Source organism: Vipera berus (genome assembly GCF_964194415.1).
Source record: "Vipera berus genome assembly, chromosome: 1".
In the NCBI taxonomy this organism is placed as follows: domain Eukaryota; kingdom Metazoa; phylum Chordata; class Lepidosauria; order Squamata; family Viperidae; genus Vipera; species Vipera berus.
Window position 1 is genome coordinate 150,437,701 of NC_138202.1, and position 288,358 is coordinate 150,726,058.

At 40.8% G+C, this 288,358-nt stretch overlaps 2 protein-coding genes and 1 long non-coding RNA gene across 5 annotated transcripts; 1 reads left to right on the top strand and 2 right to left on the bottom strand.

Moving 5' to 3' along the window:
• Positions 1 to 5,119: 5,119 nt before the first annotated feature.
• On the bottom strand, positions 5,120 to 53,170 carry ACVR1C (activin A receptor type 1C). Of its 2 annotated transcripts, none has more exons than XM_081313062.1 (9): positions 52,957 to 53,170; positions 39,414 to 39,644; positions 29,348 to 29,593; positions 21,057 to 21,287; positions 15,084 to 15,251; positions 12,925 to 13,081; positions 11,847 to 11,971; positions 7,800 to 7,930; positions 5,120 to 5,765 (listed from the first exon to the last, which is right to left on the bottom strand). In XM_081313062.1, exons 1-9 carry the CDS (start codon positions 53,027 to 53,029, stop codon positions 5,643 to 5,645), a joined length of 1,485 nt encoding a protein of 494 aa, XP_081169188.1. In that variant the 5' UTR covers positions 53,030 to 53,170; the 3' UTR covers positions 5,120 to 5,642. The 2 variants fall into 2 exon arrangements, with proteins under 2 accessions (XP_081169188.1, XP_081169189.1); XM_081313063.1 differs by lacking the exon at positions 52,957 to 53,170 and adding an exon at positions 52,211 to 52,231.
• A 5,243-nt stretch (positions 53,171 to 58,413) lies between these two features.
• LOC308673449 lies at positions 58,414 to 80,676 on the top strand. Its single transcript, XR_014027658.1, has 3 exons — positions 58,414 to 58,837; positions 69,574 to 69,613; positions 79,289 to 80,676. It is a non-coding gene; the product is annotated as an uncharacterized lncRNA (long non-coding RNA).
• Positions 66,565 to 153,960, bottom strand: ACVR1 (activin A receptor type 1). Of its 2 annotated transcripts, XM_081337099.1 has the most exons (11): positions 153,532 to 153,960; positions 127,570 to 127,735; positions 111,335 to 111,408; positions 97,113 to 97,361; positions 95,710 to 95,927; positions 87,662 to 87,761; positions 84,033 to 84,179; positions 81,271 to 81,546; positions 76,242 to 76,439; positions 70,035 to 70,165; positions 66,565 to 68,180 (listed from the first exon to the last, which is right to left on the bottom strand). In XM_081337099.1, the coding sequence occupies exons 2-11, from the start codon at positions 127,611 to 127,613 to the stop codon at positions 68,046 to 68,048; spliced, it is 1,572 nt and encodes a 523-aa protein (XP_081193225.1). In that variant the 5' UTR covers positions 127,614 to 127,735; positions 153,532 to 153,960; the 3' UTR covers positions 66,565 to 68,045. The 2 variants fall into 2 exon arrangements, with proteins under 2 accessions (XP_081193225.1, XP_081193226.1); XM_081337100.1 differs by lacking the exon at positions 153,532 to 153,960 and having other exon boundaries at positions 127,455 to 127,599.
• Positions 153,961 to 288,358: the final 134,398 nt, after the last annotated feature.

Here is a 288,358-nt window from a genome sequence, read left to right on the forward strand (position 1 = left end):
GCGCATGGAACACTGTTACCTTCCCACTGTAGTGGTCCTTATTTTTCTACTTGCATTTTTACGTGCTTTCGAACTGCTAGGTTGGCAGAAGCTGGGACGAGTAACAGGCGCTCAGTCTGTTACACGGCACTCGGGATTTGACCCGCCAAACTGCCGACCTTCTGATCGACAAGCTCAGCGTCCTAACCCACTGAGCCACCGCGTCCCTAGGGATACTGACTTTGGACCAATTGTTAGATGATGACAACAAATTTTCAACATACACTGTGTTAAGAGTTAAATATCATCTATCAGAGGTAACTGTGGCAACATTAACAGTTACAACTTTAGTTAACAGCACAGAACCAACAGCATTTTCAGCTTCTGAGACACCTGAGATATTAAAACAACTTGTCACTCCTTTAAAATTAAAAAAACAAACAAACCTAGTCTTAGTTTTTAGATATTTGTTATCAATAAATCTCTTTCATATGCAGAGGTTAAGAAATGAGTAAAATAAAGAATTAGAGGTTCCCACATTGCCTAGAGAATGTCTTAACTTCTATAGCAAACACATCAAAGGACTTCAAATTACAAATACAACAAAAAATATTTAGAATTCACTGAACTTCATTATGTTTGTATAAAAAAGGACTGTCAAAACCAGCATTTTGTTGGATATGTAACAAGGACAATGCTTCTTTAAAATGTTATTACAATGTGTTATACTTAGCAAATTTTGGGAGAAAGTAATGGATTATATAAATATGATTGTGCAACGAAAGCTAAGATATTCAGAGTATAATATTCTTTTGAATTATATACCTAGTATGTGGAATTTGACAGTCTGTCAACTTAAATGAATTCTTTGGGTCCTTACTACAATTAAAAGGCTGATCTTGTAGCATTGGAAAGATAAATGGATATCTCACCATTATTTTTGTGTTTTGCTCTTTTTTCTTTTTAATTAATTAAAAAGTAATAAAAAGATAACTTTTGTTTTTACTGGGGGGAAAAAGTCTGCATTCTTGGCTGGAATGACTCCTTATATTTTAATTATTTGTGCTTGAATGTGTCAGCAGCAAATCAGATACATTTCTCAGACATTCATTTTTTATTATTTATAAGAAATTATGCATCACAAAAACAAACAGCAAAGAAAAATTAAAATTGTAAAATTGGCACTTTAAAAATATGCTTTGAGAGGCAAAAAGTAGTATACAAAAATACAACAGACATATTATTTACAGCTAGAGGCAGCAGCAGCAATACTAAAGCTATTTGTTTAAAAAATAAATATTTCTTGTGACATATATACTAGGTTAAAGGAAGTATGGCATGAAAACTTATTTCACCATTCAGTTCCATAATTTTATTTAAAGATAGTTTAAGAGAAATCTGTTCTTAACACATATTCTTTATAGGCATTTGCAATTAAAAATTTACATCTTCCCCTTCTAGAATGGAGCTCTGCTCCACCAACAGCCATCATTTGAACTTATTTCTTCCTATATAAATTTACACAACTCGGTTACACATATTTCCTTCAGATTTAATCTATTGCACTTTCATCACATTTAATAGTACTATTTAATGCATTTAATACTTATTTTCTGCCTAAGCCCTAAGCCATAAAATTGTGGTGCCTGTAAGGAATGGGAAGTGCTTGATTCTATTGGATTACTTCACACAAGTAAGAAAAGCACAAGCTTATCCATAACAAAATATTTTAACACACAAACTCCCTATTTGTGGCAGCATTCTGTTAACTGTAAAGCAACTATGGTAATTATTCATGTGAGAATTGCACACTTTATAGAGTTCAGGCTTTATCAGCAGTCCTTAAAGAACAAAGAATATGAGCAACAATTGTCACATGCAAGTCATGTCTCACTCTTGTTATTTTCACATAACAATATAAATTTCAGCAACAGAACGTTATTCTAATTTTAAAATGTAAGCATAATGGTAAAATGACATATAGAAGAGTGACACTACAGAAAATCTGTGTCTCAAAAAAGTCATCATCGGTGACTCTGTTCACACTTTTGCTTGTTTATCAGTTTTGAAACATAGCATCAAATGATTTTTGTGTATATAAATGGATCATTTAGAGATGATCAAACAAGGGCATTTAGATGACAATTCAAATTAAAACACAAGGAACATTATCAACCACTAATGCATGAATCTGTGACACACACTTCTTACATGTATTCGGTTGTTTTAATATCAGCATAAACATAATTAATGCCTAATTTAAATAATTAAAGGCCCTTGAATTGAGTGAATACATCCACACTGTTTTCTTGGTATTAGTATTACAGCATTAGTTTGTCACTGCTTTCTCTTTGGAGGGATGTATTCTGATTTCATGGTTTAGCTACAGCCTGGAATTGGCTCCAGTTCAAATGCTAACCAGGCCTGATGTTGCTTAGGTATGGAATTCAGCCCAAGTTGGCTAGGAGCTGTTGTTACCTGTGCATTTCCTTTTTAGCATTATGCTAAAAGCTAGTTTAAGCTAAAAGAATGATTTCATTATTTAAATTAGGCATTAATGGTGAAGATGACAATAGGCAACTTATAAATCTCTGTTTACTATTATATTGGCACAGGTTATATTCACATCACAAGAGTCAGTATCAACAAAAATCCTATTTTCATGTTTGACTACACTGATGAAATCTTGGCTTAGGGATGCATACAGATTTTAGATTTTTTTAAAAGATAGAAGTCAACATACTTATTTGCATTTTTAAGACCCCAAAATTAATATGAACATCCCTGAGATGGCTGGCTTGATTCCTAAGACAGAAAAATAATAAAATAAAGTGATACTGTTTTCATCATCAGGGTAGCATTTTGTTCCCTGATAAAACTCTTTCTAGCCCCACCCTAGAATTTGGGGCTCCTTCCATACAAAATATATGCTATACCGCTAAGCTACAGCTTTTTTTCCCCCCTAGAAATTTGGAGAGTCACCATTTGGGATTTCAGACTGAAAATATCATGGGTGGCTGACTGGGAACAGTTCACCCTCTCTGTCATGCACAGAGACAGTTGCAAGCAGAAATACCAGCAACAGTTTCCTGTTTATGAAGTGGAATAATTCACTTGCAAACCATAACCATCCAAGAGCTGCCTGAAATCTGGCAATCCCATGCCACATTGGATTCATGTGAACCACAGGTACATATGAGAATTATGGTTCCCATGTTTTCTTTCTACCTGGTCAGCTTTAGTTATATGGGAAAACACTGGTTGCATGAGAAGATCTTAACATAATTAGCTTACAAAAAAAGGCACGTCTAGCCAATGCTGGTTGTAGAATAAGCATCAAAGCTGCATATCCACAACTGAATAACTGTTCCTGCTGTCTAGATAGCTCTGCTTTGATTTCTACCTAGGAGACAGAATATATTACTTTAAAAATGGGGCCTGGGGAAAAAACAGAGAAAGAGAGGAACCTGCCACTCTCCCAAATCCAATACTTTTATGAGTTTGATTTCCCAAAGGCATATACTGTATATGCATCCATTTTTTTCAAATTTACAAAAGTTTAATACTGATACTTGTGATTATTTGACATATATATATATATATATATATATATATATATATATATATATATATATATATATATATATATATATATATGTGTGTGTGTGTGTGTGTGTGTGTGTGTGTGTGTGTATGTATGTATATATATATATATATATATATATATATATATATATATATATATATATATATATATATATATATATATATATATATATACACATCACCACAAAACAGACATTCCAGATTTATCCTGTCGTGTTTACACTGTTTTAGATTTAGAATATTTAGTTCACAGACAGAAATTTGAAGACAAGACACGTAAGATAAAGAATTTCCAACGTTTAACTATAATGTGGTGGTTAATTTTTTAAATAAATGACCGTCTATTATGTGACTAATAATATAACAGCTTTCACAGTAAGCATGTTCTATTTAATGTCTTCTTTGATTAATAAAATCTATGCACATATGTGCATATATACAAATCTACATTGCACATATACACATAGACAAACACACACGAACATATTGCACCACCTATTCTACAAAGTTCTGTGAAAAAATGCCTTGATAGTTTGGTCTCAGTTTCTCACTTGCTTACTTCCTTAGGAATGCAGAGAAGCCAAACCTTTGGCTGATTTAGCCCAATCATATCAGCTCTGATTGGCAGCATCTCCTTCTGATTCTTTACATTGGCAATGTAAAGTGCAATGCTTGCACTTTTTTCCTTTGGTCATAAAATACTATGGTTTCTTTAAGGAGGATTTGTAATGCCAGCAGGTGGGAAAGGGGGCTCATTTTTCTCTAGGGGATTCCTGAACAAAAGATGGAAACACTCCTAGATATTTGTCCCCCCCCCTCCCTCCACCCAAGTTGCTACAAAGTAAGGCAGGCACTGTTGCTGGCTGAAAATTAAAAGTAAAAAAAAAGTACCAAGTAAATCTAGTTAACATGAAGACACAGCCTGTGGAAATCTTCTGAGGAAAGCCTACAGTCAACCATATCTTCCAGAAAGTCTCCAAACCCAGCATCTAAAGCAGGGGTCTTCAAACCTGGCCCTTTTATGATCTGTGGACTTCAACTCCCAGAATTCCTCAGCCAGCGTGTCTGGCTGAGGAATTCTGGGAGTTGAAGTCCACAAGTCATAAAAGGGCCAAGTTTGAAGACCCCTGATCTAAAGAGTTCTTATGGTTCACTTCTCAGTTCTTGAAGTGAACTGAAAAGCTGGTCATTTCCAAGATTTTTTTTTTAAAAAATAAGCCAGTGGCCAATACACTTTAATAAAGATTCAATGCATTTAATGTCCTCAGAGTTTACTTAGAAGAGTAGATAACCTTTTGTTTAAAAGCTGCACCCCTTCAGAGATAACTTTCCAGAATACAATGGGTTCCACCAGAAGTAGGTCAAGAAATTTATCTTCAACCTTTCTCTCTCTCTCTCTCTCTCTCTCTCTCTCTCTCTCTCTCTCTCTCTCTCTCTCTCTCTCTCTCTCTCTCTCTCTCTCTCTCTCTCTCTCTCTCTCTCTCTCTCTCTCTCTCTCTCTCTCTCTCTCTCTCTCTCTCTCTCTCTCTCTCTCTTAATACCAGGAGGATGAAGAGACGGTTTTCACCAAAAAGGAAGCAGTTTTTGTATAAGAGTGAAATTAGACGGAAGGTGAGATAAAATTAGCTCACAAGTTGCCCCCTTTTGGTCTAGCGTATTAAATTCATGTATACTACCAACGCAAACAAGAACAGGGCCCTGCTATGGTGATAAACATTCGCTGATGTTCACTTCTCATATATTCTCTGTGATTCAGGAGCTTCTGTGGCCATGGCAGGAAGTATCATGTCAACACTGTGGAGCATGTTCATAGATTATGCCCATAAAAGAAACCATTTTTTCATATACGAGCCAAAACAAGACACACATCACTCAGCAACCAAAAGTTAATTCTGATGAAATGTGAAGAACCAGTGGAGTTACATTCTAGTATTCTGGGATTTGGGCTTCGCAGTACTATTCTGAGTATCGTGTGAGGTAGAGCAAAATCAAAAACAATACAAAAACCAAAGACATAAATACATTTTTCCCGTTCCATTTTTACACGGTGTGTAAATTTAAGCTTTGGAATTTTGTCCACAGTGTTGAGAAATTGTCTTCTTAATGCGAAGTGCTGTCAGTCGAGCTGCCCCATTGGTGAACCAGCACTCACGCATGATTCGGCCCATAAGTCTGAGTGCCTTAAGAAAGGACAAACCAAGAATAAAAAAAAATATCCCCACTGCTATGTTTTGGTATGGTATAAATATTGCCAGCACTCAAGAAAACAATTCAAAAATATTCATCAATGTATATTTATTATTCACATATTCTGGCTTAGACTCTAATTTTCATTCTGATCATGTAATGAACATACTAGTCTCATCCTTCCCTCTGCAACCTTCTGTGTACCCAAAAAATTATTCTGGTGAGAGCTGGGATATAACAACATGCAAAAAAGACTGCCTGGGAAAGGAAGAAAGCCAATGAAAAATAAGAAACATTTATTTGTTCAAATGAATGTGACTTTCATTCCTCCACCTATATTTTTGGATCCATGTCTAGATTCATACATCACACTGGAAAAAATTAAAAGGAGCTTTGCAAGTCGATAAGCTGCTATTTAAATGATGTAGTGATGGCCATCTAGTTGAATGGCTTTAAAAGGACAAATTCATGGAAAACACTGTTACTATTGTGTATTTGTTGATACAATTTATACTCCTTTTCTACTGAAGCTTTTACTCAAGCAAGCACTAGCCATATCTCCAATTGGCTTTGTAACACCAATTGCTGAAGGACATGAACAGAAAAGGCTTATGTCCATCATCAGGCAATTGGTGGCACTCCAGCTTTTGCTAGGAGCAGCTTCCTAGGGAATTCCTAGCAATAAGTGCTGAGAGCTGCTGTTTAGCCACATCTGGTCCTTTTTCTCCTTGTGTCCTCCATCTATCTTAAATTCAAATATTGTCCAGCTTTCTGAGTGTCTTACAAGATATCTCTTCTGGAGCACCTTTTCTTTGCAGTGCAGCACAGTTCCCTAATAAGTGCTACCAACAAGTTAACAAGTTCTGCCCTCTGACCTTAATTGGTTGATTAATACCCCCTTGGGGCTTGCACAGCTGCCTGAAATTGGCAAGATCTTCATCAGTTACACACTGCCTAACCACATTAGGATACTGTCTTCCTTGAAAAACCAGCCTTTCTAATGTTGGAAAAAGAAATTTCATATACATGTAGGCCAGTGGTGGGATTCAGCCAGTTCGTACCAGTTCGGCAGAATCAGTAGCTAATTTTTTGTTACCCAGGCCCAGAACAGACTTCCAGAAGTGGCATCCACACAGAGAACTGTTTATTCCCATATTTGAATCCCACCACTTATGTAGGCCCAAATACCTTCTTCTTTTTTGCTGTTTTTCACTTTTAGTTTTTTAAGGAAAGTTAAAAAGATAGTGTGTCCTCCTGTCTGCTCCAATTGTCCTTCCTTCCAATTGTCCATATCCTCATTTGCCTGTTCAACTACCTGGTGCCTCTAGATAGGCTAGCACTTTCTTATTCTAGATGAAATTTAGGAATGTGAAAGTAAAAGGCACCCAGACTTTACACTGTGTCTCTTTTACACCATTAGAGAATATTTAAAATGTGTGTGTGTGTGTGTGTGTGTGTGTGTGTGTGTATGTATGTATGTGTATATATATATATTCACATATATATATTCATATACCGTATATGTGAATCTCAGATAAAGGGTATGACTGACTGATGAGAACATAAAGAGTTCGAAATGGCCATCTCAGCCTCCCAAAATTCTTTATTAGCAATTTGAATAATTTGCACAAATAATGAGCTGTCATAGTTGACTATATCCTGTGGATAAGCCTTGAGACAGGCCAAAGCAGGAATGAAAGAGTTAATTAGCAAGGTGCTTTCACAAAGCCTTGACAAATACTTAACATATATTTAGCCTTGCCTTCTAGCTAATAAAAAGAGAGAAAGAACCTGTGGCTCAGCAAGTTAAAACAACTGCCTAATATACAATCAGCCCAGGTTCGAATCTCAGATAAAGGGTATGACTGACTGATGAGAACATAAAGAGTTCGAAATGGCCATCTCGGCCTCCCAAAATTCTTTATTAGCAATTTGAATAATTTGCATATATATATATATATATATATATATATATATATATATATATATATTCACACATATATATTATATGAAGGTGATGATGTTACCTCACAGCTTTGCCACTGATTTGGAATATTTGGCCTCAGCTTTTGTTCACAGACAGCCTTTCTCATTTCTTCTATTGAAGGATCAGAAGACACAGCTTCGTAATAAGGTAACTGGTACTCCTCTACAATTCCTAAGAAAGTAATGAGGTACAAATAGCTATTTTATTAGTATCATTTCAAATATTATAAGTAACAGGTTTTAAAACATTTGTAACTATAATAGTTACCAACTTCCTAACACAACTTTCTATTAAAAACTTGTCCATAACTTGGAATGTCCAAACATGATGGGAGTTAGAATTTCCTGACCTCCTCGGGGAAATGCCGACCTCTACTTCTGAACATAACTGGAGACAGTGGCTTGCAAGAGAATGGTTTCTCTATCAACACCTGTTTTTCTTTCAAAAGACTGTTCAATACCAAAATATTAACTTTTTACACAATATAACTTTTATACACAATATAAGTGATAAAACAGAATGTTTAGAGCCATTAGGCTCAAATTAAAAATAACTGGAAACTATCTTCATTTAAATCTGTACCATGGACAAGATCCTGAATTTGACACATATTTTTCCCTACCAATCCTTCTTATGTAAAATTTAAAAAAAGCTGATGGTTAACCAAGTTATGATATGGTCTGAGAGAAGAAGGATAAGATACATTTGTAACAATAATAACAGACCCTATTTATAAGGTAACATAACATGAGATTGCAAATCTTTTACAGGAATCTGTATCTAATTCTACAATATTATAATTTAGTATTTGGGTGACAGGAAGAGATCTTCCAGACTTTGATGGTAAAAGTGTTTTGAGAACCAAAAAAAGAATTTTATAGATTTCAGAACTGTGTTTCTAAATGTAAGCCTGTTTTATTTTGTTTCTTTTTGTCAGTATTGATTCCTGGCAAATGCCTGGACTAACCCCCTGCAATTTTCTCAGCAAGATGCTTGGAAGTGGTTTGTTGCTACTTTCTTCTTAGGATTGAGAGAGAACAATTGCCTCAAGTTCACCCGGCTAGTTTTAGCCTGGCACCATAACCAGCACACCAAACTGGCTCTCTTAAGCGAATTTTGTAGTCTTCAAAGATTATATCCTTTTTTAAAAAATATATTTTATTTATTTTTTAACATAGTCACCTTGTCTGGGTTTATATTTAAAAAGCAATCAATAACAATTAATTTCTATTAATCCACATAGCAGCTTTCTTTGACTTCTCTTCTTCCAATAATATCCTCTTTTACCAACCTTGAATTAGTATATTTCTTAGTATTTTGATAGATAACAATTGAATATAAACATTTTTCTAGTATTTAACAACCACATCAATATAAAGCTTCTTTTCTAATTGATCATCTTAATTACCTTGTCATAGATCCTGTTTTCTTATTTAGATTTGTTTTCCCCACAATATTCAAAACATTCTTACCATTAAGATTTTCTCGGTTAACTGCACTTAAGTATTTAAGTCTTTTTCCTCATACAAGCCATCCCAACAATTTTACATTTCTCATATCTTTAAAAAAGCAACAAAAAAGAGAAGAAAAAAAGAAGGAAATAGTATACTACTTGAGAAACATGTCCCTCTTAAGCTAAGATACATTTATATCCAGAATTTTTCTATTGTTTTAACCATATTCAAACAAGTGCTTAACCTTTAGATATTCCATCTGATAAATCCCATCATCTAATTTCTTAATTCTAGCTTAGCCTCTTTTTTTTTGCCAAACATCTTTCCTAATCTGTATGGTCCGCTGGACCAAAAAGTCTTCCCATAGTCTTGTAGATGTAAGTACAAGAGACAAATCCAGTAAGATGTTTTTGTGGGAGGGTTTTGCCCCTTTGTATTCATTGAAAATATTTTTCTTTCTCTCTCTCTTAATTTCTCTCATCATTTTTTGTCTCTCAAGTTCTCGTAGTTCTCCTGACAGCTCTATAATCCATTTTGTCGAATCTTTTTTCTTGTCCTCAGACTTATTTTGCAGTCTTGAAGTGTAAGTTATCTTTTCCATGTCTGATATTTCCCGCAAGTTTTTCTCCATCTGGGTTAAGTCATAATTCCTTCCATCATTGGGTTCCATCTTTAAAACTCTTTCTTCTGGTTTATTTTCAGTTCTCTGCTTTACCTGATCACTCTCTATTTTTATTTTCTGAGAGTTTTTTTGTTGTAAGGTTAAATTGAAGATGTTTTCATTTATATTTTCAAAGTTGTTTTTAATTTCCTCATGGTTTAAAATCATTGTCATTTGAATTAGTTGTAACATAGTATACATTTCCTCCTGGAAAGTATTTGTTTTTTTCTTAATATGTTCTGTCTGTAGATCTCTGATGTTCTATGATAGCAAAAAATCAAAGTTTTCCTTTCTCTGCAAACAGCTTTAGAGTCACAGTTCAATAGATATTTATAATTCAGGAAGGTCAATTTTTTTTCCTAAGGTTTATAATTCTTGCCTTGTAGGTAGCCCAAAATGTTTTCTTTTCTTTGTTGCAGCTGTTCTCTGTTTAGTTAAGACATTGAAGGTCACAAAAACAAGTTATCTTTTCCTGGGCTTTCTGCCAACTTCTGTATTAGAGCAACTACAGTTGTATATTTTCATCCACCACTAGATGTCAATACCAGTTCATTTTCAGTTTTCAAAACAAGCAATTACTTTCTCCTGTTTTCATCAATAATCTTTTGAAAAGAAAATCTTAACAAATTCCACCAATTTCAAACTTATCCAGATTTAAGTCTTATATTCATTTCACTTCAGTATATTTCTGTCCGCCATAAAAGTTTAATTCGCTGCTTCCTTCTGTGGGAGGGTGGAGCAAGAGTCCCCCTCCTTCTCACTTTTGGAGGATTTTTTCTTCTTGGGTTTTTCCCCCCCCAGGAAATCAATTATCAAGTAGAAGAGAGAGAATCGATATTCTTATCCAGTTCCAAACACATTATGATCAAGCTTAAGTTAGTGCTTTTTGGCTTCGACTGCTTGTAGCTTGGGCTAGACTCTGGAGTGAAGCTAGCCTTTCTTCTGCTGGTTTCTGGAGGGCTTTCCCCAAACAATCGGATCAACTGCTGTCTCTCTGCACTTGGCGGGGCTCCCCTCCTTCTTTGTTGCCTCTCTGGGGTGACTTTAGACCTATTTAGGGTCCCCTAAAAGTCCAGTTGCCTTTGGGAAAAGCACCTTTAGGACAACCATTGCCTGGATGATTGAGAAATTCCATAGACAAAGATCATGAATTTCAGAAAGTGTCCATCCCTATTGTCCAAATTCAGAAAAGTAATAGCTGTCAAGCTCCAGCTGAAAAACTGAACTAAGAAAAACACCAGAGCCATTGTGTTCTCTAATGTAAACTTTATTGAGCAATATCATACTGATAGGATTAAAGTGAAAGTCAGCTCTAAAGAAATGGCTGGAAGCAGTTAATTGAAAGAATGAATCTTCACCTCCCCGCTCTGACAGTTCAGGTCATATTGTCCAGTACATCTCCCACTAATTATTATGAGGAGATACTCTAGTTTGCCAAAACAACTTTTTGGCTCTCACGATGATAAGAACACCTGTGGATCCAAAGTTCTCCCTGTCTCCCTCCCTGCTCTGTAGGCAAGCTAGAAGCACGCAGTGGTCCTAAAAGCAGTAGGTTTCATAGCTTGACAATAGTAATATAAAAGATTATTTCCCCTTAGTGTTCAAATCACTGTTGTCAGAATTTACTTCTCTGTAATTTGAAATCACCTGAACTGTTTTGAATAAGAGTTGCCTTGCTCTCATTCTATGTGCTTCTGAAAATTGAAAACATTTACCTTTTTGATTCTATTTCTATCTCAGTTAATTAAATGTTCATTTTACCCTGTTTATGCTTTTTGTTTTGGTTAATAAGTCTTAATGATAGATTGTTTAAAAAATATACCTCTTTTTATTTTAAAAGCTCTTTAAAACAGGTTACACTTTTTTGTATAATTAAATGTAATACATCATGTCCAAAATGAATAAAAAATTCAGTAAGAAGCAAAAGTTTTGGCTAAGTGTAAGTAGCCTTAATAAGAGACATGGGTCATACCTCCATCTGAGCATCTTCTGGATATCTCCCAATATACCAGTCCAAGAGAGTAGATATCTGCACGCTTGAAAGATTCAAAGTTATTTATGTTCATTGTATCATCAAGTATTTCTGGAGCCATGTACCTTTCAAACACAGAGACAGTGAAATTCATAAATTTGTTGATGAAAGGAAAATTACAAGTTGTTTATCACAGGTAATGAGAATTTAATTAGTCTTTCCAATATTCAGCAGCATGATTAAAGGAAGGATAATCCAAATGGATAATACATGTGATATCCTTAAGTAAGTAAACGTATTTGAGAGGAAAGATTCAAAATATTATTCATATTTCCCCACAAATCCTCCCACTTTTGCAGTTTCCCTATAATCAATTTGAATCACACACATAGGAAAGGAACAAATGGTTCCCAAATATAGCATTGATCATCAATTTACCACAGTGCAAAACAAAATATGCACTCTCATGTTAAGTGCAGGTCAATTTGAGACATGTTCAAAGTACTTGATTTTCTACATAAAAAGGTTTCAATAAGTTCAATTACTTTCAAATGGAGATAGGAAGGTTGATTCATTCACCTAATTGTCTCTCAGAAGTTTCAATTTGTTTTAATAGGATATACCCAGGAATGAGCAATAATGTTCCCTCCATAATAAATTACAGTTCTGTTTTTGCTCCTGAGATCTGGAGAAAAATAAACCCTACAGCTCCTCACAATCCATACCTTTTATTTAAGGAAATGCCTTATTTGATTTCAAGAGGTTATAGAGTTTACCAAGGCAAAAAAATAGACTGAGTCATACAAAAACAGTTTCTGAAAGATCTCAAGGAGAAGTTATCAGTATTTTGATTCTTTCTTGTCCAGACATGTAGGGCTATAGATCATGTGGTAATTAAAAATGCTCAACAACAAAGTTGAAAAACAAAATTACAGAATGATTGACAAGACTGCACAAATCTGGGGACCTATCACTGAAATGAAGAGGGGCAATTTACAAGAGATCATTTGTCCAATATATTTTCAGTTTTATGCTCATATCACAATTTTAAAAAACTTTACTTTTTTGTCTGTCTTACCTCTTGGTTCCTACTCTCGGATTCTGTGGTATGTCAATTGTGTTTAATACAGAGTCATGCTTCACAGCTAGCCCCAAGTCAGCAATAGCACAGGTTTCGTTCCTTTTGACTAGAATATTTTTAGATTTCAAGTCTCTGTGTGAAATAGCTGGCTTTCCTTTGAAGCACAAAATATATAACAAGTTCAGACTAATGTGCAATTGGTTTACTGAACAGAAAACACATATTACACTGGTATTCAGGTCTTAGGATAAATGCAATACATCAACACTAATAGGAGGAATAAAATAAAATATTCTTTCTACTTAAGAAAGCAAGATTCCTGACTGAGTGGCAACTTTTATTTATGTTCAAGTGAAAGGTAAAGGTAAAGGTAAAGGTTCCCCCACACATGCGTGCTACTCGTTTCCAACTCTAGGGGTCGGTGCTCATCTCTGTTTCAAAGCCGAAGAGCCAGCGCTTGTCTGAGGATGTCTCCATGGTCATGTGGCCGTCATGACTAGATGCCAAAGGCACACAGGACGCTGTTACCTTCCCACTGTAGTGGTCCCTATTTTTCTACTTGCATTTTTATGTGCTTTCGAACTGCTAGGTTGGCAGAAGCTGGAACGAGTAACAGGCGCTCACTCTGTTATGCGGCACTCGGGATTCAACCCGCCAAACTGCCGATCTTCTGATCGACAAGCTCAGCGTCCTAACCCACTGAGCCACCGCGTCCCTATCAAATGAAAACAGACAGAAATTTCAGCTGTCTTTGCTGCTCTAACCTGAAATGCTTAGGAAACTTGCATTAAAATTAGCATATGCAGCCCCAAGCAACTTAAAAATCCCAATGGGTTCTTCAGGCACAGTAACAAAAGAGGCATACATTTTGCACACAATTGCAACTAGGACAGTTGAAAAGAACAGGAAAACCTGATTTTTCCTTTAAGTGCTGCTTAAAAGTGTTCCTTGAGCAGGAGTCACTGCTCCAAGAGAAACTCATGTTACACACCAAGTCAAAGTCAAGAAGAACAAGGATGGATGCAGACCCAATCACATATCTTCTCTTGGGCAGCCGTTAGTAGCCAGGAGGGACATGGGTCTAACTATGGCCAAACTAACAGTTACAAGAACCCTGTTCACTTCTTCAGGGGTTCAAACTCTTCCCAGATAACCATGCAAAACTCAGACCCCGTAACCTCTATTGGATCTGCATCAAGGTTGGAGTTCAATGCAGAGCGAATCTGAGCAATTTTATCCAAAATAGGGTGGCTGGGCAGCTCTAAGTGGATGCAATATATGCACTTTGATGCTCGAAGATGTGATATATCAAGTGAACAGACCACCTCAAATCCAAGATTTACAATAGTAATGTGGGGGGGGAGCCCAATTCTCACTATGCTCTGGCTTCAGCCAAAATGGTACAAAGTCAGAAAAAAAGCTGGCTCAGATGTCGAAATGCACAGTCTCTTATGCAGTTGGGCAGATATGGTACAGCAGGTGGAAAAGCCTGTCCTCTCAATTACATCTACCCCATGGGACTTTGTAAAGAAAGCCCCACACATATTCTCTGAGTCTAGATTTCACTGGAATCTCTGAAAGCTAAGTGTTGTAGGATGGGGACTATTCACTGTTTTTATAAAAGAGGACAGGAATTCCGAGGACTGTAGAAGGGTAAAGCAAAAGTCATCTATCCTGGAAACAGGCAATCCCTCTATAAGACATAGCCATGATGTCCCCAGGAATCAAGTTCAAGGTGAAAGAGACTTTACTCTCACAATTGTTTATAAAATACTTATAAATACATCCAAGTGTTAATTCAAGTAGTGCAAAAGGAAAACGGGATGTGGAAAAAGCAAGATGAAGGCCTTCTTCATGATTACATGGAGTTTGCCAATGCCAATCCCACATGTAAGTCAGAGAGAGGAGGAGCAAATGATACTCAATCTAGTGGAGAATGGAATTTCTCACCTCTCCTAAAATTGCCAAGTATTATAGTGCGGCTGGAAGAGGAGAACAACAATTATTCCTGATTAAACTGGGATGTGGATGTCAATTAAGCTGAGTTAAGCTTGGTTACCACATTAAATATGTCCCTCTGGCTTCTGTTCAAGTTATTCTTAAGTCTTATGGCTTTAATATAAAGAAAACTGCACTGAAAAGGGTTATATATCTACCTTGAGTTCCAACGATTTCCATGTGAAGATGTGCTAGACCGCTAGCTATTGAAAATGTCAGCTTAATCATTTCATCAGCTGTCACAGTGTTGCTGTTTAAGTAGTCAAACAAAGAGCCCTGCTCATAATATTCAGTTACAAGCCACAGTTGAGTCCAAGTCCCATTGTCTATGGAGAAAGATTACAAAAATGCATGGAGGTTTAATAATTCCAAGGTTCATGAGATTTGCAAAACCTGTTGATTTTTGGTAGGAAAGATTTGGCAGTAAGAGAATGCTAACATGGCTACATAAAACATACTAGAATGGAGTTTTACATCTGAAAGCATCAATCCTCAACACTGCGGAGTAAGGCTCACTGGATGCAGAGGCTTGTTTCCAAATAAACACGCATGCGATGAGCTATATTTATGAGCATAAATTAGTGCATTAGAGGGAGGACAGGCAGAGGTACGTTTTGACCTTTTATCTGCTTGTAGCTCATCTACCTCTTTATAGGGTTTAAACTGTCATGCTAATGTCCACCCGTGCTAACTGTTTCCTTAGACAGTATCTTTACAAGTTCATTGACCTGCTCCTTCTGCACGTCATAGACCTTCTGTTCAAATACAAAGACATTTAGATGATGCTAAAACTGTGACTATCTCCAATTGTCAGGTAGGTACCCACACGGGCATTCACATGAAACAAAAACGGGTTTAAGGCATATGGGACTAGAATAACAAAAACTGGAAATGATTTCTGGGATTTTTAAACTAGTAACAGACAGTTATTTAAGAACATTTTTAGAAAATAAATAGACTTAAGGGCACGATAGCCCTTCTCCAACCAAAGAAACAATCAACTTTTTAAGAATCAGATCATTCTTTCAAAACACTGTTCTCCCAGGAAAAGGAAAAATGCTATAGTACCTTTACTGCTCTTAATTGCTTAGCTGCTATGACACTCTTGCTCTCTTTGGAAATCTCCATCCAGAATAGTATACTCTTGATTTCAGTACAACCAATACATTTAAGCAGAACATAATTAACTGGTCAAAATCTCTCCGAGCCTAAAATCCCAGCAGCTGCAGATCAAGAAGAGAAGAAAGAAGCCATGTTCGCTGGCCTCCATTTCTCTTCTCTGCCGCCCTTAATAGTACAATGCTATAATTCCCCTGAAAAGACAGCCAAAGGCCGGAGGATATTTGCTCCTTGGTCAAAATAAATAAACCACAGGAGGCAGTTTATTTTTTTTTTTAAAAAAAGCCTCTGGAATTCATCCTACCATAGGACTATATCTTAAGAGCACTTTGTAGCGCTCCAATTACCGCATTTGTGTTAAAACACACAAAACAAACATAAGATAACGAGTAATCTTTGAAATGCAGCCACGTCCAACTTTATTTAAATTTAACTGAGAATGGGTACTTTGGCCTTGATTAAAGTATTCGCCTCCTTCCTGAACCAATAAGCAATGTCCTTCACCAGCCACCCACCGAACATTCACCACAGTGCCTCTATTTTCTACATAAGTTATGGTTCCACTGACGTCTGCACACATGTACGTTCTCGTCACCCTGTTTCTTTGACTAGGCAACATTATGCAGCATGCAGAAAAAGAAGACGAAGCAGCAATCCAAATGCATTAAAGGCAAGCAATAAGAAAAAGAAACACAGCTCTGTTTACCATTTACTATACTATTCATTATACTTCTTCCTGCCTTTTTGTCCTTGTTCCAGCAGGTCCATATACCCTTTCACACATTATATTCTTAACCTACTTATGTGTTTAACCACCCAGTAACAATAATTCTCTGAGCAGATCAAAAGTGAGCAGAACAATGTCAAACATAGGGAGGAATTTAAATAAAGTATGTAAAAGCTGCTATTGACTGAGGACTTAAAATATTTCCAAAGCTAAATTGATAGCGTCTCTGATCCCTAGAAAAGGAATGAATAGCTTGCCTGTGATGAGATTGGGGCCAAAGTGGACCTTTTGAGTTACATTTTGCACAGATCGGGTTTCATGCTTGCAGAGGGCCAATTTCTCCTTGCCATTTTTATTTCATTTCATTCATAATGTTGCTGTTGGATGCAGAAACCTGGGACCATACAAGCCAAAGCTATGCTAGGCTATATCCCCATATTTGTTTCTATGTTCATTTTTTAAAATTGTATATTATTTTCTCTTGTTATTGCCATCAAATAACAAGAGCAGTGGTGGAGCAATGGGCTAATGCCTCCTTAAGTAACACCAGCTGCCTGCAATTAGTGCAGGTTCGCATCCCACCAGGCTCAAGGTTGACTCAGCCTTCCATCCTTCCGAGGTAGGTAAAATGAGGACCCAGATTGTTGGGGGCAATAAGCTCACTTTGTAATAATGCCGCTTGGGGGGTGTATGAAAGCCCTAATAAGCAGGCATATACATAGAATGAAGGCTACTGCTAAGCTTGTAAGCCGCCCTGAGTCTTCGGAGAAGGGCGGGATATAAATGGAATTAAAATAAATAAAATAAATAAATAAATTTATAATTTTCTCATTTGATTCATTTGATATAACCCCCCCCCCTTTTTAGCAGGAATCAATCTTTACCTTTACCCTTTTTTTCTGTTGACATAGGGTATTAAAATAGCTAATAAAATTAAAACTCAGAGTACAGATGTTACAAAGATAAATATTCTGCTGTTAATTAACAATTAAAAGCGTGATGAAAAATAAACTATTCTAGTATGTGCATCATAGGAATTTCCTGAAAGAAAAAGACGCCAAGTTGTGGTACATATCTTGCTGTTGGGTTCTCTCCAGCTTCAGGTATCTTGAAATAAAGGGAAGAGAACTTGACAGCAAACTATATGATTATGACACCTTTACCAGTCAGCAGTCCAGCTATCATTGCATTGAATATCAACTAGCATTGACTACAACTAAGATGATCAAAGCCCTGGAGACTAAAACATATGAAGAACGGCTGCGGGACTTGGGTTTGGCTAGTCTAAAGAAAAGAAGAAATAGGGGCGACATGATAGTAGTATTCCAGTATCTGAGGGGTTGCCACAAGGAAGAGGGGGTCACGTTGTTCACCAGAGCACCAGAGGGAAGGACAAGAAACAATGGTTGGAAACCAATCAAAGAGAGAAGCAACCTAGAATTAAAAAGAAACTTCTTGACTATGGACAATCAACTAGTGGAACAGCTTGTCTCCAGAAATCATGGGTGCTCCATTACTGGAGATTTTTAACAAGAGACTAGACAATCACCTGTCTGAGATGGTATAGGTCAGGGGTCTTCAAACTTGGCTCTTTTATGACTTGTGGACTTCAACTCCCAGAATTCCTCGGCCAGGCACACTGGCTTAGGAATTCTGGGAGTTGAAGTCCACAAGTCATAAAAGGACCAAGTTTGAAGACCCTTGGTATAGGTTCTCCTGCTTGAGCAGGTGGCTGGACTAGAAGACCTCCAAGGTCCCTCTCAGCTCTATTCTATTCTATTCTATTCTATTCTATTCTATTCTATTCTATTCTATTCTATTCTATTCTATTCTATTCTATTCTATTCTGCTCTACCCTACGCTATGCTACGCTACGCTACTCTACTCTACTCTACTCTACCATACTCTATTCTATTCTATTCTATTCTATTCTATTCTATTCTATTCTATTCTATTCTATTCTATTCTATTCTATTCTGTAAAGTGCATTGCAACAGTCACATCAGGCTGTAACCAAGACATGGATAACTGTCACCAAATCCAACCAGTTCAAGAAGAGTTGTTGCAACCTACCAACATATGTTTTTTGCCATAACTGCCACTTACAAATCTTGGAATATCCCACCTTGAGGAATAGGAATATCCCACCTTGAGCCAATGTTGCCTATCCTTGGTCTAGATAGAAGATGTCAAACAGTAGTTTCCTAGCAGCAGGTTTTGGACAAAGCCTAACAGAAGGACTACAACAATTGTGAAGCAGTGCCCCCTAAGGTCCAACCTTGGCAAAGAATTCAGAAAAATATCATTGAGGCACACAGGAGAACAAGGAAGGCTGTAGTACCTACCGACTCCTTGCAGCCAGTTTCTAGTATAGGTAGTCCTCAATTTGCAACAGTTCATTTGGTGACCATTCAAAGTTACAACGGTGCTGGAAAAAGTCGCTTACGACCATTTTTCACACTTATGATCTTTGCAACATCCCCATGGTCACAAGATCAAAATTCAGATGCTTGTCAACTGACTCATATTTATAATAGTTGCAGTGTCCTGGGGTGTGTGTGTGTGTGTCATGTGATCCCCTTTTGTTACCTTCTGACAAGTAAAGTCAATGGGGAAGCCAGATTCACTTAACAACCAAGTCACTAACTTAACAACTGCAGTGACTCACTTAACAGCTGTGGTAAGAAAGGTCATAAAATGGACAAACCTCACTGAACAAATGTCTCACTTAGCAACAAAAATTGTGGGCTCAGTTGTGGTTGTAAGCCAAGGACCAGCTGTATGCCATTCATCAAATGCCAGAAATACAATTGAAATGGATCCTGGTCATAAGTATAATATACCTTCTCAGTTTGCTTTCCAGAAATAGAAATGTTTGTGATTTGTTATAACTGTACAGATATGAGAGAGAGAGAGAGAGAGAGAGAGAGAGAGAGAGAGAGAGAGAGAGAGAGAGAGAGAGAGAGAGAGAGAGAGAGAGAGAGAGAGAGAGAGAGAGAGAGAGAGAGAGAGAGAAGAATTCAAAGTAAGAGGACCAATTCAAGGTCATTCTTATGGTCTGCCCCAACACTAAAGCCCAGGTCACAATGCAAATGATTTTATCTGTAAAGGTTTATTCAAAGTGCTCATAGCTAGCCACTGATTATTCTTACTCCCTCTCCTTCTCCATCATCTTGATGAAGGAAATGTCTCACAGTATGGAAAAAAGCAGTGACCATTTCTATGTGAACACAACAGCATTACAGTAATTCTTTGCTGTCTCCACTGTTGTGAGTTAAACTTCAAACAGGCCTTAATCTTTACTTAATCTGCTTCAGATGTTGTCCTACCTGTTTCATCAACTCTTTAGAAATCTAAGGGAATGAAAAAGAATAGGGTACTTAGAGGCTGTAATATTTACATCAAATACACACACACACTCATCATATACACATACACACACAGTATATTTATTTCATATATGTGTATATGATCCCCAAAGGCCACTGATCATCTTTGTTGTCCATGAGGAGTGGATATGGAAGTATTGCTTACTCATAACACAACTACAGAATATATCTTTCCTCTATTTTTTTTAATCCCATTTATATCCCGCCCTTCTCCGAAGACTCAGGGCGGCTTACAAATCAATGTGCTTAGCAATAGCCTTCATTCTATGTATATGCCTGCTTATTAGGGCTTTCGCCCCCCCCCCCGTCGCATTTTTACAAAGTCAGCTTATTGCCCCCAACAATCTGGGTCCTCATTTTACCTACCACGGAGGATGGAAGGCTGAGTCAACCTTGAGCCTGGTGGGATGTGAACCTGCACTAATTGCAGGCAGCTGGTGTTACTTAAGGAGGCATTAGCCCACTGCTCCACCAAGGCTGTATTTTCCAGATTCAAAGCATGATAAACATTACCCACATTATCAAAAGTGACATGCCCTGGGATTTTGGGTGATACGCCAGTGTTCATGAACACCCAACAGCTATTTTCAATTGCAAATCCCATTCTTGTGTGATTTGCAGGAGGCTGGGGTGTGCTCTTGTGCAGTGTCCAGAGCCTCCCAAAATTGCCCTAGAATGGGACATGTTTTCACACAGTTTTCAGAGGCTACAGAGACAACAGAAGAGAATTCTCTAAAGTTTGCCATCACCGAGCTAAGCTTTCCAAAACAGAGGTAAGATGGATCAGGTTTTTTTTCTTCTTTCCACAAAACTTTTTTTTAAAAAATAGAAAAATAATTTCACTGGTCTAATCCAACCCAAGACAAGCATTGCAAAATTGTTTGGAAGTACGATACCCTTGTTATCAGCAGCAATAAAACCCAAGACATTTTCATGTCTCAGCATGATTGTCTGGTAGATTTCTGCTTCGCGAAACCAAGACCTTTCATCTCTTGAGGAAAAGATCTTCACAGCAACATCCTCTCCACACCATTTTCCACGCCAGACTTCACCAAATCGACCTTTTCCCACTATTTCTTGAAGAACGATTGTCCTTGCAATTGTCCTTTGGACAAGGAGAGGTAAACCTAATGAGAAAAACATACAGTTTTTATTTTTAAAAATAAAATAAAATAAAAGGCTTAATATTATGCTAACACAATCTCATCAAATCGGTCACAAGTGTTTTTCTATCACACGCCTTTGAACAAACCCAAAAGCATGAGGCTTTTTCAGCATGGACAATTATGTACCCAGAATTTGATTGTAAGGATGGGTGCCTTTTTCATAAATTATAATCGTGGCGCTATATGAACTCACCGTCACTGCAACATAAGTAAATCTCAGTTTCCAAGTATGACTTCTCTGTATTCGTGAAGGGCAGCCTGCATTAAATATTTTCCAAACTTTTTTCTCATTTCATACCTAATATTGACATAGTCAGCTGCTGTTGTGTCTCACCCAGCAACAAATCTGTTTTGGCCTTCTATAACAGCAGTGGAAATCTGTGATCCTGTAGTTGTTTGCTGAGTTACAATGCTCAGCAAGTACAGCCAGCAGAGGGATAAATAAACTGCAGGTCACCAGTTCCCCTTCCCTGCTTATCAGACTGAAAAATGGATACCGGAGATGGCTTTTTAAATCTTTGTTTTCCATTTGGGATAGAAACGTACTGGAGAGTAGAGAATGTGCTTCTCGCCATATGCAGAGTAATTAGGTGGCAAAGCATTTCACTGAAAAAGTAAAATGCTTATAACGTTATCTTAGATACAGAGTGTAAGTTAATTTATTTATTAAATTTATATGCCACCCATCCTGCTATCCAGAGCATTTAGCCAGCTATCAGTAAATGCTAACAGGCACATGAGAATGGGAAGATCTTATTTTTTTTTTTTACCTCAGCTGCATCTTTCAGAAATGGAAACATGAGAGAGGCAGACAGACAGACAGATGATGCAAAGACTTGTTTGACTAACAAGAGGCCAAATGAGATCTAGATATAGGGATAGCATGAGAAATACCTTATCCATTTATGACCATTTGTCCCAGTGATTAAAATAGGCTCTTAGGTGTCAGGAGTAATGCCATCACCTCAAAGGTATTATAGCCAGTGACTGTCTGAACCATGTTCCAGGTGCGGTCTAATGATATCAACTAAGAGTGGCACAACCCTCGTTAAGCTCTCTTTAATAGAGTAGCTCTTTCTCAAGGGAGCGATTAGATGATTCAGTTTCGAAGAAATGAGACTTCAGTCACTGACGTCAATTCACATAAAGCACAGTTTTAAGCAAGAGCTCCTTCTAAATCTATACTTATTTCAGAACAAAAGTTACTGGCACAAAATAGCTAGTAATTGTCATCATGAGTCTGGTTTTTGAAGCCAAAACATGTCTGGAGGCACTATAAAATATGTCCATTGTTGTAGATTGATAATTAAGAACCCATTCCACACTTGGCTTATAGTCAGATGTTACATGGAATGTCAAAAGTGATTTTCCCCCTGGCAAATTTCTCTTTTTGCTACAGATACATGCAGAATATTCAGAAGGCAGCTAAAAATTACTAATCCAGCTAGTGGCTTTGCTAGATGATAGATGATAGGACAGACAGACATGATAGATCAGCAGTCCCCAACCTTTTGGGCATAAGGGACCAGTTGCATGAAAAAATAGTTCTCCATGGACCAGGGGGTGTAGTTCCATGCTCTCCCACAGCGCGCTGCAGCTGATCCAAGGTGTGGACAGCAGGGCTGATGGGTGAGTGTGTAGCAGGTGTGCACACACACTCTGCTGTTTTCAGCGGCACTTCAGTGCCTGGCCATCCGCCTTGGGTCAGCTGCAGCGTGCTGTGGAGAGCATGGCGGATGCAGGACAAGCACGAGGCAGGCACGCGCACAGACTCCGCTTTTTTCAGTGCCCTCCCAAGAGGTGGCATGGCGATTGGTTGGCGGACACACCATGAATGGGGATTCACCATCCCCAAAGCCTGGCGCTGCCAAAGTGGATCCCAGGCTGCAACGGAGAGACGGGAAATGGAGCAGCCTGTGCGAGGGAAGGAGGAGCAAGAGAAGAAAGAGGAAAAGAGGCCGAGTGAGGAGCAGAGCCATCCCAGCCAGCCAGCCAGGCACTGAAGCGCTGCTGAAAATGGTGGAGTCTGTGTGTCCGCCTGCAACACACTTGCCCCGTGTCAGTCATGCTCTTCACTCCAGGGCAACTTTCTGACCCTTTAAGGGTTGCTAGACGAAGAAACCGGTCAGTCCTAGAGGAGATCAATCCTGACTGCTCTTTAGAAGGCCAGATCCTGAAGCTAAAACTCAAATACTTTGGCCACCTAATGAGAAGGAAGGACTCACTGGAGAAGAGCCTAATGCTGGGAAAGATCGAGGGCAAGAGAAGAAGGGGACGACAGAGAATGAGGTGGCTGGATGGAGTCACTGAAGCAGTAGGCGTGAGCTTAAATGGACTCCAGAAGATGGTAGAGGACAGGAAGGCCTGGAGGAATGTTGTCCATAGGGTCGCGATGGGTCGGACACGACTTCGCAGCTAACAATAACAACAAGACGAAGAAAAACCAAGCTGGAAAGCCGAGCACCAGCTTTTCCCAGTTTTCCTGACGGCTGCCAAACAGGAAGTCTCCTTTCTGCGCTTCTTCTCACTCAGCCGCTTTTCCTCTTTCTTCTCCCTGCTCCTCCTTTGGCAAACTTCTTTTATTTGTGGGACAAGGTTAGCATAGACATGTTTTGGGAAGGGAGGGCATCTGGGCGGTGGTGGGTGGGTCAAGCTCTCCAGCTCTGACGCACTCCTCTGCCGCCATGAGCAGTCCCACAAACAAAAGAAGTTTGTGGGACAAAAGAAAAGTTCAACTTTGCAGGATCTTTTTTTTTGTGAGAAGTTGGAATTGATTGATTGAACTTATTTTATTTTTTTTAGTCCCACAAACTAAGTGGCAGAGGATTGTGTTGGAGCTGGAAAGAAGATGAGAAAAGAAGTGGTTTGGGAAGATGGGCAGTGATGGGTGGGGCAGAGAAATGCGACATCTGCTGCTTCAGTGGCTATGTGGGCAGAGCTGCGAAGAGGGCTCAGAAAGGGAGTGAAAGGGAAGAGGGTGGGTAGGCAGGTGAGGGGGGATCTGTCCCACACTGCGTCACTTGCTTCGCAGCCGATTTTGGCCGAGCTGTGTCGCACCCGCCAATGCCGCTGCCATGAGGCTTAGCAGATCCCCCCTGAGTGGCCTTGGTCCCCCCTCCCCAGCCAGCCACCATCACCTGACCTACCCCTTGCCTGACTGGCTGGCTGGCACAAACCCTCACCGCTCTCCTCCTCCTTGTTGTCCTCCCCACTCAAGTAGCCGCCAGAAGCTTGGGTGCCTTAGACGGAGCTGAGCTGAAGAAAGCGGAGGTGCACCAGTGGGATTGCTCTCAAACAATAAGACCCGGGTGCGCTGCTCACTTGTTGAGAGCAATCCCGCTGCTGCGCATCCCCTTTCTTAAACTCAGACGGAGGTGCTCCATTGGGAGGGTTGGGTGGAAGCAGCAGCGGTAGCGGGGCTCTCCGTCCTGGGGGGGAAGCAGCGGTGGCAATGGAGCACTCTGTCGGGGTGGGTTGCGGGGGAAGCAGCAGCGGCAGAGTACTCCGTGAAGAGGGGGGGAATTCTGCAGAGAACCGGTTGTTAAATGATTTGAATCCCAGCACTGTCTATTACTACAAATCCAATGCAATGAGAAGAGGATATTGGAAAGAATGCATCAGTTTTGGAAAGTGCAACAAGCAGAACTGAAAGAATTGCAAAAGTCTACCCAGGGCAAAAAAAATTAAAAAAAATCAAAGTAACTCAGCTGGGGAAAGTGGGGGTGGCAGTAGAGGAAGTCAGCATAGTCCGCTGAATAGTTTTCATCCTCTCCTCTGCCTTCCTAGAAAGAAAAAAAGCCCTCTAACCAAAAACAAAAATAGCTGAACTAAAACAAAAATAGCTGAGATCTAGAAGAGCAAAAAACACACACAAAGGAATAAAGTTGCCTGCATTTAAATTTGTTCCAAAGAAACAGCTAGCATAAGTATGAAAAGATGCCAATAATCTAATATCAAATATAAACACCAGCCTACTACAAGAAACAAAACTGACGTACAGCATAGCTACAGTCATGACTGAAGATCTTGGAAACAAAAACAGCAAACAAGGAAAAATGGGAGATCAGGTTGGAAAACAAGATTAGCATGCTAAGATTAGAACCAAGCAAGCTAGAACAAATAAAAGCTAAAGAACAAGAAGACCAAAAAGTACCTGATCAAGAAATATTATTTAGAAACAAGGAAGAACAATTAACCAGTGGAACAACCTGCCTCCAGAGGTGGTGAATGCTCCAACACTGGAAGTTTTTAAGAAGAGACTGGACAGCCATTTGCCTGAAATGGTATAAGGTTTCCTGCCTGAGCAGGGGGTTGGACTAGATGACCTCCAAGGTCCCTTCCAACTTTATTATTATTATTATTATTATTAATTATTATTATTATTATTATTATTATTATTATTATTATTATTATTATTATTATTATTATTATTATTATTATTATTATTTAGTAACAAATAACAACCATAGCCATGTAGCTCAGTGGATTTGAAGCTTGAATTGCACTACAGGCAGACTCTCCAATTTCAGCCAAATCAGAAACATTTTTACAAATTTACAAGAGCCTTGGTGGAGCAGTGGGCTAATGCCTCCTTAAGTAACACCAGCTGCCTGCAATTAGTGCAGGTTCGCATCCCACCAGGCTCAAGGTTGACTCAGCCTTCCATCCTTCCGAGGTAGGTAAAATGAGGACCCAGATTGTTGGGGGCAATTAAGCTGACTTTGTAATAATGCCGCTTGGGGGTGTGTGTGAAAGCCCTAATAAGCAGGCATATACATAGAATGAAGGCTACTGCTAAGCTTGTAAGCCGCCCTGAGTCTTCGGAGAAGGGCGGGATATAAATGGAATTTTAAAAAAAAATTTCTTCAGTGGAAGAGTGCAAACGAAGCAGCCCACATCTCAACAAGAAAAAAAACAATGCAGTTCTGGGTGCAGCTATGGGACAAAGAAATATAACAAGAATGCAGCTTGGATAAAGGAAGTAGATAAGGGGGGGAAAGAAGCTGAAATGAAAGTTCTTGTAATATCAGCACAAATGGTAGAGAAAAGGGCAAGGACGATCAAGAATTGGTCAGCAGCAAGTGAAGATGAATCGCACAGGTTTTGGTTGAAACATCTGGCTGGTCTACATCCATTCATTGTCAAGCAGTTTAACAGCATAATGCAAGGAGGTGACATTGAAGATTGACTAACATCTGGCAAAACCTTCCTGGGGCAGCGCCAGGCAACCTCAGGCCAATTACCTGCTTACCAACAACTTTCAGTTTGCAAATTGGCATTGAGTCTGATGCAGTCCAACAGCATCTAATTGAAAAGAAACTTTTTCCACCTGAGCCAAAAGGAAACTGCCCGAACAGCAGAGGAATAAAAGAATCAGCATCTAACTGACAAGATGATTTTGGAAAACGCTATTGGTGGATAAAAATGCCAAATCCAGTCTAAGTATCTGGCTGACTAGGTGACCAACCATAATAATAATAATTAATTAAACTTGTATGTTGTCCATCTCCTATCACCACTCCTCCTCCTCCTCCTCCTCCTCCTCCTCCTCCTCCTCCTCTTCTCCTCCTCCTCCTCCTCCTCCTCCTCCTCCTCCTCCTCCTCCTCCTCCTCCTCCTCCTCCTCCTCCTCCTCCTCCTCCTTCTTCTTCTTCTTCTTCTTCTTCTTCTTCTTCTTCTTCTTCTTCTTCTTCTTCTTCTTCTTCTTCTTCTTCTTCTGCCATATCCATTATCGGATGTTGGTGATCATGTTGGTGATCCTGTTTTTATCAGCAGCCACACGAAAAAGTGCTGCTGAGTTTTGTCCAAACCAGTCCCTTAGATTTTGAAGTTCTGAAGTTCATGATGTTCTTCTTCTGCCTGGACTTCATTTGCCTTCAATCTTTCCCTGGAGGTTTACATGGAGTATGCCGTATTTTTCTGGGTGTCGTATCACATGTCCGAAGTATTCTAACTTTCGTTTTTTAATTGTTTTGATGATTTCCCTTTGCTTTCCTTGGCTATCACTCTGGGCAGATAATAATTATAAATGATAAGTTGGCTGCTGCTTAAAATTTAGATTTACATCATGCAGAAAAGATGCTGTCAGAATACTTTAAAGTATGTTCCCAAATGGAGGGGATACGTGCAATTCAAAATTGTGGGAAGGTACAGGACAACAGCAGAACAGATTGAAACAAAAACAAATGGAGTTAAGGCTCAGTTCAGTGATAGCAATTAAACACTGTTAAGTAAATATGTATTTAACAATTTGCCCTTTATGTCACATTAAAAACTACACTTCAGCAGTATCTTTTGGGGTGCTCTTCAGACCATACTCCCTATGTTGTGCATACCTATTTTATATGATACTCATACACTGCATTTTATATATCTCTTGAGAAATATATGTGTCTCATCCAACCAAGAAGAGACGTGCCTTACTACAAAAGTGCTCCAGACCATATGCAAGAGTCATGCAATATGCATGAGAATCTGTGCAGCCAACTCTCTGCAGAGCCAAAAGTTCATCCCAAGACAAGCATTTTTCTCACTAATAAAAACTAAGGTTTTACGTACCGCCTCAGTTCTGAGACTTGGCATTTAAGGGCAGTTTTGAAAGATAAAAAAGCATAGTTCTTCATAAAGGGCAACTTTGGCAACATCTTATAAGATGCATCACAAATAAGGCTTATTCTTAGTTACCATAGCAGCTGGTGCAATGAAACTTCTCTCACTTAGCTCTGTCAAGGTAAAGACCCTTAACGAGGAATCAATGCTCTAGACAGAGACATTCTCATTGTGCCATTGTACAGCAAGGTACATACAAATGTAAGTAAGAAGGGACAGAAAACCTATTGATTTTAGAACCCTCTTATTGTGTTTTTTCTGGAGTTCAAAAATTAACTTAGACATAATTTTGCACTAGGTAAATATTCACTTCAGGTTCAGTGTGAAGTTTGATCTTTCAACCCTTATGCATAATAGTACGTAAGAGAAGTGCTTTTTATACTGCCTGTCTCTCCCCTCCCCCCCTGCTGTTTTTAACTATTCAAAATTGCCCTTTCCTATAGAAGCTGATGGAGATTGATTTTTTTTTAAACCTATGAAATGGTTGAGGGATTTCTTTATTTAAAAGTGTTGTAGGGTCAGTCCAGGAAGAATCAGAGAAAAAAAGCAGCTTCTCTATGAAAGTCAGGCTCTTAGAGAAAGTTAAGAGTAGACTCTGTCAGCCATCTCCTAAATTTTGAAAAAGGAAGTGAATCCCCCTGGTAGATTTTGAGGAGGTGTGTGTGTGTGTGTGTGTGTGTGTGTGTGTGTGTGTGTGTGTGTGAAACAATGCTAGCCTAATTTTTTGTGTGGATAATATTCATTCAGTGTCCAACTCCTTTAAAGCTGAATCTGTAAATCCATGATGGAATTATTTTTCATCTACTGCATACTGAAATACATGTTTCCTCTGTGAAAGATGCCCCATCTTTCTACTTAGGCCTTACTCATTTTCTCTCTCCTCCTTCAGGAACAGAGACATTTTTTATATATCTTGTGATACCCAGCTTCTTTAAAGAGAGCTCTCTGGTCTCTCTTATCTCATCATACATGTATAAGTTATTCTTCTATTAAATTTTAAGCACTACATTTACTGAATACTGTTTTAGGCTGTTCTGTCATGTTGAAATTTAAGCCTTTAATTGTTTACATTATCTTTTAAATGTATTTATCTCCATTCACATCTCAATTTTAAATGTATTTATCTCAATTCACTTAATACTAAATGTGATGTGAATTGGAAAAAAAACCTAAACTGTTTCATTCTATTTCCCTGGGAGGTGGAGCAATGTATGTCAATAGCCCCTTGATCCTGGGTGTGATCTTGGGAGTACTTCTTTCTGACACAGAAAGAAACAAGTCTGCATCAACTCCTAGGTTAATATAGTAACAGTCTTCATGCACAAATGCATCCCAGTGATCTCCACCTTAAAGAGAGGAAAAAAACTATACACCTAAGAAAACTTAAATTGACTCTGGGGCGCATAAACGTACCAGATCCAGAACCCGATGTTGTCATGTCAAAAATTAGATCTTTGAGAGATTTTCCTGGGTTCACCAGATTACACTCAGACAGAGGTTCTTCAATATTTGGCCTTCTTTTCTTTCGGTGTCTGCAGAGGTGTGCTTGGCACGCGTATGCTGCCAGCAGGAAAACAATAGACAACACACACACCGGCATGATTATAACTACTGTCAGTTCCACAGGTCCTAGCTTTGATTTGTTTGATGGTTCTTGACCTTGAAAACACACACAGAAAAAGATCAGAATGAATTTTTTTACTTTCTTAGAAAAGATTTAAATGCATATTTTGGAAGGATTTACATTATATTTTGCTATTTTAAAAAAAACTGGTCTGGCTCTATTTAAAATGAATAAGACAAAAAGTAATAAAGATTTATAATCTTTATAAATACAGGAAATAAAACTAAAATGAGATTGAATATTTTATTCATTCACTGTTTCTCAGGCTGTTGGCCAAGGAGACCTCTAGTGTTAGGTACAGGATATGTTTGGCTTCCAAATAAGTAGAATACACAATGATAAAATAACACTGCCCTAAATTTAACTAACTACGTAGTCATGTGCAGTCAAGCTCTTGGCTTCTGTAAATAAATCCCATGTTGGGTGGAATGTCATCAAAGATAAGCTTATCACCGAAACCAGGCTTGTGGGCCTGCTACTGATATACTAAGCCTCTTCACACATTATTCCACTAAAGGAGGCCCTAAATGTTGAGGATGGCTGTGGAAGAAGTGAGCCCATGCAAAATACACACCACTGTCTACCAGCTCATTGAGCATGGCCTTCCACAAAAGGGAAACAATATATAGAGAGAACGTAATTACAGAAGCTCAGGCATGTCATATGGAAAGTCTGCACACATAACCAGGGAATGACCAAGACATGCAATCAATTCATGGAGCCCCACTTATGACCACTGTTTCTACCTGCATTAGACTTATTGGTTCATTTTCTCTTCATGTTAGTATACCAAAAAATTACAAAATGGACTTAAGAGATGTATTAAAACATGAAGGTCACATAGGGTATTTATAGGAGGTTTTTTTACAGAACTTCTATGGGCATACATTGGGGAGCAAATAATGAAAGGTGATGCAAATGTAGCATCATTTATTATTTGATTAGATGTCAGGACATGTGTTCATTTTGGCATCATCATAGTTTCCTTTAGACCTACTGAGAACATATTTTATAAATACAAATGTCAGAAATGCATTCACACACAGTTGACAATTTCAAAATTTTGTACCTTTGCATATTATTATTGCTCATAATTTTCAAACCAAATTAACTAACCTGAAAGTACTATCCTGGATTATTTAAAACCTGGGTTTGGTCAGAATATTTCCTAAGTGCGAAACTCTGACAAAACAAAAATTCCCTATTTTACTTTTCAAACCTGTTCAAGTTTAAACATTTCCATAATGCTCAAAACAACTTACTTTGTGCCTGAGGGACCAGCTTTGCACTTGAAATGGGATGTTTCACAAGGTTCAAGCTTTTGCACCCCGTAAGCATTTGGCTCTTCTGCTTACCAGGTTAACCTGGAGATTCAGATCAAGTAGCACCAGGTTTTGGCACTACTGTTATGTCAGAGTGGCCACCAATAATAAAGACGCTATACATAACGTTAAACTAGATCAGGGGTAGGCAACCTTGGCTCTTTTATGACTCATGGACTTCAACTCACAGAATTCTTGAGCCAGCATAGCTGGCTCAGGAATTCTGGGAGTTTAAATCCATGAGTCATAGAAGAGTCAACGTTGCCTACTCCTGAATTAGATCAAGGGGTAAAGCCCTAATAGAGAGATTTTGTAGGATGTATGCATAGGCTCAACTGCTCTAGAGGAGTTGGACCAGATTATGTAGGCTTGCCCCAGGAGATTAACAGATCTGATTGGATTCCAAGTAGCTCTTTGGTCCTATTCATCTGCCCCCCACCCCATTCTGAGAAACTACATGGGCTTCTTAAAAGAATCATAGTGTTTACATCCCTGTGAATTCCCCAAAGCACTTCCCTGAAATCAATCTAAAGTATTGCATATTTAAACCACATATTCTGATAATTATTTTCCTCTGTATTTGAATGGCAGCTACTCCATATTAAGTACAAGAACATTGTAAGGTTAGGCAATATTTTCATGTATAATGGAAAGTACTACAGCTAATTCATTAACACACATTACTTCAGAAATTAATGCAGAACAGTCTACTGTAAATTAAATGATTAAAACATGCAGATGGCAGAAAATATCCATTAGCAAACAGTAGTAATTAGATGCAATGTTCACTATTGTATAAATATAAATGTGGTATATGAGTATTTAATTTTCATCCATGTGGTGCTGAAAGTACATAAATATAGATAAGATCTTCAGAATGCCTCACAAATAGGAACTGCTCATGTGAGATGCAATAAGTGGAATGGAAAAGAAAGGCTAGCTATTTTCTTACAACATTCAAAGAAAGTAAGAAGTGGAAAAGAACATGATTGGTTCTGCACAATGTCAGTCATCCTTGCTTCCTCGTACGTGTGGAGGAAAACTATGAGAAATCCTATACTGTGCTGGTCAAAGTTCTTAAATATCATGTTTAATAACCAATCACTATTATTTTATAATTGTATTTGGCATTTAATGGATAGGATGTACTGTTTTCCAGGAGTTCCTTGTGGTTGTTGTTTTTGTCTCCAGACACAGACATTCATCTCTTCATCAAACTCTCAGGAGATTTAAAGACTGAAATCTCAAGCATGCTTTCTTGGAAGCAAGTTCAGTTAAAATTAGTGGCTGAAGCAAGTGTGTTGAATGGGAGGGAAAAAAACCTGCTAATAGGTCAAATTTATGAATAATGATCTGAGCTGTCTACTCAGAAGAGCAAGATATAAATACAATTATAAAATAATAGTGATTGGTTATTAAACATGATCCTTAAGAACTTTGACCTGCACAGTATAGGATTTCTCATAGTTTTCCTCCACATGTACAAGGAAGTAAGGATGACTGACATGGGGTAGAACCAATCATATTCTACTTCTTATTTTCTTTGAATGTTGTAAGAAAATAGCTAGCCTTTCTTTTCCATTCCTACTTACTTCCACTTATTGCATCCCACATGAGCAGTTCCTATTTGCCCTGATAGAAAAAAACGAAGCAAAACACACAGGTACAGGGAAGTTTCTCCATAATGAGAAGACAAATAGTTCTTCTTTGACGGTATAACATAAGGAGCTGTTTGTCATCCTTCGTCTATCTCGTGCTGGACAGCTGCATCACAACTATACATTTAAAAACCCTACAAACACATTTATTTGTTTTATATTTCAGGAAATTATACAGTAAATCTTGTGTGTAAATATAATTAGCTCTGAACTGAAAGCAGCTATCAGAAAAGACCCATGGGACAAAAATCAGGACTAATGTTAACTTGAAGTTGATCAAACTACAATTGAAACCAAGGAACAAACACACAAGAAAACAGATTCAAGAAAATATTGTCTCACCAATAATAATCTTTTTAGTATTCTTCCTCCCCTGGAGAAACTGGTGGTAGAGTGTAGTTTGGGGCATTTTCCTGGCCAATTGCTTTGTGAGAAAGTATTTATATAATACTATTCTTGCTAAAAACCATCAGGTTTATTTCCTTTTTAAAACATATTAAAACTTGATGGTAAATATTTTTGCCAGGGTGCCAATAAATATGAAGGAAAGGTTTTATTATCCCTTCCCCTTTTATACTGTTGACAATAAAGCCTTGGTACTTTGCAAACAGTGATTAAAAAACACTCTCAGCTGACACTAAGAAAATGTGCAGTGTAGGGGACATAATTCATGTGACTATGGGTTGAGACAGATGGTTTGAAATGTTCCCAGCAAATTATAATTTAATGAAAATGTACTTTCCCATTCCCAGTTTACCCCTACAGTATTTACTTCTAAGAACTTTGGTTGATGATTGCAAGCATTATATTTCAAACAAGTTATGTTAGGATCTCTGAAAGTCAGTCTGAGAAGCACATCAGGAGATGTTGCCAGTCCAACTAAAGAGTACTGGGCAAGATGGATCATTCGTCTGATTTAACTTTAATACAAACTGTTTACCAATGATAAGCATGCAGCACTGCTTTCTCATGTTTGTCATGAAAGCATTCCCAAAAGGGCTAACAATGCTTGAACAAAGGCCATGGCCTATGTCCCAAAGTTTATCAGAAGGGGGTTCTCAACCTAACTTTAGATAAAGATTGTCTCTGGTTTCATTTATACATAATCCCCCACTGCTGCAAAACAATTCATCCAGTAAGCTATAATAACATTACAGAATGATGGATGACCTGTTCCTTAGTAGATATTCATGGTTTACTATAGTTCAGACATGGCAGGATTTTGAATAGCAATAGCACTTAGACTTACATACCACTTCCTAATGCTTTACAGCCTAATGCTTTACAGAATCAGCACATTGGCCCCAACAATCTGAGTCTTCATTTTACAGACCTTGAAAGGATGGAAGGCTGAGTCAACCTTGAGCTGGGTAGGATTGAACTGCCAAACTGCAGGCAGGCAGCCGGCAATCAGCAGAACTAGCCTGCAGTACTGCCTTCTAACCATGCTATTCTTCTTCAGAAAATGAATGTATTAAGGGGAAGAACAAAAATGTGTTTTGAAGTTAAAGCCTGTTATACAGTTCACATATTGCAATGGGGCATAATGTAGGCTGTTCGATAATAGACTGACGCATGCCAGTAACAGGGAAAATATATACTCTCTCATCTGGAATAGCTAAGGAGGACTTAAAAATGTTGAACTCATGGCCTGGGAGTAAGATGTAGACAATGTCAAGTAAAAAGAGCCATGAATGCACTATGTTTGGCTGAGAATGGGGGAAAGTCCTACCATGTTTTAGCATTAAGTTAGGCAAACAAATCACTTTATAGATCAGTATGTGTAAAATCTGACCCATTTCAGAATTAGTTAAACAACATATTTATTGTATACTATATATATTTATTATATTGTCATTATTATAGAATTAATTTGATAGCTATAATGTCTAGATAGGGACGCGGTGGCTCAGTGGGTTAGGATGCTGAGCTTGTCGATCAGAAGGTCGGCAGTTTGACGGGTCAAATCCCGAGTGCCGCATAACAGAGTGAGCACCTGTTACTCGTCCCAGCTTCTGCCAACCTAGCAGTTCGAAAGCACATAAAAATGCAAGTAGAAAAATAGGGACCACTAGGGTGGGAAGGTAACAGCGTTCCATGCTCCTTTGGCGTTTAGTCATGCCAGACACATGACCACGGAGACGTCCTTGGACAAGCGCTGGCTCTTCGGCTTTGAAACGGAGATGAGCACCGGCCCCTATAGTCGGAAACGACTAGCACACATGTGCGGGGGAACCTTTACCTTTTATAATGTCTAGAGTTCTGGTTTTGCTTTCCTAATATAATCTTACAGAAAAGTTGGAAGAGACATGATGGTTTGTTTGCATGTTGTCTGATAGAAAATATAGTAAACAATGTTTCTTCACTTTTCTTGCATGAACAAAAAGATTGTATAGTTGTATGAAACCTTTGAGGACCAGAGTGTTTTATGAAATGAATCACACTAAATACTAAGGGTAGTATTAAGCTTGCATCTTGGGATACAGCAAGTACTAAGATAACTTTCTCCTCTCTTGATTGTAATAGTACAGAAATTCAGTGGCGTAGTGTTAATCTAATTTTTTAAAAAATATAACTAAATGATAGGCAACAACCATTTTTAGATGATAGAAATGAACAACCCTCTTTACGCTCTGCAAAAGAACCCCCAATGCATGGTTTCCTGCTTTGCTTTTAAAATGCAGTTTTCCTGCGGTTATTGTCTCAAACACTACTGTTTATTTTGCTTGCAGCATTTTAATTTTTCCTAGACCAATCATATTATTTAATCAGCTGCATTGTGGAGGCAGAAAACTTCTTCAACTAAGCTGATGGTTACCATGGTCTCTTATATAGAGAGTGAGCAATCCTACTCTAACATAATGATTAAAACATTTGTCTAGCACAGAAAATGTTGCCGGGTAAAAAAGAAAGCTTTCTTTAAAAAATTACATTCCCTGCTCTTTCATCACCCCACCCGCCTACCCTGTATCTATTTCTTCTTCACTTAATAAGTCAAATGGTGTGCCATTTTGTCATTTCTCCAGGCACTTGAAGCAATGTCCATACTTGGAGCTAATTTCTGCTGGTTTTGGTTTCTCAAATTAGTTGAGTGGTATATTGTTTCACCTCTTTTGCACATGCTTGAGGTAACTGAGGCAAAGCAGATACGTCAAGAAAAGAAAAATGGTAATTAAAATGCTGTTGGATTTCAAATCAGATATATTCTACATACCAGACAAGTATTATAACAATTGCATTATGTTGCAGGGATAGTATTAAAAGTAATTCTGAAAGAATATTAGAGACCAATAAAATGGCAAGCAAGACATGAAAATGGTAATGGTGTAAAAATGTCCTCAGTGTTACCTTCTGGCTTTCCAAAACATCTGTATAGTTGGAAATAAATTTTACTTGTACTGCAATTTGATGCTGTTATAATACATCGCCATCCCCATTCAGAGATTCATACCAATATAGTCCCAGATTCTAATTGTGAAAAATGAAATCATAGTACGATGAATTAGCACAGGTTGTGGCTGTGCCTCACATGGAGGCACCCACATGACCAGACCCATTTCATTTTACTTTTTTTTTTGCGGTGATCATTAACTGCCTCACTGCTAAGTGAATCACACAGTTGTTAAGTGAATCATGCGGTCATTATGTTAAATTACGTGGACACCAGCAAAAAACACTGGAAACTAGCAAAAACCATTGCAAATCGTGTTCATGTGACATGGGATGCTGCAACTAGTTGCAAAGGTGAGTCAACTGCCAAGCACCCAAAATGCAGTCATGTGACCTGCAGGGGGGCTGTACATTTTATGATAGCCGGAAGTGTTTTAGAGACCATAAAAGCCATTATAAACTCCAAATGGTTATAAAATGACCAGTTGTAAGTTGAGACTATCTGTACCATTTTACTCCATGTGTTATTAGTAGAGAAGTTCCAGTCTGATAATTTTTACCTAAAAAGTAATGTAGGAAATTTAATAACCATTCATATTTACATTTTGTATCATATGGGAAATTTATATACAGCTTCTCTAATTTATGTAATTGTTAATATAAATTGCCAAAAAGTAAACCCTTTATTTAAAATACAGATATGCCCTGCTTTTATTATTTGACATAAACATTTCCCTTATAAAAGTTTTTAAATATATATAAAGGTAATCCTCAAAAATCACTGTAGTCGAGCCTGCCCATTATTTATTTATTTTTTATTTTAATTCCATTTATATCCCGCCCTTCTCCGAAGACTCAGGGCGGCTTACAAGCTTGCCATGATGGCCATTAAGAGAAATGGCCTTACTTAATGACTCCGTCCTCTTCTCTCCCTGAGGCAGCCATTAAACAAATCCTAGGGTCATTAAACTCCACCTGATTGGCACAAGCTATATCCATCCTTGTGTGGATGCGTGCCTGCAGGGACCCAATGGGGTGGAATAGGTGGGTGGATGAGCAATATAGCATCCCTGAAGTTAGGCATAAGGGGAAATGACTTCAGGAGTATTGCAGCCATGGTAACTTTGAAACTGGGTCGTAAGTAGCTTTTTGGGACTTTGTTATAACTTTGAACGGTCACTAATATTTGTTCTGAACCAGAATCAAAGTCATTACAGTCACTGACCATAGCATTTATCACATACCTACTCATTAGATTATTTTTGTTATCACATGTCAAAGCTATGTATTATCTTTGAATACAAGAAATACAGATTAACTAATTTGGGAGATTAACTCAATTTAATTCTAATAGTTGCCTTGTCTCTAAAATAGAGTTTTGCACTCAAAATGGTAAGCTGTATTAAAACCATAAAACACTCCAGCAAAGAATGTTCAGGTGAGTGAACAAGCCTTCCCTTACAAGATCTGATCTCAATTCTCACTGAGCAAGGAGAAAAGGATGTTTCAGTATTTAAGTTAGGTAAAAATTTCACATAGTGGTTATGTATACATCTTTTCACTGGCAAAATATAAAGATTGACAGGAAATGTTTATTTTAATATTCTATTTTTCCTAATATGAATTTAGTTACATACACATTTAGACAATTTATGGAAGTGTTCCCTGATTAATGCCCCCTGATTAAACAGTAGTAGGCGATAGCTGTACAGTAGGAAAAATTCAATTCCTTAACTTCCTTTAAGAAACAGCTTCTTCCTGTAACCTAAATAAATCTCTCATTATTATAGTCTTGTATATTATGCTTCATTCTGGTGTTCAAAAGATTGACGTTACACTGAATTTTAGAAATACATTCTTGAACTACCAGAATAAACATTTTAAAAACTATTGTCGTCAAGCAACATTTAATACTGAAGCAAGAAGTCAAAAATTATTAAACATTAACCACAAAATAAATACAGTATGAAAATAAAACTTCAGGAGATGCTTAAGCAATACAAAATGGATACGGAAAAGTTTTATCAGACCTTCTATTGTACAACAGTGCCTCAAAGCTGCCCTTACAAAAGTTTTGGAAACTTGAACAAAAACCCCTTTGACAGGACAGTGTAGGTGCTTACTTGTTTGATAAATGTACATGCTCGTTAGAATAAGTTCCGCTTAGTATAAGAGAATTTAGCCCTAAGTAAATATACACAGATGAATCTTGTGCGTGTATTTTTGTCCTTAAGATCTTACTATGTAGTAGTTATGTGGAGAAAGATAATGAAAAAGTATAATGTTCTCACATCATATAAACACATGGCTTACAATTCTAACAATTCACCTTGACAATATTGGAACATGGTTACATAATTTTTCCCAAGTGCAAATATTTGTTCTGAATCAGAATCAAAGTTATTACACTCACTGACATAGCATTTATTATTTATACTTCAAAATTAGGAATTGGATGGAATACATGCTTATGTATTAATATCTCTATCTCTTAAGACCATGTCTATACCGAGCTCACATGTGATCAAAGCAAGTCTTACAGCTGACGACTCAAACTCAGAGCAAGGTTTATAGGGCAGGAGTAAGTGGGACAGAGTAAGACTGGCAGATTGCAGACTTGATTGCAGACTCAAGTTGTAGGCTTCTTTCTCCTCTTATTTAAATCTTCTCATAGAACTGAAATTCGAACTATAAAGAAATTCATTAAATGAAAGCCTGAAGTGAACTAAATTACAGTAGTTCTTGACAAAGAACCACAACTGAGCCTAAAATTTCCAATGCTAAGCAAAACAATTGTAAAGTGAATTTTGCCCCATTTTACAACTTTTCTTGCCACACTTGTTAAGTGAATCACTGCGGTTGTTAAGTTAATAACACGGTTGTTAAGTGAATCTGGATTTTCCATTGACTTTGTTTATCAGAAGGTTGCAAAAGGTGATCACATGACCCTGGGACACTGCAGCCAACATAAATACATGCCAGTTGCAAAGTATCCAACTTTTGATCACCTGAACGTAGTAGTGCTGCAATGGTCGCAAGTGTGGAAAATCATCATTAAGTCACTTTCTTCAGTCCTGTTGCAACTTTGAACAGTCACTAAACAAATGGTTGTAAGTCGAGGTTGTAAGTTTATTATTACATCTGTATAATAATAAACCTTTATACCAAACATGGGGAATGAGAACGGTATTATGTTCATATTGTAATACTGATTTACAAGATTTATCTTGACAAGTGGCTTATAAAATACTATGTCTGTGTAACTTTTGAACATTGATTGATTGATTGATTTATCATCACTATAGGTGTCCCAATCCAAAGCTCAAGCCAGCTATGTCTATACCAGAATGAACAAAAAAAATCAGAATCTTGTTTCAAATACTTTTAAGAAATATCTGTAGTAAAAGGATAGCATTTCTCTTACTTTTTTAAAAAATATATATAATTGTAATGAAATGATAATAATATCAGAAAGAAAGACTTACCTGTGGGCAGGTAAATGGTGATATTGTTGCAGAAATCTGTGTAGCAGCATTCTGTCCTGGTTACCTTCTTTGAACCATGGCAGAAGATCTGTGCCTTCAGCTGCGGTAGGGAAACACATGCCTTTATTACTTCTTGCCGACCATTCGTTAGCATGACAGAAGTCCAACATGCTCCCTCCGTTTCACAAGTGAAGTTTGTTTTTTCACACAATTGGCACACACATGTTAAGCCTGAAATGATAATTAAGTCTTTGGTAGACAACAATGCCAAACAATACACAGAACATTCCCAACCTAGTCCATGTTACTTGAGGCTACACGGCACTTGGAGAGAGTTGCCTGAAAAAGGAAGAGTATGGAAAAATCATTTAGGTTTTTTAAACAGATGTAATATACAGGTAGTCCTCGACTTACAAACGGCTCATTTAGTGACCGTTCAAAGTTATAATGGCACAGAAAAAAGTGACTTATGGCCATTTTTCACAGTTATGACCTTTGCAGCATTCCTATGATCATGTGATCAAAATTCAGATGCTTGTCAACTAGTTCATATCTATGATTGTTGCTGTGTCCCAAGGTCATGTGATCACTTTTTGTGACCTTCTGACAACCAAAGTTCAGTGGGGAAGCCAGATTCCCTTAACAACCAGGTTGCTAATTTATCAACTGCAGTGATTCACTTAACAACTGAGGCAAGAAAGGTCGTAAATGGGGCAAAACTCACTTAATGAATATCTCACTTAACAACAGAAATTTTGGGCTCAGTTGTGGTCATAAGTCAAGGACTACCTATATTTTAAATAACATGTTTTTATACAGTGACTTTGAGGGAGATGCAGTTGATCCAGCTATCAAAAATCCTATATTAAAACAATGAATCCAAAGCAAGATTTCATTCTAGACCATGGGTATCCAAACTTTTGGCTTGCCTGGGCCACACTGAGTGAAGGGAAATTGTCTTTGACCTCACATAAAGTATATAAACAGTTAACATATATAAATAATATAATAATGCTAAAAGTTTACAATCTTGTGAGGCTGCATTATTAGCTGTCCAAAGACACATGTAGCCCATGGGTTGGCCATGCCTGATTTAAACCGAAAGATGGGGATGATGAGGAAAACTATATTGATTTTAAGAGACAATATACAATTAAGCAACCATCAGTGTCACGGGGTTTGAAAGCTCCATCTGCATCAGATCTGCTCATACAAAGAACTTTTGAGAGCTGATGGAAGCCATATATTTAGCAGGCAATCCTGGCAATAAGCCCCCATAGACATATTTAAATCACCACTGAAGATCCTATCCATTGTCTTAACACAGGGAATGGAAGGAACTTTAATCCCTTACCCAAAAGGTGTTTTTCAAAAAGCAACTGGAGTTTCTTGGATTTTTTTTTCTTGAAAATGTTTCTTCAGTTTTGAAGAAGCTTCTTGGATGAAAAGCGAAGCAAAATATTTTCAAGGGAAAAAACCAAAAAAGTCCAGTTACCTTTGAAAAGCATCTTTGGGATAACTATGATCTAGATTAGGAGTCTTCAAACTTGGCCCTTTTATGACTTGTGGACTTCAACTCCCAGAAATCCTCAGCTAGCGTGCCTGGCTGAGGAATTCTGGGAGTTGAAGTCCACAAGTCATAAAAGGGCCAAGTTTGAAGACTCCTGATCTAGATGACTGAGAATCTCCATAGATATTTAATCCCTTTCCCACTGCAATTTCCCAATCTTCATCTGCATTGTTGAGAAAATGATCTATGTTTATACATTGCAAAGAGATCGGTTCTGGTGGACCTATACTTATTCTACAGGAACACGTAGGATAGTCTGCGTTTTTTTAATGTTTTTTGTATTTCGACCCACCTAGAATCAAAAGGTTCAGATGAGAGGGGCTATATGAATTCAGTCAAGCAAGCAAGCAAAAAAAAAATGGAATTGTAGCTGTTGAAGTAGCATTCAGCCTGCCCCTTGGATATATGGATTTTTTGAAATATTTTTGAGGATTTCCCTTTAACAAAATATAGCACACCAATAGTATACAGTACTTCCATGAAATACAATTAAAAGTACTCCAGTAAAATTCAAGCATCACTAAACTACAATAATCTTGTGCACAGCATTCCCCCCCCCCCCAATGATCTTATGTAATAGAAAAGACATGCCAGATTGGTAAACGCAGGGAAAGAGTATGTTCTGGTGAAGGCAAGTCTCATTTCTCACTTTTTACAAATTGAATCCTTAGAAATAAGTCACTCAACTTATCTCATTTATTTGTTCATTGAATATTTATATACTATCTAATTCCATATTTGTGGCTGGTTAATCAACTTACAAAAACTTCATTATTGAATGATAACTGTTGAGAAACTTCCTAATATTTGCATCAGTCTATTTACAGAATTTTTAAAAAATACAGAAATAAAAAAGAAGAGGAAGAAAAAAGTACAAGAAAGAAAAAGAGGGCAAGGAAACAATTCAATTTCTTATGTACACTATTAATGACAATGCCAATAAAACCATTGGGGCATTTATTTGGAGCAGAAGTGATGTGTGAACATTTCTCTATATCTCTGCCAAGTGCTATATTGCTAAATTACATTTTACATTATGTATCAGTTGTGTCATGACACAGAAAATATCTCTTAAATCTTACCAAACAAAATCATACGTGTATAAGCACATTTGAAGACATTACTTCTGCCTGCTGAAAACTGGTTATTTATTCTTTGTCAGCACACAGATTCAAAAGTCCTCTGGGAAAAGAAACAAAATTATCTGATCTGTCTTATTTAATGGAACTATTTCAAATTTAGTCTATGTATATTTTCAATATATTTCCCATTACTGTATGAGCTCTTTATATTTAAACCATTTTTATAACAAACAGACCAATTTTCCTAAAAGCAAATAATTTTCCACAGTTATTTAGTACCACAAAGTTTAGGTTTTTCTTGTGTCAAAAGCTCTCTGAAACTATTACTTATGCAGTGCTACAGAGGTAACATTTTTTTCAGTTAGTCATGATTAAGAAATAAAATTACTCAGAGATTTTTAACAGCAAGAGACAGCTCTAGAACAGGGCTTTTCAACCTTTTCACCCATTGTACCACTTTTAGGATATGGCAACATCCAGTCGCCTAGCAAGGTGTCAAAAACTTGATGACCAAAAAAAAAAGGAAAAAAGTGATGAAGTACAGGTAGTCCTCGACTTACAACAGTTCGGTTGGTGACTGTTCGAAGTTACAATGGCACTGAAAAAAGTGCCCCCCAAGCCACAGCCGAGCAAGATACCTGCCTGCCCGCCCAGCGGTGCTCTTCCTCCTGTCCGAGGTTTTCATTGTTGTGAGCATTTCTGATGAGGATTGGCAGTGGGGGTGGGTGGGGTGGGTGTTTGGTTTTTATTTCCCCCCCTCTGCTGGGTGGTTGCAGCAGGTTTTGGTCACTTCACATGACCCTGGGACACTGTGACCGTCATAAATATGAATCAGTTGCCCAGCATCTGAATGTAAATCACAAGACCCTGGGGATGCTGCAACATTCCAGCTGATCAACACTTCTTCTGGGCTCAGCAGAAGTGCCAGGATCAGCGCCGAGCTCCAGCTGGAGCCTGGCGCTGATCCTGGCACTTCCGCTGAGCCCTGACAGCCCCGAAGAAGCGCCGATCCTGGCGCTTCCGCTGAGCCCTGACAGCCCTGTAGCTCCAGCCGTCTCTCACTCAGGCTTCTGCGGTGCTGCCACTGGTTCAGCTCATTCCCCTCCCCCACTACCACTTTTCTAGGATGGTCACGTACCACCTCCCAGGTGCCAATGTACCACAGGTGGTACCCGTACCACTGGTTGAAAAGCCCTGCTCTAGAACATGAATTTCTGCATTTATCAGAAATAGGATTGACCACCAAGGCCCAAGTGCTGCTTCCTGGAATTCCCACCAAATATCATGTCCTTTGCTGATACTTTGAAAATGTGTTGGGAGATGACTTTCATAGACATCTTAATGGAACTTTTGCCTGTACAATCTTTGGATTGTTGTTAGATAAGTCATAATTTTGCTCCAACCATTAATGAGGAAGAGGCTTGGGGCACAACACAATTTAGTTCTTACAAGTTATTTGTTATTACAAAGCCAAGGCCTATCTGACTTAAAATACCATGAGTTTCTATGTTTTTCTTATGATTAAATTTCTTAATTATCTTCATTCCAGTTGTATTAGGAAGCAACAAACTTGATAGAAATATCTAATTCAATACCTAAGTGCAATGCTACCTGATGCAAATTTTAAAACCATTTTTCTGTTTTGTAGCCGCCGCCTCTTCTCCTCCTCCTCCTCCTCCTTCTTCCACAGAAATTCCCCAAGTTATGGGAAAGCCTAATTCTTGTTAGCCTGACAAAACAATGATTCCCTGAAAAATACTACATTAAATGACTATTGCCCTTTTCCAGGCATTGTTAACTTATTTTCTGTCTTCTTCCACTGGCTTGTGATTATTCTTTTGGGCTGCGTTGCTTCCCTCTCCATGTTATTTAAACCTCCTTCCAGTTTTCAATAGCCATCTATCTGCTTCTGAAGTAGATTACAGCTACAAAGCAACTTCTGTTTTTCTCTCCTGCTTCCCCATTGTCCTCTGTAGGTGTAAACTGTTAGCATCTTTCAGGAATACTGAGAACTGCAAAACAGTTGCGCATGAATTGTCTAAGACACACTGGGTGGTTTTCAAGCCACAGTTTGGTCACCCTACCACATTATAAATAAAACCACAAGACTTTAGTAGGACTAGAGAATATTTAAATAATTGTGTACTTTGCACTGAAAAAAAACTAGACTTAACAACTGTGCTAAGCCATGTTGTGTAAAGTATGTAAGTTAACCATTACAGTATGTGTTTGGGATAGTAAAGCATTATTTGAAATCACTTTTGCCACTAGGTTTAATGTGATACGCAAACTCTGACCCTGCCTTTAAGCAGGTCACAGAATTGCAATGTAGGAGCAGTTCAGAGAGAAAGCAAGCCAACAACCGGTCACCTCAAGGACCTTTCTCATCTGCAAGAGTGAATTGATGCCTTGGTTCACATGTCACATGAAGGCATGGTTACCTGTTTTGTGTTTGATATTAAACTAAGGAGTAGGGTCTTGGTTTGACCATAGGCTAAGGAAAAGATATTCCCAAATGAGTTTTAGCATGTATGAAGCTAGGATTTCTTGCTTCTTGAAACAAGCCACAGTTCAGCAATGAATTTTGCGTTAGCATTTACAGATGAGCAGAGAGCTATGTTCCACTCCAAAAATAACAGAATATAGACGTATCATAAAAGAAAGCCTTGTAGCAATTCTTAAACTGAAAAGTGATCTTAATAACAAAAAAAATCTTTCTGTTTTTGCCCAGAAAGCTTGCTGATAAGCTTAATGGACTTTGAAACAACATTGCAACATAACTCAACTAGGAGCATGTACTTGTTGACTGAATATTTCTATAGTATATTTTACTGCTTGGAAAACATTTATAGTCACTTAACTTTTTCCATGAAGAAATGACTCATGCTATTTCCCATATCAAGTGCCATTCAATATCCCTTTGGCATAATTTCTATGCTATGCCTAAAAGGTCAATTAAATTACAAAATATGATTGTAGAAATTACTTCAATTCTATATTTCGGATGTTCATCATAAATTGAATGGAACACCATGTACTCCTGCTTAGAAATTTCTATGGTTTCTACAATTGATTTGCAAGTAGTGGGACATAGTAATAATCATGAAGAAGTGGCAACTAGCCAACTTTAGCTGATCTCAACAAGCTAAGAATAGTCATAGTTGGTTGGTATTTGGTTGGGATATGATTAAGAAATCCCAAGATTGTAGACTGCTCTAGGAAGTTCAAAAAATCCCCAAAGAAGACCAAGGTAATGTTGATTGAAAATTGCATGGCATATTCATATAGGAATCAATTCAACTCAGTTGCGTCTTTACAGCAATTCAAATATGTAAAATAATGACAATGATTAAAAATTGATGAATGATGATTAATCTTTGTTTAATTTTAAAACCTATATTTCTCACTGGTATTTCTAGCAAAGAGGAATGGGGATAGGACTACCATTTTGTTTGTCTCTTTCTGATTCCCTTTTCTTCTATTTTCTTTCCCGGCTGAACTTACCGGTAACTATGCTTTGCATAGCAGTTTATCAGTGAGACCAAGAGAGCCCTCAAATTATCCTATTGTACTTCTATCATCTATCTATATATCTGTTTGTCTATCTCATCCTGAATCAATCCACTGAAGGATGAAGGCTTCTTAATTTAAGACTATAATCTACTACTGTAGTCTAGTGTAGCTTACCAGAAAGTATTTTTCAACTATCCATCTAGGGCTAAAAGGAAGGTAAAGGTAAAGGTTCCCCTGCACCTGCGTGCTAGTCATTTCCAACTCTAGGGGCCGGTGCTCATCTCCGTTTCAAAGCCGATTGACCAGCGCTTGTCCAAGGATGTGTCTGGCATGACTAAACGCCAAAGGCGCACGGAACGCTGTTACCTTCCCACCGTAGTGGTCCCTATTTTTCTACTTGCATTTTTATGTGCTTTCGAACTGCTAGGTTGGCAGAAGCTGTGACGAGTAACAGGCGCTTACTCAGCGCTTGTCCGAGGACGTCTCCATGGTCATGTGGCCGGCATGACTAGATGCCAAAGGCACACGGAATGCTGTTACCTTCCCACCGTAGTGGTCCCTATTTTTCTACTTGCATTTTTACATGCTTTCGAACTGCTAGGTTGGCAGAAGCTGGGATGAGTAACAGGCACTTACTCTGTTATGCAGCACTCGGGATTCAACCCACCAAACTGCCAACCTTCAGATCGACAAGCTCAGCGTCCTAACCCACTGAGCCACCATGTCCCTAAAAGGAAAGGAATACCCAAAGTTACCCAGCTGGCAGCTTCCAAGTTTAATAGAGGGTAAGAACCTGAATCTTCCTCCTTTTTATTAATTGTTTGGTAATATTTAACCAAAAAGAAACAAATTGTTACAGAACCTCAGACAAAAACCCTGATTTGAAACATATATAAAATATTTAGCCTAAGAAAATTTAATAACATACACACCCTTTGGTGGATTTTTAAAATCATGGATTTTCATTCTTCCTGAAACCAACTGTGAAACAAGCCCTAAATGTTACTAACCAATATTTATTTTAGCATGTGGTAGTAGCAAAAGACGAGTTTGCTCTTTTGCCCTAGAAATGTGTTTTCCTTTTAGCAATTAAAAGAGCAATTTTGCCATATGACAAGGTTATATGATAATTATGGAAAAGTTCAGTACATTCCTACTCTATTTGGTTAAAATTTTGCATATATGACAGGAGAGGTTCAGAATATGAATTGCTAGTTGGCTTATGCAGCAGTGGGAGAGAGGTGGCTATGTTCCTCATAACCTACTTGGGAGTTTCCCCATTCACCTCTGGTCGCAAAATGGAAGTAAAACAAAATGTTGAATGCCTATAGAGTATTTTTGCCATCCCATATACCTATCATGCTATGAATCAACATAAAACTCAGATTAAAGACTGAATTCAACATTAAGAGTATGTAAGGTGATAAATCATCTTAAATAAATCATGTCCATCTTTATTATAGGATGTAATTGAAACCAGGGCAAATAAATTAGAGCAGTGGCGTAGCGTGGGGGGTGCAGGGGGGGCCGGCCGCACCAGGTGCAACATCTGGGGGGGCGCACTCGCACTCGCAGCTCTCTGCCCCTGCCTGGCTCACTCACTCTCTCTCACTGCAGTGCTGGCTGTGCGAATCCGATCCGAGCCGCCGGGTCGCCGCCCACTGTGGAGGGGGGGTGCCAGGCGTGCGGTGCGGTTAGGGGGCGCAAATTATTTGCCTTGCCCCGGGTGCTGACAACCCACGCTACGCCACTTAATTAGAGCCCCTAACACAGGGGTGTCAAACTCAATTTCATTGAGGGCCACATCAGCATTGCGGTTGCCCTCAGGGGGCCGGGTGGGTATGGCCAGGGTGGGTGTGGCCTACTGGGTGGGCGTGGCTAGTGTGCGTATGGCTTGCTGGGTGGGCGTGGCCAGCTCTACATCGTTCACATCAAGGGTGCCTATGGGGGCCTGGGCAGGAGTGGGACAGATCTGAGGGTCTCTGGCAGAAGGAGGGCCTCTGGGCCAGGGCCAAGGCAGTGGGGGCCATTCCCTCACTGTTTCCAGGATGGCTTCGCGGGCCACATGAAACCACTTCGCAGGCCGGATCCGGCCCCCGGGCCTTGTGTTTGACATGTCTGCCCTAACAGAAGTAGCTCAGATTTTAGGAGCAAACCAGGAGGAGTCAGCAGTAGAGGAAGCCAGCATAAGCTGTTGCATTGTTTTCATTCCCAAACCAGGCACCTCTTCTCCTCTGCCTTCTTCTCAGAAAGTATAAACCTCTCTGACCAAACAACAACAACAATCCAAACACAGAAACAAAATACAAGAGGAATCAAAGGAAGCAATGAATAGCATCTCGAACAACATGAAAACAACTGAATAAGGTTGCCTGAATTGAAACTTGTTCCGAAGAAACAGACTATTACGAAATTTGGAATGAAGCGTATAAATGGCTAGAGTCAAGGAGGAATGCTGGGACGAATGTTGACCGATAAGTTTAGAAATCTTTACACCAGTACTCTCTATAAGGTAGAATTGAAAGTTATTTCATTACAATGTACATGACTGAAAGAATGCTTACTAGAAAGTTCACAGATTCTATATGTATATTTTGTTATAATGTAAAGAAACTTTTTCCTTTGTCTTTTCACAAGGTAATAGTAATAGTATTGTTTAAACCAGGGAAGTTGTATCATGTCCACTGTGAGTTTTTTTTAACTGTATATTCAATAAAATTATTTTTAAAAAAAAGAAAAGAAAAACTAAATAAAGAATAGGAAAGACATATGACAAGACAAAGTAGCCAGTACATTAAAAAAAACCTTGCAGACCAAGAAGATAACAAGAAGACCCGGCAATGGCTAAGAGCAGGAAAGTTGAAGAACAGATTCTAGGGAGTAAATTAAAGAGTAAATGCTTGGATGATTGCCAAAAGATGTGTTCCTGGAAATACTCTTGTGTACCAAGATACTAAAAGTTGGAATACCAACATTTCTCAGCTATTAATAAACCTTTAAACTGACTTTTTATTAACAAAAGAAATGGGCAACAGACTGACAAACGAAGATGGAAAAATGTGAATTGTATCTTCCACAATAGCTACAGATAAACATTTAGAAGGAAAACTGTCTTATTACCAATTATTAAACCCCTATATATCTGGAATATAGACTTGTGAGTCACACCCAAGCTTATTTTCTAGCCTTTATATAACTACCGTCATTTTTTAAAAAATTAGAAACTGAACGTTAAGAACAGAGACTAAGTAATATCCCCAATGGATAGTTTACTACCACGGCAGGGACTTTACACACAGTCTATTTTGAGCTTTCCACCTCTTGCCCAAACACATATCAAATTAAACCGTATATGAAAACATACTCCTCCCAAAGAAGTCAGGAATTGTCTGTGGATGTTGTATACTTTAATATTAGCAGGAATTTATACTCATTCACCATGTACAGTATGTGACACGCATTCACAACTTTGATTACAGAAACATTAGTTACACCCCATACTTATTACCAAGATAAAACCTGAAATCATGGGAGCTGTGAATATTGAAAGGCTATAGTCCCATAGGTAAGGTAAAGATAAAGGTTCCCCCGCACATGTGTGCTAGTCGTTTCCGACTCTAGGGGTCGGTGCTCATCTCCGTTTCAAAGCCGAAAAGCCAGCACTTGTCCGAGGACGTCTCCGTGGTCATGTGGCCGGCATGACTAGACGCCAAAGGCGCACGGAACGCTGTTACCTTCCCACCGTAGTGGTCCCTATTCTTCTACTTGCATTTTTACGTGCTTTTGAACTGCTAGGTTGGCAAAAGCTGGGACGAGTAACAGGCGCTCACTCTGTTATGCGGCACTCGGGATTTGATCCGCCAAACTGCCGACCATCTGATTGACAAGCTCAGCATCCTAACCCACTGAGCCACCGCGTCCCATACCCTGGAAATATTTTGGCGAGCAGAACCTTATGTAATTACTCAGGCTTCAGGATGTGCAAAACACTGAATATTTCAGAGATTTCTAATCTGTGTAATCAATTTGCCTCTTTTTAAAAAAAATCTGATCAAAGATGTTTGATCACCACCATCTCCTCCAATCTTAAAAAACATTTCAATACTATATCTACCTTGCCACTTGTATAGATTGAAGGATCCCATTTTCTCGAGCACATAAGATCTGTTACCTTGGCATAAACTTTTAACTATAATTATATTTTGGGGGGAAATGCGGCCCTGATTTATAATGTTACTATTACCATTACCATTACTATTACTAAACATGGTCATTTAAATTTATATAGATAGATCATGCACATTGGGCTGATCCAGTTCAAAAACTCATTAAAGATCAATGGCTAGAGCTACAGAAGAACCAGGAAGAATCAGGAAATCTTATAAAAACCAAAGCTAAGAATAATCCCAAACTTACTAGAGAACATGACATTAGACAAAGAAGCTGATGCATCCACCAACCAACCCATTCTTCTTGCAGCCTTTCTGAAAATAATACTTGAATACATTTATTCCATGAATTAGGACTGGATTTTCTTTCTGCTATCTATCTGTAAAGGGAAAGAAAAAAAAACATTTGAGGAGGGCATAGTTAGCCCTCGGAACAAGATGCAAGGCAGTGGCCAAAGTAATTTGCTTAGATTTGCAAAGTAACTTAAAGGCCAAATGTGATTATAGTTGCAGCAAAGGAATTAGGAACTGTTTTTTGTTTAAGTAAATAGTAGCCAAGGGACAACCTGAGCAAATCTAGAACTGTGAGGAAACTGTAGAGTTTAACTCTTTCCTTCCCCATCAGAGACTTTTTAAAGACTTATTTGCATTTTCTGGGGAAAATGTGTTGGCTGATCCCAATGCAGAATTCCTACTGATATATATTCCAAAGGATTCAGATAGTTTGCATAGTGATTACATCTCAAACCCAAATGTCTGTCTGCTTTTTTTTTCTTTCCAACTTCATTTCACACCTATTCCTTCCCCATCAGAGACTTTTTAAAGACTTATTTGCATTTTCTGGGGGAAATGTGTTGGCTGATCCCAATGCAGAATTCCTACTGATATATATTCCAAAGGATTCAGCTAGTTTGCATAGTGATTACATCTCAAACCCAAATGTCTGTCTGCTTTTTTTTCCTTTCCAACTTCATTTCACACCTATTCCAGCATCTTCTCTTTACACTATAGAATTCCTACCCAGAACATTATAAGGTGCATAGCCTTAGTTTCAGAATCACCACCATCTCCTCCAATCCTAAAAAAACATGCTGGTCACAAAGAGGGGGGACTCAAGCTATTCTCCAAAGCGCCCAAAGGCAGGACAAGAAGCAACGGATGGAAACTAATCAAGGAGAGAAGCAACCTAGAACTAAGGAGAAACTTCCTGACAGTTAGAACAATTAACCAGTGGAACAACCTGCCTCCAGAAACTGTGAATGCTCCAACACTGGAAGTTTTTAAGAAGAGACTGGACAGCCATTTGTCCGAAATGGTATAGGGTTTCCTGCCTGAGCAGGGGGTTGGACTAGATGACCTCCAAGGTCCCTTCCAACTTTATTATTATTATTATTATTATTATTATTATTATTATTATTATTATTATTATTATTATTATTATTATTATTATTTCAATATTACATCTAACATTCCATGTCCCCACATCAAGATACATGATACTTATAGTTCCATTCTGAATCTACTTCTTCCCAAGCTGGGAAAGAAAACCCAACGACTTCTTCTTAGGCATTTTCTGCCAATATCCCCAACACATGCTCACTTGCTTTCTTACAGACAGAGACATATAGTAATTACTATCAACTATGTCATTTTGTTTCAGAAATTAGATATGTAGCACCCCACTGCCCCAACTCATTTCAAACATGGTATGATACATCGGTAAAGTGTATGAAATCAAGCTCAACTAAATGGAAGCACTGCTGCCTTTTTACAGTATCTACTGACTTGGTATCCAGCACTAAGTCAGTGAAATGGATGTCTCAGCTTTGTCAGGCTTTAATTTTTTTTCCTCAAGTATTTTGAGAGCAATAATAAAACTGGACCAATAATAAATATGGATGCAACGATGAAATCAGATTTTTAAATCATTGTAATGAGATAGCTGACTGAACAGAAAGTGAAGATGAAAGGGACACTTAACTGGACCAATTCTATTTTAAAATAATTAGAAACCAGGGTTTGTTTTTTCCCCCAGTTTGGCTGCACTTTGGGAGTCCTCCCCAAAATCATTTTGTTTCTGAGTAGACATGTCTAGGACTGCACCACTGGATTAAATGACCCAACATGAAAAGGGGGCTTACAGCTTGCATTTTTGTACACAGAAGCAGATCTCGGAAATTTATTTTGGGGTTGCTCTCACAGGTGAGAAAGAGGGTTTGGGACTGATACTCCACGCGTGGCTTTTTGTAAACCCAAATCCCTTTCCAATAATACCACTCTCCCCATTCTCTCTCCTCTGTCCAAAATTTTAATACAATTAAGAGGAGCCACAGCTGCAATTTAAGCCAAGTACCCTACTGCTTTTAATTTAAGATCAAGCCCTGGAGTAGTCGACCTACGTAGCAAAATGATCCGTCTCTCTAGGAAGGTGCAGCGTCTTTATATGGGTATTGTTTGACATACCTGCAAATCGTGACAGAGAGCCAAAAAAAAAGAGAGACTTGGATCGAGCGGGTGTCACTTCTGCCAAGGGAGCCGCATTTTGAAATGAAGGTCTTGCCCTTTAAAGATACGGTAGACTTCTCCCTTTAGCGCTTAGCTGTCCTTTGCCCTGGCGGCCACACCGTCCAACTGAGATTATATTATAACAAATTCGCCCGGATTAAACCGAGCGCGGCTCTTCTGTTCTCTCCTTACCAGTATTATTACTTTTTTTAAAAAAAAAAAAAACGTTGACGTTCCGTCTCTGTTATTTATCTATCTGTCCCACAGCGGGGTTGCTGGTACGGATTGCACGAAGCTTAATTTACCAGGTTATTTATAAGCAACCGAATCCCTCGAACTTCGAAAGCACGTTTTTTTTTTAAGCCTACTTTTACGGTTTTGTTTAGCTCAGCAAACGGGCTGAAAAGGCGCAGTAAACCTGTCGGCCCGCCCTCCCCGAGCGACCAGGAAAAAAAAAATGCTATTCGGATAAGCTTTTTTTTTTTTTTTTTACTAGGGGCACAGCTTGGAAGGCGGAAGGCAAACGGTTTTCCAAATCAGGCCAAAACTCCGGTAAGCCGAGAGAAACGCCGGTGCCCAGTTCGCCGCTCCCGAGACCCGCTCGGCACCCGCTCGGAGGAATTGGGGGGGAGAAGAAGCAAGCAAGCACCGCCAAGCGCAACCTCCGACCCGCCAGCCAAGCAGGCTCCTGGCGCTCCCTTTACCTGTGCAGAGAGAGGCGCAGGCTGTCAGGACAAGCGCCGCAGCGCCCAGTCCGGAGCGCAGCGCTCGCCTCATGACAGCACATGGGAGAAGTTCTGGCAGGTGGGAAGGAGCGAGCCGGAGGCGCGTGTGGGGCGTAGAGGCCGGGGGAGGCGAGCTTCCCAGAGGCTGGTCTCTCTCTCTCTCCCCCCCCCACCCCTCCCCTCCAGCGGTGCGACGCGGAGCTCTTGCCACCAGCGACTCTCAGCGCTGGAAGAAAGAGGCGGACGTGGAGTTTGTCTCCCGACTCCGCCCTGCCCGGACACACACCCCTTGCCCTGCGGAGGGCTTGCCCGGGTGAAGAAGCCGCCTGAAGAGTCGCTGCCAGCAGGGCGGGCGCAATGGCAGGGAAGCACCGCTCGAGGTAGGCTCTGGGTAGCACGCCTTTCCTGCCTAAGCCGCTTTCCAGCCCTCTCGAAGGAAGGGCGCACCGAAGGGCCAGCTGAGCCAGCTGGTTTGTTGTTGTTGTTGTTGTTGTTGTTGTTGATTTGTTTGTCGCGGGTAGTTCTGGGCGGGACGGCAGGAGCGCGCCAAAATTACCGCCTGACAACCCCTCGGCGGTCCTCTCGAGCGCACTTCTTATTCTGACGGTCCAGTTTTTACATAAAAGCAGATAGAATATATATATACTATCTGCTTTTATGTAAAAACTGGCTCTTCAGAGTGTGTGTGTGTACACACACACACACAGCGGTGGCCAAGATAGTTGGACTAATTTTATTTGTGTACACACACACTGTGAATGTACCTAATACTCGGTCCCCCTCCAGTTTTCCCTACTACAACAACCCTGAGAGGTAGGGTTGGGCTGAAAGAGAATGATTGGCCCACTGGCTTTCCTGCCAGTCAGGGTGTTTGGGACTACAGTTTACATGCCATTCTCCACTTCCTATAAATCCAAAGCGTTGCAGCTTGGCCAAGTATCTGAGATGAAACCCAAGTTAATTATTTAGCAGTGTTTCTTGCCTTCCCCCCCCCCCCCACTTTCATGGAGGGGTTGGATATCTATGTATCTATATCTATATCCACATCTATATATCTATATCCACACACATACACATATATACCTCTTTTATTATAAAGGACAGCTCTGCTTTAGATTTATCTGGTTTCATATTTTTTTTCATGGTTTTTCTCTTGAATTTTCCTTCTTAAAGCAAAGTTATGAACATAAACACTTTTTAAACCTCTTTCACATTTACCCCCTTTTTAGGTTAGTCCCTTATTTTTCCCAAGAAAATATAGTCAATGTGGAAATATAGTGGAAATGGCTGTTTATAGCATTACATCCATTTATATACATACATACTTAAGTTTCTTAAATTAATTTGTGTAATGGACTTTAAAAAGTTTCATATAAGATTTGCAAATTCATTGGAATTGATCAGCTATAACATGCAGGAATCCCCCCCCTCTTTATTTTACTATTTATCTTTGTGAGAGTACCCCATTTCTGGGCCTTTGGAAGCAAGGCTTTTGTACTCAGGAAAATATTTCTCATAGAAGAGACATGGGCATTTTACCATCCTCCATGCCACATCCAGTCCTTTGGCTGTTCCTGTTCAACCTGTGTAAGGTCAATTGGAAATTGCAAATCAAATGTAAATAAGTGTATGCCATGCATGCAATACAACTGCATTGCTTTTGTTTTGAAGGTAATTCTTTTTTCCCCAATTTATGTATATGCTTGTGTGTGTGCTTACACACCTTCACAGCCCTATTGGTTCAGCCCACCACAACAATCCTAGTTTCTCATCTGGCCCCTTGGGAAAATTAATTGCACACCATAAAAATCCATAAATTATTATTTCTATGTGGAATGTGTAAGAATATGGATATCATAAGTATTTCCTATTTACTAGCTGAGATGGTAAGTGACATTTTTTGCCCTACAATGCCTATGGCTTTAGTGAGAGCTTTTCTATTTTATTACAGGATTGTTTACAACTTTATTTGTGGTTCTACCCTGTTCTGTATGACACAGGGGAAATAGCTCAAAGCTGTTGTTGCAGCAAAGCTGCTTTCAGGATGTAACACAATTATTACATAATGAAAATAGATTATTTCCCACAATGACACAAAAAAGCTGGTTGATATTTGATCATTAAACATAATAGACTCTTAAGTTTACTAAGAATAGTATAACTTTTCTTAAACTTCTCTATATAATCATTTGAAGTTAATTTTTCTTGGTGACTAAACCTTTGCAGGTTTGTAAATATCTTGAACATTGAACATGGACATAAAAATCAGTCATCCATACAGCGCTCAATAAGTTATTTATTCCTGTCAATATGCATTTTGCAAGTTCTGAATCAGTTTTGCAGATGGCTGCTATACAGAGACACCTGTATATACCGGTACTGATACACTTTAAAATTTACATTCATCTGGAGGAACGTTGTCCATGGGGTCGCGATGGATCGGACACGACTTTGCAGCTAACAACCAAAAAAGCATAGTATATAGAGGGTATAAGAGGGTACTTTATAAAATCATATTCCAGATCAAGGTAAAAAAGTCTTCAGTGTTAAAGTTAAGATAGCAAAGTTGTTTATTGATTTAATTCAAGTTCCCGGCAGATAGCAGCATAGCCAGATCTAGCTGGTAACTGGATGGAGGGAGATTTGCAGGAAATCCTATGGCTGTAGGCTAGGCTTGGAAGGTTAAAAAAAGAAAAAGTTGTGGCAAACCACTTCCTTTAAAAAAATATTATTGAAGTTTATTATAATATAAAATACAAATGGAAATAAGTATCAGAAGGGAGAATGGAAAGAAGTGTAAGGTAAAAAAGAAAAGAAAAGAAAAAATAGTGACTTCCAACTCTTTTTGGTGCAGTAGAATACAAAATACACTCTCCACATTTTACTTTACATTTCTGATAGATACAAGCCATTTCTACAACAAACAACAGAGTTAATCTAGTCATCAAACCTAATATCAATTTTTCTTTTTTTCTGAACATGAAGTCCAGAAGCGGTTTCCAATTGAAAACAAAACTGGATAAATTGCCATCAATTTTCATCACAGTTCATTACTTTTTCCATCCATTCTTCCATTGACACAAACCATTTCCATACCGTTGCCAAGAAAATTATATGGACATGTCCACAGAATTAACATAACTAAAGCCTGACTCGGAAGCCATTGAGTCCAAGTCTGAAAATTTCAGTTTTTGGAATGTAAACAAGTTCTGTTCAACAGTTTTGCATCTTGTATAAATTCAGAGATGCTCTTTGAATTTAACCTAACTTTTATAGCCTCAAACATAACAAATTACATGTTCCCCTTTTTTTTGTCTTAGACTCAAAACAGTAAATGTCAGGCTTGAATCCCAAAGAAGCCTGATTTATGGTTTATCTTATACTACTTTGCAATGTTGCATGTTATATAACATCAGTTTGAACTGTGAATAGTTGTGGACTGTCTGTTTTGAAATAGTTAAGAGACTGCCAAAAACTATTTTATTTCACTTCATGCTTATTATAATACTCCTAGTACTATAGTTTACGTTATGTTCTTACTGAATATCTCAAACTTGCCTTGTTTCCTAATAGTTCTGATTTGCATAGTCCCCCATTCCTGTCTGTTGGTTCTATATTTGTTTGCCAGCCAATTACCCACAATTGTATTCACTCTATAACTTCACAAATGAGATCTTGACATTTGATTACAGAATACAGAATACCAGCATTGGAAGGGAACTTAGAGATCTTCTAATCCAATCCTCTGCTTGAGCAGGGGACCCTGGCCTATACCATTTTAGACAAATGGCTATCCTACCTCTTCTTAAAAACCTCCCATGATGGGACATCCACAAGTTCTGCATGCATTGATACACAGGAATAGCGTTGATTTTTGTTATTGTATCAAATGACAAGCATTGTAGGACCTTAAGGTTAAAATCACTAAACATTTGTGTCCAGAGCACTGCAGCACTGTTTTTGACATTAATTAATGAAACTGTGTTACATTACAAAGTGTCTGGAACATTATCAATAACCTGAATTTAGATTCCCCCCCCCCGCACCCAGCTTTATGTAATGTCTCAAAGATTGATGAACGTCCACTAGCTCTTTTGGAGCTAGCCAAATGATTTTGGAGAAGTCAAATGATTTGAAAGATATGCTCAGTTCACCAAAATTATTATGTAGTGAATATAAACCAATTTTATTGTACCAGTGCCTTCAGCTTGTCATGACGAGTCATTGTCAAATAGCTTTTGATTTTATATCATAATTTCTTCAGGATATTACTTTCCGGCATAACATGTGGAGACCTTTATATGTCTCCTTTTTCATGATTTTTATTCAAACTTTTTTTTAAAAAAAATTAAAACTAATCCAAGCTAAGACAAAAAAGAAAAGAAAAAAATATAAGAAAAATAAAAAGGAAAGAAAAGAAATTACTAAGAAGTGGCTTTCAATATTCTTCACAGGAATTACAAGTACAATTATATTTTAACTTCCCTTTCTAAAGATACATCATAATATTCTTTCTATAATCTATTCCAGGGGTCTTCAAACTCGGCCCTTTTATGACTCATGGACTTCAACTCCCAGAATTCCTCAGCCAGGCATACTGGCTGAGGAATTCTGGGAGTTGAAGTCCATGAGTCATAAAAGGGCCGAGTTTGAAGACCACTGATCTATTCTGTCTAATCATCAAAGCCATAAATCAAAAGTTCTTTTTTTCATTTTAGCATGGAAAGTCCATAAGAATTTTCAAGTCACCAATAAATGTAGTGTCTTTTCTATTAGCTATTCAAAACAATGAATACTTTCTGCAGAAATAAATTAGGATAATTTCATAGCATCCAATTAATAGATTCAAATAGATAAATCTATTAAATTGTCCTAATATGGTAACTGAGATTGCATTCATTATACCATAATGTGGTTTATTTATATGATCACACTGTGAAAATGTAGCTCTTGTTCTTGACAGGAAATGCACAATTATATGTAATGGCCAATTTTACTAAGCTAAATAGTTGATGGTAAAATTATGTCAAAGATCCTACATAATATGAAGTGAGTTTGGAACAATCTGAAGTAATCATAGGGCTACTTAGGATGGAGGAAACCATTTCAAATCAGGCACACTTCCATTTAATTTTAGGCAATTTTCCCTCTGTCCAGGATAATCCTCAGTCACCTCTTACATTTTGCAAAACACTCAATTCCCCAGAGAAGTTTTTGGAAATGCAACTGCACTGGTGTGTGTGTGTGTGTGTGTGTGTGTGTGTGTAGCGGGGATGGCTATGCAGGGCATATGAGTTTTCCATTTGTTTACTTTTTTAAAAAAAATGATCTAAAACATTATAATGTGACATACTTCATTACTGTCAAGCTTAATAAGAGTTTATTGGGGGAAGGTAAGAAAGTGTCTTTTTAAAGAATAATATACATCCCAAGGTAAATCATTAGATATGAATATTAAATCTGAACAAGTGCCCCCTTCCCTTTCTTACAGTGGGGAAAATACTTTGGGCAGCTTATACAGGTGGAAAAAATAAGTAGGATTGAAGAGAAGTAAATCTCACCCAATCTCATCCGTGCTGCTTTGTAGGTGCCTGATGGTAAATTTGACTTCGGCTGTCAGCAGCCTAGTGATGGGCCATATTGGAGGGCTGCCCCAGATCGAGTGGAAGGGCTACTGCCCTCCCATGATCAAGCGGGGTCCCCTCCTTGCTGGTCGCCCCTACAGGATGACTTTTAACCCTTTTCAGGGTCCTCCAGCGATGTGGAATTGGACGTGGAAGAAGGAGCCCGCCTTCCAAATGTCCGCGTGGGCTGCATTGGCAAACCGGAAGACTTACTTCAGCTTTCCTTTAATTAACAGGTCTGTGAATTCAAATAGTCCTCAACTTACAGCTATTTGTTTAGTAATCATTCAAAGTTACAACACTGAAAAAAGTGACATATGACCAATTTTTACACTTATAACCACTGCAGCATTCCCCCATGGTATTCAGCTGCTTGGAACCAGCATGTATTTATGACAGTTGTACTGTGATCCCCATTGCTAACCTTTCCAGCCAGCTTCCGACAAGCAAAGTCAATGGGAAGTGAGATATACTTAACAACCACATGATTCACTTAGCAACTGCAGTGATTCACCTAACAACTGTGACAAAAAAGTTGTAAAATGGGGATATCTCGCTTAAATAATGACTTGTTAGCAATAGAACTTTTGTGTTCAATTGTGGTTGTAACTGAGGACAACCTTTATTATAAATGTGAAGAGTGGTTGTAAAATTATTTTTTCATCACCATTGTATCTGTGAACTGTTGCTAAATGAGGCAGTCATTAAACAAAGACTACCGTTACATTTTCAGTCTGAATCTGTTTATATTAAGTAATTTCCCACTGAAATTGACAATACCATTTCTAGAATTCCTGGAACCACAGAAAGCAAGCCTGAAGGCTATATGAGACTTAAACATTGCTACTTACTATTTAGCTAAAGATTCTTCAATAAAACTAAATTTCTTTTGTCAAAGAATCGGGACACAGCAAATTCAGAAGCTAAGCTATTGACGCATATGGACAGCTATAATAGTGATTTTTGCTAGAATTACTGGCAATATGACCTTTTCTTAGCAAGATAAAAACTGAACTGTATCAAATCACCATAGAAATGTTTTTTTTTCTTTTGGTATATGTCAAAATTGAAATTGACCCTTACCATGAGTTTTAGAACAATCCCCCTGTGTTTATCTGTGCAGCATGAAAATACGAAGAATTGTCAGGACAGCACAGTTAAAATGTATTGCCATTCAGTTCTCTTACCCATCACCCTCTTCCGTCTTTGCTTTGCACACTGTTGCAAGACTGTCCTCTGTGGCTCCTTATGCACTGAAGTGGACAGTGGAATGGCTATCTGGAGAATTAGCTTTGACGGCACATTTCATTAACTCCATTGTCCATCTCTGGATGAACATTAGCTTCCATTGGAGAAGAGCAATAGACTCGTGCTTTTTTAAAATTCTGATCTTGTGACTGGAAATAGGGATCAGAGCTCTCATGAAGTGTTAAATCTTTCCGAGTGTCCCTGTTTTGGCTTGTAACATGTCGATTACTCAAAGCAAGTTGGCAGACAAAATTAGCGCTGTCCTGAAAAAAAGAACTTTATTTCTGTATGAACTGTTTGGCTGCATTGCAAGTTATTAGTAACCTGGATGGTTGAGAGCTTGAACTTTGATCAGAGTATGTATGTATGCTTGTATATATGTGACAGTGTATGTATAAAATTAAACTTTGAAAAAGAAAACATAAATGAATACAAATTAATATAAAGTAAGGAAGAAAAAAAGAAGAAGAAAGTAAAATGAAAGCAAAAAGTGCAAGAAAAGGAAAAGGTTAAAGAAAAAGAGAAAAGAGAAAAATATATTAAGTGGCATTTGTAAATATTTCAAAGATGGAAGTACACAGAACAAACCCAAGGAAAGTCTTCCAAAAGAACTTTGAACTCTGAAGGAAGTTACAACCTTGAATTGGTATGTTGGAAGATGCCACTGGACAGGTAGTAACCGATTCAAAGAAGATCAAACAAAGACGGAAAGAGTGTGTGCTGAATTTCTATAGAGTAGAGATGCCAACATTCAAGATAACTTAAAACACATTTCCTACACAGAAGAATCTCTACTACTGGAAAAGAAAGTTAGATCAGCATTCCAATCATTGCCAAGTCAGAGAGCTTACAGGCACTGAATGAGTATCTATAGAAATATGCCAAGTCATGGAAGAATACAGGTAGTTCTTGATTAATGACCACAATTGAGCCCAACATTTCTGTTGCTAAGTGAGACAGTTAAGTGAGTTTTACTCCATTTTATGACCATCCTTGCCACAGTTGTTGAGTGAATCATTGCATTAACTTCACTTGTCAGAAGATCACTGCAACCATCATAAACATGAGTCAGCTGGTAAGCATCTGAATTTTGATCACATGACCATGGGGACACTGCAACATTCCTGTGAAAAACAGTCATAAGTCACTTTTTTTCAGTGCTGTTGTAACTTTGAATGGTCACTAAATGAATGGTTGTTAAGTTGAGGACTGTTAGGCATATGGTGCTAGCCTACAATGTTGGATTGAAAATATATTAACCATAATGTTATGACTTTAAGAAGTTAATTGGCCAATGGGTGTGTAAGTGTTCTCATGGCCATAAGAGGAAGCTAGGAACGTAGCTTCTCTCTCTCTCTGAATTCACTGCTCTCTACTATTACTGTTTTTGCTCTGCTGTTGGTTTACTACTGTTGTAAACCTGAACTGTGTATTGACCTCTGGACCGGTAAGAAGACTTTGTATTTGGATTGCTACTTGGACTGTTTATTTTTGACTGTGCATTTTTGTTTTTACACCACCTCAAAGTAAAATACTTTTTGCTTTTACAACTCAGTGTACTCCTGTGTGTGACTCTTACTGCTCTCAATACCCTTCCTTGTCTGTGCAACTCTTTGGTAGCACAAGGAGACCTCTGCACAACAAAATTCCTTAATTACCTCTAGTAGAAGTTCTAATCAAGCTATGCCAGTGAATCTGGAGACTGATACAGTGGCCAACAGATTAGAAGGTCAACCTACATTATCAGTTGCAAAAAAAGAGACTTAACAGATGTGCAAAAATTGTACACTATCCTTAATTCCACATGCCAGCAAAACACATATTGGAGCCCTACATGGAAAATGAGTTTACAAAATGCTAAGGAACCTGAGATATTATTGCTAATCTGTGTTCAATAATTATGCAAGCCAAACCATGCCAAACAAAAAGTCAATATGTGTTTCATTGATTACAGAAAGGTGTTTGCGACAATTATGTCAAGTTGTGGAATGTCTTTGGGATGCAAAAACATCTCATTGTCCTTATGCAAAATCTGTACACAAGTAAGGTAACCACAGTTCAGACAAAACATGGCAAAACAGACTGGCTCTAGAGGGACAAAGGACTGAGACAAGGCTGTTCAAGGTGGTGTCACAGAAGACTTCTGAGGATACTGTGAACTGCCAATAAATAAGTAAATAGTTAATAAATAAAATTGCTAGTTCTGTGTTACTTTACTGGATGTGCATGATTTGATTTTTTTTCTACTAATAATACAGTGAGGGGAAAAAATATTTGATCCCCTGCTGGTTTTGTATGTTTGCCCACTGACAAAAAAATGATCAGTCTATAATTTTAATGGTAGGTTTATTTTAACAGTGACAGAATAACAGCAAAAAAAATCCAAAAAAATGTATTTCAAAAACTTTATAAATTGATTTGCATTTTAATGAGTGAAATAAGTATTTGACCCCTTCACAAAACATGTCTTAGTACTTGGTGGCAAAGCCCTTGTTGGCAATCAGAAGCCAGACGTTTCTTGTAGTTGGCCACCAGGTTTGCACGCATCTCCGGAGGGATTTTGTCCCACTCCTCTTTGCAGATCCTCTTCAAGTCATTAAGGTCATTAAATCATTAAGTCCGTCCACAGATTTTATATGGGATTAAGGTCTGGAGACTGACTAGGCCACTCCAGGACCTTTATGTGCTTCTTCTTGAGCCACTCCCTTGTTGCCTTGGCTGTGTGTTTTGGGTCATGTCATGCTGGAATTCACAACCCATTTTCAATGCCCTGGCTGAGGAAAGGAGGTTCTCACCCAAGATTTGATGGTACATGGCCCCGTCCATCACCCCTTTGATGTGGTGAAGTTGTCCTGTCCCCTTAGCAGAAAAACACCCCCAAAGCATAATGTTTCCACCTCCATGTTTGATGGTGGGGATGGTGTTCTAGGGGTCATAGACAGCATTCCTCCTCCTCCAAATACGGCAAGTTGAGTTGATGACAAAGAGCTTGTTTTTGGTCTCATCTGACCATAACACTTTCACCCAGTTCTCCTCTGAATCATTCAGAGGTTCATTGGCAAACTTCAGACGGGCCTGTGCATGTGCCTTCTTGAGCAGGAGGACCTTGCAGGCTCTGCAGGGTTTCAGTCTTTCACAGCATAGTGTGTTACCAATTGTTTTCTTGGTGACTATAGTCCCATCGGCCTTGAGATCATTGACAAGATTCTCCCGTGTAGTTCTGGCCTGATTCCTCATTGTTCTCATAATCATTGAAACTCCACAAGGTGAGATCTTGCATGGAGCCCCAGACCAAGGGAGATTTATAGTTATTTTGTGTTTCTTCTATTTGCGAATAATCGCACCAACTGTTGTCACCTTCTCACCAAGCTTCTTGGCAATAGTCTTGTAGCCCATTCCAGCCTTGTGTAGGTCTACAGTCTTGTCCCTGACATCCTTGGACAGCACTTTGGTCTTGGCCATGGTGGAGAGTTTGGAATCTGATTGATTGATTGCTTTTGTAAACAGGTGTCTTTTATACAGGTAAAAAGTTGAGATTAGGAGCACTCCCTTTAAGAGAGTGCTCCTAATCTCAGCTCATTACCTGTATAAGACACCTGGGAGCCAGAAATCTTGCTGATTGATAGGGGATCAAATACTTATTTCACTCATTAAAATGCAAATCAATTTATAACTTCCTTGAAATGCATTTTTCTGGATTTTTGTTGTTGTTATTCTGTCTCTCACTGTTAAAATAAACCTACCATTAAAATTATAGACTGATCATTTGTCAGTAGGCAAATGTACAAAATCATCAGGAAATGAAATATTTTTTTCCTCACTGTAAATATCATTTTAAAGTGATCTTTCGGATATCAAATGTTTTTCTTGGCACTTTTTTGCTCTAGAAATTCAGTGAAACAGAAATGGCATTATCATCTTCTTTAATATTTTGGTTTGAAATTCTGGCAAAAGCTAAATCAGGAATCCCTTCCATAGCTCAGATGAGCCTTTCCAATCTGTGGGTTTCCAAATATGTTGTGCTACAACCTCATCATTCTTTAACAATGTGACAAAAAGGCTGAGAAACTTAGATGAAGAAATTAGATGATATAATTTGGCGGGCCTTTTCTGCTATGGCGCTTACATTGTGGAATCTTCTCCCCACCCACCCCCACCCGAGATGACATCAGCATCAGCACTCATCTTTTGAAGGCCCCCCAAGACCTGGTTATGCTAGCAAACCTGGGAACCCCAGGGAACAAGTGAACTTGTGAGATGGCTCTGTTATTATTAACATCCCTCCATCTATCATTTTTGTTTAGTTCTGCTTTTATAGTTTTTAATGTTTTTGAATAATTACAATCATTTTAGGTAATGATTGTTTTATATTTATTGGATTGTTGTACGCCAGCCACTTTCTGTGAGATGCGTGCCTGTATAAATTTGATTAATAAATAAAGGTAATTCAAGGCAGCAGAAGAGCACCAGATTGGGAAAGCAAGTCTCATTGCATGGGAAATGCAATGTAGCACCATTATGTGTAGTTTTTACACCAGTCATTCTTCACTGCTTGAAAACAGAAACATAGGGCTTGAAGGGACCTTGGAGATCTAGTCCAACCTCTTGCTCAAAGCAGGAGACTGTACCGCCTGAGGCAAATGGTTGTCCAATCTTTTGTTGTCCATCATCTTGCTGGCGCTGATGATGTTGCCTACCGTACTTGGGGTCATGAAACAAGAAAACAAGCAAACTCAGGGAGCACCAGGGATCCCACACTTCAACCCTGCGCTACAAATATTCTCCTTCATTGGTCCCATTTAACCAGTAAGGTCCCCTTTTCAGACAAACATCCAATTTGAAAAAAGACACACGCAATCATGTTCTTCCTGACCTGGGAGGCCTTGTTTTTGGTGTCCTCTTTGTCTGAGGAGATACTGACCAAAGAGAGAAGCTACCTGGAATTAAGGAGAAACTTCCTGACAATGAGGACAATTAACCAGTGAAACAGCTTGCCTTCAGAAATTGTGGGTGCTCCATCACTGGAGATTTTTAAGAAGAGGCTAGAGACAGTCACTTGTCTGATATGGTATAGGTTCTCCTGCTTGAGCGGGGGGCTGGACTAGAAGACCTCCAAGGTCCCTTCCAGCTCCTATTCTATTCTATTCTATTCCTATTCTTGAAAATCTTCAGCAACGGAAAGACTTTTTAATAACATAGTTGTGAAATGGAAACCAGAACTCGCATCACTTACTGTAGATTTTATGTGTCTTCTTGCTGGGGCAATCAACATAAGGCCTAGAAATCACTCCTGCTCCTCTCTATACCTCAAGCAGGGTTCTTAAAAGGCTGCATTTGTATTGTTTGCAAGTAGCTCCCTGAGTCTCTTCTATGACTTGGAGCCACACGTAGCTGCTCCAGCCTGCTTAGGGAATAAACCTTGGACTTTGGTGCCTAGATTGATGTTTGCTTGGTATCTTGAAAATAATGACATATTGATTTCCCCTATGAGACACACCAGTCTATTTGCTTACGAAAGTTTTTGGGTAACTACTTGATTTTCCCTGAGCATGCTTTCCTCCTGGAAAACAATCTGGGAAAATAGGTCTATGGGTAATTCCACCTTAAAATGTTTCAGTTTTGAAATGTATTGAATACCACCCACAATTACTATTCCAGATATATGAATTCAAACCCATTCTTTCTGCAGCAGTGAATCCCTAGATGTTTTCCATATTTATGTGTGTCAACTGCGTTGTAATCCTCATCTTAAGAGTACTTGAAAAAAAATATCCAAGAGTAATTTGTGTGTTAAAAGTATTAAAGTGAAGTGGCAATAATAGAAATAATGGATGCACCAAAACCCCATCAGTCTGTAAGTTTTGTTAAATAGCCATACAACGTCAAAGGAGGAGTATTTATTAGATGGATAACCAGTCCTCATGAAAAAGTTCATCATTATTAAATGAAGTTTGTTAAAAATTGGTAATTTCTCATCTCTTTTTCTTTGATTTGGCTTGTCACCCAGCATTTTTTAACAAGTGAAAGTCAATTGGACAAGTTGCAATTCTCTTAGAAAATACCAAGCTGCTTATTAAAATATAGAAAGCTTAGGAAGAAGGATATCAAACACCATTTTATGAGTCCTTTCCAGCATTACCCTTTGCTTACTCACATATACGCTGGCCCATATATGTAGCTTCTGGTGTTAAATATGAGGAAGAAGTGATTCAGCTACTTTTCTGCAAGCAGGGAATTTTTGATGTGGGGAATTAATTCCTATCTGCAATTAATTCAAATGCTACTTTTGAGATCACCTGGCAAAATTCTGCACCGTGAAAGTAATGTAAGAAAATCTGAATTGCATAGGTGATGCAAACAGATCCTAACAAATCATGGTGTACCTATCCACTACTATATGAAAGATGGTGATGTCTCCATTTAGTGAAAGCAGACATTATCTCACTGAGAATATTTCTGTTCATATCAAACCACACATACATCTCCCAAATAACTCTTATTGAAGCATATAAGCTAGGACACGGTACAATGAAAGCCTCAATTGTTCAGTCTTATTTAAAAAAAAATATTCTCATTTTAAACCAAATCCATTCAGCCTTTTTCCAGACATGCCTGTGGCATTGTCCTGGTTTAATGATCGAAAGGTCAGCATTCCAAGCTTTTACCTGGACGGATTCAAAGAAGAGTAACTATAGTACAAGGCAAGGCACTAGAATCAAAGTTGTTTACTTGGGAAACTTGATATAAAAAAAGCAGCCAGAAGACATCATCTTTTTATCCATACATCACGCAACAATCCATGCCATTATGAGGTCACAGCTCCAGAATGAATATCCAATGTTCGCATCCCCTGTCTGAGGGATGGTTGCAACATTCCAAAGCTCAGACACCCTCTCTTCCATCACATGGGCCAAAATGTTTGATGGCCAATTTTCACAGCCCAGCCAGTTCAGGATGGGAATCATCCAGAGATATATGCCGATGCTTCACTTTAAACACACCACCTTCACCTTAAGCCCAGGAGGCACTAAATAGAATGCTCCCCTTTCATTTCACTGGGAAATATTCTCTTTTGTTTATACAAGCAGCTACTTAATAGGAAAAAAGCAAATTAAAGCAATTTCTTCCTTGCCACATTTAAATACCTATTATGTATAAATTGGGGGAGGGTGGAAGCCGTACTTTCTTATGACCTTATTGTTTGCTCTTTTGCTCTGCTAATCCATTCTTCTAAACCAATAAGGTACTAGATGTGACATAATTTGAGTAATGGCTTTATATTTAGATATATATTTATATATATAATATTTATATATAAATGTTTTGCATATTTTGAACTGAAAATATATGTTACAGACCATACACATATAAAATGTGAAACACTTAAAAATGTGATTAAAATGTCTAAATGACTCAACAGGGGAAAGAAACAGAACCAATTCAGATTATATGATATTACGAAAAAGAGACCGTAAGAAGTGATAGAAGCTACATAAAAATAAACTTTAACTGTATGCACTTTTCTCAGTTTTTTTAAAAAAACTGTTAAAATGCACCAGTAATAAATTAAAATCCGCATGTTTCCTCATCAACAATTCCTAGTGTCCATCCTTAGTGTAAACAATACACATATGTAAAATGCAGCTTAACAAAATAAAAAGAGAAAGAGGAGAAGAGTCAGTTATGGGTTCCGTTGCCCAAACCAATTTTCTAATATCCAAAAACATAGATCAAGGAGTACAAAGCCAATCCTATTTTTGGCAAGTCACTTTCTTAAAATTAAACTGTAACAGTGCAAGGAAGGAATGCAAGGAATTCCTTGGTGCAACGAAGAACAGACACGCAGGCAAAGTTAAAATTGACCAGTTCCATGTGCCAAAGTTGGGAGCATTTGTTTCTTTTTCTGAATTAAAAAAAAATTAAAAGCCATGGTTCTAATGCCCCAATTTTGTCTCAGGACTCCTCTGTCTTCTTCCAGAGGCCACCAGAGATTCAGCCTGAAGTCTTTAATGATTGGCCATCTGCAAAAAAAAAATGCCATGGCAGGCACCAGTTAAGGTTCTCATGGCTCTGTTTCCTCTCAAATGGCTGGTTGGGTGTACAACTGTGCCGATGCCTGAAGCCACTTGGAACCAAATCCCAGAGTTCAGCAAGTTGCATGTCCTTCTTAGTGTCTGCCAGCATTGTGGCCTTTTATCAACAGTCAGATTTGAGCTTGTCCAAGGAATTATCAATTTTGGTCAACGTCTTTTTGATACGCAAAGCTGTTAATCGTGCCGATGGATTGTGATACCAGCATTCTTTCATGAGCTTAGCAAGTGAAGTTAATGTCTGAAAAGGTAAGCACAGAAATACATATTCAGAGTAGAGTATTTTGATGGCACACTGTGCTCAAACCACACTGATTCATCGCTGCTGGAAAAACGGCTGCTGACCAAACAAAATACAGAAAACAGTAGTGGCCTGAAACCACAGTTTGAGATTTAAACTATTGTTTGTATGCTAAGTACCGGTAATCATTTCTATAAAGTATGGCCTGATCCAAAGTGGAACGTGTAATCAGTTTCAATACTAAAGCTAACACACCCACAAATGATCAGTGGTTAGTGGCTGTTTCTAATTCCTTGTGTGTCTAATCACACTTGGTCAATTCAATTCAACGTGCTTCATTTAATACACCCAAATCCCACTACAAGAGATAATGAAAATAAATATTAAAAAGTTTTTCCCAATTTTATATTGAACTGGAAGATACAATCAGGAAAATCAAGAGCGCTCTCTTGCTCTTTTTAAAAGAAAATAAATGTCCTGACCAGTTTTCCCTATGAAATATAATTCAAACCTGTTGAGAATTTTACAAGTGACCTTTTTCGTTCAGCCTAAAGCAGGGGTCTTCAAACTTGGCCCTTTTATGATTTGTGGACCTCAACTTCCAGAATTCCTCAGCCAGTTGCTGGCTGAGGAATTCTGGGAGTTGAAGTCCACAAGTCATAAAAGGGCCAAGTTTGAAGACTCCTGGCCTAAAGCTTGTTTCTTTTTGGGTCTTCCACATTTTCTATCTACAGTACTCAAAATAACTTTTTTAATTAAAAAAGTTTCTTCAATATTTAAAGCAAAGAAGCAATAATGGAGCCTACAGCTTTTTCTGAGCATCAAATGCCTCTCCAAAGAGCTTCCAAAAGCATCTGTCTCAATACTATGGGGAAGGAGAAGAGAGATAACGCTAGGAATAGAAGACGCAAATCAGGGAAAGAGTTGCACACAGATATACAGAAACCCGAAGGTTATACAACTGAACAGCCCTTAATTGCTGCAAAGCGTACTTCCTTTGTTTCTGCAGTCTCAGGACAACTGGTGGTTGGAGCGACACATTCAAGGTTTTTATAACAGCTTCATCTTTGATTGCAAATGAGCCCAGTATGGTTTTCACCTGATCAAGATTTTCTCTGTCTTCTGCCCAATGGATTATGCCTTCATTTGGCTTTGCGGGGCCACTTAATGGAAAGCTCCCTCCCTGATCTTAGGTATATTCTGTTTCCACTCTAGAATTTGTAAATATTTAGGTAAGACTATTATGCAGTCCTGGAGTTGATAGGCTATATGTCTCTGCCAATTATATCAAGAGCTTGTTAATGACATTTTACACTGGGGGAGCAACAATGTATGTAAAAAAAATAATCAGATTTTTTGAAAGCCTACAACTTTTTTCAATTTTTTCTTAAAGATGATTCAGCTTGCAAGTTTCTCTCTTCTAGCACTCAACCGTGAGTAGAACAGTTATTTCTACAATGATTTTTCATATGAAACCTTTTTCCCCCAATGTCAGTATAAACAGAACAGCAAGTACCAAAAGTGAGAGCTGCAGCCAATACTTCCCTACGTTATTTGCACTTTCATTCAAATCCCTCGTATTCCAGATAGCCTCTAGACCAAAGTAAAAGCGCTACAGGTGAATAGCTTACAAGGGTGAGAGGTTCAGCTCCTTTGCCCACATGCCTATTTTCTTCTAAAAATATGGCCACCTCCTGCTGTATTATGAATGGGAAAGATGAATAATTAAACAAATGTAATTACTGCTGCCACATCTAGTTTGGCCTATAGTCTAGACAGCAGATGGTTTTAACAACTCTTTAACAGATGATCAGGTAGAAAATACATCAACCCCTTTTCAGCAAGTGTACTTACAGGGTCTGAAAACCATCTGTTGGGAATATTTGGCCTCTGCTGATCCACACAAACTACTTTTTTCATGTCTTCAAAACTAGGATCGTTAGGAACCACATCATAAAATGGAGGCTTGTAGTCTTCAACTATACCTGTACCAAAACCACAAAGGATATGTTATTGCAGCAATATATTTTAACACGTTCATTAGCAATACAAAGTTCACATATTACAAAGAGATTAAACTTTTTCAGTTGGAAGCTTTTGTGACATCTCACTGATATTACGAAATGAAATCCTAAGAGCACAATACAACCAAAGCATTAAATCAGCTAGGCCTCCCCGCGGACTAGAAAAAAGTTTTGACTCTGTAAACATGTACGTGTACAGAAAACAAATTATATGTATGGGAAAGCAGTAAAACTATTACAGATTTGGAAAGAGGAAAAGAATTAGCATTTCTTTTATACCTGCTTTTACATATTTTGCACTAACTATCTAGACCCAAACTAGCCAGCATGTTCTTCAGAAGAGGCTGTGCCAGTGGCACAATAATTTCATAAGAGGGAAGTCAGTGTAAGATTAATTGTGCTCTTCCACAAAAGAACAAGTCTGAAGTCCAGAATAGGTTGATCACAACTGCCTATAACAAATCAGGTATTTTACTGGAATAGTGGCGGCTACTGTGTGATACATCTTCAAGGCACTTGGATAATTCTGGTGTTGCTTCTTGATGGAAAGGCCATAACCCAAGAATACAAGTGTTTGGACTTATGGCTACTGCTGGATAGCAGGTGCAGATGATAGCCATGAGGATTTTTGCCCACCTTTGGGGTCCTACTGGAAATGAGAGGACCTCACCCGAATCATCCCTTGTTTAGACTACTTCAATGTACTCTAAATAGGGCAACCTCTGAAGATGACTTTGAAGCTGCAAATGGCCTGCAATGCAGCACCACTGCTCTTGGTTCATGCATGTTAGTACAAGCTGAAGCACTGGCACTGATTACCTTTTGGGTACAATTCAAAACGAGAGTTTTAACTTATATTAACTCTTTATGGTTTGTCACCAAGACACTTGCAAGACCACCTTCTCCGGCCCAATTGAACCATCTGCTTGAATCATCCAACCTGGAAGAAACTATTGGTTCTCTATTTCTCAAAGGGAGGGGAGGCACCGAGTCTCACAGGCATGGCTTCTCAGTTAAGTATGCCTGCATTATGAAAAAGTCACCCTCTGGAAATCAGACTAGCTCCCACACTGGCTTTGAAAACAGAACTGTTCTGAAGAGTCTACAGAGGATGAAGTGATGCCATCGATACCAATAAAGGAGAAAATGTGTAGCTCAGGGTTGAAATGAGGGGATCCTTGGTGCTCTCTGAGCTTGCTTGTTTTCTTGCAGACGTTTCATGACCCAAACTAGGCGACATCATCAGTGCTAGACCTGCCATCAATATTGTTGTTGGAATTCTTGTACTGTTGCCATTTGATTTTTATGATTTATCTGTTTTAAATTTTATTGTACTGTTTCCTTTATGGCTATAGTTGAGAGTCTTTTGAGATACTTATGAGAGTGTTAAGAGTCTCTGAATTGTGGTTTTGTGTCCCCCCTCCCTCAAATAAATAAAATCATTTTGAACTATATAATTTAATTGCAGAAATATTCAGGACAGCTTGGGAGTGTATTCCAATCCAACATTCCATTTCGACATTTTGATCCCATTAAGAACTGATCGTGCACAGTACAACTATTATTAAAACAAAAGACAATAAATGCTTCAAGTTTCAAGAGGAAATGTTCAGATCAACTAGATATTTTATTTTAGAAATATAGATATGGCAATTCATCTAGCAAGGAACACAAACACAATCACCTGCCGTGAAATTTTTAGTCTATCGTTAGAATGTTTAAAACAAGTAGATAGAAATACACAGAAAACATATTTTAATCCGGCAGCTTATAATAATGTTTCTGTATTTCGAAACTCACACATCTGGATTTGCTTAATTCCGAAAGTGATTAGTTCTCTCTAATACAAATTGTTTGGCCATGAGAAAAAATAATCCAAAACCCACAAAAGCAAGCTGAATCCTTACAAACCAGCTGCAAAATTTTAAAGTGTCCAAGGTCTCTTCATTAGACTAAAAGGTTAAAACCCAGGAAAAAAACAGAAGGTTTGTGCTTAAATTGTAAGCCGCCCTGAGTCTTCAGAGAAGGGCGGGATATAAATGGGATTAAAATAAAATAAAAAAAATAAAATAAAAAGGAATGGAGCTGGCCAAGTGGATGAACAGCCTTGAGAAATGCAAATGAGGCTTCTCAGGTGCACATTACTGCTAGTTTCCTCAGTCTTGATCTTCCAGGAATATCCTATCAGCATGGCCTCTGACTGGAGGACACGCTACACTGCAGTCTCCTCTAACCTTATCAGGGACATGAAGGAAGTCCAATATTCACAACGCCGCCCAATTTGGAAAATACCCTTTCCAAACGTTCGAATCAAAACCCTTTTCCAGACTTTGCGAGGCACAGCCGTCTTTTGGCAGAGAGATTCAATCAGTGCTTCTGTACATGTAGAATAGATTGTTATATACACAGCTGGAGACATCAGCTGGGAAAGTCTGTTCAATACACGATTTCCATTTATAGAACCAAATAACTATTTGTATGTTATAAGCTGAATACAGAAACATAGAAAACTGATGGCAGAAAAAGAGCCAGTGGTCCTCCATCAATTCTTCCCTTTGAGGTTTTTTTTCTTTTTAAAGTAATATTTTATTTACTTTATTTATGTTAATTTTAAATTTTGTCAAATGATAGGTGTGTTTATCCCAAGCATGTTTAAAACTCAGTTAATTATGACTTGACTCACTACATCTGCTGGAAGTTGGTTCCAAGCTTCCACTACTCTTTCTGTGAATAATTTATTTATTTATTTATATATATATTTATATATATATTTATATACCGCCCTTTCCCGAAGGACTCAGGGCAGTTTACAGGGTATTTAAAAGAAAATCAATACAAAAGTTAAAACAAATTAAAAAAGATTAAATGAAACCCTGAGAAAAAATAAAAAACCCAGTTAAAATTAAAAATTAAAAAAATTCTCAGCCTGGGCCAGAGAGCTCGAAGAGCCAGGTCTTCAGGTCCCGGCAGAATGAACGGAGGTCAGGGGCAGTCCTCAGCTCCACTGGCAGCTGGTTCCAAAGGGCAGGCGCGCCCACTGAGAAGGCCCTACCCCTGGGTGTTACCCGCCGGCAATCTTTAACCGGCGGCACCCTGAGAAGACCCTCCCTGTGGGAGCGCACTGGACGAAGAGAGCTTGATGCTGGCAGCAGGTGTTCCCTAAGATATCCCGGACCCTCGCCATTTAGGGCTTTATAGGTATATTACAATACAAGAAGCTGCTGTCTGGCTTTTATTCCAATGTATTTTAAAAAGAAAACTAAAAAAGACAATTAATGTAGTAAAACTTTTCATGGACCCACCCAGGGGACTGCAGCTAATTCCAGAAACACTAAAGAATGCCAGAAGGGCAATATTAACCTCTGAGCTACTCTGCTTTAATACAGTCCCAATGAACCTTGATCCACTTTCTTTTCAGTTTCCCAGGAAAAAAAAGAAAATGCCTTAAAGAGAACTATCCTTCAACCTACAAAATAAATAATAAAGACAGGGGGCCTATACTTCTGATGCTAAGATCAGCCACTCTTATTTTGATGCTCCTGGTGGGACTGCAATCCAACAGGGCTAAATTTTGCTCTGCATGGAATTGGACCACACACACACACACACACACACACACACACGCTTATTTTGAATTTACAGTTCACCGAATTCAGGTTAATGTTAATGCACTGAAAAGACACGGACGGCATTTTCCACATTATTTCTAATCCAAGCTTCAACCTTTTACCGTTGTTCCCTAGATACCGTAGAAAGGTGTAAAAGCTTTATTAATCCTTCCCTCTTACTTAAAAGATGTTCCAACTCACCCTGTGTCGCTAATCATTCTGGTTGACATCTATTGTTTCTAATACTGTCTCTTTGCAGCACAGCTGAAAAGCTCATAAAAGGGCCAAACCTGAGTAGTTCTCTATTTGTGCCACCAAAAGAGATAAACTTGTTCTTGACTGTCTCCTGTTCTACACTGCTTAAAATGTTTAATATGGCTGGTGACCATATGTCCAATCAGAAACAGCCTCTGAATTTTCCTAGAAATTTAGCAAGCAAATATTCTCACATCATTTGTTAGTGTTTGTGAAACCGATTACAGGAACAGCATCAATTTCTGTGTTTTATTCTTGCCCTGTACACCGCCCTGAGTCCTCCGGGAGAAGGGCGGTATAGAAATATTAATAAATTAAAATTAAATTAAATTCTAGCAAGCAGGCTAAGATTTTGCCTATTTACAGAGTAGACAGTTGCCGAAGCTAGCAGCAGCTGGCCAGCCTTCTCTGTGCTGAAAAGCTAAGCAGCAAGCACCTTACTTATTTATGCTTGTTTGTCACCTGTTTTAAGGCTTTAAATCAAGAGTCTTCAAACTTGGCCCTTTTATGACTTGTGGACTTCAACTTCCATAATTCCTCAGCCAGGCTCGCTGGCTGAGGAGTTCTGGGAGCTGAAGTCCACAAGTCATAAAGGGGCCAAGTTTGAAGACCCTTGCTTTATATAGCTTACAATTACAGAAAAGTTAAAAAAACAAAAACAAAATCCCAATAATTCACATTCCACAAAACTCTACTTCTGCTGTCGCCCAATTAGGTTCTTCTCCGAAGGCCCTTCAGAAGAGCATCTTTTTGTAGTCTTTCTAATTGTCATCTTGACCTCAGAAGGAAAGCTATTCCAAAGAAAGAAGACCATCCTCCATATTGCTCCCCTCAGGCCATGAATACTAATAGCATTTTCTCCTAGTTGGTCCTTATTGGTCAGGAAAATTTCACCATCCCAGATATAACAAATAACCAAGCCATATAGGGCTATACAGGTAATCGGCATCTTGAATTGGACCCAGAAGCTGCTCAGCAACTAATATAGTTCCCACAATGTAAGCAATCCAAGCAAGCAGTTGCCTTTTGTACCAGCTAGTTTTCTGGGTCATATCCGGGGACAACCCCATGCAAAGCAAATTGCAATAGTCTAACAAGGATATAACAAAAATGAGAGCCATTATCTTCAATACTTCCTGGTCCAAGAAGGTTGCTGCATGTTCATGGCTGAGAGATCTAACAGCAGTTTATTAATTTATGTATTTATTTTCTATAGCCACATGCACCTGATAAGGCCCTTTTATTGGCATCATTCTAGATGTCTCTTGACGTTTATCTGCCTCAATTCCTCAGTAAATTAAAAAAAATATTGTTGTTGTCCTTGTTATTTAAATAACAATTTTTGCCCTAGAGTAGGGGTAGGCAACCTCGGCTCTTTTATGACTTGTGGACTTCAACTCCCAGAATTCCTGAGCCAGCCAAGCTGAGGGGAAAGGGAGAGATTTCCAAGCTGAGCCATGCTGGCTCAGGAATTTTGGGAGTTGAAGTCCACCAGTCATAAAAGAGCCAAGGTTGCCTATCCCTGCCCTAGTTCTCATAGAACCCCAGGGTTCCACGGAACACAGTTTGAAAAGTCTTGCGCTAGAAATGACGATTTCCTGCTCCCGTATGAATTTGTCTGGCCTGTAACAGCTGGAGCGACTCTTGGTGAAACCCTATTATTTGTTCCAAGGGAAGCTTTTTCCATGCTGGTGGAAAGCAAGAGGAGAAATCCTTGACTTTCATAGAATTACTTCAGGTGTAAAGATAAAGATTTGTCTTTCATTCCCCCTTTGCTTTCCCTGCTTTGGCTGATTTTTTGTAATCTGGCTATTTGGTATCTCAGCATATACATTTTCAGCATAGTTTATCTTAATAGTCAGCTAAATGTGGTGGAACCACTGGCTGAAGGCCCTCTGCCAGAGGGAGTAAACAGAGATTCCAACAAGAGTCTGTGCAGGGGAGAAAATGTCTGAGGTCAAATCCTTAGGTCTATATCTGCCGTTTCCCAATGGAAGGTAGACAAGTCTGGTCACATTCTTGTAATATAGGCAATCAACAATAAAATAATCTCTTTGGGCTTATCCACAAGTGGTTCTGGTTGCTCAAACTTGACATTAAAGTGCTTTTAAATGGAAAAGCAGGATGAAGGATTTAAACTTTATATAGATTAAACTAAATTCACATTTACATACCATTGCTAACCATGCGCCTGGCTACTTCCCAGAGGACCAGTCCAAATGCCCAAATATCAACTCTTTTGTAGGAGTCAAAGCAATCCACCTGAATTGTTTCATCTAAGACTTCTGGGGCCATATAGCGCTTGGTACCTACACGGGGGTTGTTCCCAACATCCAGCTGATTGGTACTTTGAGAATGCATGACCGAGAGACCTATAATTACAAAAGAAAAAGTTATTGTGAAGTGTCTCTTTCTTTTAAGTTAGATCTGTAATAGCTTTACAAAGGAAAAAAATCTTGAAGATGTTAGCTGACTTTGCTGTATCACATACACTTCTGAAACATAGTGTTTATCATCCAGAACAGAAATATCACACCAATAGAGCAGCAACTGAATAGCCTATGGGTACTCAGCCAGAGTTACCACTATGAAAAGAAGTTTAAGCAACCCTTGGAGCCCATTCACTGCTTTCTCTCCTATCCAGTGGTTATAAAAAGCTTAAAAAAATTTTCCCTTTGAAATTAGAACAATATTTACTACATGGCTCAAGTAAAAAAAAAAGATAAAGGTTTCCCTGTCAATTGTGGCCAAATCTAGGGTATGGTGCTCGTCTCTGTTTCTTGCCTGAGGGAGCCAGCATTGTCTGAAGACAATTTCTGTGGTCATGTGGCCAACAAGGCTATACGCCAAAGGCACACGGAATGCTGTTACCTTCCCACCAAAGTGGTACCTATTAATCCACTTGCATTTGCATGCTTTGGAACCTCTTCCATGTCCATTTCCCTTCGCTGGGGGACCCTGGAAAGGGTCGAAAATTGCCCTGTAGGGGTGACGTGCAAGGAGGGGAGCCCCGCTTGATCGCAGGAGGGTAGCAGCCCTTCCGCTTGCTCCGGGGTAGCCCTCCAAACCGGTGGAGGAAAGACCGGCCATAGCAATACGGCCCGTCATTAGGCTGTAGACAGCCAAAGTCAAATTCACCATTAAGCACTTCGAAAGCAACGTGGCTGAAACTGGATAAGATCTGATCTTCTCTTTACCCTAAGTACCTTCTTTTCCTGCAAAAGCTGCTCGAAATATCTTTCCCCCTGTGAGGAGAGAGGGAAGGGAGCTTCTATCCCACCCTATAAGAATAGCGGCATCTGACTACCCAGGAGAATTAAAGCATTAAGAACAATTTTAATCTAATTGGATTTATATGTTCCTGAAACTTGGGGACCAAAAATTTTCCTATTTTTATTGGAGATTATTGGTTTCATCTACAAAAAAGAAATAAAATTGGAAAAAGGATTAGAAAAATTTTGGACTTAAAAAACTTTAAATGGTATTAAGTTTGGTATTACAATTTGTTATTTCCTAAAAAGAGACTTGGCTCAAAGCCCAGACCTTAGATAAGACTTTTCTGACCTTGGCACCACCTGTGAGAAACTCAGCTGTAAGAGAACAGCTGGGCAGCATAACTGGCCTACTTGAACTGTGAATGTAAACCTTTACTGACTTTCAGAGTTATATGTGGGAAATTGCTTTCCTATCTCTTTACTTGAGGAATATTGGTCACTATATGAAATGTTGAAATACCTTGGACTATAAAATTCTGCTTGACAAAACTACTTTTACTAGAAAGACTACTTATAAACACGTGAAAGAGATGGATGAAGACCAGGAAAAGATTCTTTCCATGTTGAAAGCAATACATGAAACCATTCTTTCAGATTGTGATAAAATAAGACCTAACATAAAGGATCAAGATGCCAGCTTAGATACACAAATCCAAACTTTGACTACAACCAAAGAACCAACAATGCAGAAGATAACAAAAGAAGTGGGACAATCAAATATTAAGACAGAGGATTCAATTGACCAACAAATACAGCTCATGGAAAATCCAGAAAAGGAAGTGACAACACTGAAAATGGAAATGACTTTCTATATAAATCAGAAGAAATTTGAGAAAGAAGAACCGATTGAATGGAACACAAATAAATCAGAGCAAGCATGGGGAACTGGAATAACAGGGAGACAATTTAACGAATACAAATGGGCTAGTCTTTCCAGAAAACTGGCAATGAAATGGTCTCCTTTATTTCAAACGTATGTAATAATAGAGGGAGATATTTGACGATCTAAAAGTACTGATATAGAAGCCTAATTGGCAAAGGAAGAAAGCCAGAATAAGGTTGAAGAAAATTGGGTTTTTGACTTATTAGAGGGGATTTCATATTATTAATTAGAGGGTTAAAGGGAGATGTTGAGATAAGGGGAGTTTTGGTCATTACATTTAAAATGCTTGGAAATTAGTTGAAAACAAGTATTTTATCTGTTTAATATTTAAAAATCAGACCTAAAAGGGAAAATAAAATTAACTATTATGAATCTGTTTGATTTATTGATTAATCCAGATAATATTCATAATGGTTTTGATTTATTAAAGGGGATATTGTATTATTAAGTAGTTGATTTAATATGGTGGGAAATAGATAACTTGTAGGAAATAGAACAAGATTATATTTAAATAGATAAAATGTGTATTTTGGATATTATATTTTCTTATGAATTGAGATAAGGGAAATCTTGGTTACCCAAAGCCTGAAAATTATAAATATCAAAGGTTAAATTGGAATATTGATGTGAAACTAAGAATTGGGTAAAAATTAATAATAGGATATGGATTGTTTACGAAGATTGAATGTAATTAAGACATGTATTAGCTAAAAACTTATTGATAACTGTAATAATGATGTTTTTATTGAGTTGATATAACTAGAACTGTACTAGCTTGAATATGAGACAGTGAATGTTAAGGGGAAAAAAGAAGAAATATCTGATGTTGTAACCTGAGATTTGCACTAAAGATTTTGTTATTGAACCACGTTAACCCAGTCACCACGTTGCTTTTTAAATACTTAAATGTAAAATTGGAAAATTAATAAAATATTATTTTTTAAAAAAGAGACTTGGCTTGAAGTCCAGACTATAGATAAGATTTTTGCAACCTTGGCAGATATCAGCTGTGAGAAGCCCAGCTGTGTTCTATATTCAGTGACAAAACTATTTTTATTCTCAGATTGTAAAGCTTTTAATCTAACACACTACTAAGAGAACATGGATGAAGATCAGGAACAGATTTATGAAACTATTATTACAGCCACTGAGGAAATAAGAAGAGAACAAGATGTCAGCCTAGATATACGAACCCAAACTTTGATTATAACTAAAGAATCAACTACACAGAATATAATAGAAGAAGTGGAACAATTAAATACTATGATAGAAGATTCAACTATCAACTAACGCAGTTAATGGAAAACCCAGAAAAGGGACTGACAACACGGAAAATGGAAAAGACTTTCTATATAAACCAGAAGAAATCTGAGGATCAAGAAGAACAGATTGAAGAAAGATAAAAATTTCAAGACAACTTACACTGAGATGGAAAAATAGAGAGACGATTTGTTAGTCCTTCCAAAAAAATGGCAATCAGATGGCCTTTTCTACTTCAAATAATATATATAATAACAGGGGGAGATCTATTTGATGACTTAAAAGCATGGATATGGAAGGCGAGTTGGCAAAGAAAGAAAACTAAAATAAGGCTGAAGAAAATTGGGGTTTTGACTTATTAGTGAGAATTAAAATAGATCATACTCAAATAGATACAATGTGTACTTTGAATACTAGATTTTGTTATGAGCTGAAATAAAGAAAACTTTGGTCATTTAAAACTTGGAAGTATAAATATTAACAGTTAATTTTGAATATTGATTTGTTTATAAAGGTTGAATGTAAAAGTAATTAAGATATATATAAGCTAAAAATCTATTGATAAATGTAATAAACATGTTTTTACTTAGCTGTTATAATGAAAACTATACTAGCTTAAACATGAGATAGTAGACATTAAGAGAAAAAGAGAGGAAGTATTTAATGTTGAAACAAGGTAAATTTTGGTTACTAAATTTAAGACATTTGGAAATTAATAGAAAATAAGAATGTTATACTGTATTAGTTGATGTAAGATGGTGAGAAAGAATATAGTCAAAAAGATAAGAGGTGTATCCTGAACATTAGATTTTGTGATGAATTGCAATAAAGGGAAATTTGGTTACTTAAAACTTGGAAACTATAAATATTAAATTTAAATATTAACGGGAAACTAAAAATTGGGAAAAACTAATTAGGACATTGATTGTCTATAAAGACTGAATGTTAAAATAACTAGGATATGTATAAGCTAAAAATTATTGATAAATGTAAAAATGTTACTTTTATTTAATTGATACAGTATAATAAGAATTGTATTAGTTAACATGAGACACTAAATACCAAGGGAATAGTTAATGTAGTAGTTTGAGACTTGTACTAAACATACTTGTATGTTACTGAATTATTGATTAACTCAGCCCCCACCTTGCTTTTTAAATACTTAAAATGTAAAATTATAAAATCAATAAAACTGTTTTTAAAAAAGTTTGTGCTTTATTAGTCTGTTTTAACAGTCCTAAACTTGGCTCAACATTGCATGCTGTGTTGTTATAGGCTTTAAAAAAGCTAGCATAGGGGTCTTCCAACAGTAATTAATTATTGCCATATAAAATGCTGGTAGGGAGTTCAAGGGGTTGAGGTCCAAAACACCTGGAGGACATCAGATTGAGAAAGAAGTCTCATTCCACATTCAGAAAACAGTACAAGATACATCCAGGAGTAGCAAAAACTTTTGGATGTTAAATGCCCTCTAGTGGATGCTGAAACTTTCTAGCTTGCTATCAAGTGACACCAAGGAAAGAACGAATGACATCCTTCCGATATATACTTAATTCATTACATGAATGTAGCATCTTTATAATCTTTAATCTTGCTTAAAGATTATAACCTTCATGATTTAGACTTACATATGAACCTATCTGTTATTGTTGCATTTGCTCTTGCTTTCCTCTTTTATCTTCCATGGGTTTTGGCTGGTTAGTTGGTTTGGCCACCTAGCTACTCTCTCCCAGTGATAAACTACTCATGCTGGCCATGTGAAAAAGAAAACAGGAAGCTACTTACCTAGATCTGCAATGCAACACTGCCCGTTTTTCTTAACTAAGATATTTTTACTCTTCAAGTCCCGATGAGCAATGGCAGGTTTTCCTTGGGTCCCAAATATCTCAATGTGCAAATGAGCAAGGCCACTAGCTATGGACAAAACTATTCGTAAACAGCTCACAGTGTCCAACGTTGTCAGCTGCAGGTAGTCGTAGAGCGAGCCCATTTCATGGTAATGCGTGATTAGCCACAACTGAGTGCTGGAATTCCGTGATGTCATGTCTGAAGCAATAAAGCCTGAAAGGGACAGGAAGAGGCAAACTATCAGATATTTCCTTCTTCGTATAATGTTCCTTATGACACAAACCAGGGATAGGTAACCTTGGGTCCCCCTAATGAGTTGGACTTCAGTTCCCATCAAATGAAGCCAATATGGTCGTTCATGAGAAACAAAGACTTCCAAAACAAGTCCAAAGCACCAGGTTAATTAACCCTGAGCTAAACTCTCCTCAAACTGCACCATTCTCCATTATCCCTAAAACCAATGAGAACTGAATTCAGGCTGTTCTAAGCAGAAAAAGCAAATTCTATTACTCCCTGAACAGATTTCAAAAAAAGGTATTAAGTGTTCTCCCCTAGTTATGGCTGAAGGCATGAAAATGCTCAAAATATTGCAATTTCCTGCTCTGTTCATCAGTGCAGATAGTCCTCGACTTACAACAGTTCGTTTAGTGACTGTTCAGTTACAAAGGCACTGAAAAAATGACTTATGACCATTTTTCACACCTACAACCGTTGCAGCCTTCCCCATGGCCACGTCATCAAAATTTGGATGCTTGGCAACTGACTCAGGCCATCAACTTTTGCAACCTTCCTACAAGCAGAGTCAATGGGGAAGCCAGATTCACTTCAACAGCTGGGTTACTAATTTAACAACTGCAATGATTCACTTAGCAACTGTGGCAAGAAAAGTCATAAAATGGGGCAAAACCCACTTAACAAATTTCTCACTTAGCAACATAAATTGTAGACTCCGATGTGGTTGTAAGTCGAGGACTACCTATATAATTCCTCTCCTTTTCAAGTCAGCAATTCCTACATTAAATGATTATTGGGATGCGCAATATTTTGAATCAGTTTGGAAAAGATTCTTTGGAATCTGCAGGAGCATGTATAAACCAAGTGCTTATTGAAGTAGCTGCTTTGCTTTCCAAGATGGCCTGCAAAGCAATGAATTCACAGCCAAATCCTCCGGTGAGTTCTGAAACACTTTTTGAATCTGAAACTGAATCTACAGAATGATACATTAACCTACACAAAATGCTAAAACGTGGAGCTCATCTCCTCTGGCAGAAACCCAAGAGCATTTTGTTCTAGCACCTACAACTTGCCACTAGTGTGGGGAGCTGTTCTCTGCACCAAAACATACACACAGACCATCCAACTCAGCCAACTCTTACATTTACGTAAGTGCTCAGTTGGAAACACAGCCAAAGCACTTCCCAGAAATGAGAGAAGACATGTGTACACTAGTGGAATAAGATACTGAATTGGATTTAAAACTTGGGGGAAATAGCTTGATGAAGGGTCTTCTTATATCAGGGGTCTTCAAACTTGGCCCTTTTATGACTTGTGGACTTCAACTCCCAGAATTCCTCAGCCAGGCATGCTGGAAGTTATAGCACTAGTTCCACTACTACTTTCCTTCACTAGAAAGAACACTACATTAAAAACAAAGGTGGGAGGATAAATCTACCAGATGCACTGAAGGACTTGGGTAACAGGAAAGCACCTGAATGCTTCCCCCAACACCACCAGGTGGCTCTTGAAGTAAATGTAAATTAGCTTTAGCTACCACCATATTGAAATATGGAAACAACTGTACAGAAAGCACTTTTAATAGATACTGTACTCTAGGCAAATAGCTCCCAGCACATGATACATCACTACCAAAGCATGCCAAAAGACAACGGCAGAAGGTCTAGACCAGGGGTAGGCAACCTCGGCTCTTTTATGACTCATGGACTTCAACTCCCAGAATTCCTGAGTCAGCTATGCTGACTCAGGAATTCTGGGAGTTGAAGTCCATGAGTCATAAAAGAGCCGAGGTTGCCTACCCCTGGTCTAGAAAGATCAGGTCTGAACTGAGATGGTACCAAGAGGCAGCATCAATTTAACAGCCCAGCTGGCCAATGATTAATTTCTGGTTTTTCATCCGTTCACTTATCTCCAATGGTTAGGAGGAGACACTCTACTCCACTCTACTCTTATCACCCAAATAAATACCTTTACAGGGAAGCAAATGTCTGCAAAGGATAAAACACAGACCTTGAACCTGGGCTTAAAATGGCCTGCCTTTGAAACACGACAACTTTATTCAAATGCCACCTGGCAAGCATGGTCGGATATGTCTATTTGGCATTTTTATGGCGACCAACACACTCCAGTTTATTTGCAGCATTAATGCTTTCTTCCACTGCAGGTCAGCTTTTTTTATTTGTAGAATTATGCAAATGTGTGCAATAATAAAGCAGGTTTAATTGCTTTCAGGGGAGATCAGGCTGAAGAATGAATAGATTGCTTCTTAAACAAACAATTATTCTCTATTACTGGGTCTCATCTAAGCTTTCTTTTATTCTCGCAGCTAAGTTTACTTTTCTATTTCTTCAAGAAGGACTAGAGAAAAAACTTGAGTCGGCTAGTCTCAGCAGATTTGGGGCTCTCAGTTCACAAAAGTCTCCCCATCTGTCCAGGCCCCCAAGCCATGCCATTCTTCTCCCTACCTAAAATATTTTCATGCCTCAGCAACACAGTATTGTATAATTCTGTTTCTCTGAACCAGGACTTCTCATCTCGGGAAGAAAAGATTTTGACAGCAATGTTCTCTCCTTGCCATTGTCCTCGCCAGACTTCTCCGTATCGGCCTTTCCCTAGAAAGCATCAACAAAAGAGATTTTTATCCACAGCTCTTCATTCAAAGGAAAAGTTTTTTGGCTTATCACCCAAACCAGAAATTATATTCAACATCCATATTTATGAACCTCCAAAGGTTATGCTGCTGGACTGAGGAGATGTCGGAATCTCTATCATCTCCTTACGGCAGGGATTCTCAACTTTGCAGGGACTTAAACCCCCCTCCCCTCGCCCCCACCCCCCAAAAAAAGGAGGGGCGAACTTGTATGCACCCTATTCCATGAATAAAACCAATGATATCATTGGAGTCAGAAGTGGGCCAGAAATAACATTAGTTACTTTCAGTAGTTCAATTTTAACCCAGAGATTATAAATAAATCAGGGGGGAAAAAACTTTGCCAGTTTATAAAAGAAAGTCTTTTGACTGGATATAAATGATTGCCTAATGAGAAAGGTCTGAAACCTGGATTGTAATTCTGAGACAGCCACTTTCATTTTTTTTCTCTCTCTCTTTTTATTTATTCTGGATCTTTATAGCAGCAGTACAGAAAACCCAAACTTTGCAGTTGGCTTACCTAACCAGAGTGGGAAGGCATTCTGGCAGTAATATTGCTTTGCGTGTGGGCAAGCCCGTCAACCTGTAACCCTCCTGAAGTGGGCTCACAACAGTCCGGGTACTTGCTACTCACAGTCTGAATACCATTGGCTTATAGGAATAAGGATCAAGCCTGAAAATGGGCTAATCTAACTCCAGAAGTAGCCTCATCCCACTCCAGATGAGCCTTGACATGGCTAATTTCAACTAAGCTACCCTTTCCCTCTACTGAGCAAGCAAATACAAGTAGTCCTCGAGTTACGACCACAACCGAGCTCACAATTTTTGTTCCTAAGTGAGACAGTTGTTAAGCAAATTTTGCCCCATTTTGTGACACGTGTTCCCACAGTTGTTAAGTGAATCACTGCAGCAGTTAGGTTAGTAACATAGTTAAGTGAATCACTGCAGGAGTTAAATTAGTAACACAGTTGTTAAGTGAACCTAGCTTCCCCATTGACTTTCCTTGTCAGAAGGTCTCAACAGGGGGATCACACGACCCCAGGAAACTGAGTCAGTTGCCAAGCATCTGAATTTTGATCACGTGACCATGGGGAAGGCTGCAACGGTCGTAAGTGTGAAAAATGGTCATAAGACTTTTTTCCCAATGCCGTTGTAACTTCGGTTACTAAATGAACTGTTGTAAGTCGAGGACTACCTGGGCTCATAACTGCCGAGGCTTGAAAAACACTATGATATTGACAAACAGCTTGACCAATTCTGCCTTCAACTTCTTTTTTCTAAAACCTGAGAATGAAGTTAGATGTAGGTGACTTGTTGAGGGGTTTCCTGCTTATGCGTGATTAAACTCCAAACATTAATCATGGACAATTACTTCCATGATTCCCCAACTCTTATTCCAACATACTTTGAACTGGTGCAAAGCAAACATGAATTATAATTCTTATAAACCACTGAATTATAATTTGCCTTGCCCAATGGAGATCCCTGGAGACTCAGTGACTGGGTTTTTTTTTCTCTAATACGACACCGGTGAAGATCATTACAAAAGAATGATACTTATCCCCTCCTGCCCACCGACCCCCAAAGGGGGCAAATGAGTCTTGAATAAGGAACTGACACAGAGTAACCCTGGTCAACCTAAAGAAGTTTAATTCAGTGCAGTGCCACCTGCTCTGTTTCTCAGAAACATACATCAGATTGGAGTCTCCCATTTCTTCATATTTGGCACATGTTCCTCAACAACAGATGTGTTTCAAGGAAAAGAGACATGTGATACCTACTGAGGAATTCCTACTGCCCAGACGAGACTTCCTATCCAAAAATAGTAACGTAATAGAGGCTAACCATTTAGTCTCTAAAAACAGATGCTGTCTATCTTAGGAAAAGACCCAAGTCCCAAGCCTATGCAGAGCTAGAGTCGTTTTCTAATATTTTTAGATATAGGTGAGTGCAGTGCATATATTTAAAAAGCTAGCTAAGATCACATAAGGATTCTTTCTTCCCGATATTATACATATTCAACCTGCTAAATCATGAAGAATATTTTAAAAAGTCTTTAATGACTTGTCCTTTTAAAACCATGAGCGTTCCTAGCTAATGGCAGAGTTTAGTATTGTTTGTTCTATTCAATAACAACCCGCCAAAAACTGAATAAGTGAGAGCATTACTAATACAGGAAACAGACCCTTGAGTGAATCCCATGAGAGCTGCCATATGAAAAACCCACTGGAATAGCATCCAGGCTGCTCCTGAGATTTAAGCACTGGAAACTCCTTTCGTTCTTGGGGTGACAGAAATAGCCTTAATTGCACCAGGAAGAACACACAAGAAAGGAGGAAGAATGCAATGTCAGCCATTTCTCCACACCAAACATCTTATCGGGCTGCCTTTAAGAGCATTAGGAAGCCTCAACTGGTGCAGAAAGCATGGGTACCGTAGTAAAAGCTGTCAGATATTTGAAACATGTAACACTACTGCACTGCACCTGAACTGCGTTGGCTGCCGGTGTGTTTCTGGATGCAATTCAAGGTGCCAGTTGTCACTTTTAAAGCCCTTCATGGCTCGGCACATGGTTACCTAAGAGGGACTGTCTTCTCCAAGTCATTGCTACCTGTCCAATTTGGTCTAGCAGGATGGGCATTTTACAGATCCCCTTAGCCAAGGAGTGGGTTGGCCAAGATCAGGAAACGTGCCTTCTCTGCTGTAGTCCCTGCCCTCAGGAACATCCTCCTTTTAGAGATCAGGATGACTCCAACTCTGTTGGCCGTTCTTAAGTCCCTGATGACTTGGTTATGTACCCGGGCCTGGAGGCTCAAGTGTGTTACAGGTACCAATTCTTGGCTATATTAGCATCCATGACAATAGTTTTAGTGTGTTAGTGTGTGTGTTAGTGTGTGTGTGTGTGTATGTGTGTATATACATATACATACATACACATATTGTATTGTTTTAATGTTTTAAATGTACTTGACTTACATACAAGTTCTATGTAAAGAGACACTTGGAAATTGATCTTGTTCTTAACCCAGGGATTGTCTGTATTTGTTTTATTTAATCCATTTGTAAAGATGTCTATCTCAAAAAATGGCTCTGGGCAGCGAGCAATAACAAATAGAATAAAAACAATTACATCCTAAATACAAAAATGAAAATACACAACAGCAGAGAAAAACAATATTCAGTAGATTCCTTTTTGTCACTTTTCCCCCTTTTAGACTTAATTCCAAACACTTCACATTCAGGAAAAGCATAGAAGAAAAAAATGTTCTGCTTTTTTCTGGGGGGAAAACGGGATCCACCTATATTCATCTAGCACAATCTTCCTTAAGCTAAAAGAAAGGAGGTAGAATTAAATAATCTGGAGTCTGGGATGACTGCTTTAACATTTGTCCAAGTCCCATAGCTCAGAGCTATTCTTGATGAACAAGTCACACGATGACTAACCTACACACTCCAACAGGGTAATCTGCCGAGCCACTGTTCTTTGTACCAGGAAAGGCAGCCCTGAGCCACTTCCAGAGGTACAGGAATGGTCCAACAGGTCCTGTGTAGAAATAACAAACATTATTATTAGGGGATTCACTGCAATAGAAGCAAGCATTCATGCCACTCTATTTCTTCAGGGAACCTTTTTCCTATTGGACAAACACGGAATCAATATTACTAGTTTAGAACATTTAGTACTAGGATGGATGGACAGACAAGTCTTGTTTATAGAGTACCCCTGATAACCTGTAATCCATCGGGTCATCTTGTCAGAGATATTTCCATACCTAAACAGAGAATGACCACAGGTGATTGGCAAAAAAGCAGTGGGAGCGGGAACAACTTCCAATGGGCTTCCTTCCAACTCTGTCCTTTCAGCTCTGTTATTCTATATTCCTCACTGAGTTTCCTTGTGAGAAGCTGGCAGAAAGCATCAGAAATTCCTTCCTTCCTTCCTTCCTTCCTTCCTTCCTTCCTTCCTTCCTTCCTTCCTTCCTTCCTTCCTTCCTTCCCTCCCTTGAATTCCTGCGAGCTTCCCAATTTACTTTGCTTGAGGGAAGCTTGCAGGGAGAAAGTCAATGGGCATGTCAGCATGAAGTAGAAAGCCCAAGGTCAGGAGGCAGGTAAGTGGCTGATGACGGTTGAGGGAGGGTTGGGGAGAGGACGCAGGTGGGTGCTATAGGTTGGGAAAAGTCTTGTAGAGATGTGCAAGGCATGCTGTGCGAGTTGAGAAAAGTGCACAAGGGGATGGCACAGGTCAAGAATGGTGTGTGGGGGTCCTGAGTGTGAGAGTTTCCATGCCACTCAGGAATGGTATGTGGTGGTGCAATGGTGGAGGTGGAGGTGCTTGGGGTTATGTGAAAAGTACCATGCAGGTCAGGAACATCGGATGTGGAGATGTCACGGGTTGGGAATGGAGTGTGGGGATGTGCAACAAGTGCTGCATTGGTCAGGGAAGGCCCATGGGGGTGGCACGGGCCTAGAAGGCTGTATGGGGGCGAGCAAGAGTTGCCGTGTAGGTCAGGAAAGATGTGCAGAAGAGTGGCACAGGTCAGGAAAGGTCCTTTGAGAAGTGCCAAAGGTTCTATATAAGTCAGGGAAGGCACAGGGTGGTGGTAGTGGCAGTACAAATCAGGGACGGTGCAGGGGGATAGCACAAGTCGTGTGTGGCATGGGCCAGGAAGGCTGCGTGGCAGTTCCTTCCTCCCTGTTCCTCTATTTCCCCTTTCCTTCCCTTCCAAGCAGACAGATAAGTGGCTGCTGTAGAGTGGGAGAGGGAGCAAGTGATTGGGAGATTGGCTGGGAAATTGTTACAAAACACTGGAAATGAAGATCATGTGATCCCGGCAGCAGTCAGTAATACTGAAGCAACCACAATTTAACCAAATTTCATTCCCTCAGGGTCCTGGATTTTGAACACATTCTGTAAGATGGCCCACTGGAGCTGCCTCGATTCAAAAACTGGTGCCCTGTGATGCACTGTTTTGCCCAATTAAAGGTCATGATGAAAGTTTTAGCAGCATATAGATAAACATTGCAATCTTATACAGGTTTACTGGGAAGTAAATTCTACTGAACTCAGGAAGCCTTAGTTCTCAGATGACAAATTGGTGTAATTATTTTTCAGTATCTACTGAGTTACTGATCTAATGGACATTCTTGCTAGCTTTTAGTTGTAACTAAACTTTTCAGTATCATATCACCATTTCACCAATTTAAGTATCCAGTTCTCATTTCCTGCTTACTAATCTTGAACCCACTGCCAATCTCTCTCTCTCTTTTTTTTTACAGAAAATGATGGTCTTTCTTAAATGAACAGGGTTTTTTATTTCCAGATTTTCCATAACTGCGAACTATATTACTGTGCAATTGTAGAAAATTGCAGACAGATTGTATTAGAGATTTGCCAAACAGTTGCCTTTCGTGGATGCTAAAGACAGATGATAATGAAATGTAATTCTTTCCAACTGTTTATTCAGATTTCAAATGCAAAGTATTACTCAATTCTGAAAATCCTTCCTATTTAATACAATTTAAAAATCATAAAAACACTGATCAATCTCATTAGTTTGGAGATACATATTGAGATTCCATAACAATAAATCTACAGAGGTAGGCATCACATACACAAGTTGTGCTCTGCATATTCATGTCAGAATGTAAATATTGCAACGTTGCTTTGTCATATTACAATTTAATGTGAACTTAAGTATAACAGATATGTTGAGAATCATTAAAAAAAAACATACCACAAAAGTAAAAACATTGCAGCCTGCTCATATCCTGCATAAACGTGCTTCAAAAATTGCTAGAAGCAACCAACAATTCTTTTTACGGTCTGGCTGCAGCTTTGCAATAAGCCAGCTCTATCTGTCTGTCTGCCTGCCTACCTAAACTTACAAAATTGAAACAGCTTAAAAATTACAATATTTCATATTATATATAAAGTAAAACTAAATGACATCAGAGTATTGCTTGATTCTTCTATGAATTAATTTACCATAGGTTAGTAAAGTCCACCTTCTATTCATCTAAATCGTTAGTGTTAAAAGTAACTTGACTGGTAGAAAAGACATTATTATTCTTACCATAGTGAGGCATTTAGACATCATTTCTGGCTTTTTTTTTTGTCGCTGTATCATTGATATATCCTGTAAGCAATTTTAGGCACTATGGAGACAGCACACGTAGTGAATCTTTTCATGATATCAACCGCCTCCTTTCAATATGCTTCCATTTTTTTCACACCCACCACAGACGAAAATTGTCTGCCCTCAAACCCACGCATCTTCAGCATTGATATGTTACTAAATTCTTCATGTTATTCCATTTTAAATGTCTCAAAAACAAGTTTTGCAAAGCCTTCAAATGTTTCGTTGAGATTGCCATTTTATTCAACGGGTAAAATCAACCTGCCAAATATTCTCATTTAACTCAATACCCACCCACTCCCAATTACTGTGCTATTTCACTTTCACTTGTGTGTTACACACACACACACACACACACACACACACAATGCTACTAGGTATTTTGCCATGCCTTTGGACAATAATTCTTCTTCTTGTATTTTGTATTCTGAGGTTGCACACAAGCCTTCATACCAATCTAAATGTGTTTTATACAATTATCCTTTACTAGGAAATAAATTAAGACCTTCATCTCAAAGTCCAATGAACAATCTTGCTAAATCCTCAAGCATGTACGATAATACATTCCCATTCATTTAAGGCATATAAAAGAAGGCTTGCTTTCATAACCACCTAGTTGTCAAGATTTCTATTCAGGACGTCTGCCAGATAGAAGAGATGCAATGAATTTCAATGAATATTGTGTCTTGCCTGGTGATTTTGTTCCTGAAGAAATCTCCATACGGGAGCCCTGAAAGGAACATTATTCCTGGATTTCATTCTTTTCATTCGATTTGTTTAAAGCCGTCTATTAATGTACTGTGCGTAAAAGCTGTTACGAATCTCAGAAGACCAGATGTGATAGCTCAGAAAACATTTTTGAGTTTAGCATTTTGATAAAAGGTGTTTTATTTGAAAAATTGGTCAGGTCAGGCTAGAGAAAGTATGGACTCAACCTTGTGTCATGAACCATGTTGTTTTAAGTCATACTGACATGGTCACAAGGTGGCAGCAAAGCAATTTATTTGAAAGCAAAGCAGGAAGGGGGAGAAAGTCTTCCCTCTATTGAAGAATGGCACAGATCAAGGAATATACAAGAACAGTCTCCCAAACTGGAGCAACTATGCACTATAACTCTCAAAACAAGCTCACAATTTTTGAGAGAAATGGGCCAAAGGTTGATGGAGGCAAATATTAACCTAAACCCTAGTTAAAAACTCTTAACTGCAACTCAACAAACTGAGTATCTGACCAAATTAATCTATATTATATTAAGATGGTCTAAAGCAGGGGTAGGCAACCTCGGCTCTCCCAGAATTCCTGAGTCAGCTGACTCAGGAATTCTGGGAGTTGAAGTCCATGAGTCATAAAAGAGCCGAGGTTGCCTACCCTTGGTCTAAAGCCAGAGGAGAAATTAGTATGCTGGCCTAAAAGGGTAGTTCAACTCTCCATTGCTGAAAATATCTGGGTGATTTGGATCAGTCAATATCTTTCCACCCATACTCTATTCAGGAGAGTTTTGAGGATATAAATGTATGCAACCTTAAGATCTCGGAGGAATGATAAATTAATAAAGTTTGTATAGCCATCCTACATACTTGGCTTTGTTTTGTGGAGTGAGACCAAACCTCGCCTAAGTAATTTCATGGAAGTCAGGGATTCTCAGAATTCGCTTTAGCTGCCTTGGGCTTGAACTCAAAAACTAAGTCAATTCGCTTAATTTTGTAGAAATCTATAAAGCTAAAAGCAGAAGGAAGCTAACAGCAACCATCACACAACCTTAGAACTTTAATTGCACAGCTGGCTGCCAAATGGACCCGGCAAGGAAACCCAGGGAGAATTTTTGCCCAGTCTCATTTGGTTCAATCGGGGAAAACTGTTTAGCACAGGGGTGTCAAACTCGCAACGTCACGTGACGTGTTGCGACGTATCATGACTTTTTTGCTATTGCGGGCAATGGGATGGGCGTGGTTTCACTATGACACATCAGGCCTGCGGGCTGGTAGTTTGAAACCCCTGGTTTACCAACTGTTCGAAGTTGTAACGGCATTGATCAAAATTTGGATGCTTGGCAACTGGCATGTATTTATGATGGGTACAACATCCGGGGGCCATGTGGTTACATTTTGTGACCTTCCCAACCAAACTTTTTCTACCAAGCAAAGTCAACAGGAGTAGCTGATTTCATTTAACATGATTCACACAACAACTGCAATGATTTGTTTACCCACCAGGCAAAAAAAAGGTCATAAAACTGGCCACAACTCACTTAACTACCCTGCTTAACAATGGAAATTCTGGCCCCCATTGTAGACCTACGTCGGAGGCTGCTTGTACTCCTCTTCCTCAGCTGCTTCAGTCAAATGCAATTTCCTTGTACTATACTACTTGGGCCACATTACCGTCTCCAAAATTTCTCTATTCTCTTCAAATGGAATTCCTCTTCACAAGTTGTATGTGGAGAGATACCAACTATGTGCAAAGCCTGTTCTAGACATAGAAATCTGTTATGGAGTCAGTTGGCCATTTTCTGAAAGCTTCGGAATCAAAAGCATTTATAATGTTCACCCTTTCTCTGAAAATGGATTCCTGAAATACTGTAAAAGTTTCTCATTAAAGGGACTAACTTGTGGAAATTGTCAGACCACCCCTGAAATGGATTGTTGGCCAGATCGACTGGGGACACATGGAACATTCCAGAATTCTCTAGACTGTTCCATTCCCAGAACAATAGATTTTGTGGAGATCTTCTTTCAGCCATGCTTCTCCTACACCTGCTAGGTGCTGCCTGTAAGTTTTCTTTCACTCCTTTCCCTTCTTCCATACATATACATTGCCGCCTTCTCAGGAAGGAAGGATATCCGTGGGATTAACCATGATGTGGGAAAGCGAAGCATGCTGGAGTAGGAATCTGCTAAGAATAGGGAGGATTCAAATATTCAGTTCCTCTTTCCCTAGACAGTCATTATGGCTCCCTGGACCTCATTAAACAGAATATACCCTGCCCCACAGGGATGTGAGTTTGCAGCCTCTTAAGGACACTTCTGAGATACCTTACAGTAACTATGGAAACACTACCTGTTTGCTGCTAATAACAGCCAACTATGATCACATAAAGTTACTACAACAGGAACGTTGCCTCTACAAGGAAAAAAAATCTACGGTAAAAAGCATTATTGTTAGAGGCTCTGTATTCTTTTAATGAAGTTCACAAACCCTTAGGGTTATAGGTCCAATGCTATGCTCCAAACTAGTTCCCATCCTTTACGTCAGTGGTTCTCAACCTGTGATCCGTGGACCCCTGGGGGGGCATGATGTCATATCATTGTGGCCCTTTCATTTTAAAAAATAATTTTATTAATAGAGTTTAAGTAGATAATAAGAAATACATTCAAAGAAAAATATAGCAAGCTAAGTGTGCTAAGCTTGTAAGCCGCCCTGAGTCTTCGGAGAAGGGCGGGATATAAATGGAATTTAAAAAAAAAAAGAATATGAAAAAAAGAATTAAAAACACAGAAATTCTCTCTCTCTCTCTCTGTGTGTGTGTGTGTGTGTGTGTGTGTGTGTGTGTGAGAGAGAGAGAGAGAGAGAGAGAGAGAGAGAGAGAAATATGGGTTCCAATGTTCCAGTCAGTAATTATAAATACATTTCTCATTAAACCAGGCTTTCATTATAGTTTTCTTTCTATAACCTTTTCTTTTTAATCATCAGAAATATAAATCGCAAAGTCATTTTCTTCCTCATGCAAAAGTCCATAAGAGGTTTCCAGTCATTGGTGAATGTCAGTGATGACCTTTCCTACGGCAGGCCTTTCATGAGGATTAGAGCTTGTTTATCTCGAAGTAAGATACCTAGGACCCCCGCCCCCTTTCACAGACGTCTCATTTTCCTTCATCCGCAATTCCTTTCAGTAGTCAGAAAACAAACACAACAACAGGTTTTAAATAACAGTCGCAATGGATGAGCACCTTGAAAGTGTTCAGCTAGCGTCAAATGCCCATCACTCTGATTACAGTTGGGGTTGACATAATCTGGAGATTTCTCACATACCCCTCACCCCTTGCAATATAAGAAGCATTAAGACAAAATCCAGAAAAGGCATTTCATTGAAATCTAGAAAGATCTCTTTTCCAGTTTATAACCAAACATGCAGTGTTGCTTTCAGCCACTCTTGTGTCCAAGCGGCCCCGGCTTTGAAGTATGCTTTTAAGTAACACGCTGGAGGCTTTCCAGGGAGCTCCCAACATTTTTATTCCTGCCCACTGCCAATAAAAAAAAGAGAGCAAAAATCCTCTTCTAGGGAAGAGGCATGTCACAGGTGTCGTTCCCACAGCCAGTAGACAGGTTTATGGATCAAAAGGTTGTATATCTAATGTGAGTGTGCAAAAACCTAAGCGCTTTTCAACTGCACTCTAGGTTGTACCCAGACTGTACCAACAATAAATGATATGCTAATCCAGATTCTTCCTAATTTCTAGTAGGTGCTGCAAGGGCAACCATAAAAGGATCAGAAGAAATGGATAAAATCGTTTTCATAGTCTATTGGTCCTAATGACACCACCACCATCATCATTTTACAGTAGCATCCTTGCCGCATCCTCATACGCAAGCTGGATATGGCTAACGTAATAGCTAGGCTCAATTGGACTTGACAGTTTGTGGCTTGGTGTGCTGGGAAAACTGAAACTTTGCCTCTGCATCCTATATGAATTTATGCTATCACATTAAATCACACGATTTTATTTATTAATTTTAAAACAGGGCTGTATACCCTTAACCCAGATTTAGGGAATTGTGTGATCCCAATCAATGAAAGCTGCATTATTTCTCACATGCAGCTTTTAACTATATGCACACTCACTCCTCGTTTCGCGACCAGGTCGTTAAGAAAAATGGTCACTAAATGAACAAGTGAACGAGAGAGAGATATGCTGTGAAGTTCATTATGTGCACACTGGTCAGAAAATGAATCTTTTATTACCACGGTATTTACAAATGATTGCTGAGGTTCTCACTACGTGAAGAGTGGATATACTTGGAAAATTGGGTTAATAAGTAAGAACCTGTTTTTCTTCTAAGTCATTCAGGGCAGTGCCAACTTAACTCTTGGAACTGCCCTTGATGTTAGGCTTGAGCAAGACTTAATGATATACTTAATGATCCTTCCACCTAAATGTGTTTCAGTTTTCCCCAAATCTCCCTAAGCAACACATCTCTGACTGCTTTACTAAGGTTTGTTCTGGCACTGTTCTGTACAGAAAGTCTGAAAGGGGACTAGGCAGTGCTCCATATTTTACACACCACATTTTGGGCAATCTGAATAGAAAGAAAAACATGGGATGCTTAGCAACAGATCATAAGACAAGGATTACTCACTGCCAATGTGCTATCACCAACATTTGAGGCTATGAGCCCTTCAATTGTGCCATATTCTGCGTCCCTTGAGTTCAGCCTTTCCATATGGCGCTGCCGAATCTTTCTGATGATCAGCAGTGCTGCTGCCGAAAATATGATCAGCACCATAACGGGAGCCAGTATGAAAATGACAAGCGTTTCCATGGTGTAACCCACGGCTTCCCCTTGCGATGGATGCCCTTCACAAAGAGAGACAGAAAAAACCCCACACAATTAGCAAAAGCTAGATGTTAATGGCTTTGAGAAAGATGGCTTAAGAGCAAGACTAAAAAAGAAGACAGTGAGCCCAAGCACAGATGTGTCCCTTTGCAACGGAAGAATATAGAGCCTTGGTGGAGCAGTGGGCTAATGCCTCCTTAAGTAACACCAGCTGCCTGCAATTAGTGCAGGTTCGCATCCCACCAGGCTCAAGGTTGACTCAGCCTTCCATCCTTCCCAGGTAGGTAAAATGAGGACCCAGACTGTTGGGGGCAATAAGCTGACTTTGTAATAATGCCGCTTGGGGTGTGTGTGTGTGTGTGTGAAAGCCCTAACAAGCAGGCATATACATAGAATGAAGGCTACTGCTAAGCTTGTAAGCCGCCCTGAGTCTTCGGAGAAGGGCGGGATATAAATGGAATTTTAAAAAAAAGAATACTCAGAAAGAAGATCAAACCATGTACTTGTTCTCCTGCTACTCTCTGGAAAAGGATACCCAGGGTTTTGGCAATAGGGGGCATATAAGTGGTGTACAAAAATTCCACATGGATACTCAAATTCACAAACAGTATGGCAAACCTGTTGCAATAAGGAGTTATGGTACTATCAGTGAGAAAATAAAGCAAGCAAGCAAGCAAAAAGTGCAAAGTCATTCTCTCCAGATATTCCATTAATCTTGGAGTCTGTGAAAACATCCATTAGTAAGATCAAGGATTCCTTGTCAGTTATGCTGAACACCTGCTTGGACATTTGTATCTTTTGCTCTACTCAAAAGGTGCGAAACTTTTCTTCTGCTGATAAAAACAGTGGCCTGTACATTTGTTCTGTGTGGTTTTTTTATCGACAAACTATGTAGTTCAAAACTATGGTAGATGAAGCTACCATTTTTATGTTCCAGTTGTCTATTGCTCTCAGACACCTGTGATTGTGTTCTAAATTTGTAACTCATCCTCATTCACTGATAGATGTAAATCAGGGTTCCCCAACTGCGGGTTGTGATCCCTCCCTCATGAGTTCACAAGCAATTTACAGCAATATATTTTTTTCTTATCGGCAGGAGTCAGCATGCAGATCTAGGGTCTTCTATGAACAAACAAGGAAAAACTAAACAGTAATAGGGTGTCCCTCTTTCAGGCACCCTGAAAAACACAGTCAAGAAGTTTCACCTTTCACTGGCAGCTCTGCTGTTATGTTAATGTTGCATAGATGCCCTTGACAGCATTCCACTGCTTGATCTGAAGATGGAGGCGTTCGACATGTCATCTTCCCTTGCTCGTAAACTCTGAAGCAGCCCTTCTGATAAACCCTTTCTCCATTATTGATGCTCAAGGAGGAGAAGCACCTGTGCCCTCTGCAGCGGACTCCGTTCACACATGACATGCCTTCACACACACATTCATAGTCAGTCTCGTTGTCTGCGGAGAGAAGAAGAAAAAGACCATTTCATTAAGCCACATGCATGCAAACGTTCTCAATCATTTCATCCCCTCCCCCTCCCCCCCAAAAAATAAATAGTTTGGCTCTTCCAATTTTGTGGATGTTTTGCAGGATCCATTTCTCCCTCTTGGTCCAAGTATACAGCATTAGCATTCCATGAAAATGCAAACTGTTCAGCATTTGTGTACACTCTGTTGGGCTTATGTTTTAAGGTTAAATTAAGCAGACACCACGTGAAGCCAGAATGTGCTTTGTTTGGTTTTGGCTTAGAACGAGGGTAGCAAACCACTGTTCCAAATTTAATATATGCGAAAACCCAACTTATTTTTATTTGTTTATTTGTATCCTGCCTTTATTATTTTTACAAATAACTCAAGGCACTTCCAACAAACCTTCCTCCTCCTATTTTCCCCAAATCCGGGAGATGGATAGGGCTGAGAGAGAATGACTGGCCCAAAGTCACCCAGCCGGCTTTCATGGCTAATGCAGGACTTGAACTCATGGTCACTTGAGGTTTACTCAGCAAGCTGCCCTTAATTACTCCATGGTATAATATGACATGTAAGCAAAATCACTTAGGAGAGGTATCTAATGCTTGCTAGATTCCTTCGCTTCAATTTTCCATCAAAAGGTGTAGAATTCAGCAACAGTAAAATATAAATAGGCATGGGAATATCGTGTAAATTCTTTCAATTTTCCGGATGAAAAAGCAAAATGCAGCATCATATTAGACCTAACGTCTAAAATTCATTTTAAGGTTTAATCCTGTCACAATTGTCTATGTTCAAACAATACTCTAAGCCTCCCTATGTCAAACTTGACCCCATCATATTATGTGTGAATACACTACACACACACACACACACACACACACACCTACTTTAAAAACCACCATCAAAACCCAAGCTTGATTCATACTAAGCCATAATGTATAATTTTCTTGGTTTAGGCACAGAGGCTTATGTGCATTAAGACTTATTCAATAAACCAATATTGGACAGAGAATGGTTCAATATATGTGAATCCACCCATAGATTCTAATCCTAGCTTGTCATCCATTTGCAAAACGTACTGTAGATGATGCTGACATCACATCTCACCATAGTTAGGCTTTCATAAAGAAGGTTCAGAACATCATTTAAAGGAGGTCATTGCCTAAGGAAACTGGCATTTCAAAAACCAGGAGGAGAAATCTCTACAAAGATTCTCAGAAACCCTTCACTCTTCTCCCTTTGTCTCCACAGCTTTCTATGGCTTTTCTGGTTACTATCAATAATGTACAGTACAGTACTATCAAGCTCCACCCAAGAGAGGTCATGACATGCATGCAACAAATATCTTCTCAAAGGATATATTGAATTACACTTAAAAATTGGGATGAAGGATGAAGGAATTAAATTTATCAAGCAAACAGCCTTGGAGGAAGACAGAATGCATCTACCTGGCACACTTGGAATAGGATACAGGGCACAGAACATACAAGAGGTGGCACTAAATGACACTCTACTCATTTACGTATGTCATTGTCAAGGAAAGGCAATTGTACTTGGCATATGAAGCAGAACATGAACCAAATACCTCCCAAGTAGGTCTAAAAATAAAACAACGCAGCCAAGTAATAGTTTGATGGTCTTTTGTGACAACCAACATATGCTGACTCTTGAGAATCCCAGCCTTCTGGGGATCTGCTGAAAAATCACCTGCTTTTGTGTTTGTGTGAGGGAGAGGAGAGGAGACTGAAATTGTCCCATGAAGCAGTGGTTTCAGGTCTTTGGAGAGGGCGGACAAGGAACAGGAGTGTGAGGATGGGTCCTGCACCTTAGAAACGTTCCGCTGGTCACTTAATGATCCTATTCATTGTGTATGTACAAACAGACAGACTGAAACCCAAATGGTAATCAGCCAAATTATATTTTTATAAGATGAGTGCTAAGCCATGTCTGGAAACAGTGAAATTTACTCTAGAAGATGCCTTGTTGTCAAAGCAATAGAAACCTATATATCTGCATCAATATCTATACATGCCTGTGTATTTAGATATAATCAAAGCTATACAGTTTTAAACTTGAGGAAAAAGAACATATGGTTGTGAAGCAAAAACAGAGCTAATTACATAAAGCAGTATCTAAAAATAATTCATCGCATGGACCCTGATTTTCAGTTCTGGCACATATTTTATTTCCTGACTGCGATTCCATGCTTTGTATTTTAAAGCTACAACTCCAAAACAAAGCTGATTTGTCAATAAACAAAAAGTGGGGTCCTTGGTGCTCCCTGAGCTTGGTTGTTTGCTTGCAGGCATTTCATTATCCAACTAGGAAAGTTACCTAGTTGGGTAATAACACTTCTGCAAGCAAAGAACCAAGTTCAGAGAGCACCAAGGACTCCACAGTTTAGCCCTGAGCTACAAATATTCTTCCCTATTGGAACAATCAAAATCTTTGTCTTCTAATTGATAATGTGCCATCACGATTGTTGACTCTTAGCGACTACATGGATTTTCTCTATCCCTGACTTGGTCTTTCAGATCTTCCACCACCATATTCATTGTTACTGTAACTGAGTCCCTTCTTGCTGGTCATCCTTTTCTCTTTCCTTTCATCTTTCTCATCTTTAGAGCCTTTTCCAGAGATTTAGCTCTTCACTTAAGCTTTGAACTGAATACAACAGAGAAGCTACTATGAGATCAAGCTAAAGAATATAATGCTTTTGTTTACTGCTCTGTAAATTGAACGATTACAGGTCGTGCTTAAGACCACAACTGAGCCCAAAATTTCTGTCGCTAAGTGAGACAGTTGTTAAGTGAGTTTTGCCCCATTTCACAACTTTTCCTGCCACCGTTAAGTGAATCGCTGTAGTTGTTAAGTTAGTAACGTGTTTGTTAAATGAATCTGGCTTCTCTACTGACGTGGCTTATTAGAAGGTGACAAAAGGGATATCACATGACTCCAAGACATGGCAACCGTCATAAATATGAGTCGGTTGCTAAGCATCTGAATTTTGGTCACATGACCTTGGGGATGCTGCAACAATCATAAGTGTGGGAAATGGTCATAAGGTGTTTTTTTCAGTGCTGTTGCAACTTCAGTCATTAAACAAACTGTTGTAAGTCGACTACTTGTAGATGACGTGGATGACTTCTTAATGAAAGACCAAGTTGACAAGGATTCAGAAAACTCCTATCACCCAGAAAAAAGGGTTGCATCATCACCATCCTCCTCACACTTTTGAATATCATGCTCAAGAACCAAATTAATATTTGGGGCCACCCTACTATTATCTCAAACCAATAGGCATTTTTTCCCCAATTAATTATTTATAAGCTTGGGTTCATGCCTCAAGGGTCTAGTCCACCTTAGACTGCACAATGTTCCACATGAGACAAATAACTGTTAAAGATTTATTTAAAACTGTTGTCCTCAAGGAAGGATTTAGGGCAGAATAGGTACAAGCAACTTCATTACTGAAGTTGTCTTGTAAATCAGTCACATCAGGCCCGTCAGAAAAACACCTTTCTTCTACTCCCCAAAGCAATTTGGAAGGAAAAGGTCCAAAGAGCAGCCTTAATTCTGAAAAGATTTACAAGCCAAGATGAGTGGAGTACAGCCAACATCAGTAAAAAACTGATTGGCTTTGCCAGAAGCGTGCCTATATTATCACTCTACCTGTTTTGTCCACTGTTCTCTGCACCTGAGGAAACAAAGATATTCCTAAGTTATTCAACAAAGATATTCCTAAAGAAACACTCCAGAGAAATCGCTTTTTTGACTTTGAAGAAGATGGACAAAACCGTGTCAAACTCTAAGTCAGGGGTAGGCAACCTCGGCTCTTTTATGACTCGTGGACTTCAACTCCCAGAATTCCTGAGCCAGCTGGCTCAGGAATTCTGGGAGTTGAAGTCCACGAGTCATAAAAGAGCCGAGGTTGCCTACCCCTGCTCTAAGTCAAGAACCCATCCAAAGAACTCTTTGAACTTCAGTGAAATTTAGGGCACAGATATTATCTAGCAAATCTTTTGTTTTTCAGAGGTTTTGGGAGTTTAAGGGACAAAATCCCTCCCCTCTTCCATCAAGGTCCAATTTGCACCCACTTTTGGAGTCTGGCAAAGTTTACAAGCCAAGCAAAGAGTGGCACGATTTCTGAGCCTGCAGAAATGGCCTTCTGTTAAACCTAAACCTGTGGGCACGGTGGCCAAGCAGTTAAAACGTTGGGGCTTGTCAACCGGAAGGTCGGCAGTTCTAGACCTACGTACCAGATGATGGAATGAGCTTCCGTTGCTTGACCCAACTCCTGACTACCTAGCAGTTCGAAAGCACACAATTGCAAGTGAATAAGTAGGTACCACTTCAGTGGGAGGGTAACAGCGTTCCGCCCACCTTCAGAGTACAGTCATGCCGGCCACAAAACCATGGAAGCATTTTTGGACAATGCTGGCTCTTAAGCTATGAATCAGAGATGACCACCGCCTCCTAGAGTCGAACACGACTGGCAAGGGAAACCTTTTTTAGAGCCTTGGTGGAGCAGTGGGCTAATGCCTCCTTAAGTAACACCAGCTGCCTGCAATTAATGCAGGTTCGCATCCCACCAGGCTCAAGGTTGACTTAGCCTTCCATCCTTCCGAGGTAGGTAAAATGAGGACCCAGATTGTTGGGGGCAATTAAGCTGACTTTGTAATAATGCCGCTTGGAGTGTGTGTGAAAGCCCTACTAAGCAGGCATATACATAGAATGAAGGCTACTGCTAAGCTTGTCAGCCGTCCTGAGTCTTCGGAGAAGGGCGGGATATAAATGGAATTAAAATTTAAAATTTAAATTTAATTTTTTTTAAAAAAAAAATTAAACTCATTCATTTCCTTTAAAGCAGGGGTCTCCCAACCCCTGGGCCGCACAAGCAGCATACGCTTACCCTCACATGCGAAGCTCCATTTGTGCACCCACTGCTTGCGCAGAACCATCCCCCTGTCCCCCTGCCACTGGTTCGCAAAGCCAAAAGGTTTGGAGATCACTGCTTTAAAGGCCTAACGTAATAACCCTTCTATTGTTCTTTCACAGCGTTGAGGTTCTGGTGAGCCTAAATGTGGCATTATTTCTGCCACACCAAGTTTACCAACATCCCCTCAGGAACACAAATGCAAGTTCAACATATAACTTTCAAAATAAATGCAACCAGATAATACTTAAGATATAGCCAGAATAGCTTGAGGGCCAGAAAATCCTGGCTGTAGCATCTGATGAGGGGGCTTTGATATGAATATTGAAATCTTTCCCTCCCTACTAAAAAGACTCAGTTTACAGGATGCCAACACCTCCCCTTCAGCAAAGATGTAAAATTTCAAGAAATGTTGAAGCAAGGGGGAGGGAGAATATCTCTGGAAGGTTTTGTGGGGGGGGGGAGGGAAATATGTGATAGATTTAGCACCTTTCACAGATATAAAACCAGATTACTTTATGTAATTTGTTATTACAAGTTGGCTTATTGATAAAAATGTTTGGTATATTATATTTATGAACATAGTTTGTACTCAGCCAATAATTATGGAATTACTGATTAGAATGCAGTTTTAAAAGATTTTTTTAATGAAGCAATTTACTGCCGAATCTGACAGAACGTAGCACATTTTTACGTCTGCTTATTAAGAGAGGTGGACACATAAATGTTAATACTGTAAATGGAAGTAATCATTAACATTGTAGTAGTAAAGAAAAAACAATAAGACATTCTGGATTTATCCTCCAGGTTATCAGACTCTGAAAGCAGTAACTGCCAGAAAAAAATAAGCACAGGACTAATCAAGGCTGAGAATACATATTTTGCCCCCTGAAGCACTGCTTAATTGTCTCCTCAGCACTCTCGTAAGCTTGGTTGTTTACGTGCAGATATTTCATTATCCACATCAATGCTACAACAGAGTAGGGTTTGCTAGAAGAGAGTACAGTGGCAAACCACATTCCTCCTTTAAGCATTGATGATATTACCTAGTTGGGTAATTAAAAGTTTACAAGAAAACAACCAAGCTCAGAGAGCGCCCAGGACTCTGGATATTCAAGTATTTTTTTTTTTAAAAAAGAACATTTCCATGGCGTATTCATACATATGAAATTTCTTTATATATGTAAATCATACAAGCCCCTTCATTTTTTGGACTCCTGCAATTTTTTAAGCACAAGAATGGGGAATTCATTACATCTAGCTGTTGCCGAACTACAGCTCCTGGTCCCCGTTGCTGTGGCTTCTGGATGTTGTTGTTCAGCAATATCAGGAGAACCCAGGCACTCCAGATCTGCCTTAGCAATTCACAGGTTAAGTATTTTTAACACTTTCCATGGGTGTTACCTGCACTTTTTAACTGTAAACAGCTATTACAATGGAATTGATGGGCATTACAAAAGATGACTATTGATGTCTATTTGATTATATTAATATTATTTTACATTATGTTGACATCACATCATTTGTTGATGAATTCCCCTAATCTCTTATACTATCTGAGGGTATAAAGGTTATTCTAATCTTTTATGATTTCAGGGTTGTAAATCAGGGCTCTGCCACCATTGTTGCATTTTCACTATTTCTGTATAGAAAAATCAATGTGAACTTTGGAAAGATATAAAAGCAACTAATAAGCAAAGTTGCCTTGTCAGCTTTCTGCCTCATTTCTGGATGTTCATAGGGACAACTTTTTTGAATCTGAAACTCTCTGATCAAGCAAATAATTGGCTTCATAAATATAATTTTATGACACTATCACTGAATTTTCCATATCCCTTGCCATTCTGCAGTTCTGAAAATATTTATTTTGTTCAAAAGACCTCAAATAGAAATTTTAAAAAATTGTTGTTTCCACTGTGGCCACTCATGCATTTTTACAGTATTTTTTTTTATTTAAAAAGTTTTACAATACATTTTGACTTTAATCCCCCCCTCCCCCACCCCTATCCAACCCTCCCTATCCCTCTCCCCCATTCCCTCCTCCCCCCCCCCCGACTTCCCAGAGCTAAATACAGGGTATAAAATCGAAAAACAAATGTAAACACCCCTATGTTATCAACAATAAACTATAAATTCTATCTCCCTCTAGCTCATATAAAATGAATACAAACAATATTAATATTACAAATAAAGAAAAAAAGAAAAAGAGGAAAACAGAAAAAGAACTTTACTCAAAATAAATTTTCTTAATCCCAGTCCTTATTCATATTAATTTCAAAAAAAAAAGAAAAAAAAACTTTCACCTGCTATTTGCATTCTCCCACCTTTCTCTAATTTCCAAACAAATTCTGTTACGCGCCAAAAGCGCCTATCTCTGTTAACCTTAATAATCTCCGACCAAACTAAACTATGATCAAAAATAGTTCTTGCATGTATCACGCCAAATGTCTCGCCGTTCCAAATCATCCTTGAGTTCAAATAAAAAGAATATAAAAAGAAGGTTTAGGCAGTCTCTAAGACAACTTGTTGTTAATTAGGAGCTTGCATACCCATTCTTAGTTCAACACATACTTTAAGTCCATAACCCTAATATACTTTTCTAGCAAGCAAATAACATCAATCTTAAATTGTGTAAAATATTAAAAAAAACTTTCTTTCTCCTCTATAATAATTTTACTCCATTGACATTCTAATTTAAAAATTTAATCAGCAATCTTAACACCCCAAAACTTTTGGAGCACATCTGTCATGACCCCCAAAACTTCTTTAGACCGCTCCCCTCCCAGATCTTCACTGTAAGCACGCTTTGGAGATTCCATAACTTTCTGCTGGTCTTGCTCTTGCTCTCGTCTCACTCTTCTTAGGGCGGCACGCATCATCTTCTGGCCTCCTGCAGCAACCGATGAGACTGTGACTTGATCCCCTCCAACACCATTGTCCTCTGTCTGTCTATCTGCAACATCTTGAAACTTTCCCACACCGTATCCTTTTGCAGCTTCCAAAAAAAATAAGGGGGTTGCTTTTAACACATTACTATAAAAATCACGTGCCTGAGCCACAGTAACCAAACGATGTCTTTTACCTTCATGCGTCGCCACCAATCCAACTGGAATCTCCCATCTAAACTTAATATCACGTTTCTTAAGTTCCTGTACTAGAAATGCAAAATCTTTCCTTCTCCTTAGGATCTTCGGAGGGATCTCTTTTAAAACCAAAACTTCTTGCTCAGCCACTACCAATTTAGTATCATAAGCAGCTTGAATAACTTCATCTCTAATTACTCTCTTTGTAAAATAGACCACCACATCTCTGGGTAACTTCCTCTGTCTTGCAATCCATGAATTTACACGAAAAACTTTGTCCATATTTCCCTCAATTTCAGATGCTGGCTGGCCCAGTACCCCTTCCAGAGCCTCAGAAATCAGCTGCTTTAAATCTTCTTTACCATTCTCCTTTAAACCCCTGATTCTAATAGCATACTGCATCTGATGATACTGAACAAGGCTCAATTCTCCGTCCATTTTATCCCTTATATTTTCATTTTCTAATACCTTTGCTTCTAATATAGAGTTCTTTTGACTGAGATCCTCCACTTTTACATCCAGCTGTTGCACACATTCAGCTACGGATTCAACCATAGACAAGATGTCCACCCTCATTGCTCTCAACTTCTCTTCCATCTTCTTCTCCAATTTCTCCATTTTCTCCTCCATTTTCTCCTCCAGCTTTTTCAACTTTTCATCCATCATATCAGACATCAATTGTGCATGCTTTCCAAGAGCATCTTGTAAATCCTTAAGCGTCAATACCGGGGGAGATGCAGGAGGAAGCAAAGCTTGCAATGAGGTCTCCTGCACCAGGGAAGACCCCGCATTCCGAAGAGCTTTAGAAGTTTTAGCCGCCATCTTCCCCCACTTTCACTTATTACGCACTTTCACTTTAAAGCTATAAAATCCATTGAGCTAGAGAGTAAAAATAAAGAGTCCACTTCACCTTGACCTCCTGTACCGCTCTGCCTGTGTCTTGATAATCAAAAGTATTTCCTTTTGGCAGGGGTGGTTGCTAACGCCTGGCTCTGCTCCAAAAATCCCGGAGCAGAGGCGCTGCGCAGCTCGGAGCAACCCAGGCTTCGGGGGGGCTCATCCTTCAGCCGCCCAAGCTCTCAGCTCCAGCGGCCCCGGAGAGCTCAACCCCTACCTGGGGCCTCACCCCCTCCTCTTCTCCCGAGGAGGGGGCTTCAAATCCATCTAAACAGCTGATCGACGCTGTTTATGATGGAAAAACACAGCTGCGGAGCGGGCAGCCCGAAAACGGCTGTCTTCGGCGTCGCGTCGCCACCGGAAGTCGCATTTTTACAGTATTTTTCATAACAGAATAAACTACCATCAAACAGACTGTATATTGATTCACATTCCTTACGTTTTAATAATTTCTCCTTTTAGAAAACTTTGGGTGTTTCAACCTGCTTTGCAGCTGACAAATTTTTAATTTTTCTTGTCTTTTCTTGTACATTTTTCCCTTTGTAAAATAACACCTGGGCAAATCTTTAACCACTTGTCTTGGGAGAAGGGAACTGTAAAACCTCTGGATTTAATAGGCATTCCACTTTTTTAAAATACTTCTTGTCTATGGAATTAGGCCTAAATAGCAACATAACTTGTTCTAACATACCATCTGAACTAACAAATGCTATACAAAATAACACAGCAGGCATTAGAAAATGTATTACTCTATCAGTCATGCTGTGACACAGTTTGCAGTACACTGCAGTGTATTTGAATATGTAGCTTTTTTGCTTAAGTTTTCTATCCTGACAAATGCTTGTTTTTGATGTGTATTTATTGAAAGTGATATGTTGAAGAGAAAGAGCAAAATACAGTAGAAAGTTCTGCCTAAAAGCAGTATGATACTGTCTATATTAACCTCTTAAATAGGCATTAAAATATAATGGTGAAAACTGTGTGGTTCAGCCTGGAAAACTGGGAATATCCCCATAGCAGATGCTATATAAACATGCTACACCATCCTTCTGTTTCTACCGTTGTAACTCTGAATGTTTGCTAAACATGGTTATAAGTGGAGGACTACCTGTACAATGTTTTTTTAATTGTCCTAAAAAAAAGAAGATACTGTTCAAGTTGTCTGAACAGTGGGAGAGAAATACTTCATGGTTCCTGGAGTAAGGGAAGACATCTAGGATCTAAAATAAATCTTCATGTATGAGTGTGCATGCATATGCCTCCATATATAATTACCATTTACAACTATCAGAATTCTAATGTAATGTATGACTGATACAAGCCTCATTTCTGAAGACACTCATTTCTATTTTATAAGTTACTTCTAATGGATAGCTTCAGTGTAGATAGAAAAAATCTTTCATTGTCCAATCATCCCAGAAGTTATTTTTTGCAATTTTATGCTACTACAACTTTAAAGGCTGAGAACTCTTAACAAGCAAAAAGGCTCCTCTTATTGGGGTTAAGTAATACCTGACCTTATAAACATCAGGAATCTAGCAAGATAAAGGGAAGTTTGTACAATGGGTACCACTAGACATTCCTCCCCTATCAAAGACTTTCAGTTAGGTTCAGCTCAGAATAAAGCAAGTTGGCACTCAAGGAATAAAGCTTATCACTCATTTAAAGAGGGTGGATGGGAAAATGAAAACACAACATACTCATTTCATACCCACACAGAAATGGCCATACCCAAAACACAACTCCCTCAAAACATGAAGGACTCTTGAGAAAGGAAAAAAACAAATTTTAAACCTACATTAACTTTAGCTAAACTGCTCACTGCTTTGTTTCTTGGTGACATGTTTAACTGATGGCACAATAGTGTTTATGCCAATAACCTATTTAATTAACCTGACAAGTTATTCTGGGCTGAATGCCATCACTTTTTTTGTCCCAAACCATTTCTTTTAGGAAAAGAAACACAGCAGGACATAAAGAGCTTTCAGCTACAATTTACTTGTTCACTGGGTTTATATGTTCCTTCAATCCCTAGAATCTAAGCAGACAACAACAGAACCAATGAAGAATATTCGTAAGTCGGAGTTGATCTATGGAGTCCTTGGTACTCTCTGAACAGTGATGGTGCAGTGGTTAGAATGTAGTATTGCAGGCTAAGTCTGGTGACTGCCGGCAATTTGTGCCTCACCGGCTCAAGGTTGACTCAGTCGTCCATCCTTCCGAGGTCAGTAAAATGAGGGCCCAGATTGTTGGCAGCAATAAGCTGACTCTGTAAACCACTTAAGAGAGGGTTGTAAAGCACTGTGAAATGGTATATAAGTGTAAGCACTATTGCTATTGCTCTGAGCTTGGTTGTTTTCTTACAGACATTTCATTACCCAAACTAGCTAATATAATTGGGCCTAGTAAGGAGTAGAATAACATTGATGATTATTACCTGGTTATGAAACATCTAAAAGAAACAACCAAGTTCAGAGAGCACCAGGACCCCTCAGATAACAACACTGGTACAATAAATAGGTTTGAAATATCCCAAACAATAAATAGGTTTGAAATATCCCCAAAGACCTACATTTATATTATAGACAAACTCAACACTGCATTTGCCATTCCATATCCCGGGTGAAGCCTTCATAATCTCCTCACTCTTAATTTTTGAAGGCCCTGGTAAGAGTTAAATCTTAACAGTGTTCCAAAATGACATCAGAAGCATGGCCAACTTTGCTGGCAGAACTAAATCTGTTGGTAGTTTTATTTTTATTTTAATCCCATTTATATCCCACCCTTCTCTGAAGACTCAGGGCAGCTTACAATTTAAAGCACAAATCAATGTGCTTAGCAATAGCAAGTTGGGAGAGGAAATCACACAAAATCTAAGGCACGGACCCAAGCACATTTTGTTTTTACTGATCCAGAAACAGAGATGGAATCCTCTGTTTTTCCAGGATGCAGAATTGGAAGTAGTCATTTAGGCCAACCAGTCCACCGTTCTGCTTACCACAGGAATTCAAATTATAATGAATTTGGGAAGATCAGAAGGGACTTGAGACAAAATGGGATCTACAACCTAAAGCAGTGATGGCGAACCTTTTAGAGACCAAGTGTCCAAACTGCAACCCAAAACCCACTTATGTATCGGCAGGTGCCGGGTGGGCATGGCTGCAGTGGTCATGGCAGAATGAGTGGGCGTGGCCAGGGTGAGCATGGCCACCTCGATGTTGCTTGTGGGGAGGGACACCTGTGGGGGCCAGGCACGGTTGGGGGAGATCCAGGGAGTCTCTGGAGGGTGGGATGGTGGGCAGGAGGCTTGTCCTGCGGGGTGAGGCAAGGTATGGCAGAGGGCAGGGCAGGGGTGCCATTGCCGCAGGGCAAGGCAAGGCGAGGCAGGGGCCAGGGCGGCTGCTGCCTGACACCATCAGCCCCTGCACACAGCGAGCGCATGGGGCCCAACTGTGTCCATCAGCAGCCACAGCCTGCCGGCCCCTCGGTTTCGGCACAATGTGGCTGTTTGCCTCTGGCCGCAGCCATTTGCCGCCTCGCACTGTGCATCCAATGTGGCTGCCATGAGGCCGCAGAACAAGCTGGGCGGAGGTAAGGAACCGGTATACTTGTTCTGCGGCCTCATGGCAGCATTGGGCAGGAGGCGGCAAACAGCCGATTTTGGCATGACGCAGCTGTTTTGCCACCTTGCGTATTGCACCCAATGCTGCTGCAATGCAGCTCAGCCAAAAGCGGCCGTGGAACAAGTGGGGCAGGTTTCCCGCTCACCTGCCCATTCAGCTTCAGAGCCACCAAAGTAGCAGGTGGAGCACCGGAGGCTCGGGAAGGGAGGGCGCTGAAAGCGGCCTCGGAACAAGTGGGGCAAGTAAGGAAAGAATTCCTCGCTCCCCCCAGAAATTGCCTTTCTTTCTTTACCTGACTTCCAGCCCCGCGCCATTTCTCCTTCGCAATCCGCCGCTGCCACCATGTGCAAGGAAACAAAAGAAGGGTTTTTTGGGGGAAAAAAAGGTCAGTCAATCAATTTCAACTTCGCGATCTTTCATGAGAAGTTGTAATTGATTGATCTTTTTTTCCCCCAAAAAAATTTGTTTCCTTGCACGCGGCCGCAGCAGATTGTGAAGGAGAAATGGCACAAGGCTGGATGTCAGGGAAGAAAAGGAAGGCAATTTCTGGGGGGAGCGAGGATTTCTTTCTTTACCTGCCCCACTTGTTCCGAGGCCGCTTTCCGCTCAGACGCGTTGCTCTTGCCAATGGCCCGACCGCCCACTTCAGCGCCTTCCCTTCCCGAGCCTCCGGCATTCCACCTGCTGCTTTGGTCAGCCTGCCAGCCGCCACCTTAACACCCTGCCCACCGCCACCAACCACAGCCACCCCGGGACTGCAGGGGCTGGCCTGGCATGGGAAGGACATGCGTCCCACCCTTCCACCACCATGCAAGGTAAGGTTGCCGCGCCCATCCCCGCCCAGATGTCCTTGCCTCCCCAAAGTGTTTTTTTTTTTTACTAACCTGCCTTTCGGTTGCATCCCGTTTCTCCGTTCGCTTCTCAGCCTTCGCCATGTGTTTGTGGAACTATCAGTAAAAAAAAATCCATCAGACTTTCTAACTTCTTGAGATATCACGAGAAGTTAGAAAGTCTGATGGAACTTTTTTTTTAACCAATAGTCCCACAAACATGTGGCGAAGGCTGAAAAGTGAGCAGAGAAACGGAATGCAGCTGAAAGGCAGGTTAGTTAAAAAAAACACTTGGGGAGGTGGGATGGGCGCGGCAACCTTACCCTGCGCGGGTATTGATGCAGGCTGCTCATGGACAGGACTGAAGGCCTAGGACTGGGGCAACAGCACGCGTGCCCACAGAGAGGGCTCTGCGTACTGCCTGTGGCACACGTGTGCCATAGGTTCGTCACCACGGACCTAAAGGATATACAACAGGAGTGTTCCACTGTGTAGTTAGCTCTTCTCACTGAATCAATATAACCTGTAGAAACACATCAGAGATGTTAAAGTACATTTTGCTGATACGATCTGAAACCCAAATACTTACCAGCCTTGCTTGGTGAAAGAAAAACTAACACCACAAGAACAGGAACAATCATAAGTCCATTTATCATTGTAGATCTAAAAAAAAAGAGGGAAAAGATTCTTGTTTTAAAAATAAAATCACAACATATTCTAATGGAGCACCAATTATATTTGATAGTTCTACACTGTTCAACAAGCACGAGCACTTTCCCATCCACATTTAATAATCGCTTGACTAATATGGAGAGTTTGTAAGAGGCTAGATTCTGCGATGGCAAAAATTACCACCTTTTAAGAGCAGCCAAATGTCTACAAAATAATGCATTTACAAATATGAAACCCATATACCCACTCTCAAATTTGAGACTCTGGGCTTTCCAAAGCCATTCAAACAAGCAGTTAATATAAACAGAGATGTGGACAGACTATGTGTGTCTGGCAAGTCTCTGCAGTTTTCTTGGCAAAATTTTGGAGGTGGTTGCCATTGCCTTCCTCCTAGGGCTGAGTGAGAGTGACTGGCCCACTTAGTCCTACCTAAGGTAGCACTAGAACAGTTTCTAGCCTGGTATCTTAACTATTACACCAAACTGACTCCTATGGACAGGTATAGTGTGTCCTATTTGGACTCCAAAGCAAAGGCAGATATTTTGACCAATACAAAAAAAATAAAAATAAAAATCCAAAGCCACACCGAAAGCATAGTATTCAAAATCAAAGGAGGAGGGATCTTAACCAACAGAGATATTATTGTTGAAAGGCTGTTGCTAACACTAATCTTACAGGTGTGAGTTCTGCATGTTTCTTGCCAGATCAACTTTATCTTTAGAAAATCACACACTAGCAAAACTGTGAGTACTAGCAAAACTACTCATTTTTTTAAAAAAAGACAAAATGGCCAGTTCTGGTTTGGCTTGTTTTTTTGCCCCCTTTTAACACTAGGGGTCTAATCTACTCACCACCGGAGTCAGCAATAACATTCCCATCGGACCATAACGTAACAGTTTGCAATTTCATGCTGATTGGAAACTGGCCCACTGGGACATCTCTTGACAATGAACTGGGCTTGTTGTATAATCACCCCATTTGGGGCTCAAACTGGCCAGATTGGTCCATAATTACATTAACCATCACTGGGAATCAAGCAGGCATGTTGATTACAGTACATCCTGAGGTTTTGGAATCCATCAAAACATCAGGAATATTTTGGACAGAAGGGCAAAGAAGACACACTTTTTGGAATTCTTTTATGTTGCAGTTTTCTAGGCTTTTTTTAAAAGTGTAATATTAGATCACATTTCCAACATACATTAATAGCTTTTTTAAGGGAAAAGAATGCGTTAACTTTTTTAGGATGAGGTACCCAGAATCTTCTTAAATACAGGTGGCCTTCAACCTGCAGCAGTTCATTTAGCAACCATTCAAAGTTACAATAGCACTGAAAAAAGTGACTTATGACCGTTTTCACACTTACAACCACTGCAGCATTCTCCCCCCCCATGGTCACGTGATCAAATTTCAGAATGCTTGGCAACTGACTCATATTTATGTTGGGGGTCATGTGATCCACCTTTTGTGATCTTCTGACAAGCAAAATCAATGGGGAAGCCAGATTCTCTTAACAAGCATGTTAACTTAACAACTGTTAAGTTCTTCACTTAACAGCTGTTACAAGGTAGGTCGTAAAATGGGTCAAAATTCACTAAATGAATGTTTCGCTTAGCAACAGATGTTTTCGGCTCAATTGTGATCCTAAGACGAGGACTGTCTGTATGCTCTGAAAGGGAAAACAGGGAGAGATGGGGAAGGGGCAAAAGGAAGGGGAAACCACATTACCAAATTCCAAGCATGCAACAGGAAATTTAATTCATGGATGCTTTGGGCTACATGTACTCAAGCTAATTATATGCCATTTGAATGTTTTGCTGAAATGCTACATATATGATTATCAGTGTAAAACAAAATGTATGCTATCTAACGGCAGCCTTTATGCACCCAGCAAAATACAAACCAGGTCTTGAGTGCTAGACCTTGCAGGAACAAAAGCAAAAGGAAAGAACAATTTGCAGCCTTAGCCTGCCAAAAACACAGATTTTGTATTCATCTTATCAGGAAGCTACTCTATTGATCAAGACAAGCGGTTTAAATGATACCCTTAGGGAGGCAAGTGTCAAGCACTTCTTGATATATAATGCTTAAGAAGAAGCAGAGCCCAGCTCTCTACTACACAAAACTGTCTAGCATAAGCCAACAAACTGTTCAGGCAATTGGAGTCCTGCCAAGATACTTTTGGAAAGGATGTCAAGATTTCTTGCTGGCTGCCATTTTGCTCAGAGAATGTAGGATATGCTGTTAGCCTGTATATTCTAGCAAGTCAGAAATAGACCTTAAAAGAAAGCCTGTTAATTTTGAAAACACACATCAACTCCACCAACAGATGCCAAGAATGTTAGCCAAGAAGTCAAGTTTCACTGCTGCCTTTCACCTAGATAAACATGAAACAACCAGGATGATGATTATTAAGCAAAAAAAAGATAATCAAAGCCTAGAAAACACAATCCTCTGGGTCACTGAAAACTGAGCCTTCTTGTGAGGGGAAGAAGACGACTTAGGGAGCAGTGGAATGAAGAAATGGCTTGAATCCAAGACATGCTTTAGACCTTGGGTTGGCAAGTCTCATTTGCTGGATAGATGCAAAGGAGACACTCTGGAAGAATAATACATTGGGGTTAAGAACAACGTGTTAAGAATGTAGTGTTTCTCCCTTAAAATTCCACCAGAATCTCCCCGCAAGTTCTTCCAATGTTTTGGAGGTTTGAAGGCTTCTAAGGCCACTGAAGGAATCCTGTCAGACTGCCTATGACTCCCAAGCTATTCCTTACAGGGCAACTCTGTCCTATTTTATTTTCCACTTCATGTTATATTTTCCTCTAATCCAGAGGTCCCCAACCTTTGGGGGCACTAGGGACCGGTTACGTGGAGAGGTTTTTCTGCAGACCAGAGGGGGCGTGGTTTTGTGTACTGCCTGTGAATGGGGCTTTCCTTGTTTGTGCAGACCGGTTGCTGGCATGCTGCGGCCCGGTACTGGTCCACGGTCCGGGGGTTGGGGACCCCTACTCTAACCTGTATGTCAACAGCATTATCTAAACCACTGTCAGCATAATTACCATATATAACCCCTACAGTTGAAAGAACATTACTACCCAGTTAAGATAACCCAGAGTAGACGTTAAACTGCACCATGTGGAAGTTTTTAAGAAGAGACTGGACAACCATTTGTCTGAAATGGTATAGCGTTCCCTGCCTGAGCAGGGGGTTGGACTAGAAGACCTCCAAGGTCCCTTCCGACTCTATTATTATTGTTGTTGTTATTAACCTCTCATAATCTTGGTTTTATTATGTGGATTAATTAATTGTTTTAATTGGTTTTTATATTTGATTTTAAGGATTGGTTTTGTTATATGCCACCCAGAGTCACCTTGTGTGAGATGGACAGCAAGATACATTTGATAAAATAAATAAGCTGACAATTTATTGAACTTTTATATACCCAATATGTCCTTTTGGAAGGAAAAAAAAGTAGTATCTACGCAGATCTAACATCACCATTATTATCATCTCCCCTCAGCAAAACGTATAGATCATCCACAACATCATCTAAAATGCTAATATACAGGGGGTTTTTCTGTGTATATTTCCTCTAATGTTGTAAATTCTAGTACAATTCTTAACTCAATTGAATAACAACAATAACAACGACAATAATAGTTGCATCAGGAAGAGATGTTGGCCTGGGCCTAGCATTTCGGTCCTGACTAGAAGGCACTTGTGAGCTAAACATACCCATTGTCGTGTTGTTAAAGAGCAGTGTTCTCCAAACACCCATACTCCACAATACATCATTACTAGATACAATTTTGATTAAATTTATGTAGAATTACTAATCTACTATTCCTTCAATATTTGTGTACAGTATTTTTTTGTATGCAGGGTTGTTGTTGTTTTTTGCAAAGGTAATATTTCCAAGATTAAATTTAATTGCTATTAATTGCTGTATTGCCTATTAATTGCTCTTTTATCTACAATAGAAAGGCAATCCAGACAGGCCAGCAAGCAAGCCATGCTAATTTGCCAAACAGAACACCATTTTTTTTAAATAAAAAGGCACTGTTTACTCGTTTTAGTAGATCATATAATTACACCAAGCAAATGTGAAGTTTCTAGAGCTATCCAAACATCTTTAACACTTTAGAGACTAGCAAAATGAATTTTAATATAAACTGTTATGGACTAAAGTGTCCTTGATCTGAACTTTCTGAGTTTCCTGTAAAGCTGTCCATTTATTTTGCATTGCTAATGACATCTATACTGGATATAGCCAGATCATTAGACGATGCAAAATCTAGCCTACAAAAGGTTATGTCATCTTTAAGGTGCCACTAGGCTTTTTGCTCCCTTTTACAGCACTGCTAATCAGACCTTTTGCAATGATGAGCAAGAACAGTATGAAATTGCTGCTCTCAAAAGCCCTTTGCAAATGGCCACAGAATAACTTCCATAGATGGACTTACCAGAGAGAAAATGTCCACATAAAATTCATCTGCTTCATCGTTTATCACTGAGAATAATCAAAATGCACAGCTTATTATTATAAAAGCCCATTCTGCATATTTAAAATGAAGCAATTAACATCATTTAACAGTCTTTAAAGAGTGATGAGTTAATGCTTGTTCTAAAAAAAAACCTCTGTATATTTTGTTTTTCATTCCATGCATGACATGAATCACAATGTCATATGAATGAAGATATTTTTTAAAAAAATGATTACTAAAACGTGAAGCAGGACTTTGTTTAATTATATGGTCTTTTTGCAAAATATGAGATATATTGACAGAATCCATTACCCTAAAGATATTGCTGTTACAAGACAATGAATGAATTATCCCCTTAAGAATTATGCTTAATATATCATTATTTAAAATATAATACTTAATAAACATAAGAACTGTATCTTTGATTTTAGGGGCTGCTGCTGGTCTATTCACTAAGTCTGCGGAAGAGAACCTCTTCCCAGAAAAAACTTACAGGCTTCCCAAGTGTTCTCATGTTACAAATCACTTGTCTGCCATGGGTTCAAGACCCCTGCATGCTTGTGAGTTTATGGGTAACTATAGATAGTCAAAAAAGCTAACTGACACTTACCCCAAGAATGTACACAGGCATAGGTAACTTGCAATATTTAAGCCAACATTGTGTGTGCATTAGCTAGAGCATTCCTCAATCTCGTGCCTTTCAGATGAATTGTATTACTTACCTGGGGACAGTCACAGCTGTGACCCAACATGTCAAGACAACACCAGGTCAGGGAAAGCTATTTTAGTGCAACAAAGGAAATGTCACAACAATGCATTCCTGTTTTAGGAGAGAAAGGAGATGCCTCCTTGAACAAAGGCACAGGAAAATTTGATAGTTTCTAATCAATTCTATTTCCAGATAGGCTTCACTTCAATTCTTGCAAGGCTGTAATAGGAAAGTACAATGCAACTGGATACTCAGGAAAACCGACTGAAGAGGCGGAAACAAAAATTTAGACGTTTCTCCCTTTTTTTCACTGGATTCATGGAATAGAGATGGGAAAGGAGTGCCTTTAACTCCAGATTCTTGCCCAAACTGTTGGAAGGACATATTTAACTCTACAGAAGTTTGTACCATAATGTTAATTATAACTCTCTAATGTTTTTACAAGAGCCCTTAATTTCATGCACAACTCATGCTTCTTAAAATCTATGGGGCCAGAATTCTTTACACTTTCCAATACAAGAAGACAGACATAGCAATAGAAGTAGCCAGCTTGGAAAAGAGCAAATGAGTTCTTCTGCAATAAATATTAGCATTATCAGTACTGTATTGTGTGAAGAACGTAACATGCTGCTTTTATGGCAAGATGAGCTGATGCTTCTTGGGTCTTCCTCCCTCTGTGTAAACAATTTAGACACATTTGTTAAGCCAAGCACTTGCACATGATGGAATGCAGACATTCATGGCTTGGGTGCTAATGGGTGGGATTATTTAAGCCAAGAAATTGTCAGTTGAAGATATGCCCCAGATGTTTTCTTCTTGGCCAAGAGAGCATTTCAGGGCTTAGCCACTCAGATTTCCAATGCTCGCAGGCTATAACGCAACAGACAAACTTAAAGCCTACATATTCTGGCAGGCTGTAACAAGGGTGAGGCAGCTTTTCTACTGACAAGAGCCCAGTCCTTATCAGGTCCCTCGACATCCTTTAACCTGAGACACTCTGGCGGAATAGCTTCTCCATAAATGAAGGACATGCTATTTTAGCCAGCAGAATACTTAAAATGTGTTAACAATGTGTTGCATTCACACTTACAGAAGGGCTGCTGCCATAAATAAAAACCTGAGCAATTCTAGCCAGTAGAATTTCTACACACATACAAACAATCGGTCCAAGAAGTTACCAGTTACAATTTTTTGCACCCTGAGTGTTTAGGAAAGATTATGGTATCATAAGCACAATCTTCTCGCCGTCAAAAAAGAAAAGAATAGTTACACAGAGTGCAACACAGCACAAAATGCAGCACCCAGGGATTCCTGGCTGACGTTGGAAAAAGAAGACCAGAATCACAGCGAGTTGGAACTTAGATAGGACCCTACTAAGAAGTTCCTAGGTACAACTTACACTGGAAAGTTGAAGGAGTGACAAGCCTATACTGTGCTGTGGCCAAAAAGCATACCTAGATATATATTACGTGGTCACTAGGAGTTGAGCTCAACTTGAAGAAGCCTTGAGTTGATGCATGCACATGCCAACTCCGCCCTTTCTTTCCAGTTTCCCCAATGCTATCCCACGGGGGAAGCTGATAGAATTTGCTTACACTTCAGATGAGAAGTTTTACCTTATTGCTAAAGGCGGGGAGGGAAGGGGGGGGAGGTGGATAATTTGCAGTGTGACTCAGATACACAGCTGTTCATTAAATATGTTCACCACAAAATACAAATCTGTGCAGGGAACGACAGTATAATGTCTTGGGAGACAACAAGCAAGCTAATTGTAGAAGAATAGTAAAGGGAGGAGGGAAGCCGGTTTAAAAAGGTTGCAGCATATCCCCAGAGAGTAGGCCATCTGCAAATATGATAGACTAAGCCAAGAACACATTTAGAAATCTAAATGCTGCAATGCAGCCTGTGTGTGCTACTTCGCTCTTCCCTGGCACCTGAAAATAGAGTGTTCTTTTTTTGGTTTATTTGCTAAGAAAACTCTCTCTTTTTTTTTTGGTGTGTCTTATTTTTGTCTCTATTGGGAAAAACAAAACAAAAGGCCCTGGGACAGAGAGGAGGAACACTCCACGTAAAAGGCACATTCTCCCTCTAAGGGGGCATTTCATTATTTACTCTTGAAAGTCTTTCACACGATCAGCTTCCCTTAAAATTCATGACACTTTATATGTAATCTCTAGGGAGCCCTAATGTTGTAACTTCTGCTACATCACAAGATTAAACAGCAAGTTTAATCCTTCTCCTCCTGTAACTTTCCTGTCACAACAAGCTTTTGAGGCACAGTGGAGTGCTAGAAAAGAGCAACCATGAATGCTACTTTCTAGAATACAGGGAAGGCTGCTCTGGGATCACAACACAAATGAGCCTGCTTGACAGGCTAAGTATGAAATATTTATTTGGCCAGTGACTGAATAAAATGGAACATATATAATCTAGTTACAGCAGAAAGAGAGGAGAAAACCAACGAAGCATCCACATTACCAAAAGATAAATGAACCAGGTATGAGGATATCTAGTCACGGGCAGGAGTCAATTGTTTCTGTGCCTTCACAGCAGCAATACAGAACTTTGCTCCCTTAAGGGGGATAGCAGGTTTCTTGCCTGATGAGGAAAAAAAACTGTGCAGAGGTTCCCCAGGATAATTCAGTGCGTGTAGCAAGAAATGGAAGATGAGTCTTCCTCAAATATCACTTTAAAAGGAGCAATGCATCAACATGAACCGCCAATGTCAGGAGAGGTTTCATTGGGGATTTGCTGAATGTACTGTGTACAATCACAGAGGATGTACTATTATATCTTGCTCTGAAGAACAACCTTTGCTGGGTTGGAATGATGAGCGAGATGATTTAGTTGGCTGGTTTCCACCTTACATGGTTAAAACCAAGTTTGGACAGAATTTGGAATGAATCCTCTTTCATTCTGGGCTTCAATGACTAAACATCTTTCTTTAATAAATCTACTATAGCCTGAGTGAAATCCAGCGAGAGGCCATATTACAGAAGTTTCTCATGTACTGCTTGAATCCAAGAGGGCTCAAACTAATCTGAAAGAAGAGGTGGAATCAGCTCAGCTGGTAAACAATGGCATTTAAATCAGTAATTAAAGATTAATAACTATTGCTGTAATGTCAACCTTTGTCTGACCAACCTCTTGTCTCAGAATTACATTAGCTATACATTTTGGAGCATACTAAGCGTAAGAGATTTACTGAACAAGAGATTTACTGAATGAATGCCGCACAACAAACACAACCCAGCCACAAGCATTTTGATAGCTGTCTCTTTTCTCACAGTCACTCAGCAACCTTTGTGACAATGGTCAACCAGCATTTCTTTTTTGATGTTTGTTGACTACAATGGCAAAAAAAAATAATTCAGTAAACTTGCCAGGTATGGGATAATGCACAGGCCAGAAGGTTAAATCCCTTGTTTTGAAAAAGAACCTGGGAATGAAAAACCAAGGAATAGGAGCAGAGACACTCTATATGTGTTTGCTCTTTAGCTACCGTATATACTTGAGTATAAGCCGACTCGAGTATAAGCCGAGACCCCCAATTTCACCCCCAAAAACTGGGAAAAGTTGTTGACTCGAGTATAAGCCGATCCGCCGTTCTGCAAGCCTCCGCCGCCGGCGGAGGCTGGATCCGCGCTCTGCAAGCCTCTGCCGCCAGCAGAGGCTCGATCCGCCATTTTGCAAGCCTGAATACACAGGAATACCCTGTGTGGCCGCGGCTCTCGGGGAAGCCCTGGCTGTCCGCTTCCTCGCTCCACGCTGCCATTCGGGGCCCGCGCGTTCCCCGGGCAAATCGCGGCGCCCAGCAGGCGAGGAAACACGCCCGCTCCAGTCGCCCCCCCTTCCCTCAGGAGACGCGAAGCAAGTGACCGCCCGGAGCTTACCGAGGACTTGCGCGCGGCCGAGGCTTCGGTGCTTCCAGGATCGCGCGCACCTCTCCCAAGCCGTCGCCGTCCGGAGACCTGCCGAAGTTTGGGGAGGTTTGGGGAGGTGCGCGCGCACCTCCCCAAACGTCGGCAGGTCTCCGGACCTCCGCGCCCTGCCTGCCTGCTTCTTTCCGCAGCGGAAAGAAGCAGGCAGCAGGCAGGCTGCTTCATTCCGCAGTGGAAAGAAGCAGGCAGGCTGCTTCGTTCCGCAGCGGAAAGAAGCAGGCAGGCCTCTGTCGCCGGCGGCTGGATCCGCGCTCCGCAAGCCTCTGCCGCCGGCTGGATCCGCGCCCTGCCGCCGGCAGAGGCTTGCGGAGCGCGGATCCAGTGGGGGGGAAAAGCCCTTTAGCAGGATTTGCCTGCATGCCGGCGGAGGCTGGATCCGTGCTCCACAAGCCTCTGCCGCCGGCTGGATCCGCGCCCTGCCGCCGGCAGAGGCTTGCGGAGCGCGGATCCAGTGGGGGGGAAAAGCCCTTTAGCAGGATTTGCCTGCATGCCGGCGGAGGCTGGATCCGTGCTCCACAAGCCTCTGCCGCCGGCTGGATCCGCGCCCTGCTGCTGCGGAGCGCGGATCCAGCCTCCGCCGGCGGCGGAGGTCTAGGGGTAGTGGGGGGGGGGGCTCGCGGACATAGATGGGCTCAAGTGGAAGCCAAGCAGCCCTCCCGAATCTGGGCTTCTGGACGGAGCAGCCGGTGGTGCGTTTCAAAAAGCCAGATAAGGCAGACAGGGAGATGAAGAGTTCAACCGAGTTTCCTCTTTTGTTCAGGCTCCCCGATCAGACAAAGAACTAGCCAGTGGCAGGTTTCTCCCCTTTTCCCTCCCATCTCTCTTCCCCCAACCCTTGGGTCCCACAGCAACTCATGAACTCCAGCCGCCCCTTCTCCTTCGAAAGGTCTAGATCCCGAGATAAGATATATACAGAAATATACATAAAGAGAGACGGACGCAGGCTGTTGGTTTCTCGCCTCATCCCACGCACGCACGAGGGGGAGAAACAACGCTCTGGGCGGCAGAGTCCTGGAGAAGGAAAAATCGGCCGCAGCCTCGGGGTAGGCTTCTCCGGGGGCGCCGCCGCGATTCTGCAGGGGCCAGGTAGGGAAAACTCGCCGGGGAAAACGGGTGCCGTTGCAGCGCCCGGCGAGTTTAAAAGCAGCGGGTGCAGATGCCTGAACAAAAGAGGAAACTCGGTTGAACTCTTCATCTCCCTGTCTGCCTTATCTGGTCTTTCAAGAGGAGGGTATTCCTTTCACTTCTTGAACTTTCCCAAAGACTTGCAAACTTTTCCAACCATTACTTCCAAGGATCTTTGATTTTTATTTTTCCCCTTGCAACCTAGAGGAAATGAAGGTGAGCTGTTGATCTAAGTTTCTCTCTTCTTCCTTTGTAATTAAACTGGAAGTTTTACGTGTGGAAGGGGTAATCTGATTTTTCCTTCTCCAGGCCTCTGCCGCCCAGAGCGTTGTTTCTCCCCCTCGTGCGTGCGTGTGTGTGTGTGTGTGTCAGACAGAAACGGGCGGCAGAGGCCTGGAGAAGGAAAAATCGGCCGCAGCCTCGGGGTAGGCTTCTCCAGGGGCGCCGCCGCGATTCTGCAGGGGCCAGGTAGGGAAAACTCGCCGGGGAAAACGGGTGCCGTTGCAGCGCCCGGGGAAGCGTAGCCTGCTTGACCCACGGCCTCTGAAATGTTCAAAATCCAACTTTTCTGCTTTTTGAAACGCACCACCGGCTGCTCCGTCCAGAAGCCCAGATTCGGGAGGGCTGCTTGGCTTCCACTTGAGCCCATCTATGTCCGCGAGCCCCCCCCCTCCACTACCCCTAGACCTCAGCCTCGGTCCCCTGTCCGACCCGGAGGAGTATTTTTTTTAAAAAAACTTCCATCGGGATTTGTTCCTGGAGTTTAAATCCTTGCAGTCCGAAGCAAGAGAGAAAGCCGCGACCTCCTCCTGCGGGAGATTCTCTGCCGGCTCCGAAGAGCTCGACCACCAACGCCGGGGCGGCAGAGGCTTGCAGGGCTGGCAGAGGTGGCGGCAGTCCAGCGTTGTTTCTCCCCCTCGTGCGTGTGTGTGTGTGTGTGTGTCAGACCCGCAGGAATGGCTAGTAAAGGTGGCGGCAGTCCGGCATTTGCGTTTCTCTGTGTGTCAAGCCCCGTGGGCTCGACACACAGGAAGGGGGGGAATGCCGGAATGCCGCTTCCCTACCAGCCATTCCCGTGGGTCTGACACACACACGCACGCACGAGGGGGAGAAACAACGCTGGACTGCCGCCAGCTCTGCAAGGCTCTGCCGCTCCCTTCTCTCAGCAGCCTGTTCCGAACGAAGGGACAGTTCTTTTTTTTTTTGTTGACTGGAGTATAAGCCGAAGTGGGGTTTTTCAGCCCGAAAAGTGGGCTGAAAAATTCGGCTTATACTCAAGTATATACGGTATCTCATTTTCCCAGAAGAAAAGTGACTGCTTTGTTGTAAGCTTGCAATGTGTCCACATGGCAGCACTGAGCTGGACTACAGCTAGGGTACATAATGGCTACAAGATTGTGGCTACAGCAATTGTGGATTGGGGGCTCCTTATGTACAATTAACTTTTTTGGTTTGAATCCTGACAAATGAAAACGTGGGTGAGAATGTTGTATATGAAGGACCATCATTCTAAGAACGATGGGGAAGCAAGAGGGCCAAGTAAAAGTGAAAAGTGCGCTGATACCGGATACCAAGCTGGATATTATTATTATTATTATTATTATTATTATTATTATTATTATTATTATTATTATTATTATTATTATTATTATTTTTTTTTTTTTAAATTTTTATACCGCCCTTCTCCCGAAGGACTCAGGTACTACTAGGAAATAAAAGTAGTCAGAGGTGAAGTTGGGATCAAAGTCCTCTAAAAGCCCAACCAGTTCTATACAGAGGTATTATATTTGCAAAAATATCAATTTCTCATTCTGATCTGTATGCAATGAAGCACATTTTTGCACAGGTTGAACCCAAGCAAAGAAGCCGGTGTAATAGTTCCAAAATTTCATCTATGTTTTTAACTTTCCTTCTATATATAAGGACAGGGAAGATTTTTCAAAGTGAGGTTACTCTAGCGTAAAAGTAACGCTCAGCCCATCTTTTATGTCCCCCTGCATTAAACAAATCCCTGCATTAGGATTACCTTTAATAAAAAGATTTAAAAAAACTAGAATCAATCTAAAGTGATAAGAATCTGAAGTACTGACCGTTCCTGTAATATAAGGAGTCCTTTGACACTCCATCAAAAGCTTTCAAATATAAGACGGTCACTATTAGATGTGTGGACTAAAGTTAAAAAAATTAATTACATAAAAAATTCCCAATTGGATATCGACATTGGAGATATTTATGCACCCAAAATTTATGAATTTACGAAAGGTAAGTACATATAAAGACATCTTAGATGAAAGCGGAGATTTGAAAACAAGGGAAAAATTATTAGAAGGTGGCATAGAGCTAGAATGGTGGGCATATCTGCAAATACAATCACAATAGAGAAAAGATAAAGAACCCGGGATAAAATTAGAACGCACAGAATTAGATAAAATTCTATTAGGAACAGAAGATAAAACGATAAAAAAGATATATCAATATTTATTAGAGCAAGACATGCTAGAAGAACAAGTAAAAGACACAATGCTAATTTGGGGCAAAAATTTTGGCTATAGTATCGATCTAGATAATTGGCAATTATTATGGGATAGGAACAGGAGGCTAACGTTAGCCACCACCTATAAAGAAAATCTATATAAGATGTTTTACAGATGGCATCTCCCCCCCCCCCCAAGACTACTATCACATGCGGTGGGAGTGCCCAAAAGCCCAAGAATTTTGGCATCAGATAAAAAAATGGCTGGAAGAGATATTATCACAAAAAAACGAATTAAAACCAGAGACTTTTTAATTAGGGATTACTAAGGATAAATTCAGTAAAGGATCTTTATACTTAGTACTGCACAAAAATGGAAGGGAAAAGAAACCCCTACCGAAGAAGAAGTGATAAATAAAATCCTATCCTGCGCCGAAATGGATAGGTTAACATTAGAGCTTAAGAACAAAACTGAAACAGACTATTACGAAATTTGGAATGAAATGTATAAATGGCTAGAGTTAAGGAGGAAGGCTGGGACAAATGTTGATTGATAAGTCGATAGCTTAGAAATCTTTACACCAGTATTCTCTATAAGATAGAATTGAAAGTTATTTAAATATAATGTACACGATCAAAAGAACATTTACTAAAGAGTTCACAGATTCTATACGTATATTTTGTTATATTGTAAAGAGATCTTTTTCTTTTTCTTTTCACAAGGTAATACTAATAGTATGGTTTAAGCCAGGGAAGTTGTATCATGTCCACTGTGTTTACTGTGTTTTCAACTGTATATTCAATAAATTTTTGTAAATACTGTGGCCAGCCAACAAAACAAATAGATCATTGAAAAATCAACCCAGAGGTCTCATACCAGGTACAAATGAGCAAGCTCACATTATTCTACTTTGGACACATTGTGCAATGTGTCTGGAGAAGAGGAAGATGATGACCAGTAGCAAGGTAACTAGACTCAGTTACAGTAACACTAAATGAACCATAGGAGGACCTGAAAGATCAGGTTAGGTTAGGTCAGTGATGGGGAACCATTTAGAGACTGAGTGCCCAAACTGCAACCCAAAACCCACTTATGTATCGTCGGGTGCCAGGTGGGCGTGGCCCGTTGGGTGGGCATGGCCCGTTGGGTGGGTGTGGCTGTGGTGGTAACGGCAGACTGGGTAGGACTAAAAAGTTCAAAATCAATTCCAACTTTGCGAGATTTTTTTCCCCCGCAAGAAGTTGAAATTGACTGACTGAACGGAGGCCTCAAGCGAAAAGGTTTTATAAAACCCAGCTGAAGGCCTAGGACTGGGACGATGGTGCGCGTGCCCACAGAGCAAGCTCTGCGTGCCACCTGTGGCACCCGTGCCATAGGTTTGCCACCACGGGGTTAGGTTGTTGCTAGGAATTGACAACAATTTAACGGCATACAATCAATCAGTGATCAAATCTAGGTTTCAAAAAAAGTTAATTTCTTTTATTTTTTCGGGATTGTCCCAAGGGATACATTTCATCTCATTCTTGCTTCCCCACCAAAAAGCAATTCACCGGAGATACTGCCACACCAGTGACTTGAGATAATAGTTTCCCAGGGCGTCATTTGCCCTTAAAAGTTAACTTAAACTTTAAAGTTCAGTGTTTTCGAGGTGCTTGGATCATCATGAAATGGTGCTCTTCAAAAAAGAGTTCATTCGAATCTTCTTCAACTGGAGAAATCAAGTAAAGCCGTTTCAAGATTCTAGAATACTTTGAGGTAGTAACCCTCAGGCACTCCTCTTTCCTCCCACTGTTAAAGAGAGAGGAGAACCACAGCTAACTGTTATATAGGAATATGAGTATATGCAAACAGAGAGGGGCATCTGTGCAAATGCGCTGGGAAGCTGCATACCAAGAGCAGGCTGTGGCTTTTCTTGCTGCCAACACAGAAACTTCAACATGCTTGGTCAGGTTCCTATTTATCCAGTAAGCCATAAAATGTACCCCACCCCTGTAACAGATGAGAAACCATAGACACTTGCAGGTTTAACTCCAACTAAAGACCCTATGCAGAGGGCTTCTGGAGCACTGCTCCTGAAATTGTCACAGGGCTCTAATCAGTCTCATGATGTTGATAGGGGTGACCTAAAGGTCAACTTTAATTGCATGTTCAGGAAAAAGAAAAAAAAGAGGCCCAGCAAAAAAGAACATTAGAATTCCATGGCTGAAGTTGAAATAAAAGGTCAGGTTTGCCCACTTCGTCTGCTGTGTATTAGTTACATTTCCCGAAATGAAGAGAAGAAAGACATATTAAATCCTAAACTGTGGTCAATTATTCTTTATAATAGTAATATGGAAATAAAAATATAAACAAACATTCATATACCAGGTATAGCCCAAACACCAAATAATCAAGCAGTAACACAGGGATATAAGAGGCAAAGTACAGATGGGTACAATTACACTACAAAGCCTCTTTGTTATTTTGCTATACATTAAAAGGTAAATAAAAAAAATATTTATAGATTAGATTCAGAAGGCCATTCAACTCAACACTGACTTGGATTGAATGTAATGGTATCCTGAATTTCTCATAATGTTCAAAGGATAATTTATTTAATTTCACTGGTTAACTGACTTATCGTAGAAAATGTCAAGTGCATTCCACCTCACTTTGAGCAACCATTTTTGATTTTATATCTTTCAGATATACTTTTTCTTTTGCCTTAGCCCGTGAAATCTGGAGTATAACGTATCTCAAGGGCTGATACATGAATCTTAATATATTTTACTTTTACCCTAAGAAATGGTGAGAGCCAGTTTGCTGTGGTGCTTAAGGCTTCAGACTAGAACTCAAGAGATTGAATTCTAGACCAGTCTTAAGCACAAAGCCAGTTGGGTGTCCTTGGGCCAGTCATTCTCTCTCAGCTCTGGGAAGCAGGCAATGGTAAACCACATCTTAAAAAAACTTGCCAGGAAAACTGTAGGGACTTATCGAGGCAGGGCCAGGAATAATAATAAGAAAAAACTTAACGGAAAGGAAAGGAAAGAGGAAAGGGAAGGGGAAAGGAAGGAGAAAGAAAAAGATATGCCAAAAATAATTCTGTGCATCGTATTATACTGATGCACCCGATAAAATGTTAATAATTTAAAAAAAAAACTTGAAATGCAAAACTGAAAACAATGGGATACGCCCAACTTTTTATTATCTAATTTGAATAGATTTTCCCTTGATCCTTTTAACTCTTCTTTACCATGTCCTCTAAGCTTCATCCTATTCTAAAGGGTATCTTTCCAAAAGATTATGGATGCAATGAAATACACACCTGATGTAAGGCTTCCACGTAAATATCCTGTAGCAAGCAGGTTTTTTTTTAAAAAAAATGGGACTGACGCACTGTATTGTTTACTTAATGACGTTTCCATTCTACATATACTTACCTAAGAATAAATCCCAGGACTGAACTGCGGGCTGTGTAACCCATTTCAGCAAAATATGATTGAAGGTCTGCACATCACAATTTATGAAGATTCCTTCTGCCCAGTTTGGGGGGCAATTTCTCTTGCAGGATATTACTTCTTGCCATGAAGTAAAACTTCTGTTTTTCTGGAGCAAAGGCAAAAACAGTGTAACCTGATCAATATTGCCACTGAGAACAAATTGTTTCCTTTCACAAATAAAAGAGTGACTAATCAAAGAAGAGCTGTGTTTTAAATAAAGGGTACCATACATAAGCTACATATGTCTCTTGTGCTGCTTTATTTGACTGAGGGTAATTTCTGAAGGTGAGAAAAGCCACAGTCCTCACCAGAATTCCTTTACACAAAGCGATACCTGTGTACAAGCCTGTTTATGATTATCATCACAGGATCTTCCACGGGTGCCCTTTGCAGCAGAGATTAAGCGGAAAACTGGATGACAGAGAATTTGTTCTGCAATTAAGCTTAGACTGCAGAATTTTCTCTTCTCCAAAGAGAGATCAGGCTGAAAATTACCTTTATCAGACCTGTCCCATTACATTTGGATGCTTGTCATTCACTGTACATCAAAAATGGGTAGGACCAGAACCCAAAGTGAACCTGCAAGGTTTAAGGCCCACCTGCCCCCATTCTGCTTCACAAACTGCAAAGGGGAAAAAAAACACCAACCCTAGCAACAACCTCTCCTCCACAAAACCCAGCATAAATTTCTGGTTTTGTTCATTCTGAAAGTCGCAGATGCAGATAAAGTAGGTGACATGTGGTTCCCAAGCTGCTCTTTTTTGAACTCATATTTTAGAGAAAGGATTAGCAATCCACAGGGCTCCATATGGCCCAATTTCATTTTTGCAATCAAGGAAGCTCACCCAAGTTTGTATTGCCAAAATTTAGAGAACCCCCCATTTTTTTAACAGACCGATTATTGCCTTGTTTCTTTCACTGCTGTTGAAAAGATTAACCGTGGAAGTTTTTTAAAGCCTCTGCTGGGCTTAAGATGCCGATCTAGAGCTTTAAAAAAGATAATTAGAATCACAGACAAACAAACCCCCACAAACGGCTTCAGTCCAATTGATTTCACTACATCACTGATAAAACTCTTGCTGCTAATGAAGTTCAAAGCATTTTAAAAGTGCAGCTTGATTAAGGAAGTGGGGGAGATCCTTACCAAGTCTTTTACATCCTTGGTTGGTGTCAAAAAGCTTAACATAGCCAGAACTTAAACTGAAGACCACTGAATTATAGGCAAGGTTAATTGAAACGATATCACGGGGGGGGGGGGGATTGCAATTGCAAACCATTTCTAGGTTGTTTCCAAGAGACTTCTAATGTGAATCAGCACATCTTAGGAGACTGCTCAAGGAGAAACACATTCTAGTTCCCTTGTTTTTAGGAGGTGAGGAGAGCCAAAGAAAAGAGGAGTTGTTCCTCGTAATGGTTTGACTGCTTTGGAATATTTCACTGATGGAGAATAGACTGGTCCCTCTTTAATAGCCTCTAGGAAATTGAAGATACTCAATTAAGAATGACAGATAAATTGCAAATAAAGTATCAGTACAGATATAAAATAGGAACGCGGTGGCTCAGTGGGTTAGGACGCTGAGCTTTTCGATCAGAAGGTCGGCAGTTTGGCGGGTCGAATCCCGAGTGCCGCGTAACAGAGCGCCTGTTACTTGTCCCAGCTTCTGCCAACCTAGCAATTCGAAAGCACGTAAAAATGCAAGTAGAAAAATAGGGACCACTACGGTGGGAAGGTAACAGCACTCCGTGCACCTTTGGCGTCTAGTCATGCCGGCCACATGACCACAGAGATGTCCTCGGACAAGCGCTGGCTCTTCGGCTTTGAAACGGAGATGAGCACCGGCCCCTAGAGTCGGAAACGACTAGCACGCATGTGCGGGGGAACCTTTACCTTTACAGATATAAAACATGGGCAATACAGAATATCATTAGAAGTCTCTCCAAAATATCTCAGTTGACATATTTAATTGAATTTAAAAAAAATTCACATTCAACTGAATATGTCACCTGAGATATTTTGGAAAGGCTTCCATTGATGCCGTGTATTGCCCATATTTTATATCTATATTGATGTTTGATATAAATATATTTAAAGATCAAAATATGTTTTGATCTTAATCTCTTGGTATTGATCAATTTTCTGATTACAGTGTAATTATAAATGTGCCATTGATTATGTGCTGACAACTCTTAGCAACCACATAAATACCACAATAGATGCTTTAATTTTTTCCTTATATTGTATGAGCTACTATGAGTTGTCAGATTGCAAGGAGTTATAAATCAATAAGTACCTCTACATGGATATTTCCATGAAATTGCTAGCTCTATTCAAGGTGGGCTTTAAAAAAAATTGAACAACAGCAAGTCCTAATTACTTAAATTTTAAGTAAATAAATGTTTTAGTTTTAGTTGTCCTTTTAGACTTGATTAGATCTAGAAACAAAACAAAAAGCAGCTACTCTCCTCTATGTTTTTATTACAATTATTTTTATTGAGATTTGATTGAATTCTTTGGTTTTTGACTATGGAACAAAGCATATGATTATGAAAATAAAATAAATTCCATTTCTAAATAGAAAATTTTAATGCTACACAAGCAGAGTACTTCAACAGATACAACCTAAAATTGGCGGCAGCAGAAATTCTTCTTTAGAAAGGCATAAAAAACTTATCACTTGAGTAAAACATGACGTCATTCCAGAAATCAATGTGTGCTTTTCATTTCTCTTTATCTTAGAACCATAGAAGCTTTTGGAAAAACCAATAAAAATATGTTTTTCCTCCATTATGAAGGAAATGTCTTGTAACTTTGCAAGGAAGCAACCTTGAACCAGCGTTCAAAATACAGAAAGTTCATGGCCAGTTCTGATTTCTTCTTGCATCTCAAAATTACTTCAGAATTCTTATTTCCCAGACAAAAGGAAGAAAACAGAGGCAGTTTTTTTCTGGTTTTTTTTAAAAAATGCCTGATTTACCACTTTTCTAAAAAAAAAAACCTATGCAATACTGTCCCCAAAAGAAAATAAACAGGCTACTCAATTATTTTTTTTAAAAAAAAAACCATTTCCCTACAGAATGCTTATTCTCACGTTCTGACTACTGGCAGTCAACAACAGCGCATTATGATGGCCTTGGAAAAAGTGATTTATCACCTGTGCTCCCATTTAAAACCGTCACATCACCCTTATGGTCACATGACCACAATTTGAGGGCTTGGCAACCAGCTTGGATTTGCAATCGGTTTCACAATCCTGTTGTGACCTGATCACAATGTACAACCATTTTTGCTGATTTCCAAGCAAAAAACACCCATTTGGGAAACTGAATTTGGGAACTGCATGATTTGCTCAGTGACAATGGTGATTCTTTTAATGACTACCATAGACAGTGTTGTAATTTTGAGTCCGACTTGACTTACAGCCGCACGACCTATGATGCAAATTCTGCCCTCAACTGTGGTTATAATTCGAGCAGGCCTACCTATTCTGTACTGACAAAACCTGCCAGCATCTCCATGCCTCGTTGAGAATTTTCCACTGAATATTAATAAACAGCTCCCCCAAAAAGAAAATACAGTTCATCACGTTTTCTTACGTGTAGAGGTCGTTCCCAGCTTATGTCCATTCCCTCATCATCCAAGGTTCTGGACTTATGACCAGTCCTCAAAGCGTCACAGCATCCCCCCACAGGAGATGCAATTGCAATCTAGATCAGACATGTCAAACACAAGGCCCGGGGGCCGGATCCGGCCCACGAAGTGGTTTCATGTGGACCGCGAAGCCATCCTGGAAACAGTGAGGGAACGGCCCCCACTGCCTTGGCCCTGGCCCAGAGACCCTCCTTCTGCCAGAGACCCTCAGATCTGTCCCACTCCTGCCCAGGCCCCCATAGGCACCCTTGATGCGAACGATGTAGAGCTGGCCATGCCCACCCAGTAGGCCATACGCACTCTAGCCACACCCACTCAGTAGGACACGCCCACCCTGGCCATACCCACCCGGCCCCTTGAGGGCAACCAATGAAATTGAGTTTGACACCCCTGATCTAGATGCTCAGCTCATGATTATGATATTGCAAGGAGCTACGGGCATCATATCCCCCATTTGCAACCTTCCCTGCCCGTTTCCCACAAGCAAAAGCAGTGCGAAAGCCAGGAGGGAAGGTCACAGGTCGCTCCAATAAGTCATTCCCACTTTTTCTCCCACAGTCTCTCCAACTCCCAGCAGTACTCGCTACTGCCCACCCTGCTTTAAAACTGCTTCACTTAGCAACAGCAATCCCATTCCCAATTTATGATGTAACCTGAGGAGTACGTTTGCAATATGGAGTTCAAGATAATATACACGGCTCTTCCTCCACAATGTTTTCTCACAATTACTTTACAAAGCAAGCGAGAGATATAAGTAAGCTAGCTTACTTTCGGTGTCCACCAAACAACGATATAAAACCAATGGTCGGTATCACTTTGTCTACTCGTCCCCGAAATTGAGGGGTTCTAAGTAGAGTTTTGTTTTTTTTAATCCCATTTATATCCCGCCCTTCTCCGAAGACTCAGGGCGGCTTACAATCTAAGAAGCACAAATCAATGTGCTTAGCAATAGCCTTCATTCTATGTATATGCCTGCTTATTAGGGCTTTCGCGCGCACCCCCAGCGGCATTTTTACAAAGTCAGCTTATTGCCCCCAACAATCTGGGTCCTCATTTTACCTACCTCGGAAGGATGGAAGGCTGAGTCAACCTTGAGCCTGGTGGGACTCGAACCTGCACTAATTGCAGGCAGCTGGTGTTACTTAAGGAGGCATTAGCCCACTGCTCCACCAAGGCTCTTTTGACACTAATTGAGCATGTGGTGCAGGAAAACAATGAATAGAAGCAATACTGAAATAGAAACACACACACACACACACACACACACACACACCATTTTATACCGACACCCATCTCTAGGTCTGGAGAGAAGGGAAACTAAGAAATAGGCTAACTCCCCTTTCCCTATTTGGGCCACCTGCCATGTAATGGTTCAGTTAAATGCACCACAAGAATGGGGATAAACTGTGATTAATCTTGGCAGAGTCCCTTAATGGTCTAGGTTTAGATGTTGTTCCAAGCCTAACCCACTGTGGCTTAGCAACTCTTCCAAGATCATTTAATGGAAGTTCATAAATCTATGTACAGAGCCATACTGACATATCTAAGATGATTATTTTGGTGGATGACCCTCAAAAAACTAAGCAGAATTGGATTCAGTTAGCACTGGGATGAAAAACAGCCATACAGTATCAATGCTGTAGGACAAAGTCCAAAAATATTCCAGAAACAGGCAATGGCAAAGCCATTTGTCCTGTATAGACATTTAATTTATACTGATGTCAACAAAACTGCACAGCTGTATCTATGAAATCATCAGAAGTCAAATTCAGCAGGAAAGAGGTTTTATTTTTTAGTTCTTTTTTTTACAAATAGAATTATATTCAAAAAGAACTACAGGTAGTCCTCGACTTATGACCACAATTGAACTTAAAATTTCTGTTGCTAAGCGAAACATTTTTTAAATGAGTTCTGCCCCATTTTACCTTTCTTGCCACGGTTGTTAAGTGAATCACTGTTTGTCTAACTGTTGTTAAGTGAATCTGGCTTCCCCATTGACTTTGCTTGTCAGAAGGTCGCAAAAGGGGATCACGTGATCCCAGACACTGTAACCGTCATAAATATGAGTCAATTTGCCAAGTGTTTGAATTTTGATCCCGTAACCATGTGGGGATGCTGCAACTGTTGTAAGTGCGAAAACTGGTTAGAAGTTATTTTTTTCAGTGCCTTTATAACTTTGAACTGTCACTAAATTAACTGTTGTAAGTCAAGGACTACCTGTAGTTAGGAAGCTTATTCTATGACGGATTACTATTTATACAGTGTGTTTGTTTTTATACAACTTTTGTTTGCATGTATCATGCAGTCAGTCAGATGTTCAGACTGGATTTGGCATTTTTGTTCACCTAACAAGTCTTTCCCAAGAACCCGGGATAGGCAGATGTGGATGTGTGATGGTGTTAGAGAGGCATCGTCACGGAATGTAAGCTGTTCCCGGTAAAGCTGCCTTTTGCAATTGACCGATGGTGATTTTGTCAATGCCAATAGTGTTGAAGTAGTGTTCCAGTTGTTTGGGGATTGCAACCAAGGCGCCTCTTACTAATGGTACTACTAATAACACTACTACTACTACCATCATCATCCTGATCCTGAAATCAATCCGTTGTAGAATGACAATTCTTCACTGAATGTTATGAACTGTTACTTAATATGCTAGTCCAGGGGTGTCAAACTGGCGGCCCATGGGCCGGACATGTCATCTGGAAGCCGCGCCCACCCCATTGCCAGCAATGGCAAAAATGTCCCGATACATTGCGCAATGTCACATGACATCACAAGTTTGACATGTCTGTGCTAGTCCAATCCAAATTGGCAGAAAGGTGTTTCCAACTTCTGAGTCTAGACCTCAGAAAGTCTGACTGACCCAAAGTGACCAAAGCTTGATTTTGTGCCTAAGCAGGTGAGAACCTGGATCTTCCCATTCCTTATCCAGTACGAGTAGTCCTTGACTTACAACAGTTCAGTTAGTGACCATTCAAAGTGACAAACAGCACTGAAAAAAATGACTTATGACCATTTTTCACATATATGGCCATTGCAGCATTCCCATGGCCATGGGATCAAAATTCAGATTCTTGGCAATTGGGTCATGTGATTGCCTTGTGCGACCTTCTGACAAACACAGTCAATGGGGACTCCAGATTCACTTAAAAACCATGTTGTTGCAGAATCAAGAGACTCAGACCTCGGAATCAAAAGAAGTTTGGTTTATTTTGCGCAAAAGGTTCAGAGCAAAAAGCAAAGGCAATGTCTGAACACCTTGTCATGGAAAGGCAAGTACATATATAGTCTCCAAAAGTAGCAAAACACGGAAATGTAACTTATGAGCTCTGATTGGTTACATGAATTACAGGCCCCCTTCTAGCTCATTTCTACCCCTCTTTGCATTGCTAAATTGTTTTGCAACCTTGTCTCTTTGCTAGCATCTAGGTTTCCTGTACCATGTATGTGGTTAGCTGCAACTGAACTGTGTGCTAGCTTATTAGATGTGACCCACAGGTGAACTTGTGGTTTGACATTTTCCCTTTCCTTGTTCTTCTTCTAATACACGCATTTTTCTTCATGCCTCACTTTTGTGTCCTACCTCACATTTATGACATGCAGCATTTTGATGTATTCTTTGTATCTTTCTTTATAGCCTGCCTCAATGTGACTAACTTAACAATTGCAATGATTCACTTAACAACTGCGGCAAGAAAGGTTGTAAAATGGGGCCGAACTCCCCTTAATAACTGCCTTGCTCAGCAACAGAAATTTTGGGCTCAATTGTGATTGTAAGTCGAGGACTCCCTGTACCTTAACCACTACAACACACTGACTCTGATGTGCAACAGCATTTAGACTTATATACCGCTTCACAGTGTTTTACAGCCCTCTCTAAGTGGTTTACAGAGTCAGCCTACTGCCCCCAACAATCTGGTTCCCAATTTTACCGACCTCGGAAGGATGGAAGGCTGAGTGCACATACAGTACAGTAGACTTACAACCCATTCGTTTAGCGACTGTTCGATGTTGCAACACCACAGAAAAAAATTGACTTACATCTGTCTTCACACTTATGACCATCGCGGCATCACCCTTGTCATGGGATCAAAATTTGGGTGCTTGCGTTTGTGACTGTTGCAGTGTCCCCGGGTCATATATTCACCATTGTGATCTTCCCAATCGGCTTCTGACAAACAAAATCAATGGGAGAAGGTGGATTTGCTTAATGGCCGTGTGATTTCACTGAATTTTAGTGATTTGCTTAACAACCGTGGAAAAATGGTTATAAAATGGGGGTGACTCACAGAACAACTACCTTGCTTAGCAATAGAAATTCTGGACCCAATTTTGGTCATAAATCAAGGACTAGCTGTGTATAGTGATAGATATATCACTAATAACTAATTAACCAATGGGAAAGGAAAAGGCTGTGCTGGAGAAGAACTTGCAAAATTCTTACATCATTAACAACCTTCTCTTCTCACCCATCACTTCTCCCTCACATACACATTAGTCTGTCCAGCTGTCGCCTTATGCTCTTGGCACTGATCGCTGCCAATCTCTGGACGTATTTCCAGTGAAGAAGGCATTGTTTTATTAGTTACTTAAGCAAAGCACACACCATTAATGGAGTTTTTATCTCTCTATTTCCCTGACAAAACAGAACCAGCCAGTCTGACTCTGTTATTATCATTAAGATTTTTTTTTCCTCTACTCACTATCTTGAATCCAAACAACATCTGGAATTATAGCTATCCTCCAGAGGGAAAGGGTATTGCAAAAAAAGTATTGCATTTGCTTAGAGGGAACAAAACTTTTATTCTTTTCTACATAAACAAATGATTAGATAAACATGTTTCCTGCTGGCCAGCTAGATTTTTAATGAAATTCTTATTTCCTTTTTAGCTCTTGATAAAATTCTCAGAATATGCTGTCTTTTTTGTCCTCCCTTCCAAACAAAGAAGAGAGATAAATATAATACTTCCGTCTTCTCAACACCAACATTACAGACAGAACTGTTTGAGAGGGAGGAGTTAAAAGCCTTTGAACGCTGACTAGCATGTCAGGGAGTTTAATAAAAGGAAATTAAAGAGCTCTTTACTGAAATATTATTATTAATGTGTACCCTGGCGCCAGGCATCTTTCTCATCAATGTAGCTAGTATGCATGACCCTCCTTAACAGACAGCTGTCTCCGGTGTCATTTCTATCAAAATCAAACCTCAGGGCCTCTGTAAAATCAATACAGAACAGAGAAGCTATGCGTGCAGCTAGAAATCATGGCTGTATTTTAACACCAATCCTGTTTTGCAGGAAAGAGCAGCCAGAGCAGGCACACTTCTATGTATGTATGTATGTAGGTAGGTAGGTAGGTAGGTAGGTAGGTATATGTGTGTGTGTGCGCGCGTGCATGCATGCAAGTAAGTATTTATTAAATTTATTCACCGCTTGTCTCATTTTGAAGTGATTCTGAGCAGCTTACAGCATAAAACTGAATTGAGGTCAATCAGAACCATGGCATCAAGACAAACCCACCAATTCTAGGCATGCTGTATCCCATGCCATATGACTTACAAGGAAGGCAAGCCACCATCTTTACTACAAATACTAAAACTTAGAGGAACTCCCTCCTTAAAGGAAAAGCTACTTGAGCCTGAGATATGAAGCAGCTCATCTTCTTTCCTTTTCAAAAACAAAAGTTAAAACCCTTCCTTAAGATCCACCTGAGAATTCCTCCATGGTCACTCAGCCATACCAGGACAAATCAACAAGCATTTCAAGTTGAAGCAAGTTTAGATAGAACAGGATATATGTTGTGATCCATTCTTCAGTGGGAAAACCTGCAGCCTGATTTGCAATGTTTAGAGCATTGTGTGGTGTCCTCAATGATAGGCTACATAATTTGAATCTGTCATTAGAGGCTGACTTCTATTGTCCCACCTTAGATGGAAGCCATTTTGGAAGAGTCAAAGAAGTGCACATGAAGCAATAAATGTAAGTCAGATAAGCAATCTTCATTCTGTAAACAGATAGTCCTCGACTTGCGATCACAATTGAGCCCATATTTTCTGTTGTTGAGCAAAACGTTTAAGTGAATTTTGCCCCATTTACTACCTTTCTTGCCACAGGTGTGAAGTGAATCACTGCAGTTATCAAGTTAGTAACACATTTGTTAAGAGAATATGGCTTCCCCTTTGACTTTGCTTTTAAGAAGGCTGCACAAGGTGACCACATGACCCAGAGACTCTGCAATCATCATAAATATGAGTTTAGTTGCCAAATGTCCAAATTTTGATCATGTGGCCATGGGAGACACTGCAACAACCCTAAGTGTGAAAAATCACCATAGGTCACTTTTTCCAGTGCCACTGTAACTTTGAACAGTCACTAAATGAACTGTTGTAAATCAAGGACTGCTGTACAGTTCCTGCATGAATCTGCCTTAGCCTTAAAATGTTGCCTGTTTCTCCCCATTTGTGTCACCACCTTTCTTCCAACAGGAAGAACATATGTACGCTAAACCATGATGTGGTTTCTTTGGTATTGGAATATTGTTTCAACCCAATCCCTCTCAGGTCTAAACTATGGTTGATAGTTAAATATATTCCATGACTTCAGATACTGTTACTTATTCAGCATCAGGGTTAAGCAAAACCATGGTTTTAATACAGTAAAACTCTGCCTGTAAAAATCAGTCAATGAGTAAAGTAGCTTAAAGGACATTGCTGGGCCACAGTTGTTCTGTGAGTTTTCTGGCTGAGTAGGCATCTGACCCTTGCTCACTCAAAGCTAGTACTTATCCTTGCTAATATAATGGTATAATAAGCTTTCAATGTAATCCTAAATATGTCAACTCAGAAATAGACCCACCAAGTCCAATGGAATATGTTCCCAGGCAAATGGTATAAAATTGCAGTTTTAATTTACTTAATCGTTATACAGGTAGTCCTCAGTTTACGAGCACAATTGAACTCAAAATTTCTGTTGCTAAGACAGTTGTTAAGTGAGCTTTGCCCCACTTTACGTCCTTTCTTGCTACAGCTGGTAAGTGAATCACTGAAGTTGTTAAGTTTGTAACGTGATTGTTAAATGAACCTGGTTTCTCCATTGACTTCACTTGTCAGAAGGTTGCAACAGATGATTACATGAGCCAGGGACACTCCAACCGTGCTAAATACAGGCCAGTTGCCAAATGTCTGGATTTTGATCACATGACCATGGGGATCCTGCAACAGTTGTAAATGTGAAAGTGTTGTAAGTCACTTTTTAAACTGCCATTGTAACTTCAAATAGTCACTAAATCAGGGGTCTCAATGCGGGCCAGACGCATCATCGGAAAACCACGCCCACCCCATTGCCGGCAATGGCAAAAAAGCTCCGATATGTTGCGCAACATCACGTGACGTCACAACCTTGACATGTCTGCACTAAATGAATGTTTATAAATTTAGGACTACCTTATGAACTAATGATCTGAAAATCAACTGCACTGCAATATACAGTAGATATTTAAGGGAACAGAAAGTACATACTGACAAACAAGATTCAGGTAACTCATGAAACTAACTCACAAAATCCTTTCTTTACAGGGCTGTGTAAAAAGTTCCCTGGGATGGGGATTAGCATTTGACATAATAGCCCCGTTAAAATCCTATTTAACAATCCTATAATTTTCACAAATGTAGTTCATCTGGTCCAAATTAAAATCATTTAGACCTATTCTCTGGGCTGACAGATTTCTTTCAAAATAACCCTCCTCTAAAATCCTACCCATGCAGTTATACACAAATGCTGTTCAGAGAACTAGCGCACAATTTAAATATTCTTTAACTATAACTCATTATAGAACTCTGTAGAGGTCAGCGTTTTGAACATTATCATCTCGTTTAGGATGATATGTAAATAAAGAAAAACCTGAGAAATCAATCTCTAAATCTGAGCCTTATGCAAGCAAAGGAGTATTTATTTTACTTATTCTGTTTAAACTCTACCTTTATAAGAGGTACTCAAGATAGCCAACCATGTTTTAAAAGCAAAACTCAAAAAACAAATTCAAAACAAAATTAATGAATTCTCCATGCCATCTTTATAGCTAAAAAACTTACCCTTCAACATTGGAAATATATGGCTTCAATTATCTAACGTTATTGGCAATTTATGAATGAATCGCTTATCAACATGGATTAGCGCTGGATGAAATACCCGTATTCACTGAAATGCTTATGTAGAATATGAATCAATCTATTTATCTATCTACACACACAAACACACACGTACGTTTTCATTCTGCCTTTATTTTTATAAACAAGGGGGTGAGCATACCAAATACTACTTCCTCCTCTTCCTAGTTTCCCCACAACAACAACTCTATGAGGTGGGTTCAGCTGAGAGAGAACAGACTACTAGTCCAAAGTCAACCAGGAGGAACTAGAACTCAAAGTTTCACAGGTTCCAGTCTGGTGTCTTAACCATTTGACAAAACTGGCTCCTATCATTTATGAATGTATGAATTTTTCTTTTCCTTCTTGTCGATAACTTTTATTTTTTCTTTGTTTTCTACATTCACTAACAGAAACAAAAATAAGTTTTAAAAGGCAGCTAGCAGCAGCTAGCAGCAGGACAGCAAACGGTATATAGAAAAAATTAAAAGCAACAATTAAAATGAACACTAAAATAAATTAACAGTTAAGAATCTGGTGGAACAGATGCCTCTTTGCAGATTTTCTGAACAGTGTATCTATATAGAAGACAGCTATACTACAAAAATGAGCCGTGAGCAATTATGGCATCTTCAAAAGCACCACTTCTGCAGATCTAAACAGAAAACACATGAACTCTCTCAGACTGTTAGACTGAGTCCTTTAGAGCTTCAATTCCAAGAATTCTTTAAGTTTGTGTCAATTATCACCTAGAGGTAGTCCTCAACTTACAACCACAATTGAGCCCAAAATCTCTGTTGCTAAGTGAGATGACATGACCATGAAGATGCTGCAACGGTCGTATGAGAAACAGTCGTAAGTCCCTTTTTCAGTGCCGTTGTAACTTTGAACAGTCACTTAAAGAATAGTTGTAAGTCAAGGAGTATCTGTAGTACCAACTGCTCTGTAGTAGAAATCTGCCGCTACAAGCACAATGTGATCTCTGCACACCTTTTCTTGACAAGAAAGCCCCTTTCCCACATCATGCACTAATCGCACTTTTTAGACACACATAAGGTATTTTTCAGGATGTAACTAGGTACTGATCAATTGTTACCAAAATCCAATTGCCTTCATGAATGGCTTCAACTGGTACTTAATTATGCAAACCCATTGCTCACATCATTTGCAAATCCAGAAGATGAGGCAGCATTCCCTTACTGTGGACCTGCACTTTCACAAGACTGCAACCAGCTGTTGAACCTCAATTCCCTGGGGTTTAATATCCTGTTTACCGACACCATCTCCATATTGTTTGGATTTAATTAAGGAATGTCCTCCTTCATCCAACTCATTATGGAATTTAAGCAACATTTGAGGACTCTTATTGTTTCCTTGGAATTTAATGACAAAGAGTTGCAGAACTGGGTGTAATCACCATAATGATGGCATTTTACTGCAAAGCTTCAAAGGACCTCTCCACAGTTTTATGGAGATGTTGAACAATACAGAAGTATCCTACTTGTGGCAGAATGCGGTCTGGAGCCCTAGGAGGGAGAAACTGCATCTCAGAGGGCAAAGAGGCAGCAGAGTTTGGAATGTGTGGTAGGCTAGAAGAGGCAAAGACAACTCCCCCTAGTAGTTCACAGAATATAGTTCTAGAGTTAACTAAAATGTCTATATTATGCAGATAGCTGTTTTAGTCTGGCAAGATTCTGTCTGTAGGCAAACAATAATAAAGAAGCTACCCAGAAGTAACTCCATGTGTTGTCCTTGATTTGTGAGATATGACAGTACTAGACACTGCAGGCCAATGACTGTCCTAAGTGCTCAAAAACAGTCCCCTGTTGTTGGTATGATCAGATTGGAAAAATAGCGTCTCTATGATTCAGAAGGATGACTTGATTGATGGTACTAAAAACTCCTCCTTAGCTGCCGTCAGTGTCCCAGAAAAGTATACCCAATTACTCTCCTACATGTGTTCTACAACTTCCCCTCCCTCCTGCCCCCCCAATCCACTTATATTCTTGCCTTTTCCCCCCCTCTTGTTCTCTCTCCATTATATCCAGAACAAAACAACCCCATTTTGAACCATTTTAACTAACCCTTCCCCTTCCTCAGAGTTGCCAATCTAGTTGTAAATCTAAAAGTAACAAGGAAGTGAGCTGTTCAGGACAACTGTAATATAAAAGACATTCTCTTTTACGTGCAAAGGTTCGATCCAGTGAGGTGGTTTATTTCATAAATAGCCAAAATGTTGCACACTTTCCAGGCACATGTTGGGTTCAATACTTGCAAACACGATAACAAGAATAGCACTCAGGAAAAAGGACCAGTATTCAGAGCTATCAACCCAACAGTTTTCTTGCAGGAGGATCTGCCCTGCCAAATACCCCTTCAAGGTCTGACACTTCAGAAGAGTGCCAAACAATACTAAGGTCCAAACAAGGATTATGAATTTTTCATGACCTTTCCCAACATTACCTTCACAGTTTTCTACAAAGAGCACAAATAATTTATGTCTATATTTGTTTTTATTTTAAAAGTCAAATAGATCACATCAAGTAGATCAGACTTCAGGTCAAATGTTCAAATTTAATACCAGAATGTTTTCTATATTGCAAATTATTTGGTTGCAGAAATAATTTTAAAAGTCAACAAGAATCACTATTTCTTCTGCACGAGGCAATTTTTTAAAGGAAAACAAAAAGAGGTAGATGGTATATGTACATCTTACAGGCAACCCTTTCCTCCCACCTCACTTTAGCCTTTTCAATCAATTCTGAGGTGCCTGCCATTCACTTTTAATAGCATACGCTTAGATTCTAAATCTGCTCAGAGGATTAAACTGAATAAACATACTATAAAAGAGCCAAGGGTTCCAGACATTATACAATTGACTGCTGCAACAGACTGAAGTGGGAAGAAAGTGCATGCACAGCACAAAAAAAGTTTAGCAAATCTCTTTAGAGGCTCTATATGGCTCTACACATTTTAGCTGCTCAGCAGCCTCCACAGAGATCTAGAAAGCTGAGTTGAAACTTGATCTCATGACTCATTCTTATTACTATAACTCAGACAAGGCCTTCGGGCCTGTTCTCACCACCAATTCAGCTCCATGGAAGCAAAATTAAGAACATCAATACCACAACATGTTTGTATTTGCAAAAAAAAAGGATGCCTCAGCACACTTTTAGTCTGCTTGTAGTTTCTATACTGCTCTGCACAGTTCTGCCATAGATAGCAGATATCAGACCTAAAGCTATGACTAAGAGAAAAGGACCCTCTCCATATCAAAGTGGGATCCAATATTTTGTATTGGTTCAAAACACAAAATTCAGTACTGTAGTTACATTTGCAACACAAAATGCAGCACTGCAGAGGATATATTTAACTACTGTGCTGTACCTTTTCAAAACATGGTTTCTGAGGAGGATTCCTTTAGATTTCACTGTAAAACACTTTGGAGCTACTTTCTGAGTAACTCAAATATCTTTTTTTAAAAATATGTATCAAATCTGAGAGGAAGTAAAAAGGAAACAAACATGAACAAAATTAAAAATTTTAAAAATCTATTCTACCCTAAGAATTCTAAAATTGACTCCATTTTGCACAGAAATTAAAAAATGTTTTTTGACTTGCTACTGTCCAGGAAATAAATATTTAAAACAAACCCATAGCTACTTTTAAAAATTCTCACTCTTTGGTAAGTAGGAGAATTATAGATAACTAAAATTAAATGTGACAAAATCTTGATTACACATTACAGAAAAAGACTGTCCAGGTGACCTATTTTTAACATCTTATGTGACAGATGGTTTGCATTTAAGTTGAAATTTCAAGCTATTTCAAGGCTGCATATGATATGACCTATAAAATTGTTTTTAAACAATTAATGTTTAAAAACAGTGCAATGTTAATATTACATGATATAAGTCAGTATCCATCTTGCCACAAAACAAACACCAACAAGTCAGATAATTAGTCTCATTTCATTTTAGATCATCAGGTTGCCATATCTAAACACTTTTCATCAGGTTACCATAAAAGCCGGAAAAGCATTTGCAAAAGTATAATTATTTGATTACGTTTTCTATAAACTAATCCCCATTAACATGGCTGCACGTAACTCTTTAAATTAATAGAAAAGGGATTTGATAATTCATGCAGTTGATTAAAACTCAGCCTAGCTTTGGGGGGGGGGGGAGTTATAGGGGAAAAAAGTCATTTTACTGTTCTTAGATGAATTTTTTTCCTTTTCTAACTATGTTGATAGGAAAAAAGCTGAGTTTTTTCTCATTTGAATGGAAGAGCACCTCAGCTGGAGTTATCTTTTGAATTTTTAAAAACAGCAAAACCATCAATTTTTTGACATAATTCTAGCTATATTTTTACAGTTTTTTTTTCAATCCCTTTATTATTTTTATAAATACCTCAAGGCAGTGAGCATACCTAATATTCCTTCGCCTTCCTCTTTTCCCCACAACAACCATCTTGTGAGGTGAATTGGGCTGAGAAAGAGTGTCTGGCTCAAAGTTACCCAGCAGGGCTTTCATGTCTAAGGCAGGACTAGAACTCAGTCACCTGTTTTTTAGCCTGGTGCCTTCACTTATTATGCCAAATGAGTTCCATTTCCTAAGACAAGCCAGATTCCTGCCTTGCCCTGTAGAAAAGATTCTTCCTTCCAAATCCTGCTAATTAGCTGCATTCAGACAGACTGGTTTTCAAATCCAATACCCCAGAACCAGCTAAGCAAACAAGACAAGTTGGAGTAATAAACAAATATATTAGTCTCCAATTAGAGGTAGAAGTTTAAAATAGAGAACAATGCACCTCTACAAACAGATAAGAGGAACAATAAAGCATTATCACTGATGCTTACTTATCTCTTCAATTTAAACTGCTCACATCAAAAGATAAGTAGTTTTTCTACTTTTGTTGTCATGTGGCAACCAAATATACCCAAGTGTCACTCATCTTCTTGTCCAGCTACAGTTTCACAAATTGGCACTTTTCAAATGTACTAGATTGGATTAGAAACTTCATCATCCCAAAAGAACACAGCCAAATACTGCATAACATGATGGGTTTGGGCTCAGCATTTTATCTAAGGTCAACCACTATAGCTGGTAAGCCATGGCTTACAACTTAAGTGTGTTGGGTGAACCCACACATATTTGTAGTTTATCCACTAGCCATGGTTAGAATTAGTATATTGTGTCGACCAAATCAAGCTTTTCCAACCTACATTCTCAACCCAGTCAAATTCACCTAGGAGAGCTAGATGGCGTTCAGGTTAGGCTACACATACCCTATGAGAATATATTATTAATATTAGAGACTACTCTTGTTTGAATGAACATAATATTTATGCAAGGAACACCTCCTGAGATCTTAGATATAAAAAAGCAAATCAGTGACTTGCCTAGCTCACTATTCTCCCTATCACTAACCAGAACCAAAATGAATGTAATACTATAGAATGGTTAAAAAACAGGGAAATGAGCAAACTGATTGACTTTGAATAACTGACAGACCATACCTGTGAATTCTCAGGGAAGAATTTTATTCACTTGGTCATGATTTTTGAAGTGAAGTACATACAGCCTCAACTATATGTGTTAATCTGTGTAACAGCAACTGCAATCACATGGCAACTGAAAAATGGATAATGGATCTAAGACAGCCAACCATAATTGATATCTGGATAAAATTAAATATCAAAATACTTCAGGCACAGGGTGTGGAACCATCAGGCCACCCATGTAGGTCATGAAGTTGTAAGTGTATAGTTCTTTAGGAGAAAAAAACCCTACTCTCTAAAGTTCACCACGGCTTTAGGATGCCAGGCAAGGAGACTTAAGTACAACAGCTGGATGCTCATCTAACTAAATTGAGTTGGCACCATCTGAATTACAAATCAGTATACCACAGTCAGATGAACATTAAAAAATTAATTTTGAAAATGTTGCATGGCTGAAAGAACTGTTAATGGTAACAGAATTTTTAATACTGAAAATAATCCTAGGGGTAATGGCATCTCGGAGAAATTAGATCACACATTATTAGTTTCTAAACAATAGTTAAACTATATGGAAAAAAATCAGTCCTTTTGCTTTGGATGTTTCCTCATTTTGGTATAAACTTTAAGGGTTTCCCTCATATTGCTTAGGTATTTCATCCGATACTATATACTTTTAGGCATTTTTTTTAAAAAAAATATCCATTTGTTTTTTCAAGCAAATACTGAAAATGCTCTACAGACTGGGTAATTTCATATCAAAAGAAAAGGCAAAATAAACTCCTGGAAGTTGCTTTTTTAGATTCTACAGATTTCCATCCTAAGAGACAAGAGCGGGAGTCCAAAGCAAGCCACAGATTCCAGAAATGCAGCAAGTTTTCTTTTCTGAAGCAGGACCTGCAATCCTGAAGCAAGGCAACATGCAGTATTCCTACTGGAAGCATTTAATTCAAAGAGTGAAAGAGCAAATAAAAGTGAGGCCTCAGTATTTGTCTCAGGTATGAGTCAGACCTTTATAAGCCTCTCAGTATGAAACAGCACTGAAAGCTGAGACCTGGCATTACTTTCTTCAGAGAGGTTCTTGCTTAAAGCAGTTCCCAGAACGCCTGTAGGAACTCTTGGGAATTGAGAAAATGACTGGAAATGATGATGCCACACAACAACCAGTTCCTGTTATAACTTTGCCATTTTCTTGACAAAGATTGAGTCAGCCACTGGCACAACCAGTATCACCTTCACCTTTTTCATATACCCATCATATCCAGAAATATCAATCATCCATCTGATCAGAAAGGTATGACCCCATGAAATAGATTTCTGTACAAATTAATGTAGATACAAAACTCAGTATGTGCACAAGGGGGGGCGTAATAAATAAGCCGTGGTCTGTTTCAGGGTATGAAACCAGTTAGAAATCATATAGTTTTAGTGGCACACTGATTGCAAGTGTGACTTCACATGATATATGAATAACACCTCACGGCTTACTTGCAGTTTCTTGACTTACTTGTAATTTGATTTTGTGTTCAAACCAAACCAGAGATGCAAGGTAAGACCAACTAGGAAAAAGAAACTAGGAACTAGCTAAATAAAGTATGACTATCTTCTCAGTCTGAAAAACAAATCAGAAATGAATCAGAGCTGGTTTAACAAATCATGAGTTAGCATGATGTAAGACTGTGGCAAACATATTTCTTTTCAAACCAAACACTGCCAAGCAATATTTAACTAAAACAATGAAACTTGTTTTAATTTCAGTTTTCTGACAAGATTTCTATTGTGCTAAATAGTCCTAGCAAATATGGACAAGTAGTTTTGTTTTTTGTTTTGTATAAAAAATGTTATTTACTATGCCTAATTGATTAAAGAATCTGTCTACACTTTTACATCAATTTCCAAGGTAATTCAAAACTATGGTTCACATAGCAAAAAATAGTTTATGATTGGCTGAATTCACACAACATACTAAGTGAAAATCAAACAAACTACCTTATGTATTAACATATAGTATGAACCAAGTCTAGGTGTGTCTCCTTGAAGCTACTTAAGTAATTATCAGGGATGATATAAAGCTTTCCTATAAACAGCCATACCCTAAGAAAATGTTCTTGTTGTTTCATGTTCCACAGAACTATATTCATATTTCCACACTTGTGGAAGAATGGGAAAGCTGTGACAAGACTGGCATTAATAACAATAGAAGCAGCAGCAGATCAAGATAAGTCAAAACATAGGTAGTCAGAGACAGAGACTAGATGACCTCCAAGGCCCCTTCCATCATCATCATCATCATTACAAAGATGACAATTTGAAGACATAAACATACCTTTAGTGAGCTCATTTTTCAAATATAGGCCTCTCTTGTCCCTTAAATTTCAACAACCCAGTTTAGCTTAAATATAACTGTGTTTCATTGGTAAAGTACTTAAATTTGTAAGAATTTTCATGTAAGGGCTTCAGATATAGCCCCTCTCCATTTCATGCAAGAAACAGCTTGTCATAATGAACTCTCATGCCATAATCAAGGGTGTATTTACAAGATTACCTAAATGAGTTGTCATCATCTTAAAAGCCTGAAGGAGCTACATTCTGACAACTCAGTGTCATGCACATCAAGTCCATCCACATATAAAACTCACCATATGTTTTCAATGTATGCACAATAACTGTCTAAAAAATACCTTCAGAAGTAAATGAGTCAAAGCCTTTTCATTTTTTAAAAACTCTCATTTTCCAAATTCATAAAGTTAAATGTTCTACTCCAAAAAAAAATCCTAGAGAGCTGTATATAATTTGACCAACTATAACTCTAAATATTAACATACGCCAATTTATAGATGGCAAGTGAAATACTCATCCCACACATACAATATTTAGATGATCTGGCCACATAATAGTCAGGTATAGAGACAGTGGGAATCACATGTTCACAAGCTGATTTACAATCATAATTTGTGGTGCCCACTAACTGCTTGTACATCAAACTTTCAGCTCTGCCAAATAGTTACCCTCCTCCCCTCTTTCTCTCTGCGTATGTGTGTGTATATTAAAAAGGAGAGGTAAAATATAACAAATATTCTCTCATCACCCTACTGTTGAGCAGACAGACTCAAATCAGAAACCACATACAATAGGCAAAACCAATCTCTGAAATTAGAATACCCTGTGAAAAGTACGAATTTCAAAATTATAAAGCAACCTGAATCCAATCTACTTTGGTACACATTAATTGGATTAGAGATAAACCTCAGAGATACTCCATACATGTTTTTAAAAGGGCTGAACGTGAGTAAAAAAAACACCGGTACAAACACAAAGGCCAGCCCCTCTGCAACTGCTCTATAACTCGAACTATAAAGAAATACAAGTTCTCATGGCACAAATTGGAAAGCATATGACAGCTTAAGTATGAAATAAGAGCAAACCTTTGAACTTTTCAAATATAGTGAAAGCACTAAGTGCTCTAGAATACATTCTTAGAATGCAGATTCAGCAAAAACAATTACTACATGATAAGTGCAAAGAAATCCTTCCAATAAGCTACTGCTGGTGATATAGAACGAAGAGGCCAAAGCAGACTTTCTCCCCATTGCTGCCAATGGGGTGGGCACGGTTTTGGTGAGACACATCCAGCCTGCGGGCTGGCAGTTTGACATGCCTGGGCATATAAAACAGGGGGGGAAAAAGTATTAGTACAAACTTTTAACAAGGGAGTTTGAAGGTTCCAGTGAAATATTTTGAAGTGTTTTGTGATCCCACAGAACAAAATCTGAAACATTCAAAGTGCTCTGCCACAGGGAACAATGGCAACATAAAACAAGCCTCTTATTTTTCATCATCAGGTCATAAAAGTAAGTGAAATAGCAGCCCATGCTGACTACTGTCTACTGCTCAAACTATAACTACATTGAGTAAAAGGATGTTTTTAAGGACTGTAAATATTTAAACATTCCTAGAGTAAACAAGTTGGGTATACTTTTTTTTACAGCCTGTCTGCACAAATAATCACAGAAATAAGCCCAGCAAAAAGAAAGTAAGAGAATCACTTCAGCACAGACCTAACACAATCTAAAGTAACAAAAACACTCTGCCATGGCCATAACCTTCTTCCTAATGCACACACTGTAAAATTTCTGCATTCAGCAAATATAGACAACTTCAGACAAAGCAACACACCCCAAATGTCTGAAAGCTCACCAGCACAGATATACTTTGTGTAAAACACTTTCTGCATAACAATATACCTGAAAAAGATACAACATACAGAGAACACACAAAGGCTAGAAAGGTGTGTATATATAAGCTATGAATTCTAATTTCCCTCTTCCAAAGACTTTGAAAATTTACCTACCTCCTGCGTAAGAGTTAACTCACCCTCACATTACTAATCTTTCTCCACTCAACCAGATTTAAACGTAGCAGCAGGAGGAAGAAAACTTAGCTCTGCTATTTTATTGGCTAATGTGCTCTGCATAGCTTGGAGGAATTTTTAGAACAGAAGAAGCTAAGGCAAGCTATAGGGACACTCCAGGCAATATAGAACAATACATCCCAATTTGATCAGAACTCAGGACACAACAATTCCAACAATGGTTGTTTTGTTTTGTTTGGTGCTTGGAACTTGCTGTTTTGGAATTTGAATCCTTAATTCACACAATGCATCTTATTAGTACTAGGTGATTTTCCTCAGCTCTTTTATGTAAGTGTAACCCAAATGAAAAACCGCAGCATACAAATGATATACATCTCCATGCATATTTCCTGTTGTCATGCTGATCTTCAACCCTCAGTCAAAAAACTCAGAACTTTTCTGAGCTATCAGTTCTAACACATTACAAAAATAAATATATAAAATAAAACCCATCAACCTACAAAGTAAAAGGCTCAAATTAGATTCAGTAGCAACTGACCGCTATAGATTAAAGAGTTTAGCAAACTCTGCAGCAGCTCTAGGCAAACTTTTTGTAAACCACTAAGGGTAGAAGACCAGACATATCCTTGGTACGCTATCAATCTTTTTGTCCATAAACTACTAATGATGCTCCCACCATACACAAAACTGTGCTAAGAAGCACTTTATATATCTTCCATCTACACACACTCTCACAGTTTTTATGTCAACAAAACGTTCCCCTCATTTTTAAACTAGAACAAGAGAAATGGAAAAGATAAAAGAAACATTCAGAACTGAAGGGAATTCATAACCTTAGAATGGTCAGAATACACTGTTTTGGAAGAGTATGGTTGTTGGTATTAGATCATTCTACATATGTAGATTTGAATTCTATGTGTCTTAGGATGTTCCTCTCAAATGACTTCACCCAAAATGGTGCCTTCTCAATATGTTAGTCTACAGCAATATAGGAGAGCTAGACTTCTTTCCAAAGAGACTTCGCAAATATGAGGCTAGTCCTAATTCATAGCAAACCAATTTCTTCCCTAAATTCCTACACCCCACTGTGTTCAGCTGGAACTTGCACAAACCAAGACCTATGGTTGTGCAATCCAGCCTTTCAACATTTCCACAACTTCAAGAAAGCAGGTCAGTGTGAGACCACTAATATAAAGCTTAACAAAAACTTGAAATAGACAAGTTATATGAAAACATAACTTCCAATTCAGAACCAGATTTATTTATAAGCATACATGCACAGAGGTGGTTAATGTTTACTAGAGCTTATTCAGTTCTGTACTTAAATCTGCAGAAAAATAAAACTGGTTTCAAATTTAGAGCATCACAATCCAAATAACTTACAGGGAAGAAGGACTGCTAGTTGCTTCTCTCAGTTATGCTAAAATCCATGCTCATTTCCATGTTTATTTGATGGGGCAACAGGTTAAGTGTTACTTAAGATTAACTAGTTGAAAAGCGTATAAATGAACTATGTCAAGTTCTCCTTCATTACTATTAGAGATGATCATTGCTCTTTAAAATGTACAGACTTGCAAAAAGAAAATTAGTGAGCCCTTCTAAAAATCAAAGAACAAAGGTAGAGCAGAAATGCCATAATGAAGTACATATCTTTGCAGTTTTAAAGACAGTTGTTGTAAGTCCGCATGAAGTGCTTTTGACAAAAAGAAATTGTTGCTTCCAAGAACACATACCACAACATACTAGTCACTGTTTACTATGCAAATACATAGACTACTAGAAGGGGGAGAGATTTTTCATTCCAGGTGACTGGAACATTTGGAATAATATGTAAATATTAATACACTCTCAAAAATACACACGCACGCACAGACACACACATAATTTTATGTTCTTCTGAAAATGCTAGTTGCCATTGCCAATGCATAGTAATTGATGTGTTGTTGGTGGTGAGTGGTGTTGTGTCTTCAGATCAGTATTGACTCCTAGTGACTGCCTAGACAAGTCTCTGCAATTTCCTTGGCAAGATTTCAGAAGTGGTTTGCCATGGCCTCCTTCCTATTAGAGATAGCTGGCTTTGTGCCTAAGGCAGATCTAGAACTCAGGATTTATGGGTTTCAAGTCTGCTGTCTTAACCATTACACAAAACTGTTAGCTACTATGAAAAATGATGCATTGACTCAGAGATAGTATTTAACCATGGTCTACTGCACCAGTCTCCAACCTTTGCGGCCCGGACTGGATAGGGGGGAAGAGGGGAATTGGGCTGTGCAAGTGGCAGATCAGCGCCAGCGTGCACACACACAGCTCAACTTGTGAGAGCAGCAGGAACACACACAAGTGCCTGCCAGTCCGCTGCTCGTGCAAGTTGCTGCATGCGCGCACTCGGCCAGGCTCTCACACGGACCATTCAGAATAGGCCATGGCCCATAAGCAATGGTTATATAAGCAATGTTTATAACCAAAATGAATGGATATATAAAGGTAAAGTTTTTCCCCTGACCAATCATATCTGACTCTTAAGAGACAGTGCTCATTTCCATTTCTTAGTCGAAGGACTCAGCGTTGTATGAGAAGAGCTTTTTGTGGTCATGTGGCCAGCATGACTATACATTGAGGTGCACAGAACGCTGTTACCTTCCCACCAAAGTGGTACCTATTAATCTGCTCGCATTTACATGTTTTCAAACTGCTAGGTGGGCAAGAGCTGGGGCAAATAATGGGAACTCGGACATGCTGCATTCAGGTCTTGAACCCTGTCTGGCAGCTTTCCAGTTGAAAAACTCAGCGTCTATAACTACTGAGCCACTGCACACACACACACCCCTGGAAGAATACATATCACCCACTAAACCAAACCTAAGCATTCTACATCATTGCACTATGTGATGTGTGAATCCCACTACTGTGAAGCCTTCAGAACCCCATGACAATATCTGGAACAGGCTTGCACAATTATTTCTCTTGAGATCAAAAGTATTCCAGAACTCAGTTTAAACGAAGGAATGCTAGAAAAGGATTCTGCCAAACATCATGCTGGCATAACTGTTTCTTTAATAAGCTGAAAAACATGTGTTTGTAGCTTGAAGACATCAGCAAAAAGGAAAGGCTATCTCATCAAAAACGAAATTCAGAGAACGGATTAATGTCCTTCATAAGCACTGCCATTTGAAAAATTGGCCAGCCTCATAAGAGGGGAAGCCAAATGTGCTTGTCACATTCCAAATTTCTTTTTTTTTTAATGACAATTGCATATCCAGACATAGAGAAATGAGTATCCAGACAAACAAACAACAGCCCCAACTTTTCTCCCTTTCCCTGATACCTTATAGGCACAGGAACATCACAAACCAAGCCAGAAAGGTGTTGCGTAAGGACAGCTTCCTTCCTTCCAAGCAAACTATCCATCATCTTTGCATTTAGTACTGCTGACTTTCCAAAACAAACCCCTTTTCCTCACAAGAGTTACAGCACCGAGGGGCGGGCTTATACTTGGCAGGGTAATGAGTAACATCTGTAACCACAGCTGCCCTGTGGGCATTCCTTCCTTTGATGCTCCTGAAGACTGCAGCCAGCCAGAGGAGGGAGCCAAGGAAAGTTTATACAGATTCTCTTTCCTCTCTACACAACCTCTCCCCACCACCACCTTCCAGGAGAGGCGGCCTCCCTTGAAGCGATTAAAAGATGTCTCTCCCCCCCCACAGTCCCCCCCAGCCGCTTCCATCTCTTCATCTCCTAAGTTTTCCAAAGCCACCGCTGGAAGCAGGTCATACAGATGCAACATTAGCTTAAGAGCTTTTTCTTTTTTTTTTTTTTTGCCCCTTTGGCTCGGAGAACTGTGAAGGCACGTCCGAAACGCCCATGTCTGAGAGCTGATTTTTGAGTAACGCACACAGATTCACACACACACACACACACACCCCTTTCTAATCGCTTTGTGCTTTCTTCTTCTTCTTTTTGAAAAAGATTTATATAAAAAAAAGAAAGGTGGGCGGGGAGGAGACAAATTTAAGACCCAAGGTTAAACCGCAAAAATAGCAATCGCTCGGGCCCCCCCCGGTTTGGAAAGGCAGGCTGTGTCCCGAAGAGGAAGGGGGGAGGGGGGAAGCCCCTCTTTTAGACCCGGAGGAGAGAGAAAAGCTGCCCAACATTTTTTGGGGGAGAGGGGGGGTCGGCGGGAGGTGGGGAGATGGCGGCCAAGAAGGCGACTTCTCTCCCAGACAGGAAGATCCACTCACCTCTCGATCTGTTACAGACAAAGGCAAAAAGCAGCCGAACGGGCAAGCGCGGGAGCTTCAGGCGCAGTTAGAGGAGGAGCAGCAGCAGCAGCAGCAGCAGCCGCCGCAAGAATTTCTCCTCCACCGATTTGCCGCAGCGGCGCCGACCACCGCTCCAAGCCGCAAGTTGCTGCAGCGCTGGCAACGGCGGCGGCGGCGACGACGGCCAGACCCGGAGTCCCGCGCTCTAATCACTCCCCGACCGCATCTCCCCAGCGGCCGCCTCCCACCTCCGGCGGGATCTGCGCTCCCCGCGGCGGCGGCGGCGGCGGCGACCTTCGCAGGCGGGAGAGAAGAACTTCCCGTCGAGCGGGGTGACGGGGAAAAAAAAGTTGGCAAAAGGGAAGGCGAGACGAGCGCAAAGTTCCAGAAAGCAGCCGGGCGAGCCGAGACAAGGCAGACTCCGGCGGGAGGAGGAGGAGGAGGAGGCGGCGGAGGCGGGGCTACTCAGTCGGGAATCCAGCTGCAGTGAGAGAGAAGGAAGTGGCTGCTCCCTGTTCTGCCAATGGGCTTCAGGAGCTGGAATGAGCCAGGCGGCAGGCACATCATTTCCTCCCGGCGCAAATCCAGGCGCCGCCAAAAAAGCCGCCTCGCCTCGCCCCCTGCAGGGCCGAAGGGGCACAGCACCTTCCCTTGCGCGACGCGACCCGCCCACACGCGTGGGCTCGCGGGCTGGGGTGGCTGGCCTTCTGTTTTGACGGAGAGGAGGGGGCGGGGGTCTCGCGGGCTGGTTTTTTTTTCCACGGAGTCTGCGGCTCCTGTGACTGGCTTGCGCACCCTTTGCATTAAAAGAGATCTGGAATATCCAGGCTTTCTCGTCTGTTTCCAGTCACAACCTGCTCCTATTCGGTAGCGAGACTTATCTCACTCCCAAGAAAGCATATCCTAGGACTCGGGCCTGGCCTGCGAAAGTGTGAACGTACAACCTACTAATTCACGTTTGTTGGAACAGAAGAAAAAAGAGTACAAGCACTCCAAACAGAAAATGGCGGGAGGTGAGGGGGGAGAGACTCTCAAATGCTAGTACCGGTAGGAAATAATCTCGTGTAGAGCTCCAAACACATTTTGGGAAAAGCAAACAAGATTAATGGTTGATGCAATTTCATCCCCGGGAAAACATTTTTACGTAATAACATGGTCAGAAAATATAAGAGACCCATTTTAGGATGAGTGTTCTACTTGTAGAAAAACCTAAAGCTGATTCACACCAGTATTTCTACAAAGGGGGGGGGGGGGAAGTCCACCTTTAAAAGGATGAAAAAACTTAAGCTGGTTAAACTGACGTTTCAAAAATATATTTTGCTTCATTTCTTGGTATTATATTTTTATTCTCATAAAACAACCCAAAGCCACAATTTCTACGACAGTTCAATAGTTTTGCTCTTTTTCTAATTAAGAATAAAGCAAGAGGGAAAAAAAGGTTTATATTAGGCAATACTTTATCTTACTTAGCAAACTTGCCTTGAAAAAGAACAGCTGTTTTAAAGTTAATGATTGCTTTTGGTTAATGAAAAAGTGTTCTGTTTTTCAAGGGAAAATGAATTTAATATATCTGGCTGAACAAAATAATAAGCCTGGGGAAAAGTACAGATAAACCATTTTCTTGTGGTAAATACCTACTTAAAGAGAGTAGAGGAATGGAGTAGAGGAAAAACATCCAGGAATCAAATTGGCATATTAAATGTCTTCATTTAGTCCTCGGGGGATTAAGCAATTTTAGTGTCTATCAATTTTCTTCCCTTTCTAAATACTGTAAATGTCTTTTATTATTGTAACTCTGAAATCGGGTGTATTTTTTTGTCACATTAAATACTTCACTACAGAATTTCCTCTTAATTTTATTATATGTCCTGTTTTATAGTGCCACCATAGTCACACCAGTATAAATTCCCAGGATATTGTCATTGGTTCAACTATGATGTAAAGGCAGACAGGTCATGCACATACAACATATAAGTAAAACATAAGAAAATAAAAATGAAAACACAACATTAATTTTTCCTGTTATATCATGGACTATTCTGTTACCTATCCTTCTATATCGGGTGTCAAAATGCCAGCCGGCAGGCCAGTTGCATCATGCAGAAGCCGCACCCACCCGAGCTCCGGCAATGCCAAAAAAGTTGCGATACGGCGAGTTTGACACCCATGTTCTATATACTGTATTATTCCCATCAATTATTGTGTATCACTCGATTCTCTTTATTTTTTTCTGCCTATAATCTTACACAATAGTTGCACTGTTTTTCTGTTTATTTCCTCAGACCTATATATTTTTTCTTTTAATAAATCTGTTTTATAGCTAGTTCTCAACCTTACGACCACAATTGGGACCAGAATTTCCATTGCTAAGCAAGGTGGCTGTTAAGTGAGTTGTGCCCAATTTTATAACCTTTTTTGCTAAGTGAATCATGGTCATTAAGCAAATCCAGCTTAATTCTCAGCAATGCCCATGTGCACTAGGGAATTCTGGGAGTTGAAATCCACACTACGTAAAGTTGCCAGAGCTGGAATATACTAGTTTGAGTAATACCTTTATCCATTCTCTAGATTGGATATGGGGAGAGGGGGAAACTTGTTACATACTTAACTAGTTCATCTACTTAAAATAAGTATAATAACCACATGGGTGGGAAGATCCTATGATAATTCAGTTTATTATGGAACATTACTTTCAACTAAATCATTTCTAATAAATTCATCCTTCTGATTCTTGGTTCTTCTATGTGCAAAACAGGAGACTTTACCACGTTGAGGTATATTTCTGAACAGTTCCAAAAGCATGAACTGCAATGCATTCACTGTACAATAGTGTTATACCCAAGTCTCCATTTTTGTACCCAGGTTACAAGTTCTTCACAGGATCACCTGTTTGCTTTTTCAAAATTGGCATCCTCCCATGAAATTGAATAGCCTCCAGTTAATAATTCTTGCTTTACTTTAGCACTCCTGACTTATTTTAACTCTCCTGAACTCAGTAAGAATTCTGCCTCTAAAGAGCACTTGGATTGGTCTCTTAGAAACTGTCCTAATAGTAAATTATTCCTGATTCGCTTCAGAGGCAATGGTGCAGCTGATTTGCCAATAATAGTTCTTTTCAAAGCAAAAATAATTCCCGAAGAATACTATTTCTGCTAAAGATGGTAAAACATACAGACTCTTTCTCCTCTCAATTATTCATGGTATGAAGGATCGCTTCCTTCGACTACAATAGAAGGAGCATATATATCATAAGATTGGAATGAAAGATTGGATTTTATGAATGAAATATACAAAGTTCTACGAAAGAAGGGAATGGGGAAAAAGTCTTTAATAAAAACCCTACACGTAGAGCTAAAAGTTCCAGAAGACAGTTGTCCCCTGAGATAATAGGATACCAAACTGGGGGAGGAAGGGGTAAATATTAGTGTGGTTCCATGGTAAAAACAAAGGGACAAGCAAAATCTCACACTGGGTTTTGAAAAGAAACTATGTTCTACTAGTGCAATGTCTGGCAAGGTATTCTCCAAAATCTCTGCTTTGATTTTATTTTGTTCAGTTTTCTGGACTTATCCCATGAGGTATTATCTTTTAACTGAAAAATAACCTTGAGAACCAGTTTAGTGAGGTGGTTAAGGCATTAGGCAAGGAACCAAAAGACCACAAATTCATTATACCTAAGGCACAAAGCCAGCTGGAGGCCTTTGGACCAGTCCCTCTCTCTCAACCCTATGAAGCAAGTAATGGCCATCCAAGAAAACTTGCCAAGAAAACTACAGGACTTATGATCTTGTTCCTATAATCTTCATGGTGGAGAATACCTGCAGTGCCACTCTCACCACCTGCTTTTAGTATTTTAATGGGATCTGATGCCAACGTTCCACTAAATTGTATTGATCTTTTTAGACTGAAATTGATCATTATCCATACAACTTCTGTGAAAAGACATGGCTGGGCCTATAGATCCTAACAGCATAAACAAGGTAGCAAACACATTCAGTATATTGCTTCTGGATATATATTTTTCTAGTGCCTTTATTAGCAATGACCCTAGGTAGTATCTGGATTTCTCCCCCCCCCCTCTTCTGTGTAATGATGTATAGAATTGTGTATGTGTTTCTCTTTCTCCTTATGTGCATGCATTCAGAATTGCACTCTGGGTCATGTGACCAAAAGAGAGAGGGGCTTAGAATGGAATAGTCAGCAATATTCCCAGCTATTACACAGCAGCCTTTTCCATAGGGATGCCTTGAGGGGTTTTTTCTGGAATGCTTTTTTCCCCAAGCACCAAGACAATTCCCATCCAGTTTTGCACCTGAACGTGTTTTTTTTGCTCTCTTCACTTCCCACACAAAATATGGTCCAATTCTTTTTAGTTTTTGAAGAGTTATCCTGTGGCACCAGATGGATTCCTGAGAAATTTACATTGTACCCCACCCCCACCAGCATTGCATTGGGTTGGAAAGAATAAAAAGGAAGGTGATCTAATGGACATGTGAGAATCTGTTCAGCTGGAAATAGAATATTTAAAACATTGTAATTATTTTTTTTCCCTAAAGAATAATCATTTATGCAAGTTTGTACTAGAATATTATGGGCAAAAACAAAGTCAACTTTTTCCTGGTAGATACAATTATTTGGGATAAATTGACCATTAGACTCTTAATTTTTTTAAGACATTGGACCAGATTCATTGAGATCGATACCACTAACCATCAGTACCTTCTATTGTAGACTTCCATTCTGTGATAGCTGACTTAGTGGAAACATAATAAGAAATAAATAGACGATAGATGATAGATAGATAGATAGATAGATAGATAGATAGATAGATAGATAGATAGATAGATAGATAGATGATAGATAGATAGATGATGAAAGATAGCTAGACAGACAGACAATATGTGTTCTTGTTCAATCATGACCATACTTTCTGTTTTCTGTCTTATAAATTGCCAAAAACTGCAAGATGCCCAGTAGGCTTGCCAAGCATATTTGCTGACATCTGAAATTATCTCTCCTTCATATTTTCTGTAGCATCCAAAATAGCCTGTGACCAAAGCTGAACAGTGTGATTTGCTGCCATGTTAATACATTGCATTTAATATGTTGCTTGTGTTTCAACATTTTGTACAAAGACCATCAGACATCCATCAGAACATTTTGCGAGGGAGGGAGGGAGGGAGGGAGGAAGGAAGGAAGGAAGGAAGGAAGGAAGGAAGGAAGGGTTGTAACAAAGGGATGGGAGAATTAAGAGCAGTACAGTAATGTGTAACCTGTAGGCTGCTATTTTGTACCTATTTCTTCTCATGTCAGCCTTGGAGATTTCTGAGGAAAGAGAAGGATGGGAAAGCAAACAAATGAATTCAAGGAAGCTTAAGAGAAAAAAGGACTTCTCTGAGCTGGAGACATTTTCTTTACCAATGCTTATTTCTGCTTCCCTTGTAACCTAGCCCAAACTGCAAATTCACTTTTTGTGTTTTTGTTCTGGTTTTCTGGAGCAGGCATGATCCTTTGACAAAAGTGGCATGATCCTTTCTTTGACAAAGAAAAGTTATTATTAAAATGGGAAACTTGGTGTTTGGGGGAGGTTCTTTTGGTAGGGGGGAGGGTTAGTAATCATCAAGAAAGGATTACATAATTGATGAAAGGCTTTTTCAAACAGCCTCTTTATGTTACTTTGCAGAGAGAGATTTAAGCTTGGATTGAAGGAACCCTTGGCCACAGAGCACTTTTGTGATATGCATATCCCTGGAATGTAACTCATTTAGATTTTGATGTGAATTGTAAGAGGGCATCTGTTTCTTGGCAGCAGTCCTTTGTAGCATTTGGAAAATCAATGACAAAAGTGATGCAAAATTACAACTCTGGGATCCCACAGCCTTGCCAATATTCTTTGAAGATAATCCACTTTACAAATGCTTAATCAACTCTTTTCTTCCAGCAAGAAGGTGTTACTGTTGTTGTCTGCATTAAAAAAGATGAGATAATGGGTATGCAGATACAGAAAAAAAAACTAAGCTCATCTACCTTGAAACCTCAGGATAAAATGTGGCTATTTGGCAGCTTGCCCATTGCTACTGGGTGGATCTTTTGTTAATTCAGAGATAATGAAACAATGTGAATTATTTACTGATCTCCTTTATTTTCAGGACTACCTTATCAGTTATGACACCTTTCTGTTTTGCAAATGGGGGATGTTGAAGTTAAAAGGAAGTACTTATCTCACGATGCATGGTGAAAATAAGCCTGGGAGATGATCATATGACTGACAAGATTCCCAAATGCGTGCAACAGTGAGTAATCACACACTTAGAAATTATTCATATCAGTCACTGGAGAAAAAATCAGTGTTACCAAAAAGAAGTCAAACTTGAACGAGAAATGTGGAGTGTGAATTTTTAATTACTGTCTGGTCAAGCCCAGTTTGGGGGAAATGGTCAAACGGTTGCTAAAACGTGGTATTCAAAATTAAAATGTACCTGAAACTGAAGAAAGTGCTGTATTTCAGAAGTGCACTGACACACTGGCTAAACTGTGTCATTCTTTTTTCTACCACAAAATACCTGCCTCTTTCTCCCCCCCCCCCCGCCAAAATAATCATTTCTGCGAATGTTATTGCTTCAGTGTTGAAGTAAATATAAATATATTTGCTAGTCGTATTCCATACCTTCTTTTAGAGAGTAGAGATAACTAAGGCAAGAAAACTAAGGAAAACTAAGGGACAGGCATTTGTTTCTGCTGCATCGGAGCTTATTTCCTCCAATCTCAGCAGCGAACTGTAACTGAATCCAGTGCCAGCCTATGGTTTGCTTAAGCCACAGTTGGCTGCATTCAACCAAAATGCTGATGAAAGCTTTGTGCAACATGTGTGCATGGTTATATGCTTGTATTTGGAAACCCTACTACCACACGGGAGTCTGGAAGCCATCTGCTTGGCCATCCTTTCTGTATGGTGGCCAGTATTTCAGTAAAGAGCTGAATGCTTTTAACAACCGCACTGTATTTTTTTTTTAGCCTAATAGGGTCTGTAGTTTATTGAAAAAGCCACAATGGCTGATCTCACATAGGAAATATGGTTGAAACAAAGTGTGATTTGCAGACATGTGGTTGGATTCACACAATATGCTAAGCTAAGGCCAAGCAAGCAGTAATGTTCAGTGGTGGGATTCAGCCGGTTCGTACCACTTCAGCAGAACCGGTAGGTAATTTTTTTGTTACCCAGGCCCAGAATGGACTTCTGGAAGCAGCATCCACACAGAGAACCGGTTGTTCACATATTTTAATCCCACCACTGATAATGTTGCTTAGAGAGGTGTGTGAGTCCAGTTATTGTCTAGTAAAGCCTTCCCCATTCAGATGTATTGGCATAAAAGTCCAACAGCATGACAGTTAGACTGGAGACTAATGTGAGATTTCATCTAACATTCTTGGAAAGTAAGGCTGGGAAATAATCTCTCAAAGATACATTCAATTATACAGTACAAACTAACTTATTGTGTTCTTGGTAACTGTCTTTAATTGAAAATACGTTCATGCCGTGTGAACATTCACGAGTAGTTCCGACTCATATTGCATTAAATTTGGGGATAGTCATTTTTGTGCACAGTACTTTTTGCCTAGAACCATCTGAGTCACGATTTGTGCAGCTGAAGAAAAAGCTCAGTATGACAACACTCCCACCCAAATGCTTGCTACTACAAATGGAGGTGGAGAGCTGTAATAGGAAAGAAGTGTTTTTCAGGGCCATTTTGAAAGATTAGTTTGACTTCTCTGGGCAGGAAGGAAGTTGCATGCTTACATTTCACCTGGCCAGGAGCAGATTGCACAGGAATACTGGCAGCATTAAAATCCCACATCAGTTATACAGAGTCAAACATATTCCCAAAAAGAAACGGGGGAAAAAGGATGAGACCATACAAGGATGCAGTTGTCCTCACCTTGTTTGTTCCTGTATATATTCTGCATTTTCCCCATCTAGCAAGCTAAACATGGGATGTTTGTTCATCACTGATTCTTTTGGCTTACTTCCCCCTCAGATCTCCTCCAATTTGGCTAGGGAAAATACTTCCCTTGGCTATTGCTTCTGCCATCTAGCATCTGAACATTGCACTTGATCTTCTCTTCAAACAGCAAAACCATTTAGGTTCCAAAGTTCATTTTAAAACACGTTATTAATGCCCTGTTGGCAAGGAGCACAGCTGAAGGCAAATTAATTGCCATATTTGCTTCTGATCCATGCCAGCAAAGAACATCCAATTTAGTCATATCGTGAAAAGTGAATTAATTTACTCCTGTCCTAATATTGCTCAAGATTCACTGAGTGTGACTGTCAGGCAGCATCTGTTCATTTCATTGGAAGCCCTGTTGGGCTTCTGGATAGTTAATGAGGAACGCAAGTTTTAGAACCACTATGTTCAGTGTGCGTGTCTTTTTATTTTTCTTCCATGCAGCACTGTTGTTTTTGGGAGTCTAAACCTCAACAGATAAAAGAAGTAAATCCTTAGCATAAGAATATGTTGATGATTTATGAATCCTCTAAATTGCCTGGAAAAAAGGACTTGTATTTTAGCAACAATCATTTTTAGGCGTGCTGACAAAACAGGAAATATATTTTGCTTCCAATTCAGAATAAAACAGGCTTTGGAACATTTCAAATTGACTCTGTTCCAAGAAGAAAACCTGAAATGGCTCAGATATTTCAGCCATAGATAAGCCCAGGACCACAAAACTAAGGAAGGTTATCCATGCTGACTTATTGCAAAAGATGGTAAAGGGAATAGCCAGGGCTTTTTTTCTCATAGAACGCTCAGAACGGAGTTCCGGCACCTTTTTTGGATGGAACCTTGTAGGTTAGGCAAGGTGGGTTGTATGACGTGTGAGTTCCGGCACCTTTTTCTTTTACAAAAAAAGCACTGGGAATAGCTATTCTATCTAAGGAATTAAAAGATCCAGATAAGCTTCTTCTGGGAAGAACTGTTCTAGTTCAGCTCTCTCCTTCTTGTGCTAATTTTTTACTTGTGAGAATGTGTTTTTTAAAGGCAGAGAACTTTTAAAAATGGAAACTTTTTACCTACCGCTTTGGAATTCTTCTGTTACTTCTACAGGTACCAATTGTACTAACAAGGTGCAAGTATTAACAAGCATTAACAACTACCGGTAAGAATCCTGTGCAAGAATTTAGTTCAGGAGAGGATTTGAGAGATTAAACTAAATATGATTAAAGTACAACCCTTCGTCATCTCTAGAGGGCCACTAATTTTGAACTACACTTGCGGCTTAAGTCTACTCTCTCCCATATAAGGAATTATTTTTGTAGGAAAAGGAATGCTCCTCACCTCTGACTCTCAGCCAAGATTCCTTCTTGTATCAGTGGTTAAAGATGTCAAGACATCACAAGAGAAGCATCTTCAGGTATGAGAAAGTGTTCAGGGCCCCATTTGTACGTCCTGTTTAAATTACAATGAGGAATAAAACAATTCTTAACATAGGACAATGTTCAGGACTGCCAGAACCTTTTGTAGTTATATTTTAGGGTGAGCTTTTTAGAGTTCTTGAGGTGTGTGTGTGTGTGTGTGTGAGGGAATGTAGTCATTTCTTTTCATAGGGACCATTGTGTAAAGCATCTCTTCCTGAATGGTACACAGGAGATCGAGACCATTGAAAGTAACATTGCTAAATCACAGGGAAGCTGAGCTCATAATAAGGCACCAGGAGAAGAACTACTTAATGCCAAAAGTCAGCACAGCAGAATAATCTTAGTATCGTGAGCCAAGAACTCTGCTGAAAAAGCCAACCTCTGAGTCTTTGTGCAGCTAACTTGATGAGTTGTTATTTTAATTACAATAAATATCTCTCAGATATGTAGCCTGGCTGCATCAGCATATTTAACAAAGGCAAAAGGACACCATACATAGACAAGTACAATGTAGCATCTAATATTAATTCAATAATCTTAAGAGTCCTGATGTGTTGTGTAGGGGTTCCAAGACCTGGTTCATGTTGCTCTTGGTACTTAGAAGGTTTTCTTCCCTTCCTTCTTCCCTTTTTACATTTTTTTTTAAATGGGAACCTGACAAACCAAATCAAGTACCAGCCTTATTTCCCAGAATATCTTTAGACTCTAAAACAGCCCCGTAAGCTTTCTTGAGAAACTTAAAATAAAATGTGCTTGTTGTGTTGCGCTCCCTTGCCTAGACAAGGTACAACAGGCAGATAATATACAGCAGGGGTGTCAAACTGCTGACCTGCGGGCCGGTTGCATCATACAGAGGCCACGCCCAACCCAGCTCCAGCAATGCAAAAAAAGTTGCGATATGTCGTGACACGTCACGTGATGGGGCAAGTTTGACACCAGTGATATAGAGCCATTTGGTACTTTGTCAATAGCGAAGATGCCATTGGTTAAAATGATCATCATCTGATGGGACCCAGGAAACAGATCTTTTCTGTTGAGTGCGTGATCTCTGGATCAACGTCATCCCGAAATGTACTTGGCCCCCACCCTGATCTTATGCCAAAGAACTTGTAAAACCTGGCTCTTCCCCCCCACCCCCGGCTAAAGAAGATGCAGGCTCTGTGTGTGGGTCTTTTCACATCTTGTGGGTTGTTTTTTTTCCTGGATGCCTGTTCTTTTTTAAAATGGTTTTAATAATGTCTGCCATTTAGAATCAGAGTAAAGTCAGGCAACCTCATATATGTCAAAAATAATTTCATGACCGTGCTTATTGCATTACCTGAGACAAGCCCATAGGTGAAATTATTGTTAACCATAGTTTGCTTGCATGATTTGCTTTACACTAACATGCCTTAACCGTACTCTACATGTCATGTTGGTTAGTTTAGAGTTAAGTTATATTGTTCTCCAGGAAATCAAGGTGCAGTGAAGGAGTGTCTTGTAGGAAAGAGTTTCTCCACTCCTTCTGATTGGTTTTCACCCCTAAGGTATGCAGACAAAAGTTTGGACAGAACAGTTTGTGTTCCTTTTGCTAGTACCATAATTCTCTTTTTTTAAAGGTAAATTCCAGCTGACTAGCTACTACAAAGGTTCTTTTGATACTGGGTAAAAGGGAGGTGTCTGTATCTGTGTTTGTTTATTATTTAACTATTCCATTTACACTAGATCTGCCTAGGATTTTCAGGAGATTTTCAATAGTAAATCAACAATTAAAACTCCCACCATAAAAGGGAATAATCAGAGTTATGGCAGTTTGTTTTGTGACTCCTTTATTTATTAAGTTTACAGCCAAGGACTGAAAGAACATTTGTAAATCAAATAATGAAACCCAATGTTACCGTATATTTTCCAGGTCACATTCCCTACTCAGTTACTATTAACTTTTAGTATTATGTGATCATATAAAACAGATTATTTATTTTGGAACTTTTCAGGTAGCAAACACAGATTTGATCCTTCAAATACATATATAAATACATACGTACATACATGCACACAGGCCTTCCCCAGATACAAGTTTGTAAAAGCAGATATTGTGAGTACTTCGAAATAAGCCCAGTTCTTCTGATTAAACATACTGAATATACTAGATTAAGCTGAATGGTTTCAATTGAGTAAAACACCTGATTTGATTATGTGGCATCAGGTCTGAGCAACCACATGGAATGAGGCTCCCTAGAGTGATCTGTGTTCAATTTGACCTCTTAGATGTCTCTGTGGAGCATTCATTACTGTCATAACAAAAGTAACCTGCCTAATAAGCGCATAACCAAGAGTTACCCACTAGAATTGAGGAAGTGGGGATCAATTAATGTCAGGAGATTAACTCTGTCAACACAGTGTGATAAGGCTGCCTGCTGGGTCCCATCTGGCCTCTCCCCAAGGGAATTAGCAACGAGCCAAGATTTTATCGAAATCAAGAAATCACGATGCCAAGTCTGTTCCTGGTGTATACAAGTATGTCCCATACTTGTGTATGATGTCACAACACAATAAAAGGGCAGACTTTGCACGGCAACAAATATTACCACTTTGTCCTCTCTGGACATGCAGAAATTTTCCCACTGTCAAGAGCAACATGCCTCACAACATTGGGATGCTCTTTTCCCCTCACATTATAACTTTTTAGTAAATTAATACCACAAACTGAAAAATGCAATGTTACTGACGTAGGGTATGTATTTTGCCAATTTTTAAAAAGAAATTCTCACGTAAGGGTTAACATTTCAGTCGTTATCTTGAATGGACATTTCACAAGGTTTTAGAAAGGCTTTACATAAAGGGCATGCAGAAATATAGCTAAAAAGAATTAAAATAAAATAAAATAAAAGGAATAGTGCCACAAATCTCACAAAACAAATTGAAATGTAGAAGCTGGTTTACATCATGAGACAAATGGGCTGAAAGCTGGATACTGTTGTTTCTGTTTAAACTGCATGTTACTTGGGGCGGGAAGGAGGGGGGAGGAAATTTGGCTCCTAGCTCTGTGTTTCTCAACCTTGGTGGGTTGAAGATGCGCAGACTTCAACTCCCAGAATTCCCCAGCCAGCATGTCCCCTAAGTTTACACAGGCTAATAAATTAATATGAGATAATAGTGCTTCAATACAGCTACACAAATCATCATTCTGTGGAAAAAATGGAGAGCAACCATATTTGCCAAATGGGCTAGATAGGGATTAATTTTGTAGTATATTTTGGGACTGTGTACAGCTTTGTATTTGAAGGGAAAAAAGTCCCTCCCGCACACATGTGGCACTGGTCTGCAAATCCCCAAACCAGTTAGGGATTGTGCTGCAGAACCAATCCTAAACCTTGGATTACCTCTTATATTAATGCAGCCAATTTTCACTTAGTGTTAAGTTCAAAGCACATGTAATATAATCTAATAATAAATAAATAGATGAACCATTTACCAAATTGCTTTAGGGGAAAAAATCACAAAAAGTCCAGTTAGTATCTTTTTTAGCTGGAAGTGTTAGGGCTATCCATCTAGAAGTAACTTTTCTTTAAACCAATTTCCCTTTAAACAACAATGGCTACTTTAATAATTCACCCTGCATGGGGCATTACAACTCAAGGTAATTCAGCTTGTGTTAAAGGGTCTGCAAGTTTTAAGTAGGCAGAAAGCTAATAATTAACCATACTGGCATTTTGCTAAGCTATCTCTCACTGCTCAAAAACAACATGGAATATTAAACAGCCACAGATGGTCAGGAACTGAATCCTATTTTTCATCCAAAAATGACGCTTCCAAACTCCAAAGCAATGCTGAGTCAGAAGACAAAGTACCACTTCACAGTTCATTATTTCTTACATGAGTCTCTTGCAGAGAATTCCAGCACTGGCTAGCTTTCACCATCTTATAAAAATACATTTAAAGTTCATTTTAGGATACATTCCTAATCTGATGCTCCAAGAGAAGCTTCAGCATAACTTTGCAATGCCTGATCCAGGAATGGGCAACTATTTGCTGCTAAATCATCAAGAAACATTTATTGTGGAGGGAAGGTTTTACAGAAATACAAAAAGTGACCAAACACACATTAATCCTTTCTCGGAACAGGACCATCTCCTGTTTCTGAGCTCCATGTTCTAAAACAAGTCACTCCAATCACTCCCTCTTAGTCTAAGTTAGGTGTCTCCAAACTTGGCAACTTTAAGACTTGTGGACTTCAACTCCCAGAATTCCTCACCTAGCAGTACCAGTCCACAAGTCTTAAAGTTGCCATGTTTGGAGACTCCTGTTCCAAAGACTGAGCCACAAAAGAATAGAGCTCTGAAAGGCTCAGTTCATATATTGTGCTTAACCATGGCTTTGTTAACTAGATTGCAGTGGCCCAGTTTACACATAATACTAAGTCCTATGGTACTTTACACTAGTCAGGGGTGTCAAACTCGCAACATCATGTGACGTGTCGTGACATATCGTGACTTTTTTCCAGTGCTGGCAGTGGGATGGGCGCGGTTTCGGCATGACGCATCTAGCCTGCGGGCCAGCAATTTGACTCCCCTGCACTAGGTGGAAGCACAAACCATGCTAAGTCAGATCCATCATTACCTCCAATGTATAAACTTGACAAGTCTTTGAATGGGATCCTATTTGTGTTTGAATGCTATTTGTGTTCTCTGCCACCATCCTCCTGAAATTGCACAGAGATGCCATTCCCTGCAGGCTCTACTTCCTCTGCTTTGTGAATTGGTACTTCAAAGCAGGGTCTGGGAGGAGCAAAAGAAGATTCAAACCTCCATCTACGTCAGGGCCGTCCAGCCTTGCCAACTTTAAAACCTGTGGACTTCAACTCCCAGAAGTCCACAGGTCTTAAAGTTGAAAAGATTGGACACCCTTGGTCTACAGCAGGGGTAGGCAACCTTGGCTCTTTTATGACTCGTGGACTTCAACTCCCAGAATTCCTGAGCCAGCCAGTTGAAGTCCACAAGCCATAACAGAGCCAAGGTTGCCTACCCCTGGTCTACAGCAATGCTTCTGGCTGATATGGGGAAGTGCTCTTGGAACTGATGAGCAGTGGGGCACTCTAGGACAGCCTTTCATCTTGGGTCTGCAGTGATAGCTGAGGACATATTCCCTTATGCATAAGAAATCCTTGGAATAATAATAATAATAATAATAATAATAATAATAATAATAATAATAATAATAATAATAATAAATAATAATAACAACAATAATAGTGATGATGATGGTGATGATGATGATGTTGGAAGGGACCTTGGAGGTCATCTAGTCCAACCCCCTGCTCAGGCAGGAAACCCTATACCATTTCAGACAAATGGCTCTCCAGTCTCTTCTTAAAAACTTCCAGTGTTGGAGCATTCACAGCTTCTGGAGGCAGGTTGTTCCACTGGTTAGTTGTTCTAACTGTCAGGAAGTTTCTCCTTAGTTCTAGGTTGCTTCTCTCCTTGGTTAGTTTCCATCTGTTGCTTCTTGTCCTGCTTTCAGGTGCTTTGGAGAATAGATTGACTCCCTCTTCTTTGTGGCAACCCCTGAGATATTGGAACACTGCTATCATGTCCCCCCTCGCCCTTCTCTTCATTTTATTCTGTTTGAATGAAAAAGTCCCCATATCTTGTTCCCTGGTGGCTTTTCCAGGAATGTAAAAACAAAAACAGTTTCATCTTCCTGTATTAGCATCTTCTCTTCATGGCTGAGAGAGCATCTAAAATAACTTCATCAATGTAGTAAGTCCAATCTCGGTATAAAGTACAGGTAGCCCCTCCAGATTATAAAGAGATTTGAAGTTTTTTTTAATTCTTTAAATAATTTGAAACAATAATTTAAATCAGGATGAGAGCTAGTTGGTATAATGATAAAGGCAGCAGGCTAGATACTCACATGGTGAGTTCTAGTCTTGCCTTAGGCGTGAGCCAGCTGGGTGATCTTGGGCCAGTTACTATCTCTCAGCCCTAGGAAGGAGGCAATGGCAAACCACTTCTGAAAAACCTTGCCAAGGAAATTTCAGAGACTTGTCCAGGCAGTTGCTAGGAGTCAACAGTGACCCAAAAGCACACACACACTCATACACATACACACACACACATGCACAAAAGTCAGGATTTGTTTAAGTACAGGAAGCCTTGTCCAGTATGTTCTCATGAATGATTGGATTTGCACAGAATGATAGCAGGGAGGCAAAGAAGAAGTGGTTGTGTAAACCAGGAAAAATTCATTTGCCAAATATTTGCTTCCATTCTGGTCCTCCTTCTAGTGCAACTACTGAATAAATCAGGAACAATTCAGTTAGCAATCTTGGCCTTCCACCATTTGTGGTTTATTTACTAACAGAGAGGAGGGAAATAGAACCAGAATGCTCATGCAGCCATCTGTACAAATATTTTTCACAACCAATAAACATTCAACAATATAGAAATATTTCATACAGTTCTTGCTCTAGAGCAGAGGTTCCCCAACCTTTTAGGCACCAGGGACTGGTTACGTTCAGAGAGATTTTTCCGCGGACCAGAGGGGGGTGTGTGGTTTTGTGTACTGCCTGCATCTTGCAGATGGGGCTTGGCATGTTTGTGCGGACCGGTTGCTGGCATGCCACGGACCGGTACTGGTCCACGGACCGGGGGTTATGGACATACATACATATACATATACACACACACACAGAGAGACACACACACACACACACAGAGAGAGAGAGAGAGAGAATGAGAATATAAAACATTTTTTAAATATTCAAATTTTGTCTACCTGTTGCCATTTTATTATGGCTCCAGACCTCAGAAACTGAAGTTTGATGCCTGATCAGATCTGCGACTGCTGGATGCCATTTTTTTCCTGCCTTTAGCAAGGCCAAGCACACACATCCTAAATGAGAAATGGGCACTGCCTTAAAACCATTAGACAGTCATGAAATCAGAGAACAAAAACTGATCTGGTACCTAAACTAATAGTTGCTATGGTTGCCACCAGCCACTCAGATAAGTTAGGCTGTTTGTAGGTGGCTGGCTGGTTGTAGCAATGGAATAATACATACAGTACGGATGGAGGCGTTCAAGCCGTACACCATTCGTTTCTGGTGTTTTTCTTTCTTCTTATTAGACTCATCAGAGGGTGGGAGTGTTTCCTATGACTTCAGTTTTAAATAAATGAATTCCCTCCTCCCTAAAGTATTGGTTCCAAAGCATTCATTTCCTCCCCTCCCTTCTGCTCCTTCCCCTTATAACAAAAATGACCAATATTGGGAGCTGATTAAAGCGGCTTCTAATATTCTGGAGAGCAGGAAGACCGTCTTGAACTTAGATAACTCATCCAGACTGCCTCACAAAGCCTCATAATGTAACAGAATTATATTCAGGCACCTGAGCACAGGTGACAAGTTTTTTCTATATCTGAGTAGGAAAAAAAAGGTGGTAGGGTTTACAGACTGACGTGTACTTCTGAGTTCATCCATATTGGGCAAAGACATACTGTGGTTTGATGGATTTTGCCTTAACATATTGCATAACCCAACCACTTAAGGCTTTGTAGGTTGTGCAAACTCAGCCATTTGTAGCTCCGGTAACAAACTATGGCATGATGTGTGTTAACTAAGTAGCCATGATACAGCCCAATGTATTAGAGACAATAAACTATATTAAAGCACAAGTAATAAACTCTCTATAAAAATATCATTAATTAAAAAAAATGTACGGTATTTATTGTACAGAACAGGCCCCTCTCACCACCCATAGCCCCTCTCCAAGGGAGATGGGTGGTCAGAAAATATGAAATATGAGTAAATAAATACAGTTTATTAAATGTCTTAAACACCATCTTTGAATGTGAACAGAAATATCTTAACTTCAAGGACTTTAAAACATAAAGAATCCACACATTCTTTTAAATAATAATAATCCTCTAACAAAGGAACTCAGCAGAATGAAAAGGAAAAAGTCTAAAACTTGAAAAAGGTCTAAAGGGCCTGAACAAATGGGGAAAAAAAATTCTCTGCCACTGCAGAGATCTAAGTGAAGGAAAATCTCTGTGTGCAGTTTCCAGCTTATTTTACATCCAGCATGCTCCCAGTCAATTCATACATCCAGTCAGAGCAAGCATACATGCTATTTAGCTCAGCTAGCAGAAAATATAGTTTAATGTTTATTTATTAAACATAAACCTTAAAATCAGTTACTTGGCAAGACAGGACAAAACCAAGGAAAGAGAGGTGAACTGCAAAGCAAAAGATTAAAAAGGTGAGGTTTTAATACAATCAATCCGTATCTGTCAAAAGGCACGGAATTTTCCAGAACCACTGGAAATAATCCTGAGGGGCCCTGTGGTTATTCTAACTTTAACCCTTTTAAATACATAGCAGTGGAAGAATAAAGACAGAAAGTAGGACATTAGGAGATGCTTCTTCTATACTACGTCATGAAAGAAACAATTTGGTAGGTGGAGATATCTCCAACACTAAAGTAATGGCAATAGCACATAGCCTTACATACCACTCCGTAGTGCTTTACAGTATTCTCTAAGTGGTTTACAGAATTATTGCCCCCAGCAATCTGGGTCTTCATTTTACCAATCTTGGAAGGATGGAAGGCTGAGTCAACCTTAAGCCGGTCAGAATCGAACTGCTGGCAGTTGGCAGAGTTTGCCTGCAATACTGCATTCTAACCACTGTGCCACTAATTCCACTTGTCTAAAAGACGGTTGAGGCACTGAAATAGAAGATGACACCAGCTCGCCAATAGTGGGAAGCACGAAAACCTGGGGCATATACTTGCAAGTGATTCACACAATGTTGAGGCAATGTAAACCTTGTTTTTATTACTGTTTTGCCAGCATTGTGGTGGTTGGATGGTTCCAGAAGAATCTCTTCATCATGACTGGAAGTCCTGCCATAGAGCTTCGATTCTGGAGAAGTTCCAGATACACGCAGGAGGAATGCTCAAGCTGTTTAGATGAAAGTGTCACAGTTTTGAATCATGCTTGGTAAAGGCTGATTGAAAAAGAGCAGAGGCAGGAAGCATCAGTCATCAAGTGCAGGAGGCAAGCAGTACATTATTATTAAAACAAAACCCAACATTTATGAATGGATCCAAGTAATGTGCCTCATTCAAAAATCGTGGGAACTGAAGGACAATTCTGCATTGAAATATGGCCCGTAATTCAAGATCATTGTCTTTTGGGATGGTCTCATAAACATTCTCTTCAAGAAAGTTCATATTACAACAGTTGTTCCTTTTCTCCTAGTTATTGTCTTTCAAGAAAAGACCTTGATTTGGGTTTGAGACAAGGCAGGAATCCAACTACCCCAAGCTCGTAATTTGTGCTTGTGCTTGCTTTGGGCACTCTTCTGAAAATGCCAAAGTTCCCAGCTTTATAATACAGAGACAGTGGAAATTTGCCTTCTATATTTCTTTCTGATTTTCTCCCATGGGAACCACAGTGACACTTGCTTAATTAATACAGTGTGAACTGACAGGAAGATCTACTTCTAGCTGGTTTGTATTGGTTTTTAAATTAATTCTTTTCCTTTTCATATTTGTATGGAACATTTAGTAACTGCTTAAAAGAGATAGATCTGCAAGCTGCATTTAACCAATAAAGGAGAATATTTGTAGTTCATGGTTGAAATGAGAGGTATTCTCTGAGCTTGGTTGAGCTGGCACTGAAGATGTTACCTAATTAGGGTAATGAAACGTCTGCAAGAAAAACAACCAAGTTCAGAGAGCACCAAGGACCCCTCAGCTGGATTTAAAATAGGCCTCTTTCACCTGTGAATGGGAGCTCACTACTTGGAGGTGGCTGACCAGTTTGTCCCTTTGCTCTGGTCCTTCTTGGCTGTGCTCCAGCAAGGAGTACAGTATTGTTAAGTTCCTAACAGGCCATTGATCCATGATTCATCGGCAACACTGATTTTCTGGAAGGCAGAGGCTGTCAAAAGTTAGGTGGAATTTTTTTTAATTAAAAAAGGCTGCTTTTAAAAAGTAGTAGTAGCTGCCAAGCTGTGTGACCTTCAAGGAAAAAGAGTTGGCAATTATCAGTAATTTAATAGTCCCTACTTACAGAGGTGCAGCAAGATCTGATAAATGCAAAGCTTGTTCAACAAGAAGGTTTTCCTCCTAGCCACCACCACCCAGTCTCTGTTTAATTACTCCTCAGTGCACCTAACACCTTCTCAGTAGGAATTACTGTTCTAAGAAACAAAAAAGTAAAATGATTGCAGAAGAGCTTACTTAATATAGACTCTGATGTTCAAACCTCAATCCAGGTAGTCCTAGACCAGGGATAGGCAACCTTGGCTCTTTTATGGCTCGTGGACTTCAACTCCCAGAATTCCTGAGCATACCTGGCTCAGGAATTCTGGGAGTTGAAATCCACAAGTCATAAAAGAGCCAAGGTTGCTTACCCCTGTCCTAGACTTACGACCACGTTGAGCCCCAAATTTCCATTGTTAAGCGAGACAGTTGTTAAGTGAGTTTTGCCCCATTTTACAACCTTTCTTGCCACAGTTGTTAAGTGAAACACTGCAGTTGTTAAGTTAGTAACACGATTGTTAAGTAAATTGGGCTTCCCCATTGACTCTGTTTGTCAGAAGGTCACATGACGCCAGGACATTGCATAAGTACATGCCAGTTGCCAAGCACCCAAATTTTGATCATGTGACCATGGCGATGCCACAATTGTTGTAAATGTGAAATACGGTCATAAGTCACTTTTTAAAGTGCTCTTGTAACTTCGAACAGTCACTAAATGAATGGTTGTAAGTTGAAGACTACCTGTATCAAAGGATATGGAAAATGAGGTCCTATGTTTGTCCAGGCCATTTTTCAACCAGGCTCCTCAGCCAAAGCATGACCCAACACTTTGTGGACTGACAATATATTGAATCACAAACTAGCCCTCCATATTTTGGTTTAATGTCTCATGTAGTTAGTGTAATGTATTGGGATTTGTAAGGGATGCGGTGGCTCAGTGGGTTAGGATGCTGAGCTTGTCAATCAGAAGGTCGGCAGTTTGGCGGGTCGAATCCCAAGTGCCACGTAACAGAGTGAGCGCCTGTTACTCGTCCCAGCTTCTGCCAACCTAGCAGTTCAAAAGCACGTAAAATGCAAGTAGAAAAATAGGGACCACTACGGTGGGAAGGTAACAGCGTTCTGTGCGCCTTTGGCGTCTAGTCATGCCGGCCACATGACCACGGAGATGTCCTCGGACAAGCGCTGGCTCTTCGGCTTTGAAACGGAGATGAGCACCGGCCCCTAGAGTTGGAAATGACTAGCACGCATGTGCGGGGGAACTTTTACCTTTACCTTTACCTTTATTGGGATTTGTACTTGAACTGATTCACGTGTCTGTTTGAATGCTGCTTAAGGTTGCTCAATGGTGTGTCTGTGTAACGGTCACTGACTAAGCCAGACTTCTTGTCTCCAAGAAGATCATTGGATGATTTGGGGCGGGAATGGGTTTCTTTAAATCTATTGGCCTCCGCCTAGTGGCCAACTGTATAAGTAGCTGTGCAGCAGCCTCTGTTTCAGTTCTGTTCCTGTTTGCCTAAATAAAGCATGTTCCTGTGTGCAACCTTCCATCTCGCTTATTGCCTGCAAAGAACTGGCTACACAACAGTTAGGTTATGGTTCTATGGTGACATAGAAGCTGAGAAAATTAGTTTTACTGAATAATCATCTTTAAGTTAACCATGGGTAAAGATGTCTGCAAACAACCACTGGAAAAAGAAAGCTGCCACACATCTATGTTTGTTTAATGGGGTGAATTTATCAGGAGCTTCAAGGAAGAGAGAAATTGTTAATAGATGCCAAGAATAAAATAGCTCCAAACCCTTTTCATGTCTGCTATTTTTATAAATGCTCTTTGCTGGTTTTAATGTTTCATTCTTTATTAGTTGCTTTGAAGCCTGGTATGGGTTAAAAGGAGGGGGGGAAATTCCTAAATAATCGGCACACTTTTTTTTTACAAAAAAAGGAAGAAAGTTAAAAGAGAGAAGGGAAACATAACAGAAGAAATTTGATGAATCGAGGAGATGAAAGACAAAGATTGGAACTGATGGAATAGGATTTAAATTATATGCTGAAAGACTCCAGTCCTGGGTGGCATGGATAGATAAGACAAAAATCAATGTTTGCAGCTGTGTTTTGAATAGACTTTGAAAATAGTTAAAGCTCTCATTAACAGAGGTAAGAAATAATTGTGACAGCAATTTGCTTTTTCAGATCTGACTTGGAATCCAACCCAAAAGCATTAAGCTGCAGGCTGATATATGCTTACAGCAAGATTCTTTGAATTAAATGGGGGCCTCTGAGCATTTAAACATAGGCATGTACTGTTCTATACTAACATGAAGTTCTTTTATGGCTGTTCGGTCATTTAGTAATACATGCCAAGTTGTCCTAATAGATCATGATATACAGAATCTGGAGATGATCCATTCTATCTCCCCAAACTAGGCTTTGAAAAATTGCAGGTTTTTTTTCTTCCCCATGTTAAAATGCAGTTTGTTTAAAGAAGCCACTAGTGCAACATTATTTGCATTTTTCCGTACTCAAAGGAATTACAAAGATTTAGAACTCTTTAATATTGCCTACCATAACATACAATTCATTGCCTGGCCCTACACGTAGATTTATTGACATTGTTCAGTTGGATTTCTCAAAATGCAAGAAAGGACTTCGCTCTACAGAATGAAAATATTATAGCAATTTTTATTTGACCACAAGATGGCACACTTTAGCACGGTTTAGAAAAGCAGTTTTGCTTATCAGAGGAGAATGGTGTTAAATTAAAATTGTACTTCGCTGTGAAAATTGCTTTAAGCCTAAACAGTTCAGCAGATATAAAATACAAACTGAAAAATAGAAAAAGAAGTTAGGCTTTCTGTTTAACTTTTATTCAACTCTACAATATTAGAGATATTAAATACAAGTAACTTTTTATAGTATTAAATGTCTTCCTTGGGTTTTTGTTTTTTCTTTCTTTCTATTTTTACAAGATTTGTCTCGGTGAGAAAGTGTTGCTGGAGATCAGACTTTATCCTGAGGGATTAATTTATGGTTCAGCACTCTTGTTTGATTTGTTTTTAAAAATCAGGATCCAGTATGTGGGAGGAAAAGATATAAAAGAGGGAACTAGGATAACCAAAGGAAGGGGAACTTAGATTTTAACTGAAATCTCATGTAGTACAGAATCTCAACTGCAACCATCCTAAAACATAGCACTGCTGCTGAGATTCTAATTGCAATTCACATGGCAACAATTACAATACCTTTCCTGAAAGAAATGAAAAACCACCCAACCTCACATTCAGGTTGAACACAACTAAAGTCAATTATGTGGTTCTCCAAGATGATTAGTATTAGCCATAGCCAGGAGGAAAGGATGAATGATTGTCCTATTTATTGATCCCAGGTAAGATGCCAAACAAGTCTCAAATCCCAATTAGAAATATAAGAGGAATAGAGTTGGTAGCTTGGTACCATATCACTTCATCTATAATGCATCAATCTTATCCTCATCATATTTCAGAAAAGGACAAACATTTGCCTTATTACAAAAATGGGCTGCCCGCGGCTCAGCTGAGTAATTTTCACCCGAAACAGCGCCGATCAGCTGTTCGGGTGAATTTGAAGCCCCCTCCTCGGGAGAAGAGGAGGGGGTGAGGCCCCAGGTAGGGGTCGAGTTCTCCGGGGCCGCCTGAGCTTGTAGCTTGGGCGGCTGAAGGATCGAACTCCCCCGTAGCCTGGGTCGCTCCCAGCTGGTCAGCGTCTCTGCTCCGGATTTCTTGGAGCAGAGCCAGGCGTTTGCGACCACCCCTGCCTGAAGGAAGGACTATGGAATAAAAGGAGCAGGCAGAGCGGTACAAGAGGAAAAGGTGAAGAGGATTATTATATTTTACTCTCGAGCTTGATGGACTTTTTAAACTTAAAGTGAAAGTGCGTCACAAGTGAAAGTAAAAGATGGCGGCTAAACCTCCCCCAAAAACTCTTCGGAGTGCTGGATCTTCTCCGGTGCAACAATCATCATTGCAGGCGTTGCATCTTCCTGATGTATTGACACCGAAGGATTTACAAGATGCTCTTGAAAAACATGCCCAGGTAATTTTGGAATCAATGGGTGATAAATTTGCACAGATGGAGGAGAAATTGGAGAAATTGGAGGAGAGAATGGAAGAGAGGATGGAACAGAAGTTCAGTGTGATGAAGGTAGACATTTTGTCTTCAGTGCATAAAGTGGCTGAATGTGTGGAAGATCTGGATGAAAAAGTGGAAGATTTGACTCAAAAGAATGCCATATTAGAAGCAAAAGTATTGGAGAATGAAGATTTAAGAGACAAAATGGACAGAGAATTGAGTCTTGCTCAATATTACCAGATGCAGTTTGCTGTTAGAATCAGAGGCTTAAAAGAGAATATTAAGGAAGATTTAAAGCAGCTGATTTCTGAGGCTCTGGAAGTGGTATTGAATCAGCCAGCATCTGAAATAAAGGGAGGCATGGATAAAGTGTTTCGTGTGAATTCATGGATTGCTAGACAGAGAAAGCTGCCTAGAGATGTGGTGGTTTATTTTGCAAAGAGGGAAATTAGAGATGAAGTTATACAAGCTGCCTATGATTCTAAAGTTGTGATTGCTGATCAAGAAGTTTTGGTTCTAAAAGAAATCCCTCCAAAGATTTTAAGGAGGAGGAAGGATTTTACATTTCTTGTGCAAGAGCTCAAGCAACGAGATATAAGGTTCAGATGGGAGATTCCAGTTGGGTTGATGGTGATGCATGAAGGTAAAAGGTACCGTCTGGCTACTGTGATGCAGGCGCGTGATTTTTACAATAACGTTTTAAAAGCAACCCCATTATCACTTCTGGAAGCTGCAAAGGGATCTGGAGAAGGAGAACATCAAGAGGCTGAAGATGGACAGACAGAGGAGAACGGTGCTGGAGGAGATCAAGCTACAACTTCTTTGGATGATCCTAGAGAGCAGAGGGTGACGCGTGCTGCTTTAAAACGATAAAAAAAAAACAAAAGAACAAGATCAGCAGAAGTCTATGGAACTTCCACAACGTACTTACAGCCAAGCAGTGGGAGGAGCACGGCCTAAAAAAGATAGTCCTATCAAAGCAGTGCTCCAAGAGCTTTGGGATGATATGCATGGCAACTAAATTTTTAACTTGGAACGTTAATGGACTAAATTCACCACAGAAGAGGAAGAAAGTTTTTCAATATTTAAAACAATTCAAGATAGATGTTATATGTTTGCAAGAAACGCATATTAGGGTTGTGGATCAAAAGTATTTATCGAACTCAAGGCTGGGTACGCAATTTGTTGCTTCTGCAATGAATAAGAAAAATGGAGTGGTTGTTTATGTTAAAAGTGCTTTAACAGCAGACTTAATTGAAGCAGATAAGCATGGAAGATACGTTATGATAGAGCTGCTGCTAGAAGGTAAAAAGACGCTTTTAGTTGGATTATATGCTCCTAATCAACAACAAGCTGACTTTTTTAGTTTACTTCATACAAAGCTTACCCAGTTGGATTATAAATCTTTTATTTTTATGGGGGATTGGAATGGTGTTTTGGATGTACAGATGGACAAGGCTGGAGCTTTTAAGCGCGTCCCAAGTCATGCTAGACTGCCTAAATCCTTTTTTGAAATGAAGGATGACTTGGAACTGCGAGATATTTGGCGCGAGAGACATTTGCAGGAAAAGGATTATACTTTTTTTTCTGACAGACATCAATCTTTTTCTAGGATTGATTTTATTTTGTTGACTAATGATTTTTTTTAAGGACTAAGAAGGTGAAGATTTGTGCAAGAACTATTTCTGATCACAGCCCAGTTTGGCTAGAGATTGATAAGGAGAATAGAGATAGGCGCTCGTGGCGCGTAAATGAGAATTTGTTTAGAAATCAGAGAAATGTGGAAGAATGCAAACAGCGGATGAAGGATTTTTTTGAAATTAATATGAATAAGGGCACCTCTATGGACATGGTTTGGGATGCTAGTAAGGCCTATATGAGAGGGGTGTTGATATATATGAATAATAAACATAGACGTGCTGTGGAAGCTAGGAGGAAAGAACTGGAGAATGAAATAAAGGAAAAAGAAAAGGCTTTGATTTTGAATTCAGAGGATGTGAAGATTAAGGAGGCTATTAAACTGTTAAGAGGACAATTTGATAAATTAATGGCTGACCAAGTGGCAACCAATTTGCGGTTTGCCAGGCATAATACCTTTTGCAACGCCAACAAACCAGGTAGATGGTTAGCTTATAGATTGAGGAAAAAGCAAAGGGCTTCTAATATAGACAAAATTGAGCATAAAGGAAGGGTTGTGTTTCAACAGGACCTTATTAAGGATGCTTTTGTGGATTTTTATTCTAAATTATATGCTAAGGAGAAGATTAATGAAAAAGACATTGATATATATTTGGAGAATGCTAGCATCCCGGTTCTTACGCAAGTACAAAAAGAGGGGATTAATCAATTAATTACAGAAGAAGAAATTTTTACAGCAATTAAGGAATTGAAGATGGATAAAGCACCAGGTACGGATGGTTTGTCTGCGGCTTATTATAAAAATTTACAATTAGAGATGATGAAACCGTTAAAGGAACTGTTCCAGACAATCCAGAGGGGGGGAAAGGTGCCACCGTCTTGGAGAACAGCTTTTATTTCCTTGATTCCGAAGGAAGACCAAGATGCTACTCAAGTTAAAAATTATAGACCGATATCGCTTTTAAATACAGATTACAAGATATTTGCTAAGGTGTTGGCTAATAGACTGATGAGGGTTCTGCAACAGGTGATTCATGGGGACCAAACGGGGTTTATTAGTGGTAGGCAAATGAAAAATAATGTGAGGCATATAGTTGATGTGTTAGAGTTTTTGGAAAGGAACAACCAGATCCCTGCGGCGCTAATCTTTCTAGATGCTGAAAAAGCTTTTGATCAATTGAATTGGCAATTTTTGATGAAAGTTTTAGACAAAATGGATTTTGGGGAAAAATTTTTACAACCGATTAGGGCATTATATCAAAAACAAGCTGCCCGAATTATAGTTAATAATAGTCTGACAGAAGCATGTAATATTGAGAAGGGCACAAGGCAAGAGTGTCCGTTATCGCCCTTGTTATTTGTATTAACATTAGAGATATTATTGGTTAAAATACGGAATTCGGAAAAAATTAAGGGTATACAAATTAGAGATCAGGATTATAGATTGAGAGTATTCGCAGATGATCTGGTTGTTACAGTGACCCAGCCAGAGAACTCTGTTGTGGACCTGATGGAGATAATAACACAATACGGGAAGGTTTCTGGATTTAAAGTTAATATACAGAAAACCAAAATTCTGGCCAAAAATATGACAGTTTCGCAAAAGGCTCTCTTAGAAGGATTAACTGGATTTGAGATTGTTAAAAGGGTAAAATATTTGGGGGTGCTTTTGTCACCCTCTAATACAAAGTTATATAAAAATAATTATGAAAAACTATGGGGGAAAATTCAAAAAGAATTGGAGAGTTGGGAAAAATTGCAATTGTCCTTGTTGGGACGGATCGCAGCAGTGAAAATGAACGTCCTGCCTAAATTTCTATTTTTATTTCAAATGATACCGATTCTTAAGAAAGATTCTAATTTGGAGGAATGGCAGCGAGGTATCAATAAATTTGTTTGGGCAGGGAAAAGGCCACGAGTTAAACTTAAGATTATGCAGGATACTCGTGAGAGAGGTGGTCTTAAAATGCCCAATCTTAAACTATATTATGAAGCTGCTGCATTAGTAGGAATAAGTGATTGGATTAATTTGACACAAGAGAGATTATTAAATCTTGAGGGCCACGATTTGTTGTTTGGCTGGCATGCATATTTGTTGTATGACAAGAAGGTAGACAATGTGTTTAGAGTGCATATTCTAAGACAGGCATTGTTGAGAGTTTGGAAGAAGTATAGACATAAGCTAGATTGTAAAATACCACTGTGGGCAATTCCAAAACACGCAATAGAAAATATACATGCTGGTTGCAAACATGATGTGACTACGTACAAGGAGATTCTGAGCTTGGAAAGAAATGTCTGGAGTTTGAAATCATATAGCCTCTTGCGAGAAGAGAAGGTTGTTCAAAATTGGTTTCAATATACTCAGCTACGGGCCAGGTGGAAAGAAGACCAGAAAATTGGTTTTACAATGACTGATGAAAATTTGATAAAACAAATTAGAAATCAGGGCCCCGCACATATCAAACGGATATATCTTGCATTGATAGAAATTGACTCAGAAACAGAGCTTGTTAAAGATTGTATGATTAAATGGGCCCAAAATATTCAAGAAGTTGTTACAATGGATACGTGGGAAAGGATTTGGGTGAGGAACGAAAAATTTACACAAGCTCAAAATCTAAGAGAGAATTTTTACAAAATGTTTTATAGATGGCATTTAGATCCTAAAAAGCTTGCAAGTATGTATCCGAATTATCAGCCTAAATGTTGGAGGTGCGGTGACGAAGACGCAACATATTTTCACATATGGTGGACTTGTAAAAAGGTTAAGGTTTTTTGGATAAAAGTCTGGTGGAGCATGCAGAAGATTTTTAAACAGAGGATAAAGTTTTGTCCACAACTTTTTTTGTTGGGAATAATTACAGATGCTACAGTTGTGGACACTAAGTTGATGTTGAATTTAATTACGGCAGCAAGACTCTTAATAGGTCAGTATTGGAAGAAGGAGGAACTGCCGACTATAGGAGAATGGACTTTAAAGGTTTCTGACCTGGCAGAGATGGCAAAGATATCGGCCTATTTGAAAGATCATTCGCAAGAACGCTATATTATGGAGTGGAGAAAATGGATTGAGTATATCCAGAACAAATATGGGACTAAAAAGTTTCATGTAGCATTTGAATAAGTCTTCCCTTCTTTTCTCTTTTTTTTTCTCTTTTTTTATATATTTTATATTAATAGTGTTTGTAGTTATACTATATGAGCTAGAGAGTGATAGATTTTAGAGTTTACGGTTGTTAGCATATGGTTGTTTATGATTCTTTTTTTGTTTTTTATACCTTGTACTTAGCTCTGGGAAGTCGGGGGGGGGGAGGGGGGGAGGGGTAAGGAGGGAGGGATAGGGGAGGGGTAGGGGGGTTTGTTAAAGATAAAATGTATGATAAAACTTTTCAATAAAAAAAAATAAGGCTTTACAAAACAGATGTTGAGACTTTGAAAAAAAAAGTGCAAAGAAGAGCAACTAAGAGGATAAAAAGCCCGGAGACTAAAAGGTATAAAGAACGGTTTCAGGATTTGGTTTTGGCTAGTCTAGAGCAGTGTTTTTCAACTGCTGCCTGGTGTGCCGTGGGAAAAATTGAAAAGTAATTATAAAATACTTTCTTTGTGTTTATTTGATTCCTATTCAAGAGAATTACTTTATATATAGTCAATATAGGCACAGAGTTAAATTTTTTAACATTTTCTAATGGTGGAGTGCCTCGTGATTTTTTTCATGAAACAAGTGTGCCTTTGCCCAAAAAAGGTTGAAAAACACTGGTCTAGAGAAAAGAGCCTTGGTGGAGCAGTGGGCTAACGCCTCCTTAAGTAACACCAGCTGCCTGCAATTAGTGCAGGTTCGCATCCCACCAGGCTCAAGGTTGACTCAGCCTTCCATCCTTCCGAGGTAGGTAAAATGAGGACCCAGATTGTTGGGGGCAATTAAGCTGACTTTGTAATAATGCCGCTTGGGGGTGTGTGAAAGCCCTAATAAGCAGGCATATACATAGAATGAAGGCTACTGCTAAGCTTGTAAGCCGCCCTGAGTCTTCGGAGAAGGGCGGGATATAAATGGAATTAAAAAAAAAAAAAGAAGGACTAGGGGTGACATGATAGCAGTATTTCCATATTTGAGAGGTTGCCACAAAGAGGAGGGGATCAACTTATTTACCAAAGCACCTGAAGGCAGGACAAGAAGCAACGGATGGAAACTGACCAAAGAGAGAAGCAACCTGGAACTAAGGAGAAACGTGCTAACAGTGAGGGCAATTAACCAGTGGAACAGCTTGCCATTAGAAGTTGTAGAGAAGAGACTGGACCGTCACTTGTCTGAAATGGTATAAGGGTCTCCTGCTTGAGCAGGGGGTTGGACTAGAAGACCTCCAAGGTCCCTTCCGGCTCTATTCTGATTGATTTATCACTATATTCCATTAAAATTAAAACACCTCTGGGCCAAATCAGGATGCACAGAAAAGTCATTTTAATTATTCATTTTGGATGTCATACCACTTAGGACTATGAACACAGGTCCCTGTGCCTCTGTGCCCCAAAGGGGCTGCCACCAATGTCTCCACTGTATTTAAGGTCCTGGGAATGTTAAAGGCATAGGAGAGTAGTGGTGAGCCTTTGGTGGCCAAGAGGCATGTTTAGTATTGGTGGGGTCCAAAACACAGGACACCAGGACACATGTGGGTAGGTCTGCATCAGGGGGAACTTTGTTTTTTTAAACTGAGACTTGCATATTCGAGGCCTTATACTAGTTTTGTTTTGTTGTTTTGATTTCCCAGCTCAAAATAGTGGGGATGCTAGGCTCACCTTTGGCACCTTATGTCTCAATTTCAGCAAAGCATCTGGCAATATCTTTTCTTATTATATCCTTACTGTACAGATGGTTATTGTTTTTTTTTTTTTGTTTCTTAAATTTATATACAATTTTCCACTAGGACAGGGATAGGTAACCGTGGCTCTTTTATGACTCATGACTTCAACTCCCAGAATTCCTGAGACAGCATAGCTGTCTCAAGAGTTAAGGTCCATGAGTCATAAAAGAGCCAAGGTTGCCTACCCCTGCACTAGGAGGTCAAAGCAGTGCACATAATGTTCTGTCTCCTAGTTTTTTCCTCACAAAAAAACTTTGGGAGGTTGATTAGGCTGAGAAGCTGACCAGCCCAGTCATCCAGGGAGTTTCCATAATATCTTAGTAGATCACAAACAAGTTTACTGATGATGGTTTTTACTGATTTAGCTCATCTTTTTGAATCATACCAAGATGCTCCGTCAAAATGAGTTGGCTTAGTTTGTGGTTGAGGTACAGCCACAGAGTTCACTTTGGAATGTCACTTGTTAGAGACAATGACCATTTGCAGAGCAGAGCAGGAGACCTGGAAAGTACAAGAGAACTCAGCGTGGAGAAACTAAATAGGGACAAAACTAATTGACCATATTTCTTTCCTGAAGAAAGTGGGGGGGGGGGAAATCAAATTTCGATAAATCTTCTACTGAAGTCAGTTGGACTGGTAACAGGATAAGGGTCTTCATATATCTAAAGGTAGCAAGAGTGAATGGAGGCATTAGAAAGGATTGAATGTGGCATTTGCCTCTCTAGGAAAACCTCTCAAAGGCTCCAGATTTGCCCTCCAGGGTCTACTGCAGGGTTTCTCAACCTTAGCAACTTTAAAAGGTGTGGACTTCAACTCCCAGAATTCCCCAGACAACACACCTTTTAAAGTTGCCAAGGTTAAGAAACATTAGTTTACTGTCTGAGGCTTTTAATTTACCTAACATTAGGGCTGGTCTTTAAAAGACTATTGGGCAAAAAACAGAGCAGAGCTGATCTTATTTATTTGAACTTATTTATTTGAACAAGCCGACCTGGTCTGATGGGTTTGGGGTATTTTAATATTAATTTTATTAATTTTTACTGTAATTGGGCTACAATATTTAATTCTTTTTTAACTTTTGTACATTGTATTTTTACTGTATTTATTGCCCTGTACACCGCCCTGAGTCCTCCGGGAGAAGGGCGGTATAGAAATTAAATTATTATTATTATTATTATTATTATTATTATTATTATTATTATTATTATTATTATTATTATTATTATTATTATTATTATTATTATTATTATTATTATTATTATTATTATTATTATTATTATTATCTCTCTAATTCCAGAGGCAGGCCTAGAATCAATGACTAGAAATTGGATGGAAAGAGATTTTGCTTAGCGTTAAAAGAAATTTGCTAATAGTGACCACTGTTCTACAGTGGAACATGCTTAGTTACTTGATAACAATTTGATACATTCTTTAAGCAGACAAAAAGCATTCTGTTTTTCCTATCATCCTTGATGTCCGTATGTTTAATCGGTAACAGAATAATCCAGAACAACAGAATTGCCTAATCTGGTCTTGCAACCTTGAGAAGATCCAATGTTTTGTTTTGTTTTGCTATGGAATCTGGACAGCTGCAAGGGTTTTTTTTTTTTTTTTTTTGCTTCTTGCTGCGGTTGGGAAGTTTTGCAGTAAAAGGCAGTGCCCTGAGGGTGTCCTCCTGACATCACACATCTTTCCTTCTTTCCGATGTAAACCTCAGAAATGCCTCATAAAAGCACCTGAGGTAAATAAGATTATTAACGGCATCGGTGTAGACATATGTCAGGATGCATGGCTTTGATTTATGGAGTTAAGAAGTTATTAATACTCATAACTGGCACATTCGTAGGATAAGCCACTTGCAAAAGTTCCCAAGCTTGAACTGGATCAATCACAGGCCTGCTTGCCTAAGAGACACCTCTTTGTGAATTAAGCTGTTTATCCTCTCCTCAGGTCACCTGGTGGGTGGCCTTCAGGAGAACTGAAAAAAAATCAGTTGTTATTATAATGGAACTAAAGTCTGAAACGTTTATCTCTCTTTCCTCTTTCCCTTTGAAACATTCCAGGGCGTGTGCACTTTAGTACAGAACATTTGGCACATACCACAGGCTGTTTAAACCCCTCACTGACCTGAGGAGGAGTTATTTTATAGCATCTGGATTAGTTTGAGAACATAAATGCATCTCCTGTAATATTTATGTTACCCGTGAAGCACATACACCCTGCTTCCGAGCAAGGGGGAGGTTTTTTTTTCTTTCCCAAAAGCATTTTAGACTGTTCAGAGGGTTCACGAGTAAATGGAAAAATTTTAATACTAGTTCAGATAATTAGGCTAAATGTTCTGGAGGGACCAAATAAATGGCCCTGCCTACACTTGTTTTCTGCTCAATGTTTTCTTCTCAGGCAGCAACAATAAACTATTGATTCATTGAGCATAATATAGTTATCTGAGGTATAGTATATTTTCAGATAGTACAGAAGTACCCGATCCACAGATTGCACTTCTCTGTGCATATAGCATTTTGTCAGAATAGAGCTGGAAGGGACCTTGGTGGCTTTCTAGTCCAACCCTCTGCTCAAGCAGGAGATCCTATAGTATACGATTTCAGACAAGTGACTGTCCAATCTCTTCTTAACAACCTCCCGTGATGAAGCACCCACAATTTCTGAAGGCAAGCTGTTCCACTGGTTAATTGTTCTCACTGTTAGGAACTTTCTCCTTAGTTCCAGGTTGCTTCTCTCCTTGATTAGTTTCCATCCGTTGTTTCTTCTCCTGCCTTCAGGTGCTTTGGAAAATAGGTTTGTTATGTATTAGGTTTAAAGGAACACCTAAAGCACTTGTATAACAGTCACCACCAGGAGGCGTTGAACTGTAACTGTTTTGGCGGGAATCAGTTTCGGCGGGAAACAGAGGTTCAATCCGATTGGGTGGCTGCATACCTGGCCAGGTATATAAAGAGTGCAGGTAACCCCTATTCCTCAGCACAGTCACTCCCACCTAATAAAGAGCTGTTATGCTGCACTCATCGTCCTGGCGTCCTTCCTGCTCTCCAGAACCCACTACACAACAAGGTTGATCCCCTCTTCTTTGTGCCAGCCCCTCAAATACTGGAACACTGCTATCCTGTCACCCCAGTCCTTCTTTTGTCTAGATTGGCCATACCAAATTCCTGCAATCGTTCTTCATATGTTTTAGTCTTCAGGACTTCAATCGTCTTAATTGCTCTTCTCTGCATTTTTTCCAAAGTCTCAACATCTTTTTTGTAACGTGACCAAAACTGGATGCAGTATTCCATGTGTGGTTTTACTAAGGTTTTATAAAGCAGTACTAATACTTCAGATGATTTTGATTCTATGCCTCTGTTTATACAACCAAGGATTGTATTAGCTTTTTGTCTGTTGCGGCACACAGCTGGCTCATATTTAAGTGATCGTTGTATATATAGGTTATATAGCTTCTTCATTACTCTGTTGACAAAATTGGAAATGGGGACTATCAAAATTTGGCACCATATTGGAAAAAAAGTTGGCCACCCATGTGCTCACAGGATAGTACATTCTTTACACCTATATGATACCCATCTCTTTCAAGAGAGGTTATTCAAGAGATTTAGGGAACTCTAGTCCAAATTATAGATTTATTCAAACATAATTGTGTTCCCATGAACTCCACTGTAATTTCTCTCCTTGTTACATGAACTTTTTTTTGTATCTTAAGCAACTTGCCCAGAAGACAGACTCTCACAAAAGGTAGAGAACTGAAAGTAAAATAAAGGCAACATAGCAGAATAGCAGCAATAGACAAGATTAAAATAAACTCCAAAAGCTTCGTCAGCAAGGTATCCATTTTTCACAAATTGACAAGACAGCATGTTAGAGAAAATTCAGTCACAGTGACAGTTTGCCTTCATCCACAGCTCAACATAATGTAGTACAGGTAGTCCTCGATTTACAACAGTTCATTTAGTGAACATTTGAAGTTACAACAGGATTGAAAAAAGTGACATGACTGTTTTTCACACTTATGACCATTACAGTGTCCCCCTAGTCACGTGATTAAAATTCTGATGCTTGGCACAACTGACTCATATTTATGACAGTTGTACTGTCCTAGGGTCATGTGATCCTCTTTTGCAGGCTTCTGACTAGGAAAGTCAATGGGGAAGCCAGATTCACTTAACAACTGTATTTCTAACTTAACAACTACAGTGATTCACTTAACAACCATGGCAAGAAAGGTTGCAAAATAGGGCAAAATTCACTTAACAAATGTCTCAGCAACAGATATGTAGAGCTCAACTGTGGTCATAAGGCAAGAACTACCTGTACATAAGGGAACTCTAAGCAGGCCTACCTTTGATAACATCTGAGCTCATGGAGAAAATGTGGGAAATGTCATTTCTTAGTATGACCTAGTCACAGGTTATCCTGGCCTTTAGGTCATCCATAAAAACAAAACCAACATTTTGAATTGAATCCAAAAAACAATTGGTAAACAGTGCAAATCCCTAAGTAAGGTGCATTATGTTCCCTGTAGGGTTAGAACGTTGTATCCTTCAGTTTCTGAATGTACTTTTAGAACTGCCCAATATAAAGTTTCCCCCCCACACACAAATTCAGTTGCTTAAACATGTAACACAGTAACAAGATTAAGATAACTGATGGTCAAAAGTGAGTAAAAAGTAAAATAAATGTGCATGTCCAAAAATTGATAGGTAATCCTAATCTGTACCTTTTAAAGGAAGACGGAGGAATAATTGAAAACAGACCCGCTGTCTAGAAGGAGGGAGAAAGAATCTTTTTAGTCTGATCTGTCACGATTAATTATGGCGCAAATATTCTAGAAGATAAAAATAGGCTATATAAGTATGGTTTGTAAAGTAAAACATTCTTAAAATGGGTTTAGATATAGAAGCAAGTAAGAAGTAACCATAGTTGAACAGGTTACTACATGGCTTATCGGTTTGTGCCAGAGCAGCACATGTTTTTATTCAAGTACAGCATATTTTTAAAAACTGAAGCTTATTTCCACATGATTCCAAGTATTGTTTACTGGGCCAGTGTGTCCTGACAGTTGGTCCAATTTTTTTCTTTTTATTTTTTTTCTTCTTCAGTACAAAAGTGAAAGACTACAAAAGAATTTTGGAGTCCTAGTTCTAAAGATTCTAACCAATATTTTATTTACAAAACTATTGAGGGCCCAGTAAAGGAGAGATCTGATCACATTATTTAAAAAAGTGTGAGAATAGGGTTATTATCTTTGGACTACAAAAATCTGACATCAAAGCCTAAGAATTACCTGTATCACGTTCTAACTACTAGTAGACATCAGAATGTTTGGAGCCCAATTTTGAGAGAAAGTCAACAATATTTGGTATGGATACAGTATGTCAAGACAGCCTCCAAGACATACTTAGAGGAGGAGTTGCTGCTTCTTCAGGACCAAGAATCACTGGGAAGAGAGGACTCACACCACCAGTATAGGAATTGCTGGACACAAACATCTCCAGGAGTGCAAACAACTGGGGATGAGAAAATATTTGCCCCGTCCTCTCAAGCCTAGAGGAGAAAGACCTCTGGCTACAAATAGGTGGCTGAAGTTGAGCTGGCAGAAGCAAGATTTTCAGATGAGTTAAGCACACCTGCACGGGGATACCTGCTAGGTAGATTTAAGCAAGCTTGCTGTATATTCAAATTCTTGCTTGCTGCTGAAAACCTTGTCCATGCTTCTTATATGTCCACTGTATGAGTCAAGAACTATGCCTCTATTTTATTACACACACACCAAACCTTTCTCCCTTTGTAGTAAGAATCTTGACATGAACCAATTTCACTATACTTCAGGTAAGCTACTTTTCTGGGCAGATTCAGTTTACACCAGAGTAAACACAAGCCACCATGATTCCTAGTAGGCAGGAATGCAGGATATAGCATATTCCATTTACCTTCAACCAGCAGTCCTCTCTCTGAGAGGTCTTGAGGCCACTTGGGGGTTTGTCTGTGCCCTCAGGGTCATCTCTATCAGAGTGCATATCAGGGTGGAATCTTCTTGGAACTGCTGAAAGGATTGCATTGTAGATAGGAGATAGGTGGTGTCTTATCCTTCCCCCTCTGTTGAGAGAGGACTGCTCAATCTTAACATAAGTGGCCTCTTTTACCCCGCTTTCAAACCAATGTTCCTCTCTATCCAAAATGTGGAGCTCTCGGGGAGAGTGCTAAGATCTGACTGCAAAGAAATATGATCCTTGTAACCCTTAACCCCCCACCCCCATCAGAACTAATCCCTCCATAGGCCCCACCATCCTGCCAGAACCATTGAACCTTCTTGGATGAGAAGGAAAACATTTTTGTCTTCCTCCTCAAGATAAAAAACAGTCTAGTTGCCTTTTGAAAAAGCATCTTTGGGACAACTATGACCTGGATGACTGAGAATCTCCATATATACTCAGTCCCTTCCCTTCTACAATGTAAGGTCAAAACAGTGAAGTTCTATTCTATTCCAGGAGCCCAATGGTTCTATTATAGAACTGCCATACTCTACCATAGGAAGAAACTTCAACACATTGTCATATAGTACTACTGGATTATAGAACTAAATACTTCAGTGTTTTACTCTATGTAGAAAATTTGGGCCTCTCAAAGATTCTAGCCCTTGGCTTATTTACTGGATCAATATCCAAACTATGTACTGAACAAGAAAAAAAGGGATATTGGAGTGATACCATTGAGAAAATAATGAAATTATATTGTTCATCATTTCATCATCTGTGTAGTAGACGGGCATTAGAGAGCAGAATAAATCAATCCAGACCATCATATGCCCACCCATAGGAAGGGCAATATGATGTTTCAGTAAGGGGGAGGAATCTGCCACAAGGGAATTGTCTTTGTTATGTATGCAGGCACCTGCATAGCAACAGCCACCAGGGGGCGTTGGCCTGAACGGTTTTGGCGGGAAACCCAGTTTCGGTGGGAAACCTAGGGCCAACCCCATTGGCTGTCCGCTTACCTGGCTAGGTATTTAAGGAGGCCAGGTAACCCTCATCCCTCAGTACGCTACCCCCTGCCAATAAAGAGCTGAACACGTACTCCGGCTGGCGTCTCTTCCTTGCGTCGGACCCACTACACAATAGTCTTAGTGGGGACTCATGATGGTCCACAATGCAGACTAAACCCCTGATCAGTCTGATCAGTGCTGCCCAAACCAGCTAGAATTTTCCTCACCTCATGAATGGGAACAGCTTAACACTGCAATGGAGGATTGTCCTATTTCTTTGCTTGTTCCTTTCTTGGTTTCTCTGGCCTCCAGACCAGCTGTTCTCTTCCCAGAGGGATTTATAACTGTTGTGGCTGTAAAGGAAGACAGGAAAGAGATTTCAGATGGTTAAAAACTAGAGAATCTGAATCTGAGCTGTGGTCCTCTAAAATAGCAATTATTTTGTGAAGCTAAGGAGTTAGCACTTAACAGTGCTTTCAAAATCAGAGAACAGTATAATTCAGGGATGAGGAAAAGTTTTGGGTCGAGTCTATAATTGCACCTTGTTAAAAAGGTCTGGAATAAGAGCCTTAAAAAGGATCTATGCAAAGAAGAATCTATGTGTGACATGCTTACTATATCTATTCGAATTCGAATTCGAATTAGAATTCGAATTAGAATTAGAATTCCTTATTGGCCAAGCGTGATTGGGCACACAAGGAATTTGTCTCTGGTGCATAAGCTCTCAGTGTATATACAAGCAACAAGATATTAAAGCTATCATGCTGGATAGAAGCTCAAGGGGCAACTCTACCTGAAGCAGTCTTACTTGGATTCATCTTAAATGGTCCCCCAGAATGTAATGAAAATATTATAACTGGCCACAACAAAACAAAGAATAGTTTTGCTTACTTTTAGAAGGAGAAGCAAAGGAAAAGGACCAAACATCTAACTAAAAGGGGAAGCAGAACAGTAGCAAAGAATTCATGGTAAGTCTTGAATCAGGCAATGCACACAAATGAGAAAGAAATATAAAACTGAATTTGAAATGAAATGCTGAAGAAGACCCAAGTAGTAGTACACTGGAAAGAGTCTCCTCTATTGTCAAAGAAGAGAATACACAAAAACCCTCCCTGGGTTAAGAGAGTAGAGGAATGCCAGGTAGCAACACTCTAAATAGAGATATGTTCCAAATGATGTTATCATTATCTTAAAAATCATATATGAGTACTTTGTTGTTGTTAGTTGCAAAGTCATGTCTGACCCATCACAACCCCATGGACAACGTTCCCCCAGGCCTTCCTGTCCTCTACCATCTTCTAGAGTCCATTTAAGCTCACGCCTACTGCTTCAGTGATTCCATCCAGCCACCTCATTCTCTGTCGTCCCCTTCTTCTCTTGCCCTCAATCTTTCCCAGCATTAGGCTCTTCTCCAGTGAGTCCTTCCTTCTCATTAGGTGGCCAAAGTATTTGAGTTTCAACTTCAGGATTTGGCCTTCTAAAGAGCAGTCAGGGTTGATCTCCTCTAGGACTGACTGGTTTGATCACCTTGCAGTCCAAGGGACTTGTAGGAGTCTTCTCCAGCACCATAGTTCAAAGGCTTCAATTCTTTGGTGCTCAGCCTTTCTTATGGTCCAGCTTTCACTGCCATACATTGCAACTGGGAAGACCATGGCCTTGACTATGCGCACTTTTGTTGGCAGGATGACATCTCTGCTTTTTAGTATGCTGTCTAGATTTGCCATAGCTTTCCTCCCCAGGAGCAAGCGTCTTTTAATTTCTTGGCTGCAGTCCCCATCTGCGGTGATGAGTACTTACAGAACTACCTACAAAAAGACAGACTGCATAGGCAAATGGCTCTTTAAAATCAAATTTGGGGTGGAGTTGACATCCAGCAATTGGAAGTCAGATTACTAACCAAAGGATGTTCCCTAAATAAAATAAAGATTATGATGGGAGATTTGCTCAAAAATTTCACAAAGCTACTTTTGCATTGAGCAGCAACAAGGAAAGTACAAGTGGCATAGGGTCTCTTGCTTGAGCAGCGGGTTGGACCTCCAAGATCCCTTCCAGCTCTATTCTGATTGATAGATCTCTTGGATGTGAAGACTGCCTTCCTGCATGGAGAAATCATGAAAGAGATTTAAATAAAGTAACCATTAGGGTCAGAAAAGCCTAGAAAGTAAGGGCATTTATGCAAACATCCATTTATTGCCTGAAATAAGTAGCAAGGGCTTTGAATGAGAAGTTCAACCAAATGGTCAATTCATGTAAGGAAAATTTGTCCCCTATCTATACTCAAAACTGAAATGACAGATGGTCCTTTGTTCTCAGGTATGTAGATGATATGATTATATGCCACGAGGGGAAAGCAAATAATCATGAGATAGTGAAGCATCTAAACAATGAGAGAGGTGGGAGAACCGTAACCTTGTTACTCAGATACAATAAGGATAGAAGTGATCTTCAAAAACAAAAGATAAAAAAACAACTTCTGAAGGAATAAAAGCCAAATCATTTTGTGCATCAACGGAGAAAAATTTCTAAAGCAGGATAAATTGATAAGATTCTGCCAAATAACAAACAGTGGGCAGCTCCTGTATGTACAGCATCAGACTATAAGAAGTAAAAATGAAGGCACGAATGGAAAATGTCCAGCAGGAAGTAGTTTGTCCAGCGGTTGTTCTTTTATCCACAGAACCAGAATATGTCTGAGGATGCAAGCATGTCAGGAATGTGGATGGCTACAGTCACTGGACTTTAGAATTGATGAGTCAAGTCTACTGAGAAATTTGTAGGCAGTCCAGGATGTATTCAGCTCTTGCTGATGGAGAAGACTAAATCTTAGATGAAGTTCATTTATTTAAAAGAAAAAAAAACATATGCAAGAGATGTTGAAATAAAGTCTTGTTCCACAGAAGATAATGGCAGATGATCCTCCTGGTACCAAGGGACCATTATTAGAATCCTCAAGATAAAAGGAGCTGTCATTTGGTGCCAGAGATATTAGTTCAAAGATATTTTAGAAGTAGCAACTCTTCCTACTGTTTTCCCTCTTTTTTACTAGAAACATACAGTATAAATAGAGTTAACAATCAAGAGATTTCACCTTGGGATTTTCTGTTTGTTACTGCTGTTGTCTTTGTTCTACTTTCCCCAACTGGAAGAGTCTCTTTCAACTTTTTTGAACAGAAAGAAAAGAAAATGTCATCCTTCTTCATCTTTCCTTCCCCTTGAGGACAGAAAGTTTAACAAAGAAAATCTTCTGCACATGGTTACTTCAACATTCTCTCCACTAAGGTATCATAGATCACCATACTTACATAATACTTATATATTTTGTCCTCAGCCAAAACAGATGTGATGGAAGGGTTGGCTTGGTGCCTGAAGTCTGAAGTCAGGGTATGGCTGGGGAGGAATTGATTGAATGCTTCCAAACGACTTTGACTTTATGGTATGAATGATTCTGTGGAAATTCAATATCTGACTCTGAACAGGGTTTGTGCTCCCCTGCTTGGAGGTGGTCTGCTATTTCAGAATTCTTCTAGACCAGGGGTAGGCAACCTTGGCTCTTTTATGACTCGTGGACTTCAAGTCCCAGAATTCCTGAGCCAAGGTTGCCTACCCCTGTTCTAGACTCATAGAGCTGTGGTGCAGTGGTTAGAATGCAGTATTGCAGGCTAATTCTGCTGACTGCCGGCTGCCTGCAGTTTAGCAGTTCAATTCTCACCAGCTCAAGGTTGACTCAGCCTTCCACCCTTCCGAGGTCAGTAAAATGAGGACCCAGATTGTTGGGGGCCATATGCTGACTCTGTAAAACCGCTTAGAGAGAGCTGTAAAGCACTGTGAAGTGCTATACAAGTCTAAGTGCTATTGCTCATAGCTTCTGCTTGAAATAGAGCAGGTCTATGAAAGAATGTAAAAATAGCCTTGGGAACGGGGAAGAAATGAGTATCTGTGAAGGAAAGAGTTTCATAAAAGAGTGTTGGCTCTTGAAGAAAGAGGAGAGCATATGAGGGAACTCAAAAGAGCCTTGTCATTATTTTGTTTGGTATAAGATGATACAGAAAGAAATTCTGACATGTTTTTGAGATTCTGTTATCCTATCCTACAACAATAACGGACATTTTTGAGATGCCTGCTATGTCTGTTTCTGGACCTTCCCTACATTGAAGGCCTGACATCAATCTTGAAAGCCTCACTACCGTCTAATCAGAGAAGCATTGGAACTTACCTTCTAGAGCTGGAATATGGTGACAGGTCCTTGAGGCATACCATTGTCTGCAGAACATGTAGCAGAGGCACTGTTGAAGAATCTACAAAAGATAAACACAAAGGTAAACACAGCTGATATTATACCTCAGCCAGGAATGGCCTCCACAACTTGCTGCACAACTTTATATTTTTTTCAGGGATTTAGTTTAATCTTTTTTAATTGCTCTTAATTTTTGGATTGATGTTTTATATACCCTGTAAACCGCCCTGAGTCCTACGGGAAAGGGCGGTATATAAATTCAATAAAATTCAAATTCAAACTAGTATTGCTCCATTCTCTTGGAAACCCACTGGAGTAATTTAGAAGGGTTTCATTCCTAACTTTAATTTTGTAGTGTGAGTTGCTCATGGTAGACCGACAAACTAAGGTCACCTTTGTTGTTAATCTTCTGAAAGAAGAGTCAACCAGATGGGCTGTGCTGCTCAGTAATGATGCATTATTAGATAATTTCCAGAACTTCATGAAAAGATTTAAAGCTTCTTTTGATGATGATGCCAGAAGAACCATCACAAACCAGGAGATCTCACAAGTTGAAGCAAGGAAATCATCAAGTTTGTAAGTATCAGATTTCCAGCCATATGCCAGATGTATGCATTGGAATGAACTTGCCCTGACTGGCCAGTGTTGGGAAAGATGTTCTGATGAACAGAGGAATGAATTAATAAGACTGGCCATACTAGAGAATTGGGAAGAACTGTTTCAGGATTGTGTTAATTGATGGGCAAGTAGAAGAGCTGAGTCATGGTGGAAATATTGAGGAGAAGATGTTTGACAATCTTTCATCACCTTACCTACTGCCTCACTGCCTCCTTGGATCCATCCTTGTCTGCAGTGGAGAAATAAAAAAGTGGGATTTGGGTTTATGCTTTTATTACAGAACTATAGGAAACCTAATCGTGGCTTGTCCCTCTGAAGTTCTTTATTTTGAATCAGCTGGTAAGTGCTGCATCTGAAGAAGTGCAAATCATCATATAAGTAAAAGTCCAAATCACTCCAGAACCTCAAATTTGGGACTCTTTATAGACTGCCCTCCCAAGAGCAGACAAGTCCATTTGATTATCCCTTTCCTTTTTGGGTTCCACAAACATAAAAAGGAAATCCTCTGTTCTTATAGACGTGGGCACAACAAACAATTTCATAGCTGAAAATATGGTAGTCAGTTTGGGTGGCCCACGTAAATTGTTAGAGAAATATGTCGGCTGGGACAGCTGACAAGTAATCTCTTCATTGGTAATCTACAATTTCTCTGTAGCTGAAAATAAGTGATCATACAGAATGCTTGCCCCTGTCTATCATCACTTCTTTGCATGTCTTTATTGTCTTGGAGATAGACTAGGTACAAATGCACAATCAGGATACCCACTATGAACAAGAAATAATTTCTTTTTCCTCTGAAAAATGTCAGCAGCATCTTTTGTAGGTGTCAAACTCCTTCTTCTCTTCCATACCACTGCCTGAATCTCCTTCTCTATCAGAAAAATATGCAAATTTTACCGATGTTCTGGAAAAAGAAGAAACAGCTACCACATCTCATCATAAGGTGCCTGAATAAGCCATCAGCTTAAAAGCTGCAACTCAGATTCCTGCTAAAAGGCAATATCCCAGTCTATTGTAGAGATCGGCTTTTGAAAGAGTTTCTGGATGATTGACTGAAGAAAGGATGCATTTGCCCTTTGCTGTCCTCACAACTGTTCCCTCTTTTTATGTATATATAAAAAAGCAAAATAAGTCTATTTTGACTTGTTTGTAATTATAGGCTTCTGAACTCTGTGATCATTAGTAGCCACTGTCCATGGCCTCCTGTTTCAGATTTGCTAGATTGCCTTCAGAAAGCACATGTTTCACTATATGTCTTAAGAGGAACTTATGATTTGATCCAAATGAAAGAGGGCCATGATTATTGGGACACCATATACTATATTAGAATGCAAAGTGCTGTAAAGCTCTAGGGATTGCTTAACTGCCCTATGGATTTCTTAAGTTTTATATACCGCCCTGAGTCCTTCGGGAAAGGGCGGTATATAAATCTAAATAAAATAAATAAATAAATAAATAAATGAAATATTTACCATACCTTAGTCCAAGGGTAGGCAACCTTGCTATGCTGGCTCAGGAATTCTGGGAGTTGAAGTCCATGAGTCATAAAAGAGCCAAGGTTGCCTACCCCTGCCTTAGTCAAACACATACAGGTAGTCCTCAATTTGCTAAGTCAGAAATTTGTTAAGCGAGTTTTGACCCATTTTATGAATTTTCTTGCCACAGTTCTTAAGTGAATCACTGCAGTTGTTAAGTTAGTAACATGGCTCTTAAGTGAATCTGGCTTCCCCACTGACTTTGCTTGTCAAAAAGTCACAAAAGGGGATCATATGACCCCAGGACACTGCAATGGTCATAAATATGGACCAGTTGTCAAGCATCTGAATGTAAATCACATGACTATGGGGATGCTGCAACAGTCATAAATATGGAAACCAATCAAAAGTCACTGTTGTAACTTCAAACAGTCACTAAATGAACTGTTGTAAGTTGTGAACTACCTGTAATAGTGTATCTCAGGGGTATCAAACTCGCAACATCACATGACGTGTTGTGACGTATCGCAACCTTTTTGCCATTGCTGGCAATGGGGTGGGCATGGTTTTGTTATGTGCATCTGGCCCGTGGGCCGGCAGTTTGACACCCCTGGTGTATCTGGATGACATCCTGATTTTTTTTTTTCAGAAGCCCCATCTTTCCATGAGACTCATTTAAGAAATGTCCTAGAAAACCTTTGCAAGCGAAAGCTATTTGCTGAGTTGGGAAAATGTGCATTTGATCTTTCCCAGTTGGACTATTGAGGCATCCTGCATTATAGAGAGAATACAAATAGATTCGCAGAGATGCAATCCATTCTTTTATGACAAGCTCCTTGAAATGCGAAAGATTCTCAGTGTTTTCTGGGCTTTGTCAATTTTTATGGGCAAGTCATCCCTAATTTTTCAGAAACTCCCTCAACTTCTGAAAAAAAGGAGGGGCACAAATATAAATAATCTACGTAAGAACAAGCTTTAAGAGTCTTTTTTCTATTCTGAGCTGCTCCTGAGGCATCAGGATGCCAGTGGTCCCTGTGTTGTTGCAAACAGATGGCTCGGATTCAGCTTTGGGATCTCTTCTCCTTTGGGCTTTGGCAAAGGAATAAAAAGATCTCTTGCCTTTGGCATTTTACTTCAAACTTCTTGTCCCAGCTAAAAGGAACTATGACATTTTCAGTAAAAAATATGCATTGTTTGATATGGATATGAATAATTGCCATGGAAGCATACATAACCGAACAACGATTGGATCAAAGACATTTCACCATCCGTAATAAAGTTTTTACAGATGTGGAAATTCAACATCTAGGAACATTGGCTAAAAAGAAAACAGCAAGCAATGATGAAGAACAGGCTGAAGAAATTGTTCCAATACCTGAACAAACTGACCAACAAACTGACCAACCAGCAGAAGAAGCCACCACACAGGATGAAGACTCCCCTGTGCAACAACTCGAAAGTGTAGAGCTAAGTAATCTAGCAAAAATGCTGAAAGAAAAGATTGAAAACCACATCAAAGAAAACACAGAAAGAAAAAGACTGCCTGCCATCCGTGAAGTGCATAGCAAACGAGTGAAAGATCTACTAAATGCTGTGAACAACATTTTAACTTCCATCCCATCCAGCACACTGTATGAAACAAACCAACTAATGTACAGTACAGCTGCCATTATAACTGCAGAACTGGGTTATAAAATGCCAAAAAAGAAACCCACTGGAACACCAAAGTGGAAAATTTGACTTGAAAATAAAACAAAAAAACTACGAGGAGATGTCAGCAAATTGAAATACTTGAAAGAAGGAAAACTAAAGAACGAAAAGCTGAAAAATAGTTTATACAAAAAATATAACCTGGAGGAGACAACAATAACAGAAATCATGGAAAACCTAAAACAGCGTGTAATAGCAACAGCAAAGAAAATTGAAAGATATGAAGGACGAATAAAACAATAGCGTGAAAACGTCCAGTTCAGAAGAAACCAGCACCTCTTCTATCAGTCACTTGAGGGATAGTCCAAACTACTGTTCTACCATGTAAAGAAAAAACCTTAAACATTTGGAAAGAACTGTGGGAAAACCCAGTGGAACATAATAAAACTGCCTCCTGGATCAAAGATATCCAAAAACAAGCAACACAAAACAAAATGGAGAATATTGTAATAACCACTGATATGGTTGCAAAACAAGTAAAGAAGGTCAAGAACTGGAGTGCACCTGGCCTGGACGAGCTGCATGGATACTGGTTGAAACACCTCACCAGCCTCCATCACCGCATGGCCACTCAGTTTGATGAAATGCTTCAAAATACCACAAGTGAAGAATGGTTAACAGCTGGTCAAACATACTTGATAATGAAAGACCCTGAAAAGAGCACAGAACCAAGCAACTACCGCCCAATTACTTGTCTGCCAACAACGTTCAAACTTTTTACAAGAATACTGGCAAATTCAGTATTCAATCATCTAATGGAAAACAATTTGTATCCAGCAGAACAAAAAGGAAATTATAAAAGATCAAGAGAAACAAAAGATCAACTGCTCATTGACAAAATGGTACTTAAAAATGCAAAATGATGAAAAACAAATTTAAATATGGCGTGGATTGATTACAAGAAAGCATTTGACTCATTACCCCACAGTTGGATTAATGCATGTCTGGAAAACTTTGGAATCAGCAAAAACATCTGTACATTTTTGAAAGCAAATATGCAAAAATGGAAAACAGTTCTAACAGCAAATGGGGAGAACATTGGTGAAATCAACATCAGATGAGGAATCTTCCAAGGGGACTCACTTTCACCACTACTGTTCAACATCACATTAATTCCATTGACAATAATATTACAAAACACAAAACTGGGATACCACATCTCAAGACAGCATGGCAAGATAAACCATCTACTATACATGGATGACTTAAAACTGTATGCAAAAAGCCACACTGAACTTGAATCAATACTCAACACAGTTCAACTGTTTATCAGCGACATCAGAATGGACTTTGGACTTGGAAAATGTGCTATATTATCCATGCAATGAGGAAAAGTGGGAAAAATAGAAGGAATAGAACTGGGAAACGGAAGTATTATGAAAGCACTAGCAAAGGATGACGGTTACAAATACCTAGGCATATTGGAAGCAGATAACAACTTGAATGGAAAAGTCAGAGTCAACAAAAAAGGAATACATCAGAAGAGTCCGCAAAATACTAAAATCAAAGCTGAATGGTGGAAATATAATTAAAGCCATTAATACATGGGCAGTCCCAGTGATACGCTACCCAGCTGGAATTATCAACTGGACATTGGCCGAATTGGAACACCTAGACCGGAAAACGCGTAAACTTTTGAACATGCATCATGCTCTACATCCACGAAGTGACATCGACAGATTGTACCTGCCAAGAAGAATAGGGGGCAGAAGGCTACTGCAAATCCACCAAACTGTAGAAGAAGAAAAATGAAGTTTGAATGACTATGTGAATCAAAGTACAGAAAAATTGCTGCAGGCTTTGAAAACAGAGAGCATTATCAAAATAACAGAAACAAAGGCAGAATATAAGGAAAAATGGCTGGATGATAGATTAAATAGATGGAAAACCAAAGCTTTGCATGGACAACATTTGAAAAACATTGAAGGAAAATGTGATAACAACTTGACATGGGCATGGCTTAAGATGGGAACCGTCAAGAAAGAAACAGAAGGCTTAATACTGGCTGCTCAAGAACAAGCACTACAAACTAATGCCATGAAAGGGAAGATACAAAAATCTACTGACAATCCAAATTGCCAACTTTGCAACAACAAAGCTGAAACTGTTTCACATTTAATATGTGAGTGCAGCAAAATTGCACAAACTGATTACAAAGCTAGACATGACCGAGTTGCTAAACTAATCCACTGGGCATTGTGTAAAAAATACGACTTGCCTGTGTCCGAAAAGTCGTGGGAACATAGGGTGGAAAAAGTTGTCAAGAATGAGAGGGTGAAGATCTTGTGGCCCATAGGCAGTGGTGAGATTCAGCCAGTTAGTACCGGTTCAGCAGAACCGATACCTAATTTTTTGTTGAGTTCAGTGAACTGGTTATGGGCTTCTGTGTCCAAGCCCCCTAATTCCCAGCCCTGTGGCAAGGTGAGCTCCGCCTTTCGTGTCTCCCAGCCAGCCCAGACCACAAAGGCAATGGAGCACTCCAGCCTCCCAATGGGAGGGCCTGCTGGCCAGGAAGCCCCCCCCCCGGCTGCCTTGTCTGTTGATTGTGTGCTGAGCAGCAGGTGGTGCATGGAGAGCCCACCTCCATCTCCAGGGCCAGAGGCCCATTGCCTGGGAAGTCCTTCAAGACCTGTGTGGCACCTGGCTTTCTAGACCAGCCATGGTGGCGGCGGCAGGGAGCTCCTGTCAAATTGATATTAATGATTATCAAGATTTCATGGGAAATGTTTTAAAAAATTCCCAGAGCTGTGCGATTACTGAAAGTGTGCAAAGTTAAAAATATTGTCAGAACAATTGCTGTAAGTTCAGCAGAAGTGGAAAGGTTTTTTTTTAAAGATGAACATAATGTGTTCAGAGAAGTCCCCTGTTTCTAATATATCAAACACAATGACTATTAGTTTAATCGGGCTACGTCTAAAGGAATGGGATCCTACTCCTACAGTGAAAAGATGGTTAAGGATAAATCACACTGCCAATGATGCTTGGATAAAAGTAAAGAAAATTGCAGGTGAGGACGCCAATCAAGAAGCAATATGAAAATATCTTGAATAATAGTTTTATTGTTTTTTGTCAGGTATTATTTAATACTTTTTCATTAATATTTTAAAACTCTTATAATCTAGTTTTGTGTACCTTTTTTATTGTTCTTATTTAAGTATTAAATGCATGAAATAATAAACTACCTTTTGGTATATCGTTTTTTTATACTTAAAACAGTCATTAGGGCAAAGAACCAGTTGTTAAATTATTTGAATCCCACCACTGCCCACAGGTAGCTGACCCCCCTCACTTACAACCCAAGGATCCACATATCAGATGACTTCTCAGAAAGCTACAAATAGATTTTGGACAAATATTTAATGGCGATCATTTATTCATTTTTTTTCATGGAGTATAGGTCATCCTGTCATATCTGTGACTGGGCTAAGGCTATCACTTCTCAACAAGCAAGTTTCCTCCAGCCACTCCCCTCCTCTCTTAGACTATGGATGTTTCCCTGGATGTTATTTGCAATCTTCTTGACGTTCAAGGTTACACAACCATTTGGGTGGAAGTGGACTTGTTTAGCAAGATGGTTAATTTTATTCTATGCAGGATTCTACCATCTGTTCTTTCTAGACCACATCTTTGTATAGGAGCTTAGACAGTGAAGTGATTTGGATTGTAGCCCTCAATTTACATCAAATTTTGGAAGACCCTCTTCTACTTAACATTCAGATCCATTTGTCACCCTCTCATCATCCAGAATCAAATGGAAAGACAGAGACTATTACTCAATCATTTTATTCAAACAGTATTTGCACTGCTTGTATTTCTCAAGAACAAGCAGATTAATATGCTGCCCTTGCAAAATTTGCCTATAACAATTTACTGTATTCCTCCATCAGCATGTTCTCTCTTTCAAACTATTTACAGCTACCGTCCATACCATCTGCCGTCCAGCACTTCTAATTACACTGTTCCTTGTCTGTCTTCAGGAGAAACTAAACTGTGCAATTCATCTTGAAGGAAATTAGATTTGGCCAAGGCTGTGCAGCAGTTGAGCGTAAGCAAGATGGCACCTTCCTGATTTGGTGGAGGCTTTGGTGTGGCTTTCCGGTATGCTTTTGTCTCCCACCCTTTCAGGAATCTTGGCTCGTTACTTTGCCTATTTGCAAATATGTTTTGAATGTGGACATTAATTGCTCAACTACCCGCTAGTTTGAGATCTATGTGAAGTAATTGTATAGTGCCCCAAACCCCAGGATTTGGAAATTGGGCACTGTGGAATATTTGATTTGATATCTTCCATAGATTCATGAAAATAATCTTGGTGGGATAGCATTTGTACATGTGGTAATAATAAGAGAGAGATATTAGTAGCTATTTTTTTCTTTTTTCTTTCTACAACCCTGTAATCCCTTTACATCAGGGAGGAGTTGGGGCAACTGAATGGAGCCGAGTGTTTACTGGCTGGATGCCCTTCCTGATGCCTACGTGGAGTTCTCAGCAGATATTTTCTCTTTGTATCCTGATGGAGAAACACCCATCACTGCCTAGGATTGAACTTTTAACCTTCCAAGTGGGAAGTGAGCATCTTCACCTCTAGGCCACCGCACTACTCAGATACTAGTAGCTATTAATCTTCACAATACCTTGTGGGCTTCTATTAGTCAAGTCAATCATATAGGTCCAGAGTGAAGGAAGCACTATAATCTATAACCTTTGCAAAACCAGGCTATCTTTAAAAGCAATAGCATCTTTGCGTTCTTGAAAAAGAATGGAGAGGGTCAGTAGGACTGCTGCTAGTTTTCTGCACTATGTCGTTGCATGCCTGCAGCTTCACAAATATGAAACAAATCCAATGAATGTAGAGAAAAAAGCGTGGAAATCCACATAATTCTTCTTCTGTCTGAGAATATACAGTATTTATATCAGTTGAGGATAAAGCCTTAGTTGAATGTGCAGTGATGTGTTGTTGTTAGCTGCGAAGTCGTGTCCGACCCATCGCGACCCTATGGACAATGTTCCTCCAGGCCTTCCTGTCTTCTACCATCTTCTGGAGTCCATTTAAGCTCACGCCTACTGCTTCAGTGACTCCATCCAGCCACAAGCAAACTTGTCAAGCTATTATAAGAAGAGCTTCCAACTCAACAGAATTGGCATCTACAAGGATCACTGTGTCTTGCTAGGATCAAAATAAGCATTGATGGTTAGGGATAATTTTAATACAGTGAAAGCACCCTGTTGTTTTTCTGTCATTTTCAGTTATGGTTGCTTTACTGAACTGCTGTCAGGGTTTGGTAAGTTTGGCAAATTTTGATATATGGTATATCATGATATATGATATATTATGAATAGCAGCAATCTCCTATATCAGCCAGCATCACATCTTTGGAGAAGACACAGCAGAACAATGCCAGTGCAGACCCTATCAGATCCACATTTTTGACTATGTACTGTATGTGAAATTATGTTTTTGGAATCATTGATGGACAACTTCCAAGTGACAGTCTCGTTCCTTACTTGTGCTGCCAAAGATAAGAATGGGATTTTTCAAGTCACCCACTCATAACATGATTGCAGGGACTTCATAGTATCATCACTTTACAAGGGGATGAAAAAATCTCTCTGCTGATAATGAGATGTCCAAACTCTAATCTTTATAATACATTAACTCAACATAAGTACTGAATATAATGATATACCAGGAATCAAGATATAGCTTACATTACTGAGAACTAGCCCCCCAAATCTAACTTAGAAAACATCCATGTTCCATTTAAATCTAATATGACACTATCCACAGTGGATGTGACATGTGGGTCTGCTCAGTGGGACTGTTTGGCTGCTATATGTTGACACACAGTCACATTTTATTAGTTGTTCAGGGACAATTAGAGAAATCTATACAGTTGACTCAGTAACAGACTCAATAATGCCAGATTCATCCGATTGTGCCAATTCTGCCTGTATCCACTTCCTAATATGGAATGGAATCTTTCAGTGAAACAGAACAGTAGGTGGAACAATCTCATCAATTTGCCAGCTCTTTTTTTTAATCTCCCTTTGAGAGAACAAGTCAGGAAAGACTCCTCAGATCTGACTTTTGGTATAGGCTATAGTAACAGGAAAGGAAAGAAGACCAAGTAAATAAGACCAGACCAATGGCAACAAATACAATAACCAGTGTTAGAATTGATAATGTATTTAAATAGCATATAGCTTCTGCCTTTTCGGTTCAACAAAAGTAAAGGGACAAGCATTCAAGAAATAGGCCACAATCTATATAGCATTCGGTAAGGCAGCCAAGAAGTTCTTGGGAAAAATATTCAGATACCATTCCTACCAAGGTTAAAACTGTGCAAGCTGATCACATGATGATGGTGTGTGTGTGTGCTATTGGAACTTTGAATATGGTTATCCCTGAAGAGGTCAGTCATAACTTTGAATGGTCGCTAAGCGACATCGTAAGCCAAGGACTACCTCTACAAAAATGCACTATTTTCTTGTTTCTTCCTCTGCATTCAGTATTTCATCTGATAAATGCTAGAAAATAATGTCCTCAATAATTTTATATGCAGAGAAGAGACCCCGTCCAACCAGATAACCCTTATTTATTATAACAGGAAAGAATCTGTTATTTCTTAGCACATCTGCATATTATATTAATTCCTTGGGTAAAGCAATTTATGAAAAGCATTAGTCCATTTCACACATACAAAGATTACAGAGGAACATTATATCTTCCTCAAGAATTTCCCTGCCAGATAGAGATTAATTTCCTCTGTTTTGCCAGGTTTTCTGCTTGATGCAAGCCAATTAGAGTTCAAAAGGTAAAACGCGGTTTCTTTTTTTTTTAGCAACAAATGTTTAATGAGCAGTTTTGCTAAATCGCTATCATACATACACTATGCGAACGCTTCTTTATTGGATCCTAACATTTGTGATATCCAGAATCACATCTGCCAATCTAAGTTAGAGTAAACAGATTGGCTGCCCATTTGTGTATCATCATCACCACTATTATTAAAGCACTAACACAATTCTAGGCCTGGCCTAGAGCTTAAAACAACACGGACTCTGTTTCCAGGCTTCCAATCTAATGATAAGATGCAAAGCAGTATGGAGCAGGTGAAAAAAAAATTTTCATTGTAACCTACATTTTCTTATTTAGTAGGACAGCCTTCCTTAATCCATTGTCTAGATTTTAACATCTGGTTAGAGCAGGGGTAGGCAACCTTGACTCTTTTGTGACTCGTGGACTTCAACTCCCAGAATTCCTGAGTCAGCCATGCTGACTCAGGAATTCTGGGAGTTGAAGTCCACGAGTCATAAAAGAGCCAAGGTTGCCTACCCCTGGGTCAGAGAATAGTGGGGTCTGAAGTGTTGTTGGAAGCCATCACGTTGGAGAAGTGCAAGTGCAAGGTACAGTTACGGCTTTGAGGAAGGAGACCCAGGACTGAAATGGCATTTCCGTAGGCAAAGGCTCCTGGAGCAACCATTCCACAGAGGCCTGGGAGGAGGGAGGGGCAGCTGTAAGAAAGCACTACAGTATAGGTAGTCCTCAACTTACGACCAAAATTGGGGCCAGAATTTCTGTTGCTAAACGAGATATTGATTTAAGTGAATTTTGCCCCATTTTACAACCTTTTTTGCTAGAGTTGTTAAGTGAATCACTGCAGTTATTAAGTTAGTGGCATGCTGTTAAGTGAATCTGGCTTCCCCATTGACTTTGGTTGTCAGAAGGCCGCAAAAGGTGATCGCATGACTCCAGGACACTGACATATGAGTTGTAAATATGAATCAGTTGCCAAGTGACTGAATTTTGATCACCTGACTATAGGGATGTGGCAACGGTTGTGTGAAAAACAGTTGTTAAGTCATTTTTTTCACTAAACGAACGGTTGTAAGTCAAAGACTACCCGTAGCTTGGTATGGACTGTGAAAGCATCTGATAAGGTAGCCCTATGCAGAGAGGGACACGGTGGCTCAGTGGGTTAGGACGCTGAGCTTGTCGATCAGAAGATCGGCAATTTGGGAGGTCGAATCCCAAGTGCCGCGTAACAGAGTGAGCGCCTGTTACTCGTCCCAGCTTCTGCCAACCTAGCAGTTTGAAAGCACGTAAAAATGCAAGTAGAAAAATAGGGACCACTACGGTGAGAAGGTAACAGCATACCATGCGCCTTTGGCGTCTAGTCATGCCGGCCACATGACCACAGAGACGTCCTCGGACAAGCGCTGGCTCTTAAACAGAGATGAGCACCGGCCCCTAGAGTTGGAAACGACTAGCACGCATGTGCGGGGGAACCGTTACCTTTACCTTTATGCAGAGAAACCCGAATCAATTTTTGATTTTCAAATCAAGGTGGATATTATAATCTATTTGAGAGGACAAGTGGAAAAAAATAGGCTTTCCCCTATGTAACAGATTAATAGCTTATAAAAGACCTGGACAAGAACATCCTGCTCGGCTTCAGCCCCTACACGGCACTGAGTCCTATATTCATAGCAAATTAAATTAACTCTTATGCAATGTAAATTATAAGATGGCAGCCAACCTACAACTCCAGTTCATGTATAATTAATCACTTGGCCGTTTTTCAGGGTACAAACCAGAACTTCAAATCTCTGTGCTGGATTTCTGGCTGAGGAATAATGCGGTTGATGGTTCAAAGCAAGCAGCATCTCATAAAATGGTTATACTCCAAATTCTGTGCTTTTTAATCCAGTACCAGCAGAATCCTATGTTGGCTGCTAGGCACTATGCATCCGTTTATTTATAAATTTGCAGCATGGAATAAGACTAAAAGCTCTCATCCCATAAATTAGACAGAGAAACACAATTCTACATTCTAGTAATAAATCAAGAAAGGTGCTGCGAAATGAGAAGAATCCACCAGGTTTGCCCTCCCCCCACTTTTTTTTTAGCAAGCACTAAAAAGCAGTTTCAGCAGAGATATTAGTTAAGCAGTAAGTGTAAAGTGAAGATAGTGGTTTCAATTCTCAAGTACTGTATCACAAAGCTTTCCTTCTCAGCTGTTTTTTTCAAATTACACCTTTCCATCTTCCTTACCATGTAATTTAAACTTTGGCATGATGTGTAGTTTATTCAATCATTTATTGAATGGTTTATTAAATCATTTGTTCTGATCAGAGTTAGAAAACAGTATTTCCTTCCCCCCCCCCCCAAAGTTAGGCCATAACTGTGGCTCGTGATGTAAAGGGGAGCAGAGAAAACTGGCTTCCATAAATTTTTACAGTTATTTTATATTGGAGATCAAATCTCCCTTTCTCTGCTATTCTCAACCACAGTGTGGTTCCTGCTTAAACACAAATTGCTTTCCCGTACTTTTCCTTGAAAAATAGCTGTTTCCCCTTTCCTTAACAGCATAATTTCTGTTTCCTGACAGTCAGAGTTTAAGTACCACAGAGTCCAATTAGACTTACTCCTCAGTAAGCATGTTCTTTTGCTGTGGTGGCAAACCTATGGCACACGTGCCACAGGTGGCACACAGAGCCCTCTCTGTGGGCACACGTGCCCTCACCCCAGTCCTAGGCCTTCAGCTGGGTTTTATAAAACCTTTTCACTTTATGCCTCCGCTGCCATGTGCAAAAAAAAAAAGGTTCAGTCAATCAATTCCAACTTCTCATGGGGAAAAAAAAGATCTCGCAAAGTTGGAATTGATTGAACTTTTTAGTCCCACCCAGTCTGCCGTTACCACCGCAGCCACGCCCACCCAATGGGCCACACCCACCTGGCACCTGATGATACATAAGTGGGTTTTGTGTTGTAGTTTGAGCACTCGGACTCTAAAAGGTTCGCCATCACTGTTCTATTGGGTTACGGCAAAAATTTAGGGAGATAACCTTTCAACAGAGTATTTATTGTTGTTTTTCAATAGTTATGCATGACAATATTGTTTTGTACTCCTGCTGGGTGGTCTTTCCAACGTTCAGCCACTATGGATGGTATGGCCAAAGAATATGGAAAATCATTCTGGTTTCTAATGCTGAAATCTTTGTAACAATTAAAAGCAGTAGGAGCCATACTGGTCAAATAATAATAAAAAAATCATAGCACCACTAACTTCATAAAATTTTAAATTTTACAATAGTTAAGATGTTTACATCCCAAGTTTCAGAACAATAAATTTTAGGACTTATGGCACAAAATTATGAAATGTTCCCCTGTTATTTACTTTGGTGATATTTTTTTTCTTTTCCCACCAGCTCAGCACATTTTAGTTTGTGCAAAGTTTCTGATCTATTTTTAAGGGAGTTGAATCTACTGTTTATACATAGTACACCTTATTGCCCTAATATAAATATGAGATTGGCAAAGCATCAGTCGTGGAAATTAAACTATTTCTGATCAGGTAAGAAGACAGTTCAGAAGTTGAGAAAAGAGCTCTCATCTACGAGGATGAATCAGGGAGAAACTACAAACCTAGCTCCTGAACACAGATATTGTTCTGTTTAGCAAAGATTCACCTAGCCTGGAGAGTTACCAACTGCACCAGAACCCTGCCTTACGTTTGATCTGAGCTCCAGTTCATCAGCCATCACCCATTATTGTGTCTAGACATCCATGCAACAATTTTTGATTAGAAGCTGTCTATATATACATCTTTCATCAGTTGTTTCATGTATTGTATATGTCAGGGGTCTTCAAACTTGGCCCTTTTAGGACTTGTGGACTTCAGCTCCCAGAATTCCTCAGCCAGTTGCTGGGAGTTGAAGTCCACAAGTCCTAAAAGGGCCAAGTTTGATGATCCCTGGTATATGTTATATATTAACCATGCAGTGACAATCAAACAGGCAGAAACTAAAGCACAAAGCACCATCTTGTGAAAAAGGCTATCCAAGTAGGAAAAAAAATCCAAAATCAACTGGAATTCTCCACAAAGCTGCCATAACTAACATACTACAGGTACGCCTTGATTTTCAGCCATTTGTTTACCGACTGTTCAAAGTTACAACAGCACTGGAGGGGAAAATAACATGCACCCGATCCTTGTACTTACAACCATCACACATGATCAGATTTGGGCCCTTAGCAACAAGCATGTATTTTAAGACGGTTGCAGTATCATATGATCATATGCAGTTTCATATGATCAACCTTCCCAGCCAGCTTCTGACAAGCAAAGTCAATGTGGAAATCCAGATATGCTTTATAGCTGCATCATTCACTTAACAACTGCAATGATTCACTTAACAACCCATGGCAAAAAGATCATAAAATTGGACACAACTGACTTAACAACTGCCTTGCTCAACAATGGGAATTTCGGTTCCAACTGTGGTTGTAAGACGAGGACTATGTATGAAACCATGAAGAAGCCCGGGACAATTAATAGAACTATCCTTCTTTTGGCAAAGACATCCTGGAGGGCATCTAAGGTAGTTTCTGTAGCATAACTGGCAAATTGAAAAAGTAAAGCAGAAGTTTTAATCCTAGCAAGAGAAAAGCCCTTCATCATTTTAACCTGAATAATCAAAGAGTATGGGAATGGACTACTCCCTCCTACATGATTTACGGCTTAACACTGATGATATATTGTGTCAGTGAGGAATGAATGAGAAATTACTATATTAGTAGCAGGGTATCCTTCCTGATTTATCCCATTTATCTCACTGGATGTCACCATTACACTGGCAATGTCACATTTGCCTAGATAATAGCAATGCAGAGGCCAGGAGTGCTTGTAGGCTAGATTGATGGGTGAGTAGCAAATACTGTACATGTTGTAAGCACCCTCAAATCCAAAATTCAGCTCAAAACACCATCTGAAAACTGCCTGGTAAAGAACAATCAGGTGGGAGAGTTAATCATTGCCTCGTCCCTTCAAGCATCTTGAAGTTCTCGCTGCATTGTAGAAGGAAATCCAAAATATATGTACATTTATGCCATAAATCAGCAGAATCACTCTGGCTTTTTCTCTCCTCATTCCAAATTCAGATATTTCAAGGATTGTAATACACAAATTGTTTCTTCCAAAGCCAAGCCGACGTAATAACAGTAATCCTCTCCATGTATAAAGAGCCGCTTTTGTGGCTTGCAATTTTCATGTATAATTGAAGTGGCTGCTTTACCAGACGTGGTAGCAAAGGGTAGCTATGTACCCAAAAAAAGGGCATCACGTTTCTCGAGGGGCCTCTCAGAACTGTAAATAGAAAGCGAACCCACTCAATGGGTGGGCTTCTTCTTTCCCCTTTTCTAACAAGGCTTTCAGAACTTCCTCTTGTCTCTTCTTTTTTGATATAACGTGTACATGAAAGAAAGTGTTATTTTTGATTGGTCCAAATAAGAGCAGTATATTGCAACAAGGTACATTTTTGGCCTACAATTTCACTGTTTCTCTTAGAAGTACAGTAATTTGCATCAATTCTGCTCAGCATTAACCAAAGAAAAAGTCTTTACATGGGTACAGTACATAGGGAAAGAACTTTTGCTAGAAAAATAATATATAATTCTTATTTTGTATGTACATTTTGGATGGTTAAAGAGGCCAAGTCACAGAGGGGTGTGTGTGCGCAGGTGTCTTGGAGTCAGCGTTGACTCCAGCTGATTGCCCGAACTCCCTGCATTTATTTATCTATTTATTGCAAGATTTCAGAAGTAGTTTGCCATTGGCTCCTTCCTAGGGCTGAGAAAAAAGTGACTGGCCTAAGGTCACCCAGCTGGCTTTGTGCCTAAAGCGGGAGTAGAGGTCACGGCCTTCTAGTTTCTTCTCAGGTGCCTTTAACCACTACACCAAACTGGTTCTCAGTCACAGAGGTAGACCGCCAAATTGATGATGTTTCTGGACTTGTTCTTATTGTACTGATAAGGTTAACAAGGTTAAGGTAAAGGTAAAGGTTCCCCCGCACGCACATGCGTGCTAGTCGGTCCGACTCTAGGGGGCGGTGCTCATCTCCGTTTCAAAGCCGAAAAGCCAGCGCTTGTCCGAGGACGTCTCCGTGGTCATGTGGCCGGCATGACTAGATGCCAAAGGCACACGGAACGCTGTTACCTTCCCACCGTAGTGGTCCCTATTTTTCTACTTGCATTTTTACGTGCTTTCGAACTGCTAGGTTGGCAGAAGCTGGGACGAGTAACAGGCGCTCAACTCTGCTACGCGGCACTCGGGATTCGACCCGCCAAACTGCCGACCTTCCAATCGACAAGTTTATTTATTTATTTATTTATTTGCATTTATATACCGCCCTATTCCCTGAGGACTCAGGGCGGTTTACAGGGAATTAAAAATCCACCATACAAAAGTTAAAAAACCAATTAAAAGATATTAAATTACCCTGTATACATTAAAACCCGAATTAAAAATTTCTCCTCAGCCTGGGCCTGAGAGCTCAAAGAGCCAGGTCTTCAGGCCCCGGCGGAATGATCGGAGGTCGGGGGCAGTCCTCAGCTCCACCGGCAGCTGGTTCCAGAGGGCAGGCGCTCCCACTGAGAAGGCCCTATCCCTGGGTGTCACCCGCCGGCAATCTCTCACCGGCGGCACCCTGAGCAGACCCTCCCTGTGGGAGCGCACTGGGCGAAGGGCGTTTGATGCCGGCAGCAGGTGTTCCCTCAAATAGCCCGGACCCAGGCCATGTAGGGCTTTATAGGTAATAACCAGCACCTTGAATTTCACCCGGAGGGCAACCGGAAGCCAATGCAGCTCGCGGAGTAGAGGTGTTACATGGGAGTATCGGGAAACCCCCATTACAACTCGCGCGGCCGCATTCTGCACCAGTTGAAGCCTCCGAGTGGTCTTCAAGGGCAGCCCCATGTAGAGAGCGTTACAGTAGTCCAAACGGGAGGTCACAAGCGCATGAGTAACTGTGCGTAGGGCGTCTCGGTCCAGATAGGGACGCAACTGGCGCACCAGGCGAACCTGTGCAAAAGCCCCCCTGGTCACGGCTCCTATGTGGTCTTCAAAATTGAGCCGTGAATCCAGGAGGACGCCCAAGTTGCGAGCCCTATCAACGGGGGGTAACACCTCACCCCCCATCGTTAGAGGTGGAATAACTTGGTTAACCCGAGATGCCGATATGCACAGCCACTCAGTCTTGGCGGGATTGAGAGTTCAGCGTCCTAACCCACTGAGCCACCGCGTCCCTTAACAAGGTTAGTTATTGCTAAATATAGGGTATGAATGAAAAGTAATGCCTCCAACATTATAAGTTGCCAACAGATGGCCAGTACTGATGCACTAGAACAGGGGTAGGCAACCTTGGCTCTTTTATGACTCGTGGACTTCAACTTCCAGAATTCCTGAGCCAGCCATGCTGAGGAGAAAGGGAGAGGTTTCCATGCTGAGCCATACTGGCTCAGGAATTCTGGGAGTTGAAGTCCACAAGTCATAAAAGAGCCAAGGTTGCCTAACCCTGTACTAGAAGCTCTGGCATTTTCTTTAACACCTGTTCTTCCACTTCACTTGGTAGGAGAAAAGCGCTATTGCTATTGTTTGTGAACTGGAAGCCTATAGTGAATACTCATCAGTGTGCCCTAACAAGGCATCATAATTGAATTTTTGATTGTTGAAGAAGTCTCCTCATGCAGGTTGTTTGTGATGGTGGCTGTGTGATTAAGTAGTGTGCATTGCTGGGATTAAAAAAAATGGCAAAGATGGTGAACCAGGAAGTGTTGGTTTGTGTGATCAAGAAGCCGTGACAGCAAACAATAAGTTTCACATGAGAAAGGTTGATCAACTGATTAAGGACAATTGGTGGTTCATTCAAAGGGAAATTGCTACCAGGCCTGGAGTTTCACAGAAGTGTGTGGATCACATTGTTGATTTTCTTTGTGTAAGATGTGTTCCGATTCATGATCAGGAAGAGATGAAAGGTTCAAAAGTTGAAATTTGCAAACATTTGTCATACTGCAGGAATGAAGATGAGGAATTTCTTCACAGCATCATGATCACCAATGAAATAAGACTCATCATTATGATCCAGAAAAGAAGTATCGGATGATAGAAGGTCATCACAAGCTTCACCTGTAAAAAAATGAATCAATAAAAAACTTCATGTTTAGAGTGTTGGGATAGAGTTAGCATTATTCACATTGATTTTCTCAAACCTGGCACCACTATCAACAAAGCACTGTATTGCAATACTGAAGACATTGAAATAGCAATTAAGGAGAGTTTGGAGGAGAAAAAGGAAATGTTTACAGTAGGTTTCATATCTCACAAACCACATAAGAATAATTGCAAAGTTGGGTTTTGCTGTCTTACCCCATTTGCCATACATCTAGACTTGGCACCAACTTTCTCCAAAATTGAAGGAATACCTTTATGGACATATGTTTGACTCAAATCAAGAAGTGGAAAGGGCTATCTAGATCTGGTTGAAGAAACAAAGTGTAGAGTTCATTCATGATCACTTTATGAAGTTTGATAATCGTTAACAGAAATCTTTGATGATGTGCAAAACTAACTAAATGCAGGTAACTAGGTAATATTTAGAACACCAAGAGCCTTGGTGGAGCAGTGGGCTAATGCCTCCTTAAGTAACACCAGCTGCCTGCAATTAGTGCAGGTTCGCATCCCACCAGGCTCAAGGTTGACTCAGCCTTCCATCCTTCCGAGGTAGGTAAAATGAGGACCCAGATTGTTGGGGGCAATAAGCTGACTTTGTAATAATGCCGCTTGGGGTGTGTGTGAAAGCCCTAATAAGCAGGCATATACATAGAATGAAGGCTACTGCTAAGCTTGTAAGCCGCCCTGAGTCTTCGGAGAAGGGCGGGATATAAATGGAATTAAATAAAAAATAAATAAAATAAATAACACAGAATAACAGAGTTGGAAGGGACCTTGGAGGTCATCTAGCCCAACCCCCTGCTTGAGCAGGAGACCCTATACAATTTCAGACAAATGGCTGGCTATCCAGTCTTTTCTTGAAAGCTTCAGTGTTGGGGCACACACAAGTTCTGAAGGTAAGCCATTCCACTGGCTGGTTGTTCTCACCATTAAGAAATCTGTCCTTAGTTCTAGGTTACTTCTCTCCTTGTTTAGTTTCCATCCATTGTTTCTTTTCTCGCCTTCTGGTGCATTGGAAAATAGGTTGACTTCCTCTTTTTAAAAAAAATATTTTATTGATTTTCTAATTTTACATTTAAGTATTTAAAAAACAACGTGGTGGCTGGGTTAATCAATAATCCAATAACATACAAAAATCTTTAGTACAAATCTCAAACTACCACATCAAATATTTCCTCTCTTTCTCCCTTAATATCTACTGTCTCATATTTGAACTAATACAGTTCTTACTATATCAATTAAGTAAAAATAGCATGGTTACATTTATCAATAATTTTTTAGCTTATACATATCCTAGTTGCTTTAACATTCAATCTCTATAGACAGTCAACGTCCTGTTGTTAGTTTTTTCCAGTTTTTAGTTTCCCATCAATATTTAAATTTAACATTTGATATTTATAATTTTCAAGTTTTAGGTAACCAAAGTTTCCTTTATCACAATTCATAACAAAGTCTAATATTCAAGATACACTTCTTATCTGAGTATATTCTATTTCCCACTATCTTACATAATCTAGTTAATAATACAGTATAGCATCCTTATTTTCAACTAATTTCAAAATGTGTTAAATTTAATGACCAAAATTTCCCGTTTCAACATCAAATATTTCCTCTCTTTTTCCCTTAATATCTACTGTCTCATATTTAAGCTAATACAGTTCTTATTATATCAACTAAGTAAAAACATGTTTATTACATTTATCAATAAATTTTTAGTGTATACATATCTTAATTACTTTTACATTCAATCTTTATAGACAATCAATATCCTATTTATTTGTTTTCCCCAATTTTTAATTTCCCATCAATATTCAAATTTAACTTTTAATATTCATACTTCCAAGTTTTAAGTGACCAAAATTTTCTTTATCTCAATTCATAACACATTCTAGTATTTAAAATACATATCTTGTCTATTTGAGTATATTCTATATTAATTAGTAATATAAAATCCTCTCTAATAAATCAAAACCCCAATTTTCTTCAGCCTTATTCTGGCTTTTGTCCTTTGCCAGCTCGCCTTCCATGTCAGTGCTTTTAAGTCATCAAATAGTTCTCCCTCTATTATATATATTATTTGAAATAAAAGAGACCATCCAGTCGCCATTTTTTTTGGAAGGGCTAGCGAAGCATCTCTCTATTATTCCAGATCCCCATAGTTGTCCTGATATGTTTGTCTTCCCTTCGGCCTGTTCTTCTTGTTCCTCAAGTTTCTTCTGGTTTATATAGAAAGTCCTTTCCATTTTCAGTGTTGTCAGTCTCTTTTCTGGATTTTCCATTGACTGTATTTGTTGGTCTGTTGAATCCTCTATCATAGTATTTAATTGTTCCACTTCTTCTGTTATCTTCTGCATAGTTGATTCTTTAATTGTAGTCAAAATTTGGGTTTGTATATATAGGCTGACATCTTGTTCTTTTCTGTAGTATCTTACTTCATCAGAAGCTGAAAGAATGGTTTCATGTATTGCTTTCAACATAAAAAGAATCTGTTCCTGGTCTTCATCCATATTCTCTTAATGGTGTGTTAAACTGAGGGCTTTAAAGTCAGACAATGAAAATAATTTTTATAACTGAGTATAGAACACAGCTGAGCTTCCCACAGCTGATATTTGTCAAGGTTGAAAAAGTCTTATCTGTAATCTGGCCTTCAAGCCAAGTCTCCTTTAGACAATAACAAGTTGTAATATCAAACTTGGCCACAAGATGCCACCAATGCCATTTAAGGTTTTTTAAGTCCAAAATGTTTATAATCCTTTTTCCAATTTTATTTCTTTTTTGTAAATAAAAACCAAAGTCTTCAGTAAAGATAAGAAACCTTTTGGTCCCAAAATTTTAGAAGCATATAAATCCAGTTAGATTAAGGTTATTCTTTCAGTGTTTTAACTCCCCTGGATAGTCAGTCTCTGCTATCTTAGAGGGTGGGATAGAAGTTCCCTTCCCTTTCTCCTCACAGGGGGGAAGATACTTTGGGCAGCTGTTACAGGAAAAGAAAATACTTAGGATTGAAGAAGGGTTCAGATCTCACCCAGTCTCATTCGCGCTGCTTTAGAAGTGCCTGGTGATAAGTTTGACTTCGGCTGTCTGCAGCCTAGTGACGAGCCATATTTCTATGGCCGGTCTTTCATCCACCAGTTTGGAGGGCTGCCCTGGATCGAGCGGAAGGGCTACCGCCCTCCTGCGATCAAGCAGGGGTCCCCTCCTTGCTTGTCGCCCCTACAGGGTGACTCTCGACTCTTTCCAGGGTCCCCCAGTGGAATGAAACCGAATGCAGAAGATGGAGCTTGCCTTCCAGCGTCCAAGGTGGCCACGATGGCAAACAGGAAATCTGACCTCTTTTTTTATGGCAGGCCCTCAAATATTCAAGAATTATTTTCTTGTTTCATTCATTAAACTAAAGTTATGGAGATGAAGGCATTACTTTTAATTCAATTGCACAATTTTTAATAACAAATAGGAGACCAAATACAAGATATTCATCTCCAAAAGACAGATGATACAGTGGAATGAGTGAATTACTAATCCCAGCAGACTGAGAAATAAAGCTATTTTTAACTTGTTTGCCATTTTTCTCTCTACAAAGATATTAGTCTGTTCAAAAGGACTGCTAACTTGGCGCTACTGTGTCTATTTAGTAAGATTTAGGTCAGTTGCTTCTTTTCAGGTTCCTAGATTTTCCTTGGTTCACTGATGGTGATTTCAGTTCTCAAGACCCTTTGTCTAAATCAGGGGTCTTCAAACTTGGCCCTTTTATGACTTGTGGACTTCAACTCCCAGAATTTCTCAGCCAGGCTGGCTGAGGAATTCTGGGAGTTGAAGTCCACAAGTCATAAAAGGGCCAAGTTTGAAGACCCCTGTTCTAAATCCACTTGTCAGCTAGGAAACAGACTTAGACATTAAAGCACAAGGAAAGTATCATTTTCCTGCATGGATCCTCCCATACTGATTTGGGAGTTCAGTTTTCTTATTAATACAACTGAAAGCAGTACTGACTTGCCAGTTATCAACAAAACATGACATGACGCTTGAAATTTATTGATTTAAAATTCATCTAGAGAGCAAATAAGCAGAAAGCCCAATGTCCCATCAGAACAGAAAATCACACAGAACTCAGAATTGACCAGTTTTATTATTATAGCAGGGTGTTAGAATACTCTTGGTTGAGCAGTGGGCTGATGCCTCCTTAAGTAACACCAGCTGCCTACAATTAGTGCAGGTTCGCATCCCACCAGGCTCAAGGTTGACTCAGCCTTCCATCCTTCCGAGGTAGGTAAAATGAGGACCCAGATTGTTGGGGGCAATAAGCTGACTTTGTAATAATGCCGCTTGGGGTGTGTGTGAAAGCCCTAATAAGCAGGCTTATACATAGAATGAAGGCTACTGCTAAGCTTGTAAGCCGCCCTGAGTCTTCGGAGAAGGGCGGGATATAAATGTAATAAAAATTTTAAAAAAAAATTCTGGCATTACAAACAAAATTGCTAGAAATTATTCTGCATGAGGGTAAAAACCTTTTAAAAAATGCATTTGTTGGAGAAACAAGTTACTACTATACTGTCCCACTTTCAGGGCCTATTTTTCTTCTACTTTCACTCCTGGCAGAAATTGGAGAAAGATCCACATTTGACAGTCCAGCTACAAGTTAACCCTCCTGATCAGCCACAAGAACCGCCTGTCCCAAAATAAGTCTCAAAATAAGAAATTCACTTTCAGCAATTTTGAAGCAAGAGCACACGCTGTTATTTAAAATTCAGCATATTCGGAGATAGGAAGTTAGAAGAAGCAAGCAAGCAAACGAGAAAGCACGATGTATGCAAACATACAGGAAGTATTTTTGGTTTTGGAAATCCTTATTCCTCAGTGCTTAAGTACTGTTATCCATCTCATGTTTAGTGCTTATTAAATGTACTGATTTATTTACTATTATTATAGATTGCCACACTGCAGACTCATTGTGGTTTACAATATTGCAATTAAAATATGTAAACAAATGTAACAAATGCTGAGGCCGAAGAAGAGCACAAAGATGATAAGGGGTCTGGAGGCTAAACTGTATGATGAATGGCCAAGGAAACTGTTCATTGGGCCTCACCAGTGGTGGAATTCAAATATGTGAACAACTAGTTCTCTGTGTGGATGCCACTTCTGAAGGTCCATTCTGGGACTGGGCAACAAAAAATTAGCTACTGGTTCTGCCGAAGTGGTGCGAACCGGATGAATCCCACCACTGGGCCTAACGAAGAAATGGCTTATGGGAAATAGGATAGCTGTCTTCCCATACTTGAAGGGCTGTCACAAAGAAGAGGGTGTTGATTTAATCTCCATAGCACCTGAAGCTAGGACAAAAAGCATGACAGAGAACGTTTTACTTTTTTTCTTTATTGTGGGTGGCTTAAGTTTTGGATTAGTTGTTATCGTGTTCATTTTAATGAGTGTTATTGTGATTGTTGTCATCTTGAATCATGTTTTGCAGATAAAAATAGACAAGGATTCAACTGTATTCTCATAGCCAACATCCTTTTTTTATCGTATCCTGCAGACACCCCTGAATATGACTGTTATTCATGCCTCTCATGTGTTCCAGGCAAAACTAGACAACATTACTTTTAGACATGGAGAAAGTAAATCCAGCCAATCAGGTGGCATGATATGGCATATCAAATATTGTTAGTAAAATTACCATTAAACAAAACCAAAATCATCATAACTAATGTGATCTGCTCTGTATTTATTTTTGTTTGTATACTTGTACATTATTTATATCTTTGTTAATTATTAATATTTTAAACATTCCATAGAGCATAGATAACATTTCACATATCGATATATTTAGATATACATGTGTGCCGTGTCCTTATTAGACATGATATCACAACGTTAGTGCAAACTTTCAAATTCTCTACAATTCTTAATTAGGCAGAAAATAGGAATGAGAAAAGGGGGAGAGCACAGAGCCATCAAATATTTATAATTTGTAATTAAAAGCTGAGCCTATGACTTGACAGTCTTCTTGCTTTCTTCTTCCCCACCCCTCTTCTCTTTCCCACTGTGCCTGATGAGTAATCCTATGGAATGTACTCACTTTATAAACCTGACAAAGACACAATCCTGCTACAGTTTGGAAATAAGCTGTGGAATGTTTCCAACCTTAATTATTAACAAGATAGTGAAAATGTGCTTTTCTTCATGGGGAGGGTGATAGATGATTGAGTTACTGCTAAGCTTGTAAGCCGCCCTGAGTCTTCGGAGAAGGGCGGGATATAAATGGAATTAAAATAAAAAAATAAATAAAATATATCTCCAGCTTTATACTACAACAAAACAATGCATCATAACATTTGTTGTTCCCTTTGCCAGTTCCTATCCTGCCTCTGTTGCATCTGTTCATTACCCAATCACATTCTCCCGATTTGTGGGTGTCTCAGCTGTTCTTGGCAAAATTGTTGGTTTTCTCGTCTAGGTTTGCTGGCATACACTTTTAATGTATCACCAAACACCAGAGAAAATACCCATTAGACAGGGCATTACAGCAGGGAGGGGGTGGGTCTGACTGTTCAGGGCCTATTACTCTGCCCCTCCTCTCACACCCCATTTGGGCATCTCCCAAGCTGGAATAATGTGAAATAAAGAAACATATGGAAAGGTTGCAATATCTCCAGAGAGAACAGAGGCAGAGTCTGTCATGATTGTGATACTTGCTAGTTCCTGTGTTTTCAACCTTAGTCATTTCCAAGTGTGTATTTTAAATCCCAGAATTCCACAGCCAGCACTGAGCCACTGTGTCCCTTAGCTAGATAGATAACCTTTATTGTCATTTTTTACAGTGGGTACAATGGCACACATTAAAAACGAAATTTAGTTGCTTGCTCTCAAAATGTACACATACATAATACATATTTAAACATACTATATACAACATATGTATAGACATACACCCTTACATATAAGTAACATATAAATATTAATCATTGTCCATCTTGAATACATAATGGAAGGAGGAAGCTTTAGAGTTCACAAGGTTAATACTGTATGGAACAAAACTATGACTGAATCTGGATGTTCTGCTTCGGATACCGCAAAGCCTCCTCCCAGAAGGTAACAAAGAAAACAGGTCGTGAAGAGGATGTGACATGTCCCAGACAATCTTGCTGACCCTGCTCAAGCAGCTTCTGTGCTATGTCCTGGATGGACATAGCCAATGATCTTTTTGGCCATCCTCACCACTCTCTGCACCACCTTCCTGTCTGAAGCAGTGATGCTTCCAAAGCAGACTGTGATGCGGTATGACAGGATGCTCTCAATCGTCCCTCTGTAGAAAGTGGTAAGAACAGGGGAAGGAAGATGAGCTTTTCTCATGCGACACAAAAAATGCAGGCACTGCTGTGCTCGCGTCACCAGTGTCTCACTACTGAGTGACCAAGCCAGCCTACTTGTTAACTGCACACCCAGGAATTTGATGCTGGTAACCATCTCCACAGGTGAATCATTAATGCACAGAGGAGTGTGGCTATATCTGCCTTTTCTGAAATTGACAATGATCTCTTTGGTTTTTCCATTGTTTATAACTAGGCTACACCAGTTTAAAACTCCCTATACCAGTTCACCAAACCCCCAACCTCCTTGCAGTAAGCACCCTCATTGTCACCTTGAATAAGGCCCACTACTGTTGTATCATCCACAAACTTCACAATATAGTTGGTGTCAAACCTAGCACAACAGTCATGGGTCAATAGGATGAACAGCAGCATACTTTGGATGCGGCCCTTAGGAGAACCTGTGCTCAAGAAAATGGTGCTAGAAATATTTGTACCAGCTCGCACATACTGGGGCCTGTTAGTAAGAAAATCAAGAATCCAGTGACACAAAGGAGTGTTTAAGCCTAAAGGGCCCAGTTTGTCTACTAGATACTGGAGAATGATTGTGTTAAATGCTGAACTAAAGTCGACAAACAACAAACGCACATGAGTATTTTTTTTCCTCTAAGTGCTCCAAGCTCAGATAGAGAACAGAAGAAATAGCATCTCTGTAGAGCGATATGGTTGGTAAGCAAACTGAAGCGGGTCAAATGCTGGTGGGAGGCTAGATACAATAATGTCCATTATCAGCTTCTCAAAGCATTTCATAATGATGGGTGTCAGTGGTAGAAACTGGGGGAAAAATGCAAAACAATAATAATTGGCAACTATATTTGCTATACAGTATATGAATTAAGTTTTAGCTTGCCATTAGAAATTATCTACTTTCAAAGTTTACAGGGAGAAGTAAAGTTAACTACATACAAACCCCTCTCCTTGATGTTTAACATAGGAAGGTTGTTTCTAGCAAAAAGCAGCTCTCAGCACAAGCCACGAGCCAGGAGAAATCTAGAAAAAATGCCCATGCAACAATTCTTTGAACCTTCTTTAATTTAAATATATATATATATATATTTGCATCATTATGCAGCCCATGCAATGAGAGCATGGTCAACTCAAGATGTACTACAGGTTTGGCTTATTAATAATAAATAAGTAAATAGGGATGAAATCTATTTTGCATATTTCATATGTCAGCTTCCTTCAGGGGAATAAAGGATATAGATGAAGGAACTGTTCTTCACAAGGTTATTACCTGAAATCATTAAAACAAAGCACATCAAATGGAAGCACTTTGGTTTTAACATGGATTTGCTTTCTGGATTTCTGTACTTTATTAGCTTGCAACGTGCTCCCTTCCTTTTCCACCCCCTACCCATCAAATATCTCTGTACATTAGCAACACTGAAATAAACTCTTCATTTTTTTTTCAAAAGCATCCACTCTATTTTAATATCAGATGGGGTAATTAATAAAGTAAACAAATGTGTGAAAAGACAATGATGGGTCTGGGTTTCTCTTCTTTTGTTTCTTTCTCTCTCTTTCAATGCAGAACAAAGTCTGCCTCAACAGCTGGCTGGGCCCAGTAAACAGATGTTACAAAAAAAAGTGTCCCCCCCCAATTTGTAAACATTCTGTTGAGCCAGAAAGGTTGAAAAAAAAGCTCCTTTCTATTCAGAATCCCCAAGTTACAACCTTTTGTTTAGCATGCTGATGAGAAGTCTGTTAAGTGGAGATGGACTCTAGCCAGCTGTTAAGCACTGGCAGCTCGGCAGTCTTCCTGCTATTCGCTGTCCTCTAAAAATCCAAATCAGACGGCATGTTTGTTGCCACTTTCTATCTCTCATTAATTATTATTTCTCACTGGGGTCTTGCTATTCCAAAATCCTAGAATCAGACTTTGCACCGTTAAGCACCAGAGCTAGCAATACTTTTTAACAGGCAAAGAAGAAGTTGGATAAAGTCATGTTTTAAGATGCCTTCAAGCCCATTTGTCCTTTCTGGAAATTGCAAATGGATAATTTAAAAGGCTGAAAGGTCTGAAAAATAATCTTTTGCCTTTTGGTACAGCAGTTGTTGGGGGTTTTTTTTGGGGGGGGGTATTTAACAGGAGCCTGAAAGTTCTCTCTAAGAATGAGAAGAATCCTATCAAATCAGACCCCAGATTCAAATGTAGGATCTTGCTGTAGATAGTGAAGTTTTCTAAAGACACTTCCACATGCAGCCTAAGGCATTTCCTCCCATGCTTCTGAGCTGCCTGAATGGGTTGGCAGCCAGACTATGCTGGTGCTCAACCTGGACTATGGACACTGCATGATCTGACGGATGATTTCCATGCAATGGCCCTTCCCATCCCTGTAAGACAGGGGTGTCAAACTCCCGGCCCATGGGCCGGACGCATCATCCGGAAGCCACACCCACCCCATTGCCAGCAATGGCGAAAAACTCCGATACGTTGCGCGATGTCACGTGACGTCACGAGTTTGACATGTCTGCTGTACGAAATAGGCCATCCTCACTAACTGGCCCCTTTGTGGATGGATCTACCAATGCCTGTCTTCTCCTTTTAGGGATTGTTCCCTTTTTAAAGCGCTTTCCCAGATGTTTACTCCCCTTCCCACATCACGTTTTTGACCCTAATGCAGATCCCTTTTTTTGTCTTTTCCTAATTTCCTCATAAGGTGCCATTGTTGCTATAATTAGAAAAGAGGAATGGGTTGTTCTTTTTTTATCTACATTCTCTGTGGGTCCATGAAAATTTTGTAGCAAGGGGGAAAACAAATCCCACCATAACGTTTAGCTTTGTGGAAATAAAATATCAACATCCCTACATGGCAAACTATTTTTTTTAGAAAAGGGGAAGTGAAGAGAAGCTTTGCCCTGCTGTATGCAGCGGGTGGGAAAGCAAGAGGAGCGTGCTCCGTTCAGCCTGGACAGAAATCGAAAGGACGCCCGCCCACTGGGAGATGTAAGAGTTGAATGGAGCTGAAGGTTCTACCGATGAGGATAGTTCATTGATTTAATAGGCCACCACAGGATCAACTGCAAGGCTTTGTGTGTGTGTGTGTGTGTGTGTGTGTGTATGGCAATTGAGTTTGGAGTGCATTTGTGATGAAGTATCAGGAGCACAGAGTAGGGAACTGGTTAGTGCCCCATAATGGCAATGGGCCATTCATTCATTCATTCATTCATTCATTCATTCATTCATTCAGTTTTTCTAGTGGTTAAGACACCAAGCTAAAAACCAGGAGACTGTGAGTTCTAGTTCCACCTTAGGTATGAAAGCTGGCTGGGTGACTTTGGACCAATCACTCTCTCTCAGCCCGACTCACCTTACAGGGTTATTGCTGTATGGAAAATCAGTGTAAGGTATGTTCACTGTCTTGAGTTATTCACAGAAATAATAAAGATGGGATTAAAAATCTTTATAAAAAAACATTTTATGGTTTCCCATCTTGTAATCAATTCTAAACAATGAACCAGTATATCTTATATAAAAAACTATAGAAGAATAGAAAATCAAGGGTTCACCTCCAGTAAAACTATATGAAATATATCCCATCCTACATCCTTTGCCAGGAAGATCCTTAAGTACATTATGTTTTTTTGGAGGAGGGGGGGGAGAGAAATGCCTTCCCTTTTGTTGGTCCTTGATCTCTCCTTTCTAGCAATTGAAAAACAGATTTATACATATAATGAGATTGTGGTGATGTGCACACTGATATTTTCCAAATGTGGAGAACAGTGAGTGCATCATTCAGCCTTCTGATAAGCATTAGGATTCCATATTTGGGTTCCAAAAATCTGGATGATCACTAGATGGGAACAAAAGTTAGGATGTGCTGTATCTCGTTGGTGTCACCTTGCAGTGCAAATGTGACAGACCTAGTAAAGGCGAATATAAAAGTCCATTGCTCCAGTTAGATCCTAAAATTTAATAAATGAATTGAAGGAGTAAGCAGTAAAAGGGAGAAGTAGTAAAATTTCCATAGTGCTTCACCCCAGTCTGACTTACAGAATCATGTCAAATATGCAAATAGGTCCATACAGATAAACCTGTCTAATTTGCTTAACTTGTACAGGTTGTCTGATTCATATTTTGGCACACAATTTGAATTACTGTGAATGCAAAATATCATTTCCTACAGCAATAAAGAATATTTATGGAGAATAAAGCTACCTGTGGCTTGTTTTTGTGGCTGCATGGAACTTGCACGTTCTAGCTGCCTGTGAATGCCATTGTGATGGAAATAAAGTAAAAAAGGCTCATTGTGTGAGGCTTATCTAATCCCATATAGCAGGTGCTTTTCAACCAGTGGTACGGGTACCACCTGTGGTACTTTGGCACCTGGCAGGTGGTACGCGACCATCCTAGTGGTAGTGGGGGAGGGGAAGCCTGAGCGAGAGATGGCTGGAGCTGCACGGCTGTCAGGGCTCAGCGGAAGCGCCAGGATCAGCGCCAGGCTCCAGCTGACGTTTCTGCTGAGCCCAATCACCTGGAATGTTGCAGCATCTTCAGGGTCTTGTGATTTACATTCAGATGCTTGGCAACTGATTCATATTTATGACGGTCACAGTGTCCCAGGGTCATGTGAAGTGACCAAAACCTGCTGCAACCACCCAGCAGACGGGGGGGAATAAAAACCAAACACCACCCCACCCCACCCCCACTGCCAATCCTTGATAGAAATGCTCATAACAATGAAAACCTCGGACAGGAGGAAGAGCACCGCCGGGCAGGCAGGCAGGTGTCTTGCTTGGCTGTGGCTTGGGAGGCACCTTTTTCAGTGCCATTGTAACATCGAACAGTCACTAAGCAAACTGTTGTAAGTCGAGAACTACCTGTACATCACTTTTTTCCTTTTTTTTTTTTTTTGGTCATCAAATTTTTGACACCTTGCTAGGCGACTGGTGATACTCAGATGTTGCCATATCCTAAAAGTGGTACAATGGGTGAAAAGGTTGAAAAGCCCTGCCATATAGAGATTCTTGCAGTGGCCCATATTTATTTCCTATGGGTATCTGGGTGGGCACTGCAAGAATCTGTATGTGGAATTAGATAAGCCTCACACAATGTGCCTTTTTTATATCTTAAACTTGTATATATTCTCTTGCATATTTAATACAAAAGATATTTTCAGATGCTACGGCTTAGATGTCTCTTCACCCATCACCCTAGACTTCTGCTGAAAATGAGTCATAAATTGTATTTACTTCTATGACATGCATTACAGATTCCTAGGCACATATTCAAAAGAAATCTCCCTGGAGCATCTCATTTGCTCTAATTAGCTTTGTTTTGTTCTGGACAGCCAGCCTCAGAAGGGAACCTTTCAGATATTTCGTATTAAATGGGTGAAACAGGCGTATGTAAATAAGGAAACAAATCATCTCTGATATGGGGTCTCATTAACGACGGACATAAAGAAAGCTGCAGATATGAATTTGTAATCTTGCTGGGAAACAGCACCCATCCCCTGCCTATCACTTGTAAAGCTTAAGGAAGTCACCACTGCCAATCCACCGAATTATCACGCACTGCTAACAATTCTCAACATTTTATTCATAGGGAGCTATGAGACACCAACACTTCCCTCAGCCTTATCCAAATCCTATTGATTTGAATGGGAGCCCATGACTGACATCAGGGGCCTGTGGGTCATTGCACATGAAGTCTCTGTTGCGGGGGTGGGGGGGAGGATTTCAAGTGACAATGGACTGGAATACATTGAGGCAATGACACCTTGAATAAAATGAGCTTTATGTGACGAGGCTGACAACTGTCTTGCAGCCCTGTATATCTTCACCTCTTCTGTATCCAGAAGGCATCTTTCATTGCTATTTCCTCTTGAAAGCTATTTAAAAGAATACCCCTGAAACAGCACAAATAACATCTAATCGCATGACACTGCTCTGGATTTCCTGTTCAAATTGAAAACGACCTGTACATCTCTATACTCAAACAATTTGCTTGAGATTAAAGTAATTGGATTCCATTTATTTTGAAAATTGCAGCCTAAAGCTAAAGATAAAACAAAATGCAAACAAATCTCACATTACCACTTCCATCAGGTTTATAGATCTCTCTCCCCTCCCCATGTGTACAGAGCAAGAAAGGCTGAGATGTTACAATGAGCTATCATACAGGTGTATATGCAAACGTGCTGTTTGTCCCCCATCTTATGCTACCAATGTTCCTCATGGCTCAAGTTACACGCAACGTGGGATTAAACTTGTACCTTTGTACACAAGATTCTTTTTATTTAATAATGTACAGATACCGGTAGTTCTTATTTACCTGACTCATTTAGTTGACTGCAGTTATGACAGTGATGAAAAAGTAATTTTGCAACCAATCCTTGCATTTACAACTTTCACAAGTAAAGCAAAGGAAACTAAAGTAAGATTGTAAGCTTGCTTGCAGTTACACTTAGCAATTGCTTCAACTTAATGATCAAGTTGCCAATTCCAACTGTGATCACTAAACAAGGATTACTTGTAGTTAAAGTTTAACTGAGCATCCAGATTAAGGAGCACCTAAAGAAAACACTTTATCAAATACCGTATATACTTGAGTATAAGCCGAATTTTTCAGCCCACTTTTTGGGCTGAAAAATTCCACTTCGGCTTATACTCCAGTCAACAAAAAAACTTACCGAGGACTTGTGCGCGGCCGAGGTTTTTGGTGCTTCCGGGATCGCGCGCACCTCTCCCAAGCCACCGCCGTCTGGAGACCTGCCGAAGTTTGGGGAGGTTTGGGGAGGTGCGCGCGCACCTCCCCAAACCTCCCCAAACGTCGGCAGGTCTCCGGACCTCCGCGCCCTGCCTGCCTGCTTCTTTCCGCTGCGGAAAGAAGCAGGCAGGCAGGGCGCGGAGGTCCGGAGACCTGCCGAAGTTTGGGGAGGTTTGGGGAGGTGCGCGCGCACCTCCCCAAACCTCCCCAAACTTCGGCAGGTCTCCGGACGGCGGCGGCTTGGGAGAGGTGCGCGCGATCCTGGAAGCACCGAAGCCTCGGCCGCGCGCAAGTCCTCGGTAAGCTCCGGGCGGTCACTTGCTTCGCGTCTCCTGAGGGAAGGGGGGGCGACTGGAGCGGGTGTGTTTCCTCGCCTGCTGGGCGCCGCGATTTGCCCGGGGAACGCACGGGCCCCGAATGGCAGCGTGGAGCGAGGAAGCGGACAGCCAGGGCTTCCCCGAGAGCCGCGGCCACACAGGGTATTCCTGTGTATTCAGGCTTGCAAAATGGCGGATCGAGCCTCTGCTGGCGGCAGAGGCTTGCAGAGCGCGGATCCAGCCTCCGCCGGCGGCGGAGGCTTGCAGAACGGCGGATCGGCTTATACTCGAGTCAATAACTTTTTTCAGTTTTTGGGGGTGAAATTGGGGGTCTCGGCTTATACTCGAGTCGGCTTATACTCAAGTATATACGGTATATTAAATAGAACAAGGTGGAAGTACAAAACCAGGACAAAGAAAACAGAACAACAATATATATCCAATTAAGCACATAAAAGGGACGTGGTAGCTCAGTGGGTTAGGACGCTGAGCTTGTCAATCAGAAGATCGGCAGTTTGGGAGGTCGAATCCCGAGTGCTGCGTAGCAGAGTGAGCGCCTGTTACTCGTCCCAGCTTCTGCCAACCTAGCAGTTCGAAAGCACATAAAAATGCAAGTAGAAAAATAGGGACCACTACGGTGGGAAAGTAACAGCATTCCGTGCTCCTTTGGCATCTAGTCATGCCGGCCACATGACCACGGAGACGTCCTTGGACAAACACTGGCTCTTCGGCTTTGAAACGGAGATGAGCACCAGCCCCTAGAGTTGGAAACGACTAGCACACATGTGCGGGGCAACCTTTACCTTTACCTAAGCACATAAATTGGCACACTGAAGCCACAAATACAGTACCATAGTATCATGAATGCTACATTTTTTAAAATGGATTTTGCTTTCCTCCAGGAGCCCAGGAGAATCCCCTCTTCCAATTCTGTGGGACACAATGCATTTAGAGATAGAGATTGTCCCATAGTCATTCATAGAAAGTGAGCTTCTAGAGCTGAGAAGATTTGAATCTGGATGTCTCTGATTATATACCAACACCTTACATCACTACACGTACTGGATCTCACCTAATTGAAGGATGCTATCCATAAGTAAGCATCCTGTGCATGAGAGATCTGAAAATACTGCAATATATTCTACTTCCATCCTCTCCTCCCATCCAATCATTTAAGGTTTGCTGTGGGAGCTAATACAGAAAAACCTTATCAAAAAGCAGGAAAATGTGATGCTAGCTGGCTGTTTTTAACAACCATTCCTTGTGCATAGCTCTGAACTAGGATGACCCACTCCTAGCTGCAAAAAATGAGACATTACCACTAGATGGCAGCCAAGAGGCACAGACAATTTTAAATCTTTCTTGCCATCTTATGGTTGTCTGGAATTTTGCAGTTTAGTTCTTGTAAATCTACTTTGAACAAAGTGCCTTAGAATTCTCTTGCTGAATTTCTGCAGAAGATATTCAAAACGCAGCAATGAAAACCAAAACCCAACTATCTTCAGATGGGCACAGCCAGGGCTTTTTTTCTCATAGAACACTCAGAACGGAGTTCCGGCACCTTTTTTGGATGGAACCTTGTAGGATAAGCAAGGTGGGTTGTATGACATATGTGAGTTCCGGCACCTTTTTCTTTTACAAAAAAAGCACTGGGCACAGCACATAATCTTTTGTTTACTGATTATGCGATACTTAATAAAAATTGATTTGCCTTTAATATTTCAACACAAATCAAATACAACTCATTTTTTTTAAAAAAAGTCCATTTCTTCTCTACAGCTGATAGATACACGCTTCTAGCCACCATATACAGGTAATCCTCCACTTAACAATAGTTCATTAAGTGACCGTTCAAAGTTACAACGGCCCTGGGAAAAATGACTTAGGACCATTTTTCACAGTTACCACCTGTGAAGCATCCCCATGATCACGTGATCAAAATTCAGATGCTTGGCAACTGGTTCATTCTTATGACCATTGCTGTGTCCCAGGATCATGTGATCACCTTTTGCAAACTTCTGACAAGCCAAGTCACTTAAAAACCGGTTTACTTACTTAACAACTGTGGCAAGGAAGGTCGTGAAATGGGGCAAATCTCACTTAACAAACATCTCACTTAACGACAGAAATGTTGGGCTCAATTGTGGTCGTAAGCCAAGGACTATCTGTATTACAGAACAAAGAGGTGACATTTCACCTTCTCCTATCCAGGGTTTTTACAGATGTCTCCAGTTTGTGATGGCTGCAGGTGACAAGACAGCGCCTTTCAAGGACAAGGTGGGAGGTTGACAGCCCCATCTTTGGAGATGGCTGCCCCAGAAAGTTCAGAAGAAACACCCCCATTAGCCACTTGCCTTCCCCAGATAAACTTCTCTCCACGGCTCCAATTGGATTCTTCACATATATAGAAAGCTAAGAGTGTTATGTATTAGGCTTAAAGGAACACCTAAAGCACTTGTATAAGAGTCACCACCAGGAGGCGTTGAACTGTAACTGTTTTGGCAGGAAGCAGTTTCAGCGGGAAACAGAGGTTCAATCCGATTGGTTGGCTGTGTACCTGGCCAGGTACTAGCCAGGTATATAAAGAGTGCAGGTAACCCCTTGTAAAGTCACGTGGTCTCTCACAATGATGGACGCTCAGCTTGGGTATGTAGAACTCTTTATTGGAGTCAGGAATGGAGCTGGGGAAAGGGGGTTACCTGGCGTACCTTTATACCTGCCCAGGTGAATACCAGCCAATGGATTCAAACCTGGGCTTCCCGCCAGTGCAGGTGGCCAATAGATTTAAACCCTGGCTTCCTGCTCGGGCTGGCTATAGCCTGGGGCTGTCAAACTCGTTTAAACCAGGCTTTCCCACCAAATGCGGTTATAGCCTGGAGCTGTCCAGCCCCCCGCCTCCTGCTGTGCTGACAGCCTGTGTATGCTTTAGCTGCATACACTACACCCCTTCCCCCATAGTGAGGAGCTATCCCTTGACCATTCCTTTTCCTAGCAACTATATACAATATTTACAATATTTTTATTATTCCCTCTTCCTCCCCCCTTTTAAGTCCGCACATAATCAGCGAGGTAGGTTGGGGCCTTGTGAGTCCTGTTAGATCTCCTCAGGGCTGGTTCGCCTGGTGGTGTGTTGCTGTTTGAGTCCATTTTATTCTTCTCTGCCCCCTTCTGTTGGTGTGGAGAGCTGTTTTGTGTAGGTGTGGGTGTGGTGGTTCCGGGGGGGGTTCTATGAGCCTGGCGGCTGTGGGACTGTTTTGGCGGTGTTGCAGCGTCCTCCTTTTGGTTGGGTCAGGTGTTGCCCTGCTCCCATTGTACTGTCCCTGCCTGGAGCAGGCTTGACCTTGTGACCCCCTGGTAACCATCCTGGGTTGTTGTGGTGGTGGCACCCCTTCGTCAGACCCCTTCTCTGATCCTGCCTCCAGATTATCCCCCAAGACCCTTTCCGGAGCCCTTGGCCCTAACTGGTCCAGGTGCCTTCTCCAATGGAGTCCCCCCTCCACCCTTACGTTGTAGGACAGGGGGCCTGTTTGGTCCAATATCTCCCCTGGCACCCATGGGTGACCTGTGCCATAGTTCCTCGCCCAGATGGTGTCACCTGGGTTGAACACTCTTTTGAGGCTTGGAGTTCCGGCGTCTGCTGCCACTCTATCTGGGTGGAGCCTGTCCAGTGTTGTTATTAGGCGCCTGCCCCATCTGAGTTCTGCTGGGCTTTTGCCTGTTGCAGTGCAAGGCGTGGAATGTTGATGGAGGAGGAAGGTGGCCAGTCGTTGCTTCCATTCCCCTTGGATGATGCGCTTGAGGTCGTCCTTGGTGGTGTGCATGAAACATTCTGCCAACCCATTACTGGCCGGGTGAAAAGGGGCAGAGGTGACGTTTCTAATGCCCAAGGTCCTCAGGAACACCTGATGGGGGATGGGTTGGGTTTTTATTGTTCTTAATATTTGTATTTACTGTTTTTATCTTGGGCATTATGTTTAATTCCTTTTAACTTTTGTATTTTTGTATTTTTATACATTTGCCCTGTTCACCGCCCTGAGTCCTTCGGGAGAAGGGCGGTATATAAATAAAATTAATATAATTAATATATATAAAGTCCGATGAGGTAAATTGTGTACCGTTATCTGACACTATCACATCAGGAAGTCCATGAGTTGAGAATAGGCCCCTGAGTGCTTGAATGGTTCCTGCTGTGGTCATGCTGCCCACAGGAACCACTTCTAGCCATTTTGAGTGGCTGTCTACCACGACTAGGAATGTATGGCCTTGGAATGGTCCCGCATAGTCAATGTGCACCCTGGACCATGGGGTGTGAGTCTCCTCCCACTTGTGCACTGGTGCATGTGGCTGTTCAGGGCATGATCTTTGACACATATAGCACCCTGCTACTAGGCCCTCTATTTCTTTGTCTAGCCCGGGCCACCAGAGGTAACTCCTAGCCAGTGCCTTCATTCTCACTATCCCTGGGTGGCCCTCGTGCAGTGACTGTAGGACCCTTTCCCTTAGCCCTTGTGGTATTATGACACGGCTTCCCCATAGCAGGCAACCCTTGTGCCTCCTGGTGAAGTATGCCATGAACTCTTGGCCTGGCGATTTGTCCTGCCACCCTGTGCTCACCCATGACTGTACCCGGCTCAGGATTTTGTCTTTGGGGGTTTCTGCAGCTACATCCTTGGCATTGAGGGGGCATTCTGGCAGCTCTTGGATAGCCAGTATTTGGGCTGAAGGTGCTGGGTCTGGTTCAGTGTCCCTTAAGGGGAGTCTGCTGAGGCCGTCAGCGTGCCCCATCTCCTTGCCTGGCCTATGTAACAACTTGCAAGAATAAGCTGACAAGAAGATGGACCAACGCAGTATTCTGGGTGACAGAATCTGAGGTGTTTGTTTGTCTGTGGTGAATAATCCCAATAATGGTTTGTGGTCTGTGTAAATTACGAAGTCACTTCCGTACAGGTAATCATGGAACTTCTTTACTCCAGCAACCACTGCCAGTGCCTCCTTGTCTATTTGGGCATAATTCCTTTCGGCTGCTGACAGGGTCCTGGAGTAATATGCAATGGAGGCCTGTGTTTCATCTTCTTCTAAATGACTGAGCACAGCCCCAATCCCATAAGGGGATGCATCTCATGCAATGCAGACTGGTTTGGCTTCTACGAAGTGTGTGACTGTGGCATTTCCTGCCAACAGTTTCTTTAATGCATTGAATGTGTCAGTGTGCATGGTGGACCAGTTCCAGGCTGTCTGTTTGTCTAATAACCTATGTAAAGTCTCTGCTATTGTCGCCTTATGTGGCAGGAATGTATGGTAGAAGTTGAGCAGGCCCAGGAAAGCCTGTAACTCTGCCTTATTTTGAGGAATTGGGGCTTCGATTGCCCTTACCTTGGATGCTGAGGGGTGGATGACTTGAGCATCTATCCTGAATCCTAGGAACTCAGTTTCTGTCACCCCAATCCTGCACTTGTCCCTTTTGAGTTTTAATCCTGCAGCCCTGAACCTTCCCAGCACAGCTTGCAGGCAGTCTGCCAGAATGTCCTCAGAATTCCCTGCGATGAGGACGTCATCAAAGTATGGAAAGACCCCTGGTATGCCCTTAAGGGTTTTTTCCATGACCTCTTGGAAAATTCCAGGAGCCACGCTTACTCCAAATTGCAACTGGTCTACCTGGAACGCCCCCTTGTGGGTGACTATGGTCTGCGCTTCAGCTGCCTCCAGGTCGACCAGTAGCTGCTGATAAGCTTGAGCGAGGTCCAGCTTCGCAAATAGCGATCTGCCCTGCAGGGATGCAAGGATTCTGCTGACTGCGGGGACCGGGTATGAGTGGGCACTCAGTGCTTTATTGATGGTCCCCTTATAGTCCGTGCAAATTCTCACCTCCCCGTTTGACTTGAGGGGCGTTACGATGGGTGTTTCCCATTTAGCTCCCTCGACCGGAGTTAATACCCCCTGGTCTACCAGCTTGTTGAGCTCCCGTTCTATCTTATGCTTTAAGGCGAACGGAACTCTCCTAGCCTTTATCCGGATGGGCTGAACTTGCAGATTTAACTTAAAGGAAATTGGTGTACCTGTGTATCTTCCCAACTTCTCGTCAAACACATCTGCAAACTCTTCGCAAATGGTTTGTAGCAAGCGGCAGCCTCGCATCTGGTGAATCCCTGTGATTCTAATGCCCAGCTCTTTGAACCATCCCAGCCCCACAAGACTGGTCCGCTGCCCTTCTACGACCAGTACATCTAACATTCCCTTGAACCCCTTGTACCGCACCTTCACTGATGCCTCCCCCCGAACGTTTATCGGTGTGTTTTGGAAGTCAGTGAGGGTCAGTCTGGATGACCTCAAGGGAACCCGTCGGCCGCTCCGCTTGCAAATTGTTTTAAAAGTTCTGGCGGAGATGATGGAGACGTCTGACCCAGAGTCCAATTCCATTGTGCATGGGACTCCTTGCAGCTTCACCACCAATTTTATTTTTAAGGTGATGGTCTGAGGACTCCCGGTTGCCAAAACATCTGCCCTGCCCTCTGTGTGGCTGACAGTCAGTCTCCGAAGCCACTCCCTGGTACCTGTGGCTGACTGGAACTCTGCTTCCACCTCGTGCAAGTTGTCCCGTTGCTTGCTTTGGCAGACCAATGCGATGTGTCCCGTCTTTCCGCACACCCGGCACTTGGCTGACTTGAAACGACAGGTAGACCGGGAGTGCTGTCTGCCACAGCTCGTGCATCGGGTAGACCGGGAGCCATTTGTGCCGCAGCTGGAGCACTGGGTAGACTGGGGTTGTCCGCAACCGCAGTGCTGGGTAGACCGGGACCCGCAGCTGCAGTGTTGGGTAGACCAGGGCCAGTTCACGCCACAGCCAGGGAACTGGGTAGACTGGGGGTTGTTCGCTCTGCACCTGCATTCCTGGCACTTCTGTTCCGCCGCTGATGGTCTCGCCTCCCTCGGGGTGTCTCGATTAGTGGTGGACGGTCGAGGGCTACGGTGTATTGTGTTGATTTCGGTTGCTGGCCCTTCGACTCTGCTGCAGCCGCTCACCTGGTGGATGGCTCCGCCGGTTCCGCCACCTAGTGGACCCTTCATGCCTGCCCCCTCCACAACGTCCCAGGCTAGGAATTCCTAAAGATATCCCTCAGGGTCAGCTTTGACCTGGCGAACAGCTTCTGCCGCAATTTCCTCTCTCTCAGGCCAAAAACTATACGATCCCTCAGACTTACCTCGAGGTTCTCGAAATTACAGAGGCGGGCTGCCTGCCTGAGTATGGCCATATACTGCTTAGCTGACTCACCCGGACGTTGGTCCCGCTTCTCGAACCGGTACCTCCACGCGATTTTGGACATGTCCAGTCGGAAGTGTTCGGTCAGCTTGGCCAGGAGGTCTTTGTAGCCAACGGAATCGATGTCCTCCGGCGAGCAGAGACCGACTGCCAGCTGGTATGTGTCCATCCCACAGCTGCACAGCAACGGCGCCGCTTTCTGGCCATCATCCTCGACTCCGTTTGCTCGGAGGTAGCACTCCAGCTGTCCCACGAACGATTCCCACTCTTCGGGGTGGCTACTGTTAAAAAGAGGATACTGACCCAGCTGTGCCATCTCGCTGCTGCGGTCCGTCCTGCTCTGATGCCGCCGCTTCTCGGATGCTGTAGCCACACGTGGTCGCTTCCGCGGCTAGTGATGTTTCGGGCAGGATCCCACCTTCGTCGCCAGTGTAAAGTCGCATGGTCTCTCACAATGACGGACGCTCAGCTTGGGTATGTAGAACTCTTTATTGCAGTCAGGAAGAGAGCTGGGGAAAGGGGGTTACCTGGCGTACCTTTATACCTGCCCAGGTGAATACCAGCCAATGGATTCAAACCTGGGCTTCCCGCCAGTGCAGGTGGCCAATAGATTTAAACCCTGGCTTCCCACCCGGGCTGGCTATAGCCCGGGGCTGTCAAACTCGTTTAAACCAGGCTTTCCCGCCAAATGCAGTTATAGTCTGGAGCTGTCCAGCCCCCCGCCTCCTGCTGTGCTGACAGCCTGTGTATGCTTTAGCTGCATACATTACACCCCTATTCCCCAGTATGGTCACTTCCACCTAATAAGGAGCTGTTATGCTGTACTCATCGGCCTAGCATCCTTCCTACTCTCCAGAACCCACTACACAACAAAGAGGATACAGACTGAAAGTCAAGCAGAAAGCCGGGATGGATAAATGAGGAGAAGGGAGAGGGATTAAAATGTAAGCATTTTTTTATTATTATTGAAAGGCAAGAGTAAGGCATCTTCCTTTCCGAGGGACAGAACGGCTCAGGAGAATACGATCAAGGGAGAGATTGACTGTGATGGATGCAGCCGGGAGAGACAGAATAATAAGGCTGTGCTTGTGGCATTTGAATTCAACAAACCCCCTGGGGGGGGGGGTGGAGAGGGAACATCCTTTCTCAAACAAATCCCGAGACATCTCTAACCCCAAGGCCAGCAACAGCAGCCTTCCTCAGCAGTAACCCACAGTAAAAGCTGCTCTGGAGCTGCCGATTAAGAATGGCAGGAACAGGCAGGCACCAGCAGGAATGTGACCTCTTTCTTGCCCCCTTGTGCCCTTTGCATCTCCGTTGTTAAGGCTTCAGCGCTGGCCATTTCTTATAAAAATAAGTGAATCGGCTGTGGTGTGTGATTGTGATGTCTTGTTGCCTGGAAGCAGATGCGCCAACTGAAATCCAGAGAAGCTCCCACCTTCCTGAAAGCTTAAAGGCCCACACCTGGAGGACGTGTGCTACGATGAGCTTAATTCTCTACATGCAAGTAGGAAAGTGCCTGCAGAGTCCAGCTTAAGCAGCAAGGAAACATGTAAGAAAAAGGAAGAGATTGATGGAAATGAGCCTAGGAAGGCTTTTTAGGATGCCTAAAGCCAACCACAGTGATTGAATCTCAGCTGGAATGTAAGATAAGGTCAGCCAAATCAAGTGACTTTCAAGTGGAACAATAGGTAAAAGCTATCTATCCTAGCCAGGAAAATGAAAAAAAAAGAACATCAACTCTGGCAAATAAAGTTAAGTGACAATTAATAATAACAACAACAATAAAAAATTTGAGGCATGTACGCCAAAAAGAAATTAGCAGAAGAATTAAAATCCAAAGGTGCTTTTTGACATACAGCATCACAGTCTGGTTTGGAAGCATCACTGCTTCAGACAGGAAGGTGGTGCAGAGAGTGGTGAGGATGGCCGAAAAGATCATTGGCAGTTCCCTCCCTCCCTCCCATCTAGGACATAGCACAGAAGCTTTGCTTGAGCAGGGTCCGTAAGTTTATCTGGGACACTACACATCCTCTTCACGACCTGTTTTCCTTGTTACCTTCTGGGAGGAGGCTTCATGGTATCCGTAGCAGAACATCCAGATTCAGCCATAGTTTCATTCCACACAGCATTAACCTTGTGAACTCTCAGGCTTCCTCCTTCCGTTATATATTCAAGTTGGACAGTATTTAATATTTTATTGTTATGTATATGTAGGGGTGTGGGTCTATACATATGTTGTATGTAGTATGTTTTAGGTATGTCATGTATGTGTTTCACTTTCAGACCGGACAACTAAATTTCATTTTTGATGTGTGCCGTTGTGCCCACAGTAAAAAAAAATGACAATAAAGGTTATCTTACCTTATCCTACAAAGTCCAGTTGCCTTTTGAAAAAGCCCTTTTGAGACAACCATGACCTGGATGACTGGGAATCTCCATAGACATTTAGCAGAAGAGTAAGAATTTCTTTAAATGTTTAACTATATTCGGTGTGGAAAACCATTGAAAGTGGTTGGGCTATTGGATATTTAAAGCAGATAAGAAAAGTACAGAAGAACTGAATAAATCCTCTGATCGGTCTTTGCTACAAAAGACAGAACAGATACTTGAGCTTGTATTGATTTTCTCAGGAAGGGAATTAGAAGAACTGAAGCAAATTTATATAACCAGCAAAAAATATTGTAGAACAACTTGAGAGTAGTATTGCTGGACACCAATGGCATCCACTTAAGTGTGTTCAATGAGAGCATGATTTTGGCAGTGCATTTTGGTCATATTTGCCCAACAGCCTGACAAAGCTACACTTTATGGAAACAAAGAAATGGGCAAGTCCAGAATTTCATTGGATTTAATTTACATTTCAACAGATTTCATCAATTAAATATATTTACCATGTTCCCTCATTATGTGATACATTTAATAACTTTTCTCTTCTGCATAAAAACAATTACAAATGGGTATCCACCATCCGAGGGGGTACATGGTTTTTTTTCCAGAATTAAGCGTGATGCTGTACTCAGACATTTTAGCATGATATTCTTCTAAGAGGGATAAAACACCCAAATCTTCTTAGTTATGGCCCTCACTTTATGGAAAAGCATGACCTTTGAAATTCATTCAACCCTCATGCAGTTGGTTTTTCATAAAATAAAACTGATTTTGTTCAATGGGGAAAAAACAGGTTGTACCATTTTGAATAGTAGAAAAAAAGATAGGATTAATTGTAAAGTAAAGTGAGAAGAAAGACTGAAGGAAGCTTTAACAGTTGCTCTGAAGAACATGTGGGAACATGTGGGAATAAACAGAATGTCATGGTTCCGACAGATGAAACTCTTCAAAAGAACATTGAGGCATTGTTTACCTTAAAGGATCTTTTATTTGAGTAGCATAACATCGGCATTGCACGATCGAAACCAAAAACTGAATTCCCCTCCCCTGGGCACACAGTATTAAAGCACAATTCCCTCCTCCAATTAACAGTCATAAATCACATTCCCCAATTAGCTTGAAGTCCGGGCTTCCTCTCCAGCTCTCCAGCCCGCCAATTCTTTATCAACTCTGAGTTCAATAACCTTGATTCTCACACTACGTTTAGTGTTGTTATGTCCAGCTAAACTCTCATTCGCATCCCCCCTCCCAGCATTATCTAATTCTAAAAGCGAAAGTAAAAAGACGGCTACATTTCCATCTGTTGTCAGTGCAAAAACATCTGATGTTAGCAGCGTTGACACAGGAGTGAGTTGGCCAATCAGGTTTCAGGTGGCATGAAGTTTGAGGTTCTTTGAGAGCAACAGGTAAGTTACCAAGTTTACACAGGAGGAGAAAAAAAACACTTCTGTTTATGATTTGGAACAAAGTGAAAGAAAATAAATTTTAGTAAAGCTCAGCATAGCAAATGTAGCAGCAACTCCAAGGAAGATTGGCTAAATCACCTTAGGACTGCCACAGTAGGGAAGAGGGACTGGTCTTTTTTCTTGTGTAGAATTAAACATGCACTGTAGCAGCTATTCTCTGCCTGGTGGAAAATAAACAGATTCTCAGATTGAAGTAAAGGAGGGTGGAGCCCTGAAGCACTGAACAGACCGAATATACAAAGCTATGATGTTGATTGACTCTGTCATTTGATCAAAGCAGCAGAGAAAAGGAACAGAAATAATCCAGATCAAATTCACCCATAAGCTTCTGTTCGGGTAGAGAAGAAAGAATGTGCATCTTTATCTTTGCAGAAGGCTTAGCTGGCAATCCCGCCACGATTGGAAGCATCATGTAAGGATCAAAGTCCTTCCACACTAATATTTTGCAGTTTTTCAAAATCTGCTCCCAATCTGATTAATCCGAGCACGTCGTCTGTTTTGGGAGCTGGGCTAATTCATCTCTGAATCTGCTCTGCTTGACTGAAAATAACAGGACGGCTATTGCTTTCCGTTGAATCAACGCGGTTTGGCCAACCTTGCAGGAGGACTATTTTCCCATGGGCGCGAACCCTTGCTTAACCCTGTCTTTAGCCAATCATCCCCTTTTCCCTTGACCTCTGCACCACATACTCCAAGATCGTGCAGTGTCCTGTTTCTAGAGCATCTTGCTTTCTTCAGTCTTCATTTAGAACTTCATTTTCTGCTCCTGCCATCTAGGCACCATGGCAACGTGCATCCACGCTTACGGCTACCTAGATGCAAAATGGCATTTTTTACTGTACAAGTTATAAGCGTTTTCTTTTTAATATAACAGAAGAATCGCTGTACTATAAATGGCAGTTGAGAAGTCAGTGGGGGGAAGGGGAAATGTCTTTTTTTTTTTTACAACATACCTTTCTATGCACAGCTTCCCCTCATAGCAAGCGTTCTGGTGGAGAGAGGAGGCAAAAGAACCAGCGGATATACACAAATACAGGGAGTGAAAATTTTATTTTTTTATTTTTTTTATTTTAATTCTATTTATATCCCGCCCTTCTCCGAAGACTCAGGGTGGCTTACAAGCTTAGCAGTAGCCTTCATTCTATGTATATGCCTGCTTATTAGGGCTTTCACACACACCCCAAGCGGCATTATTACAAAGTCAGCTTAATTGCCCCCAACAATCTGGGTCCTCATTTTACCTACCTTGGAAGGATGGAAGGCTGAGTCAACCTTGAGCCTGGTGGGATACACTGGCGGAATCTCTCTGTCTGGATAATGTCTCTTGTGCTTATTAGTTAGCTGAAGGTAAGACTGGTTCCTGATGTTCTTTCTACTTTAAGGTCTGCAAAGCTGATTGTGGATCATGTTTAAAAAAAAGGCTTTCTGAGGAATAATGGGGTCAGATGCTACTAATGTGGAAATGCCCTCAGTCATACATGGGACAGCTCCTCCAGGAAGACCTCAGAGAAGAAATGCTGACCTTTTAGGATGGTAAGGAAGGATTCAGCAAGTCTGAACTAAAAAATACAGAGTCCAGAATAAACAGAGTTGGAAGGGACCTTGGAGGTCATCTAGCCCAAGCAGGAGAGCCTATAACATTCCGGACAAGTGGCTGTCCAGTCTCTTCTTAAAAGCCTGCAGTGATGGAGCACTCACAACTTCTGAAGGCAAGCCATTCCGCAGGTTAATTGTCAGGACATTTCTCCTTAGTTCTACGTTGCTTCTCCCCTTGATTAGTTTCCATCCATTGTTCCTCGTCTTGCCTTTCAGTGTTTTGGAGAATAGGTCGACCCTTTCTTCTCCGTGACAGCCCCTCAAATACCAGAAGATTGCCATCATATCACCCCAAGTCCTTCTCTTTGTCAGACTGAACATGCCTAGTTTCCTCAATTATTCATCAAATGGTTTTGCCTCCAGGCCTCCTATCATCTTCGTTGTTCTCCTCTGCACTCTTTCCAAAGTCTCAACATCTTTTTTTTAATAAGATTTTATACAGTCTGTTTCAAAATGACAAGGGTACCGACCTTCCCAAGAATCCTGCATGGATGTTCCAAATGGAATAGAAAGGTGTACTATACCGAATCTTCTTCCAGTCAGAAGAGCAAAGTAGCTGGCGCAGGAATCATGAACAGACGTTAGGGTTGCTGGCTAGCTAGGAACCTGTCTTGCAAAAGCATAATCTATGCAATAAAGTCTCCAGGGAGCGTTGCATTCCACAAATTGCCCTGAATTTCTCACCCCTTTCCCTCAAAGCTGTTCCAATTATCTCATTCTTGGTCTGGAACAGAGGTTTTTTGCATAAGCTCCCTTCTTTTCCAGTGGTTGACTGGTTGTGTTTTCTGGTTCAAAGCTAATTGGGAACACGTGATGGCTTCCAAGTCTAATGTGAAGAGAGAACATTTGGAAAGGAATCAACTTGGAACTAAACACCGTGGCTGTTAGATAACAAAAAATATGATAGGGAGTGGAGTGGGGAGAGACCATCTTTGGAGAGTAAATCACTTGGCTAAAAGAGGAAGATATATGCAGTACTTAATCTCCACAGTAAAGCATATATTTGCACATCTTAATTTAACCAGTATAGGTTTGTAACATATAAATGCAAAATTAATCACAATTTCATGTTCATATGTCTCACTTCTCCTTCGCCCCCATGCAATGCCCATATCACTCCTAAAAGAATCTATGCATAAGTATAGATCAAAATGATTGGAACAATGATCAAGTAAGAATATGGAAAGAATGACCAGTCAAAACCATATCCAAAGCATACCTGCTATCTCCTGTATTCTTCTGTAGTTCTTCAAAACAAGCCTCTTCTTTTCTGAACTTTCCTTGAATGGAACCTTCTTTTTCTCCATTTTGCACAAATGGTGATTAGAGTCCAATCTAATTAGAATCTAATCCAATGACAACTGTGCACGCATTAGCCTCACTTAAGGTAAAGGTAAAGGTTCCCCCGCACATGTGTGCTAGTCGTTTCCAACTCTAGGGGCCGGTGCTCATCTCCGTTTCATAGCCGAAGAGCCAGCGCTTGTCCGAGGACATCTCCGTGGTCATGTGGCCGGCATGACTAGACGCCAAAGGCGCACGGAACGCTGTTACCTTCCCACCGTAGTGGTCCCTATTTTTCTACTTGCATTTTTACGTGCTTTCGAACTGCTAGGTGGGCAGAAGCTGGGACGAGTAACAGGCGCTCACTCTGCTACGCGGCACTCGGGATTCGACCCGCCAAACTGCCGACCTTCCGATCGACAAGCTCAGCGTCCTAACCCACTGAGCCACCGCGTCCCTATAGCCTCACTTATGTGTGCACTAACCTTACACTAAGGGACGCGGTGGCTCAGTGGATTAGGACCAGTGCTTTTTTTTGTAAAAGAAAAAGGTGCCGGAACTCACAAACATCACACAACCCGCCTTGCCTACCCTACAAGGTTCCATCCAAAAAAGGTGCCGGAACTCCGCTCTGGGTGTTCTATGAGAAAAAAAGCCCTGGTTAGGACGCTGAGCTTGTCGATCAGAAGGTCGGCAGTTTGGCAGGTCAAATCCCGAGTGGCGCGTAACAGAGTGAGCACCTGTTACTCGTCTCAGCTTCTGCCAACCTAGCAGTTCGAAAGCACGTAAAAATGCAAGTAGAAAAATAGGGACCACTATGGTGGGAAGGTAACAGCGTTCCGTGCGCCTTTGGCGTCTAGTCATGCCGGCCACATGACCACGGAGACGTCCTCGGACAAGCGCTGGCTCTTCGGCTTTCAAACGGAGATGAGCACCGGCCCCTAGAGTTAGAAACGACTAGCACGCATGTGCGGGGGAACCTTTACCTTTACCTTTAACCTTACACTAGCTGTATTTTGGCACACATTAAAAGAGGCCTGGTATCGATTTATAATTGGTATTAAGTTGAATATTGCACTGGTCAAACTCTCACTAATCACTACCTACCTGTATAAACATTTAGCCCAACTTCTGAATATCTTTTCCAAGGCCTTCATTACTGTTGTGATTCAGGGTCAGCCTGTGGGTTCAGCATTTGGGTCGGATGATTCAGAGGAGGAGGGGGGTGTTGAAGAGCTTGCTGAGGGGGTTGAAGAGCTTGCTGATGAGAGCCCTCAGCCAGGCCCCTCCCACCTGGTCACGACGGAGACCCAGCTGTGTGAGCCTGACAGCGTGGATGAAGATGACCCACAGCTGGCCCTGTTCAAGGACACCCGATGCAGGAGGCAGTCAATCAGGAGTAAACAGAGGAAGGCAATGGGGCACCTCGGAAGGAGGCAGAGAGAAGCCACGCCCTGAACTGTATAAAAGGGGAATGCGTGGGAGGGCTGGTTTGCTGAAGGCAACCGCTTGATTAGTTCCTGTTTCATAGCTCCTGTTTCATGGTTGGTGTCTTGTTTTGCTGTTTTATGTTAATAAATTTGGCAGGCTTAATTCCAGCCTCTTGCCGTTTGTAAAGGGGTTGTCCCTGCCTTTTCTGCAGGGCCGGTAGCAGGCTGGTACAGAACAATTACTGCCCCACCAAATGCTAGTCACCCTGATATTTCTTGCCTAGCGGTTCTTTTACTGTTGATAGTTAATCCTAAAAGGTAGAAACTATTCAGCACTTCGACATCTTCATGGGCAGTTCTATGGCTGGTAGCTGTCCCTATCATCATTAGTTTAATCTTCTTTATATAGGTAGTTCTCAACTTACAGCGGTTCATTTAGGGACCATTCAAAGTTATAACTGCACTGAAAAATGCAACACGACCGTTTTTCACAGTTACCACCTTTGCAGCATCCCCATGTGATCCAAATTCAGATGCTCAGTGACCGGTTCCTATTTATGACCATTGCTGTGTCTGAAGGTCATGTGATCACTTTTTGAAACCTTTTGACAAGCAAAGTCAATAGGGAAGCCAGGTTCATTTCACAACTAGGTTACTAACTTACCAACTGCAATGACTCACCTAACAACTGTGGCAAGAAAAGTCATAAAATGGGGCAAAACTCACTCAACAAATATCTCACCTAACAACAGAAATTTTGGGCTCAACTGCGGTCGTAAATCAAGGACCACCTATATTTATCTCATTTTGCACTGTGCTTCTCAACTTTCATTGGTACAGCTGGAGGATTATTTGCATTTTCAGCTGTCAAAGTAATAGCAGCGTAGCCTGGGTCATTGACATTTTTTCTTCCAATTTTAAAACCACATTCACATGAACACCATCTTCTGGGATTCCCATTTTCCTAAGGACATTTCACACTTTGATACAGTGTGAAATGTCCTTAGGAAATATGCCTTTCTATACAATCAGTGAAATGCACGTTAACTGTCAGATGTTAACAACCAAAATGGCTCTGAGGCTCAGCTCAAGAGGTTTTTTTTTATTGTTAACTCCACTTTTACACAAGAATCTCGTCAGACTGCCTGCTTTTCCCTGGGAAACCCTGATATAGACCCAGTGGTGGGATTCAGCCTGTTCGCACCACTTTGGCAGAACCGGTAGCTAATTTTTTGTTGCCCAGGCCCAGAATGGACTTCCAGAAGCAGCATGCACACAGAGAATCGGTTGTTCACATATTTGAATCCCACCACTGGTTAGGCCCAAATGTTGGATATCATATACCAGGCATCCCCCCAACCTGTGGGCCACAGCCCACTATTGGGCCTTGGCCTAATCACTACCAGGTCATGTGAGTGGCTGGCCAGGCTGTGTACATCTGTGCAAGCCTCACTGCGGGCACTTGCGGCCCCACTCATGCGAGCATTGCCACGAACATCGTGGGCGCTTGTGTGCACACACTCACATGCTCCTGCCCCTCCCACAAAATCATCTCCTTTCCCCTCCCTCCCTCTCGCTCCAGGCCACCAACCCAGAAAGGTTAGGGAACTCTGTCTTATACAGTCCTTGAGTTACGACCACAATTAAGCCAAAAATTTCTGTTGCTAAGCAATACAGCTGTTAATTGAATTTTACCCCATTTTTTTAATGACCTTCCTTGCTACAGTTGTTCACTGCAGTTGTGAAGTTAGTAACACAATTGTTAAGCAAATCTGTCCTCCCCATTGACTTTGTCTATCAGATGGTCACACAAGGACTTGGGTTTGGCTAGTCTAAAGAAAAGGAGAAATAGGGGAGACAGGATAGCAGTATTCCAGTATTTGAGGCACTGCCACAAAGAAGAGGGGGTTACGTTATTCACCGAAGCACCAGAGGGCAGGATGAGAAACAATGGTTGGAAACTGATCAAACAGAGAAGCAACCTGGAATTAAGGAGAAACTTCCTAACAGCGAGGACAATTAACCAGTGGAAGGGCTTGCCTTCAGAAATCGTGGGCGCTCCATCACTGGAGATTTTTAAGAAGAGGCTAGACAGTCACTTGTCTGAGTTGGTATAGGTTCTCCTGCTTGAGCAGGGGGCTGGACTAGAAGACCTCCAAGGTCCCTTCCGGCTCTATTCTATTTCTATTCCTATTAACTTAAATGACCCCGGGACAATGCAATTGTCATATATACATGCCAGGTGTCAAGTCCCTGAGTTTTGATCATGCAACCATTGGGATGCTGCAATGGTTGTAAGTGTGAACAAAAGTCATGTCACTTTTTTCAGTGCCGTTGTAACTTTGGTCACTAAATGAATGGTTGTAAATCAAGGACTACCAGTACTTCCTCCCACCTATGCAATCCAGACTGGAATGTCTCTTAACTCCCCTCACTGAGACCTCTTTCCTTTCAGTTGATGATCTCCCCACAATAACAGTGCAGCCTTGGCTCAGGAACTAAATTGCCTCCAAGCAGGCTTGCAGCCATTGCAGTTGCTTTAAAAAACAAACAAACCACTTATTGCTAGTCAGGTCAAGCATCTTCAGCTGCCCAGAGGAGGGGGGGAGTGGGGGGGTGGTACTTTACAGAACTCTCCGATTGCAATTGCTTTTAAAAAACAACAACTTGCCACTAATTAGCTTAAGTGTCTCCAGCCAGGCACCCAGAGGGAGATGGGAGAGGGATTTACAGAACTCTCGGCTTGCAACAGTAACAGAGATGGAAGGGACCTTGAGGTCATCTAGTCTAACTCACTGCTCTCAGGAGAGTATTTCTGATAAATGCCTATCCAGTCTCTTCTTAAAAGCTTCTAGTGATGGAGCACCCACAGCTTCTGGAGGCAAATTAAAATTTAAAACCTACAAACTACAGTAATATACACTAATTTCCAAAATAAAAGTAAGGAAACATGTTATAGAATGCTTTGTGTAGATTCTGGCTAGTATTTCTACAAGCATTTTCAAGGGAAATGCAAACAAACTTTATATTTGCAAATTACTGCACTTTGCAAAGTATAGTTCTTAAAAAGAAGCAGAGCAATTTCCAATGGGCTTGCAAACAGACAATACAGTACTATAGAGTAACAAAAAAGAATACTTTAAAATACTTTACAGAAGCAATTCTAGCACCCCAGTCCTCAAGCCCAGGCAGCAGGAGATCCTCCACGCAGCACCAAAAAACCAAAAACAAACTGGCTGCAAAAATCAACTATCTTGTTTGACCATGTGACCAGGGACAAACAAAAACAAAAAATCTGAACAGCCCAGGCAAGTCACAGAGATAAAAATGGCCACTGCTGCAGCAGTGACTGAATCCAAGTCACATGGCTACAAAGGCGTCTTTTTGGTCACAGTTTTGAATTTCTAATGTAAGTACCCTTTCTGAATAAATTTGTTTTTGTGAACATTTGCTAAATAAACATTCATACCTGGCGGATTACCTGCATACTGTTCTTCTCTGGCCTACTGGCTGGAGCCAAATGCCAATCTGTATTGTTTAGAAGCTGACCTGGACCTTTAAGGGTCATCTACCCATCAACCCTCATTCCAAAACAAGTGCATCCTGGGAAGCCAGATTCCATTTCCTTTACTATTTGGAGTAAACAAGCACATCTTCATCTGACGACAAAAAATCCTGGTGAGAGTTGGATTTATCTATATTTGTTCATTGTTATGCTCACTAGAAACTCAACAATGTTTATTTTGTATTTGGGTTCTTGTTGTTGTTGTTAGTTGTGAAGTCGTGTCTGACCCATCGCAACCCCATGGACAATGTTCCTCCAGGCCTTCCTGTCCCCTACCATCTTCTGGAGTGCATTTAGGCTCACGCCTACTGCTTCAGTGACTCCATCCAGCCACCTCATTCTCTGTTGTCCCCTTCTTCTCTTGCCCTCAACCTTTCCCAGCATTAGGCTCTTCTCCAGTGAGTCCTGCCTTCTCATTAGGTGGCCAAAGTATTTGAGTTTCAACTTCAGGATCTGGCCTTCTAAAGAGCAGTCAGGGTTGATCTCCTCTAGGACTGACCGGTTTGATCGCCTTGCAGTCCAAGGTCTTCTCCAGCACCATAGTTCAAAGGCCTCAATTCTTTGGTGCTCAGCCTTTCTTATGGTCCAACTTTCACAGCCATATATTGCAACTGGGAAGACCATAGCCTTGACTATATGGCTTTTTGTTGACAGGGTGATGTCTCCGCTTTTTAGTGTGCTGTCTAGGTTTGCCATGGCTTTCCTCCCCAAGAGCAAGCGTCTTTTAATTTCTTGGCTGCAGTCCCCGTCTGCAGTGATCTTGGAGCCCAGGAAAATAAAATCTGTCACTATCTCCATTTCTTCCCCATCTATTTGCCATTTGGGTTCTTAATGGTATGTATTTCTATTTTTCCCAGTTTCATCCATCCTCTTCCTTTAATAAAGTAACCAGATCTACACATGCAGTCTGTTTGATTGAGGATAGATGGGTTTACCTGCATATCAAGCTGTACACAGAGTAATGTGTAGCAAGGACAGAACAATCTTGGTGTGGTGTTCAGGCTTTGTGGATGAGTCCTTGGGCCCAATTCCTAATATTATGGTCAAGCCCAGCAAGGTTTAAGTGTATGGATACCCACCCTCTCAAATTATCATGGCAATCAGATCTAAATCCTAGTTTTAGGCAATGGTTAAAGTTCCTGGATGACCAACTACACCAAGGCACAGGCAAAATATTAGGCACCTTTATTTTTAATGGTTCTTGAGATTCTTTTAAACAAAGTAGACAAGTAATTGTCTTCTTGTGTTAGCACAGAGGTAGGAAACATTGGGGTCAGTATATGTCATGGTCACTCTCACAAAATGCCAATGATGGGGGCAGCCTATTTATAAAATGGTTGACTACAGAGTACGGCCTTTCACAAACACAAGCCATGAAAGGCAAGCTGAGGAGGTTGCTTTCCTCATGAAGGTTCACCCCATTTTACAACCTTTCTTGCCACTGTTGTTCAGTGAATCACTGCAGTTAAGTTAGGAACAGGGTTGTGAAGTGAATCTGACTTTTCCACTGACTTTGCTTGTCAGAAGATTGCAAAAGGTGATCAGACGATCCTGGGACATTGCAACTGCCATAAATATGAGTCAGTTGCCAAGTGTCTGAATTTTGATCAGGCTCTTGATCTGCTTGCTGATGGAAACGTTGATTTCCAGACATTTGTAGGCAAATGTCCGCTTCTTGTATTTAGATAGGACAACCTCCCCAGTCTCCTGCTTCTCTTTCAGCAACACAATCTCCTTGGCCAGAGTTTTGTGGTCACCCAGGAGGTCGTTCGGGTGACCCAGGCTTCTTCTATGCTCACGAGGACTTGGACTTCATTCACTAGCCAGTTCTTTACCCAGGAGGTGGCTGCTTCAAATCCCCGGTTGTGAATGTCCTTTTGTTTTGCAGCAGCTTCTTGGTGTTTCTGGAGAGCTTCCTTTAAGTGCTTGTTAGCTGTAGCAGCTTCTTCTGCTTTCCCTTGGAGGATGATGGACTCTTTTTGGAAGTCCTGCTCCAGCTTGACCAGTTTGTACTGCCGCTTGCGATCCCGGGACTTCAACTGAATGACTTTCTTGTCCTTCTGCTGCTTCCACTTCCAGAATTTCTCAGCATCTTCTTTCATCTGCCTAATCAGCTGAATGCATTGGTTTTTCATGGCCTGGATTTCTTGATGGCATTTGGACTTGGTCTGCTCACTGAATACTTTCATTTTCAGCAGCTTAGATTGTTCCTTCAACTTCTTTTTAACTCTCTTATCTCCCTTTCCAGCTCCTGCGGACATCTCTGGGGATGTTTGCTTAGCTTAGTTTGAGTGACATCTTTCTTGACCATCTGAAGGGTGAGTGTAATGTATTGGGGTTTTTGCTTGTACTGATTCACGTGTCTGTTAAATGCTGCGTTAACGGTTGCTCAGTGGTGTGTATGTGTAATGGCTACTGATTAAGCCAGACGTTGTCTCCAGGGCTATCATTGGTAGATTTGGGGCAGGAATGGCTTCCTTCAAATCTATTGGCCAATTAGCTGTGCAGCAGCCACTGTTTCAGTTCTGTTCTGCTTGACTTCAATAAAGCATGTTACTGTTTGGAACCTTCCATCTCACTCAATGCCTACCAAGAACCGGCTACACAACACTGGCGACAAGGATGGGATCCACTGCTTCTTTGTAAAAGCCTGAAGTCACTACGGGGTGAGACCAGCAGAAAGCCTGGTATGGAACAGCATTCCCCCCACCTCGGTCTGCCTAGCAAGCCATGTTGGAGACCACCCTTCCCTGAGGATCAGTCCCAGGGCCTACAAAGAAGCCAGCAGCATGAGGCAACACAAGACACGAGCCGTGAAGACTTCTCAACATGTGGAAGGTCAGAAAGCTTGAAGAATTCGATGTCACGCACCCAGAGAGATGGTCATCCTACATCTCCAGGGTGGAGAACTATCTACGAGCAAATCAAGTCACCGATGATGGTCTGAAGGCCACAACACTCCTCTGTGTGTGCAGGCCTGCAACGTTCGACATCTCTGAGAATTTGGTCCTACCGGCACAGCTGGAGTCCATTACTTACGCGGACCTGAAGAAACGACTCAGCAACCATTTTCAACCGAAGCTGTTAGTGATAGCGTGGAGGCATACCTTCGAACAGTGAGAACAACCTGGCGAAATGGCTACAGAGTTCATCGCAGTGTTGAGGCAAGCATTTCGTCTTTGTCAGTTCACGAACTTGGAAGAAAGACTTCGAGACCGTCTTGTCTGTGGACTCAGGAGCAGAGAGCTCCAACAAAAACTTTTTGCAAAGGAGGCCCTCTCCCTCCAAGAAGCTTTAAAAGAAGTCATGGTGGAGGAAGCCACCGGCGGGGTCATGAAGGTGTTGCAACCCACCAAAAGCACACCACACGCAGAAGCCGTCCACCACGAGGATGCCGAGCAACGAGAAGATGTCAACTCTAACTATGAAGTTGACAAGATTCAATGACACCAAGACAAGGAACCAAGGACCCCTGACAAGGCAGTTCCCTTCCTTCGATGTTTGGGCTGTGGAGGCCGCCATCAACGAACAGACTGCAGGTTCAGGACAGCCATGTGTCAGGCCTGTTGGAAATCTGGCCACATCGCAGCCATGTGTAGAGTTCGCCAGCAGGACTGCCAACTGGACGAGGCATTCAGGAGAGTTACTGTTCTGTACCAGCCTGCTACCGGCCCTGCAGAAAAGGCAACCCCTTTACAAACGGCAAGAGGCTGGAATTACGCCTGCCAAATTTATTACTACAAAAACAAACAAGACACGAACCAAGAAACAGGAGCTTTGAAACACTATCCGAGCGGTTGCCTTCAGCAAACCAGCCCTCCCCACACATTCCCCTTATATAGAGTTCAGGGCGTGGCTTCTCTCTGCCTCCTTCCGAGAAGCCCCATTGCCTTCCTCTGTTTACTCCTAGTTGACTGCCTCCTGCGTCGGGCATCCTTGAACAGGGCCAGCTGTGGGTCATCTTCATCCACACTGTCAGGCTCACACAGCTGGGTCTCCGTGGTGACCAAGTGGGAGGGGCCTGGCTGAGGGCTATCATCAGCAAGATCTTCAACCCCCTCAGCAAGGTCTTCAACACACCCCTCCTCCTCTGAGTCGTCCGACCCAACTGCCGAACCCACAGGCTGACCCTGAATCACAACAGTTACAGGGGCCCCAGGGCAACATAGAGTAGGGTTCTGCTCCAGCTGCCAGAGTGTCTGCCACACGGAAGCTCACTGCCCCCTCAAACAAAAACTTCAACTACAAGTCGAGCTGCAAGGCGTTCCTTGCAGAATGGAACTGGACACTGGTTCAGCTGTATTCATTATTTCCCTTGAGACTTTCTGGTTCATTTGCAGCTGCAGCAAGAGATGGACCAAACTTCGGCCATCTGATATTATTTTAACCGACTTCCAGAATTCCCAAGTAGCCATAAAGGGCAAGGCCACTTTGGCCATAAAATTCAAGGGGTTTTCAGGGCCCCTAGATGTCATTGTGGTGGAGGGCCAGAAAACAAGCCTCATTGGGCTTGATTGGTTTGATGCACTGGGCATTCAAGTAACCGGAATTCACCAGACACAAGCAGCGAACTTGGTGTCAGTATGTGAGGAATTCGCAGATGTTTTTGACACAAGTCTGGAAGAGTACAAGGTCCCTCCAATAGCCTTTAAGCTTGACCCATCCATAACGCCAATTAGGGTTAAGCCTTGTCGAGTGCCTTTTGCGTTAAAGCACAAAATTGATGCAGAGCTGGACAAGCTGGTCAGTCAGGAGATACTACAGCCCGTAGATGGTGGGGAGTGAGAAACTCCTATTGTAATGCCACTTAAGGCCAATGGGGAGATCAGGATTTGTGCTGATTACAAGTGCACCATTAACCGGGCACTGCAGCAGCACACGTACTCGGTGCTAGTCGTTAGTCACATCTTGACATCGTTGCAAAGGGGGTAGCGTGTTTGCTAAGTTAGATTTGGCACAGGCCTATCAGCAGCTACCAGTGGATGAGGCCACAGCAGCCACACAAACCAATATGACATATAGGGGGGCTTTTAAGGTCAAGCGCCTCCAATTCAGGGTAGCGTAGCCCCAGGAATCTTCCAGAGAGTAATGGAGCACATGCTCAAGGGTATTCTGGGGGTCTCCCCCTATTTTGATAATGTACTCATCGCCGGAGAGTCCACTGAGGTCCTGGCAAGGCAGCTCAAAGCTGTCCTTCAGCGGTTCCGCACAGCGGGACTCAAGCTAAGGAGGGACAAATGCAAAATTGGGGTCCCTTCCACTGAATTCCTGGGGTTCCGTATCGATGCCAAAAGCATCCATCCTGCAGAATCCAAGCTGAAGGCGATTCAGCTGGCACCAAGTCCCAAATCTAAAGGAGAGCTCCAAGCATTCCTGGGTCTCCTAAATTTTTACCACACATTCCTTCCTAACAAGGCCGCAGTGGCAAGCCGTTACACTGGCTCTTAGATAAGAACACCCCGTGGAAATGGACCAAGGCTCAGGAAAACAGTTTTAAGGCAGTAAAATCACTACTGTCCTCAAATTCAGTGTTCATGCACTTTAAGGAAAACTTGCCAGTTTGTATTGTGTGTGGTGCATCCCCTTATGGGGTTGGGGCTGTACTAAGCCATTTGTCAGCTGATGGGACTCAGTCCCCTATTGTTTACTATTCAAGGACCTTGTCCTCGGCTGAGCGCAAGTATGCTCAGATTGACAAAGAGGCCTTGGCCATCATGGCCAGGGTTAAGAAATTCCACGACTATTTGTATGGCCGCCAATTTACGGTCTTTACTGACCACAAGCCATTGCTGGGAATATTTACCACAGACAGGCAGATGCCTCAAATACTTTCCCCCAGAATGTTAAGGTGGTCCATTTTTATATCAGCCTACAGCTACAGGCTGATCCACAAACCTGGCAAAGACATGGGCCATGCAGACAGCCTTAGCAGGTTGCCATTGCCACATGTGGAGCCAGTTCCGGCTCCAGCCGCTCGCATCTTGTCCATTCAAGATTTGCCAGAACTTCCTCTCCATGCAGTGGATGTCGCTGCAGAAACAGCAGCAGACAAAATTTTAAGCAGGGTGCTGTCCTGGGTTCACACTGGATGGCTGGAAAATAGCCCGGGACCAGAGTTCCAGAGCTATTTCACATGAAGAAATGAGCTTTCAGGCTCATAAGGGATGCATCCTTTGGGGAAGCAAGGTCATTGTTCCCAGTTCATTAAGTCACAGAGTTCTCCAGTCTCTGCATGAGGGCCATCCGGGTATCGTCTAGATGAAGGTGCTGGCACAGAGCTACCTTTGGTGGCCAGGGTTAGATAAGGCTATTGAGGCCCAAGTACATGGGTGTTACACGTGTCAACAGTCCAGACCACAGATGCCGCAGGACCCTGTGCACTGATGGGAGGAGACTCATACACCGTGGTCAAGAATCCATGTCGATTTCGCTGGTGTCAGGTCCATAATGGTCCTGGATTCTTTCCCCACCAAACACAGAACAAAAAACCAGGAAACAGGAACACAAAATTTAACAGAAGCTAGAAAAGCAAACAAAGCACTGAGAGTGGTTTGCTCCCAGTGCTCTATATATCCTGCCCCTACAGTCCCACCGGCAGCTGGTGGTGATGGCTTCAGCTCTCAGCTGAGCAGCAGAGCTCCACATGGCTGGCAGGTTGGGTGGCAGCGAAACAAACTGTTTTCCCCCCCACCCGGCTAAGTGTCGAGCCTAGGGGCTTGACAGGTGGCTCCCCCTACCAGGGGTCCACCTCGAAAACAAGAAGACACATTTAGGGATATGTTAAGGGACTGGATGGCCACCTCCTGCCCCGGCTTACCCAGGTATCGGCAATGGAACGTATGCACTAATCAGGCGGCATGTACATCTGGTTCCTGTACCCAGGAAGCATCCGTTACAGGATACCCCTCCCATCTCACCAGGTATTGCAGTTGCTCCCTTCACTACTGGGAATCCAAGATGTCCTGTACCTCATACTGATCCCCTTGGACAGGACCTGGTTTTCCCACCCCAGGTTCACAGGGGTTGTTCCCAGCCGGTTTTAAGAAGCTACAGTGAAACACCGGGTGTATTTTCCTAGGATTTGGGGCAAGTGCAGTCTAACAGTCACCGGGTTAATGATCTTTGTGATTCGGAAGGGACCCAGATATTTAGGGGCTAGTTTCTTGCAGAGCACCCTTAACTGTAGGTATTTGGTTGATAGGTAGACTTGGTCCAACACCCAAAACTGTTTCTGGAGCCTCCGTTTTTTGTTGGCCTGGGCTTGTGCACTGGCCCCTGCTTTAACCAAAGCTCTTTTCACATTACCTCCCCACACACACACGTGGGTTATCCATTCCTGTGGTTGGTAGGATGTGGGGTCTTCTTGTTGGTACTCAGGGATGGCGATGAAGTCCTGCCCATGCACCACTTGAAAAGGGGAATAGCTAGTACTGCTGTGGACCGCGTTGTTATAAGCCACCTCCGTGAACGGTAGGAGGTCAGCCCAGTCAGCCTGCTGGTAGGAGACGTAACTTCATAGATATCTCTCTACCATTGCATTGGCACGCTCTGCCGCTCCATTGGTACTGGGGTGGTATGCAGAACTGAGTCCTTGCGATGACCCAATGGACCAGACAAAGGTACACCAAAACCTAGCTGTGAATTGCACTCCCCGATCCGAAATGATTCGCCGGGGCACCCCATGTAGGCGATAGACATGCTGTATGAACAGTCTAGATAACCTTCGAGCTAACAGTAGCCCCTTGCATGGGATGAAATGGGCTTGTTTTGAGAACAGGTCCACAACGGTCCAGATCACCGTGTACCCCTTGCTCTCTGGCAGCTCTACCACAAAATCCATCCCAATATCTTCCCATGGCCAGGTTGGGTCCGCCACCGACTGCACCAAACCAGCTGGCTTCCCCGTTTGGTGTTTTGTGGTGGCACAAATATGACAGGCCCGCACATACGCCTCTATGTCTGTTTTCATATGCGGCCACCAGAACTGGCATCACATGAGGTGCAGGGTCTTGAGGAATCTGAAATGCCCGGCTTGTTTGGTGTCATGGCATCATTTGAGCACCCCTTCCCGTAGAGTTTGCAGGATGTACAATTTGTCACCCTTCCAAGCCAGGCCGTCATGTCTTGTCAGGAGACCTGGGTGTTCTAGTACCCAGGGATCGCTCTGGACCGCCTTATGGAGTTCCTGAATCATGTCAACAGCCATGCTATGGGGTACTGCTCGTGCTGCTGTCTGTCATTGGGATGGTATGAGTGGTTGCACTACCTCCTCCCGTTTACTCTTATATTGTGGCATCTGTGAGAGAGCATCAGCAAGGAAGTTCTTGCCCCCTAGTACATACTGTAGCCAGAACTGGAACCGCTGGAAATATTATGCCCAGCAGACATGTTTGGGAGAAAGGCGTCTGGGCATTTGCAGCACCTCAAGGTTTTTGTGGTCTGTCCACACCTCAAACGGTACTGTTGCCCCTCCAACAGATGCCGCCAGGTCGATAACACCCACTGAACTGCAAACACCTCCTTCTCCCAAACAGCCCAGGCTCTCTCGGTGTTTGTAAATTTTCGGGATGTGTATGCACAAGATTGTAACATCCCCTTCGTGTTCCTTTGCAGTAGGACCGCCCCTACTGCAACGTTGCTGGCGTCGCCCTGAACCACAAAAGGCTCTTCGGGATTGGGATGCAGTAAAACCAGTTCTTTATCGAATAGGCTCTTCAAGTCCTTTTGGCATGCCATGGTCCACTCTACTGGCTGGCTGGGTTGTGGTTTTATCGAAACATGTTTTGTGTGGAGTAGGTCCATCAGGGGCAGAGCCACTGCCGCGAACGATGGTATAAAGTTTCTATAAAAATTAGGGAGCCCCAAGAAACTCTGCAACTGGCGACGAGTTTGAGGGGCTTGCCTCTTCAACACAGCCTTTACCTTGTTTGGGTCCATTTCTATGCCTGCCTCTGATATCTGATAGCCAAGGTAATCGAGTTGGGTCTGGTGGAATGCACACTTGGGAGGCTTGACAAACAGGTGCGCCTTCAACAGTTTTTCCAGCACCTGTCTCACCAGTTTCACATGCTCATCTAGGGTGTCAGTATAGATTAGAATATTGTCCAGGTAAACAAGCACCCCGCAGTACAAATGTTCATGTAGCACATTATTGATCAATTGCATAAACACCATGGGGGCCCCCTGCAACCCAAAAGGCATCACCCGGAATTGAAAACTCCTGAGTGGACAGTTGAAGGCCATTTTCCACTCATCTCCTCACGTTATACGGACTCGGTAGTAGGCCTCCCTCAAGTCTAATCAGGCGAACACCTTTCCTTTTGCTAGATGCGCCAGTAGATCTTTCATGAGAGGCAGGGGGTAAAGGTTCTTGACACAGACTCCATTGATGCCACGGAAATCCACGCATAACTGCAACGAGCCATCTTTCTTCTCTCTAAGGAGAACAGGAGCCTTCCCCTCTGTCCTACTGTTCCTTTTATTGTCTTCGTTTGGGGGCTGGGGACCTGTCCCAATCCTCAATTTCCGGTATCCCCCTCCCACCAAATGGTGGGGCCCCACTTATCCAACCACACTAGCCCTAAGATCACAGCTTCAGTCATGGAAGGCACCACAACGAACCGGAGCACCTCCCAATGCTCCCCCATCTCCAGCCGATCAGGCTCTCTCACATGGGTTATCGGAGCCCCCCCAGGAGGGACGCATCCACCTGTTCAAACCTAATGGGGTTGGCTAGCTGGTACACTCTAATCCCGACCTCTGCCACCACGGCCTGGCTGATCAGGCAATGGGTGCATCAAAGCCTTGTGTTCTCCCCGCCGGCCTGTTTGCGGACTCGTCAAGACAATTGGCAGTGCAAAAGGCGGTATAGGCTCACTTACTATAGGATCGTCCACGGGCTCCTCCTCTTTCTCGGACTCCAACAGTCAGCTTCAAGTGGCTGTTAGTGTCTCCTCTCTCTCCTGGACTTTCTGCTGAGGTGTGACCCCCTCCATCTGTTTGGCTGCCCATTGTTGTGATTCAGGGTCAGCCTGTGGGTTCGGCAGTTGGGTCGGATGACTCAGAGGAGGAGGAGGAGGGGGTGTTGAAGAGCTTGATGAGAGTCCTCAGCCAGGCCCCTCTCATCTGGTCACGACGCAGACCCAGCTGTGTGAGCCTGACAGCGTGGATGAAGATGACCCACAGCTGGCCCTGTTCAAGGACGCCCGACGCAGGAGGCAGTCAATCAGGAGTAAACAGAGGAAGGCAATGGGGCTCCTTGGAAGGAGGCAGAGAGAAGCCACGCCCTGAACTGTATTTAAGGGGGAATGCGTGGGAGGGCTGGTTTGCTGAAGGCAACCGCTTGAAAAGCTTTTGTTTCTTGGTTTGTGTCTTGTTCTATTTGTTTTTGTAGCAATAAATTTGGCAGGCGTAATTCCAGCCTCTTGCCTTCTTGTAAAAGGGGTTGTCCCTGCCTTTTCTGCAGGGCCGGTAGCAGGCTGGTACAGAACACCCATGACCTCTCGGGTCCCTTCTTTGGTGTTGGTGTGGGGCCGCCCTTCTGTGGGGTTGGTACAGGTCCCCGTGGAACAGGAAAGGGACATTCCACCACTCGGTGACCCAGCCTTTCACACCTGAAACACCTGACCGTCATCCAGGAGGGAACCCCAGAGAAACCTGTACTGGGGACAGGGGTCTTGTGTGCTTCATCCCTCGGTTTTTCTCTGCGAGGCATGACCTGTTCCTCCCCTTTGTTTCAGAACTCACACAGCCCCGCATCGAGGTCCACCACCACCCGATACCACTCTGGTAGCTACCCAGGACCCCCCTGACCACACACACTTGACATAGGTCTCGGTCTAGACCCGCTCAAAACAGGTGGAGTAACAGCCTTTCCGGCCAGGACTGGAGTCTACTGGCAGCTCATCTGAAGTCCTGTACATACTCCACCACAGGCCAGCCTTGTTGTTTTATGGTCAGGAGCTCCGCCTCAGCCCACTGGACCCTTAAGACATCTTCGAAACGGGACCTCAGTGCTTCCAGGAAAAGCCCCACGTAAGCCAGTTCCATGGCATGTTCGGTATACAAATCAGCCGCCCAGTCCGCTGCTTCGCTTTGCAAACTGGCTGTCAGAGCCACAACCATGGCCCATTGTGATGGGTAGAGGTTTGCGTACCGGTCCAGGTGGTTGACAGCTTGGCTCAAGAACATCGTCAGGCAGTCTGGGTTACCATCAAATGTGATTGGAAAAGGCGGGGGACCCCAGGCCATCCCTGGACCCACAGAAGCGGAGCGTTGGCCCGTTGTTTGCTGGCCTGAAAGCCCAAGAAGTCTGGTTGACCCTGTAGTCTCTCTGCCAGTCTCTGTCACCATACTACCTCCCCACAAAGGCCTTACTTGTTCAGCTGGACCACCTGATCCAGAGCCACCATGCTGGGTCCCCAGTCGGAGCCTGGGACTGGCCAATCTTCTCATGACTGTTTCCAGTGGTTTTTCAACTGCTTTTATTTATTGCTGCTGCGCTATTATTTTCTACCTTTGTGCATTCATATCTAACCAAAATTCCAGTAATGGGATAAATATTAAAATATATACAAGGAAAATATTCAAAATCCATTCCTAGCAAATTACAAGTCAGGACCAACAAAATGCAACAATGTTCACTAGTTGGTTTTATCGTGGTGAGTTTTGTCTCTTCTCTTTTGACCTGACATGATTCAGGTGGCTTTGTTTTAGGGAAGGGAGCTCGCATCCCCTGGGGGTGTGAGACAATATTCCAGGGGCTGTGAAAACTTGGGTTTTCAAAATTATAGCGTATATGCATAATTTGTTGCCGTTATTTCGACCTTTTGTAAGGGGTGCGAGAATATATCAGAAGTGTTCTAGGAGTGTGGTGTATAGAAAAGGTTGGGAACTGCTGTTTTAGGGCATGAATAGTTTCTTCAGATCTTATGAGATTATGTAGAGGGAAGGGAACTAGAACTTGACCCTGATCATAAACAAGGAGAAGAATCCTCCATTTCTAGTTTGCCACCTGTTACTCCTGGAGTATAATTTGGAGCTTCAGCACATATTGCAGAGTACCTTACAGAGTTGAGCAGCCTGTGGTCCCTAAGATGTTTGCACAACCTCTAGAAGGTGTTTCTAAGACTCTGCCACTTTAAGCAGTGCGGAGTTTAACTCCCAGAATTCTCCCAGCCATTTGTTGATTGGGAGAATTCTGGGATTTGAAGTCCACACAGCTTAAAGTTGGAGGGGTTGAGAACACAAGCACTAGATTTTCTTCCTAAATCCCCTCTGTTTGTCCTGCTGAGGACAATGTGCTTCATTAGCAGTATGGTGGTCTGCTAACAAAATTCAGCCAGGTTTCAAGCAAGCATTTCAACTTCCAAACTATCCCCCATTTACTGCCAGCATTTCCAGAGGTGCTTTGGGTCCCTAATTTCCCATCTCTGTTTGATAAGACAGAGTGAGCTCCAGCTGATAGAGCTAAAAGGTGCAGAGACCCAAAGATATGAACTGCTGATGATTTAAAAAGGAGTGTTAAAATGCTGACAACCAGTGCTTTTTTTGTAAAAGAAAAAGGTGCCGGAACTCACACACGTCATACAACCTGCCTTGCCTAACCTACAAGGTTCCATCCAAAAAAGGTGCCGGAACTCCGTTCTGAGTGTTCTATGAGGAAAAAAAGCCCTGCTGACAACAATAATAGCGATAATACTAATATAGCAAGGATTATAATAAGCACATCACCAGGATGATGATAGTATGGTGGCAGGATGAGGACTCCTACTAATAATAATTCTGCTATTTAAATTCTGGGAGAGGATTTTGGCCTCCTAATTAGATGTTGCCAAGAAGAGCCAGACTAAGCAAAGTTACTTTTTTTTTAACAGGAAACAGATAAGTAAAAGTCAGCTTCATAACAGGAACTAGCTGTTCTTTTCCACCAGAATATACTTATTATTTCTGATGTTGGCAATACTGCTAATAAAAAAAAGAGTTGTGCACTACTTTGGATTCAATTCTAAAAAGGTATTCCAGAACAGATCAGAGTACAAATGTAACATCTGCCTTCAACTCCTTAAAACAGCTGCATCTGTGTTATTTAGGGAAAAGGTGCAGTTGCTTTAAGACAGATTCATATCCTTTGTACTCCGAAATACTTTAATGGAACTCAATATCAACCATTGAACACCCCTAATAAATAAAAAAAATACATAAATTGATTAATTTAATGACTGAATGCACTCTGTTAATCATTCCCACTTTACAACTAGGCAGAACATTGCACAAAAAGAACTTAAATTCTGAATGCATTTGGAAACAAAAAAAATTCAATGTATATCAGGTCCCAGGAAGGCTGCCAATTTATTACACACAGAGACAGAAAGAGAGGGAGGGAGGGAGAGAGTGCAATCTTGCATATTGAGAAAATTTTAATAAATTCTCTTTTAAAGTGAATAAACCAAGCCTATACACATAAAAAAGAAACATACAGAATTCCCAACCTTTCTAGTTTTGTGGACTAGAAAGGGGGGGGGGGAAGGGATGGTTCCATGTGAGCGGTGGGCAAGCGTGCCCATGCAGCTCCAAAAAAAGCTTGGGCAGAACGGTTCTGAACAGCTCACAGCCCGATAGTGGGCCACAGCCCAGGGGTAAGGAACCCCTGATACAGATAACACAAGGAAATTCTAACACAAATAAAATCAGTACAGCCCACCTAGTTATTCTTCCCCACTGTAATGTATTGGGCTTTGTCTTGTTAAGGGAACATCATGTGGGTTAATTGCTGGTAGGTTGTTTAAGCAGGGAAGCTGGCTATTGGCTCCCAGCTCCTCAGACAACCCATCTCCAGCGCCACCATTGGCTGCCTCTAGGGCGGCAATAGGTTGCTTTAAACCTATTGGCCGCCGCCTAGAGGCCAGGCAATAAATTGCTGCATTCGCAGCCCTGTTTTTCAGTTCAGTTCAGTTCCTGCAAGCAATAAACAATGATCTTTGCTGAACTCACTCGCCTCATCTCGTCATTGAAGCCACGAACCCAGTATCTAACACTGGCGACGAGCGTGGGATCCTGCTCCTACAACTGAGCTGAAGAGTCACTAGGGGAGAGGCCGAGCATGCCTGGTGGGAAAAGCATTTCCCCCCCTACAGTCAGCCTAGCACAGCCACGCTAGCGACCACACGCCCAGAGGACCAGTCCCTGGGCAACAGAGGAGCAGGATGCGAAGACATCGAGCCCCAGCCACAAAGACCAGCAGAAATGGCCAAGGCCGGAAAGCTGGAAGAATTCGACATAACTCACCCAGAAAGATGGTCCTCGTATCTATCCAGGGTCGAGAACTATCTTCATGCAAATCAAGTTGCTGAGGATGGCCTGAAGGCTGCCGCGCTCCTGTGTGTGTGTGGCCCAGCCACGTTCGACATTGCAGAGAACCTGTTCACGCCAACTCCATTGGAGTCCGTAACGTTCACGGACTTGAAGAAGAAGCTTGGAGACCACTTTCAAACCAAGCTGTTGGTAATTGCTTGGCACCATGCATTCAAGCAGAGAATTCAGCAGTCAGGTGAAACAGCATCCAAATTCATTGCAGCCTTGAGGCAGGCCGCACGCCTGTGCCAGTTCTCCAACGTCGAGGAGAGGCTAGGACAGTGGCTTGTCTGCGGTCTAAAGAATCGAGAGTTACAGCAAAAATTATTCACTAAAGAGACTCTGTCGTTCCCAGATGCACTGAAAGAAATCATGGCGGACAAAGCCACTGGTGGGGCTGTACGAGCCATGCGGCCCGCCAAAACAGCTCAACTTGCGGAAGCTGTCTACCACGAGGATGCTGAACACACAGAAGACCCCGATGATGACACAGAAGTCGACAAGCTACAAAGACACAAGGACTGACAGCATCACAGCGACAAGCAACAAGGGGCAACTTACAAGGCAGATCCCTTCCTTAGGTGCCTAGGGTGTGGCGGCCACCACCAATGCTCAGACTGTAGGTTCCAGACAGCCACATGCCGGGCCTGCGGAAAGACTGGCCACATCACGTCCATCTGCAGAGGTCGCCAGAGGGACTGGCCATCGAATCACCAGTCGGACATCCCGACCAGGAGAGGTACCGGGGCCCCAGGACAGTATAGCATGGGGTTTTGCTCCAGCCGCAGAAGCATTTGCCATACAGGAGCTCGCCGCCCCATTAAGCCAAAGTTTAGACTTCAGGTGGAGTTGCAAGGGGTCCCCTGCAAGAAGGAGCTGGACACAGGCTCCGCCGTATCTATTATTTCACTAGAGACATTTAATTTCATCTGTAATCACAGTAAGAGATGGGGCAAGCTGAGGCCTTCTGACATTATACTAACTGATTTCCAGAATGCCAGAGTCGCAGTCAAGGGTGAGGCCACACTAGCCATTAAATTTAAGGGGTTTTCTGGGCACCTGGATGTTGTCGTAGTAGGGGGTCAGTGAACAAGCTTGATCGGGCTCGATTGGTTTGATGCACTAGGCATCCAAGTAACCGGAATCAACCGGATGCAAGTCGCGAGTCTAGCGACAGTATGTGAGGAATTCGCAGATGTGTTTGATTCAGCTCTGGGGACATACACGGGCCCACCAATAACATTTAAACCAGATCCTACTGTAGTGCCAGTCAGGATTAAACTTCGTAGGGTGCCATTTGCTCTTAAACACAAGATAGACGCTGAGTTAGATAAACTTGTTGAACAGGGCGTACTGCAGCCAGTAGATGGGGGTGAATGGGAGACCCCAATCGTAATGCCACTAAAAGCCAATGGGGAAGTCAGAATCTGTGCCGATTACAAATGCACAATTAACCGTGCACTCAAACAGCATGCATACCCGGTGCCAGTAGTAAGCCACATCTTGGCATCTTTGCAAGGTGGTACCATTTTTGCAAAATTAGATTTGACTCAGGCCTACCAACAGCTCCCTGTTGATGAGGCCACAGCTGCGGCACAGACAATTGTAACCCACAGGGGGGCGTTTAAAGTAAAGCACCTGCAATTTGGGGTCAGTGTAGCCTCTGGCATTTTTCAGGGCATTATGGAATGGACACTCAAGGGCATTCCAGGGGTTTGCCCCTATTTTGATGACATGCTCATCGCCGGTGAATCCACTGAGGTGATTGCAAGGAGGCTCACAGCTGTCCTTCAAAGGCTGCGCGAAGCAGGCCTCAAGCTTAAAAAGAATAAGTGCAGTATTGGAGTCACTTCAACTGAGTTCTTGGGTTTCCGTATAGATGCTGACGGCATCCATCCTGCCGAGTCTAAAGTAAAAGCCATTCAGATGGCACCCAGCCCCAAAATGAAGGGAGAGCTGCAGGCATTCCTAGGCCTCCTAAATTTTTACCATGCATTCCTTCCTAACAAGGCCACAGTGGCAGAGCCGTTACACTGCCTCTTGGACAAAAATGCTGCATGGAAGTGGACTAATGTTCATGAAAAAAGTTTTCAGAAATTGAAGGCTCTTCTGTTAGTCAGTTCCACGATCACTCATTTCAAGGAATCAGTACCAGTATGCCTAGCGTGTGACACGTCTCCATATGGGGTGGGGGCAGTCCTAAGTCACTTAGAGAGAGATGGAACTCAAGTTCCAATTGCTTTTTATTCGAGGACACTGTCCTCCGCTGAGCGTAATTACGCTCAAATCACCAAAGAGGCACTGGCTACAGTAGCTGGAGTAAAAAAATTCCACGACTACTTATATGGCAGGGACTTCACGGTCTTCACAGACCATAAACCGCTATTGGGGTTATTCACTACAGACAGACAGACACCCCACATCTTATCCCCTAGGATGCTAAGATGGTCCATTTTTTTTATCGGCTTACAGCTTTAAGCTAATTCACAAACCTGGCAAGGATATGGGCCATGCAGATGGCCTGAGCAGGCTTCCACTGCCGCAAATCGAACCAGATCCGGCCCCAGCAGCCCACGTTTTGTCCATTCAGGACTTGCCAGAGTTTCCCCTCTACTCGGGGGACATAGCTGCTGAAACGGCAGCAGATAAGAATCTAAGCAGAGTGCTATCTTGGGTACACATGGGGTGGCTAGATAAAAGCCCAGGTCCTGAGTTTCAGAGCTATTTCACAAGGAGACATGAGCTCTCAGCTCATAAGGGTTGTATTCTTTGGGGGAACAGGGTCATAGTTCCCACCTCATTAAGGGATAGGGTTTTGCAATCGCTTCATGAAGGTCATCCGGGTATTGTTCGCATGAAAGCTTTGGCAAGAAGCTATTTATGGTGGCCAGGATTAGGTAAAGCCATTGAGGCTCAAGTGCATGGGTGTTATACATGCCAGCAATTGAGGCCTGAAATGCCGCACACTCCCATTCACAGGTGGGAGGAGACACACTCCCCCTGGTCGAGGATTCATATAGACTTCACTGGGCCCTTTCAGGGACAGCTTTTCCTTATAGTGGTCGACAGCCACTCTAAATGGCTAGAAGTTATACCAATAGCAAACATGACTACTGCTAGGACCATCCAGGTGCTTAGGAAACTCTTTGCAATGCACGGGCTGCTGGACGCTGTACTGTCCAATAACGGGGCCCAATTTACTGTGGCAGAATTTCAGGCGTTCCTGAGGGCAAACCTCATTAGGCATGCAACATCGACTCCATTTCACCCATCTAGTAATGGTCAAGCCAAACATATGGTACGCACCACGAAAGAGTCATTGAGGCATATAGTGACTGGGGACTGGCACCATAGACTGGCCGACTTTTTGCTCTGCCAACATTCCACGCCATGCACGGCAATGGGGAAAAGCCCAGCACAGCTGCTCTGGGGGAGGCGCCTAATCACGAAACTGGACAGGTTGCACCCAGACTGAGTGGCAGCTGAGGCCTCATGCCCAAAACCCCAGAGGGGGCTGCAGGTGGGCAACAGGGTGTGGGCCAGGAACTATGGGCATGGGAACTTGTGGGTGCCAGGGAAAATCACCAAAACATCGGGCCCTCTCTCATACGAAGTGGGCCTAGAGGGCGGGCGAGTCGTCCGTCACCATATCGATCAGCTTAGAAAGTGTTTTCCAGAATGGTCACAAAGTGAGTACTTCGTCCCAGGTCCCATCCACGGACCACAAACCGGCAGCCAGGCCTATCAATCCATAGGCTCTAAGGCGCCAAGCAGTCAGAGCAACAGGGAGGTGGCCGTAGGGGAGGAAAGCCCAGGAGTGCAACATGGGGCCCCTGATGGAGAAAGCTAACCAGAACACTATAGCCACTGTGCTAACTCTGCGGAGCAATTGGACTCTGGGGTGGGCCATCCTGGAAGGGCCAGCCAGAGTATTCCGAGTCAACCAGACTCGCTTGAACTTAAGGACACTGGTCTACCCAGTCTGGCGGGCAAGCTGGTAGGCCAGGAAGTGCCTGGGTCTCCCAGGCGTTCCACAAGGGTTCGCAAGCCTCCTGCATATTTACAAGATTTTGTTCTGAAATAACTGAGCTATGATGTTGTCTGTATCATTATTGTGCTGCTAGATAGGAGACTGTTGTGATTCAGGGTCAGCCTGTGGGTTCGGCAGTTGGGTCGGATGACTCGGATGACTCAGATGAGGGGGAGGAGGGGGGTGTTGAAGAAGAACTTGCTGATGATGGCTTGGAGGCTCCGTAGAGCCCTCAGCCAGGCCCCTCTTACTTGGTGGAGACCCAGCTGCGTGAGCTCGACAGTGTGGATGAAGATGACCCACAGCTGGCCCTGTTCAAGGACGCCCGACGCAGGAGGCAGTCAAGTAGGAGCAAGCAGAGAAAGGCTGTGGGACTTCTCGGAAGGAGGCAAAGAGAGGCCACGCCCTGAACTCTAATAAAGGGAGTGTTTGGGGGAGGGCTGGTTTGCTGAAAGCAACCGCTCCGATAGAGGATCAAAGCTCCGGTATCTTGTTTCATGTTTTGTTGTTTGTTTGTGTAATAAATTTGGCAGACGAATTCCAGCCTCTGCCGTTTGTACAGGGGTTGCCTTTCTGCAAGGCCGGTAGCAGGCTGGTACAGAACAGAGACCCTCTGTATTAGCCAGTATGGAAAAACGTGTATATTGCACATTACTGTTGTACCTCTGTAAACTCGTATTGCTGTAATCATTCTCATTGTTGTTATAATGTTTGTACATTCTAGGGGGGAGGGGTGTAATGTATTGGGCTTTGTCTTGTTAAGGGAACATCACGTGGGTTAATTACTGGTAGGTTGTTTAAGCAGGGAAGCTGACTAACAGCTCCCAGCTCCTCAGACAACCCATCTCCAGCGCCGCCATTGGCTGCCAGTAGGGCGGCAATAGGTTGCTTTAAACCTATTGGCTTCCGCCTCAAGGCCAGGGTATAAATTGCTGCATTCGCAGCCCTGTTTCTCAGTTCAGTTCAGTTCAGTTCCTGCAAGCAATAAACAATGATCTTTGCTGAACTCACTCGCCTCGTCTCGTCATTGAAGCCACGAACCCAGTATCTAACACCCACCTTGAATAAAAACTTACGTTTTGAACATACACTCACTATGGAAAGGATCATCTGGGTTCCCTGCTTGGATATTTGTCAGCAGATCTTTCTTCTGCCTTTTCTTTTCCCGCTTTTCTCTCTCTGAGCTCCTACTCTCAGTGCTGTAAAAGGTAGGGGATAATTGGAAGCCAGCTTCTGACTTGAGAGACTGACCATTGCTTTGTCCGACCAAGGGCAAAGCTCCAAAAAAAGTTGTTTAAAAAGATGCAGCCTTCACCTGTCTGGCTGGCTCCTGCCTGAGTTGGCTGGAAATGAAGCTTGCTTAAGAAATGTAATACCAAGTTTCAACCCCTTCATCTACTTTGGCCAGGTTTCTCTCTGGACCATAGTTCTCACGGCCTGATTGAAATTTTGTCCTGTTTCTTTCTTTCTCCCACCTATGCCAGGAAAACAAGCACCAACTGCTTCTCCTTCTGTGGGCATGGATCTTCAGGATCATTGGGGTGATTGGGGAGAGATCTAAAGCTGCTCTTCTCCCTGTCACTTAGGCTAGAAGAGGAAACTTGGTAGAACTCTTACCAATTCCTTGTTGTTCAAATTAAAAAAGAAAGGGGAAGATTCACTTTTCCACTGAATCTGTTAAAACAAAACAAAGAAGGAGCCAGCATTTTACCATTCTGCTATTGAACCCCAAAAAATCAACCTGACCATTGAAGGAGGAGAGTTGGAACTGGGCCCTGCCCACCAGCCAATAGGAATGGAGTCATTTGTCTAAGATGGAATGAGCTTTGACAGATCAACCAGAGTGCTATACTTTGCACCAGCTGAGGAGGGAATACAATACTTTTGATGTGAACCAAGGAAATTCAGGTGAGGTCACCTTCCTAGCAGCCTAGAGGTAGCTGAAGGCAATATTGTCTCTTGGCCTCCCCAAATTATAGTTTGCCTCTTCTTGTGTTGGGACAAGCAGAAAGTACCTACCAGTTTTAAGAGGGAAGTTACATAATTTATGGGAATTAGAATTCCAGAAGCTGTGAATGCTCCAACACTGGAAGTTTTTAAGAAGAGACTGGACATTCACTGAAATGGTATAGGATTTCCTGCCTGAGCATGGGGTTGGACTAGATGACCTCCAAGGTCCCTTCTAACTTTATTATAGTTGTTGTTGTTAAATTATGCAGAGGCAACAGTCACCTTCCTAAGAACACAGTCTAGTTTACATCAGTTCTGTATTTGTATAAAAATGAGATGGGATTATACAGGATAGACTGTTATTGGAAACAAAAGCTGGCTTTTATCTCTTCTTGTCCCTCATTACAAGATCAGTTTATACCACGGGTCTTCAAGGCGTGGCTGGCTGAGGAATTCTGGGAGTTGGAGTCCACAAGTCATAAAAGGGCCAAGTTTGAAGACCCCAGTTTATACAATGATCCACTTCATTCAGTTTATCCATCGTACACTATCAAACTAGCCATTTACATATATCTTCATCCCTTAAGTCTTTTTTGTTGTGTTTGTTGGCCACTGTTGTGTTAAATCAGCACACAGAAGTATATAGCATGATTAAACCTCATTTTCAAAGGTATTCTGTATGATATGTGCATGCCACTGATTTCAACCTCAGTTCCTATGCTAGATTTTCTATCTTGAACCGCAGCTGCCAGCAAGAGTAGACAATATTGAGCTAGATAATTAACGGTGTGATGCGGTGGATCAATTCCTTAATTATAGAACTATATTGGCCAATGTCACCAAATGAAATTGTTTATGAATATTGCACATTGGAGGAATCATAAGCCAGACCAGCAGTCAATCAACAACAAACCAAATTAATTCTGCCAACAGAATCCAGAATTATTTGCATCATTTGTAAATGCTTGCAAGTCTAATTGAAGGCATTTGAAAGTTAAATATACTAATCTTATTTCAGGAAACAAGGAATCTGATTAATCTTTTTTTTAAAAAAAACACCAACCCACTAGCTTCACATCCTTTGGCTTTATAGCAGAGCAGAGCAAAGCAACAACTTCAGTTGCACCAAATGAAAGGAAGAAGGCCTTTTCTTTCTTTGATTCAAAGATAGTATCTGATTATTCCTTTCTGCTGCCATTAGCATAAAGGGAAGAAATAATATCCTCTATATCAGCCTCCCTCCTTAAAATTTGCTTCAGACCACTGGAACAAAACTTGGAGTCGCGTGGCAGACAGCAGAGAGGAGAAGGGGAAAAAAATCTAATTACAGTTTATGATTGAATTTTATCCAAACTTTAGTGCTCACTTGCTGCATAAGCCTGTTGGCTGTTAAAGATAAGCTTCAGGAAAAATCTGTGTTGTTATAATGCTGGTCTTTTTTTTTAAAGGCTTGCTGATGCCTCTGAAGTATTAACCATGGTATCTACTTTAGCGGCATTAAACGCATATGCTATTTTTGGAATGTGAATACATTGTAATGTCCTGGATGCCAGCCAAGGGTATCCACATAAGGGCATCAAGATGGCAAGTACAAATGTGTGGATCAAAGCCACCTTTTTCAATATGCATCACAGGCATTGCACACACATAAAAATGGGTTTTTGATTGTTCGGTCACACCTACCATTCTGTTGTTGTAAACAACCCCCTCTCCCCATACAGATGCTCCAGAGGCTTGCTAGAAAAAGTAATAAAGAATCATAAATTATTCCAAATCTATTCTACTGACTTGTAAGAGAAGATAAGGAAGGCTCTTATCTAATTTATTAGAATGCTTCTCTATAAAACTAAATATTGGGGGGGGGTGTTTCTCTTTTGTTTATTTAATCATGGATGATTCACTACTAAGAAAGGAAAATGTGGAAAAGTTGACATGGGCAGGAAACTCTTAATGAATAACATTTTATAAGGCTAAATCCATTCAAAAATACTTTCCAAAATACTCTTGCATTTCTTAAGTTCTAATTTATATTTATATTTTATATTGTGTCATAAACTGCATGATTTGCATTTGTAGCTGAGTTGGAACAGGCATTTTCAGTCCTCTAGAAATCTTAGCTTTAATATTTTTCCATGAAAGATTACTTAATTTTATCTATTGTTGTCTATGAAATTAACCCAAGTAATGAAAACCCAAGATAGATCTTGAAGCAGTCTTATCTCCATTGATGCCTCCTATTAGAGTTTTCTAAATTTAATTTTAAAATATTAATAAATTTAACTTTCAAGTGACACAACGCTCTCAGGTTTAAGAATTAATAAGAAATAATAGTAGATATATTATTCAGGAGGAGAAGCCTTCTTAGTATTAGTACTTTCAATTTTTATATTACAGCAATTAAGGTTTTATGGTAGGTAAAGAAATGTATTAGTGTGGGAAGAGAGCTGTCACAACTAGGCTAAACAATCTTAGATTTAGTGATCAAGAGGGTAAAAGATGTGAATAATTTTGCATAGGGTTTCAGAAGAAAAGGAAGAGTTTCTTATAGATAGGGGCACCTGCAGTGTGGTCAAAATGGTGGACTTTCTAAAAAATATGTGCTGTATGCTAGAAAAAGATGGGGTTTCAATCATGTGATTGCGACCACCATTTTGACTTTTTTCAACCATGTACAGATGCCCCTGCCTAAAACAGAGGTTTCTTTTTCTTTAATTTTACCTCCAAAAGATAAAATATATTAGAACCCATTATTGTAGGATTCTGAAAATATTGTTGCAAAATATTTCAGTGATTGTCCAGATATTACATCACCTTTGGAAAGCCATATCTGTCCTATCCATACAAAGCAATTAATTTAAAATTCTTGGCTCTGGATATTGTTCAGATGGATGAAAAGTTAATATGGTATAAAAATTGTTTCCATTTGTTTTGAAATATTTGTTTATTATTCAAATATATTAAAACTCCTCTCATATAAGCTTTACTTGCATCCCAAACCATTTCAATTGGAGTACCCTTGTGCATGTTTATAGTAAAAAATTCTTTCATTTGTTTTTTACATTCTTCCACATTTTCTTCATATCTAAACAGATTTTCATTTAATCTCCAAGATCTCCTATCTCCCTTCCCCTTGTCCAATTCCATCCATACTGGACTGTGGTCTGATAAGATTCTTGGACATATCTTGATCTTCTTAACCCTAGAAAAAAATCATTAGTAGTTAATACAAAGTCAATCCTGGAGAAAGATTGATGTCTGTCAGAAAAAAAGTAAAATCCCTTTCTTCCACGTTTCGTTCTCTCCAAACATCTCTCAGTTCCAGATCATCTTTCATGTCAAAAAAAGATTTAGGCAATCTAGCATGATTTGGAGTGCTTTTAAAAGGTCCTTTTTTATCTTTTTGTGTGTCCAATACTCCATTCCAGTCTCCCATTAAAATACACGATTTATAATCCCATTGAATTATTTTATTACAGTATGTAGAAGTTTATAAAATTCTCCTTGCTGTTGATTAGGTGCATATAATCCAATTAAAAGTATTTTCTTCCCTTCTATTAAAAGTTCAATTATAATATATCTTCCTTGTTTATCTGCTTCAATTAAGTTAGCTGTTAAATTCTTCTTCACATAAATGACTACACCATTTTTCTTTTCTGGAGCAGATGCAATAAACTGCATACCCAATCTAGAGTTTATCAAATATTTTTGATCAGATACACGATATGCGTTTCCTGCAAGCATATAACATCATTTTTAAATTGTTTCACGTACTGAAATATTTTCTTTCTCTTTTGCGGTGAATTTAAACAATTAACATTCCATGTTAGAAAATTTATTGCCATTTTTTTTGCGATTTGAAGCTTTCGGAGCATATCTTGCAGATCCACAAGCATCTGCTTCTCTGGTCTCGCTCCTCCCACTGCTTCAGTATAAGTAGATTCTTGAGTTGTAATTGTAGTATATTGTTTCTGTTGTTGTTGTTGTTCCTTTTGTCTGGTTACATCCCGTGTCACTCTTTGAGCCCTTGATTCTTCTAATGGAGCCAAGGGCTACGCAATTTCCAAAGTTTGCTGTGCTTCTTTTGAAATCAGCGAGATAATTTCTTCATCTCGCTGTGTATCTTCCAATTGTGTCTGTTGCGCTTCTTTTTCCTTTCTTCTTTTAATTTCTGGGGATGACGGTGAGACTGCCTTCAGTATATTACAATAAAAAATCTCGTGCCTTCAGAACTGTATTAAGACGATATCTTGTACCAACATAATTCTCCACTATCCCAGTTAGTATCTCCCATCTAAACTGAATCTGTCATTTTTTTAATTCATCTGCCAGAAAAACAAATTCTTTCCTATTTCTTAAGATTCTTGGTGGTATTTCTTTCAAAATTAAAACCTCTTGATCAGCCACTTTAAATCTGTTGTTATAAAAGGCTTGTATGATCGCATTTCTGATCTTTCTCTTTGTGAAGTAAACAACCACATCTCTTGGTAGTTTTCTTTGCCTAGCAATCCAGGAATTGACACGAAATATTTTGTCTATTTCCAGTATAAAATCTTCAGCTCGCCAACCCAAAATAGGCGCCACAGCTTTTGCCAATATCTCTTCCAAGTTTTCTTGTGGATTTTCTTTCAGACCTCTGATCCTCAAGGCAAACTCCATGTCCCTATATTGTATCATCACCACCTCATCATCAATTTTATCCATTTTATTCTCAGCTTCACTGATTTTAGCTTCCAATATCAAATTATTTTGATTAACTTCTTCCACACGTTCATCCAGATTCTCAGTACAAACTGTCAGTCCCTGAAATGCCAGCAAAATATCCTCTCGTATTTCCTTATTTTTCTCATTAATGAGCTCAGATATTTGCTCAGATTGAAGTTTTAAAGCATCTTGTAAATCTTTTAATGTCAATGTGGGTATAGGTGTAGGTGCTGCGGGGGGTGGCATCAATGTTTGAAGTCCAGATTGTTGAACTGGTGAAGCCCCCACACTTTTAGAAGCAGGGAATTTAGGTGGTTTGGAAGCCATTTTAACACCCAATTAACTTTTGTTTCTCACTTTCACTTTTCCGCCCAAATTGCAACTTTGTTGCTTCACTGTTAAATATCCAAGTCTTTTAAATCACTTTTGAGCCAACTTCAAATGTTTTTAACAAAGTCTTTTACAACTTTAAAAATCCACTTTATATCTTCCTCCTTTTATTTTATTTTCCTTACTCTTTGTTCTTCCCACTTTCTCTAAAGATTTATTCTGGCGCCATCTTCCTCCCCTTCTTTTAAGTTAAACCGGAGTTAAAGATCATATACTTGCTGTTTCAATATTCTCCTGCTCAGCTCTGCCTGCGTCCAAGTAATCCAAAGTACAATATTGGGAGCAGGGATGGTTGCAGCATCCTGTTCTGTTTCAAAGCCTTGAAACAGAGGACTCCCCGAGTCCGGAGCTAATTCAGGCTCCGAGGGAGCTCTCACCCTTCGACCCCCAGAGTGATAATTTTTGGGGTCTAGGGGAGCTCTACCTCTACCTGAATGCTCACCCCCCCTCTTCTCCTGAGGGGGGATTCCCAAACCACGAAACAGCTGATTGTCGCTGTTTTTGCAATTTAAACGGAGCAACGGGGCTGACGGTCAGAAATGACCACCTTCAACCGAGCCTTGCCACCTGGAAGTCCCAAATATTTGTTGTTGTTAGCTGCAAAGTCGTGTCCAACCCATCGCGACCCTATGGACAACATTCCTCCAGGCCTTCCTGTCCTCTACCATCTTCTGGAGTCCATTTAAGCTCACGCCTACTGCTTCAGTGACTCCATCCAGCCACCTCATTCTCTGTCGTCCCCTTCTTCTCTTGCCCTCAATCTTTCCCAGCATTAGGCTCTTCTCCAGTGAGTCCTTCCTTCTCATTAGGTGGCCAAAGTATTTGAGTTTTAGCTTCAAGATCTGGCCTTCTAAAGAGCAGTCAGGGTTGATCTTCCTCTAGGACTGACCAATTTGATCGCCTTGCAGTCCAAGGGACTCGCAGGAGTCTTCTCCACCACCATAGTTCAAAGGCCTCAATTCTTTGGCACTCAGCCTTTTTTATGGTCCAACTTTCACAGCCATACATTGCAACTGGGAAGACCATAGCCTTGACTATACGCACTTTTGTTGACAGGGTGATGTCTCTGCTTTTTAGTGTGCTGTCTAGAATTGTCATGGCTTTCCTCCCGAGGAGCAAGCATCTTTTAATTTCTTGGCTACAGTCCCCATCTGCAGTGATCTTGGAGCCCAGGAAAATAAAATCTGTCACTACCTCCATTTCTTCCCCATCTATTTGCCAGGAATTGAGAGGGCCGGATGCCATGATCCTGGTTTTCTTAATGTTAAGTTTCAACCCAACTTTTGCACTCTCCTTCTTCACCCGCAACAAGAGGCTCTTTAGTTCTTCACTTTCTGCCATTAGAGTGGTATCATCTGCATATCTTAGGTTGTTGATATTTCTTCCAGCAATCTTAATTCCAGCTTTTGATTCATATAGCCCTGCCTTTCTCATGATGTGCTCTGCATATAAGTTAAATAGGCAGGGCGACAGTATACAGCCTTGCCGGACTCCTTTCCCAATTTTGAACCAATCAGTGGTTCCATGTCCAGTTCTCACTGTTGCTTCTTGGCCCACATATAGGTTTCTCAAGAGAGAAATAAGATGGTCTGGTACGCCCATCTCTTTAAGAACTTGCCACACTTTGGTATGATCCACACAATCAAAGGCTTTAGCATAGTCAATGAAGCAGAAGTAGATGTTTTTCTGGAACTCTCTAGCTTTCTCCATAATCCAACGTATGTTGGCAATTTGATCTCTAGTTCCTCTGCCTCTTCGAAATCCTGCCTCTACTTCTGGTAGTTCTCGATCCACATACTGCTGGAGTCTAGCTTGTAAGATTTTAAGCATAACTTTACTAACATGAGATATGAGTGCAATGGTGCGATAGTTTGAACATTCTTTGGCATTGCCTTTCTTTGGAATTGGAATGTAAACTGATCTTTTCCAATCCTGTGGCCACTGTTGAGTTTTCCAAATTTGCTGGCAAATTGAGTGTAGCACTTTTACTGCATTGTCTTTTAAGATTTTGAATAGCTCAGCTGGAATACTGTCACCTCCACTAGCTTTGTTGTTGCTCAGCTTTTCTAAGGCCCATTTTACTTCACATTCTAGGATGTCTGGCTCGAGGTCAGTGACCACCTCATTGTGATTATCAGGGACATTAAGCTCATTCTTGTATAGTTCTTCTGTGTAATTTTGCCACCTCTTCTTAATCTCTTCTGCCTCTGTTAGGTCCCTGCCATTTTGGTCCTTTATCATGCCCATTTTTGCATGAAACGTTCTCTTCATCTCTCCAATTTTCTTGAAAAGATCTCTGGTCCTCCCTATTCTATTGTTTTCTTCTATTTCTTTGCACTGTTCATTTAAGAAGGCATTCTTATCTCTTCTAGCTATTCTCTGGAATTCTGCATTCAATTGGGTGTATCTTTCTTTTTCTCCCTTGCCTTTCGCTTCCCTCCTTTCCTCAGCTATTTGCAAAGCTTCCTCAGACAGCCATTTTGCTTTCTTGCATTTCTTTTTCTTTGGGATGGTTTTGGTTGCTACCTGTTGTACAATGTTGCGAACCTCTGTCCATAGTTCTTCAGGCACTCTGTCTATCAGATCTAATTCCTTAAATCTCTTTGTCACCTCTACTGTATATTCAACAGGGATATGATTTAATTCATACCTGAGTGGCCTAGTGCTTTTCCCTACTTTCTTCAGTTTAAGCCTAAACTTTGCAATGAGAAGCTCATGGTCTGAGCCAGTCAGCTCCTGGTCTTGTTTTTACTGACTGTATAGAGCTTCTCCATCTTTGGCTGCAGAGCACATAGTCAATCTGATTTCTGTGTTGACCGTCTGGTGATGTCCATGTGTAGAGCTGTCTCTTGGGTTGTTGGAAAAGAGTGTTTGCTATAACCATTGTATTCTCTTGACAAAATTCTATCAGCCTGTGCCCTGCTTCATTTTGTACTCCAAGGCCAAACTTGCCTGTTATTCTGGTTATCCTTTGGCTTCCTACTTTAGCATTCCAATCCCCCATGATGATAAGGACATCATTTTTTGGTGTTAGTTCTATAAGGTGCTGTAGGGCTTCATAGAACCGGTCAATTTCATCCTCTTCAGCACTGGTGGTTGGGGCATAGACTTGGACTACTGTGATATTGAATGGTTTGCCTTGGATATGAACTGAGATCATTCTGTCATTTTGAGGATTGTATCCCAGTATTGCTTTTTCTACTCTTTTATTGACTATGAAGGCTACTCCATTTCTTCTGTGGGATTCTTGCCCGCAGTAGTATACCTGATGGTCATCTGAATTAAATTCACCCATTCCTGTCCATTTTAGTTCGCTGATACCTAAGATGTCGATGTTTAGTCTTGTCATCTCTTGTTTGACCACGTCCAGCTTTCCTTGATTCATGGATCTTACATTTCAGGTTCCTATGGAGAAAAAATCTTTACAGCATCGGACTTTCCTTTCACCACCAGACACATCCACAGCTGAGCGTCCTTTCGGCTTTGGCCCAGTCGCTTCATTCTTTCTGGTGCTAGTAGTACTAGCCCTCTGCTCTTCCCCAGTAGCATATTGGACGCCTTCCGACCTGAGGGGCTCATCTTCCAGCATCATATCATTTTGCCTTTTGGTACTGTCCATAGGGTTTTCATGGCAAAGATACTGGAGTGGGTTGCCATTTCCTTCTCCAGTGGATCACATTTTGTCAGAACTCTCTGCTATGACCTTTCCATCTTGGGTGGCCCTGCACGACATAGCTCATAGCTTCATTGAATTACGCAAGCCCCTTCGCCATGACAAGGCAATAATCCATGAAGGGTTATATAGTATAGTATGTGACAAATAGGTGACAAATTTAATTGCATAGGGTTTGAGAATAAAATTAGTTTTACCTAAGATTAGTCAGACAGGATTGTAATTCCACAGAAGTAGTTCTAAAGAAAAAGCAAGTTGTGTTTCCCATAAAGAACAATGTTTTAATTCTATTTAATTATTTAATTTATTTGTTACCTTTATTCCCATCAGCCCTTCAGAGTAGGCCACATCAAGAAGCAGATATCACAGGAATGACTGGATCTCAATTTTACTGCTAAAGGCTATGGGAACAGAAGCTTGAAAGTTTTTATCTCTTTTATTCCCCAGAGAATTAAAGTGGGGCAACTTTTAATTGCTTCCTCTTTCCTTCCTTCCTTCTAGACTAAGTTGGTACTTTTCTTTATTTATTAAATTTATATACTGCCCAATGCCCAATAATTATAGGCAATGCTGTCAGGCACAAAGAATCAGGACCATTTGTTAGGTTGCAACATAGAAGAGTTATTGAAGCCTATACACAAGAATCTGGTCAACTAAAGTTCAGTGCTTAATTGGCACCAGATAAGGGTCAACGGAACTTAGAAGGAGTTGGAGCATTTATGGGAAAACAAGGACTCTAAACTGATGACATGCTTAACCCCACCCCCCCGGCTCTGTCTGCTCTTGTCCTACAAATGCACAAGTTAATAATAAAGACATTAAAAATATATAACTTTATAAAGATATAAAACATTAAAGATGCATTAAAGATATATCTATTATGTGTGTGTGTTTACATGTGTGTGTGTATGCCAGTGAAACATGGATCTCACAATCAATACAATCAAGGTAGAAGTGGCGCAAAGAGCCATAGCAACATACATGGTTGGCATTACAAGACAATATAGAAAGGCCTGCAACTGGATTACGATATCGTCAAGAGAGTAAAAGAATTTAAATGGAAATGGGCTGGTCACATAGCAAGAAAAAATGATGGCAGGTGGACCAAGGCAGTCATAGAATGGATCCCACTTGATAAAAAGCATCCACGAAAGAGACCTAAAACAAGATGGATTAACGACATCAGCAAGAATTGTGGGCCCAGTTGGCAAAAGAAAGCTCAGAACCATATTGGTTTCAGACAATGGCTAAAATGATAATGATTACATATATTTATATTTATATATTATCTATATTTAATATATAAAATTTTATATATACACACACACAAGTACACATAGGAATGAAAACATACTCCACAACCCAAAGGCGGCTTCAGTCACTCTTGACAAAGAATCAGACTTCAGACCCCTTTGATATACCTACAGGATGGGAGACATCCAGATCTTGGAGGGAGGCAACTTCATTGCAAAGGGCAGTGGCCAGAAGGAATAACCTTGAGGAACACTATGGAGAACCACAACCAAGACAATGGTCTGATAAAAGAATCTGAGCCTAGGGAAGAAATGTACTTTGAGAAATTATCTCAGATACATGCCTCCCTAATTCTCATGAAGAAAATAAGAGAGCAGGGGGAAACCACATTCAGACTTGCAACATTCTGTTGCTATAGCTTTACAATAAAAGTTGTGTTCTTTTTTGTTTCCAAGTTTGGTGTAACTTGAAGGGGGGATATTTTTCCTGACTTTTGAGAAACAGTTGCAAACATCTACATTTCCTATAGAAATTATGATGTCCAGGACTTATGGTTAGGTGTTTTGGCATCACGGGTGTAGGAAGTTTAAGTTTAAGTTTATTAAATTTTTATACCGCCCTTCTCCCGAAGGACTCAGGGCGGTGAACAGGGCATAAATAAAAATACACAAGTACAAAAGTTAAAAAAGAATTAAATTATTGCCCAAAGTAAAACAGTAAAAATATACAAATATTAAAACCCTGAGTTAACTCCCCATCAGGCCAGGCCAGCTTGTTCGAATAAATGGGTCTTTAACCCGCGCCGGAAGGAGCGGAGATCCGGTGCCATCCAGAGCTCAACCGGCAGTTGATTCCACAAAGCCGGGGTGCCCACAGAAAAGGCCCTCCCCCTGGGGGCCACCAGCCGGCATTCTCTGACCGGAGGCACCCTGAGGAGGCCCTCTCTGAGGGAACGCACAGGGCGGAGGGGAGTCGACGCCGGCAGCAGGTGGTCCCTGAGGTATTCCGGACCCATGCCATGTAAGGACTTAAAAACCATCACCAAGACCTTGAACCTCACCCGGAAGACAACTGGTAACCAATGCAGCTCGCGGAGCAAAGGTGTAACATGGGAGTACTGGGAAACTCCCAAGACAACTCTCACGGCTGCATTCTGTACCAGTTGGAGCCTCCGAGTGGTCTTCAAGGGAAGCCCCATGTAGAGAACATTGCAATAGTAAAGACGAGAGGTCACGAGCGCATGAGTGACCGTACACAGGGCATCCCGGTCTAGATAGGGCCGCAACTGACGCACCAGGCGAACCTGAGCGAAAGCCCCCCTAGTCACGGCTACTATGTGGTCTTCTAAGGCAAGTTGTGAATCTAGGAGGACTCCCAAGTTGCGAGCCCTATCCACGGGGGGTAAAGACTCAACCCCCATAGAAAGCGATGGAACATTTTGAATGTCCCAGGATGCCGGAATGTACAGCCACTCAGTCTTGTCAGGGTTGAGTTGAAGTCTGTTCCTCCCCATCCAGACCCGAACCACCTCCAGGCAACGGGACATCACAGCGAGGGCATCACTGGAGTGGTTTGGGGTCGAAATGAAAAGTTGGGTATCATCGGCATATTGATGATACCCAACTCCAAAACCACGAATGATCTCACCCAGCGGTTTCATGTAGATGTTGAACAGGAGAGGCGAGAGAACCGACCCCTGAGGGACTCCACAAACGAGAGACCTAGGGGCCGATTTCTGCCCCCCTGCCAACACCGACTGTGAATGTCCCAGGAGATAGGAGGAGAACCACCGAAGAACCGTGCCTCCCACTCCCAATCCCCTGAGACACCGCAGCAGGATACCATGGTCGATGGTATCGAAAGCCGCTGAGAGGTCTAATAGGACTAGGACAGAGGAATGTCCCCTATCCCGGGCCCTCCAGAGATCATTCACCAGAGCGACCAATGCCGTCTCCGTGCTGTACCCGGGCCTGAAACCCGATTGGTACGGGTCCAAATAATCCGCTTCATCCAGGACCAGAGGGAGCTGATGCGCCACCACACTCTCAACAACCTTCGCAAGAAAGCGAAGGTTGGAGACTGGGCGAAAGTTGTTCAACACAGCTGGGTCCAAGGCAGGCTTCTTGAGGAGAGGTCTCACCACCGCCTCCTTCAAGACGGTGGGGAAATTACCCTCACTCAAAGAAGCAGATATAACCGCCTGGAACCAGCCTCGTGTCCTCTCCCTAGCTGCATAAACCAGCCAAGAAGGGCACGGGTCCAATAAACATGTGGTGGAGCTCAACCTCCCCATAATCCTGTCCACTTCATCAGGGGTCACAGAATCAAACTCCTCCCAGATAACATTGACAAGACCGCCCGTGTCCTGATCGTCAGACTCTGCCCAGCTGGAGTCCAAACCGGTCCGAATCCGAGCGATTTTATCCGACAGATGTTGACCAAACTCCTCGGCGCGATCCTGCAAGGGATCCTCCCTCACCTCCTGATTAAGGAGGGAGCGAGTCACCCTAAACAGGGTGGCCGGGCTATTATCTGCGGACGCGATGAGGGCAGAGAAGTAATTACACCTCGCCACCCTCATCGCTGCGAGATAAGACCTAATATAGGTTCTTAACCGCAACCGGTCGGATTCGGATCGGCTGGACCTCCAACAGCTCTCTAGGCCCCGTTTTCGACGCTTCATCTCCCGGAGCTCTGCGGAAAACCATGGAGCTCGTTGGGATCTGCACCGGGTCAGGGGCCGCAAGGGTACAACTCGGTCCAGTGCCTCAGTGGCTGCCCTTTCCCAGGCTTCCACTAAGGCATCCGCCGAGTTGTGAGCGACGGAGGCAGGTGGGGATCCCAGCGCTGCCTGGAACCCATCAGGGTCCATTAAGCGCCTGGGGCGGTACCATCTAGTTGGTTCCGCATCCCCACGGCGGGGGGTGGCAAGACGGAAGACCAGCCGCAGGATGTGATGATCGGTCCATGACAGGGGCATAATAAATGGAGAGCCCCCACCAAGATCATCCAACCACCGTCCAGATAAAAAAACCAAGTCAAGTGTGTGGCCTCCCTCATGAGTTGGTTCAGAAATTACCTGCGTCAGGTCCATGGCCGTCATGGAAGCCATGAACTCCCGGGCTAACTCAGATGACCCTCCCAGGGATGGTAGATTGAAGTCACCCAAAACTAGAAGTTTGGGGAACTCAATCACCAAACCGGAGAGGACATCGAGTAGCTCAGGCAGGGCTGCCGCTGTGTGACTAGGCGAAACGTACACCAGCAGCAAGCCCAACTGCGCCCCCGAACCAAACCTCAAAAAGAGAGATTCACACCCGACTATCTGAGGAACGGTGGTCTCCCGCGGACATAAGGTCTCCCTGATAACTACCACCACTCCCCCGCCCCTACCTTGAGCCCGAGGCCGGTGTAGCGCTCGGAAACCTGGTGGGCAAAGATCAACCAAAGGGACCCCACCCTCTGGACCCAACCAGGTCTCGGTGATACAAGCCAGGTCCGCATGCTCACCCTCCACCAAATCCCGCACAAAGGGAGCCTTATTAACCATGGACCTGGCATTCAGGTACACCAGCCGGAGCTCAAGAGGCTGCACATCCTCGCTCCCGGCACCTCGGGGAAGAAGCAGAGGGTCGGAGCGCCTCACCGCTTGTAAACAGCGGAGACGGCCCTCCCGGTAACGATACGGCCCTCTGTCCATACGCCTGCTGCCATACCCCAATGTCGTGGGAATCGGTAGTCCCACGATCCGCTCCCGAGCCCCAGATGTAACCACACCCCGCTCCCCCTGAACGCAGTCGGACCCAGGCCTGGCCTGCACCACGGTTGTATGGCCACCCCCCATAGTCAGACAACCATTACCCCCCACCCCTCTCCCTAACCCCCTAAAAAATTTCGCTAAAAAATTAAATGGGGCTCCGTCTTCCACATTTGATTTTGCCTCGCTGGGGACCCTAAAAAGGGTCAAAAGTCACCCTGGAGAGGCAACAAAGAAGGAGGGGACCCTCGACAATCACAGAGTGGTGGTGGCCCTTCCACTGGCTCCAAGGAAGCCCTCCAAACAAGCGGGAGAAAGACTGGCTACATTTGTGTGGCCAGTCAGAAGCTGCTGACAACCAAAGATAAGCACTAACTAGCAATTTTTGAGCAATGTGGATGGAACTGGGTGAGGCTTTATCCTATTTTTATGATCTTAATACTACTTTCCTGGAAAAAAAGAATGCCCAAAGCAAAGATTCCTCCCCATTGAGAGAGGGAAGGGAAGTTTTTGCCCCGCTTCTTCAGGAAAAGAAAAGCGGTGAATTAATTGCTTTGGGGAAAAATAGAGAAAACTACAAGATCAATTTGGAATTAATACAGATATATAGTTTTGAAATTTGTGGACTAAAAGTATCTTTGAGACTTCTTTTAGAAAAGATATTTGAAAGTCTTTATAATAAGCTTAGATTTGGAAAGTTGGAAGATGGTGTCAGCAACATCTAGTGGTGAATCATGGCACTACAATTTATTATGCTTAAAGAAAACTTGGCTTGAAGCCCGGACTTAGATAAGACTGTTGTTCCTGGAAATTTTCACTTTTTCAGACTGCAGCTGGGAAAAGGGAAAAAAATCTCTTGGGCTGCTTATCTGTGTTGGGGACCCTACTGGACTATAAAGACTACATACAAAAGCAAAATGGGTATTCCATACTTACCCTCAAATGGTAAAAAAACATCTTTAACACTTGTCTCCAAAGCCCCCAGCTTGATATACCAACAAGAAAATGTTTATGAATCTCAGAAAGAAATTCTTTCTATGTTGAAATCAATCCAAGAGACAATTGTTTTATTTCATGATGAGACTAAAAATAACACAAATGAGATAAAAGAACAATTTTCTAACCTAAACTTACAAATTCAGACAATGACTACAAAGAAGGAACTAGTAACCCAGAAACAGAAGGGAAATTAGAAGAAACGGATCCAAAGATGGAGGACTTTAAGGAAGGAATTAACAGACAGATACAGACAAATGAAAAATTAGAAGATGAAGTGATAACACTGGAAATGGAAAAGATATCTTACTTGTCAAGATCTCAGAACATATTTGAGGATAAGGAAGAAGAGCTGATTGAATAGATGACAAAACTGTTAGGAGAAATACTGAATAGTGACAAATAAAAAATGAAAAGAAAAACTGAAGGAGAAGAATGGAGGCTGTTTAATGAATATAAATGGGTTGAGCATTCTTCCCAAAAATACTTCAATCAAATTATCTTCCTCATTCCAAACAATATATACAAAAACAGAGGAAGAATTACTTAATGATTAAAATGCACTAATTTGGAAAGTTATTTGGCAAAGGAAGAAAGCTGGAGTAAGACTAAAGAAAATAGAGGTTTTGACCGATTAGATATACTATTAAACAGATGTTTGAATATGGTTAAGAAAATAGATAACTGTTAGAAATAAAAGTATTATTATAATTAGAAGGATAGGATTTGTAACTAGAATATTATACTTTGTTATGAGATGGGAAATATGAAAATTCTAAAAAGGTTTGAATAAGGGAAGCTTTTAGATACCCAAATATAATTTATTATGAGAAAATTATAAGCAATAGAGATATTTTGAACATTGATGGGAAATTAAAATTTTAAAAAGCGGGAAAAACAGGATATTGATTGAACAAATGGATTTTAAGTGCAAATGCAATTGAGATATGTTCTGGCTAGAAAAGATATTTTAAACTGACACTATTGATATTATGTATAATACCAGAAATATGTGATGAAGATGTCTATATTTAATTGTATATGTATTTACAGTAACAAGAATTATATTTGCCCAGTGTGGAAAAATGCATACCACCAGAAGAAGAGAGGATCAAGGAAGCACTGGATGGTGTAGTATTGGAACTAGACTGAGAAAGTTAATATGTACCACTAAATTACCAATGGACCCAAATAAAACATTGTTTATCAAGTATGATTGTAAAATTAGAAAATTAATAAAATATTTATTAAAAAAAGAAAGACATTGTGATGTCCTGAATAGCAACTTCCCAAACTCCCAGATGGAGGGAGCTGAGATATAGCCTTTAGAGCAGAGTAAACCAATATATCCCTGTTTGTTCAGCTGTGCCACTGAGTAAATATCACCCTAAATCTAGGCTTGGGAAGAAAACATCTGGCACAGTTCTGACTATTCCAGGGCAGAAGGCAGGTTCCCCCCCCGCCAAGAATCCTTATTTTTTCATTATTTCTCTGAAGCACACTGTTATAACTAAGGGCCCAAAGGCACAATAAGGGAAACGATATAGTCTGGACTTAGTTACCACCTCTGGAGACCTCAGAAATTAGTTATATAGATGAAGCAATTAATATGGCAGATAAAGTTATTAGAGACAAGACTGGACATCCATTCCAGCAATCATTTAAATAAGCAGGGATCAATACCAGACATCAATCAGGTAGAAAACATTACTCTGATTAAGCAAGCACTGAGGAAGGAACTATAGCTCCAGCAAAACTAAGAGGACAAGCTACTATGCAGTATATAAACAAGAAGCAAACCCCATATTGATGACATTACCTTGTTGGGTAATGGCAGGGGTGTCAAACTGCCGGCCATGGAGAAACCGCATCCACCTCATTGCCAGCAATGGGAAAAAAAGTCACAATATGTCACGACACGACACGTGATGTTGTGAGTTTGACACCCCTGGGTAATGGTATGTCTATAAGCAAGCTCAGAGAGCACCAAGAACTTCCCAAAGTTCTCTGTTAGAGACATATCACCCCCAGTTTGAATGACATGTCTGCCTTATTCAAATTCCTCTCAGCCAGAATTGGACATAATTGAACAGAAGAAAAAAAAAGAGTTTCTAAGTTATTTTACAAACTTAAGGAGATTAAAGAATTAAGTAGAAATATGATTGGTGGTTGACTGATATGCTTATCATGGCTTTACATAATAGATTATAAATGAAGTATTGGCTGTGTGGTTATATTGTAACTCCTCAAAGGAATTTCTCCAAAATTTGATATATTTTTTTGGCCTTTTTGGCGACATAGAAAATTATACAAATGATGTATAGAAAGGCCCAAACTAAACAATGGATGATGAACTGTTTAACTAATGCTGACTTTTTGTATTGTTTTTCCCCCTAGTATTGGAATTGATCTTTATGCCATAAAAGAACTAATTAACTTCCTATCCTTCCTCTTCTTATAACTGAAAACACATAGTTTACTTTAATAATTCAATTTTAAAGCCCAGAAATTGAATACATATTTGGATCTATAATTATGGGGCCCAGGATTGCTATTCGTGAATGGCGCTTTTTCTAGCACCCAGAATTATTGCTGGTTGAAAATGCTGAACATTGTGTATTAATGTCCGGCTTGTGCCAACAAAACACAACACCATTAATTTCAAAATTGACAATAATTCACTCTTGCGAGTATCAGTTCTTGTAGCCTAGTAAGACAGTACGTTCCATCCATGGATTCATTCTGGTCTGTTTTCATGAGGTTTGTGACACCCCCCAACTGCAAAATATGTGTTGTGGCTGCAATGTGTTTATTCCCACAGGACAAGACCTGTTCTTTAAACATTCTAATCTAAACTGAAATGCAAATCGATAGGATGTTCTTTCAAAAATATGCATCAGCAATTCCAGGCTCTGCTTCAGTTTTACCTGTGTTGAGCCTGAAATACTAGAGAAATTGGTGATGGATTATATGGAACTGTGGGATTTCAGACTTGCTAAACTCCTGAAAACATAAGGATGTCAGAAGCTGTTCATTCATCTAATCTCCCATTGTCAATGGTGACTTGTGGTTTAGGACCAAAGAGGGTATTCCCATTGCTAGCTATCACTGGAACAGTTTCGATAAAAATGAAAAAAGGAGTGATACAGCAATGTTTGTACTGACCAAGGGAACAGCTGAATGGTAGCCATTGAATTACATGGAGTATAGTGAAGAGGTGTATTTGGGAATATCATTCAAATGGGGACTGATGCCTAGCAGCCTATCCTATTGACAAATGAGGAAGACCTGCACTGTAAGAATATAACCAAAAGGCAAGAACAATCTCTTTTTATTGACTGCCTGAAGGCCATTCTGAGTTGAAAAATGTACAAGTATCAAAAACATATGAATAAAATAACTGCTGGGTGGAGAAAAAAAATTCCACCCTTTGCTACCTATTTTTTTTCATGTTTGGATGGATTTGGAAGATAAACATTTATCCAGACTGATTATACCCTAAAAATAGAATTGCTGTTCTCTCCATTCCCCATCTCCCCCGCCTGGTGCTTTCCAGTATGAATCATTCATTTTATATGATATGTAATGTGTGCCGTTATTTAACATTTTCTAATGCCACGGCCTCATCTATTAATAATGAAAGCACATTAAGCTTTTAATATATATATTTTTAAAAAAACTCACTGCATTTTCCCCTTGCTTTTCTGCCCTGTGTATTCATATGCCATGCAAAAACACTAAACAAAACAACAAAGGTCATTTTAAAGTAGCCAATAACTCTTAATATGAGAATAGTTAAAATACCACCAACAGCACACACATACAAATCTGCTTTAACAAATGTCAAGTTCTCTGGAAAAATAATGATTAAGTGGTTCTTACCATAAAGAAGTTGCTTTTTGTGTTGAGCTGCTATTAACTAGCTGTTGTTTAATCCCATTGGATTATTTCTGGAGAGGAGGGGGCTTTCCCTGGAGATCTTTAAGGTCAGACTGGACCCCCATCACTTTGGAGGTTTCGTACCTTAAAGCCACAGATTAGATTCTTGAAAATCTATAATTTTGTATATTATTACAAGATTATAGGCTGCTCAGTGGGTCCCTATGATGTGTGATTCCGAAATGATGACCAGGAAAATGGCCTCCAAAATCTCAAGTGGCAAATAGATTTCTGTCTACAAATCCAAGTCTATTTCCACTGATGTACTCTGACACAGAGATTAGCGATGAACCTCAGTGAGAGGAAAAAGCCATGGATTGTTCTGGCAGAAGGCTTACATTTTCTGAGCCCTAACCTGTCTGGGAATAATGTAATCAAGCTCTGTGTATGTGTGGGTCTGATAAAAATTTAGACTTTTGAACTGTCAATTTTTTTTAAGAAAATTGAGGACACGGACACAGATAGAGGTCTAGGGTTAGTGGATTTTAGCCTAGAAATCTAGCACAACAACATATTTTGAAGTGACTGAGGGAATCTTCATCATACACAGACACACAGACACACATGCATATACATGCATATACATACACACACATGCATATACACGCATACACACACACATGAAGTAGACATTAGAGTGTTTTTAATAGTATATTTAGTCCTTTGAAATATGGACTCCAAGAAGTATAAAAAGATAATAAAACAATAAAAATATCAACTCATAAAATAAAAAGCGGGAAATATAACACACCAAGGAGATAAAACAACACAGTATTACAAATCATTTCAAATAAATAGGCAAATAACTGGTACTTAAAAATATACAAAAATGGTAATAAACTAGTACCTCCAGGTTGGGCTTTCAAAAATTGCATGCAGGTGTGGGGGTATGTGTGGAAGCAATCACACAAAAATGGCCTGTCATTCTTCTCACAGCCTCTTTCAAACATATAATTATTATCCCATCATCCTAGCACTAGCCTGGAATAATTGAATCCATTTTAGATAAATCATCATCATCATCATCATCATCATCATCATCATCATCATCCACTATTATAATGTGCAACAGTTTTATTATTCATAAACTAGAAGGCTGAAGGTCTACAGTGAAGACACTTTAAAAAATAGTTCTGCTTTCTCATCTGGAGGAGTCCCCTGAGCAAGCTGCTATACATGTAAATATGTCCTAACAAGGCATCCTAATCTAGTATCAGCTGTCTCATATCACAGTTCCATTTCTGTTAGTCCATTTGTTCCTTGATCCAGTGGCGTAGCGTGGGGGGTGCAGGGGGGGCCGGCCGCACCGGGCGCAACATCTGGGGGGGCGCGCTCGCACTGAGCTGCTCAGGGAGCCCCAAGGGCTGCACAGAGTCGGCTTGGCTCCGCTCTCGAGCTGCTCTTTCTTGCAAAGCGAAACGAGTCCGGCAGGTGAGATGGGCGGCCACATAAACTGAATAAAATAAATAGAAGCGCCCAACTCTCCACCCAGGCTCAGGCCAACCGCAAGCGCCCCGCAGGCGCCCCGGCAGGCTTGGCCGAGCGAAGACGGACCCGCCGGCCGGCTGGCCTAGCATCATGCGCATGCGTGGCTTTATTTAGCGGGGCTCACGTGCGAGCTTGAATGCAGCGGCTCTTGCAGGTCGGAGCCCCGCCCAGCCGCCCTCGAGAGGGACCCGGAAGCATCCCGCATGCGCGCGAGTCTTCTTGGAAAGTCTACGCCGCTGCGGGGTGCATCTTTTCGGCGGTGCCATGACGTCACCGGGTTAGGGGGCGCAAATTGCCCCGGGTGCTGACAACCCACGCTACGCCACTGCCTTGATCTTTTTATAGGACAGTGATGCTAACAATGTAAAATGGGAAAGATTTTCATAATCATCAGTGAAGTAAGTGAGTGCAAAGAGTCATTGTATTGTTCTTTTTCATTATTGTGATGGATGAATGACTTAATCTAATAATCAAGAGGAAAGATGAGTGAACATTGTTCAGGAATGTTTCACTCCGCATTTCAAATATCTAATAGAGCAGTCAAAGATACTATGAAAATAGAAACCAAATCCTCCTCCCTCTAAAATGTAATTCTTCCAATAGAAGAGAATATCTACAACTCAGGGTTGAACTGTGGAATTGTTGGACTCTGAACTTGGTTGTTTGGTCACAGATGCTTCATTACCCAAGTAGATAACATAATCAATGCTTGTATTGGGTTGGTGTGTACTGGGATGTAGGTTTCTTTGTCCTCTGCTAATTCTTTGGCTATTTGTATATGTTGTATTCTGTTCCTAATAA

Coding starts and splice junctions, on each gene's coding strand:
- ACVR1C (XM_081313062.1), bottom strand. CDS start 53,029: ATGAGGCGAGCGCTGCGCTCCGGACTGGGCGCTGCGGCGCTTGTCCTG. Junction 11,972..12,924: donor CCGAGAGTAGGAACCAAGAG/GTAAGACAGACA, acceptor TGTGTTTGAAAG/GTACATGGCTCCAGAAATAC. Junction 7,931..11,846: donor CAGAAGATGCTCAGATGGAG/GTATGACCCATG, acceptor TTACTTTCTTAG/GAATTGTAGAGGAGTACCAG.
- ACVR1 (XM_081337099.1), bottom strand. CDS start 127,613: ATGGGTTACACAGCCCGCAGTTCAGTCCTGGGATTTATTCTTAG. Junction 84,180..87,661: donor TACCCTGTTGGAGTGTGTAG/GTTAGTCATCGT, acceptor GATGCTTTCTAG/GGAAAGGCCGATACGGAGAA. Junction 70,166..76,241: donor CAGGCGCATGGTTAGCAATG/GTATGTAAATGT, acceptor GTTTTGGTACAG/GTATAGTTGAAGACTACAAG.